Consider the following 241,080-nt stretch of genomic DNA (forward strand, 5'->3'; position numbering starts at 1 on the left):
GAATTTATTTTGTTTGCAGAGATATTTTTTTTCCATCTATCTTTAAGGAAGAAGATTATTTATTTGTAGGGAAATTTTTACTTCACCAGGCGCTCATAAAAACTAGCGCGTGTCCGTCAAAAATATGAAACGAATTTTTTGGGAGTCGTGCGGACACATGGATGCAACTCCTTTTACGCAAAGTATTTTACGCACGAGGGTGAGTATAGCCATCTCATATTTCAGACTTAAGAAATAATAGAAAAAATCTTCTTCCGTTCTCGCCTTCGTCTGATCCACAAACAAAATAGAATATGAGAAATGTCAAAATACAAATAAATAGATCTCCATTTCGGATTTTGTTATGTTGCATATTGCTTTGTGACGTAGTACGCGGGACGAAGACTTAATAAATGGAATTAAGCAAGGAAAATAATTTTAACAAGACAAGAGTAACAAAGTAGCAATATCATTTTTATTCATTCTTTTTATTTGTAATTTGACACTTCTCATATTTTACGCGGCGAAAATATGCTCGCCGCGGCTTGCATTTGGTGAATTTGGCAAACACGAAAAATAGTGTGTGGCATGTGGTGAACTACACTAATTTGTTCTTCTGGACTCCAACTCGCCAAAAAAACTCGTAACTGGCGTGTTCAACCCCTTCTTAAATTTCAATTTCTTTGTATTACAAATATAACAGAGCTCTTGTATTTACATAGGCAATAATGTTAAAGTTTCTCACCGTGTGGCAGCACTGCGTTTTCGAACTGTCAAGCAATTTGGCGTTTGTTTTATGTGTTTTATGTTGTCTTCCGTTGTTCGTTGGCGATGAAGCATTGCTGTTTGAAAAAGTCCGTAAATTTCGCGAGTGCAATTAATGAATGAATGAAATTAATACTTATTAAAGACAAAATTTTATAAAAAGTTCGTTAAGAAAAGTGTAGTGAAAGTGTTTGCTACTAAATTAATCGAAAAAAATATAAATATTAAAGCTAATTGCGTGATATGTCATTTCGCGAAAAGTTGCTTGGCTACGCGCCGAAAGGATACGAAAGGTGAGCAAAAGGAAAATGGTAGGATAATAATTTGGAAAAGCGCCGCGGCTTATAGATTATTTTTCATACAAATGTGACTCGTTGAATACTGTGGAAAACGATGAAAAGCCCGATGTAATAAAAAAGTGTTGCAGTGCAAAAGAAAATCGTGAAACTTTTCCGAGCATCTGGTAGACGTGCATCAAAGCAGTGGCGTACTATAGCTGTCGTGCATGTGCATGTGTAACTACAGCAACAAAAAAAGTGAATTTTCCAATATAATTGTTGTTTTTGTGCTAATGCAATTAATGCTGTAAACTGCCGTTAGAAAGTTTTGGGTCGATATCCAATTAAACAAAGCGGCTGCAAAAAAATGGAAAATGGCACACGAAAAGTGTAATAGAAATAAAACATAAACCGTGAATCCAGTCAATGTGCATTAGAAGATTGGAGAAGTTACACAATAAGTAATCTTTGAAAAAATACAACCGCAAAAATAAAGAAAAAAGATTAATTAGTGAAGTAAAAGATGCAGCAGCAGCGCAGCGGCAGCTCCCCTGCTTCAGAGACAATATTAACATAGAGACATTGCAGGGACGAAAAATAGTGTGAAGCAAGCTTCACAAAACCTCTAGTAGGTCACATTCACCACTTACCACAGCAGAATTTGTTAAACTACCACTGTCTGTATTTGTTATTTAACAATTATTTTTACACTTTTTATTCAGCTAATGTGTTCAGAAATTTAACTTTTACTCTCTAAAACTCCAATCAGTGTATTTGTGTTGTTAAATTTTGTTAAAAATTGTGTTAAAGTTTTTGGTGTGGTGGAAATGACCTACTAGAATTTTGTGAAGCTCCGCTGCTTTCCACTGAAGTTCGCGCATGCAACATCTTTATATTCAAAAACTTTTGCCTGCTTGCAGCACGAACAACTGCCGTTACTTGATTTATTAGCTGTTGTTATTGCAGACAGCATATTTTCGCTACGCAAGGCAGCTAAAAAATAAAAGAACTTTGGCCCATCTGACCGGTCCTCATTGCAAAACAAAACACGCAGACTTCCTTTTATTTATTAATTTTGGTTTTCATTTCACGGCATTGCAGCAGTTTTTATCCTCTACTCATATACCAATAAGCTTATTAACCTAATAATAATTTTATTAAGTAATTAAGCGCATAATATGTAATTAAGCCTATGGTCATCCAACAGACAACGCCAATTTTGCAGATAAAATAAAAACAACAAAAAATACATACATACATATTTACTCGAATCAGCCCGAACATTCGGCTTCAGTTTGTAGATTAAAACGGTCGAAGCCAAACCTTTGTAACAATTTGAGCTCTGAGAATGTTTAAAAAAGCGCACTTCATGATGTGGAATTGCCCAATCAAAAGGTTAAAAGACCACGTCAAAAGTATCTAAAACAGTATCAAGTGCGTATGCAACATTTAATACTATATGGTGGTATTATAAAAATAACAGCCTCACTTCTTTACTTTAACACAGGACCTAGGCGGCTATTGCTTATGGCCACGTGTTACTCAATTTTTCATGCTTTTCTGCGCACTTAATATTGTTTTAGAGATTTTTGGCAATCGAGCTTTATCGTTAGCGAAAGCCTTTCCTTATTGTAATGCTATTAAGAAGAGAGCATCGCCTAGCATTTTATTCTACTTTCATAGAGATTATACAAAGGAATTTTCTCCAAATAAAATAGTCTCATTTAGCGTCGATGGTATTTAAATATGACGCGTATATAAGTTTTTATTTTTGTACACAGACCTGTAAAAGGGTCCGTAAGAAATATGTACGTAACGCTTTGTTCGCCTTGCTTCTCTTTGACGCATTTATAGTGCGTTTGTTCCCGCTTTTAGCCTTTCAGCAAATGAGGCCGCGCTACAAAATATTACCCCTTATTCGATCCAAAACCGCCTACGCGAAGCAAAGTATTACTACGTAGGCGGCCTTCATACCCCTCGCATAAATACGATGAGAATTTCCGTATGCGAGTCTGAATGTTTTAGAAAACATGACCAATAAAAAAAAGAGCAGTGAAACAACACAACGAAGGTAAAAATAGCTACCTTATGAAATGAATTATTGTTTTACAGCAACTGTGACAACAATATTTTACATCAAGCCAAGCAACAAATATAAAACAAAAATCTGTACAAGTGGGGCAACATTGCTCAAAGTGTTATTAATAGAATTTTTTGTGAGTGCAGACTTAATACAATAATAAGTAAAGCGCAGTAAAAAAGCAACAAGAAAAGAAATTATTTTGATTTTTAAACAACGACGAAAGATTAAAAATAGAAAGAAATGAAAATTGTTTCTTAGAAGCAACAAAGAAGACAACGCCTGAAACAGCAGCAACACCGGAACTTTTACCCATTAGCTACTTCGATTTTCGGATACTCAGATTCAAGGTAAACTAATTACCATGGCGGAACCATACAAGGTGCCAACACGGCGACATACATACAAACATAAATAAAAAAATCCATGTTTTTTGTTTATGGAATTCGATGGACTAATGTCAAAATCGTACTGCGTCGGAAGTTGCATTGGCAAATAATATTAAATCAAGTACCAATCAGCTGATTTCCGGCAGCTACCTGTATCGTCTCGCCATACTTATTATTGCCACATTTCATTTTCATATATAAATAAACTATTTTATGATACATTTTAACTGAAAAGCAGCAGCAAGGTCGGAGTGAAGGATGTTACATTATTATTATTTTTTTTTTTTTTTGATAACCTGTTTTTTTAAATGTTTATGTATATAATTTAAAAATGTGTTTTTTTTTTTCTACACCATTTCCAGTTTTAAATGAGAAAACGTCATTTCGAAATGAGAATAGTGAATTGTAAATGAGAAAGCGTCACTTCGATATGAGAATAGTCTCTTGTGAATGAGAAAACTGTAAATGAAATTTCGAAAGCGTCAATTGTAATTGAGAATAGTCAGTTGTAAATCAGAATAGTGAATTGTAAATGCGAAAACGGCATTTGGAAATGAGAATTTTCAATTGTAAATGCAAAGCGTCACATGGAAATGTGAATAGTCACTTGTAAATGAGAATAGTCAGTTTTAAATGAGAATAGTGAATTGTAAATGCGAAAGCGTGATTTGGAAATGATAGTCACTTTTAAATGAGAAGGCGTCATTTGAAAATTAGAAATCGTCAGATGTAATTTCGAAAGCGTCAGTTGTAAATGCGAAAAGTCAATTGTAAATGCGAAAGCGTCATATGGAAATGAGAATAGTCACTTGTAAATGAGAAAGTTTCAAATGAATATGCGAAAGCATCATTTGTAATTATGAATGCCTACTCAGTTATAAATAAGAAAGTATCACTTGAAAATTAGTAAGCGTCATATGGAAATGAGAATTGTCAATTGTAAAGAGAAGCTCGGCCTTGGATCTCTTCGGAGGTTATCGCACCTTACATTTATTTTAATTTTTTTTATTCTCATTTACATATGACGATTTCACATTTACAATTGACTATTCGCATTTACAAGTGACTATTCTCAATTACAATTGACACTTTCGAATTTTCAAAAGACGCTTTCTCATTTGCAAGTAACTGTTCTCCCATGTGACGCTTTCGCATTTACAATTGACTACATAGTCTCATTTCCAAAGGACGCTTTCGAATTTACAATTCACTTTTCTTATTTACAACTCACTATTCTCAATTACAAATGACGCTTTCGCATTTACAATTGGCTATTCTTATTTACAAGTGACTATTCTCATATCGAAGTGATGCTTTCGCATTTACAATTGACTATTCTCAATCACATATAACGCTTTCGCATTTACATTTAACGCTTTCTAAGTTACAACTGACTAATCTCATTTACAATTTACAAATCTTATTTTCAAATTACGCTTCCTCATTTTCAAGTAACTATTCTCATTTCCAAATGACGCTTTCTTATTTACAACTGGAAATTGTGTAGTTATTATTGGTTTTTTGAGTTCTGTGCTTTTTAATTTTTTTATAGTTGTGTTTTCCTTGTTTTTTAACACATTTTTTGTCATTTTAGCTTTATTTATTTCACATTTTCATTGTTATAATTTAAATTTTTCATTATTATACTATTATTTGTAATTTTTATATTCTTGTATTTTTTTTTTTTATTTTTTTAATGTTTGTTTGATCTGTAGATAATTATTTTTATTTTTCTGACATACTTTTTTAATCTTTTGTTTTTTCTTTCACTTATAAAAGCAATGATTTTTTTCACAGGTTTTCCAATTTGTAATTTTTATCTGATTTTTTTATTAGTTTTTAATTGATTTAAAAAAAATTTTTTTTGATTCAATTTAATTTCCAATTGTTTCTTTTCCAACGAAAGGGAGTTTAGACTTAATACACAAAAACAAAAAACAAAAAAATGTAAACCGCGATAAACTCCGAAGAGATCTAAGGCCGAGCATCTCTTCCAATTTGCGTCGTGCTCTTCTTGATTTTCCCTACAAATTGGCCGGACGGGACCTACATGTTTTATGCCAACGCCGAACGGCATCTTCAAGGCAGATGAATTTTCACTGAGAGCTTTTCATGGCAGAAATACACTCGGAGCGCTTGCCAGACACTGCCGAGGGGCGACCCCGCTTAGAAAAATTTTCTTCTAATTGAAAAACCTTATTTCTAAAATTTTGATGTTGCTTTGCCCGAGGTGCGAACCAAGGGCGACTTAATACATAGTTTGGTAAAATATGTGATGTTTGAAGATTCTCATTTTTTATTTTTGAATTTGTTTTAGGTAAGGTTAGGTTAAACTGGCCGGTCCATGAGGACCTCACATAGACTGATTGAGTCCGTAGTGTTACCAGAAGTTTGTTTTAACCAAACGACCAAACTGAAAAACCCTATCAAAAACCAGGACCTATGTTATAAAATAACTCCGTCCTCTTGGCAAATACTAGAAGCTTCCCAGGACTTAAGCCACTTGCTGCTTCTAGATCTGACAGCTGTATCACTCCCAATAGCTGGAGTCTTAGCCTGGCAAGTGCAGGGCACGAGCACAGAACGTGCTCGATCGTTTCCTCCTCCAACCCGCACTTCCTACATCTGCTATCATTGACCAAGCCTAATTTAAAGGCATGTGACGCCAGAAGGCAGTGTCCAGTCAGAATACCCGTCATGAGTCTACAGTCCTCTCCTTTTAATGATAGAAGCAACTGTGTTAATCTAAGGTTGTAAGACCTATACATAATCTTCGACACTTTACAGCCCCGCGCTTGAACCCATGCCTTTCTCGCTTGGTCGATCATGTGCACCTCTCGCCTTCGCTGAATATCGCCCTATCTAATTGGGACGTCTACGGAGCAAGCTTCAAGGGATGCGCCCTTTTTAGCTAGTTCGTCCGCTTTTTCATTCCCATCTATTCCCATATGCCCTGGGACCCAATATAGATGTATGCTTCTCCCTGTCCCGATTCTCTCCAGAGACTGCTTACACTCTAACACGCATTTAGATGCTGTGCTATGCGAGATTATTGCCTTAATTGCTGCTTGACTGTCAATATATGAATTTGTTTTAACTTTTATCAAAATCTTTAACAACTATTTGTAAAAGTTACTAAAACTTTGATTTGAAAAATATTCTAATTTTTAAAGTTTGAGTATATTTAAGATAAATTAAAAAAAAAAAAACAATGTTTCTAAAAAAACTATAGAACTAAAAATTTGTTAAACATACATACATATCGTTAGCTTAATGTGAAAATGTGCTAAGTCACTTTTTACGAATTTTACAGGAGACGAAAAAAACTGAATCATTTTTGAAATAACCTTTTTTTCAAAACTGTGAATGAGGATACCTTAGTTGCAATACTTTTGAGTGTAGAAGCTTTGGAAAAGATAAATAAAAATCATGTATGCTAACCCAGCAGCTATTTTATGACTTAGCACAATTTTCTAACTCAAAACAAATTTTTTCTCCTGACTTACCACTTTTTACCCCATCACTCCTCCCCTTTAATGATTGAAATATAACACTAAAACTATATATTTCAGAAACAATAATATTTATTTCTCAAACTATTTCTAACCATTGACGGCCACCGTGGTGTGATGGGTGCGTGCTCCGCCTACCACACCGAATGCCCTGGGTTCACGCCCCGGGCAAAGGAACATCAAAATTTTAGAAAAAAGGTTTTTCAATTAGAAGAAAATGTTTCTAAGCGGGGTCGCCCCTTGGCAGTGTTTGGCAAGCACTCCGATTGTATTTCTGCATGAAAGGCTCTCAGTGAAAACACATCTGCCTCGCAGATGCCGTTCGGAGTCGGTATAAAACTAGTAGGTCGCGTCCCGCCAATTTGTAGGAAAAATTAAAAAAAAGGAGCACCACGTAAATTGGAAGAGAAGCTCGCCCTAAAATCTCTTCGGAGGTTATCGCGCCTTACATTTATTTATTTATTTTATTTCTAACGGTTATGATATGGACTCTTTTGCCGGATGGTGCGCAGACAATTACTTATTTTTAAATTCAAACAAATGCTGTGTTGTGTCTTATTCCATAAAGACAACTGCCACATACTTTATCTACAAGCTAAATGCTAAATCTCTTAATCGTTGTCAAGAGAGTAACTTTAGTGATTAGAGTGACTTTAAGGACCCTATGACGTTAAAGGCACTTTATATATCGTTGCTCAGAAGTGGTGTTGAATATTGCTCAATAATATGGAATCCTTTCTATGAATCTAACTCCTATAAAATTGAGAAAGTTCCAAAAATTTTTACAACATTGCTTTACGTATGCTTCACTGGCCAGACGGCCTCCCATCATATACCAGCAGTCACAAATTGCTTGGTCTTCAGCTTTGCATGACAGAAGAACTTTTATCTCACTCATGCTTGCCTATAATGTAATAAACTTTAGCACGAATTGCTCTGATTTATCTAATTTGTTCATTCCATATATTCCACTGCGTGATCTTCGGCATAATAGATTATTTATCGAAATAACTCATAAAACGAATTATGCTATGAATGAACCAGTAGTGTTCTTAATTTTAATAACAGCTTATATCAGTTTAAGCTTGAATTGTTTTCTATTTTTAACTAGTCTGTAAGAAAGCATGTAGTTATCGACATGTAAGAATTGAAGTAGATAAAAGTCAGCGCAAAGCATTTATCAAACACCAAAGGCATGTCTGAATTGGGTGAATCCAATTTCAAGGGGTTGTGTTCGCAACCCTCTCAAGGGGTTTCCAGCACAATATATAGCTACTCCAACCCAATTGTCAACTCACCTAACCGGTGCGAATCCTGTTTCATTGACAGCCAAGGCTCTGGCTACGGGGTGGGGAGGGCGGGATGGTCTATAAGGTTTAATGTGATCATATAAATCGTTCCCGAGATGTTCGAGCTAGTAGTACCTTAATAGGGCTTTGTTACCGGAAAGTACCGGATCTATATCCGGCAAAGGGCCATTAACATCGGTCTTCGGGGAGTGTCTTTATCGTCGATACAACAACAACAACAATTCATGTACCTTTAGACTGAATGAATTAAATAAATAAATAAAATGCGCGCACAAAGAAATGACTAGTAATTCAGATTGATATTATTGACAGGTTGACTTCGCACATTTTTTTTTAACAGCTGACGACTTAGCACATTTACACATCATTGCCCACAGCACGTAAAAATTAAAAATTAAAATATTTTTTTTTGTGATCGATGTATCTTGAATTCAGTTTTAAAACTGCATTAAAATACAATTTTCCAAAAAAAGTGACTTAGCACAGTTTCCCATTAAGCTAACGATATATAGGATCTCATTACATAATCCCAATTTCACACAGAAACTTAATGGAGTCACAGTGCCGATTAATGAAATAACGAACATCTCTCGGCAACCAATGAAGGAATTTGTAACTACAAAACACAAGTCAAAAACTAATACAAACCTGCGTAACAAAGTGCTCAACTTGGACTGTATATATGACTCAAGCCAGCAGACACTTCGTGAAAACACGACCTACGACTTCCGAACGACTTGGATAATTGATATTACATTTAGTGGCAATTTAATACCGCAAAAAAAAATTTAAAGCTGCATCCGGTTCCGGGAAACGGGAGTGTCTGCTAGCTTAAGACTCAAGCCAGAAGACACTTCGTGAAAACACGACCTACGACTTCCGAACGACTTGGATAATTGATATTACATTTAGTGGCAATTTAATACCGCAAAAAAAAATTTAAAGCTGCGTCCGGTTCTGAGAAACGGGAGTGTCTGCTAGCTTAAGACTCACGCCAGCAGACACTTCGTGAAAACACGATTTACGACTTCCGAATGACTTGGATAATTGATATTACATTTATTGGCAATTTAATACCGCACCGTGCTCGATCGTTTCCTCCTCCAACCCGCACTTCCTACATCTGCTATCATTGACCAAGCCTAATTTAAAGGCATGTGACGCCAGAAGGCAGTGTCCAGTCAGAATACCCGTCATGAGTCTACAGTCCTCTCTTTTTAATGATAGAAGCAACTGTGTTAATCTAAGGTTGTAAGACCTATACATAATCTTCGACACTTTACAGCCCCGCTAGTGTTTACAATATATATTAACGATATTAAAGAATGCTTGAAAAATTACATTATTCGACTATTTGCGGATGATGCATTGATAACCATCACCGCTTTGCGGTATCGAAAATGGAAGAAGACTTAGACTCCCTTTACAAATGGCTATGCCATAGAAAGTTGAAAGTGAATGTGGATAAAACCAAATGTATGATATTTTGCAAAAACCAAAACATTATGGGTGCCAATAACCTAAGCAATATTACTCTGAACATAAGAAACGATGAAATTCAGCAAGTAGACAAGATCAAATACCTAGGCGTCTTGATCGACAAAAACCTTGGATTTGGAGAACACATAAGTTATTTAGAAAACCAAATTGCAAAAAAAAATTGGTTTTATGTACAGAATTTGTAAATATATTAGTCAACGACACAAAATATTAGTGTATCGATCAATTATTGAACCGCACTTTATTTATTGTCCAACAATCCTGCTATTAGCAAATGACACACAAATAAAAAAACTGCAGATACAACAAAACAATGCAATGCGATTAATTTTAAAATTTTCGCTTAGAACACCAAAAACTACAATGCTAAATATGTTAAACTGGCTCAGTGTAAAACAGTCGATATATTATTTTACATTGAAATTTATATATCATATGAAATTAGGAATAACACCGAATTATCTGAACGGGAGAATACATTTTAATCATGAAATACATTACTATGGAACTAGAAGCAGCGGAAATATAAGACTGCCTAGAGTTAGAACGGAGTTCGCGAAGAAGACTTTAGAATATATAGGCTATAAAATGTACAATGAATTACCAAATGCGATAACAGACTGTGAAAATATTAATAAGTTTAAAGCAAAATTATTTTTATACTGTAAGTCATTAAGCATGTAATGTAAAAAATTTATTTATGTATATATACATATATATATATTTTTTTTTTTAACTTGAACTAGGTCTTAAAGACCGTAAATAAATAAATTATTATTATTACCCCAAAAAAATGTTATGAATTTTACAAAAAATAGTTAAAAGAAATAGCAGCCGTTTTCTCTTGCCTTTAAAAACAACCAAAGTGAAATGCATTCGCAACAATTCATAGACGTTGCACCTAGCCAAATATGTGCTATGTGCAAGTTTTAAAAAAAGCCTTCTTATCCCTTGATGTAAATGCTGCAAAAATAAGATTTTCCATTTTTTTGATGTTTTATGTTTTTCGTAAATTATTGAAATAATTCATTTTTGATTATCATTGACATTGACTGAAACACGAAGCAAATCCGACTAGATTTTTGAATCCATTAGATCTTCAATAAAGCAATAATGGGTAATTAGGAATTTGTGTTTTATAGGGAAGATCGAGTTCAATACGGGCGTTATTGTAGAAAACTTTACTAATTATTTCATTAAGTCTCTGTATGAAGTTGGTATAGTTATAATTTTACTCTTCGTTGAGTCAAGACTCCCTTTTACTTTTACTTTTGGCTTTTCCTATTCATCCGAAAAATTTGTTGAAATAATAGCTTGTAAATACTTAATTAATTGAAACATCTTTTTTCGAAATCCAGCAGTGCTTTGTTACTCAAATTTCAATATCATTAGATGTCATAATATATTCTTATTTCATATTCCCCTCACACCACATTCGCACACACAGTACCACCATGATTGATCCTAACCTACTATCCCATACCCGCCGGCCACTCTATCTCCGAATTGACTTTCTAATACTTTCAGCTTTACTATCTTCCATTGAGACTCGCATAAATATATTCATCCAATTTAAAATGCATTAATTATATAATTGTTCATTCCGTTGATGTCGCACTCAAATAAATACGAAACTGTGTATGCGTGATGGTATGTATGTATATTGGGGTGGTTCTTATAAAATAAGTTTCCGATTTGTTGCAGTCTTACTTCAAACGGTAGTACCAGGGTAAAATATATCACATACAAATTTTGATGCCAATTGCGAATGGCTAAGGCGTGTCGCAGAGCGCTTAAGGTCCATACTAAGTTATGAAGATTCAATTTCATAAAAACTTAATCACGTCCTTTCCAACCTCCCAATCTTATCGCGACTATGAGTATCCCTCCGTTGCCTTGTATGTATGTGTAGATGATGATTGATTTGTTTACGTACATACGAGTGGCTGCTTAGTATCGGCTTAGTGATGGTAGTATCGCTTAGTGATACTAACATTCGTCACAATATTTTATAATAAAAATTTTGTTTACTTGTATGCTGTACAGTAAATCCGTAATAATCTGATTAATTCTTAAATTTGTAGACTAATAAATAAATAAACGACTGTGTGATACCTCTTAACCGGTTCCTATCAGAACCAAAGTCGATATGTGATATCGCCTAGATTATGTCAGGTTCTTAAACACATTCACATAGACTGAATGAGTCCACAGTGTTACCAGAAGTTTGTTCATCGACCAAACTGAAAAATGTACTTTTTGCCCAAAGCTGGACATGTGCCCTTTTAACAATAAACGGATCAATTTATATATATTACGACTTCTATGCTATTGTTGCTATCGCCAATATAAATTATCAGCATCTCAGCATCGCAAAATTAATTACCTTTAATTTAAACTTGGAACCCATCGTTTACCATCATCGTTATGATCTCCCCATGGACATGTCTGTTTCGTCGTCGTATACGTGATTATATGAGCTAATACAAAAGTACATCGCTGCAAATTATGAGTTCATAACAGTTAAGCCGGCTTGCAATAGCGTAATCGGCCAGCCACACTGCTTAATTTTAGCAGAGAAATAGGTCCCAAAAAAACTGTACATGGCAAATAGTATAATTTTTTATACTCAGTTGTGGGTTAGAACACAGTAACTATATAGTTATCGTTATTTTGTTTTTCTAACAGTGTCATAAATCAGACTTTTTCAATCTAATAACTCATTATTTTTTACAATAGGCGTACCAGGGGCAAAATACTTACGGTTATACGTCACATAATGCTGTGAATTTGAGTCCAGACAAAGAGAAATCGCGTTGGTCAGAAAGACAAAAAAAGGGTTGGATATCGAGCGAGGTATTCGACTTCGGCCAAACCGGTTTATTTTTCTGTCCTCTTTTCCTAACTGCGCTGCAATACGCATTCGTTTATTCAGAGCAAGTTAAATGTACTTAAGAAACCGTTAAGTGCACTTTAGAACACAGAAATATATTTCCGAAGCCTGTTAATATACTTCAGAAAACGTGGATTCTGAAACACAGAATCACAACTTCATTTTTAGCAGTCCACGTTATATTTATCCTGTCGACAATTTAACAGGCAGTGCATCCACGCGTTACTTATTTGGAATCCGAATCTATAAATAAAGTTTTGGTTGTAAAGATGGAGATTCGGACTATTAGCGAGCTTTGTGCAATTTTGGTCGTAGTGCTTTTGTTAGCTATATTTTATTAAAATAATTTGTTAAAAATAAAAGATTGTTAGCACACAAAGAAATTTGTACTATGGCACTATTGTGAATATTTGCTGCATTTCCGGCAGTTGCTACCATACGCCATATGGCAGCGCAAGCTGTAAGTTTTAACTGATTGATAGAACAGCTGATTTCTGTAGATATTTGATAAGATACTTTTATATTGGTTGCGCAAGATGCGCACGGGTTCGGCTCGTAATAAATATAAAGCCGGATGCAGTGACGTGAAACCGAAAATGAAAAAAATTGCACGGTGTGAATCAGCTGTTTCTTGGGTATCAAAACAACAGATGGCGCTGTCGAATCGATAAATTTTAACGAGTAAACTGAAATTGTGTTTAAAGAAGAGCTAAATTTCAGCAGGCAGTCGAGAAAACTGCCCTTAGCCTTTTAAATAAGCAGAAATGTCTATCCCGAAATACATTTGACAAATTCTAAATCACTCTTGGAAATAGCTTAGTAAAAGGAACAAGACTATCAGACCAATTCTAAATATTCTCGCGGAATTTTGTTCTCGCGGATTTTTTAATTCCCGCGGAAAAATTCCTCCAATTCTGTTCTCCTAGGGAGAACAATAATTGGGGAATAGGAATTTCGAATTTTCGAAGTCAGCTGTTTTGCACATTTCTTATTTTGTTTAAAAAATTGAAAAATTTAATTATTGTTGCAAATTTGTTGGAAATTAAGAAATAAAATATAAACAATGCACAGTATTTATTGCATTTCATGTGGTATTCACTGAAATGAGTAATGAATTGGTACCACAGCAACATCAACAGCGGAACATAAGAAGAAGACGGCCGCATAACACAAATCTGCCGGAGTTGCCTGCTTTCATTCAGCAAAGCAATTTTCTGACGGCCAAGTTGAGTTGAATTCGTCCTTCGTCATATGCCAAAAACTTTTTAAGCCTTATTAAAAAATCCTTGCGCAATTTCTGGATGGCTGCATCAAATATGTATACCAAGAGCTCTACCGTTGATTATGATATACTTTTCGACTTAAAATAAAGAATATTGTGGTTGTAGTTGTTGTTGTATTAACAGTGAGATTATTGTGGTAGAATGTAAATACATATTTTAGCACAAATTTGTACAAATAAATGTTCTTTCTTAAAAGAACCAATTTCCTTTAACTATTTTGATGCATTCCCTTTAATTTAACAAGTGAAAAAACTCCTATGAAATGGCAGAGAAATCTCCCTCTCCCTCACATTCATAATACCTACTTTTCTCCCATAACCGATTTCCGCTTTTTCGAACATTGTTCAGAATAGGAGGAAAGGGAGAAGTGAAAAAACTCACAAGGAATTTTTATTTAGAATACGAGGAATGGGAGAAGGGAAAAAACTCGCACGGAATTTTCGTTTAGAATTGGGCTGTATAAATTCGGCTAACTATCAAAATCCGCCTAGGTCTACTAATAATGCCGCCATTCTGAAGCCAAAACCAGTGACTGTCTATGTTAGCTTCGATTTTTTTTCAAAACGTTGGTTGTTATGTCTATTGTACTTTTTCATACATGTGTTCAATTATCAGTTGTTCACTTTCAACGTTTGTTTTTGTACTGCGAATTGAGCCAAGGCAGCTAGCTGTCAGTAAAGCAAGCGCTAAAGGCGCAAACATTTGGCTAAAACGCTTTTGAACTGCATTTAAATTTATTTTCTTTTTCATTTCGCTTTTTTTGCTTTACCACCTTCCTTTTCGATTTCTTTAATTGTTAGCCAAGCTTTTGTTTTTCATATTTTGCTATTGTTTGTTATTAATAATTACATATTTTTACTTCTGAGTATCTACAAAAAAAAAAAAAAAAAAAAAGATGCTGAGCGCGCAGTTTATTTGTGTGAAACAAATTTGAATTTTAAAACGATGAACGAAAGAAAAAAAAGTAAAAACGTATGCAGCACCACATGCTGTGTATGTTTTCTTGTATATGCAGAAAATATTAAGTAATAAAAAAAATAAAAAATAGATTTGATTGATTGAATTGATTTGGGCGTAAAGTAATGAAACAAACTCTTCATTTAACCAATTAATTACTATTAAAACAATAAGACATAGAAAGGCTATTCATATAAATAATAAAACTAACTGCAAATCGTCATTGCAGACATTGTTTACTATATAGTTTGGCAGCTTAAATAGAGGTTATGTTGCGAATAGAGTGGAAGGCAGTGGACTAGGCAGTCGAATGTCATATAATGAAGGAATGGTGTTCGGAGTTTTTTCAAAGTTAAAAAAAAATGTTAAAAGCTTTAATATAAATAAAACTATTGTTTTAATAACAACAAAAAGACCTTATATATTCTATATACATAAATTCGTAAGGATTATCTCACTTTAAAAATTGAGTTAAATAATATAAAGTTTGTTTTTGAAATTGAGTCGAGAACTGTGCGTGTGAATGTGCGAATTTTCACCGATCAGCTGTTAGTTGCGCTACTTGGTAAAATTTACAATGATTGCAGAACTTTCACCAACAACGCAGCACAACACAGGTGCATGCATGCCACAACATTTGACAGATGTAGGTACGTATCGGTATGTGTAGTGGTAAACGAACATGGCTAATAAAAGCCAAGTGACACGAGGTTAAGGGCCAATTGAAGGTGACTTATAACCATAAAACCAAAACCAGATAAAACAGCTGATCGAACCTACCTTATGGAAATCGATGTAATCGGTTAATGGTGCCATACCATAACGCTAACGCCATAACCATACCATAGCCAACCAATTGGTTTTTGGTTTCTCGCCATATCCATAACCTAAAAATATTTGAGTTGGTGAATTTAATAACTTTTTGTAGATTTCATTCATTGTTTTGGATACGTTATGACTAAGAGACTTATTTTTAGTGGAATATGTTTGTAATTTTTTGCGTTTTCTTCATTTTTATGAAATTTTTACGATATTTAGGTTAAGGCACCATTAATCGATCACATTGGAGATGGTTATGGGTATGGGTATGGTTACGACTATGGCGTTAGGGTTAAGGAAGTTTAATTACCCCTTTAGTTTGATTGAGATCGATAGAGCTTGACACCCTTTCATGCAAGGTTTGCTGCAATTTTTCTCTACTTTCTGTTGGCCAAATATATGTAAATACGAAAGCTGAAAGGTCGATTTCTGGGCAATTGTAATTTTTATCTGTGTTACAGGGTCAAAGTGCGTTGGGGTTGTTGTGCATTTTTAGTGCAAGTGTCATATTTCAGGTATTGTTTATGTTCACAAAAGCTCAAAAGTTTAAAGTACCAATAAATATAAAACGACGAACGACATTCTAACCGAAAATAGCAAAAATCACCAAACACGACAAAGCAACGCAGCGACAACAGAAACTTGAAGAGATCTGTTAGAAATGGAGACGAGAAAATGTTTGATCACTACATTGATTTAAGCTTGTGATAACTTTTACTGCAATTTTGTTTTAGTAAACAAATAGCAAGCTAGATCGGAGAAGTCTGATACTCAAATTGAAGGTCCCTCTCTCTTTTAATGGATATTTACAGCGATTGTAAAGCCCATGGAGTTGGATTGTAAGGCAGAGACTACTTAGTTCTCTACATGCGCTTCGATGGATCTCCTAGAGCCACAACAGAGCTAGCTAAACAGGGCGCATCGCTCATAACTTGTAAAGTAGACGATCCAATCAGATTAAGATAAGGCGAAAACTGCACATGACCGACCAAGCAAGGAAGGCTCTGAACCAACCGCGGCGCAAGTTGTAGATGATATGCAGGACTCATAACCTTAGATGAACAAAGTTACTCTTATAATTAAAAAGAGGGGACTGTAGGCTCTGATGGGTATTCTGACTGGACACTGCTTTCTGTCGTCAGTCACATGCTTTTAAGCCTAAATTAAGTCTAGTCAGTGATGTCGGATGTAGGAAATGAGGGTTAGACGAGGAAACTATCGTGCACGTTTTGTGCTCGCGCCCTGCGCTTACAAGGCTAAGACTAGAAGCAGCAAGGTCCCAGAAAGCTTCTAGTATTTTCCAAGAGAAGGAAGTTATTTTATAATATAGGTGCGAAGTTTATCTATGTATGTGTGGAACAAAACTTTGTATCGAGGCCCAAAACCTTCGAATGCTGAGACAAACGCCCTGCAAGAACAAATTGGCTAGACCTACGAAATTTGCAAAAATGCGAGAACGAGATCCCAGACAAATGGGCCACTCCTGTTATATAAATTGACCGTTCCATTAAAAAAAAGAAAAAAAATTGGATTGTACATTGTAGCTAAGGTCGCCTATTACATCCATTAATTTCAATCGCAACTGACCAAATGTGGCATGTTACAACTTGTAGCATGAATTCCAACACCAAACACTAGTCGTACGACGCGTTTGTCCAGTTTACTAAGCAGAAAACGAAATGTGAATTCCATGTGGAAAATGCAAAATAAAAAGAATAAAAACTAAAACATAAAAACAAATGAAAAATTTAATATATTCGCGCTTCAGTGACTACAAACGGTCTACGGTGCGCGCATCGCTGGAACGTGTTCATCTAACGGCAAATACCAACGGAACTTGTAACCACAACAAAGTGGATTGTGGCAACAGCCGAAACCGTTTTTCTGCGGCTTAAAAGTACGGCTTAAAGATAATCATTCATCACACTACGAGCGATGGGGGCCTAAAAGTTGGTGTACTCATTTTGTACGCTGTTGGCTGAACGTTGAGAACATGCGCAAAGCTAAAGGCAACAAAACGAAAAAAAAAAAATTTACCCAGTTGATGGTTAGGCAAGAAAGTATGGAAGCGCAATGGAAAGAAGCAAGTTATATTAATGCTAAAAAACGCACGGCATAGAAACGCTTAAATTGAAAATTTGCCTGTTTTGGGATCTAATTTTGATTCTTTAGTTCAAAAATTTAATTATTATTATTTTTTTTTTGTGAAGAGCATTCCAAATGTGCAGTTGTGCACACTGCTGGTTATTGTGAGGTTTCATTTTGTAACGTAACCAGAAACCACAAAGCGAATAAATGTAAGGTATAATCTCAGTAAAAATATGCACAACAAAATTTGATATTTTACTATGTAGATGCGACGATTATACATAGAACATAGTTGTCGTTAGCCACAAACTGCCAGCCGGAGAAGGCACAAAAACAACACAAATAAGCACTAGCAAAACAATTTCAAACTATGGAGACGTCAACAAATGGTAAAGAATTCAATTGCAGAGCCGTGCTCGCTTTGGAAAGAGGCAAATAGCAAAGAAATACTAGAAAATATGCGCCAACTGGCTAAATTATAGGCTATACTATTTTCCCAAGAGCTAAAAAAAAGACTCCAAAATGTAAAAAAGAAAACCGTTCAAGAATATCAAAATAATATTTAATTATAAACGCCGTCTGCCACACTCAAGACTTGCCAAAAACGTTAGGCACCACACTAATGGCCGCGTCACAATGAACTTTTACATTTACATACGTAGATGCGTTGAACGCAATCTTATGCATTCCAGTAACATCGCCACAATCAACCAAGATGTTGCGTTTGTAAATATGAAGGAACTTCAGACTTGGCAATTGAAGTTTATTACGCCTTGCCCAATCACACACAAAATTTCGCGAAGCACTGGTATAAACATTTTCCCTATACAACAAAAATACTTGCTAACATATTTTGTGTCGTATTCATTTGTTATATTGCAGTTTTTAATTGCGATAAATGTTAGAAAATTTAACAACCGGTGAGAAAAATTAATTTCACTTGCAAATTGTGCCAACACCCTTAGCCAAAGCAAATGTAAAATTCTTCTTCTTATGCTTTGCTTGCAACAAAGTTTGCAAGTTGGGTACTTTTTCATGTCAGATGGCGCCACTGTCGCTTAATCTATCGTTCTTCATAAAAGTACGTACAATCTACTCATAATGCATAAGATCGAATAAAACGCATCTATATGAAAAACTGCTTATGAGACGGGGCTTTCACGCAAGATGTTGCGTTTTTAAATATAAACAGCACTTCAGAGTCATCAGATGAAACTTATTTAGACTTGTCCATTCGGAACGAAATTTTTCGAAGCACTGTTTTAAACATTTTGACTCATATTATTTTGTTAAAATGCAGTTTCTAATTGTGAAAGACGTTGGAAAAGTACCAAATAGGAGGAAAAATAATTACAATTGCAAAGTGTGATATGAGTGCTCTCACGCCAAAGCAAATGTCGTTTTCTTGGTGTTGTTGTTGTAGCGATAAGGTTTCTCCCCGTGGGCTTTGAGGAGTGTTATCGATGTGATGGTCCTTTTCCGGATACAGATCTGGTACGCTCCGGTAACACAGCACCATTAAGGTACTAGCCCGACCATCTCGGGAACGATTTATATGGCCACATTAAACCTTCAGGCCATCCCTCCCTCCCCACCCCCCAGGAGGAGCTTGGGGTCGCCAGAGCCTCGTCTGTTAGTGAAACAGGATTCGCCAGGTTGTGATATAATACACTTCCACCTTGCGCACTTGTGCTGCACTTGAGCTTAGAATGCAATTGAAAATATTTAGATTTTTCAAATGCATAGTATTCGAGGTGCAAAAATAATTTGATTAGTTTTGGAATTTGAATTTGATGTGATCGAACGGAAATAAGCGTGTTCATCTTATATAAGTTAACCCGTTGTGGGTTTAAAACTTAAAAAAAATTATTTTTTTTGCCGGCTTATGCCGGTGTTTTTCACTTTATTACTTTTACATGAGAAGAATACAACTGAAATACAACTGAACTTCAACTGAACTTAAAACTATATTAGTATGGCTTTTTATTAATTCTTAACGACGGCCCAATTGCAGCGGCGTCGCATCGTTGTTGGTATTTTCATATGTTGCAGTGGTATCGTATCACTGCCAATGTTCCCATCCGCTGGTGACGCGCGGTTGACGTTTGTTGGATGCTCGTATAGAAATATGAAGCTAAGGTATGCGCAGTACTGGCAGTGTGAACTATGTTCCCACGGAGCGGTAGTGAGGCATCAGCATTTATTTCATATGCATGCGCTTTTGTAACTGGAGTGAAGAATTCAGGTGGCTTATGTTGTTGATATCATATCACCAGTAATGTTCCCATGATGTGAATATGCTTAGTCAGCGTTTATCGCATTCTCGTGTGCTGCGATGTGACTTAGAGAATGCAGGCAACCCACTATGTGAATGTTTGTGAAGTTTGAATGTGTGTGGTGTTAACTCCTCCCCTCTTAAAGACGGTTGTCCTCGATCGTCTGAAAAATTTGAAAAGTCCTTACTTCGGGTACTGGGACTTGGGCTTGCCTGGTTGTTTCTTGGCTCTGGCTGCCTTGAGTGATTGATTGTAATGGTTGCTCTGTAGGTTTATTTGTTTTTTTCCTGCAGTGCCTCCTGAGGCTGGCAATGACAAGGATAACTAGGATTATGGTAATCCCTGAGAATATTCGGTTGGCCGTGTTTTCTGTTTGGAGGGACTGGATTTTTATAGTGTTGTTCAGGTGTAACTCGCTAAGGGCTTCGAGTGACAAAAGTTTGGTGAAGCTCTCCTCCCTTGGATTTGGCTGTGCTATTGCTGGCATCACCCTTAAAGGAGGTGTTTCGAAATTCCTATAAGTTCTGCCGTTAGCTATTACCGTCTCATTTTTGAAGTTCAGTATATAGGTGCCATTTATTTTGCGCATATCTCCGCTGATACTTATATTGCCATGGTAATCGTTAAGGAATAGTATTCCTGGGGCAATTAGCTCGTCTCTTGGTATGTGGTGGCAATTTATCATTGGGCACGAAGAATTAAGGCTTTTAATTAGGTTAGTTATACAAAAGTCATTTTTTAAATCTAACAATTCGTCTTGCTTACAAATGCTAATTGAGTTATATTTTTTACAACTAGTTTTTATTCCGAATATTTCTTCTTTATTTTGAATAATATTATTGAATTTTAAATTAATCATTATATCTTTTTTTATTACTGATTTTATAATAAAATTGTTATAAATTACTTCTGTAGTTAATGGAATTTTCAAGACATACAAAATAGAAGTTGAGTTGCTTAATACGCTAATTTCGGCTAATTCTAGAGCCTCTTCCATTGTGTTGAAGGGCATATTTTCCTTATTAAACTCCTTAATGGATATTTCAATTTCTTTCCTATTCAAAATCATGGAATTTATAATACCTAATCTAGCCCATTGTATGGCATATTTTATGTTAATTATTTCTTCTTTTATAAGCCTAATTTTATTTTGTAAATTTAAAGCGATTTCGTTTACAATTACCTCTTCGTTCTGAAAGGTACTTAATATATCGTTAGTGATTTTCGTTAGATTATTTATCTGCTGCTTAAAAGCATTGTTTATATAATATTGCTTATTATTATTGTTAATTAGTTTTTCTAAATTACCATTTATCATAATTAGGTCGTCATGATCTGGGTTTCCTGCCAGGTATTTCCAGGCAGTGCCAAGGATATCTAGGGATCTTCTTTGTCTGGGACTATGAGGAGGCTCTACGATTTCCAACATTTCAATAGCTTGTTGGGCCTCGTGTTGCAAGGTGGGATAAATAGGATTTTCGGTGGTTAAAACTTTGTCTATCATCTCAGTAATGTTTTGCAGAACTTGACGGTAGACTGCGGTATCAATGATGTGGATAAAGTTAAGGGTGCCATCCTTGATTTTTGAGAAACCATTATCGATGGTTATTAGGTGGGATGAGGAATAGTCGTGAATTTGGACTTCTCCCTGGGTAGTGCAGGCGAGTAGGCTGGAGAGAAGAAAAAAAAATAAAAATTTTGGGGATACGACCATTTTATGAAATTTCCTTACTCTATTTATTCGAAGTTTTGTGAAATTTATTTGTTAAATCGTTCGTCCATGGCGTGTTAATCGATGGAAAATTCGTTACATGGAGGTAAGATAAGAAATGAGAAAAAGTGATTTTTCTTCTTTTAAAAATTTTTTTTTTTTTTTTTTTTTTTTTTTTGTTATATTTTTATCAGCTCCTTATCAGCCCTTTGTGCACCGTCTTCCCTGATTGGGTTATGACTGTGGAGTTCCTGTCTTCTCTGACGACCTCCTTCCTGTACCTGGGTGTAAGCTTATTGCCTACTCTTTTGTTTATTCTGACATAGATGATGTCATTGGGACTGTAAATTTTGAAGATTGATCTTTTTTTATTGTGGAATTCTAAATCTTTTATTTGTTTTTCAGCTAAGTTTTTTATGTTTTCTTGCCTGTGGTTTTCCAATTGTTCGGGGTCGGTACTTACAGTCCTTCCGAAAAATACTTCTATTGGTTTTCTCTTAATTGTCGAATGGATGGAATAATTGTACTTGCAGAGTGATCTGTTAAGTAGATCTTCGAAGCTATCGTGCGTCCTTTCGCTTTTCACGCATCGCATTATTTCTGAAAGGGTGGAATGGAAGCGTTCAACCTGGCCGTTGACAGTACTGGTGTAAGGGGGTGTCTTGTAAATCTCTATTCCGTATTGGTTTTCGAGCATAAAGGTTATGGTTACAGAGTTTAAGGATTTTTCGTTATCAATAACGATTTTTTCTGGGATACCAAAAGAGGTTAGCAATTCTTGAAGGGGTTGTTTTATATCCTCTGTCGCCCTTGATCTAAGTACTTTCGCTTGGGCGTATTTAGAGAATTTGTCGATGGCTGTGAGGATAACCTTATTGTTTGTGTGATATATATCGATATGGACAATGTGTCCTGGGTAATTGGGAATTGGGGTTGCTTGTATGATTGGGGCAGTCGGATGTCTTTCGTACTTATTTTCATTGCATATTTTGCATTGTTTTGTGATTCTTTTTATTTTAGCAGTCATTTGCGGGAAATAGCATTTATCTAAAAGCTGTTTTTTATTTTCTATTGCATTTCGATGAGCTCTATTATGCTCCTTTATGATTTCTGTTTCTTGTTCCGCTTCGTTCAAGATATCCTTTATGAATTTGCGGGTATAGAGTACTCTGTATCTGCTAAAATGAGTTTGGTAGATTGTTTGGATTTTGCCCAGAATGCCATCTTCGGTTCTTATGCAGTTTGTTGTTGAAGGATTTAAGTATCGTTTAAGTAGGGTGGTGAGAGTTTCCTCCGTAAAATCTCTTTCGATTATGATATGACGGTGGTAGGTGGGGAAAATTATCTTAAATTGGTATGAAGGAATTTCTCCTACTGAAATAAAAATTTGGTTCTTGAATGCATTGATGGGTGCATCGGTGTAGGGAATAAGGGTTTGACCTGAACTTTCGTCGCTGTGTTGGGTGGGTGTCAATGAATTTATTTCTTGTGGTGGTCTAGAAAGTGCGTCCGCTACGACGTTTGTGTGGCCGGGCTTGTATTTGATCTCATAGTTGTACTCCTCCAAGATGGCTTTCCATCTCTTCAGTTTGCTATTGTTGTTCTTGTTGCTGAGGGCATATGTAAGAGGTTGGTGGTCTGTGAAGATTTTGACTACGGCAGGGCCGTAAAGATAGCTTCTCAAAGATTTGAGGGCCCAAATGATGGCTAACATTTCCTTCTCATTTGTTGCGTAGTTTTCCTCGGCCTTTGATAGGGTTCTAGATATGAATAGAATTGGTTTATTATCTTGTTCAAGCACTGCTCCTATTGCGTAATTGGAGGCGTCGGTAGTTAGATGGAATTCTTTACCAAAATTGGGGTATTGTAACATCACGTCGTTGGACGTAAGCGTCCTTTTTATTTTATTGAAGGCGTCTATTGCTTCGCTGTTCATGGTTATTGCTGTTTTTGCGGATAAATGTTTACTCATTCGTCCTTCCTCCCCTCTTAAGATGAGAGTAAGAGGTTTTGCTATTTTGGCGTAGTCCCTAATGAAACGTCTGTAAAACCCAGACATTCCTAGGAAAGATCTGAGGTCCTTTAGTGTTTTTGGTATAGGTACCTTTTCTATTGCTTCAATCTTTAATGGATTTGCTCTAATGCCGTCTGCAGTGACTATGAATCCTAAAAATTCTACTTCCTGCGCGAAGAATTTGCATTTGTCTAGCTGGATTTTCATATTGGCTTGCTCTAGTGTATCGAAAATTATTTGTAAGGATTTAGCATGGTCTTGTTCTGTCTTGCTGAAAATTATGATATCGTCTATGTAGACGTAACACAACTTCCCTATATGTTGCCGTAGTATATCGTCGAGGGTGCGTTGGAAAATTGATGGTGCGTTTTTCAGTCCAAAAGGGAGTCTAGTAAATTCATATTTTGCGTTGTTTATGGAAAATGCGGTTTTTTCGATATCTGATTCTTTCAGGGGTATTTGGTGGAATCCGCTTTTCAGATCGATGACGGAAAAGAACCTATTACGTCCTAGTTGCGCTAGTACTTCGTTTATTTCGGGGATGGGGTACCTGTCTGCAATAGTAACCGAGTTGAGCTTCCTGTAGTCAATTACTAGCCTGTATTGTTTATTTCCTGCAGAGTCTGGTTTCTTGTTAACGATCCAAACGGGGGAATTATAGGGGGAGTGAGATGGTCGTATAATCCCATCTTCGACAAGTTTATTGACCTGTTTTTCAACCTCATTTTTTAGAGACATTGGATAAGGGTAATATTTGGTGTAAATTGGAGAGTCGTTTGTTGTACGGATTTCGCCGACGATTCTAGTGGTGTATGTTAGTTTTTTATCGGGTTCGGCGAATAATGTGGGGAACTGTTGCACTAAATTCCCGATAATGACTTTTTGTTCTGGATTCATATGTTCAGTTTTTATTTCTATGTTGTTCACTGACTTAGAAATTTGTTGCTTAATGGGGACTTTTATTTTGTTTTCTATAAGCATGTAGTCGTTAGAGGTGTAAATAACAGCTTTCAGTTGTTTTAAGCTGTCGTTGCCAATTATGGCGTGAAAGGATTTCAGGGTTGGTAGGATAAAGAACTTTAGCTTTTTATCTCTAAGGCCAAAAAGGTTAAGTTCGGTATGATGTGATACCCTTATTTTTCCGCCTACGGAGTTTGCAAAGAACACGCTGTCATTTGGTTTAGGGTTTGTAACTAACGCGGGCTGAATGTAATTTTTGTTTGAACCAGTGTCGATAAGGAATTTAAGTATTCTGCCATCGCTTGTTTTACATTCGAAGTAAGGAAGCGATGAGGGAGTTAATCTAAAAAATGAACGTCCACGTATTCGTTTGCGTCGTCTTGGCGATACTGGTGCTCCTGTTGTTCGTAAGTTTTGTAGTAGTCCTGCCATGATTGTTCCTCGCTCTCCGGATCGTATGTGTTGGTGTCGCCTTCGTATTGGCCGGAGTCGGTTGTGGTGGAATCGGGGGTTGGGGAAATATGGTTTACACGTTGAACTTTGTTTGGGAAATTCCTAATATGTTGATGGGATTGCGTGGGCGGTGGTCGTTTCGACGTAGCATTGTTGTCGTTAGGTCTGTTGATGTAGTTAACATTCCTCGTTTTCAGCGACTGGTCTACTTCCATTGGTACCGGCGGCTTTGGCTGAGTTGGTCTTGGAGGTGGTTTATTGTTAAGAGGTCTACCAGGAGGTACACCTTGCTCATAGTAGTACTGAGGATAGGGCTGTCGGTATATGTGTTGTTGGTATATGGGTTGTTGATATGAGGTATGCTGGAACTGTGGGGGGAACTTTATCATTGGAGGGGTTGGTTGAGGCATGTGGGCGAGCTGTGGGTAGAAGGGATGATTTCCGTGTTGGAACTTCCTTGCGGGAATAGAAGGTTTTTGGTGGGTGTCGAATGGGGTTGCAGGTGAACTCAGTATCTTCGGAAAGCTATATTGGTTGTTAGCATGTATAGACCTAAAGTTTTGGTTTTCTAATTTAGTGCATAAATGTAATGCTTCGGGTAAGTCTGCAGGTTCTTTCATGCCGAGAAGCCTGGAGAGGTCACCTGATAATCCTCTTACGAAGGTATCTAGTGCTTTATCGCGATATGTATTGGTGAGTACACGCATTGCTTCGTCGTTAATTTCCATACAGGAAATTTTATTGAGGATGAGAGATAGGTGCTTGTAAACTTCTGCGTAAAACTCCTGTACCGACTTCCGTCCTTGGATGAGACAGGTCATTTGGTACTCGAGGGTGCTGAGATCCCTCTTGTCGGCGTAGTGCGTTGTAAGACAACGCGAAATTGCCTTCCAATTGAGCGGGGTGTTGTATGCTTCGAGCGCGGCATCTGCACCACCGATAATTTTGTTTCTGATAATGTTCAGGATACCAAAATACCTTGGAGTACCTACACTGGGTTCGTAAATTTTTAGTACTCTTTCTACGCTCTTCTTCCAACTACTGAACTCAGTAGGGTTTCCGCTGAACTCTCTTAGGGAACGGACGACGTCAGGGATTTTGTCCATGTCGGAAATGCTATTTCTGAACCTCTCGTCAATTGTCTGATCAGTTAGCAAAGGGGGTTGAGCACTGATTCTGGTCAGGACTGAAGCGTCGGTCTGAAGGATTTCGGCTAGGGTGCTTCTTACAACTTCCCTAAATTCCTCGGTCGTTGTTACGACTTGGGGAGGGGAAAGGTTTGCAGGTGCTGTTGAGGCAGCTGTTGCTCCTGTATTTAGGAGTGGAGGCCTAAGTATATTATTCTGAGCCATTTTTCTCATTCGCTTACCGACCTCGCAAGTTAGTAAAAACAAAAATTTTTTAACGATAGCAGTTCACTTTCACTTTCACTTCACTTAACTTAGTTCTATCTTTATTGGTTAACTATATATTACTCTAATTTAATTATTTCTTACATTAGTCCCACGGCGTAGAGGGTTTTTGGTCCTTTTTGCATCTTTTCTCGATAGTTATAGAAATTCTCTGCTACTCTGGTTCCCTCGATGCGCACTCTGCGTGGGTGCGTGACTTTCTTCTACTGAAGCTATTCACTTGTGGATTCCCGTTGTCGCGATGAGTTTTCCGCGAATCTGTTTGCGAGGCACTGCTTTAGGGCCTTTTGGAGCGTTAAATTCGCGGGGCACTACTTTAGGGCCTTTTAACTCGCGACTGGGCCGTTGGGCGCCAGTTAACCCGTTGTGGGTTTAAAACTTAAAAAAAATTATTTTTTTTGCCGGCTTATGCCGGTGTTTTTCACTTTATTACTTTTACATGAGAAGAATACAACTGAAATACAACTGAACTTCAACTGAACTTAAAACTATATTAGTATGGCTTTTTATTAATTCTTAACGACGGCCCAATTGCAGCGGCGTCGCATCGTTGTTGGTATTTTCATATGTTGCAGTGGTATCGTATCACTGCCAATGTTCCCATCCGCTGGTGACGCGCGGTTGACGTTTGTTGGATGCTCGTATAGAAATATGAAGCTAAGGTATGCGCAGTACTGGCAGTGTGAACTATGTTCCCACGGAGCGGTAGTGAGGCATCAGCATTTATTTCATATGCATGCGCTTTTGTAACTGGAGTGAAGAATTCAGGTGGCTTATGTTGTTGATATCATATCACCAGTAATGTTCCCATGATGTGAATATGCTTAGTCAGCGTTTATCGCATTCTCGTGTGCTGCGATGTGACTTAGAGAATGCAGGCAACCCACTATGTGAATGTTTGTGAAGTTTGAATGTGTGTGGTGTTAACTTATACAAATTAACTAACAAATTTTAAAAACATATTTTATTTGTTAAATAAAATATTAATATAAACATTTACAAAAAATACGTGTATGTGTTATTCAATTAAAACGTAACATGTGTGTATATTGGTGCATAAATGCACGTAAGAAGACATTCCTTTTATGAAGTCTTCATAGTTGACAATTGGTTTTGGAGAAGCTATATATTGCGCTGGCAACCTGAAAGGGTTGCGCTACACAGCCCCTTGAATCTGGTATTTTAGTCGCCTCTTACGACAGGCATACCTACCGCGGGTATATTCTGACCTAACCCGCTGGAAATGTCGATTTCTTCTTCGTATGCTTTAGATTTAGCAAAAAATTTAAAATGGCCAACTTTTGTATGCCAGATGACGCTAGTGTCGCACGATCTGTCGTTCTCTATAAAAATACCTGCAATGGGTGGGTGTATATGAAAAAGTGCATTGTGACGCGGCCACAACGGCCCGGTCGCAATGGCTGGCAACGTGTATGAAATAATAAACGACAATGATGACATTAAACGACGTAATTATCCAGCTTACGGTTTAGGAATTAATGTTTGAAATATGACGGAAACGTTTTTTTTTTTTGGCATAAAATTTTGTGCAAGAATGCCGAGGTACGGATTCGGTTTGTAAACTAACGCTTCATAAAAAAATGTTCAATTATAAAATTGTAGAAAACATGGAAATAAAGCGGGCACTGAAACGAACATTATATTCGTCTGGGTCCTGAAGAACAATGATGGGCGCGTCCACGCGAACACAAGTACATTTTAAGGAAAAGGGATATCTTAAAATAACTTTCACACTTCACTATAATATAAAGAGCAAAAATTGTATTAGAAACTAAAACTTTTAAATGTCAAAAACCTGCCACACAACCGATTAAACACGTTGAGTGAACGTAGCGAGAAAAATGTATGCTCAGTAATTTGACGTGAAATCCAAACAGCTTTTTTTTGAGCGGGTTGGGATGGAAAAAGCCTGCCTGCGCAGCAACCGTGTGTCCGTGAACCAAAATCACCCCATTTGAAAGCGTCGCCCATCCCGGAAGCGCTCTCGCATAACTACAGGGTGACGTTCCATATTTCTCGTTTTTCAAAACCTTCTGTTGTTCTTGCGCACAGGTGCCGTTTTTTGCTCTGAGTATGGTTTCTACGAAGTTACTGATTTGTTGCCACACTTTTTTCCGACTTTTGTATTAAGTGCTGGCTTTTGTATTATTGTTGCTGTTGTGGCAGTGTTTTGTCCCATCCAATAGGCGCGACCGATTACAAATTGTTTTCAATATCCTCTAACGGGAGTCCAAGGAAACTTGCAGTTTTAACAGGGGTAGAACCATAGTGCGAGGCGTTGGTTCCACATTACAGTTGAAGAGATGGTTGGTGTCATGTAGGGACATAAGCTCTGTGAAGTTGGCACCTACTTGGTCGAATAATTAAAAAAACCATATCTCATTCGTTTGTCCACCGTTTGTCCATGTTTGTCCAGGAAAAATTTTCGTTTGTCCACCTTTTGTTAAAAAGTTATTTCAAAAAAAAACAATCGTGTGTGAAGTTGGCACCTCCATTTGCGAGTATTTAAAAAAACTAAATGCCATTCGTTTGTCCACGTTTGTCCAGGAAAAATTTTCGTTTGTCCACCTTTTGTTAAAAAGTTATTTCAAAAAAAAAAAAATCCCGTGTGAAGTTGGCACCTCCATTTACGAGTAATTAAAAAAACCAAATGCCATTCGTTTGTCCACGTTTGTCCAGGAAAAATTTTCGTTTGTCCACCTTTTTGTTAAAAAGTTATAACAAAAACATTTTTTTTCGAAAAAACCCAAAAAAATTTTTATTTAGCTTTATTGTGCTAAATCGTTTGTCCGTCGTTTGCCCATCGCTTGTCCATGTTTGTCCAGGAAACATTTTCGTTTGTCCACCTTTTGTTAAAAAGTTATTTCAAAAAAACAAAAATCGTGTGTGAAGTTGGCACCTCCATTTACAAGTAATTAAAAAAACCAAATGCCATTCGTTTGTCCATCGTTTGTCCACGATTGTCCAGGAAAAATTTTCGTTTGTCCACCTTTTGTTAAAAAGTTATTTCAAAAAAACAAAAATCGTGTGTGAAGTTGGCACCTCCATTTACGAGTAATTAAAAAAAGCAAATGCCATTCGTTTGTCCATCGTTTGTCCAGGAAAAATTTTCGTTTGTCCACCTTTTGATAAAAAGTTATAACAAAAACATTTTTTTTTCGAAAAAACCCCAAAAAAATTTTTGTTTCGCTTTATTGTGCTAAATCGTATGCCCGTCGTTTGCCCATCGTTTGCCAATCGTTTGTCCATGTTTGTCCAGGCGAAATTTTCGTTTGTCCACCTTTTAAAAAGTTATTTCAAAAAACAAAAATCGTGTGTGAAGTTGGCACCTCCATTTACGAGAAATTAAAAAAACCAAATGCCATTCTTTTGTCCATCGTTTGTCCACGTTTGTCCAGGAAAAATTTTCGTTTGTCCACCTTTTGTTAAAAAGTTATAACAACATTTTTTTTTCGAAAAAACCCAAAAAAAATTTTGTTTCGCTTTATTGTGCTAAATCGCATGTCCGCCGTTTGCCCATCGTTTGTCCATGTTTGTTCAGGAGAAATTTTCGTTTGTCCACCTTTTAAAAAGTTATTTCAAAAAACAAAAATCCTGTGTGAAGTTGGCACCTCCATTTACGAGCAATTAAAAAACTAAATGCCATTCGTTTGTCCATCGTTTGTCCACGTTTGTCCAGGAAACATTTTCGTTTGTCCACCTTTTGTTAAAAAGTTATTTCAAAAAAACAAAAATCGTGTGTGAAGTTGGCACCTCCATTTACGAGCAATTAAAAAACTAAATGCCATTCGTTTGTCCATCGTTTGTCCACGTTTGTCCAGGAAACATTTTCGTTTGTCCACCTTCTGCTAAAAAGTTATAACAAAAACATTTATTTTTTTGAAAAAACCCAAAAAAATTTTTGTTTCGCTTTATTGTGCTAAATCGTATGTCCGTCGTTTGCCCATCGTTTGTCCTTGTTTGTCCAGGAGAAATTTTCGTTTGTCCACCTTTTGTTAAAAAGTTATTTCAAAAAAACAAAAATCATGTGTGAAGTTGGCACCTCCATTTACGAGCACTTAAAAAAACCAAATGCCATTCGTTTGTCCATCGTTTGTCCACGTTTGTCCAGGAAACATTTTCGTTTGTCCACCTTTTGTTAAAAAGTTATAACAAAAACATTTTTTTTTCGAAAAAACTCAAAATTTTTGTTTCGCTTTATTGTGCTAAATCGTATGTCCGTCGTTTGCCCATCGTTTGTCCATGTTTGTCCAGGAGAAATTTTCGTTTGTCCACCTTTTGTTAAAAAGTTATTTCAAAAAAAACAAAAATCGTGTGTGAAGTTGGCACCTCCATTTACGAGTAATTAAAAAAACCAAATGCCATTCGTTTGTCCATCGTTTGTCCACGTTTGTCCAGGAAAAATTTTCGTTTGTCCACCTTTTGTTAAAAAGTTATAACAAAAACATTTTTTTTCGAAAAACCCCAAAAAAATTTTTATTGCGCTTTATTGTGCTAAATCGTATGTCCGTCGTTTGCCCATCGTTTGTCCATGTTTGTTCAGGAGAAATTTTCGTTTGTACACCTTTCAAAAAAACAAAAATCGTGTGTGAAGTTGGCACCTCCATTTACGAGTAATTGAAAAAACCAAATGCCATTCGTTTGTCCATCGTGTGTCCACGTTTGTCCAGAAAAATTTTCGTTTGTCCACCTTTTGTTAAAAAGTTATAACAAAAACATTTTTTTTTCGAAAAAACCCAAAAAAATGTTTGTTTCGCTTTATTGTGCTAAATCGTATGTCCGTCGTTTGCCCATCGTTTGTCCATGTTTGTTCAGGAGAAATTTTCGTTTGTCCACCTTTTGTTAAAAAGTTATTTCAAAAAAACAAAAATCGTGTGTGAAGTTGGCACCTCCATTTCCGAGTAATTAAAAAAACCAAATGCCATTCGTTTGTCCATCATTTGTCCACGATTGTCCAGGGAAAATTTTCGTTTGTCTACCTTTTGTTAAAAAGTTATAACAAAAATATGCCTATAACAAAAATATTCTTTACAGCGTAGGTAAATGCAAAACTCTAATTCCACGAATCTTCAAATGACTTGCGCGCAGGTTTTCTGATCTATTGAGAGCTCACCAGATACAATCCGTCACGACGTACGCCATTTTCCACTGACAGCACGTGCGTGGTGGAAATTGAGACACAAAACGACTCTTAAAGTATAACGCCGGGAAAAAACAGTTTGGTCTGAGCATATAACCATTAACATCTTTCAACTCAAAATCGCAAACTTCGCCGCCGGTATACCCTGTGGATCCTACGCCGCCGCCAAAAAAGTAATCAGCGTAAACCTCTACCTCATACTCATTAAAAGTATGTCATCAAAAATAAAAAAATTATTTTTATTTTAAAATGAAGTCATAAATATAATTCCTTTATATTTTAATATTTTCAGAGTAAAAAATAGCTTAGAATATTCAAAGCGAAATATGACAGCGATATTTAAAAATTTTCAAATACATGACATCTGCAATTGTTACACATAAGCTGAGCTATTTAAGGGTTTCTATACAAAGTCCATTGATTTTTTAAAATTGTTCAGAATTCAAAGTTTTTTACATTCATGTTTTGCATTTACAGACAAATTATTATCATTATTTATAACTAATTTGTTGTTAATTATTGTCCATGTGATGTATGTAACTCAAAATTTATTTTATTTTTTGAGAAAACGCAAACAAATTTAATTTTTTTCGTACTTTCGTTATGAAAATAATATTCAAATACACATCCACTCTCCAGAGTTTTAATTGATTTATTGACAGTTTTCAGTAATAAATACTTCAGCTAAATTTATGGCGATTTTTTTCTATAACAATATGTGTCAATACATGGTAAAACCAATGTAAATGAAGTTTGGAAATATGAAACATTATTCCATATAACATATATTTTAAGGTCCACATCAAAACGAAACATTTCCTAAATGCAACCAAGCCTTCGTGTTTTATGGTAAAGATCCCTATAAATTTGAAGAAAAGTGCTAACATCAAAAAAAAAAGAAACAAGATATACAATGTAAAGCTAGGCCAGTATCGTGTTGTATGATCCGTGATTCAAATAAATTTTTTAAATCGCAATAGCACTGAATTGGTTAATCGGATTAGGAAAATATGTGAAATGGTGGCTACCTGTACTCATAAGATCTATAACTTATTATAATTTTTACGATTTTTTTGGCAGATTTATATTTATCGTTTGAGTGATACGTGATCGTGCAAACGTTATTGGCTCATGCTAACACCGTAAATTTTATGTACAATTTAAAACTTTCAGTGTAGTTTAAAAAAATTGTATTTTCGTTGAACTGTAAAATTTTGTTTAATGGAGGTAGCACCACAATACAACTTTCACTAGAGATCAATGGAAATATTCTTTGCCAAAATGACTTATGACTGAAATGTTACATTGTGATGTGGATATCCACAAATTTCTTTTGTCGGTTTTGAACCTTTTTCTAAATCTTTAAGTTTTCACATATAACAAAATTTCTGCGTTTATTGCTTTACCCCGAATTGGCTTTGGCAACCTATCTATATCGTTTTTTTCAACCCACATTCCTGTCACACTCCTGCAATAAGCTGTATAATGTCCAGGCTGGTGGCAAACAGAACCTCCTAAAATATATTCGTTATTTTGAATCTCGATTCTTTGAGGAATTTCTGAAAGGAGAATCTGGTTGTGGTATTTAGACTCATTTACGGTTAAAAATTGCGAGCCATAATTATTGTTGTTATTATGCCTATAATTGCTATTGTTGTTTCTGTTAAAATTGTTGTTGTACCTCGAAAAGTTGTTCCTATTATATTGATTTTACCTGAAGTTACCTCGAAAACTATTATTTTGCCTGTTATAACGTGATCTAAACGCTAGTACCTGCCTTTCACTTGTTTGGTTATTTTGTTCTACGATCATTTTCGCAACTACATCCTTAGAATCAGTAAACGTAGTTGACGCTAAAATTGATTTTACTAGGTCTGAGCGAGTGTTAAGCCGACAAACGTTGACGGTTTGTTCGACTGCCATTTCGTGCGCTTTTTCCTGAGTCATTCCTTCTATAACTAATGATCGTTCTACAGCATCGGAGAGTTCCTCAACACGTTTGGCGAATTCAGTATGATTATTATTAAAAACTTTTAACGATGCAATTTTTCCTGCAACAACTTTTGAGTTGTCAGGTTTTATTCTATCTTTTAATGCATCTTTTATTTGTTGAATTGTTGTTACTTCATTTGGAATTGCCTCACGCGCTTTCCCTTCTAACTTGGATTTTATAAACGAAATGAAAGTATTTGTCAAATTTTCTTCCATCAAATCTTCTATCAAAACTATTTTATCTATAAAGGATGCAAGTGAAAGCGGATCGCCGCTGTAGTTTTCTCTAATTATGGATGCACACATAGTAATAAAAGTTTTCTTTTGCTCTGAAGTCGCCATTGTTGGTTGTTCTTCGCTAATTGTGTCTAAATTATTATTGTGGAGTGAATTGGAAAATCCAGGGAAATCCTCAAGAAAAGATACGTGACTTTTTTTAATAATACTAGCTTTGTATGCTGAAGTTGTCGATGCGTCAGATAATTCTTCCTCAGTGTCAAAATCAGAACTTGATTCGCTTTCTTGTATTAATTCAGAAAGATCTTTGGGTATTTTTATATTGCAGTTAATTCTAGAAAAACATTTAGTGAGTTGTTCTCTGCACTTTGATAAACTTTCGATTATTGAACTAGGCTTATCTTTTCAAAGTATGAATTTACTTGTATTATGATTTGGTTATAGCTTTTAATTAAAGCATCTTCATATTCTATTGATTTTTTCGCTGAGATTGATCGGTTATTTAAAACTCGTTTAGTAACTTTAGTGAAATTAGAGCGTAAACTTTTGAAATTGGAATCAAAATCTGACATTTGACAACTGACATCTGAAAACTTTATTACATTTATTGAAAATGTTTACCTCCGTGGCAGAAAAAATGTTTCATGAAAAAATTCGGAAAAATGTTAAGATTAACGCTGTAGGCACTGTTTATACAAGAATGAATTTGAAACTATTCATTCGCTCAGTAATTGTGGTTTGTAATTTAAAAAAAATTTTTTTTTTGTTTAAAAATCAGAGAATATTCGAAATATTCAAAATCGATGAGTTAATTGGTAAATGGTAAAGATTCGCATATTCGAAAGGCACTGTATTTAAGACTTATTTTGTAAATGCAAGTGAATGTTGAAATATTTTAACCGCACTGTATTCGTTTAATAATGCCAAGAGAAAAGAAACTGTTGGAATATTTGAAAGACACTGTATATAATACACAGTTTGAAAAGAGTCGCAAATGTAAGATATGTTGAAATATTTGGAATACACTGTATTCGTGTGATGCTTCGAAGGAATTGTTGACTATTTGAATGGCACTGTATTTGTTGCAAAAAAATATGTAAATGTTTATGATATTCACTATGTTCAATTTCCGAAGAAATAATTGGAAAAAGGGAAATTAAGCTTTCACCGATAAAATAAATTTTCACCATTACCATTATGTGACTGTAACCTGTCTATATTGATATTTAAAGTCAATGAGAATTTCAAAATTGATTAGCTTTGAATAATTATCGCAAACTTTTGGCGAAAAGATTTGATATTTTTGGTATTATACATATAAAATTAATGTATAATTTGCGTTTCAAAAAGGTTTTTAAAAAATGTGTAAATTTGAAAAAATATTTTTCCGATTGTATTTATTACGAAGCAGTGTTCGCATTTAAAATAAAAAATTCAAGTTCCATGTTAATGTTTGAAAAAGAAAGAATATAGTAATATATGCATGATAATTTGCATGTGGTGGCCTTATATTTGAAATTACTATGTTTAATGTACATTTGAATTTTTCGAAATTTGAGTGTTTATATTTCAATATAATAATTTTATGTATGTAAGTAATTTGAAAAATTCAATTTCTTAATTTAATTAGTTTAACATGTTATTGTCTTTAAAGTAGAAAAAGTATGTTGCTACATGCGTAGTAAACAAATGTTTAAGAAAAGTACGTTTATAATCAAAAGTGTCAAATTGTGTTGCTACATGCGTATTACGAAAAATTGTTGCTAAGTTTATAGTATACATGTATATATATTGAGAAAGCTAAAGTACCTACGTATGTACAAAGTTAAAATTTTATATACGTATATATTATGGTACTGTACCGCCCTTTTTCTGCTTTGCTTGTATACTGCTGAAATTTGTTGTTGTTGGTGTTGTCTTCCTTTGCTGGCGTTACCAAGTGAATCTTTTCCGCTTCTTGCCTCTCTTTCTCTCCTTCTAACTGTTCTCGGAATTTTGATGAATTTTAGGATGATGAGTAGGATAAGTAAATGGCGTGTCGGTGATGTTTTACCGCTATTAACGGTGCTTATTAAAGGCGTCACTGGTGGTTGTATTTATAGTTCCACCGTTATGGCGTGGTACAGCCAGTTCAAAAATTAATATTTCCATATGCATGTATGTATGTATGTAACACTACAAAATGTCGGAGGTTTTGTGGAATTTCCAAATTTATGTTTATTAAAAATTGTATTTTTAAATTTCTTTTAGATTTGTCCAAAAAATGTATATATTTTATATAGTCCATTTTGCCATTTGTGGCTTTTTGTTTGAAATTTTAGGTATTTTTTCGTATTTTTTGAAATTTTTGTAATTTTTCCTTTCGAAGTTTTGTATATTTTTGTAGTATTTGAAGCTTTTGTAATTTTGTAGTTTTTAAAATTATGTGAAAAATGTTTATTTGTAGTTTTTTTCTTTGAAACTTTATAACTTTTTTTTTTTTGTTGGCTTTGAAATTTTATGATTTTTTTGTAGTTTTTGATATTTAAAATTTTTTTTATTTTTTGAAATTTTGTAATTTTTGAAATTTTTTGTTTTTTGAAATTTTGTAATTTTTGTAGTTAGATTTTGTTGTTTTAAATTATAGATTACTTCATGTAATTTTTTTTTTGAATTTATTGCAATCAGCTTTGTGTAATTTATATCATTTTAAGTAAAATTTTTTTGTATGTATGTACTTTCTTTTTATTACAACCACCACCGCATCACAGCTATTACGCGCATATTTTATTTTAAATATCTTTATTAAATTTATTTTGCACTACGGGGAATTTTTTTCTTCCCCGACGCCAGTTTTTGCCGCAGGCATGGTCACGGTCGCCATGTAAGATGACCCTCGTGGTCATCTGTATGTCCATTGTGTCGGACGGGAACCTTCATCCAAACGGTGTGCTGCTGTCGCAATTGAGCGAGTACTTCCACTTGTTGCGCACTCACGTTATAGCTTTGCTAAATTCTTGTATACTCACGGCAAGGTTATCGAACACGGAAATAAATGTATTATGGCCAACACGCTTTTGTATTTTTGATGTTCATTTATTTAAACTATATTGTCACACTATATATATATATTTTTATTAAAACGTTTTAGCGGAGCTCTCACAAAAGTGTCTGGTTAGTTTCAAACGCGCACAATATCTGGCGTCATTCAATTTGACGTTTTGTGAGGTAACCCTCACTGTGAATGTTGCTTTGACAGGCAACCCCTATTGTGAATTCTTGTTGTGTTCCATACGCATCGCTTGACCTTATGGTCACGCAACACTTACCGTAGGGTTACCTTACAGTGCGTATCAATAAAAAGGAAAGGACCCTCTTTTACTGTAGTCACTTTTTGGGTTGAACATTTTCTGCATTTTTCTATTCTTTTCTCTAAATTGTGACTAACATTTTTTTTAAATGTGTTCCAAAGCTGAATCCTTGATCACTCCCATCCATGTCCAGCATGTTAAAATTTTTGCTCACATCCCCACACTTTTCACATTTTTTCGTAATTTCGAAATTTTTCACACCAGAAAACAGTTATTTTAATATTAGGTATGCACTTCCATAGCAATCTAGATGTCCGTTATCAATTTTAAATATCAACGACAAAAGTATAGCCCTCAAGCTGTATATAGTAGAACTTATTCCTTCATTCGCATATTTTATGACAAAGGAGAAAATTACCATTTCTGAATTTGTGTCTATGAAATTTTTGAAGGATGCATAATTGCAGTAGCAATGGGTTACTATCTCCATAACAGCGTCAAACGCACAAGTATTTTGCACATATACCCTTTGACCATCTATTGGCACCGGGTTACATTTGTTTCCGTTTTGTAAAACTTGGCATTTGCGCTTTCTCAAGGGCTTTTCGTAGCAAAAATTTATTGCTGGAAATTCTTTCAGATATTTACCTCTTGTGTTTTCCTCAATATTTTCTATAGTTGAAGACAAAATTATGCCTGGGCTTTGTTTATTTTTCATTGCACTTGATTCGCTTGCAATGCTTTTGGGAATTGGAGAAATTTCACAAATGGTTTTTTGTATTTTTGGCTCATCCTTTTCATTTTGAACGACATTATCAACACTGTTGTTAATGATATCAATATATTTCTGGGTATCATCAGAATGCGGTGATTTATCCGAAAAATTGTTTTTGGCCAAAATTTCTTTTTTCTCTTCTTCGTTCTCATTAAAGTTAACGGCGTCGAGGTTTAGCCCAAACCAATTTTCTTAGGACTGTAAATGATCGTAGTTGCGTTTATTTTTTTGTTTGAAAGAATTTTCAACATCAGTCCACGAATAACGGGCCTTGCCAATTGATTTTGATATTTTCTTACGAATGATACGTTTTGACTGCAACTCTTGAGCGCGATTTAATTTTGAGAGACTTTCGATCGAATTTATATGTTTCGCTATGAATTTATCCACTCGTAAGGGCTGATAGTCTGTGCCTAAATCATTATTTTTTAAGGTATTGAAGTACGCTTCGCAGTGAGCCGATGTAGCTATATTTGACGCGTGCGGAAAATACTGAATCATGACATTTAACCACAAAAGAAAATGTCTGCCCAATTTCATGAATTCTTGTACGACTCCTGGACAGTGGAAAGCATTAAGAGATTCTGATTCCACCGTTAAATCAATTGTTTTTTGGGCTTTATTTTGAATGTTTCCAATGAAAAGGGCAATTGCGTCATTTTCAATATTTAAGTGTTCGTATGCGGGCTCATCTTCGTTTTTAGCTTCACTTAGGTTTTTATCGGCATAGGTAAAGGTTTTTATTCTCTCGAATAAAAAAATTCTACTCTGGAAGCACGCGGAATTTTCGCCCTCGTATTCACTTTCAGCAACGATAAGTATATTTAGAAAAAGATTTTCAAAGTCATTTATATTTTCGCAGACGGACATAACCCCCAGACACCGTACATAAAAATCTTTAATTTTGAAATGTCGCCCGTCAAATACTTTTTTTCTGCACAAAATTTTTATTAGATGTGCAATATCAATTCTGATATAACACATCGAATTGTGTGACTCACCGTTAGACAAAGAACGATAGCAATCAGAAATATACGTCTGTAAACTCTTTTCATTAAATGCCAAGCAGGCAGCGTTCAAAAATGCCATTGAATAGTCGCATACAATTTCCAATAGCAAATAAAATTTGCGTCGTGCTTCTGCGACACCATCGAAAACAATGGTAATACTCCATTATCTGTTGGAATAACGATTTGGTAGAGTAAAGTGTATCTTTTCACGCCGCCCTTGGAAATGTAGGACTTGACGAGACCACCCGTGGCATCAATTTCGATTTTACGAAATTTTTTTATCAGATCTTTATACAAAAAAATTTGCATCGTAGATCAATACATGCAGTACATCTTTTCTAGACCAATTTCTCTTATATAACCTGAATATTTTCCTTCACTTTTCATTCTAGACAACGAATTTATCGCATCGAGCTTGGGTCGATAGCTAATTGGCGATTGAGCGCTGCTTCTTTAATTTTACGCGTAGCAGGGCTGTGAGGCAAAAACTATGGTTCAGGATCACCAAAGGAAATTTCATTTAATACTTCATTACGCCACTGTCTAGGCTTTTTAGCTATCAACTCCTGGCCTACAATTTGACGTTCAACACCTCGGACTGGGCGCTTTGCACTGTGTGGTACTCCTCGAGTGTCAAATGTTTGAATCGAAATAGTAATACCATCGCCAGAAGCTGGCTTCGCGATGGAATGAGCCTCAAAAGTCGCTGCGCATTCTTTGCAGCTTCCGCGTATCGTGAGATAAAATTCAGCTTCTGGTGAGTAGCAGACTTTCCCGTATTTGAAAATATAGGCGCAAGGAATTTTTGTTTTGAGGAAAAATACTTTTGCCACCAAATCTGCCCAGCTGTTTTTCAAAACCCTGTACAACTTTTCAGCCTTCGTCCCAACGCCGTAGATCCTAGGTACTGGAGAAATCTTTTCCCAGTCGTCTTTCGAAAGGACCAAGTTAATGAATAGGGAAGGGTATTTAGAATGCTCATTTTTAAGAATTTCACAAGGAAAATACTCTGTGTTATTTGATATAAGGGTAGTTATTTCGTTAGAATCTTCAATAGTTGGAATATTAAAAAACTTCTTCAGTTCAATTAGTAAATTCCAACGATTGCATCTTACATACGCGTTAAGTGTTTCAGGTGGCAGTGGTTTCTCAAAGCAGGAACAAACACTTTCCCATACAATATCTGAACGAGACTTCAAGCAATTATTCTCATCAAAAATTTTATGTAGTTTCAATGCATCAAGCAATAAATTTGGATCGATATATGGTGATCGAGGCATGTTTAAAAATCCAAAGCCAATTTGTTGGGATAAGAAAAAAAAACAATATTTTTCAAAAGAAAATTAAAAATTAACTTGATTAAAACTAAAAACCCTCACCTTTCAAAAACATAAAAGTGTACGCGCGACTTATTGTAAAAATGTAAATGATCTTAGAAAAAAGTTCTTAGCCAAGGATTTTACACCTTACATAAAAAAGCCACAATTTTAGCTTTATTAGGACATTCTAACTAATTCCTTAACATACAGAAAACCAACTTATACGTAATGAAACGGATCCAAATTCCTCAAATTCAAAGTTCAGGCCTTCGAAATCGAAATAGAAAGTATAAAGACGTGAATTTTTGTAAACAATAATCTTCATAGTTTTTACTCAACGCATGCGATAATAATTTTTAAATCACAACCCACTTGAAGTTCTGAAAAAATACACGTGAGACAATTAATGTGTAATTGCTTAAATAATTATAAAACAATAAAAATTTACCTTATTTACGGGTTACACGAGGCAAAGCTTTAGCAAAGCGGAAATGCTTTGACAGAACGAAAGATGACACTAAGCCGAAATTGGTTTGTCTTCAAATCAAATTTGACAAGGGATGGTGGAACTTCGTTCCATGTACATCAATTTGAGAACATGCTCTATATTAAACAATCAAGGAAATATAATGATGCACGTTTGAATAACACAAAAGGCCTTCTTTTAGTAACTTAATGTGCTTAAATCTTCAATCAGAAACTATTTTTTTTTAAAAGGTTTTAAAAAATGTTTCTCCTTGCAGGAGCACGCCAAAACGATTCTTGTTTAAGATTCACATTGGCCATTATAATGAGATGTCTTTCCGAGACTTCGTAAGTTTTTATACATATATTTACACATGATCGGTGCGTAAGTGCTTTTGTAATCATGTTTTCAATAATAAGATTTATTCATATCCCCTGAGCTTTACGAAATTATTGGTTAAAAATTGTGCACAGAAAAAAGTCTATGTTAGGATGTTTTATTTTCAGTTGCATTTTTAGTTTCCATGTCCTACATGAAAATACAATTATCTTAATTCTATTTGACATATTGCCTCATCTTTACTACGAAGGATCGGTCTTAATTCCATGCTTTAACAGCACTGTTTAAGCAGCTAGTAGCCACCCTGAAAAAAATCTTATGATTAAACCCTAAATAGAGTGGTCTGCGATTAAACTCTCTTGTCTACATTGGTGCATAATTGATCCTCTCTAGTCCCTTGGAGTTCAGTTGGGATTAGTCAGTTTGTGAAAGAGCTCTTCTCCGACGAATACTGTTGAACAAAAGATACTTGACAGTGCCCGTAAGGGTACGAAGAGAATAAGTCGAACAGAATCCACAGAAGTACAAAGAGGATACCAAACAGTACCCATAGGGGTACAAAGAGAACGAAAAAAGATCTATCCAACAGTAACCGTCGGGATATAAGGAGGGCCCGACACTACCCGTTCAGGCATAAACAGGTACAATTGGTCATATTCCTTTGCAATCATTCCTGATTTATCCTACACTAATCGTTTTTTATCTGGGTAGTAGTTACTGTTATGAAGAGCAATGAATATTATTATTCATTACTAAACCAGTTACAAGAAGTCTGTAACGTCCTACATACGGTCCATGAGTTTTTCGAATTTAATTTCTCCATATAAAATCTAAAGTTTGACCCCTCTGCAACACCCCAACAGTCTTCTACCGCGACCAAAACTGGCATGTGCTATTTTCTACATTAAGGTGGTCCTTATGACAAAAACTTGCAATGTTTTTCAGTTTCACCCCTTCAATAGGTAATACCAAAGTCAAAACATCACTTAAAAGAATTTTGTTTACATTGGAAACACTTGGGGGCTGTCGCACAGGGATCAAAGCTAAGATCTCTCTGTGGAGACTGTAAATATGAACATTTAATTTTTTGCTAATACCCAAAATTTATAATGTTATCGCAAGCGATATCATGCAACAACACTTAACTGTTTCAAAACGAAAAACTTGATACCTCAAGAAACAACCAAACTTGGTGAAAATGTTGTAATTGCAGGTTACATCACCTGTGCAACAGGAGTGACCGAAATATGAACGGATTGCGATGATACAGGGTGTCGAAAATTGGCTATTTTTCCTTGCTATTTTCTACTATTTTTTTTTTTCAATAAATACTAAGGCCAGCAAATTTCAAAGTAAAAAAATTGGATGATTTTTATAAAGTACCTTTTCCGTACTTGTAAAAAAAAAAAAAATTGTAAAATTTGTTATTTTTTTTCAAACTGTACTTATTGCAAAATGCGCCTGCTTCGATAGTGTTGCTCAAAATAAAGCCCAATTATTCCCCTGAAAAAATATATGTACGTCTCACTTTGTGCGGCAATGCAATTTTTATTTGCGTTTTTTCGCTTTTGAAGCTTATTGGAACTACCGCGCTACAGTTTCAAAGCCCAAAAAATATAAATTTTGACGTTGCGACACTCTTTATTTTAAGTAACACACAAAAAAATTGAAATCAACTCGTATTGTAAAATATTTAAAAAAAAAAAAATTTTTTATGCAACGCTACCCTGTTAGATCTTTTTATTTTTGCTCCAAATAGCGCCCATGTACGCCTTTGGAAAAATGTGGGGCTGTGGGCTGTACATTTTTATAGGGATGTGCATGGACTTTATCTGGAGCAACAATAAAAAAATCCAACGCGCTAATATTGCATCAAAAAATTGTAAACAGATTTTAAAAAATTTTTTGTTTTTAAATTTTTGCAATATTTGCGATTTCATGTTGCTTAAAATAAATAGTATATACATACTCCCTTACAAAGAAGTACAGGTCCCTTTGTAGTGCAACGTAAATTTTTTATTTTTTTGGGCTTTGAAACTATAGTGTGTCCCCATAAACTTAAAAAAAAAACAACGCAGAAAAATTGGCATTGTCTCAAAGTTGAAAAAGGTTGCAACTAGTATGTTGAGTGACTGTTTTTCGTTCTACTGAACAGTTTTTTTTTTGGCAGCCTTCCTCGTATGATCGACGATATTTATTTTGAAAGGACTTAGATTTTTTACAGGACAAAGAAAATTAAAAATTCAACAGAAAATAAAACACATGCACCATACCTGTTGTTTAATTTATTTTTGTAAGAATTTGAAAATGCTAAATTTTCGATAGAACTTCGAATTTTATTGAATTTCAATAAGACAAGGGCAAAGTGAAGTGGATTTTAAAATATGATTAAATTTTAATATGTGAATACAGATAACAAAAAATATATAAAAAAACAACGTTTTGCTGAAATCAATAACGATACTGGAAATAAAAGTTTACTGCACCATGCCCATGTTAACTTTGTAGCATTAATTATAAAATACTTACTGATTTAAACACTTGTTCACTCACGATTATAACTAACTAGGAGGGCGAAATAATTTTTTTATGTTTAATAATACAACACAAGGTTCACCTTTGAGGCTTTTTAGAAATTAAAATTATACTCTTTCACCAATTATTTTTCACTTGAGACTGAAGAAACCGGACAGCACAAACTCTTCAGTTGACACAAAATGACACAATAAAACATCGGATTCGATGCCTAAAGCGAAAAAGTCAAAACCAGCAAATTCGTTTTAAATCTTAATTATATAATAAAATTCCTGTTATAAATATATAAATAGTATTAAAGTAAATGAATCCTGAGCGCATGCCATTTGAAGTTTCGCGGAATCAAAATTTTGCACTGATCTTTAAAGGTTACAAGAGTAAGGAGTATTTTATAATCCGTTATTGTAGCAGATGTATGCTTATCTATTTCACGTTAATATAATAATTAAATTACACAACCATGCTTAAATTTGTAGCAAGTGTGCAGGTATATACTTATGTATATACATATAAATATGTATTTATTCTAGGGAAGTTAGAAGTAGCGTCCGACCGATACTCAACTTTTGCAGCAGAGTTGGCTGCGTTTAGTTTAATGGTAAACGCCAGATAGGCAACGTATCAGTCGTTGCATCCTTAAACTTTGCCAATTTCCTACTTTTGACATACATCAATCACGTCATATATGTTGCACATAAATCTTTTGCCATTTGTAGTACGCGTGTGTGAAAATTGGTGTTCAAAACTAAGGAATGCTATTAGTTGGCTAAATATTATTATTTTGATAGTAGAATCTACAATTTTATTATTAAATAAAAGTATTTCCGTCAGTCGTTTTGTGTCTCACTTTTCACCACGTACGTGCTGTCAGTGGAAAATGGCGTACGTCGTGACGGATTGTATCTGGTGAGCTCTCAATAGATCAGAAATCCTGCGCGCAAGTAATTTGAAGATTCGTGGAATTAGAGTTTTGCATTTACCTACGCTGCACAGAGAGCGTATTTCTTTTTTCCTCCTTCAAACAGATATAAGCATATACATACATATTTAATCGCCAATTATATAATAACTAAATGCCATAAAAAAATTTAGAGGCTTTTTCGAAAAAAAAAAAATATTTTTGTTATAACTTTTTAACAAAAGGTGGACAAACGAAAATTTCTCCTGAACAAACATGGACAAACGATGGGCAAAGGACGGGCATACGATTTAGCACAATAAAGCGAAACCAAAATTTTTTTTGGGTTTTTTCAAAAAAAAAAAAATGTTTTGTTATAACTTTTTAACAGAAGGTGGACAAACGAAAATTTTTCCTGGACAAACGTGGATAAACGATGGACAAACTAGTGGCATTTGGTTTTTTTAATTACTCGTAAATGGAGGTGCCAACTTCACACGATTTTTGTTTTTTTGAAATAACTTTTTAACAAAAGGTGGACAAACGAAAATTTCGCCTGGACAAACATGGACAAACGATTGGCAAACGACGGGCATACGATTTAGCACAATAAATAGAAACAAAAATTTTTTTGGGTTTTTTCGAAAAAAAATGTTTTTGTTATAACTTTTTAACAAAAGGTGGACAAACGAAAATTTTTCCTGGACAAACGTGGACAAACGAATGGCATTTGGTTTTTTTAATTACTCGTAAATGGAGGTGCCAACTTCACACACGATTTTTGTTTTTTTGAAATAACTTTTTAACAAAAGGTGGACAAACGAAAATTTCGCCTGGACAAACATAGACAAACGATTGGCAAACGATGGGCAAACGACGGGCATACAATTTAGCACAATAAAGCGAAACAAAAATTTTTTTGGGTTTTTTCGAAAAAAAATGTTTTTGTTATAACTTTTTAACAAAAGGTGGACAAACGAAAATTTTTCCTGGACAAACGTGGACAAACGAATGGCATTTGGTTTTTTTAATTACTTGTAAATGGAGGTGCCAACTTCACACACGATTTTTGTTTTTTTGAAATAACTTTTTAACAAAAGGTGGACAAACAAAAATGTTTCCTGGACAAACATGGACAAACGATTAGCACAATAAAGCGAAACAAAATTTTTTTTGGGTTTTTTCGAAAAAAAATGTTTTTGTTATAACTTTTTAACAAAAGGTGGACAAACGAAAATTTTTCCTGGACAAACGTGGACAAACGAATGGCATTTGGTTTTTTTAATTACTCGTAAATGGAGGTGCCAACTTCACACGGGATTTTTTTTTTTTTGAAATAACTTTTTAACAAAAGGTGGACAAACGAAAATTTTTCCTGGACAAACATGGACAAACGGTGAACAAACGAATGAGATATGGTTTTTTTAATTATTCGACCAAGTAGGTGCCAACTTCACAGAGCTAGGGACATATTGCAAACAGAACATACTTTTTGTATGTGGGGGATGAATCTGGATAGGTAAGAGTTTAATCTGTTACAGTACCCAGATCGAAGTTGAGCTGGAGCGACGCGCGTTTCCCAAGGGAGAGTGCGCTCCTCTTCTGCTTGTTCTGGGCATTTTTCTTTAAGAACTGGATTAACCGTGTAATTCCTGGCATATAGGTCCGACGCCTGTTTGTGGATATCACTGTGGGCATGCTTGGCGTTTTTTCCTTCATACGGCTGTGTTCCCAGGTGCCGTATTTCCTCAAAATGCTTACGGAGATGACCCCTTGAGCCCCTGGGAGGTGTGGCCTCATCAATCAGATGTCTGTTAGGATGTCCAGGTTTCTGTAATCCTTGGCTTTTGTATTCATCCTTTTAGTACTTGCTTTGTATAAATAATTTTGGTACAATGTAAACACTGCGGCAAAATTCCACTTATTATCATGTGAATAAAATACTGGCGATATATGTATGACTACATTTTCAGTACCTAAAAATTTTTAGTACCAATGTTGTTTTTAATAGTTTCTTCATTCTTGAAAACAATAGTCTCTTTTTGTCATTTTTTGTTTGTGTAATGTGGTAGTTAAATAAATTAGCGTAATTGTTTTTTTTTAGTTTTTCAATCGCAATACAATTACCTACTCTTAGCACAGAAAAGTGGACAATTTATTTCTTGTTATTGTTGTAGCTTGTAAAACCAGTCGACATGCTAGTCTAGTGCGTCACAAAGAGCAACAAGAGTATAAAATATTTTTTTTTGCACTATTGCCTTAAAAAAAAATACAACACTACATAAAGCAACAACAATGAAGTTGTTTGCGTTTTGTGCATCTTCCAAAGAATAAGAAACCGAATAGTAAAGATTTAATCATTGCAACAACAGCTTTTCTCTTTATATGTATGGATTCACAACAAGCTCCTTCAATAGAATACGTAGTTGGTAAGTTTTCGTTATGCAGCTGCATTGCTGCTTGTTGTTGTACGTATTGTCACACAACGGACTCAGCTAAATGAATGACATTTCTGGTGCATTGAACAATATCTCAGTGGAGGGGTTGTTATATGTACTCCAGTGGAAAACGATGCCCAAACGGAGCGTGTGAGATCTTAAGTTGCTGGGCAGTTATGCCACAGTAAGTTATTGTTAAGCCCTCCTACATTGTGGGATCCCTGTTTGGTGAAAAAGTACTTATATACAGATTGCATTGTCTCGTTTTTGAGCTCGTTACGAGCGCAATATATAGCTTCTCCAACTCAATTTTCAACTTCACCTACCCGTGGCGAATCCTGTTTCTTTGACAGCCGAGGCTCTGGCGACCCCAAGTTCCTTATGGATGTAAGGAGTGTGAGGGCGGGATAACCTATTAGGTTTCATGTGGTCATACCAAATCGTTCCTGAGATGGTCGGGCAAGTACCTTAATGGTGCTTTTTTACCGGAACCGTTTGGGAGACAGTGACAGCAAATGTAGGAAGTGTAGGTCGCAAAGACTGGTGAAGTTGAAAACAAAAAAGTTCTCCAAGGCCAACTGCTGTTGTACAGAAATAACAAAACATTACTCCAGCACGGAAAATTAAAAATAATTTATCATGTTTTTTTGTTTTTTTTTTTTTTGTTTAAAATACTGCAGTATTGGATTCTTACATTTAAGTCCAACTAGAGAATCACACTTTAGTGCAAGTTCAGAACTTACCTTTTCTCAACTTGAGAAACAGCTTCTTAACGCTATTTTTATTGAGAACGCTACGTCAACTTTTTCCATTATATGTTTACAGTTTGCTCATATTTTTAACCATAGTTCTTTTGTATGGTAGTTTCTTATTGTTGTAGATTGTTATGTATTGAGATTGTTCTTACTTCATCCGTTTACGGTTATGCCAATGCGTCAAATAAGTAAAGATTCCCAAAGGTAGAGAGCAGATACTGTCTTAAAACCTACAAAACTTTGGATTATAACGAAGAACTGCGGTTTTTTGGCTTGTGTTGGAATGACATATTTCCGGATATGAGCTTCGTTGTTTCGGCGCTTAAACCCGACTGTCATGGGATCATGATTGCAATAGTAAAAAAGAGTTTGACTGATATTTTCTCGAAGAACAGCTACTTATTTTTGATAGTACAAAAAATGGGACTTCATCTGTAAAAATTTTGGTCTTCTAGGTTTAAGGAGACCTAGTGGTCTAATCTTTAAAGAGACCTATTGGTATGATGTTGATGATTGTAGTGTACAAATCTTCCAGAAAATAGAAGCAAATCTTTTTAGGATATACCGTGGAACATAAAACATGTTATATAACATTAAAATAGGTATTCTGATCTCTAAACAGTTCCTGTAATACTGGGAAGGGTGTTGAAAACAGTGACAGCTCTAACAATTCGTTATTCTACCAATATCCACACTTTCCCATTCGCAGTTCAGCCTCGAACTATGTATGTCAAACATTTTACAATATTTTTAGAGCGAGTAATGCCTTCTGAACTATGTCTGGAACTACATTAAAATCTACTACTTTTCAAATTTTAAACGAGATCTGACAAAAAGTGAAATAACAGAAGTTGCAGCATGCTCAGCAATAACATTAGAGCTCTGAAAGAAGCACTTCGTGATATCCTGTTGCCGAATTAAGTTTGAAATGAATTAGAAATGCGTCGTGTGAACAGCGCAATTCGTAGCGGTAAAATCATTTCGAACCTTAATTAGGTGTCGCATATACATCATATTACACTGAGGACAGCTGGCCTTAATATAACTTTTGTAAATAAGATCGTCTAAATCGATCTGCCAAAGAACTACCAACAATAAAAACAACAGAACCCATTATTGTAATCGCAGTTAGAAACCCGTTGGTAAAATTCAACTGTTACAGCCTTGAAAATAGCAAATAAATAAAAAAGAAAACTTGAGAAGCAAAAAGTTTAACAAGTAAGGAAAGCTAAGTTCGGGTGTAACCGAACATTACATACTCAGTTAAGAGCTTTGGAGACAATATAAGGGAAAATCACCATTTAGCAAAATGAACCTAGGGTAACCCTGGAATGTGTTTGTATGACATGTGTATCAAATGAAAGGTGTTAATGATTATTTGAAACGTAGTGGGCCTTAGTTCTATAGGTGGATGCCTTTTCGAGATATCACAATAAGGGTGGACCAGGGGTGACTCTAGAATGTGTTTGTACGATATGGGTATCAAATTAAAAGTATTAATGAGGGTTTTAAAAGGGAGTAGCCCTTAGTTGTATATGTGAAGGCGTTTTCGAGATATCGACCAAAATGTGGACCAGGGTGACCCAGAACATCTTCTGTCGGGTACCGCTAATTTATTTATATATGTCATACCACGAACAGTATTCCTGCCAAGATTCCATGGGCTTTTGATTTCGCCCTGCAGAACTTTTTCATTTTCTTCTACTTGATATGGTAGGTGTCACACCCATTTTACAAAGTTTTTTCTAAAGTTATATTTTGCGTCAAAAAACCAATCCAATTACCATGTTTCATCTTTTTTTTTCATATTTGGTACAGAATTATGGCATTTTTTTTTTAAATTTTTCGTAATTTTCGATATCGGAAAAGTGGGCGTGGTCATAGTCGGATTTCGGCCATATTTTATACCAAGATAAAGTGACTTCAGATAAGTACATAAACTAAGTTTAGTTAGATATATCGTTTTTTGCGCAAGTTATCGTGTTAACGGCCGAGCGGAAGGACAGACGGCCGACTGTGTATAAAAACTGGGCATGGCTTCAACCGATTTTGCCCATTTTCACAGAAAACAGTTATCGTCATAGAATCTATCTCCCTACCAAATTTCACAAGGATTGGTAAATTTTGTTCGACTTGTGGCATTAAAAGTATTCTAGACGAATTAAATGAAAAAGGGCGGAGTTACGCCCATTTTGAAATTTTCTTTTATCTTTGTATTTTGTTGCACCATATCATTACTGGAGTCGTAAGTTGACATAATTTACTTTTATACTGTAAAGATATTAAATTTTTGTTAAAATTTGACTTTAAAAAAAACTTTTTTTAAAAGTGGGCGTGTTCGTCGTCCGATTTAAGAATACATATAGTAATAGGAGTAACGTTCTTGCCAAATTTCGCCATCTTCAACGACTGCCAAATTACAGCTTGCAAAACTTTTAAATTACCTTCTTTTGAAAGTGGGCGGTGCCACGCCCATTGTCCAAAATTTTTCTAAATTTCTATTTTTCGTCATAAGGTCAACGCACCTACCAAGTTTCATCGCTTTATCCGTCTTTGGTAATGAATTATCGCATTTTTTCGGTTTTTCGAAATTTTCGATATCGAAAAAGTGGGCGTGGTTGTAGTCCGATTTCGTTCATTTTAAATAGCGATCTGAGATGAGCGCCCAGGAAACTACATTCCAAATTTCATCAAAATACCTCAAAATTTACTCAAGTTATCGTGTTTACAGACGGACGGGCGGACGGACATGGCTAAATGAATTTATTTTTTCACCCAGATCACGATCTAATTTTCTGCACGCTTGATATTCACTTGAATGACCCTTATGTAGAAAGTTGCTTTAGGTACAGAGACTATCGCTCGATTGATTTAAATGCATTGTACCTCGAAATGGAAAATACAGACTGGCATAATTGTTGGTACTACCAGGATGTTAATGATAAGCTAGCATTTTTGAATGGCACACTTTTATCAGCTTATGACAAGCACGTTCCAACCCGCTGCAAGAAGTTAAACCCATGTCCATGGTTTAACTCTAGAGTCAAGGAAGCCATGAAGGCTCGTACAAAAGCGTATAAAACTTGGAAGAGGTACCGTACTCAACCTAATTGGGACTTATTTCGTGCAGCGAGAAACCAATCCACTCTAATAGGTAGGAAAGAAAAACAACGTTATTTTGAGTGTAAACTTGATCCCTCCCGTCTTTCAGGCTTGCTGTGGCGCAATATTAAAAGTCTTCGAATAAGATGTAAGGATACAAAAGAATGTACGTTAAATGCTGATAGTTTGAATGAGGTGTTACTATCTAGTGCTTCGAATAATAGCTCCACACCGCAGTTTGTTCCATATCCTTCTAAAGCGTTCGACTCTGTTGATCATATATTACTTTGCTCTAAGCTTACGTATTATTATGGATTTGGTAGGGCTGCTATTTGTCTAATAAGGAGTTACTTAACGGATAGGTGTCAAAGAGTCAATATTGGCGAAGTGTCATCAGCGATTAAAACCATAACTTGTGGCGTTCCTCAAGGGTCCATTCTAGCTCCACTACTTTTTAGTGTATTTATAAATGATATATTTTTAGCCTGTCGGCATGTAAGTATGCATGCATATGCTGATGACGTTCAGCTGTACCTATCTGGTCGTTTTGATACTATTAATGCAAAAAGCTGAATGAGGATTTACTAGCTATATCACGATGGTCTACACGAAATGACCTTCAACTTAAGTCAAGTAAGTCGTATGTCTTACCAGTTTTCAAAAATAAAATAAATCTTACTAGTATTCCTAATATTAATTTAAACAACAACTCTCTTGAAATAGTTGAAAAGATCACCAATTTGGGCTTCATTATTAACACAAATTTAACTTGTGTAAACCACATAAGTTCAGCTGTAGGCAAAGTGTATGGTACTCTACGTAACCTGAGGCAGTCAGCACCATTTACTCCAATTCATATTCGAAAGAGGCTTGTCCGTCCAATTATTTTGCCTACCCTAACCTACTCTGAACTAGTATATAGCAAGCTTGACTCTCAGTCGGCGCATAAAGTTGATATTGCATTTAATGAAATTACGCGTTATGTATATCGAATACGTAGGTTTGACCACATATCTGCATGGAGAACATCGCTACTGGGATGTGACATCGCTGCTTATTTAAAAACCAGAAACTGTATATTTCTATTTCGTTTAATGTATACGAAGACTCCAAATTATCTTTATGAAAAACTTATCTTTCCACAATCAGAGCGCTGCGTTAACCTCATGTTGCCATATTTTAACCTTAAGAACTCTACTAGAATGTTTTTCATCAATACTGTTTGAATTTGGAATTCAATACCTGCTGGCATAAAAAGAAAATTGAACGGAAGTAACTTCACGGATGTCCTATATAAATACTTTTTCACAAATTGAACCATTTACATAATGAACTGTCTACTTATTTTTTTGTTACGTGTTTTAATATACTTATTGATTGACTTAATTTAATTTATTGTTAATTTATCGTAAACTATTTTTAACTTATTTCTGGATCTGAGTGTTATTTTTCTGTTGTGCAAAAAGAGATTTAAATCTTACTGTACTAATATTTTAGAAATAAAATTGAATTGAATTGAAATATAGAAGTCTATATCTATATATCTATATAGTTTATGCCGTTACGGAGTACCGTTATGCGAACAAAGTTAATATACTCTGTGAGCTCTGCTCAGCTGAGTATAAAAATACCGCTTGAATTGTTTGCAATTTCTTTCTTTGCATTGCAAATTCAACATTTACAGGTTCCAATTAACACCAAAAATACTCAAACCACCAACACAAAAAGCAGTAACAACAGCAAAAAAGCGAATCATGCAGTTTAACAACAACAGCAAAACCAAATGTGTGAGTTACAGCTATTTAATAATACCCACAACACCAATAATAACAGTACAAAATAGTAGCAACAACCTCTGCAATGACTATAAAGACGACGACGATAGCAAAATATAAACATGTCGCGAACGAATGCAGAAAATAGGCAAAGCAACAACAACGCGTAGAAAACGCGCTTTTATGCAACGAAGCGCAACGGTAAAGTCTGACACGCAAACAGGGAAAAAATATTGCCAAAGCTATGCGTTTTAGCGGACTTATTTTGTTTTTTAAGTTTTCAAAAAACTCCACATTTAGTATAAAACTTATAGCTTTACTAGCAGATGCAGACGTTTTATTGCAATACCAGGCCCTGTCTCAGTCCCAGTTCCATTCGATCCCTGGTCCATTTCCCGGAAGAAATCTATTCAAACGGCTACCTATATACCAAATTTTCTGCAAATCAAACCAGAACTAGAATTTGTTCAAATAGATCGGTCCCTAGTTCACTTCCCGGGGAGAATTTTTCTCTCCGTAAGAACCATTCTCGTACTTCAAAGAATATCCAAAAATAAAAATTGCTAAATCAGCGACTCATTTATAAAGGTTCATGCACATTATACGACGCGATATGTAGCGACAAAATCTTCTTTGCATGTATTCTTATGGAGCCATGCACACCTAGCGACAGTTATACGGCACGACACGACCAAGTTGACCAACTAGGCAAAAATGCCGCGAATAATGTGCTTGACGTGCTATGCAAATGAATGGATGATAAGTCATAGGATCAAAGAGCAGGCGATTCCTCGGAAGCATGAGCATTGACGACTTTCTGGAAGTTTAATTCGCCTAATCCAAGTGGTATATTCCCTGAATTGCTGCAAATGTCGTATAGAACGACCGTGGACCGACATAAGATAACGTATACATAAGAAAGGATCATGTAATCTACTCTCGGAGAACAACTCGTTTCATTTTTGTACCAAATACGGAAAAGATCAGTTAACATCGTTTCTACCCATAACTAAGCATGGGTAATACCAGATCTGCGGTGCTATCGCCAAGTTCCAGCGCAAAAGCTCTGCAATTCAATGGCGGATATACATAAGTATGTACCTAAAACGCCTTGGGGCGTTGTTTTGCTTTGACGCGGTGCTCTTGAAGCTTTTACCGTAGACATCAGTTAAAAAAAGTCAACCAGTGTCGGAGCTCATGTGCAGGCCTTACGACATTAGATCAAAAAAGTCACCCTTAGCACTAAACAGAGGGGACCGCAGGTTCATGAGGTCTCGTCAGCAATACCAAATGTAGGAAATGCGGGCTGCAAAAGGAAAGGAAAGTATTCGTGTGCTGGTCCCGCATGATTAAGACCCCAGTTATTAGTATTATATGTCCCAGACAGGGTCTAGTATTTTCTAAAAGGACGTAGTAACTTTGTAAAATAAATCCTAGTTTTTGGCAAGGGTTTCATTTTGGTCATTTTAATAACACTATGGGCACTAGACTGGGTCGATTTATTAACCGATATCGCGCCATTGATTTTTCGTTAGGATTTGGGCGCAGGAAAAAAGTTCCACTACGCATACCCAAAAAAATAATTTTTGAGCCTGCGAAATTTCATTTTTTTTTACTTTTTTTCGACTTTGATTTTTAAGATTTTTTTCATGGCACTAAATAATTTTCATTTGATTGTAAAATTTTGATGTATACCCTGTCTGACCCAAAAATGTCCGCTAAAAACGTTGGCAATAAGAGTTTTTTGAAAAAAAAAAATTAAAAACGAGCACATGAGTCTATGTAAGGTCCTTAACGGCCGGTCCATTTCAACCTAACCCATTGAAAAACTTTGACTTAGAACCAGGTTTTTCTATGGTTTTACTTATTTCTGTGGACAAAGAAGTCCAATAATAAAAAAAAAGTACATAATTCGTCAAGCAAATGCTATGGGGATCCATATACCATTAACTTTCACCTAAACTCTAAAAGCAGGCTTCACTAGTAGGACTTCACTGGTAGGACTCAAAAAGTTCAAACAATCAGATGTACAGGTATAGTAATCGAAGAACGCATATGCCATTGAAAGATACATACTCGAGCTACAGATTCCTGCGGAATTGATCAAGTAAATGTTTTACATACCCACACATGTCAGGACACAAGAAATTGGTGAAAATGAGAGCAAAGAAGAGGAAGTAAAAGTGTCAATTTAGCTTGCAAATTAGAGTAACTGAGACGACTTAAAATCTAACAATCCTGATACAAAGAGTTAAGCAGCCCAAATGTCTGTAGTGCTTTTTGCTTTATATGAGAGCCTTACTTTATAATGCCATGATTTAATTTAAAATAATATTCGGTCAAATCTTTGTATTACGTAAAAAATACGTAAAATTTGTTGTTGTCAAACTTTTAATTGCAGGAATGCACTCTGCATTTTACCAAACCACAGAAAAGGGACGACCCCCGCTAAGAAAAACTGTTTTCTAAAGTATTTTGTTGTTATTGATATATAAGAAGAATTTCAAAAAATGGAAAAGGGCAATGGTTACTAGGAAATGTTTTCGAATTTCACTTCTTCATCAGCTAGTTTTGCGGGAGCTGAGTTTTGAACTTGAAATCTTCAAAATTCATACCTCATACTTGTGTAAAGGCAAATGTTTCTATCCACGCAGCCATATGAATGCCCCGCTGCACGCTTTATAAATTGTGTTTAATTATTGCCTGTTATGTTGCTATTCTTTTTTATACACAATTCGTATACGAGTACATATATTTGTATATAATTTTAATAAAAGTTGTGTGGAATATTTTCAGGCGAGCTGAACAGAATTTGGTAGCATTGGATTTCTAGCAGTACGATGTCCCGTTAATTAAATACATATAAATAGTATTTTGTTGTTACTTTTTCTGAAACTTGAACCTATGTATGTATACATTTGGTATGATAAGCAAACCTACTACCTCTATACCACGTCGGCCGTTACTTATGAACATACATATTAATGTTATTGTTCTGATTACTTTGTTCATAGCACTTTCTATTTTTACAATCAGCTATCAACGTTGCTTTGTATAGTTCAACCATAAATGTGCTAGGGATCATTGCCCTTTGCAATGCTTTGCATTACACTGACATTAGCGCATGCAGATGCGCGTCATCATGCGATAGAACCACCCGCTTGCCTGGTCAATGCTATCAGCTCAAGCATTTCGTTGTAGACATTCTGCGCCCTTGATCTTTAAACAAACAGCTTCAGCTACAACAACTACTACCTATCTGCAAGCAACCAGGTACCCGCAACAACATATCCAACAAACAACCAGTCAGTCAGGCGACGATATGTTTGCTGTGGTCGTAATTTGCCGCCTTCAGTTCTGTATAGTGCTTACGTATTTGTTATTGTTGTTTGTTGTGGCTGCAACATTTTGCAAAGAGAATGCAATTACAAGTTTAATTTGTGTAATTAATATGCACAGATCATCGTTGACGCGAGCAAATGCTTGATGGCGGTGACGCCGTCAGTGGTGTTGCTGGTAATGTTGACGCTGCAAGCGAGACTCGTTTCGCGGTTGCACTTAAAAAAAATGTTGCCTTTTATAAAAGAAACTTGGGCAAAAAAGTCAAAGAAAGTTGAGTTTCTCAAAGAATTTAGAATAGTAAGAAAGAAATCATATTAAATTCTGAGTACCTGGCAAGACTTGATCGAATTAAAAGGCAGGAATGATGCGTGGAAATTAGTTAAACCAAAGTAGCAATCGCTAAAACGAAGATGACCAATCAAATTTTATGTAAACAGGCCAATCGACAATGTAAAATGTCAAACTTGTACTGGTGAGATGTATCCAACGCCATTGAGCCTCATGCATAAATGTGAGCAGTTCCTTAGGCTCAAGTTTTTAAGTAAAACGTTTGTTTTTTGCTACATGGCAGCGTATTTCCCTTCACCACGTGAAGTTTCTCTTAATTTGGAAATATATGTATATATTTTCATTTCCTTATACATTTTCCTACAAAAAGTATCAAGTACTCTTGCGATTCGATATGTAAACATACAAGTGAGCTCGCCCAGGGGTCTTAGTTAACCCACAACAGAGGTTACTCTACCAGAAACAATTAGTTCCGGGCTTTTTGAGAAGAACTTCGATAACTTTTGGATAACAAATCGATACCTTTTTGATAACGAAACCGATAACTTTTCCATAACACGCCGATGAAAAATAGGTAACAATCCGATAACAAATCTACAAGTTTTCTAATGCAAATTTATATCTTATAATATGTCGATAACTTTTCCGAAATTAATCGATAAGTTTCGATGATAAATCGAAAACTTTTCGATGTTTAATTTTATGTTATTTAATTTTATATTCTATTTGATTTTTTAAACTTTATTTTATTTATTTTTAATTTTACTTTAATATTTTTTTTCTTTCTTGGTTTGCACCTTATTACTTCATATATGGTGAAATCCGCCAAACTTTTGTTTTTTTTGAGAAAAAATTTTTTTTTGAAACATGGTATCACGCAAATATCTTTTTGTTAGGAACATTGAGGGGTAAATTGGAGCTATAGTGCATCGCCGTTACTCGTCTTACATAATGCCTCAAAAAGATATAGTCAAAAGATCGAGCAAAATATATATAAATTGAGGTCGCAATGTTAAATATACATTTATACCCGAGATCCGGTTTTGGAGATATTGATAAAAATATAAACCCGGAAAACCTTAATTTTTTTTACTTATTTAAACACTTCTTAACCGATTGTGTTGAAATTTTATCAGGATGTACATATCTATGTGGGGTATATTTAGGTAAAGTTTTGTTGATACCCGAAACCCGGATTTGGAGATATCGGTAAAAATGTGAAACCGGTTAACCGTCAAATATTTCATACCCGTTTGTTAATTTTTTCTCTACACCACAGTAGTATACTATCAATTGCCTCATCTTGGAATATTCACGCAAGGAAAGTTATTGATGTTTGTACATGGGCAAATATACGAAATTTTCGCCAAAAATTGGCAATCGTTAAAAAGTGTAGAAAAAACATTTTTTTTTTTTTAATTTTTGTACCAAATTTGTGTTTCTTTTCATTTACTTTTAAATAAAACCTGGTTAAAAAAAAATTTCTACACTTTTTGACGATTGCCAATTTTTGTCGGAAATTTCGTATATTTGCCCCATGTACAAACATCAATAACTTTCCTTGCGTTAATATTCCAAGATGACGTAATTGATAGTATACTACTGCCCGTGTGTAAAACCCGAGTATCCAAAAAAGTAAAAGTTTTTGGGATTTGCCCGTATGTAAATCTTACCAAATAATGTACAAAGGTCTTATAACCAACAAACCCCTAAAAATAAATTTATTTTAACCTAAAGTTGAAAACCTAACAACGTGCTATGCCCATGCTTGCCTTTACATCTCTGGCTTATTTCAACAAAACAGTAGTGTATACATCTGTGCGAGAACTTGCATGTACAAAAATTGTTTTTATTGTCACGGATATTAGCATCACTAAGTTATCCCATCACTAAGGCGATGCTAAGGCCATGCCAAGCAGTATTTACGTTAATAATCAAATCAAGTATACACATATATAAGGCAGCCCAGAGAGATGTCACACACAGATGCATTTACTTATACGCCTATGTGCGCGCGAGAGACTGTAAACTACAAACATTCACATCAATAGTTCAATCTTTAGGGGGACTCATGATAGCATATAAACTTATAAGGTGTAAAATTATATCCATTTACACACGCGGTTATATGAACGCACCTAGTAATACTCTTGATAAACTTGATTGTTTTTCAGCTGTATTATTTCCAAAAAATTTTTTTGATTGTTATACAAATAAAAAAATACCAAGATTAAGTGAAAAATCAAAACTAAAACGCCTTTACTTGCTGATGTTGGAGATTTTTGATGAAAATGCCGTCTGTAATGTTTGCAAGGTTGCATTCCTTTGAGTTTACCGCGTTTACACAATGAAATGTGCGCGTAAATTTATACAAATTGTGTAAATGATTTTTCATACAAAATTTGACACCTCGTGCGTAAACTAGATAAATTTATACGTTTACACACTTTATAAGGCATTTATACGGTTACATGAGTCCCCCTTTTATGTATCTACATAAACGAATAAATAATTGCGTCTACACATATGTACCATGTACGAATACGAGCAGCGGAGAGTCAATGCGCAAACACATGCATATATCTGAGAAGTTTGAGAGCTACTGGACTAGTAGATTCTGGAAGCGCCTAAAAGATGTATAAAATTGTGCAATTTTAGTTATAGCTGAGAAGTTTGAGAGCTCATGGACAATGCTAGTACATTCTGGAAAAATGCGAACGAGGAAACCAAAGGGTATAAAAGGCAACAGATGTAGAGGCGCTAAAATTCAGTTTGAGTTGAGCTATCAATCAGTTTGATTAAGCACGCGATCTGGCGGCCAATAGTAGAGTTTCATTTGAGTTATCAATCAGTTTGGTTATTAAGCCAGCGAGTAGCAAAGTATAAGTGTTATTGTGAAGTACTTAATAAAGGCCATTTTTCCATCATTCAATATTGGAGTTATTTATTCAACAGTTTAGTGATTCGAACTTAGCAGAGGATTGCAAATAAGAGGATTTGCAGCAAATTCGTTACAATATGCTCAAAGAGTTTAATTTATATGTAGGTGATATGCTCGCCTTGAGTTGGTGTGTGATTTGGCTCATATACTTACACCCTCATTCTTTTTTACTTCATACAGCATACCAATACCACACACTACGTCTACACTCATACATTCTCTAGTACTCCATACAGTGTATATGTGTACCAATATTACACACTACGCCTGCATTTACATGCATACACATATTCCCTTATATATTCAACTTACAAAGATTACTCTTCCGCTTACGCCTACACTTACCCCTATGTTCAGGACTCCCCCATACCGTGAGCAAAGATGTCTACACTCCAAAAAAAAAAAAACATTAAGGGAGCTGTGTATTTTGAAACATTGTTACAGTAAATAAAGGCTACGGATCGTGAACAACTTTTTATCTTCTAAATATTTACTTTACATATTTTGTTTTGTTTTGACAGTTGCTGATAAACTATTGTTTTTGATGTTGCATATTTGCCATGGCGTAGCAAATACTTAGCCGTGTATTTTGTTAGAGTATTGTAAAAAATATGCCACACAAGTTTGCAATGCAATGTACAAAATCCTGAACTCTCTTAAACAGATTGTTTGAGTATCAGTTGAGAAAACAAAACTACTTGTGCAATGTTGTATGTTAGCATATGTGTACATGCATTGCCCCTTACTTACACCATGCGCTCTCGGGCAAATTCAAATTAAAATGCAAAACGTGTTCCACATTCCAAACTCCTTAAGCTGGATTAATTTAAATCTATTACCTTATTTCTAGTGTGTTACATTTTGTTGTACTTTTTTAAATGTTAATTCTAACGATTTGAAAAATATTTTGAATGGAATGATAAATACATTTTTTACGTTTTTGTTGGTCGAATTAGTCGAAGTTAACTAACGGCAACTGCATACGAGTTTAACCCTACCACTCTGGCCGCTTAAACTAAATTCAGCAATAAAGTGGTATGTTATCGACCAAAGCGGCAAGTTTAAATCTCTATCTTCATCTAATATCTAATATATATTATAAATGGGAAAGTTTGGATGTTAAGATGTTTGGATGTTTGGATGTTTAGATGTTTGGATGTTTGGATGTTTGGATGTTTGGATGTTTGTCCAGACGTTTGTCTTTGTGACTCAATAACGCAAGAACGGCTGGACCGATTTGGATGAAATTTTGCACACATATAGCCAATAGTCTAGAAGGATCTACTAGCTATATATTTTTCAAAAGGGGCGTGGTCCCCGCCCCCTAGGAGCAGTTATAATTTAATTATTATATTTTTTCGTCTTTGCGACTGAATCACGCCAGAATGGCTACACGGATTTTGATGAAATTTGGGACACAGACAGTAGTCTACTAGCGAAATTTTTTTCGAACATGAAAAGAGGGGTGGGGGTCCCACGACCCTTCGAGAAATTATTTTTCATAATTTTTACACATTATAACTTTACGTAAACTGGCCCTCACCAATATCACAGACTCAAGGGGTCAAATAAGTCGAGGGCTTACAAAGTAAGCAGTGACACCCTCCGCCCGCCCTCCTTTATCTCCCCTCTGGTGTAAAATCCATAAATTGTTATAACTCAATCTAAATTTTCTCCTAAATCAATAGTTTTTGGTATCTGGTACATACAGAACGAGATCTAGACAATTTTGGAGGAACGATCAGTGGTCCTCTCCTCTACTCCCGCCTTCCGCCCTCCATCAATTGTTTTTATTAGCACGCTTTTATTAGCTTTACCTGTATGTTTCTATCTAACTTTTTATTCGCTCCAATGCGCCTGCTGCCTTATTAACATGGTTTTATAATTAGCTTCACCTTATTTGTAATCCCGTAAGGGTCATATCGAGACCCTTCCGGGATCATTTCTGGATGGTTTTCGGGATCGGTCCGGGATTACGCCGGGGTAATTTCGGGACTTTTTCGGGACTATTTCGGGATAATTTTGGGACCCTTCCGGGATCATTTCTGTATAGTTTACGGGATCCGTCCGGGATCCCGTCGGGGTTATTTTGGAACATTTTCGGGACTATTCCGGAATCATTGCGGGACTATTTCGCGATCATTTGGAGACCCTTCCGGCATCATTTCTGGATGGTTTTCGGGATCCGTGCGTGATCTCGTCGGGGTCATATGGGGACTTTTTCGGGATCATTTGAGGGCTCTTCCGGCATCATTTCTGGATGGTTTTCGGGATCCGTCCGGGATCCCGTCGGGGTCATTTCGGGACTTTTTCGCGACTAATACGGGATCATTTGGGAACCCTTTCGGCATCATTTCTGGATGGTTTTCGGGATCCGTCCGGGATCCCATTAGGGTAATTTCGGGACTATTAGGGGATCATTTGGGAACCTTTCCGGCATCATTTCTGGATAATTTTCGGGATCCGTCCGGGATGCCGACGAGGTCATTTCGGGACTATTTCGGGATCATTTGGGATACCTACCGGCATCATCTCTGGATGGTTTTTGGGATTCGTCCGGGATCCCGTCGTGGTCCTTTCGGGACTTTTTTCGACTAATACGGGATCATTTGCGGACCCTTTCGGCATCATTTCTGGATAGTTGTCGGGATCCCGTCACGGTCATTTCGGGACTATTAGGGGATCATTTGAGGACCTTTCCGGCATCATTTCTGTATTGTTTTCGGAATCCTTTCGGGATCCCGTCAGGGTCATTTTGGGACTTTTTTGGGGCTAATACGGGATCATTTGGGGATCCTCTAGGGGTCGTTTCGTGACTTTTTCTTTTTTATTTCGGGATCATTTGGGGACCCTTCCGGCATAATTTCTTGATGGTTTGCCGGATCCATCAGGGTCATTTCGGGACCATTTTGGGATCATTTGGGGACCCTTCCGAGATCATTTCTGGATCCGTCCGGGATGCCGTAGGAGCCATTTCGGGATTTTTTGTTACTTTTCCGGGATAGCTTTTGGACCCTTCCGGGATCATTTCTGGATCTGTGCGGGATCCCATCTGGGTCATTTCCGGACTATTTCGGGATCATTTTGGGATCCTTCCGGAATCATTTCTGTATGGTTTTCGCGATCCGTCGTTGATTCCCTCGGAGCCATTTCGGAACCTTTTCTGGAGTATGTCGGGGTCATTTGGGGACTTTTTCGGCATCATTTGGGGCTCTTCCGGCATCATTTCCGGATGGTTTTCGGGATCCGTGCGGGATCTCGTCGGGGTCATTTGGGGACTTTTTCGGGATCATTTGGGGGCTCTTCCGGCATCATTTCTGGATGGTTTTCGGGATCCGTCCGGGATATCGTCGGGGTCATTTGGGGACTTTTTCGGGATCATTTGGGGGCTCTTCCGGCATCATTTCTGGATGGTTTTCGGGATCCGTCCGGGATCCCATCAGGGTAATTTCGGGACTATTAGGGGATCATTTGTGGACCTTTCCGGCATCATTTCTGGATAATTTTCGGTATCCGTCCGGGATGCCGACGAGGTCATTTCGGGATTATTTCGGGATCATTTGGGATACCTACCGGCATCATTTCTGGATGGTTTTTGGGATTCGTCCGGGATCCCGTTACGGTCATTTCGGAACTATTAGGGGATCATTTGTGGACCTTTCCGGCATCATTTCTGGATAATTTTCGGTATCCGTCCGGGATGCCGACGAGGTCATTTCGGGACTTTTTCGGGATCATTTAGAGATGGCTTTCAGGATTCGTCCGGGAACCCGTCAGGGTAATTTCTGAACTTTTCCGAGACTATATCGGGATAATTTTGGGACCTTCCCAAGATCATTTCTGGATGGAATTCGGGATCTGTCCGGGATCCCGTCAGGGTCATTTAGGGGTGCGTTCGAGATCCCGTCAGGGTCATTTCGGGACTTCTTCGGGAATATATCGGGATCATTTCTGGATGGTTTATGGGATCCGTCCATGACCCCTTAAGGGTCATTTCGGGACTATTAGGTGATCATTTGAGGACCTTTCCGGCGTCACTTCTGGATGATTTTCGGTATCCGTTCGGGATCCCGTCGGAATCAATGCGGGACTTTTACGGAATCATTTGGGATTCCTTCCGGCATCATTTCTGGATGGTTTTCGGGATTTGTCCGGGATCCCGTCGGGGTTATTTCGGGACCTTTTCGGGGCTAATACGGGATCATTTGGGGATCCTCTAGGGGTCGTTTCGTGACTTTTTCTGTATTATTTCGGGATCATTTTGGGACCCTTTCGGCATAATTTCTTGATGGTTTGCCGGATCCATCAGGGTCATTTGGATCATTTGGGGACCCTTCCGAGATCATTTCTGGATCCGTCCGGGATGCCGTAGGAGCCATTTCGGGATTTTTTGTTACTTTTCCGGGATAGTGTTTGCACCCTTCCGGGATCATTTCTGGATCTGTGCGGGATCCCATCTGGGTCAATTCCGGACTATTTCGGGATCATTTTGGAATCTTTCCGGAATCATTTCTGTATGGTTTTCGCGATCCATCGTGGATCCCCTCGGAGCCATTTCGGAACTTTTTCTGGAGTTAGTCGGGATAATTTAGGGACCCTTCCTGGATATTTTCTGGATGGTTTCTGAGATCCGTCCGGGAGCCCGTCAGGGTAATTTGGGAACTTTTTCGGGACTATTTCGGGATCAATTTGGTACCCTTCAGGCATCATTTCTGTGTGGTTATCTGGATAAGTCTAGAATCGTGTCGTTGTCATTTCGGGTTTTTTTGGGACTACTTCGGGAACTTTTGGAAACACTTCCGGGGCTTTTCTGGATGGTTTTCGGGATCCGTCCGCGATAGCGTCGGGGTCATTTCGTGGCTTTTTCTGGATAATTTCGTTATCATTTTGGGATCCTATCAGGTTATCAGCTCATAAAGTTCTTTTTTTTACTCAATTACAAAAATAAAATGCATTAGACAGAAAAAAAATTTTAAACAGATAAGTTTATAAGCAGGCTAACGTGAATAGCCCACATATTTCATTTTCTCCTTGCGGACGGGGCCGCGGGTAAAGGCTAGTATATTATAAATGGCAAAGTTTGGATGTGAAGATGTTTGGATGTTTGGATGTTTGTCCAGACGTTTGTCTTTGTGACTCAATCACGCAAGAACGGCTGGACCGATTTGGATGAAATTTTGCACACATATAGCCAATAGTCTAGAAGGATCTACTAGCTATATATTTTTCAAAAGGGGCGTGGTCTCCGCCCCCTAGGAACAGTTATAATTTAACTATTATATTTTTTCGTCTTTGCGACTGAATCACGCCAGAATGGCTACACGGATTTTGATGAAATTTGGGACACAGACAGTAGTCTACTAGCGAAATTTTTTTCGAACATGGAAAGAGGGGTTGGGGTCCCACGACCCCTTCGATCAATTATTTTTTAATAATTTTTACACATTATAACTTTACGTATACTGGCCTTCACCAATATCACAGACTCAAGGGGTCAAATAAGTCGAGGGCTTACAAAGTAAGCAGTGACACCCTCCGCCCGCCCCCTTTTATCTCCCCCTCTGGTGTAAAATCTATAAATTGTTATAACTCAATATAAATTTTCTCATAAATCAATAGTTTTTGGTATCTGGTACATACAGATCGAGATCTAGACAATTTTGGAGGAACGATCAGTGGTCCTCTCCTCTACTCCCGCCATCCGCCCTCCATAAATTGTTTTTATTAGCACGCTTTTATTAGCTTTACCTGTATGTTTATATGTAACTTTTTATTCGCTCCAATGCGCATGCTGCCTTATTAACATGGTTTTATAATTAGCTTCACCTTATTTGTAATCCCGTAAGGGTCATATCGAGACCCTTCCGGGATCATTTCTGGATGGTTTTCGGGATCGGTCCGGGATTACGCCGGGGTAATTTCGGGACCTTTTCGGGACTATTTCGGTATCATTTTGGGACCCTTCCGGGATCATTTCTGTATAGTTTTCGGGATCCGTCCGGGATCCCGTCGAGGTTATTTTGGGACATTTTCGGGACTATTCCGCAATCATTTCGGGACTATTTCGCGAGCATTTGGGGACCCTTCCGGCATCATTTCTGGATGGTTTTCGGGATCCGTCCGGGATCCCGTCGGGGTACTTTCGGGATCATTTGCGTACCTTCGAGAGATAAATTCTTGATGGTTTCCGGGATCATTACGGGACTTTTTCGGGGTTATTTTGGGTCCCTTTAGGCATCATTTCTGGATGGTCCTCGGGATTCGTCCGGCATCCCGTCGGGGTCATTTCGGGACTTTTTCGCGACTAATACGGGATCATTCGGCATCATTTCTGGATGGTTTTCGGGATCCGTCCGGGATATCATCGGGGTCATTTGGGGACTTTTTCGGGATCATTTGGGGGCTCTTCCGGCATCATTTCTGGATGGTTTTCGGGATCCGTCCGGGATCTCGTCGGGGTCATTTGTGGAATTTTTCGGGATCATTTGGGGGCTCTTCCGGCATCATTTCTGGATGGTTTTCGGGATCCGTCCGGGATCTCGTCGGGGTCATTTGGGGACTTTTTCGGGATCATTTTGGGGCTCTTCCGGCATCATTTCTGGATGGTTTTCGGGATCCGTCCGGGATCCCGTCGGGGTCATTTCGGGACTTTTTCGCGACTAATACGGGATCGTTTGCGGACCCTTTCGGCATCATTTCTGGATAGGATCCGTCCAGTATCCCGTCGGGGTCATTTCGGGACTATTTCGGGATCATTTGGGGTACCTTCCGGCATCATTTCTAGATGATTTTCGGGATCCGTCCGGGATCCCGTCGGGGTCATTTCGGTACTATTTCGGGATCATTTGAGGTACCTTCAGGCACCATTTCTAGATGGTTTTAGGGATCCGTCCGGGATCCCGTCAGAGTCATTTCGGGACTATTTGGGGATACCTTCCGGCATCATTTCTGGATAGTTTTCGGGATCCATCCGGGATCCCGACGGGGTCAATTCAGGACTTTTTCTCGATTAATACGGGATGATTTGGGGACCCTTTCGGCATTATTTCTGGATGATTTTCGGGATCCGTCAGGAATCCCGTCGGGGTAATTTCGGGACTTTTTCGGGACTAATATGGGATAATTAGGGGAGCCTTTCGGCATCATTTCTGGATGGTCTTCGGGATCCGCCCGGGATCCCTTCGGGGTCATTTCGGAACTTTTTCGGGACTATTTCGGGATCATTTGGGGTATTTTCCGGCATCATTTCTGTATGGTATTCGGGATCCGTCTGGGATCCCGTCAGGGTAATTTCTGGACTTTTTCGAGACTATTTCGTTATCATTTTGGGACCAGCCCAAGATCATTTCTGGATGGATTTCGGGATCTTTCCGGGATGCCGTCAGGGTCATTTTGGGACTATTAGGTGATCATTTGAGGACCTTTCCGGCATCACTTCTGCATGGTTTTCGGTATCCGTTCAGGATCCCGTCGGAATAATTGCGGGACTTTTTCGGGATCATTTGGGGTCCCTTCCGGCATAGTTTCTGGATGGTTTTCGGTCATTTCGGGACTATTAGGGGATCATTTGAGGACCTTTCCGGCATCATTTCTGTATAGTTTTCGGAATCCGTCTGGGATCCCGTCGGGGTCATTTCAGGACTTTTTCGGGACTAATACGGGATCATTTTGGGACCCTTCCGGAATCATTTCTGTATGGTTTTCGCGATCCGTCGCGGATCCCCTAGGGACCCTTCCTGGATATTTTCTGGATGGTTTTTGAGAACAGTCCGGGAGCCCGTCAGGGTCATTTCGGAACTTTTTCGGAACTATTTCGGGATGATTTTGGTACCCTTCAGGCATCATTTCTTTGTGGTTCTCTGGATAAGTCTAGAATCGTGTCGTTGTCACTTCGGGTTTTTTGGGACTATTCCGGGAACTTTTAGAGACCCTTCCGTGGCATTTCTAGATGGTTTTCGGGATCTGTCCGCGATAGCGTCGGGGTCATTTCGTGGATTTTTCTGGATAATTTCGGGATCATTTGGGGATCCTATCAGGATATCAGCTCATTTAGTCCTTTTTTTACTCAATTAAAAAAATAAAAAAAAATAAATGTAAGGCGCGATAACCTCCGAAGAGATCTAAGGCCGAGCTTCTCTTCCAATTTGCGTCGTGCTCCTCTTGATTTTTCCCGACAAATTGGCCGGACGGGACCTACATGTTTTATGCCGACTCCGAACGGCATCTGCAAGGCAGATAAGTTTTCACTGAGAGCTTTTCATGGCAGAAATACAATCGGAGCGCTTGCCAGACACTGCCGAGGGGCGACCCCGCTTAGAAAAATTTTCTTCTAATTGAAAAATCTTATTTCTAAAATTTTGATGTTGCTTTGCCCGGGAGTTGAACCCAGGGCATACGGTGTGATAGGCGGAGCACGCTACCATCACAATCATTTTTCAATTAGAAAAATAAAATGTATTAGACAGAAACATCTTTTTAAACAGATAACTTGATAAGCAGGCTAACGTGAATATCCCATATATTTAATTTTCTCCTTGCGGACGGGGCCGCGGGTAAAGGCTAGTATATAAATAAATAAATATTGTGACGAATATTAGCAACACTAACCTGATACTAGTATCACTCAGCTGATACTAAGCAGCCACTCGTATGTACGTAAACAAATCGATCATCATTTACACACATATGCATATACAAGGCAACGAAGAGATACTCGTAAACACATGTAATCATCATCCGAAGTAGTACTCACACATACACCCGCATATGGCTACAAAAGAGACATAAACTACAAATAGGTATACATGTATATAACTTATAACCAAGCAAGGGATACAATTGTTCTGGAATACAGTTTCGCGAAATGGCTAGACCTTAGGGGAAATGGATGAACGAGAAAACTGAGAGTATAAAAGCAGCACAAGCTAAGGAATCAGTAATCAGTTTTGATTTAAGCACGCTATTGTTTGTGAAGTATAACTGTTATTGTGAAGTACTCTAAAAGTAGTCTAATAAAGACCATTTTGCATTATTGAATATTGGAGTTATTTATTCAACAGTTTAGTGATTCGAACGTTAGCAGAATATTTGGAATAAGCGGAATTTCCCAAAATTCGTCACAATATGTAATATGAAAAAAAAATTGTATTTCCATGAACCTAAACCGAAGCTCATTACTTTATGTAACTGAACTAATTTTTACATCCACCACTGTGATCTTAAGTTTTTAATTGCAATATAGCAAAGATCACTACCATATCCGTTACACAACACAAACTCTTGATCGATGTGGTATGTTGCTTGATGGGGTGGTTTTTAATTTTCAGTCAGCTAGAAATTAGTTTTCGTTAAAAAGCACGTTTAGCTTTAATGATGTTTTTCAATATACATATAAAAGCTTTCTGTTCTTGAGAACTTCACAGTCAATAGCTCTGTCAGTAACATAATCTATGGTTAGCATGTGCAAGCTTTGATATGTATTACTTGCAAAATTTATTTGTTGACGAGCAACAGAATTGAATTGACGTGGGCTTAACATAATAGCTTTGTGTTAACAAAGTTATCGAAGAGTAAAGATGTTGCAAGGACGAAAAATAGTGTGAACCAAGCTCCAGAAAACCTCTAGTAGGTCACATTCACCACCTACCATAGCAGAATTTGTTAAACTACCACTGTCTGTACTTGTTATTTAAAAATTATTTGTACACTTTTTATTCAGCTAATCTGTTCAGAATTTACATTTTTACACTCTAAAACTACAATCAGCAAGCTTATGCATTCCAATAACATCGCCACAATCAACCAAGATGTTGCGTTTGTAAATATTAAGGAACTTCAGACGTGGCAATTGAAGTTTATTACGCCTTGCCCATTCACATACAAAATTTCGCGAAGCACTGTTATAAACATTATCCCCTTACAACAAAGATACTTGCTAACATATTTTGTGTCGTATTCATTTGTTATATTACAGTTTTTACCTGCGAAAAATGTTAGAAAATTTACCAACCAGTGGGAAAAATAATTTCACTTGCAAAGTGTGTCAACACCCTTAACCAAATGTCACATTCTTCTTCTTATGCTTTGCTTGTAACAAAATTTGCGAGATGGCTACTTTTCAATATCAGATGGCGCCAATGTCGCTCATTCTACCGTTCTCCATAAAAATGCGTGCAATCTACTCATAATGCATAAGCTTGTGTTAAACTCATCTATATGAAAAAGTGTTTATGCTTAATGCCAAGAATAAGTGAAAAATCAAAACTAAAACGCCTTTACTTGCTGATGTTGGAGATTTCTGATGAAAATGCCTGATTGTAATGTCTGCAAGGTTGCATTCCTTTGAGTTTACCGCGTTTACACAATGAAATGTGCGCGTAAATTTATACAAATTGTGTAAATAATTTTTCATACAAAATTTGACAGCTCGTTTACGCACTAGATAAATTTATACGTTTACACACTTTATAAGGCATTTATACGGTTAAATGAGTTCCCCTAGTGTATTTTGTGTGCTTAAATTATGTTAAAAATTGTGTTAAAGTTTGTGGTGTGGTGGAAGTGACCTACTAGAATTTTGTGAAGCTCCGCTGCTTTCCACTGAAGTTCGCGCATGCAATATCTTTACTCTTCGATCAATATTTGGTGTTAATGATGCATTTACCTTCTGACGCTCTGTTGCTAATATAGTATACAGTCTAATATTATCGAAAATAAAGATGTTGCAGGCGCAAACTTCGGTGGAAAGCAGCGGAGCGTAACAAAATTCTAGTAGGTCACTTCCACCACACCAAAAACTTTAACACAATTTTTAACATAATTTAAGCACAGAAATATACTGATTGGAGTTTTAGAGAGTAAAAGTAAAAATTCTGAACACATTAGCTGAATAAAAAGTGTACAAATAATTATTAAATAACAAATACAGACAGTGGTAGCTAACAAATTCTGCTGTGGTAAGTGGTGAATGTGGCCTACTAGAGGTTTTGTGAAGCTTGCTTCACACTATTTTTCTTCCCTGCAACATCTTTACTCTTCGATCAATATTTGATACAGTCTAGCAACAAAGAACTTATATATAACAGAAAGCGTTCAGCACAAACGTCCTCTCATTACATTAAAGGTTTATTGTTAATGAAAGAATAACGTTATTACTTTCTGTTCTTAACATAGATACTCTGTAAATAATTTTCTGACGATCACTAAACTGTTATGTTACTTCAAAGTTCATACTCAGCTATTTCAATTCTGTCTTAAAATGTTTTTTCAAGTGCTAGTGAGCAAGAGTAATCTTTATTAATATTACTTCTGAATTGAACTGAAGAAACTAACTTCAAATATCGATCAGTTCCTGGGTCATAGAAAAGCATTGTCTCAATACTGACTTATAAAGCCCCTTCAAACTATCACAGCGAATCTTTGAGCACTTCAAAGCCGCGAAAGCTAATTACATAAGATATGACGTAGAATTACTTGCAGGTAAGAAACCAAAAGCTTTTCTCAAAGGGACTGGCATACCCGCACATCCCCACGAAGCGGTCAAGAATCCAAAATGCTGCTTAATTGTGTAATTTAGAAGAATAGGCAGATGGAAAATTATGGCTGTAAAGGCTTTGTTTACTCGAAAGGTCCCGTTATATAGCGATAGAGTACGTTGTCAAAAACGTTGCAATGTAAAATTATGTGGAAACTAAGAAAACGTTGAAGGTCACCATAAGCTAATTGTTTAAGTGACTTAAACTATGAACATTTTGCGTTCGTTTGTTTCATTAGCCATTAAGTGGGCTTGTAATTCTCAACTGGTTCGTGAAATATTCTAAAGACATAGTTTAAATTCTTTATCCCAAAGGGGGGGTTTTCAATGCAAAACAAGGTGGCTCAACCCGCAGCCAATACCTTGGAGCCCCCATACAAGGTGTAACAGGCGCATAGCGACCTCTCTCTAAACAATAAAATAATATACAGTCCACTAAAAATAAACTAATCTAACTATAAAAACCGATTCGCCCGCCGAATCACCAAAGCTTAGAGACTAATATAGCGGCAGGACATAAAACATTACGGCCATCATGGCGGTACGAACTCGGTCATCAACGTTTTTTCCCACCGCCATACTCAAAGCGGTGAACATTTTGTCAAATATCTTAAAAGCTTCATAAACATAAACCACATCTTTAACTTAAATTTTTTTTTGAATTTGTTATTTTTGTATGTATATGTATATAGAAAATAACAAATAACTAAAAAAAACATTAAAAATTACATTATAACGGCCGCTCTTTAGCGGTCGTAATATAGCGGCACCCCTTTTGAAAAAACCAAACATTAGGTCATGAGTATTTATATAACAAATACGAGTACTGGGGATTTGCGACACAACGGACATTTAATTCAACAAGCGTCACATGGCTCCTGAAAGTCGTTGACACCGTTACCACTGAGTCATCCGAAACAATTATTAATAGAAGGTACTAACAATTCAGAAGTGGAATATTCTATGAATCTAAAAATTAGGGAGCCGCAATTATTTTCCTTAATTAGAATTACAAGCTCCATTAGCTGTTTAAAGACTCGTTCAGCCCTTTCCATCTGGCAGCACATCCCCGGAAAGCTTTTAAAAATCCAAAGTGCTGCTTTATTGTGTAATTTAGAGGAACCGATGGCAAGTTATGGCGGTAAGAGGACATTTGTATTTATTCAACGCATAAGTGTACTGTGGATTTGCGACACAGCAGTCATTTCATTTAGCAAGCGTCACATGACTCGTATAAGTCGTTGACACCGCTGCCCTAGAATCATCTAAAGCGATTATAAATAAAAAGTATTATCAATTCAGAAGTGGAATATTTTGTGAATCTAGAAATTAGGGACACGTTTAGCCCTTTCCATCTGGCAGCACCATTGCCGCTTTGTGGGTACAAACATGCACAAGATCGTTGTTTCATCCGCGGAGTTGCAAAGAGTATGTTAATGGTTAGTGACTCTTCAAAATCCATTGAGTATACGCTTGCACCGGATATCGTATTCTAGCCGTTCAACATTTAGTTGTTGGATAAACGAGCGGTTGAGCGCTTGTGTGAAACGAACGGTCGGGCAGTAAATTGTGTAGATCTGACGAACGCATCATATTGCGCTACACATATATATCGGTGTTGTTTTTGTATAATGGTACAATTGCTGTCGCGCTACTTACAAAACTTGTTCGTATTTGGTTTTTTTTTTTCTATACCGGTTTATTTTGCGGCGATGCGCCGCCCGATCACATCACCGAGTAGTGCGAGTACCTATGCTAGTCAACAGCTAGCCAGCAATTCGTTTGTGTTTACCCATATTTACTTATTTTTATCATTCAGTTTTGTGTGGTTGTCTTTTCTTTTGACGAAGATTGTCTATTCTCATAAATGACGAAACGTCAACACGACTGACAATGCAACGCCATTACATTTTGTGTGCGCGTGTTTATTACAACAGTTATAACTTACTATGAATCAAAAAAACTGCGTTCGAAAGCAATTTTGTGTTTATCTAGAAGTTGAAAAGTGCTTATGAACTGCAAATAAAAGCTCAGATACATTTACGAGACATGTGTGACAACTCTTAAACGAAACATACAAATGTTGTGAAATTATTAATGCGTGATGTGTGTGCAGAAAATAGCAAAGGCGACTCATGCAATTAAAATTCATGAACTCGTTGAATGCAAAGTTCATAGAAACGTTTTATTTTAAGGTTTTGGTTTTTTATAAAGTTGCATTCGTTCATCAAATTCAATGTCGACGAAATCAAAACCCACCCCACCATCGAGTCAGCGGAGCAACCCTGACAATACTCAATTATTCTACTCTCCTTTTTCTCTTTTGGTAATTCTCATCGCTGTTTTACAGCTCTTCCAATGCTTGTTAGTTGAGTACTTAACTTTTCTAAAGTGTCTGACGAATGAACTGGTGAAATGTTCGGTGCATTATGCGAGTGCAAAATTACACCCGTAAATTAATATGAGCACTAAGTTTAAATGAGAGTGATTTTACTGTTTCAGGGCATACAATAGAAGAAGAGTGTACGAAGGTTTACATATGTTAATATTTCTCAATAATATTTCGTCAACGCTATCATCAGTGTCGACAGATTGACGACGCCGTCGTCATTTTGACGATTTGCAACTAGAATGTCGCTTGGACGGTTTCGTAATGAAGAATGACGATTTAAGCCTGCGTTCTATGTAAAATTTATTTTAAATATTCAAACACCAAGAAATAGATCCAATAATGTTGATTTTAGATGGACACTACAATAATAAATATTGAAGTGATCAACTTAGCTTGTGAAAACATAGTGGTGATGATAACATTGCCTCCGCATTCCACTCATAAAATGCAACCGCAAGACTTATTACAGTAACGAATTATAGCGTTTTATGAGAGAAAATGGACGAAAAGTGATTAAATTCGATTTAGTTGGTGTCTTTTCCAAAGCGTATTATAAGATTCAGACTGGCCAGGTTGCAGTTAACGGTTTCAGATGTACTGATATATACCCATTCGATCGAAATATTATTACTGATGTAGACTATATTGCTGCAAATGATATGTATGAGCACATAACTGCCGAAAACTCTGAAGTTTCCGAGCAAGATAATGTAATTTCGGAGACTGGACGTACTATTACTTCACCGACATCTAATACAAATCGAGTGACTTCTCCAGAACCTGTGTCTTCAACCAGTAAAGGAGACGTTTAACCATGGCAGATTTTACCATTACTAAAGATTAGAAAGCCAGTTGCTACCGGAAGAGGAAGAAAGTCAAAAGCGACAGTATTAACAAAATCACCACATAAGAATCAGTTGGAAGAAAGCACTCAGAAGATCCGGGAAAAAGTGAAGTGAAGTGAAAACTTAAAAAAGAAAAGGAACGTCCAAAAAACCAGCAGCGAAAGCTAGAAAAGCTGAATGTGGAGAATTAACCAGTGAATCCGGAGTAAGCATCGTCTATGCAGAATCGAACCAAGGGATTTTGTCGAAATGCCTCCAGACGGAGCAATTTGCTCGTTTTGCGAAAAGTTATGGAAGGACGAAATAAATATATCAGAATGGAGTGCTTGTTTACAGTTCGATACGGTTTGGGCTCATAACGTCTGCACTCCCAAAAAAAAATCCAATTTTTATTTGCGAGTCTTGCACAAATTTAAGATTTTAAGCAATTTTTATATTTCCAATAACTTATTCATTTTTAATATCAACGAGCCAAGGACGCATTTTATTTTATCTTTTGAGAAGCTATTTATCTTTTATTAATAAACTTGGTAAATTTTAAAAGAAGTTATTTAATATTTTCTTTAGTAACACTGTTCTGGTTATTATTCGGGTTAAATGGTATATTTATCAAATTAGCCTACGTTTGCGTACCAAATTACCCGTCAATTTTTGGGGAAGCGGCGTTCCGGGCCCGAATTTCGTCTTATAAATTGTAAACTGTTGGTGTTATACAACTTTTGATAAAGCACGCTATAGATGATATTTCACAAAACAAAATATGACGAAAAAGAGGTGAATTGGGCTTTTGGTTAGGCCAAAATTATCCCAAAACTAGACGCTATACCACAAATGCCGTAGTTCCTCTACTTTGAAGAAATTTCTAAGGTTCCTCCAGAAGTTTTTTGGAAAACTACTTCTACTATCAAAAGAGCTGTCTCTACATACGCTTTTTCTAATTTATGTGCATTCGTTTGAAGATATTTCTAAGGTTCCTCCAAAAGTTTTTTGGAAAACTACTTCTACTATCAAAAGAGATGTCTCTACATACGCTTTTTCTAATTTATGTGCATTCGTTGCAGATCTAATGTGCTTGCCACACTCTTCAGCGAATTTAGAACGAATTTATTCTAAAATAAATTTAAACAAAACAAAAATCCGAAACCTCTGGAAACTGATACATTGAAAGGAATATTGCTAGCCCAAGATTATTTAAAATTGAATAACTTTTCCTGTCATAATATTGAACCGCAAATAAATATGCTAAAAAATGAACGCGGAAATGTATAACCAAGAAACTAAAATAATATAGGAGGTACGATTCGAGCTCAAAGAAAACCAAAAAAAATTTCATTGTTAAAATGACTGGAAACAAGTACCTTTTGTATGTAATACAAAATTTATCCTTTTAAGACGTTTTCGTTATTTATAAAATAAAACGAAATGAATTGAAAACGATTTTATATGTTGTATGTGGCAACAAAAAATAAAAATAAAAGAAAACTTTCAGAAAAGCGCTTTTAAAGCTAATATTGTTGAATGAAATCCGGCGATCTCATTTTGGTTTCCGGTGAATATAATCGTACGTCCCCTGGTAATAACCCAACTTCATTCTAACTCAACTTTGGTTGTTATTGGGTGTTGCCATAGATATGACATTTTTTGACGATTTTTTGGGCGTCGTCTGACGACTTTGAAAAAATATATATGGCAACGCTGGCTATCATATCGATATCTTAGTGGGAAAACAACCCTCTTTAGAATGACAGTTCGAAAACGATTATCTCAAAATTTGATTGCCGTACGTGCTCCTCTTAGAAAAAACACCTAAAATGAAGAAACCATTTCCTAAAAAATCTTTAAATTGAGGAAAATTTCAAATTAAAGTTGAGTACCTCGACTAGAGATCCACTCCGTGGCAAATATATAATTAAATTTTGTATTATTATTCTTATTTTTTTTTCTCTTCTATTTAACGTGTAAGAATTTCTTACTTTTGTATCATTATTCTGAGGGAAAATTTCTTTTTAATTTTTTCTTGAATGATGAGTTGTACGAGTTGGCTCAGTGAATAAGAGTACACGGGAGTCAAGATGAGCACCTCGACTAGGAATCCCCGACGGTGACAGTTATTCCCAAAACCAAGGGAAAAAATGTAAATTTTGGAGAAAATTGCTTATCTAGATAAAGAGAAGCGTTTCTATGACGCAAAATCCATTCCACTTTTTATTGGTTTTCAGGTATTTTTTGGTTGAGACTTCTCCGAATAGTTTTTGGAATGACAACTCAAAAATTCGCAGGGAAATATTCTCAGAATTTTGCACAAAACATCTTGGATTAATGAATATTTTTTGATTATTCGTAACTGTCTTACAAATAAACCTCACAACTGAAACTTTCGTGAGGATTCCAGTATAGAAATATGATTAACTACTCACAGTGTAAACCTCAAAGAAGAGCCGAGGTTAAAGTCCCGAGAGAAGTAATATCAAACCAACTTTACACAAACTTTTTTAAGCGGGGTGCCTCCTCGACAGTAAAACATTCATCAGCGAACGAAAAGTTAAACAAAAAGCAAACAAGCAAACCTCGATCTAAATCCCCTCAGATGTTGTATTTTAGTTAAAACAGAAATGCAGAACGAGGAGAGTATGATGATGAAGCTTCCTCCAGCGCTGGGGTGAGGTTCTTCATTACATTACACACTAGCGAGTCTTAGTAAGGTCGTTTTGTTACTCTTCTCTAAGGATTTTAAATTCAACTTTAACTACTCAAAACTTACTTATGGTATCTGACAAGCTTATTGAATTACGAGGTATCTAACATTGTTAAACGGCTACGCAATATTAAATTTTGTTGAACATATCTCCATTTATAGAGTTTAAATTATGGCCAAAATTTTAATAACAGCATTTGTTTTTTCGGTAGTTTTTCAATTGTCAACATTGTACATTTACTGTCAAAACAAAGGCTGTTATTTGTCGCTTCAACGTTGCCCTGTTGCGCATTCTCACTCACGCGCTAAACATTTCAAAGAATACTTGACAATTTACCCTATACTCTTCTCATCAACGTTGTTAACTCTTTTTAATCAGTTTTTTTTTCATATTAAGCTATGAAAATGGCAATTAGCAAATATTAAAACCACGTGAGAAGAAAAGGCCGGGGAGTCAGAGATTCAGATGAGAGTCAAATGATGACAAAGAAAACTTGATTCTTCTCTGCGCGTCTATTGGTTATGGCTTAAACAGATACAATCCGTCATCGTAGTGACGCACTCCTTTGTCCACTGACAGCACCCACGTGGCGTAGTGTGAGACATATGTATAATAACGAGCATAAGTATCTTTATTTGACAATAAAATTGTAGATTCATTATTGGTAATTCTATACGACAGCATGACACTGCTAATACGCGTCCAAAAATATCGAAAGAGGTGTCGACAACAATAATCCGAAACCGGAAAATAAAAGTTTTATCTCTGTCCGGAGATATTTGCAGTTGAAGTTGGCAATTTTCACGTGGTTGTTGTAAATTGTGCCCACAAAAAAAATTGTGAACGCAGAAGGTGGCGGTAGCCAAGGTTATACCACACACCCGGACTTGGCATGGCGTAGCCCAGGGTTATTTATTATAAGCGCAGCCGAAGGCCGCCAACGCAGAAAAGTGTTCTGCGCAAAAATACTATGGATTTCACCCTCGGTTTCGGAGGGACCTGTGGGTCTCTTTCGGTTTTTCGTTAATATCTTTTGAACAAGTTAAAATTTTTATTTTCCGGTTTCCGATTATTAATACTGATGTCAAGGCGCGGCGTTTGACACCTCTCTCGATATTTTTGGACGCGTATTAGCAGTGTCATGCTGTCGTATAGAATTACGTCATTATTAAAATGATAGTAGTTTATGAACTAATGCATCGCTTAATTTTAATCAAAAATTTTTCACAGACGCGTACTTTAAATAGCAAAAAATTAAGTGCAACATACGAGTATGTGACGTGGTTGAAGTATGTCAAAAGTAGAAAATTAGAAATATAACGGATGCGACGACTGATACATTTTCTATCTGGCGTTTACTATTAATATAAACACAGCCAACTCTGCTTGCAGTTTCTTCCTTGTTCGCCAAGTGACGTGTTGTGCCTGTTTAGGCCATTACGCATATATTTTTTCTGTTTTGCGCGAAATCTTGCTACACTTTCTTAGGAAATATCAAAACTTATTGGCGTTAAATAAATATTTTATGGTAATGTACGTTCGAAAAAGTAGGCGAAGAGTTTTTTGGGTTCATTCATGAGATTTTCGACTTCGAATATTTTGAAAACATACGGCACAAAGGCATTCTGTATATAACAAGCGTGATATCTTATCCTTCAACTGCCTGACAGGATGTTTAAATATGGCCAATTTTTAGCGTTTTGGCAGCGTTTTGACAGGATGGTCAATATGGCAACGCACTCAGGCACTATCTTCAGCGTGTGAAAGAAAAAGATACCATAGGTGGACGCCGTTCCGAGATATCGCCACAAAGGTGGACCAGGGGTGACCCTAGAATTTGTTTGTACAATATGGGCATCAAACGAATGGTGTTAATGAGTATTTTAAAAGGGAGTGGGCCTTAGTTCTATAGGTGGATATCGTTTCGAAATATCGCCATAAAGGTGGACCAGGGGTGACTATAGAATGTGTTTGTACGATATGGGTATCAAATTAAAGGTATTAATGAGGGTTTTAAAAAGGTGTGGTGGTTGTTGTATAGGTGGTCGCATTTTCGAGATATCGCCATAAAGGTGGACCAGGGGTGACCCTAGAGTTTGTTTGTACAATATGGGTATCAAAAGAAAGGTGTTAATGAGTATTTTAAAAGGGAGTAATCCTTAGTTCCATAGGTGGACGCCGTTTCGAGATATCGCCATAAAGGTGGGCCAGGGGTGACTCTAGAATTCGTTTGTGCAATATGGGTATCAAACGAAAGGAGTTAATGAGTATTTTAAAAGGGAGTGGGCCTTAGTTCTATAGGTGGACGCCTTTTCGAGGGTTCGCAATAAAGGTGGACCAGGCGTGACTCTAGACTTTGTTTGTACGATATGGGTATCAAATGAAAGGTGTTAATGAGTATTTTTAAAAGGGAGTGGGCCTTCGTTCTATAGGTGTTCGCCTTTTCGAGATATCGCCATAAAGGTGGACCAGGGGTGACTTTAGAATATGTTTGTACGATATGGGTATCAAATTAAAGGTATTAATGAGTGTTTTAAAAGGGAGTGGTGTGAAGGCGTTTTCCAGATATCGACCAAAATGTGGACCAGGGTGACCCAGAACATCATCTGTTGGATACCGCTAATTTATTTATATATGTAATCCCTGCCAAGATTTTAAGGGTTTTTTATTTCGCCCTGCAGAACTTTTTCATTTTCTTCTACTTAATATGGTAGGTGAACTTTATAAAATGGGTCACAACCATTTTATAAAGTTTTTTCTAAAGTTTTATTTCGCGTCAATAAAACAATCCAATTACCTTACCACGTTTCATCCCTTTTTTCGTATTTGGTATAGAATTATGGCATTTTTTTAATTTTTCGTAATTTTCGATATCGAAAAAGTGGGCGTGGTCACAGTCGGATTTCGTTCATTTTTCATACCAAGATAAAGTGAGTTCAAGTAAGCACGTGAACTAAGTTCATTAAAGATATGTCGATTTTTGCTCAAGTTATCTTGTTAACGGCCATGCGGAAGGACAGACGGAAGACTGTGTATAAAAACTGGGCGTGGCATCAACCGATTTCGCCCATAGAAAACAGTTAACGTCATAAAATCTATGCCCCTACCAAATTTCAAAAGGATTGGTTAATTTTTGTTCGACTTATGGCGTTAAAAGTATCCTAGACAAATTAAATGAAAAAGGGTGGAGCCACGCCCATTTTGAAATTTTCTTTTATTTTTGTATTTTGTTGCACCATATCATTACTGGAGTTGAATGTTGACATAATTTACTTATATACTGTAAAGATATTAAATTTTTTGTTAAAATTTTACTTTAAAAAAATTTTTTTTTTAAAAGTGGGCGTGGTCCTTCTCCGATTTTGCTAATTTTTATTAAGCGTATATATAGTAATAGGAGTAACGTTCCTGCCGAATTTCATCATGATATCTTCAACGACTGCCAAATTACAGCTTGCAAAAGTTTTAAATTACCTTCTTTTAAAAGTGGGCGGTGCCACGCCCATTGTCCAAAATTTTACTAATTCTCTATTCTGCGTCATAAGTTCAACTCATCTACCAAGTTTCGTCGCTTTAGCTGTCTTCTGTAATGAATTATCGCACTTTTTCGGTTTTTCGATATCGAAAAAGTGGGCGTGGTTATAGTCCGATATCGTTCATTTTAAATAGAGATCTGAGATGAGTGCTCAGGAACCTACACACCAAATTTCACCAAGATACCTCAAAATTTACTCAAGTTATCGTGTTAAAGGACGGACGGACGGACATGGCTCAATCAAATTTTTTTTCGATCCTGATTATTTTGATATATGGAAGTCTATATCTATCTCGGTTCCTTTATATATGTACAACCAACCGTTATCCAATCAAACTTAATATACTCTGTGAGCTCTGCTCAACTGAGTATAAAAATTAGGTGATCATGTCTGTTATTTTGATGTGTATGCTTATGATATCACACTTGTTTTATCCACAAAAGACATTTATCGTACTAATTTAATAACGTAATTGGCCTTTTTCCGTTTAAACGGTTATGGCCGTCCAAGAAGGCTTCTTCGTTGGTGTAAATGGCGCCAATTATATACACCAAGGGAATTTAAATCGTTTCCCACCTCATCCTTCCAGTGGAGTGAGGGCCGCTCTCTTTCTTCGATAGGTGGGTTTCATTAAGAATACGTAACTAGATATACATACGAGTACATATTACGAAATTTTTCTTTTATTGATGGTGTTATCGGGTTGTGTGACAATCACTTTCCGCACATCATTTGCAGGAACGTTTAATTTAGTGCTGAGTTCTTACTTGTAGCTAAGCCAGCAGTCTTTTCTTGCTCTTCAATTCTGACATGCCTGCTGTACGGACCTTGTTGCGTATCCCTTTCGATATTTCTAACGTTATGGTGTTGGCTCCGCAATGCCGAATAGCCTTCACTACTCTTTTACAGTACATACCCAAAGTGATGAGTGCATGCCTCCATTTTTATAAATTTACAATACATGCTGCCAACGAGACTATATTATTGGAGTTTGACAAAGCCGGAAAGTAAATCTTGGTGGGGATAGCTGTAACCAATTTGAGGCCTGTTGCTTAACTTTTCAATTACTTATGCAATTGATACTCGTTGAAAAAGTATAATGCTTTACTAGACTTTTAGACTGACTATATTTTCGATGTTAAATATATAAAATGCTAGGGGACGTTTCAGTCTCAGAAAACAGATTAACAGTAAAGGAGGTGTTAGCAGTTTAAGAGCAAAATAATTGGCCGTTTCTTCTAGCGAACTTTCATGGTCAGGTACACCTTAACAAACAGGTGTGCGAAGCAGCCACATGGTGCCATAAGCTGATATCTGCACTAGGATAATAGTGCGGCAGGCCATAGGTGATAAAGGAACGTTCTAGGGTCCAAAAAAGCGTTCTGTTGGCAGTCGACCTAGTACCGTATCCATATCCGGCAAAGGTTACAACTATAACGAGATCGGTAAAGAGCTTCAAACTACGCTGGCTAAATGCGCTCTGAAGCAGATTCAAAATTGACTGTGATGTACCATAGTTACCTCCTCACTTGTTATTTTGAATGAACTCATAGAGTGGCACATACCCCCTCTGATCCGTTGTCGTTGAAACAGCCATGCTCACCATTTTATAAATGGGTGTAACGACTGAGGAGATATAATTGCTGTTACAACAACAAAATATAATTCTTAGGGGAAATCGTTGAAAATAGCAAGAAACTCCAATTATACGATTAATACTTCCTCTTATTTGATTTCATTTCATCTGGAAATTTCCCAACATATTCAAGTCACTGTCGTGTAGTCATAACAGTCGGGTCAAGACAGTGCCAGGCAGATGTTTTTAACAAAACGCATAGAGTAAAATGTCGGTATCTCATAAAAAAGTACGATTTCACATAAACATTTTTTTGTTGTACATTGCATAAAGCAAGTAGTGGAAACAACAAACAACATATACTACAGAGCAATGCATTCGTGCTGCATCAAAGTGAAAATGTTAATGTGGAGCAAATAGAACAAATAAAACAACAAAATCAAAGCAATAGCAGATAGCTGTTGGGGCTGTGTGAGAACAAAGCTAAATGTACTGAGCGACGCTACGTGGAGCAGCTGTATGTACAATGCAACAAACTGACGGTGACTGCAAGCTAACCAAATGTAGAATTAAAGACAAACAGAAAACAATATAACAGCAACAAGTATTCGTCATGGACATCGTCATCGGCGTTGTTGGTATAACGTGACAAAAACATTAACGAGGTACGGCGTATCTGGCTGCCGTTGTCTGCTGCTGGGGCTCTAGTTGACGCATCACACAATTTAACTCAAATATCAACTAACTTAAGCAATGAGTTTATGTGCAAGTGGTGCGACGTAACACGAAAAGAGAAATTCAACAAAGAGTTCGCAATAAAGGAAGGGTAATGAAGAGAAAGATGTAAGGAAGGGCTTGGTGAAATTGAAAAGTTTGCTGCCAAATTTACACTTTTTATAAATTGAAGAACAACATTGTTATATTTATATGTATTACTTACTTAATTGGCGCTTAAAAGTTTAAACGGTTATGGCAATCCAACAGACCACCACACGCTTCTTCGTCGTGCTAACTGGCGCCAACTCGTAACGCCAATGTGAATTTTTTCGTTTTCCACCTGATTCTTCTAGGCGAGTGGGGACCACCCTTTTCCGCTGCTTCCAGGTCGGTTAGGTTGAACTGACTGGTCAATAAAGACCTCACATGTACTGAATATGTCTATGGAGTGTTCCAAATGCGCTCGCCGTTAAGAATACTTTCTTAGCCGGAGCATCATCTTTCAATTGGACTGTTTTGATGTCTGCATAAAGCTCGTACAGTTCATCATTAAATCTTCGCAACTCGCTGTCGCCAAGGCGTAGTGGCCCGTAAATCTTTCGAAGAACTTTTCTCCCGAATACTCACAGAGCCGCCTCATCTCATGCTGTGACATATAGCGCATAATTTTCCTTTGCCGAGAGAGAACTTTACTTTCCAATTGCCTACCTCGTTCAAAGTAGCATTTATTGGCAAAAGTGATTCTTCGTTGGATCTCAAAGCTGACGTTGTTTTTGTTAATGCTGATTCCCATATAAACGAAGTCTTTTACGATTTCGAAATCAGGACTGTCAATAGTGGGATGGTTGCCAAGGTGCAAACGTGATGACAGCAGGTACTTCGTTTTGTCCTCATTCACCATCAAACCGAAATTTTCCGCTTCTTTTTCCAGTTTGGAGTAAATAGAACTTATGGCGCGATGATATCATTGTCGCCAGAAGAGAATTTTTTCAGAGCAGTTAAATAGCAGCTATCATGGAAGCCGCGACTCAAATAGGCACACAGAATACCGGCAAGGAAAACTTTATTTTCAGCGATAGCCAAGCGGCAATAAAATCCCTTGGTTCCTATTCATTCCACTCCGAATTTACACTAAACTGTCGCCGATCTCTTCAGGAGATAGCCCAACAGAACCGTGTACACCTCACATGGGTCCCGGGACACAGGGACATAGAGGGAAACTGCGCTGCAGACGAACTTGCTAGGCAGGGTACGACCAGACAGATTCTTCCTGACAAAGAACGCCTAGGTATGCCTTTTGCCACTTGCAAGCTAATGCTAAAAGAGTATACCTACAGTCAAGCCAACGAAAGATGGCTACTAACCCCGGGGTGTAGAACATCAAAGGAATCCTGGCCTAAATGGGATACTAAGAGATCCCGTCACGTCTACACCCTAAACAGGGACAAAATCTCCTCACTTGTAGGAGTTCTGACTGGGCACTGCCTCATCGGACGGTATGTGGAAAGGCTAGGAGCGCCATTTCGATGATGCTGCAGAAGTTGTAAAGAAGACGAGGAAGAGGAAACGGTGATGCACCTCAATTTTAATTAATTTGATTTTATTTCCGCAATTGGCACATCTTAATATTTCCCATTCTCAGCTAATTTAAATTTGTTTATCTTTTCTTCTTCACATAGTCTGTGTTCACACTTAGCAATAACTTGTTGCTTGTTTTCAGGAAATTAACTTTCAGTTTAGCAGTTGTTGTTGTAGCATATCAATAATACTACTAAACCTTAGGAAAGTGTTTTTTAGTTATAAAAACAACGACAATAGTATTTTCAGTCCTATTCTTGCTCAAACTTTGATTTGGTGGAAAATGTGGAAAACGACTCCCGTCAAGTAGCTTAACCTCCCTCTGGACATGTCTCGGCTTCAACGCAGCTTAACCAGCAGGACATATGAGCCCGACTGCCTCGGCCTCTTGAAGGGAAAAGGTATAGGCTGAGTCGTTGTTTTGCTGTATGCTCAATCCACGTTTGGCTTTGGCTTGAGGTGCAAACGTGCTGACTCTGCTTGATAACAGCAGGTAGTTCGTTTTGTCTTCATTCACCATCAAACCCAACTTTTCCGCTTCTTTTTCTAGTTTGGAGTAAATAGAACTTATGGCGCGATGATATCATTGTCGCCCGAAGAGAATTTTTTTCGGAGCAGTTAAGCTGCGCAGCTTGTATTTTACATACCTAGATCGGCTTTTTATCGGTCTGCTGTTTGATATAAAAAGGTTTAACGAGGACTCGTCTACTCTGATTAAATTAGGTCTACTATCAAAATCGGAGACCTTGTCCATTTTAAGCAAATGCAAGCTATGGGTTGCCATAAAAGATACTTTGAACTATTAGCAGCGGAATTACTAAGCTGGTGCTTTTGTAATATTAAAAGAAAGCACATACGCCAACGTAACCTCGATCTTAGAAACATTTTATAATGCTTCAAGGGAAGTTAAAAGATTAAAAAATTGAAGCCAAATCCCAAAGACAATTTTCCCGAACAAAGCTCGATTTTTAACAATGTCACCTACATAAGTAAGAAAAGATGAAATTTAAACGTCCGTTAAATTAGCTGTAAATTATTAAAAAACTTGTAAAAAATGAACAATTTTTTTTTAAAATTAGTTCTGCTCGAATTTTAATTCATTTGATTTTATTTCCGCGATTGGCACTGCTTAATATCTTAATATTTCCCATTCTTAGCTCATTTAAATTTTTTTACCTTTTTTTGTTATCTCATTGAAACTAATTTAATCGTATTTTTTCGTTATCTCTTGTTTCGCCTTTTTCGTCTCTACTTTCTGCCGTACAATGCGTTGTTTGTTCAACAATAACAAGTCTTTTCGCACTTTCTTTCATTGGCATAGACTGTGTTCACACTTAGCAACAACTTGTTGCTTGTTTTCAAGAAATTAACTTTCAGTTTAGCAGTTGTTGTTGTAGCATATCAATAATACTATTAAACCTTAGGAGTGTGTTTTAGTTACAAAAACAACAACAATAGTATTTTCAGTCCTTTTGTTGCTCAAACTTTGATTTAGTGGAAAATGTGGAAAACGACTCCCGTTAAGTAGCTTAACCTCCCCCTGGACATGTTTCGGCTTCAACGCAGCTGAACCAGCAGGACCGATGAGCCCCGCTGCCTCAGCTTCCTGAAGGGAAAAGGTATAGGCTGAGTCGTTGTTTTGCTGTATGCTCTATCCACGCTTAACTTTGGCTTACCAGGTGTACAAAATCAATTTTGTTTTCTTCACAGTCACCAGTATTAACAGATGCATTGTAATTGTGCTTCGTCCGGTGGAATAAGGCTTCTGCAGTTTGTTCTTAAGTACTGTTCCCTTATGTATCCTTATCCGTTGTTTATCATTTATTACTAATCATATTGCTCAAAGCAACTTTTGTTGTATTTAATATGCCTGGTGATGATTTGCTCTGTCTGAATATAGCCACATGAGTCGGCAAGGCAAATACGTGCTTGGAATATTTGCACGCTGCGCACTTTATGATTATCAGATTGATTATTTATGTATATTGAATTGAATATTCCTGTCGCGGCTTCCTTCCTTCTATGCCTCGAATTCATTGCTCAGTTTTATTTATTATTCAAATCATCTTTCTGCACGGATAAATATCTACGCATGATCTTCTCTCTTTTCGCGGCGTTGCAATTTTTTGCGGTATATCGTCAGTTTTATATTTTCTCTGATTAAGCTACATTTTTTTGTTGTTATTTGCTTTTAAGTTCCATATTTATTTTCACTACAATTCCCTTTCCTTGTTCTGTAGCCTTTTATAATCGTATACAATAAAAATCATTGTTTTGCTTTGTTTTACCCATTGAGGGCAGTTGCGCAGGCGCTTGGCTTAATGGGAACCAATTTTTCACAATCCAATGAGTTTGTTAAACATAATTTAAACATTCAATGATTGAATTATTTCTGCACTAATAGCCCGATTAGCTTAAACATATCCGAAGAATGCCTCCCTCCCTTCGTCTTCAGTAACTATGGGAACAGAATTGGGGAATAGAAAAAAGTCGCAGAGAGCAATATCGGGGCTATAGGGTGAGTGAGGCTATCTTGGGTTGCTTTTTCTGCCACAATCTCTCGCATAACGTAGAGGAATAGGCCGGTGCATATTCGTGATGCAAGATCCAGCCATCCTTGGTGAGTTCGGGACGCACACGAAAAACACGTGCCCGCGGCATTTCCATAGCGACGGTATATAATTTTCCACCCATACGTTTTCGCTTTAAGATAAATTATGCCGTGGATATTGAAAAAAAAAAAACAATCAACATTGCCTTAAGAAGTGACATTGACATCCTCGTTTTGTTGGCCGCATCCCACGCTTTTTCACCTACTTCTGACTTTGTTTACGCGTCTCAGGGTCATACTCCAATATCCAAGTCTCATCTCTAGTGACTGCTTCCGAGGGTTTTTCGCCATCTTTCACTAAAATTTTTATCACAACACATTGCTTGTAATTGCGTCACACATTTTCACTACGCCACTAAAAAAGTTACTTGCAAAAATACTGTGACGAATATTAGCATCACTAAGCGATACTAAATAAATAAAGACTCAACAACAATTAAGTGCCACTCTTGTGTACATCAAATCAATCATCATTTACACACATACATACAAGGCAACGAAGAGATAACTCACACACAGATGTAGTCATCAGCCGAAGTTATTCACACATGCACACGCATACATTTAGCTCAATTACTAAGCAGGAGATACAGCAGAAGGCGAAACATCTAGATTTTAGTTGAAATATGCGAATGAAGCGACGGAGAGTATAAAAGCAGCGCAAGTTGAGTAATCAGTAATCAGTTCGATTTAAACACGCAATTAGTTGCGAAGTAAAAGTGTTATTGCGAAGTACTCTCAAAGTAGTCTAATAAAGATCATTTTTCATTAGTGAATATTGGAGTTATTTATTCAACAGTTTAGCGATTCGAACGTTAGCAGAAGGTTTCAAATAAGCGGAATTTCCCTAAATTCGTTACAATACGCATAAAACACAAACCAAACGCGCTATCCACTTCAACTTTGAACTCTTTTAACTAAAATATTGTTACGAATATTAGCAACAATAAGGGGTACTGACATCTCTAAGCCGATGCTAAGCAGTGACTTGATGCACATCAATAATTCAATCATTATGTCTACACATATTTACGTACACGCACTGCACAAACACATGCAGATATCCTATCTGAGATATGCAATATAATTGTGGAAGTGTCGCTCACAAACACACGCGCATGAGCTGTGAGAGAAGCTATAAAAATTGTGCATCTGTAGTTATAGCTGAGAAACTTATAGCAGATAACCAACTAGTAGATTCTAGAACAGAACCGCCTAGAAATGTCAACGAGTAAACCAAACAGTATAAAAGGCGATACCAGTAGAGGCGCTAGAATCAGTTTCGATTAAGCACGCTATCTGTTGAACAATAGCAGTATTATTTTGAAAGTACTTGAATAAATGCCATTTTGCATTATTAAATATTGGAGTTATTTATTCAACAGTTTAATGATTCGAACTTAGCAGAAGGTTGCAAATAAGAGGATTTGCAAGTAAGTTAGTTACAATATTATCATAGTTTTATCTTTGCTGAGTATTGCTGCAGTGGATGATTTTTGTGGTAAATACAATAAAATGCTTAAATCGGATTCAACGTCAATTCCGTGCAATGGTTGGTGCAAAAAAATTTAAACATTGCTGCATACGATGTAAATATGCTTAAAGCTAATCGCCATTTATTGTACCTATGTGAGCAGTGACATTGTGTTGACACGCCTACAATGCTTGCTACAGCTTTGGAATCAATGCTTCTGAATCATAAATTCGGTTTTGATTTAGTTACAAAAGCTTTCGACAATAAATTTGATGATTTATCGAAGCAGATTGCAGCTTTGGATGACCAGTTAAATGCTTTACAATCGTCCATTAACAATAACAGTGCGGGTGCTACTGAACTTGTGCCATTTGATATAAGCAGTGACAACAACAGAGGCAATGCTCCTGTTAGTGTTAGCGTTAGTGGAAAGGAGAAAAAGAGCAAAAAAAGTAAGAAAACTCGTAACTACAATGACAAAACCGGTGTATCAGCGACTGATCTCAGTTCACTTATGTCAGCTTTTGTTAGTGCTGGTGCCTTAAATGCAAACTACCACCAAAATGCTGCTGACTGCCGTTTGTCTTCGAATTCTGATCTTTTTACTTTTTCGCCCTTGCCTGTGGCTGTGGACATCTAGCGCTTACAATAATAATATAACTGCTGAAAGTTCATATATTCCTTTGTACCGCCTACTGAACGTTTTGGAGTTGGTACCGCTTCCCTGGACGGTAGCCAGAAACATCTAAAAATCTACTACCAAAATGTCTCCGGTATGCGCACTAAAACCAACTCATTCTTCAATATTAGTTCGCATGCCGACTACGATATTTTTGTTCTAACCGAGACCTGGCTCAATCTTGAATTTCTGGATGGCGAGTTCTTCGACTCGAATTTGTACAACGTTTATCGTAAGGATCGTGATTATTCAAAAACTGGCCTCTCCAGGGGTGGAGGGGTTGTAATTGCTATTCGCCGTCATCTCCAATCATCGCTTGTTGAGTTATCCGAGTTGGATTCACTTTTGGATCAACTTTGTGTCTCAGTTCGTGGCTGTTCCGAAATGTTCTTTTGCGTTTCATACAGCCCACCTTCTAGTATGGAATCTCTCTACAAATCACATGTTGACAACGTTATAGATCTTGTTCGTAATTATGATGGTAGTAACTTTTGTATACTTGGTGACTTCAATCTACCTAATATTGAGTGGTCCTATGCTAACGATAGCTACACTTTAGTCCCTAAAAATGTAAACAGTACTGCTGAGATGTACCTCATTGATAATTTCTTAAGTGTCAATCTTTCCCAGAAAAACAGCCTCACAAATCAGTTATCGAGAACTCTGGACCTTGTCTTCGTTAATGATAATGTCAACTGTACTCTTAGTGAATGTCTTGACCCATGGTGTTGCGCATGTTTGCATCACATCCCGCTAACCCTGGACATGGAATTTTATACCTTTTGTGGTATCCGTCAATATGATGATACCCATAGTTTTTCATTTAGACGCGGAAACTTTGATATGATTTTTCTGGAAGTTTCGTCCATTGACTGGGAGTCTTTTTCTGGGAAAGGATCTTTCTAGTTGTTTCAACATTTTTAAAACTGTTATTAACCAAATCTGTATTGAGAATATACCTCGAAAAAAAGTGCGTTGTTACAAGATTCCGTGGTATACCAGAAAGCTGAAGCGGCTAAAGAATTTGAGAAATAGATTCTTCAAAAAATTCAAACTCACTAAGTCCTTGATCTATATATCTAAATTCCTTAATTATTCTAAAAAATTTAAAGTATTGGGCAAAAGACTCCACAGGAATTTTGTTCGTAATTTTGAACTTGGTATTAAAGATAATCTTAAGACGTTTTGGAATTACGTAAAATCCAAAAAGCTATGCTCTAGTATTCCGGCATCAGTTTTCTATAATACTGAACATGCCTCTTCACCTGCTGAAGCGGCTAATCTTTTTGCAGATTTTTTCCGCTCCAACTTTGTTGCGCACTCGGAAGTCCGGCCGGAGGTCCCCGTTTGCGCTGACTCTTCTATCAACTTTGGCACTTTGACTTTATCCCTTAAAGGTGTTGTGGAGGGAATCCAAAACATAAAATCATCCACCTTTACTGATATTGACGGCCTATCGCCTTATCTTTTTAAAAATTGTTTGGCATTGGCGATCCCACTCCTTATTTTTAACAAATCTCTCGAGTGTGGTGAATTTATCGATGCATGGAAGATAACTTTCATTAGCCCAGTTTTCAAGAGCGGTAATAAAAATAACGTCGCCAATTATAGACCCATAGCAAAGTTGTCGACTTTTTCTAAACTTTTTGAGTATATCGTGAAACAGAAAATGTATTTTGCAGTAAAACAGTTAATCAGTAACAATCAGCATGGTTTCATGTCCGGTAGATCCACTGTGACAAATTTAGCAATTTTTTCTGACGATTGCCTATCCGCGTTTAATAATCGTTTACAAGTCGATACTGTATAACTGAATTCTCAAAAGCGTTTTATAAAGTTAGTCACTCAATCCTAATTTCTAAATTGCTTTCTTTGGGTTTCCACTCAACATTTCTTTCTTGGATAAAGTCTTATCTTCAACAGCGTAGTTGTGTTGTTGTAATTGACAATACTCACTCTAACTCTTTTATTGCCACCTCCGGCGTGCCGCAAGGTAGTATTTTGGGGCCACTGCTTTTTGTAATCTTTATAAATGATATTTCGGCCTGCTTTCAGCACTCTAACTTTCTTTTGTACGCTGATGATTTAAAGATTTTTGGAACCATTTCGAATGCCACTGACGCGGAAAGGATCCAATCTGATCTCGACAATGTCGCTGTGTGGTGTAATACCAATAATCTGCCGCTAAATGTTGGTAAATGTTTTCACGTTACCTTCTCCAAAGTTCGCGATAATCTCCCCACCTCTTATTTTATTGGAGGCACCCGCCGCTCAACCCTTAATGAGATAAAAGATTTAGGGGTAGTATTCGACTCGAAATTTTCTTTCACTACTTACTTACATACAACCATTGCTAGGGCATATTCAGTGCTTGCCTTTATTTGGCACTTTAGCTCTGATTTTAGAGATCCCTACACTTTAAAACTATCGTTCACTGCGCTTGTTCGCTCTAAGCTTGAATATGCTTGCTTTATTTGGAGGCCATATCACGAGTTCCATATTAAGAGGCTGGAACGTGTACAAAAAACTTTTTCAATTTCTCTGATCCGATTCCCTCGTATGAAGACAGGTGTGCTATTAGCCTACAGTCTCTTCAATGTAGAAGAGCCATTATCTCTCTTACTTTTGTCTATGACATTATTCGCGGAGCAGTTGATGCACCTTGCCTCCTCGCGAGTATCCGTTTTTGTATCTCGAGTAGGCCGCTTCGTAACAGAGTTACTTTTTATACGGACAATGCCAGGACCCTCTATGTCTCTAATGCACCTTTGTTTAGAGCCATGACCGAGTTTAATCTATTCTCAAATTCTTTAATCATCGATTTTTCTTTGCCAAAGCACACTTTTAAATCAATACTCAGTGATATTTGTTCTGTGTAATCTGTAATTTTATTATAATACAACTAGTTTGTAATTATCTTCGTTTATCATTAGCTAAGCTAAAATCTGTTATATAGCCTGTAAGGCCTGAAACACCATAGACTGTTAATAAACAAATAAAATAAAGATCCCCCTTTTAGACAGATGAAGACGAATGCAAAAGTGTTTTCAGTTTTTGAATTATAACAAATTTTCCGGAACTTAATTACTACACCACGTAAACTATTTGCCCCTTTTGTCTCGTGAGAGTTTTATTTTCGCATAATTATTCAACTCCTACTTACATATAAATTTTCCTCTCAATTCTTGTTTTTTTTCACTGTTGCATGGGCCAGTGTTGCATGGAATTACAAAAACTCACTAGCACTACCGCTCTCTGGTTCTTTACCAATTAGTTCTGCTTAATGAGTTTGCATGCCGGTTGCAGATGGATTGCTGGCTAATGAGTAAATAACGAATTTACTTTCTAAAAAAATGAATTACAATTTTTTTGTTAAACTTTTGCGAAAAAGTGGAACAGAAAATATTAGTTGTTCTGCTTAGGACAGCTCATTTCTGCTTTTACCATCAGGTTCTCTGCAAAGTTGCTTTGCTTTGTAAAAATATCATGTATTCCATTGAATTTTTGCGAGATAAGTTGACTGTGACCGTTGGAAGAACTCATGTATTCTCCTAAAAGCGTTTGATTGTACAGACAGAAGAGTTTGACATCATTGTGCTTGCCCTGCAAAAATCGCGAGTACTCCTTGCATGCATGTATGGAGTACTCGCTATGGACCAAGCGAGTGCTCCAAAATTAACCACAATTCATACAAAAAATATGGTCCAATTAACATTGCGATGTCCTAGGATTGGAGCATATACTCCAGCTCCGCATTACATCAGAGTAATCCATGGAGTACCCACAGTCCAATAAACATCTTGTAATGATTAAAAAAAAATAAATGTAAGGCGCGATAACCTCCGAAGAGATCTAAGGCCGAGCTTCTCTTCCAATTTGCGTCGTGCTCCTCTTGATTTTTCCCTACAAATTGGCCGGACGGGACCTACATGTTTTATGCCGACTCCGAACGGCATCTGCAAGATAGATGAGTGTTCACTGAGAGCTTTTCATGGCAGAAATACAATCGGAGCGCTTGCCAGACACCGCCGAGGGGCGACCCCGCTTAGAAAAATTTGTTTCTAATAGAAAAATCTTATTTCTAAAATTTTTGATGTTGCTTTGCCCGGGAGTTGAACCCAGGGCTACGGTGTGATAGGCGGAGCACGCTACCATCACACCACGGTGGCCGCTTGTAATGATTACAATCGTTAAAAACGAGCAATGATCGGCTTATAATATGTTCGCGTAGAAACACCCTGTAAAAATTGTTGGATCATGTGTCCACTTATGTCATACTGGAGTACTTACCATTCTACTCCACTGTAATGCAGCAATGGACCAACTCATGCTTCAAGCGTCTTTGCTACTAGGAGAGATATCGGACGATACGACTCTCCTATGTTAGCTGGTTTCCCAGGCTTTAGTAGCGGGACCACCTTGGCCATTTTCCATTGTTCGGGTATGACAAAGGTGGAAAGAGACAGGTTGAATACATGTGCTAAGTATTTGAAACCCTCTTTCCCTAGGCTTTTAAGCATCGGCATGGCTATGCCGTCTGGGCCCACTGCTTGGATGATTTAGCGTGACCAATGGCATCTTCAACCTCTCTGGCGGTGATGGTAATTGGTGACGCGCTGAATTTATGTTTATGTGAGTGTCTGTTGGCCCTCCGTCTATCTTTGTCGCCCGTAGAATGCATTACATATTGACAGCAGAAAGCGCTCGCGCATTTTTTCGAATCCGACAGCACTTTATCGCCGAAGGCGATGGAAACTTTGTCATTGTGCTTAGACGGATTCGATAGGGACTTTACGGTGGACCAAATTTTACCCACACCGGCAGAGAGGTTACAACCTCTTAGGTGCTCCTCCCATTTCGCCCGCTTATGTTCATCCACAAGCAATCTGATGCGTTGGTATATGTCCCTTATTTGGGGGTCGCCTGGATCGAGCTGTCTTATAAAGTCACGTTCTCTCGCTAAATTTGCGGCCTCCGCCGGGAAGTGGGGCCGAATTTCGGGAATTCTCCCGGCGGGAATGAAACGTGCCGAGGCGGATTCAATGGCCTTGCGGAACACGCTCCCCTTGGCGGGCATCAGTCGGGATAGGGAGGGCAACAAAGAGGTTGTCTGTAAAAGATTTGTATTCCTCCCACTTTCCTTTTTTAAAGTTTATGAAAGTGTGTTTTTCTGTAACGATGAAGTCGTACCGCCGAACGAAATAAGTATAGGCAGGTGGTCGGATGCCAATGTTACCATCGGCTGCCAGTTGACGCAGTTTACGAGTTCTGCGCTCACGATTGAGATATCCGGCGAACTGTGACAGCTTCCTACCATACGTGTGGGGGCGTCTCCGTTTGCAGAACGTCGTTTCTTCTATTTGATCTGCCAACATCTCACCCCTACTGTCCGCCCGCAAGTTTGAATGCCATAGATCGTGATGGGCATTAAAGTCGCCTAAGATAATGCGATTCCACTGGGGTATCCACTGGGGCAACAGGTGGCAGGAGGGATGTATATGTTGATGATTTCTAGGTTTGCATCGCCTGACCGGACAGATAAGCCTTGACGTTCTAAGACACTGTCCCTGCGGCCGATGTCGGGATCAAATAAATGATATTGCACTGAGTGGTGTATGATAAACGCGAGGCCGCATCCATTTCCGCTCATGCGGTCTTTTCTGTGGACATTATACCCAGAACAGGTTTGCAGTGCAGATCTTGCTGTGAGTTTAGTCTCTTGAATCGCAGTAATGCGGATGTTGTGCCGCTTCCTGAAATCGACTATCTCCGTGATCTTCCCAGTTAATCCATTACAGTTTAACTGCAGAATTCTGAAGTGCATAGGGGGAGACGTCGCCACTCTGGGAGTAAGTGACGGGTGACTACGCCTGGGTTGAGGACGGCCAGGACGCAACTGCTGTTGTGGCCCTGGGACTGGGCGTCCTTGGGCAAGCATTGGGGTACCCGGTAGATTGGGGTTTGCGACCTGGCAACATGGCGCAATGAAACCCGTCGGGGGGTTGCCGTCGCGGAGACCAGAACATCTAGGAAAGTGGCACCGCCCAAGGCAGGAGCTGCATTGGGCGGATGTCGCAAACATAGATATTCTGTGCTGGCAAACGGTGCAAACGGGGTTAGGGAGTAAGAGTCTGTTTCCCTGACCTGAAATGACAGTCCTTGGTCGGGAAAAATCCCGAGTCGCTCCGGTACATAGAACCGACTGCCTTGGGAAGCGAAATATGATCTCTTATGTGGCGGAATACAGATGGCAGTGATGACTGTGATACTCGTTTAAACTTTCCAATTTTTGCTAGACTAAGTCTTAGTATCTAATTGTTTTCTCTATACACTTTAGTCTTTCTCTCAAATGAAATCAAACGAGTCAGTCAACTCTTTACGACCATCATTGCGGTGACCTTGCTGGTAAAGTTGAATAGTACGAGTAGTGAACAGGTACCCAAACTGTTATTCCTTTTATAATAAAGGTCCTTCAGAAAATATTATTTTCGGACTTTCAATTTTTTAGTCCGAAAGAAATTGTTAAATCCGGGCATTTAATTTAAAAGTTCGAAAATAAAAGTTAAATCCGGACTTATATTTTTAGGCCAGAATAAAAGTCCGGCTAAATACCTATGAAATGGCTCATCCAAATGGGACGAGTTTTTTTGTTTCAAGAGATCAAATTTCAAGGCGATATTTTAATTGGGTCAAACTTTATGGCAAAAAAAGATGCAAGTTTACTATGGAAAATTATGAATATAGTTGGTTTTAGTTTTTCTATGACATATTTCTAATATTAGTTACAACAATTTTGAAATGTAGACTTTTAGAAAAATCTACTGGTAAAAACTTTAGAAAAGCCGTGCCATAATTATAGGACCGGAACTTTATTTGTCCTTAAGAACTAAAAGTCCGGATTTAACTTTTAGACTTTTAAAATAAAAGTGTGGATTTGTTTATGGATTTTTTTGAAAAAAGTCCGACAAATGAAAAGGATACATGATTCGTCAATAAAATGCTATGGGTATCCCCGGCAACCCACAAACTTTCGCCAAAAAGCATTTTTTTTACCCGGACTTTTTCGACTTAAAAAAATAAAACTATTAAAATGGGTCCCTGGTAGTGAATTCATTACTTCCTTTGGTGCTACTATCGTTTTTCCTCCAGTTCCCGTGGGATAAGAAGTTATAAAACTAGGAATTAAGTAAAAAAAGAAAAGCAAAATTAATGTTGACTCAGCACTCATTCTTGACATCTAAAAATATACATAATAAATCCGACTAGAGTATGACCAATTTCATGCACGATCTCTTAAATTAACATAAACTTGATTCTTTTGAATGCTTCAAGTGTAATTGGCAGGTCGTTAGGGATGAGTGTTTGGGATAGTTATTTTAGATTTTTTGGCCTCACACAGTTCAATTTCATTCCATCATTTGTCATCATATATATTATTTCTAATTGCTGTTTTTATGTACGGGTCCCTTTTTCGCTCTTATTTGGAACCCAAATCTATAAATAAAGTTTTGGTTGTAAAGACGGAGATTCGGGCTATTATTAATTTGTTAAAAATAAACGATTGTGAGCACACAAAGAAATCTATTTGAACTATGTCACTATTGTGAATATTTGCACTGCATTACCGGCAGTTGCTACAATACGCCAGATGGCAGCGCAACTGTACGTTTTAATTGAGTGATAGAACAGCTGATTTCTGTTGATATTTGATAAGAGACTGTTATATTGGTTGCGCACGGGTCCGGCTCGTACCTTATATGAACGTGAGTCTAGCTACGCTTTTCTATGACCTTACCAATGTGTACAACAACAGCAGTAACATCAACAACACCTATATTATATAACCAATCGCGCTCATATTTTTATTTTTTTTCCATTCAGACACTGAACGATAATGAACGAATGCAAATAATTTATTCAATAACAATAAAATTAAACCTAAAATTAACCTCATAAAAGACACGAAAGATATGAAAAAGACAATACTTTAGCTTAAGAAGACGAAGAAGAAAAAAACAAACAAAAATAGTAAAAAAAAAATTTAAGTGACTTTGAAACATACATAAATAATTTTTCCGCCTACAAAGTATATAAAGCCGGATCGTCTAAACATTGCACGAGTACAATAGCCCCTTGTGTCCTACCTCCAAAATTCCCCGCTTCTCCCGCCTACACCAAAACCATCTATAACTATATATAAAAATATATACATATATTTATATACATACAAACAAATAATGATAAAATTGAAATCATTGTTTCGCAGAGGGCAAGGACCCTCGAGCTCGTCTAAACATTCCTCCGCCAGCAGTCGTCACAAATCACAGTCCACCACATCGTTGAATACGGTCGGCAGCAGTCAGGACACAGCAACAGCGTCAGCAACCACCGCTACTTCTACATTCTATCCACCAATCGATCCAGCAACGGAACGTGGCGTTGATGTGGGTGACGGTGAATTGAATATTGTTGCACCTTTAGGAGCGCGTACACGCAGTCGCACTCCCGATACGGTGCGTAGCGCGCACAACATCCTCAATGAAAATATAGGCGCCGCCATTAACGCCAATACATTACCGTACAAGAAGCCAAAGGTCGCCGGCGCCGGCAAGAAAGGTCAGAAACAACCAAAACAGATACCTGTCGCTAACGCTATCAACAACACACAGCCACCAGCGCCGCCAGCACGCAACGTCGAAGTAGTGAATGCCGCTGCCGCCACAACAGCCGTTGGCAATGTAATAACAACAATAGCAGCTGCGCCGGGAAGTCATAATTCCGCGGTGAATTCAACACCGACAGCAACGAATAATAATTATACAGGTGGCGAGTTGATAAGCGCGTCAAACGCGCAAGCTACGCTGGCAGCCCAACGTGGTGTTGCAGCCGTTTCGGCTGCGGAGGCAGGCAATGATCTTTACAAATTGAATGCGGCCAATTATCAACAATTCATTAATAACGAACAACTCTTGCAACAACAACAGCAACAGCAGCAACAATTGTTAGAGGTATGTGAAAAGGAGAGAGCTACTCTGAAAGAAAGTAGGCACTTGATCATAACTCCCCATGGGTTCTCATTCCTTCTTTCTTTGCAGGCTAACAACAAAATGCAGGACCTGCAAGCGCAACTAGAGCGTTTAGGACGTGAAAAACTAATGCTTGAAGCGCGCATTTCTGAATTATTGCCGTATCAATCAGAAATAGCCAAATTGAAGACGGAGCTGCATAAAATTCAGGTAAGTGGCACAGTTGCGAACGTGTGTCTGTCGCAAATAATAATGGCGGATTTGCATAAACGCTTTGGTCGCTTTGACAGCGCCATGAGATAACAATGAATCGCTTTGCCGCTTTGAAGCCAACAAAGCTTTTATGTTAGTCTGCTCCAACTTATTGTTTGCACTTTTCCCTAGCCATCATCCCGTCGAAAATATCCTGAACCGGATAAATAGTTTTGCATGTAAATGCAACAACCACATAAATCCAGATAGAAATCTGGTTCAGATATTTTTTTTTTATCTTTAGTTTGGCAACGCTTGGTCTTTAGCCGTATGTGCTAAATGAAACACAACGGCGACATCTGCCTATCACAACTCATATGTACAAAAATATCACGACCTCTGCTTCTCAAGTCTTCTAATGATCAAGAGCATTCCCGTGAGTATCGAGCGTGATACGGAGCTAGAAAACTCACTGGATGATAGCTACTGTAATTTACAGTTATTCAATTGACATATGCATGCAACGTGATTCAATCTAACACTTAAGCAATGATCTCTTCCTCTCTTTCTTTCGCATAGATCCAACAAGAAAAAAGTCAAATGGAGGTGTCAAATCTCAAGTACGAGAATGAAACATTGCGCAACCGTTTGCATGATGTTGTCAATTCACCGTTATCTGATGCGGAGAAACATCAAATCATACAAGATTCACAACGTTTACATAGCTCGGCACCGGCATCAATTGCGTTACCAACTGTAAGTTTAATTGAATGCCAAGTAATAATCGACCCTGAAATCTGCATACTCTCATACCTTTTTGTTATGTTAGACATTGTGAATGATGACTAAGTGTGTTATCTTATCTGTCAACTGCCTGACAGGCTGTTCAATATGGCTACTTTTCAGCGTTTTGACAGGCTGTTCAATATGGCGGCGCCTATCTTCAGGGGGTGATAGAAAGAGATACAGAATGAGACAGCGATAGTCATTTACAAATCAGGTGATCCAATCACTTTGGAATATTGACGTTTATGCAGAAGATATCACACTTAGTCATCATTCACAATGATGTTAGATTAGTATAAGTTAGACTGGCTTGTCTAAAGCCGTACATGAGGTGCAAATTTTAGCCAACAGCTCCGTAATGTGGCAACTGCTGTATTTCAATACCAAGAAATCTAAACCACATAACAAAAATTTACAGCCCAGAGATTTTTCTGCAGGAGCACTTTTATGGCCAAATAAATGACATTATAGTAGCGATAGAGGCACTGCCGAAAACGATTTGATAATAACACTTCGAACCTCCTGACTCATCCCAACCCCTCCTTGGGGTAACCAGGATCTGGACTACTAAATAAGATGTGTTCGCCGCACATAGGTTACGTTAAAGATGGGGCTTGAGTAGAGTTGGGATTCTACTTGGGTAAATACAAGAAAAATACCCGGAATATTCCTTTTTTGTATCTTTTTTTGGGTATTTAAAATTCATTTGAATCGAGGCTGCTTGGAATTAAAATTCAGCAATTAAATTTATACGTCATTTGAAATTAAAAATATTTCGTTTTGGTTTTAAACAAACAACCCAGCAAACACCCGGAGTCAACAATTAGTCTGAAAGGAGTCCAAGCTTTGGTACGTTTGCACTCGTTATTAGCTCATTTAGGAGCCTGAAGCGAATGCTATATGACTTCTAGCACGCTTATATTTTGCCTCTAACATAAGTTTTATACAGGCCTCCTTCCGATACCTCTCTGAAGTTGGCAAAACAACTTTTACGTGGAAAAAAATTACCTATTGGGAAAATTGCCGTGAATTTGCCGTAATTTATCCGTGAAACAAAAAAATACAGCTAGGAAAATAATTCTTGCACACGAATTTGCCGTAAATTTACCGTAGATAAGTGGTATATTATACAATTTCGAAAAAAAAAAATTTTACTTTTTTTATGGTGCACCGCCAACTTCACGTGAAGTTAGCGTGCCACCCTCAGAAAACCGCCTTAGAGGCCAGCTAGAAAAATAATTCTTGCACACGAATTTGCCGTAAATTTGCCGTAGATAAGAGGCATATTTTATAAATTCGAAAAAAAAATGTCAAATTTTTTTTATGGTGCACCGCCAACTTCACGTGAAGTTAGCGTGCCACCCTCAGAAAACCACCTTAGAGGCCAGCTAGGAAAATAATTCTTGCACACGAATTTGCCGTAAATTTGCCGTAGATAAGTGGCATATTTTACAAATTCGAAAAAAAAAAATTTCAAAGTTTTTTATGATGCACCGCCAACTTCACGTGAAGTTAGCGTGTCACCCTCAGAAAGCCACCTTAGAGGCCAGCTAGGAAAATAATTCTTGCACACGAATTTGCCGTAAATTTGCCGTAGATAAGAGGCATATTTTATAAATTCGAAAAAAAAATGTCAAATTTTTTTTATGGTGCACCGCCAACTTCACGTGAAGTTAGCGTGTCACCCTCAGAAAGCCACCTTAGAGGCCAGCTAGGAAAATAATTCTTGCACACGAATTTGCCGTAAATTTTCCGTAGATAAGTGGCATATTTTATAAATTCGAAAAAAAAAATTTAAAATTTTTTTATCGTGCACCGCCAACTTCACGTGAAGTTAGCGTGCCACCCTCAGGAAACCATCTTAGAGGCCAGCTAGGAAAATAATTCTTGCACACGAATTTTCCGTAAATTTGCCGTAGATAAGTGGCATATTTTACAAATTCGAAAAAAAAATTTTCAAAGTTTTTTATGATGCACCGCCAACTTCACGTGAAGTTAGCGTGCCACCCTCAGAAAGCCACCTTAGAGGCCAGCTAGGAAAATAATTCTTGCACACGAATTTGCCATAAATTTGCCGTAGATAAGTGGCATATTTTATAAATTGGAAAAAAAAATGTCAAATTTTGTTTATGGTGCACCGTCAACTTCACGTGAAGTTAGCGTGCCACCCTCAGGAAACCACCTTAGAGGCCAGCTAGGAAAATAATTCTTGCACATGAATTTTCCGTAAATTTGCCGTAGATAAGTGGCATATTTTATAAATTCGAAAAAAAAAATTTCAAATTTTGTTTATGGTGCACCGCCAACTTCACGTGAAGTTAGCGTGCCACCCTCAGGAAACCACCTTAGAGGCTAGCTAGGAAAATAATTCTTGCACACGAATTTGCCGTAAATTTTCCGTAGATAAGTGGCATATTTTATAAATTCGAAAAAAAAAATTTAAAATTTTTTTATGGTGCACCGCCAACTTCACGTGAAGTTAGCGTGCCACCCTCAGGAAACCATCTTAGAGGCCAGCTAGGAAAATAATTCTTGCACACGAATTTTCCGTAAATTTGCCGTAGATAAGTGGCATATTTTACAAATTCGAAAAAAAAATTTTCAAAGTTTTTTATGATGCACCGCCAACTTCACGTGAAGTTAGCGTGCCACCCTCAGAAAGCCACCTTAGAGGCCAGCTAGGAAAATAATTCTTGCACACGAATTTGCCATAAATTTGCCGTAGATAAGTGGCATATTTTATAAATTGGAAAAAAAAATGTCAAATTTTGTTTATGGTGCACCGTCAACTTCACGTGAAGTTAGCGTGCCACCCTCAGGAAACCACCTTAGAGGCCAGCTAGGAAAATAATTCTTGCACATGAATTTTCCGTAAATTTGCCGTAGATAAGTGGCATATTTTATAAATTCGAAAAAAAAAATTTCAAATTTTGTTTATGGTGCACCGCCAACTTCACGTGAAGTTAGCGTGCCACCCTCATAAAACCACCTTAGAGGCCAGCTAGGAAAATAATTCTTGCACACGAATTTGCCATAAATTTGCCGTAGATAAGTGGCATATTTTATAAATTGGAAAAAAAAATGTCAAATTTTGTTTATGGTGCACCGCCAACTTCACGTGAAGTTAGCGTGCCACCCTCAGGAAACCACCTTAGAGGCCAGCTAGGAAAATAATTCTTGCACACGAATTTTTCCGTAAATTTGCCGTAGATAAGTGGCATATTTTACAAATTCGAAAAAAAAAATTTCAAAGTTTTTTATGATGCACCGCCAACTTCACGTGAAGTTAGCGTGCCACCCTCAGAAAGCCACCTTAGAGGCCAGCTAGGAAAATAATTCTTGCACACGAATTTGCCGTAAATTTTCCGTAGATAAGTGGCATATTTTATAAATTCGAAAAAAAAAATTTCAAATTTTTTTTATGGTGCACCGCCAACTTCACGTGAAGTTAGCGTGCCACCCTCAGGAAACCACCTTAGAGGCCAGCTAGGAAAATAATTCTTGCACACGAATTTGCCGTAAATTTTCCATAGATAATTGGCATATTTTATAAATTCGAAAAAAAAAATTTATAAAATATGCCACTTATCTACGGCAAATTCGTGTGCAAGAATTATTTTCCTAGCTGGTCTCTAAGGTGGTTTTCTGAGGGTGGCACGCTAACTTCACGTGAAGTTGGCGGTGCACCATAAAAGAATTTTTTTTCGAATTTATAAAATATGCCACTTATCTACGGCAAATTTACGGCATATTCGTGTACAAGAATTATTTTCCTAGCTGGCGTCTATGGTGGTTTTCTGAGGGTGGCACGCTAACTTCACGTGAAGTTGGCGGTGCACCATAAAAAACAATTTGAATTTTTTTTTTCGAATTTATAAAATATGCCACTTATCTACTGCAAATTTACGGCAAATTCGTGTGCAAGAATTATTTTCTTAGCTGGCTTCTCAGGTGGTTTTCTGAGGGTGGCACGCGAACTTCACGTGAAGGTGGCGGTGCACCATAAAAAAATATGAATTTTTTTTTTAATTTATAAAATATGCCACTTATCTACGGAAAATTTACGGCAATTCGTGTACAAGAATTATTTTCCTAGCTGGCCGCTAAGGGGGTTTTCTGAGGGTGGCACGCTAACTTCACGTGAAGTTGGCGGTGCACCATAAAAGAATTTTTTTTTCGAATTTATAAAATATGCCACTTATCTACGGCAAATTTACGGCATATTCGTGTACAAGAATTATTTTCCTAGCTGGCGTCTATGGTGGTTTTCTGAGGGTGGCACGCTAACTTCACGTGAAGTTGGCGGTGCACCATAAAAAACAATTTGAATTTTCTTTTTCGAATTTATAAAATATGCCACTTATCTACTGCAAATTTACGGCAAATTCGTGTGCAAGAATTATTTTCCTAGCTGGTCTCTAAGGTGGTTTTCTGAGGGTGGCACGCTAACTTCACGTGAAGTTGGCGGTGCACCATAAAAGAATTTTTTTTCGAATTTATAAAATATGCCACTTATCTACGGCAAATTTACGGCATATTCGTGTACAAGAATTATTTTCCTAGCTGGCGTCTATGGTGGTTTTCTGAGGGTGGCACGCTAACTTCACGTGAAGTTGGCGGTGCACCATAAAAAACAATTTGAATTTTCTTTTTCGAATTTATAAAATATGCCACTTATCTACTGCAAATTTACGGCAAATTCGTGTGCAAGAATTATTTTCTTAGCTGGCTTCTCAGGTGGTTTTCTGAGGGTGGCACGCGAACTTCACGTGAAGGTGGGCAAGAATTATTTTCCTAGCTGGCCGCTAAGGGGGTTTTATGAGGGTGGCACGCTAACTTCACGTGAAGGTGGCGGTGCACCATTAAAAAATATGAATTTTTTTTGAATTTATAAAATATGCCACTTATCTACGGAAAATTTACGGCAATTCGTGTACAAGAATTATTTTCCTAGCTGGCGTCTAAGGTGGTTTTCTGAGGGTGGCACGCTAACTTGACGTGAAGTTGGCGGTGCACCATAAAAAAAATTTGAAAATTTTTTTCTTGCAATTTATAAAATATGCCACTTATCTACTGCAAATTTACGGCAAATTCGTGTGCAAGAATTATTTTCTTAGCTGGCTTCTCAGGTGGTTTTATGAGGGTGGCACGCTAACTTCACGTGAAGGTGGCGGTGCACCATAAAAAAATATGAATTATTTTTTTGAATTTATAAAATATGCCACTTATCTACGGAAAATTTACGGCAATTCGTGTACAAGAATTATTTTCCTAGCTGGCGTCTATGGTGGTTTTCTGAGGGTGGCACGCTAACTTCACGTGAAGTTGGCGGTGCACCATAAAAAACAATTTGAATTTTCTTTTTCGAATTTATAAAATATGCCACTTATCTACTGCAAATTTACGGCAAATTCGTGTGCAAGAATTATTTTCTTAACTGGCTTCTCAGGTGGTTTTCTGAGGGTGGCACGCTAACTTCACGTGAAGGTGGCGGTGCACCATTAAAAAATATGAATTTTTTTTGAATTTATAAAATATGCCACTTATCTACGGAAAATTTACGGCAATTCGTGTACAAGAATTATTTTCCTAGCTGGCGTCTAAGGTGGTTTTCTGAGGGTGGCACGCTAACTTGACGTGAAGTTGGCGGTGCACCATAAAAAAAATTTGAAAATTTTTTTCTTGTAATTTATAAAATATGCCACTTATCTACCGCAAATTTACGGCAAATTCGTGTGCAAGAATTATTTTCTTAGCTGGCTTCTCAGGTGGTTTTCTGAGGGTGGCACGCTAACTTCACGTGAAGGTGGGCAAGAATTATTTTCCTAGCTGGCCGCTAAGGGGGTTTTATGAGGGTGGCACACTAACTTCACGTGAAGGTGGCGGTGCACCATTAAAAAATATGAATTTTTTTTGAATTTATAAAATATGCCACTTATCTACGGAAAATTTACGGCAATTCGTGTACAAGAATTATTTTCCTAGCTGGCGTCTAAGGTGGTTTTCTGAGGGTGGCACGCTAACTTGACGTGAAGTTGGTGGTGCACCATAAAAAAAATTTGAAAATTTTTTTCTTGCAATTTATAAAATATGCCACTTATCTACTGCAAATTTACGGCAAATTCGTGTGCAAGAATTATTTTCTTAGCTGGCTTCTCAGGTGTTTTTCTGAGGGTGGCACGCTAACTTCACGTGAAGGTGGGCAAGAATTATTTTCCTAGCTGGCCGCTAAGGGGGTTTTATGAGGGTGGCACGCTAACTTCACGTGAAGGTGGCGGTGCACCATTAAAAAATATGAATTTTTTTTGAATTTATAAAATATGCCACTTATCTACGGAAAATTTACGGCAATTCGTGTACAAGAATTATTTTCCTAGCTGGCGTCTAAGGTGGTTTTCTGAGGGTGGCACGCTAACTTGACGTGAAGTTGGCGGTGCACCATAAAAAAAATTTGAAAATTTTTTTCTTGCAATTTATAAAATATGCCACTTATCTACTGCAAATTTACGGCAAATTCGTGTGCAAGAATTATTTTCTTAGCTGGCTTCTCAGGTGGTTTTATGAGGGTGGCACGCTAACTTCACGTGAAGGTGGCGGTGCACCATAAAAAAATATGAATTATTTTTTTGAATTTATAAAATATGCCACTTATCTACGGAAAATTTACGGCAATTCGTGTACAAGAATTATTTTCCTAGCTGGCGTCTATGGTGGTTTTCTGAGGGTGGCACGCTAACTTCACGTGAAGTTGGCGGTGCACCATAAAAAACAATTTGAATTTTCTTTTTCGAATTTATAAAATATGCCAAGAATTATTTTCTTAACTGGCTTCTCAGGTGGTTTTCTGAGGGTGGCACGCTAACTTCACGTGAAGGTGGCGGTGCACCATAAAAAAATATGAATTTTTTTTTTAATTATTAAAATTTGCCACTTATCTACGGCAAATTCGTGTGCAAGAATTATTTTCCTAGCTGGCCGCTAAGGGGGTTTTATGAGGGTGGCACGCTAACTTCACGTGAAGGTGGCGGTGCACCATTAAAAAATATGAATTTTTTTTGAATTTATAAAATATGCCACTTATCTACGGAAAATTTACGGCATATTCGTGTACAAGAATTATTTTCCTAGCTGGCGTCTATGGTGGTTTTCTGAGGGTGGCACGCTAACTTCACGTGAAGTTGGCGGTGCACCATAAAAAACAATTTGAATTTTCTTTTTCGAATTTATAAAATATGCCACTTATCTACTGCAAATTTACGGCAAATTCGTGTGCAAGAATTATTTTCTTAACTGGCTTCTCAGGTGGTTTTCTGAGGGTGGCACGCTAACTTCACGTGAAGGTGGCGGTGCACCATAAAAAAATATGAATTTTTTTTTTAATTATTAAAATTTGCCACTTATCTACGGCAAATTCGTGTGCAAGAATTATTTTCCTAGCTGGCCGCTAAGGGGGTTTTATGAGGGTGGCACGCTAACTTCACGTGAAGGTGGCGGTGCACCATTAAAAAATATGAATTTTTTTTGAATTTATAAAATATGCCACTTATCTACGGAAAATTTACGGCAATTCGTGTACAAGAATTATTTTCCTAGCTGGCGTCTAAGGTGGTTTTCTGAGGGTGGCACGCTAACTTGACGTGAAGTTGGCGGTGCACCATAAAAAAAATTTGAAAATTTTTTCCTTGCAATTTATAAAATATGCCACTTATCTACTGCAAATTTACGGCAAATTCGTGTGCAAGAATTATTTTCTTAGCTGGCTTCTCAGGTGGTTTTATGAGGGTGGCACGCTAACTTCACGTGAAGGTGGGCAAGAATTATTTTCCTAGCTGGCCGCTAAGGGGGTTTTATGAGGGTGGCACGCTAACTTCACGTGAAGGTGGCGGTGCACCATAAAAAACAATTTGAATTTTCTTTTTCGAATTTATAAAATATGCCACTTATCTACTGCAAATTTACGGCAAATTCGTGTGCAAGAATTATTTTCTTAGCTGGCTTCTCAGGTGGTTTTCTGAGGGTGGCACGCTAACTTCACGTGAAGGTGGGCAAGAATTATTTTCCTAGCTGGCCGCTAAGGGGGTTTTATGAGGGTGGCACGCTAACTTCACGTGAAGGTGGCGGTGCACCATTAAAAAATATGAATTTTTTTTGAATTTATAAAATATGCCACTTATCTACGGAAAATTTACGGCAATTCGTGTACAAGAATTATTTTCCTAGCTGGCGTCTAAGGTGGTTTTCTGAGGGTGGCACGCTAACTTGACGTGAAGTTGGCGGTGCACCATAAAAAAATATGAATTTTTTTTTGAATTTATAAAATATGCCACTTATCTACGGCAAATTTACGGCATATTCGTGTACAAGAATTATTTTCCTAGCTGGCGTCTATGGTGGTTTTCTGAGGGTGGCACGCTAACTTCACGTGAAGTTGGCGGTGCACCATAAAAAAAATTTGAATTTTCTTTTTCGAATTTATAAAATATGCCACTTATCTACTGCAAATTTACGGCAAATTCGTGTGCAAGAATGACACGAACATATTCTTGTCGCAACACATATGTGTCGATGCACCACTGTCTACACACCAATTGTATTTACTTCGTTCATCCCCCACAGCAGCAGCATATACAGCGTAAGAAAGCTCGTTAATTTTAGAACTTTGTTTATCTTCACGATCATATTGTTGTTTGCCCTTTCTTTTGCATTGTGAAGCCGTATGGCCACGCATGCCACAACTAAAGCATTTACCCTTGAACTCATTTGACTTTACATGAATTTTTGCTTTTGTATTTATTTTATTACCATTATGCGCTGATTCTCTTACACTTGTATAAACAGCTTGCGCAGGAGCTTTTTGATCTGCTTGTTGTTCCCTTCTAGCACCCTCTTCTAACAGCTTTACTTTTAAAGTACTGAAACTCGGCAATTCATCACGAGTCTCGATAGCTACCACGAAGTTTTCGTACTCGGACGGCAAACTAGATAATAGTATTATGACTTTTAGCTCTTCGTTTAACTCGATGTTCACTTCGGCTAATTTATCTACGACTTCGACAAACGAATTTAGATAAGTTGACATGCTTTGACCAGCAGACATACTGCAACCAAGCAACTTTTTATAAAGCGAAACTTTTTGTAAAGGTCCCCTCGGCACATGAACATCACGAAGTCTCTTCCATGCTTCCACTGAAGTTTTACAAGCCTTAATATTGCTGAGTTGCGTCGGTTTTACGCATAAAATAATATTAGCTAGCGCTTTTTGATCATCTTGATCCCACTTTTCTGCATTTTCATCACTGCGCTTACAATCTTCATTAACGATGCGCCATTGGTCCATATTAACCAATATGCTGCGCATTTGCATGCACCACACATCATAGTTATTATCGCTCAGTTTTTCGATTTGCAAACTCGAATTCATTTTTAAAATTTTATTTTGTAAAACCCGATTAATTATTAAATTTTAAATAACTTCACACGCGATCTGGGACCATAACCTTTGTTGGTAGGAATTTGGAAGGGGATTTGTATACTTGCGTGAATGTCCGGTACAATAAAAGAAAAGCACTTCTTAGTTCAACGATTTAATGAGGACTAAAAGATAAAATTCATGTGTACATATAGTTAACTCATCAATATATGTAATATGTCTTATTCATTCTAATTATTAGAAATATGTTCTCAATAGGAAATATTGAACTTAAAACTCCAAGTTATTATTTCAACACATATCTACGGCAAATTTATGGCAAATTCGTGTGCAAGAGCTATTTTTCTAGCTGGCGTCTAAGGTGGTTTTCTGAGGGTGGCACGCTAACTTCACGTGAATTTGGCGGTGCACCATAAAAAAAATTTTAATTTTTTTTTTTCGAATTTATAAAATATGCCACTTATTTACGGCAAATTCGTGTGCAAGAATTATTTTCCTAGCTGGCCTCTAAGGTGGTTTTATGAGGGTGGCACGCTAACTTCACGTGAAGTTGGCGGTGCACCATAAAAAAAATTTGAAATTTTTTTTTTCGAATTTATAAAATATGTCTCATATCTACGGCAAATTCGTGTGCAAGAATTATTTTTCTAGCTGGCGTCTAAGGTGTTTTTCTGAGGGTGGCACGCTAACTTCACGTGAAGTTGGCGGTGCACCATAAAAAAAATTTGAAATTTTTTTTTTCGAATTTATAAAATATGCCTCTTATCTACGGAAAATTTACGGCAAATTCGTGTGCAAGAATTATTTTTCTAGCTGGCCTCACGTGAAGTTGGCGTGCCACCCTTTATTTTCTAAAATATGGCCACGGCAAATTTTTTTGTTTCACGGATAAATTACGGCAAATTCATGGCAATTTTCCCAATAAGTAATTTTTTTCCACGTAAAAGTTGTCTTACCAACTTCAGAGAGGTCCTTCCGATACCATATATGAGCCTTATTGGCGTCATATGCTGCCGATTTTGAGTTCTTTAATGACACTACTTGATGGCTTTTAGGCAGAATTTTTGACATACATCCGAAGCGGAAAACATAGGGGAGAAAATTGTTGTGATAAAACTCCCATGAGGATAAGATAGAAATGAAATAAGTATTAGCTGAATTATTTATTTAGAATAAATTTTCGCAGAACAAGAGTTTTTATTCCGGGACTGCCTTGTTTACTGCTTTTAATATTTTTGTTTTGTACATAATTTCATCAAATTTGAGTCATAAGGGCTCTTAGGTGGTAGCATTTTTGAAGCTGATATTTTTCACGTATTTCGGACCCATATTGAACTCCAGAACTGTAAGCGCTTCGAGAATGTTTATAGGGTACACATATTTATGCAAACAAAGCTACCCCTCAAACATACTCATGACGCTCATAATTTAAGAATCCGAAACGAGTCCAAAATAAGTGGGCAATGTAGGAATCAGAAAAGGGTCGAAACGCGTAGGAGGGTCAAAGAAAATTTAATTTTTGCCTTTAATTTAACGGCCTAAGAGCTCCTAACCTAGCATGCAAAAATTATAATTTTTAAAATATTTATGTTCGTCAAAGCGATTTTGAGCAAATATTGAAACTTTGTTACGACAATTTTTCATTTTAATACAAAGTGAATTACATTTATACATTATTGTTACACTTGCTATTCTTTTTTGTATAAGCATCGACGTTTTTCCGCTCATGGACGCTTCTCGATATTTTTAATGTGACTGCAAAGCTACCACGCTCTGTCCTGGTGTGTCGGACTATATGTATATGCCCCCAATAAGCGCTGACGCTACCTAATAAATAGGCCATGTTCGGACACTTATTTAGTCTCAAATGATATATGTACGTTAATAGGCTCATATAGGATGACCATTGCAAGAATGCTAATACATTAGTTTCGACCTCCCAAATGAGCGCATACCGACTGTAGACGCTCCAATTTAGATATTTTTCCGACTCTTTCTTGTCTTAAAATGTTTACTGGGTAAGCTTAAATTTTTGCAACGGCATGCATTATTGGCTAAATATTTTTGAAAAACGCTGGATTACAGATTAAAACTAATTCAACCGATAGCGTAATGGATAACCCACCAATATAGGACAAATTGGGTACTTTTTTTATTGAATTTGTGTGTTTGTTTCCCATATTATCCAAAAGATTATTTTTACCCTTATTTTGGGTATTTACCCATTTTTACCATATATAACCAATTTACCGGGTATTTTCCATTTGCGTATTTACCCCTTTCCCATCCCTAGGCTGTGAGGTTGGTGGTGCAGGGTGTGAGGCTTTAAAGCTATGTATTTCGCTTAAAATCTACGAAAATCCCAAATTAGGCTTGTTAGCAATTCCGCATTTTTTAAATTTATCTTTCAGCACTTGATTCCTTTTATTTTTTCTAAGCGAATGTCTTTGCTTCGCGACAAAGCTTATTCAGCCTGTGCCTTGCGCCTTGTAGACGGCACTCTTCCTTTCCCAAGAACTCTAACATTTCCAATCGTAGCAGTTATTTTCTCAGGTGTACCGAAGTCCATTATCGCGAGAAATATATTCCTATTGATCGGTCATTGGGTAGGGTCGACAATTGCGCTCAGAGAGCAGATGAAAAATCCGTTGGAAAAGTCTGTCTAAAGCTTCTAGAAAGCAAACATTTGTTGCATGCTGGGCACATATTCTTCTCTTCACAGAGTCGCGTGCTGCCAGAAGATGTAGGTTGGAGCCGATTTGTTGTCATGGCGGAGGCTTCGCTCTTAGCAAGAATATTTACGTCCAATCTGTCATGACGTTGAGTTTATTGAAGAACATCGCTCCGACCTTAGCAGAAGTGACAGTCTTCGTTTAGCTTTGTAGCGTTTGCGTCATGCATACGATTTAGGTTGATATCATTTCTAGGTCTTAACGAGAATAAGCTTTTTTTGTATCAACTCTCCTAGAGTTTTGGTATGTTTAGTTTTGTTTTAGGGGGCGTAGGGGGCACAGTTCGCTTCATTTTTTATGAAGAAAAATTGCGCAGGCGATAAGGTTGGATATTAAGTGCTCAGTGCCCATACTTAATAGGTAAATCATTTCTAATACAATTTGAGACTGATTTATCACAAGGACAGGAGTTTTAAGCTTAATTATACTTTTTACGTTTTTCTCACTTTCCACCCTAGACAAACGACAATGATGCGGGAACACCCTGTCTCACGCCCGACTGGGACAAACACTCATTGTCCAGTGAAATCTCAGTGGCCTGCCTTCAAGATAAAATTATCCAAATGGAGGAAACCCATTACTCCACCAATGAAGAGCTTCAGGCTACACTGCAAGAGCTAGCAGATTTGCAGTCCCAATTAAGCGATGCGCAAGCAGAAAATGAACGTCTAGCCGAAGAGAAAGATGTCCTGTTCCAGACACTCTGCCGTCAAACCGAAAAATTAAATGATTCACGCACCCAAATAAACACATTACGCACGGAAATTAGTTCATCAGAGCGTGAACGTAAACTGCTCGACTTAATAAAGACATCGCAAGAGGAACGTGAGGCGATACTCGTCAAGCAGGAAGAAATGAATGCAGAATTGCAAGAATTACAACAACAATTAGATGCCGCCACTGCGGATTGTACGCGCGCACGTGAACGCAACGCGCTACTTGACTCCACCGTCGATGCAGCGAATGCCGAACGCAAACAAATGGAAGCTCAACTGACGCAAGCCAAAGAGGAGATCTCCCAGCGCAGCATCGAGATCACACGTCTAACGACGCTATTAGAGAATGCCCGCTCAAAAATCGAAGAATTGGAGCACGATTTGGCGCGTGGCGAAAAAACCGATCTTACAGATGTATTGGATGCGGCGCGCAAAGAAAAGGATACACTCGAAGAACGCGTTGCTGAATTGCAAGATCAGTATTCACGCAGTCAAGCGGAGATTAGACGACTCAAAGAGCAACTATCGGGTGTAACAGAGGAGTGTAAAGTGGCGAAGAATAATGCAAAGTGTGCGGTGTCGCATCTGGAATATCGACTAGAGCAGTTACAACAAGAAAAAGATAAATTGGGCGCCGAGCATCAGCAGCTCGTGGAAAACACTGCCGAATTGCAGGTAAGCGTGGGTAGCGGTGCGCGCCAGTTTAAAACTATTTAGTATAAATATTTTCCCGATTTCAGGTTCAATGCAAATGCCACTTAGAGGATAAGCAACAATTGCAAAATTTACTCAGCGAAACGCAAAAGCATTTGGGCGATGTAGAGAGTAAATTAAATACGACTGAGAAGCAGCTGGAAGAGGAAATCAAATTACGCAAGCAAGAGGCAGAGGAATGGCAACAATTCCAATCGGATCTACTAATGACCGTACGTGTTGCGAATGATTTTAAGACTGAAGCGTTGAGTGCGCGGGAGCAGCTAGTGCTCGATAATAAAACCCAAAAGGAGAAAATACGTTTGCTGGAACAGCAAATTGAGAAGCTGACGAAACAACGTAAGCTTTGCGAAAATTGGCATTGCACTCTTTAGTTTTGTCTAACTTGTCTTTCATTGCAGAAATGCAGCAAAACGAAACGCAACAATCGGTATTGAGCACCGTACAACAGGAAATGGCGTCACGGCGTAGCAAAATCGGTAGTAGCCTTAATCGTCAGGATTCGCGCTTGTCAGTGAAGACGCTTATCGAAAGTATCGAAAACAATAAGGTGAGTATGCTTAAAAACCGAAATATAACGATATCGTAAGCGTCTTTCCGCGAAATGATTTACGTTGTCGAAATATCAGATGGGACCCCCATTAACGCGTGAGGCTTTAGCTAATGAAATGTTGAAGTAGCAAACTGTGCTAGTTTCCATAAGCTTTCAAAATTTTTGATTTTTGGAAGTCTCGAATGTTCGCTAGGTTAGGTGTAGCACTATAAAAATAACCGGTTGATGCTTACCCACACCAGAACCGTTAAAACTGAACCATGGCTGTTGCTGAATTCCGTGAGAGACCCCAAGGGTAATCGCTTCAAAGCATATGGACATACGGATGCTGTAATTCTCGCAATCGCGGTTAGGGAAGATTCGTGTACAGGTTAGGGACATGAAATCCAACTGTTGACTTCAAACTTTGTCCAAGTATATAGCTTAAAATATGCGACACTCAATAATATCGGATCAGTGCGATACGTAAATAAGAGTAAGAGGAAACAGCCTTGGGCAGAAAGTTTTCAACCGCATCATCCTTTGCAGGATGTGAAAGGCAGGTGTCATATGTCAAGCTTAGTGTTTTCTTCAATTATTTCGTCGCTCTTTTTACGGACAGCATAAAGTTTATATTTTTAGAAGCACAATGACTAACCATATATGTTAGTAACTCGATACATACGTAGCTATAAACGGGAACAAACTCGAATTTGCCCTCGTGAAGTATAGAAGGGACAATAGTTGAGTACGCAGAGGAGGTGTCTTATTTAAGAGGTCAATCTCACAAAATACGATTGGTACAAAACTATTTTTCGCTAAGATATAACTTGTTATTTTTGTCTACGACCCTTTTAAAAATCTTTTATATAAAAGTGGGCGTGGTCTTTAACCGATTTTTTCTAGAAATATTTCCTGCTATAGGGAAAATTTGTCTACCCAATTTTATTACGATCACGAAACATAGAAATTTGCTTAGTCATAAAGGGGCGGTGCGATGCCCATTTTTTTATTTGAATTTTTTCCTATTTATTGTTAAAAATTCACTTGGCAAATGAAATACCGTTGATATAAAGCTCTTTTTTTTTTCAAAGATATAGCTTATTTTATCGTCCTTAACCGATTTCGTTAATTTTTCTTCAAAGCATTCCTTATAGTAAAGGCAATCTCTGCCGAATTTTGGTACGATAGGTTTAAAGATTTTTGATTTATGATTAATATTTGTAAAATTGATTTTATCAAAAGTGGGTGGTGCCACGCCCATTTAAAATTTTTTTTAATTTTTATCAAGAGTCAGTCCACACGTCAAATTTCAACATTATAGGTGTATTATTTACTAAATAATCATATTTTTTGTTTTCCAAAATGTTATATATATAAAAATTGGGCCTGGTTATCATCCGATTTCGCTCATTTTCAATTTTTTTTCGATGCTGGATTTTGATATATGGAAGCCTATATCTATCTCGATTCTTTTATACCTGTAAAACCAACCGTTATCCAATCAAAGTTATAATACCTTGTGTACAAGTACAGCTGGGTATAAAAATCTCTTATTCATAGTTTAATATATGGAATCTTAAATTTCCTTGCAGCCTAAAGTCGAGGAGGCAGAATCACATTACAGTTCTACATCCAGCTTAAATAGCGGAGCGCCGGATGGTACAAGCAATTTATTGCCATCGATTGTTGGAAATAATGCAACAACAAATGACTGGAGTGAAAACGTAAGCTGAAGATCTGAAGTTTGACATTTGATTTTTTCGCTTAATTAAAAAAACCTTTTCCAATGCATCCTTTAGGTCCGTTTACCTGCTACAACAGCTACAACAAACAATACCAATACCAGTTCTATCAGCTCAGTCCCTGCCAAAGGCCCGTTGCGCGAGCAACAGCAGCAACAACAAGCTCCATCAGCAACAACGCAATCCTCTTTGGTCTCTAATCTACATCATTATGGTGGATTGAATAGCGTCAGCGGCAAGTCTCTAATGAGTGGTAAGTACTTTAGACCTTTTTGCTAGCTACTTACCCTTAAAAAACATTTATAAAATGTATGTATAAGGTTTTCCAGTTTACTTTTTATCATGCAATCCAAATTTAAATTTACTTTTCATTATTTGCAGGTGAACGCAAAGATCCATTAAATATGCTGGCGAAAAATGGTGGCTCGAAACGAAATGCGCTACTTAAATGGTGCCAAAACAAGACAGTGGGCTATCGCAATATAGATATAACAAATTTCAGTTCGTCTTGGAATGATGGATTAGCGCTTTGTGCGATATTACATTCTTACCTCCCTGATCGTATACCCTACGACACGTTGAACCCTACAAACAAACGGCGTAACTTTTCGTTGGCATTTGCAGCAGCCGAATCAGTAGGGATTCAAACGACGCTGGTAAGTGATGGTGTTGGATTTTTATTTTATCGATGTACAGAGGCCTTTTATTTAAAATGTTTCATTAAGTTGTCGGCATACCATCGAGTGTATTACTGCTACTAAAAGCTTCGCAGCAAGAATCCTTCTGGCTTAAAAAATGGCATTCCACAAATTTGTAGTTTTAATGAATCAAAGATTCACAAGCATAAAAGTTATATATATAGGCTTTCGAAGTTGTAAATTGGACTGATCCTAAAATGGTTTATTTATTTATGGCGGCCACCGTGGTATTGTGGAAGCGTGCTCTGTGTACACCGAAGATCCTGGGCTCAAGCCCAGGGCAAAGCAACATTGAAAATTAAAAAAAAGTTGTTTCAACTAGAAACAAGTTTTTCTAAGCGGAGTCGCCCCTCGGCAGTGATTTGGCAAGCACTCCGAGTGTATTTCTGCCATGCAGATGCCATTCGGAGTTGGTGTAAAACATGTAGGTCCGTCGCGGCAATTTTTAGGAAAAATTAAAATCAACAAGACGCAAATTGGCACAAAATCTCGGCCTAAAATCTCTTCGGAGGTTATCAACCCTTTTAAGCAAGCCAAGATAAATTAAGAGTGTTTGGCTTTAAGAAGTGTACGTGCCTCACCATTCATTCAGCAAGCCGAGGAGTCTTAGTCTTTTTTCATCCATAGAGGCTAGAAGGCCATATTCTTAGTTTGTACATGTGGCTTTTGAGGCTGCAGTGGCCTATGAGTATGCCTGTAAAAATGCTCTGGCTGCTTTTTGGTAATTTAGTTGTTGTTGTTGTAGCGATTAGGTTACTCCCCGAAGGCTTTGGGGAGTGTTATCGATGTGATGGTCCTTTGTCGGATACAGATCCGATACGCTCCGGTAACACAGCACCATTAACGTGCTGGCCCGACCATCTCAGGAACGATTTATATGGCCACATTGAACCTTCAGGCCATCCCTCCCTCCCAACCCCAAGTTCCATGAGGAGCTTGGGGTCGCCAGAGCCTCGTCTGTTAGTGAAACGGGATTCGCCGCTCGAAGGTGAGGTTGACAATTGGGTTGGAGAAGCTATATATTGCGCTACACAACCCCTTGAATCCCTGGTAATTTAGTTGTTTTGCCTTGTACCGCCCTAGCAGTGTCCGCTGCTTTCACAACAGGGTTGTTCTCTGAGCAATGTTCAGTCCTGCCTGGGCTTTTTTCTTATTGTGGCAAGCCCTATCGTTGGTCTCAGGATATTTCGGCCGCTACCTTGGTGGCGAGCCAGTCCGCCTTTTCAGTATCATCCGCCCCTATGAGGCAGCGTACCCAGGCGAGACGGCTTGTGTAAAAAACCCCTGAATTGTTAAACCCCTCTACGCACGAGACTTATCGAGGATCTAATTTTCACCGAAGATATTACTTTCAGTGCGCTCGACTGTCGCTGTAATTATTGATTCTACGAGCAGCCTCATTTAGGGTGATCGGTACACAAAGGTTTATGACAACAACTTTAGCCTGAAAAATGCTCGGCAACTTTCCGTGTGGTATGAAGATGTTGGTTCTGGTGCCGAAGAACCGTCTGTTTACCATATGCGTGTGGTTCTGGTGAAGCGATTTGACTCTGGAAGCGTCCGAAGTGGCTTTTCCGCCTTTATCCATTTTAAATAGTTTTTCTATCATAATATGTGTCCTGATGTCATTTCCGCGAAAGCTGAACGAGTGGGATAGGCCTTCGCTGTGAAACTAAGCTTGTTTGCCTACCTTATGTACGCTTTACTGTATTTAGGTACCAATTAGAGACGGAAACTTATTTCACCGTCTTCTGTGTTGATTGTCGAAAAATCTTCGCAATACGGGGATAAATAAGGCTAAGCAATATAAGTTAATCAGGTTGGCATTTAATATGACTTAGGGGCTGCCAGTTCTAATGTTTGTCTTTTCTTTTGTAAATGTTAACTTTTAATTAATTTTTTTATTTTTATCTTCACACAGAATATCAACGATATGTGTCAAATCGAAAGGCCCGATTGGACGCAAGTGATGTCCTATGTCACCGCAATATACAAACATTTCGAGACGTAGACCCAGCTTACCTTAAAACCATTATTTATCGATAAATGTATACAACCATACGCCGAGCTCGTGTAAATGTAGATGCTTATGGTATCGATATGGGACTCCAATTAGTGTTCAAGCGGATTATGATTCAGTCCAATAAGAACGATTATGACAAATATTAAGACTTAATCGTAGCATACTATTAAACTACACTGAAACAAAAAAAGCTAGAAAAGAACTGAAATCGATTTTTTTAAAGCTAAAGCGCCTGCTGTTTTGGAAGTGGCAAGATACCCAATTCGACAAAAAAAGTCTCATAGCCCTATTACCACGACTGGTATCAAGCTTTTTCGGTGGATATTTCTGAAGGCATCTAGTCTATAATGTTGGATAGTTTGAGAAAAAGTGCACCCAATGTCTGCAGTTGTTGGTAGGATGGTCTTGCACTACCTTTTCGGTTTGATATTCACAAGGTCTTTAGTTTGCTTCATGGGACGGAAGGCCACTTCGAATGTTAAAAGCGCATATAATGTGTATAAGCAGGGCAGACCTGCTGAACTACAGAGGCACTTCGCTTGATTTCAGTCTAACCCGCAAATAATCTATGAGTTTCCTGAAATAAATAATGTAAGAAAATGTTGGTTTAAGTTAAGTGTTTTTGTGGGCCGAAGCTGAACCGTGCGAAAATATTCAAGTCGAACATGCCCGAAGGCAATAAAAACGAAGTTCGCACGTTCTCTGAAAAAATAAAAGCCTTACTGAGTGGCAATGGCGTTACACATGCATACATACATACACATATATACAAGTACATTTATTCTAAACATAATCGCACTTCTGTTCCATAGTTTTTTTTTCTTTATAATGATTTACACACACCTACATATATAGATATATATACATATTTAATTTATTGAATAAAACAAATATTAATAAATAATCGTTGTAAGTTTAGTGTTATTATTGATCTTTAATGCGACCTAAAAACTGGCCCGGGATAAGGGTCTATACGTGGGATAAGAGCGATCAAAGGGAAAGATCTTCTCCGTCGGCAGGAGCAGTTATAACGTATAGACAAATTATTGAAGGTGCTGATATTTTCAACTTCGCAGACGAGCCTCCTTTTATTATTCGACGAAGGCTCAGAGAAAAGTGATAATGGCAACGCCGAAGTAGTATTCTCTGTTATTTGGATCCTATCAGTGATTGACCTGGATGGAAAAGGGCAGGGGCTCGCAATCCTTTTGAGGGGGAAATTTCTGCCCCTATTACCGTTTACAACTCAACTCTGGTTGGGTTAAAGTTTCGCAATTTGGTATTACGGATTACAACTCAACCTTTCAAAAAAATGTCGGTTGAGTTGTCTAGTCTAACAACTTTTTGTAGCATTACCGTTTACAACCTTGTGTTGGTGTAGTTGTCAAAGACGTCACAATCTTACAACTGATTACTAGCAGTTGTCTCATACAACTTTGCAGTTGTTTTGAAAAAATGTAACGTTTTACAAGACGGTTCACCGCCTTATTTTTAACAAAAATTTTCAAAGTTGGTATCAAAAGACACGTTTCGACCTCGGAGTTAAGAATCCGAAAACAAAAATTAAAAATTTAATTTCTGTCATATCATTTCGGTTCAAATTTTAATTTTTAACAAAAATTTTCAAAGTTGGTATCAAAAGACACGTTTCGACCTCCGAATTAAGAATCCGAAAACAAAAATTCATGTGGGTTTTGTATTTTGTCAGATTTTTTGTAGACCCTAATGCAGGAAGGCGTTGGACCCACCCAGGGTTATTTTTACAAATCGCGGCCAAAGCCGCCAACGCAAAAAGATGTTCTGTGCAAAAAAACTGTGGGTCGGGCCTGATATTTTGGACCATCTCGGGGCCATTTTGTGGGTTTTTGTAAGTATTTTTCGACAGGAATTAAATTTTCGCTTTCGAATCCTAAACAAGGAGATCGCAACGCGTCTTTTGATACCACCTAAGAGTGCACCATGCACGGTCTCATAAAACGTTACCGAAAAAAAAAACAAATTTAAAGCCGGTAGTTAAACCTTTTTTAATCAAACAATAATACACAATTTATTTAATAATTTGGGAAAAATTTAAACAACGTGACGTCGCAATCCCCGAATAACTCATACAAATAATCAACAATTTTGTACACATTTATAGAAAAACCAACGTTTAAACGAAGGATTACATTGAATAACTTTATGACTTTATGGAGCGACATTCCGAAGTTGGACGAGGCTGTCCGCAGTTCGTATGCTGCCAAAATAGTTGAAATTATGCGAACGTGAGTCCCATTGATACTAATCACTAGTCCTGGGAATCTTGCTTTAGAGTAAAATACAATTTTTGCTGTTTGGGTTTTCATCCACTTCGCACAAATATGCTTCTCAATAATATCTAAAACCAGTCCAGCACCAAAATCATTTCCACAGCTTTTTTGATAGCTGTCATCAGCAAGGAATCTGAGTGTGGCGCATAATTTTAAAATAGGGGTACAGCCTGCCCTCGAAAGCGTTTGCGGAAATGGTTAATTTTTTTTAGTAATGAGTAAAACGCTTCCTTTCAAATCTGCAAAATAACCTCATTTTAAGCACATCATTTGTTACTTAAACATTTTCTTACTTGGTGCTTGGTAGTTCCAAGGGATTGGAATGATCACGCGAATGTTTTCCGTATTTGCGACATGTTAAACACCAACATTTTCGCCATTATAAAATAGATTTCATAGCATATAATATCTGTAATAACAAAATCACTTTTTCAAATGCTTAAATTTCCGCCACAAATTGAGCAGCTGTTCATTTATCTGTCAAATCATCACTTTCTGAAGTTGGCAACTCAATTAAACTTCAACTGAAGTAAAGTTGTAATTCGTAATACCAAACAGGAGTTGAGTTGTTTTAATTACAACCCAACTAAGTAGAGTTGTAAACGGTAATAGGGGCATTCGGAAACACTAAGCGAAGTTCTACATGTGCACTTGGGGAGTCAAGACCAGGTCAACGTCATCAAAAAAAGACTCGGCACTGTTTGACGTATATACATATATATTCACCCTTATCGCGTTTTATTTTCACCCGAAAATATTCAGTTTTTGTTCACCTTATCGCGGGGGTGGCGAAAAAATTTTTCGTGTTCGAAAAAGATTTCACCTTATCAACTTTACAATTGGTAGAACTCCAAATTCTTGCTTCAATGGTGACAAGGAGTTGGTAAGAATATCTAGCAAATATTAGAATGCCGGCTTGTTTAGCTTGTAATATTGGCGAAAGCTAATTAAAAAAAAATTAACTTGTTATTCAAAAGTGCTGACAATAGTAATTCTTAGCTTACAGTGAATCATTCAGCTCGAAAGGGTTAGAACTGTCCCTTAATTGCCTCCGAATCGCTTTCACATTTATATTCTCCCCGCGCTCAATCAATACCAACCTAATTTCAATACTAAACATTATTTTATAAATTTTTTATTTCTATTTTTGTTGCATTTTAGGGAAATATATGCTTGGTTACAAAATTTACACAATTGTAAGTAAATTATTTGTTCACTGCCAATTCACAATAGAGCATCAGCTGTTTCGAAGTGAACTTTTGTTCGCCCGAAATTGCCGATAGGCGGAAAAAGTTCACCCGAACAAAAGAAGTGAAGGCGAACACTTTTCCGCGTGAACTTCGCGATAAGGGTGATTGACTGTGAAGGACTGCGTCTATCTGAGAATCAGCGAAAACAATGCTTCGCTATAAAAGGGAGAATAAAATAAAGTTATCTATTTACGAACAAAAATTACACCTACAAGCCGCTAATCATACTTGTCCTGATGGAATGTTCGAGGCAAAAGCTCTGCGGAAGTTGGTCTTGTGGTCTTGTCCGTAAAACCGACGGAGAGTATCGAAGCTATAAACTATATATATAAAAAGAAGTGTACATTTTGATTGTCACTCGATAACTCGAGAACGGATAGAAAGATTGCCATGCAATTTTTAGGAAAGATACAGGAAGGAGAGATGATGGTTAGTTGATTTTGAAATCCCAAATCGGTTTAGCCATTCTTGAGTTATGATTTTTTTTTAGAAAAAATTCAAATACATATATAAAAATCAAATTCTGTGTGTGTGTGTTCGCTATGGAAACGTATTTCCCACACTTCAATCATCACCAAATTTCGGCTATAGGTTCCCTCGATCAACACAAAGGTTTTAGGCTTAACATAATTTCTATATATATAAGGGGCGTGGCACCTCCCATACACATGTAATTTTTGGTGCTGCATAACTCTGAAGGTACACATGCCAGACCATTGAAATTCAGTGAGGAGTTATATGAGGTCAATCCCTAACACAACCAAGAAAATGTGGAATTGGGAAAAAGGGGGCGTGGCACCTCCTATACAAATGAAATATATCATACTTCATACCTCTGGATGTAGTAATGGTAGGACAATGAAAATTGGTAAGGAGCTATATGACGTTAAGTCAAGTCTTCAGAATTTAGACCCACCAAAATTGTGCAATGGAACCAGATTTTGGTTTAGAAATTAATTCCGAATGTAATCGAAGCAGCAATCATCAGCGGTAAAAACAAAGGTGAAGATGTGCTCATACCACGGATCCCAATGATTGCTACAGATTTTCCATTAAATTTTAAGCTCTTACAGTTTCCTGTACGCATTGCTTTTGCAATTACAATCAACAAAGCGCAAGGACAATCGCCTACTGTTGCAGGATTCAATTTAGAGTCTGTGCTTTTCCCATGGCCAGCTATATGTTGCTTGCTCTAGAGTTGGAACGCCAAAAAATATGTTTATCTTTGCACCGAAGGAAAAAACCAAAAATATTGTGTACCCACATGCATTACAATAAGATACAATAATAAAATGTTTTAAACGAAAATCTCACCAAATATGCGTACAAAATTCAATTCAATTTACAGAACAATAAACTAAATTATCACAAACAAAACAGAAAAAATAACGCAACATTCATTCGATCTCGGGCGTTACAACGTACGCCAGGTAAAGCTAGTTTGGTATAAAGTTCCATTATTAACCCTTCAAGGCAAAAAATGCAATTTATCGGTACACAAATGACCCATCACATAAATTGCTTTATAAATCTTGAACCCAGCAAGATTTTCTTAATTTTTTTTGCGTTACATAGCCACCTATTTGCAGATTAAAACGGTGTTTGAATCGAAGTTTCATAATTAACCCTTCAGGGCAAAAATAGCAATGTATCAATACACAAAAGACCCACCGCCTTATATGCCCTATATCTCTTCAATCAGGCACGATGTTTTAAAATCTTGTTTCCATTATATAGCCACCTATTTGTAAATTAATCCAGACTTTGATTCAAGGCTCCATCGCTAATGGTTCAATTTCTACGTACGGTTTATCGGTTGATCGATCAGTGCTGACTATCAACTTATCTTGTGTATATCTCTTTAACCAAACAAAATCTCAAATTTTTTTTATTTCATTGCATAGCTACCCAGTTGTAAACTTAAACCTATTTTTATTCACGGTTCTCTCGTTAACGGTTAAGGAGCTAAGTGCATTAATCGGTTTTTCGAATTTGTTCCTTTTGCGAATATCTCTTGAACCAAGCCAAATGCCTAAGTTTTTGTTTTTGCTGGATATAGATACCCACCAAGTTCCATCATTAACCCTTTAAGGTGAAAATCGAATTTATCGGTACACAAATGACCCAGCACAAAAATCTCTTGAACAAATTAAGATTTTCTAAATTTTCCTTTAGTATCATATGTCTACTTGCATGTAGATGAACGCGCAATTTGATTCAAGGTTCCGTCATTAACGGTTCAAAAGATATACAAAAAAGGAACACTAATAATCGAATCAACTGTGACGTATATGCGCAGAACGAACGTGAATTCGCAATATTGGTAGACGATTTGTTGTTCCTCCCTAACCCATGTCGAAAATTTTAATTTATCGGCACGCAAATGACCCAGCATTCAATTACCCTATATCTTTTGGACCAAGCAAGAGTTACCAATTTCTTGCACTATATAGCCGCCTACTTGTAGATTACTTCACAATTTGATTCAAGGCTCTATCATAAAGGGTTCAAGAGATGGACACTATTAATCGAGAAATCGATTAATGAATTTAACGCCTACACCGTTAGTGATAGAACCTTGAATTAAATGGTGGCTTAATCTGCAAATCAGTAGCTATGTGCTGCAATGCAAACTAATTTGAAATTGTGCTTGGTTCAAGAGATATACACAATAATCGGTTTAGTCGGCAGTATTTGTCGTGCGCCGGATATCTTAGGTAGCGCTCGAACGGTTGATGATAGAACTTTGAATGAAATTGTATCCTAATGAACAGAAAGGTAACTACATAATGCAAAAAAAGTTAAGAAAATCTTGCTTGGTTCCAAAGATACAGAGAAATTTAAGTGGTGGGTCATTCGTGTACCCATAATTCCCATTTTTGCCTTGAAGGGTTAATGAGGGAACTTGATATCAAAGTGTGTGTAATCAACAAAAGGATGCCTATATATTGCAAAAACAAAAATTTTGACATTTGGCTTGGTTCAAAAGATACACGCAAAAGGAACAAAAATAATCGAAAACCCGATTAATGCACTTAGCGCCGTAACCGTTAACGATAGAAACGTGAATGAAAATAGGTTTAAGTCTACAAGTGGGTAGCTATGCAATGAAATAAAAAAGGTAAGTTGGTAGTCACCATCGATCATGCGATAAATCGTACGTAGAAATTGAACCATTAGCGATAGAACCTTGAATCAAAGTCTGGATTAATCTACAAATAGGTGGCTATATAATGGAAAACAAGATTTTAAAACATCGTGCCTGATTGAAGAGATATAGGGCAATTATGGCGCTGGATCATTTGTGTACTGATAAATTCCTATTATTACCCTGGGGTGGCTTTCCGTAATTCGATATCGATTAAGAACGAGTATAAAATAATCGTTTTCGCTTTCCGTAACACAAATTGTCGACGCGTCGTATAGAACGTTCGATACCAAATTAGGTGTCGAATTGCCTTTTTGAAAGTTATAATTTTATGCCTTGGTGATTATTTAGGGAATGATTTTTTATTCAGAGATTAAGAAACAAACGCTATTTATAAAAGAAAATATTTTGGTAGCTCCACAAAGCTTTCTAAACACCCTTTGAAATCTGCAAACTAAAGAGTTCATAGTTACGGGAACTAAAATGGCATCATCGAGCGTTCGATATCGATTTGAAGTATCGAGTCAACGAGTGGCGACTATCAAATTACGGAAAGAGTTAATGATGGAACTTTGATTCAAATAACGTTTTAATCTGCAAATAGGTGGCTATGTAACGCAAAAGAAAATTGTAGAAAATCTTGCTGGGTTCAAGCAATTCAGGTGATGGGTCATTTGTGTATTAATCTACAAGTACGTACCTATGTATTGCAAAAATTTGTGGAATTTTGATTGGGTGAAGAGATATACACAATAAACGGTTCACTGACAACTACTGACATTCAAACCGATTATTGTGTATATCTCCTGAACCAAACCAATTCTAATTTTTTTTTTATTTCACTATATAGCTACTTGTAGATTAATGCACAGTTCGATTCAAGGTTCTATCGTTAACGGTTAAGGCGTTAAGTGCATAAATCGGGTTTTCGATTATTAGTGTTCCTTTTTTGTATATCTTTTGAACTGTTAATGATGGAATCTTGAATCAAATTGCGCCTTAATCTACAAGTAGTTAGGTATATGATACTAAAAGAAAATTTTGAAAATCTAAATTTGTTAAAGAGATTGTGTTGGGTCATTTGTGTACCGATAAATTCGATTTTAACCTTGAAGGATTAATGATGGAACTTAATGTCAAATAGTGGATCGATCTACAGGTGGGGTATCTATACACAGCAAAAACAAAAATTTAGACATTTGGCTTGGTTCAAGAGATATACGCAAAAGGAACAATAATAATCGAAAAACCCATTAATGGACTTAGCGCCTTAACCGTTAACGACAGAACCTTAATTCAAAATGTGCCTTAATCTACAAGTAGCTATATAGCGTAACTAAGAAAATTTTGAAATGTTGTTTGGTTCAAGAGATATACACAATAATCGGTTAGTAGTCAACACTGATCGATCAACCGATCAGTCGCACGTAGAAAGTGAACCGTTAATGATGAAACTTTAGGTGACATCGTGAATCAATCTACAAATAGGTGGCTATGTCATGCAAAAAAAAAAATTAAAAAAAACCTTGCCTGGTTTAAGAGATACGGGGCAATTTAGGTGTTGGGTCATTTGTGTACCAATAATTCCCAGTTTTGCCTTTGGGTTAATGATGGAACTTCGAATCAATTTACGTTTTAATCTTTACATAGGTAGCTATGTAACGCAAAAAAAAAAATAAGAAAATCTTGCTGGGTTCAAGGGATATAAAGCAATATAGGTGATGGATCATTTGTGTACCGACACATTCCTATTTTTGCCTTGAAGGGTTAATGATTAAACTTTACATCAAATTATGTATTAATTAAAAAGTATGTACTGCAAAAATTATTTTTTTTTTAAATTTTGCTTGGGTGAAGACAACTACTGACGACTAAACCGATTACTGTGTACATATCTTGAACTAAGCAAAATTTCAATTTTTTTTTGTTGCAGTAAACCTACCTATAGATTAAGCAGAGCGTTTAACTTGAACACTCCAAGAGCCATCTCATCTTCTCTCGACACCGGCAATGACTCAGGGCAGGTATGGTGAGCGCCTCGTAGCGCGTGATTTTAGGTCGTCGAAGGAAAAGCTAAATTTGCAGCAATTTAATTATACACTTTCAGTTCTCAGACTTACCTGGGGTGCTTTTATGTTCAACAATTAATAAAAACAACGTTAACGTGTTTACCAATTTGCGCAATTTATTGCATACATTAATTCATTTTAATTATAGTACATACAATCAATAAATTTGTTATTTTAATAAAAATTATAAACATAAAACATAACTATGGTCTTTTATTTTTTTAACTGCGTATGCTTGGTAATGAAATTTAAATAAAAATATTTTTCTAACTGCTATGTGGAATATCATCCTATCTCGGCTACCGTTTCGAAAACGCCCTATCTCAGAAAACTTTTGAAAAACGCCCTATTTCAGGATTTGTTTCATTAGAGGCAGGATTTCCGCCTCAACACATAAGCGATATTATTTGTTGAAACTTACCGATATGGTCAGTACGTCAAACCAAAAACCAAAGTGAGACGAAAAGTCAAAATCTACGAGTGCTACGCCCGATGAGCCCACCAACGAGAACAAAACCGACTCGAAACGTTCGGGGAAGAATTTAGAAACGTGACGCTCAACGATTGAGATAAGGCCTTTTTGAAACACAGCCGAGATAGGGTGAGTGAGATATGAATAAAATTGTGTATCACGGTTAGTTTAGTTCACGACTTCAATACATTATAATATTTTGTAAATTTGCAACACTACCGACTAGTAAATAATACATTTTTATAATCATTTATTCGAGTTCATGCTACTTGATTTCAAATGTTTTTTTTTTTTTTTTCAAATGGGTCGGGCAACTGGTTTAAATGCGCGGATGCTTCGCAACCAAAGAAATCTTATTTTTCATGTAAGTATGTGAAGTTTTGCTGGGCTTAAGAGCTTTACGAGGTATTCGCGAGTTTAAATGAGTTGCCCTAACTTTTTCTGTGCATTTCACATAAAATTTTTTTGCACATGTTTTCTTTAGGTTTTTTTTTAACAAATTCGTAAGCGTAAAGTACTTCATACATAATAAAATAAAAAATATGTACATATATAATTTCATCGTTTTGTGGTTTATTCTAAAATCATCTAACATTTACATAATTTCATAATTATAAAAAAAAAATCATGAAAGTCTTAATACTTAAGGTATAATGTAGCCACTTAAAAATAACATAATATTCATATTTCAATGCAAAGTATGTATCATAGTTGTCATTTGTGGCTATCGCTAGCACCATTGTATTATAATGGGATACACCTATATTGTACGATAGACTAAAGGGCAAATTAAACTTCCTTAACCCTAACGCCATAGTCGTAACCATCTCCAATGTGATCGATTAATGGTACCTTAACCTAAAAATCGTGAAAATTTCATAAAAATGAAGTAAACGCAAAAAATTGCAACCATATTCCACAAAAAATAAGTCTTTTAGTCATAACGTATCCAAAACAATTAATAAAATCTACAAAAAGTTATTAAATTCACCAACTCAAATATTTTTAGGTTATGGATATGGCGAGAAACCAAAAACCAATTGGTTGGCTATGGTATGGTTATGGCGTTAGCGTTATGGTATGGCACCATCAGCTGTTTTATCGGGTTATGGTTATATGGTTATAAGTCACCATTAATTGGCTCTTAAAGCACATGCGGACCATACCATATGTATCGTATCGGGATACGAGTTCCTGATGGCGGCAACATTGTTTGCATTATATTTTTATTAAAACTAGTTTGGCAATACTATGTCCAAGACATAAAAAGAAATACTGTTTGGGTAACGTTGGGTTACCAATTGTATTGGTTAACGACGTGTAGTTTATATTCCACCAGATTAAAAATTACAAAAAATAAATTAGCAATACTTAGGCGCAATAATTGAAAAAAAAAAAAATGTTATTTAGATTAGAAAAAAAGAAAAAGTTTTCAATTAAGAAAAAATATAACACACTAATATTAATGACAAAAATTTGTTGTTAAAGCAAATTCGAACTGTTTTAGAAATACAGGATTTTTAAAAGATGCTATGCAGATCCCATTTGAGTATTAGAAGAGGACCTTCCCAAAACTGATGATAAGGATCCAAAATCTACGGGTGAAGACCCTGGACTAGAGAACAAGGCCGGTTCAAAACGTTAAATAAGTTGGTTTAATATTTACATTCAAACTTATTTTCAAATGATTATTGCTACATATATATATCTTGCATGCATTCTAAACGTTTCTCACACTGCAATGCATTCGACACTCTGCTTATGTCGTAAGTGTGAATGTGTTTATAATAAGCAATGTCAACATAATTACGTTCCCACAGGCAGGCAAGCAAGCGAAGCGCGTGCGATATATGAGCCACGCTTATGCACCAGCAAAGATTATTGAAAAGTTGCAGGCGCAAACTTCGGTGGAAAGCAGCGGAGCGTAACAAAATTCTAGTAGGTCACTTTCACCACACCAAAAACTTTAACACAATTTTTAACATAATTTAAGCACAGAAATACATTGATTGGAGTTTTAGAGAGTATAAGTTAAAATTCTGAACACATTACCTGAATAAAAAGTGTACAAATAATTATTAAATAACAAATACAGACAGTGGTAGTTAACAAATTCTGCTGTGGTAAGTGGTGAATTTGACCTAAGAAGTTTTGTGAAGCTTGCTTCACACGATTTTTTGTCCCTGCAACACCTTACTTTTCGATAATCTTTGGCACCAGCGACCGTGCGAACGGTTGCTATGTACAAACGTTTGCATCGCTCATGCAATATGTATGTACGTATGTTTAGTATATAGGAACTTTAGTACATAAGAAATTGTTTAGAATATTTTAGTATAGTATTGCCCCATACATTTCATTAACTGAAACGGAATTGAGAACTAAAGTTTGTCACTTTGATGGGGATGACTTAGGAGGCAGGGGATATAACACATCCCATTGACAGCCGTATACTCTGATATGGAGTGGTGGAGGCTTATGTCGGTCCCACACAATTTGCCAGTGCGTGCCTCTAAACCAGTTGATCATCTTAATAGGAAACCATTCACTACAGCTCAGCTGCATCCTGCGGACCAACTAGTTGTTATTGACAATAATCGGAAGCGATGGACATCTATCTCATTTAATGCCTATCTGCATTGTTCTGTGGGAACAGATAAAATATGTGCAACAGATTTTATATGGCATGATTGGGACCTCTCCAGCTGTCTCCCATCATTAATCAAGGAGGATGACCCCAGCAAGGTAGGTGATAACTGCCAAATACACCTTGACGTATCTTATGATGATGTTATTGCCATTAAAATAGATCCTCAGCATTGGCTTCTATCATTGTTATCATCACCTATGACTGCTTATCAAAAATGCAAGGGGGATTCAAAGTATGAGGTTGACAATGAATCTGAAGTGACAATTCCCTCACTGAGTTTGGTTAACATACCCCATAATTGTATGCTGAAGATAGGGTCATTATGGTTGCAAGGACAATTACACCTGCAAAGTGACATAACATTGTCTATATCCTGGTTGTCAGAATCTAGATCACCTGATAATATTAATGATAATATAAAACCTTTTATACTAGCACTGAACTCCAGCTTGAGTATCCCATCTATCATCCTGCCACCACCAATCAGTATCCCTACTATTAATGAATCATTATTTGTAGAGGGACAGTCAACCATTAAGATTGAAAAATCAATTGAAGAATATTAATCACATCCAGGTTTTAGATATTTCCCCAAGTCATATGCAGGCATTTAAAGAGAAAATTGAATCCGGTGCTAGTTTATGGGAATACTTACAAACCAAAATCATAGTCATAGGTTATGCTGTTACTATCTTCATTAGTCTTGTAATTTGCTTAAAGTGCTATATGATATTTCGGAGCCCTTATATACCTGCAGCATTCGGATCAGCAGCAATACCGTTAAGGACATTTTCTGCACTCCCAATCCCCAATATTTCAGATTACACACAAAACTCAACTGAGGATTGGCGAATTGTATACAACAACCACCAACAATGGTTCTCATCAGGGCACATAGTATTATCCTTAATCATGTTAGTAGTGATGTTCACTTGTATGCACACAATTCACACCCTCATATATCCCTTGCTGTTAAGAATTGTACACAACAATCAACTATTCCCGACTGCAAGAAACATGAATCATCATGCAGGTGAGATACCTATTACGCTTACAATACTTATCAGAGTATATCATGTATTTTCATCTCCCTCGGAACTTGAGATAGGAGTCCAGGTGTGCACATTACCACCACCTCCTTTGCAGTGGAAATTGAAAGATGGAATGGATATCAGAGGTGCAGTACACAGAGTTGCAGTTTTCAGGTGGCAATCACCTAGAATTCATTTGATGTGGGAAGACATGTGTATTCAGTCAAGTATGTTCAATGTGGATACCTGTGAAGAGATGCCTCATTTTATCAACTTGAAGTGGATTGATGTAAAGTGTCAAGACACTGGAAAATTTGACTGGGATTGGTACAAGATTGAGCCTCTATCAATAACAACTATTGCTGTTGGTCAAGGGTTGAGTCGACGTATCATTGGATGTTATTATAATCCATAAATGGGGCTATATAACATATAACATAACATAAGCCGAAATTTTGTGAATAAAGTGAATTCAATCTTGGTGCCGCTTCAATGGCACTTCCCAAATTTAATTTCTTTTTAATGTCATCCTACATTATAACGGCATTGCATGTTTCGTGATAATTTGCAGATTTGATTTCGTTTGTAAGGGTAAAATTCCCTAAATCATTTTTTATAAACCATCTGGCAACATCGTTGCTCACAATGCAAGATATGTCATTGTGAACAGTGCATCTTGCTAGAAAGAATAAAAGAATGTATGTTTATATGTATTCAGCTGCTGTAATGCAGCGTGTAAGAAAGAATAAAATATATGTGGGGTGAAACATGAAAATGACGATTGGCAAGAGTGGCATCGGCATTTTCATGTTTCACCGCCATTATTATAATTTCCGACTTCGTATACTGCAAACGTGTTGAATCCTGAGCTTTATAAAATAGAACTTATAATTGAAAAGTAAAATTTATTCGGTGTTTCTTTTTATAAAAGATTATTGTGGCGTAGACGACCGCCACGATATTTAAAGTACATACAATGGCAACCATATGGAGGCAGCGCCCTCCAAGATCGTAAAGAGGCATCGTAGACTGCAACACATGCAGTATAAGGTAACTGGAAATTATCATAGTGTACTATGGAGGCGTGCGTATCCTCCAGGGGGATAATAGGATACGTTGCTTGTTATCCAAGCGTATGATAATTACCCATTTTTGAATTGAATCTGAAATAATTGAGAAGCCAGAACTCGAAACACGTCTCTGTTTTACTTTTCATGATGATCCTGCCGTGGTACTAGTGGCGAATTGCTTTATAGCAGCAATCTGTCTTCCGTCAAAGTGACACGAATAGCCATAAAGTTATCCATACACTAGCATGAAATAACAACTCATTAACTTATCGCAGGAAAAAAGTATTAAATGTTTTAAGACAATGTAAGTAATGCTAATAGTGTAGTTTTTCTACGATTTGTGATAATTTGTATATTTGCTTCAGACCGACTCACTTTCGTGCTTTAATGGAAACCTTTTTGAGAGGATTTCGGGTGCAGTTCAGTTCGGGTTTCAAAAAGATCAACTATTTTAATAATTAAAATATCGAGAGCTGTTGGCGTTTAAATGCTGGATTTGGATATAGAATGTAAGTAATGCTAATTGTGTAAATTTTTTCCTTGTCGTGATAATTTGTTTATTTGATTCATGCGTCCCCGAAAAAAATACTAACTTTTTTTCTGAGTAATAAATAAAGGCATTAAAAGAAACGGCACAGAACGTTAAAATGGAGTAGATATCTGTTAATTCCAAATATTTTGAAATTACAAAATACAAAGATCATTTGGCCAAACGTTTGACCTATACATATGTTAAATTTTTCAATTTTCGATATAAGGGCTACTAAAAATCATTTACTCAAAAAAGCGCGCATACTAAGGGAAAAAGCACGTGCAAAAATTGGCAGTATGGAATTTGTGGGCTCAGTTCTTGGTGTTCGTAATAAGTCTATTTACATAGCAATGGTTCCACTAAGAGCTTGTAAAAGAAGAACAGAAGAAGATATATCTGCCGTTACCACTGATGACGACGAACACGAAGAAGAGAAGATTTTGCGTACTTCTGGTAAGTCAAAGCGCATAAAAAATGTGCATTCGGAGGCAGTGGCTAATAACACAAGTTTACAAATTCAGGTCAACTTTTGGATCTGAGCAGATAAGAACGATTCTTAACTATATTTGATATGCTGAATTTGAATCTGCATTCAGTTTCTTACGATTGATTCTAGTTTCCGAGTTCTCGCGATAGCACTATTGTGCTGTTATAGCAGCCTTTAAATAGTAGCACTGCTTGATAAGTCATTTCAACTGTAACTGTAAAATAATATAAGAGTGTTGCAAAGTTGATTCAAAGCGTTTTTGTTACGTTTGTGGTTGTTATATGATTAAAAAAAGTGGCAAAATCTCCACTACTTTGAGTAGCAGACACGCATAAGTCATGGATATCGAAATTTATTTGTAACGCATGCAAAACAAAGCTGTAAAAGTGGCCATTGGGAGAACGTGGTACTTTTCCTTTTCAATGCCAGCGCTCTGGAGAGAACCTAAAAACCATGTAGATGATTGCTTCTTTTGTTTGATGAAAGTGACGGGTTTAAATACAAAAAAAAAATAAAAAAATATAAATATCCTGATGTATCATCAGTATCCAAGCCAGTTCCATGTACTGCTAATGATTCATTACCAGTTTGTCAAAGTATAAGTGGAAACGTCCTAGAAACTTTCAACTCTATCACCCCCGAGCAGTGAAAGGGATTTTGTCATGGAAGCGAAACATTTAATTTCGCAAGATGAACTAAGCGATTTGATTCGCGATTTGAATTTATTCAAAGAAATAGCAGAGTTGCTAGCATCACGGTTGCGCAATGGAAATATCTAGACTCTGGAACACAAGTTACTGTATACAGAAACAGAAATCAGGCACTTCGACCATTCTTCAAAAAATAAGACAACATAAGTTTCTGTAACGATATTAATGGTTTATTTAATGAAATGAATAAACCGTACGATCGCACTGAATCACAGTGGCCAATTTGGCTTCGCTAGCGGCATTTAATTAAAATTTTCAAATTTGAAAAACCGTTAATTTTTTTTTAACAATCGATAACAAATACATTCACTAGATTTGTATCGATTTTTAAAAGCTCAGCTTACAGCTGATGAACAGCTGTGAGCTGTCAAAGTCAGCACATGTTTCTGCAAGTGTTGTGCAAAATATTTCCGCCTTTTTGATCATCGTTTTCGTATTCGTGTTAAACTTGCAAATTTTATTATTTTCATTAAAAGTTTTGTTATATACTAACGCCAAGGTATGTATTATATAAAAAAAACTGTGGTTGTGATCTGTGTATACTTATGTTATTTATAAAACGTAATCGTGTTTAAGTGTATTAGCAACTCGCCCATTGTAACGTACACCTGTTTTTCGTGGAGTAGAACTTTCAAAATTCACCTAGATTCAGTGTAATTTTAAATTTTCCTATATGTGTAAACCATTGTGTGTCCAAAATGAACTGCGAGTACCTGCGAGCCTTCAATTTATTGTACTTTTTAGGCAAAATGTCTGTGTCAAAACGCACCCTTTTTTAATATGGCATGAAGAAGCGATCCCCACCAAGAAGTTTCTCGCCGTAGAAAATTATGTTTTTGGTACCGTTTTGAGTAAAATTACCTATACTCAGAAGGAGCAGTGCATAAATGGAAAGAAACTGTGCAAAAGCTACGAGAAGAAATGCATTTGTTGGTCGACATACCAATGGCTGCTACTGGAAATACCAACAACGGAAATACGGCAAGAAGGTTCTTTCAACAACCAGATTTAGCCGCTCGTATAACTGGGGTGAACGAAAATTTAATATATCGATTCAGCGTCGTCTTACGAGCACTTGCATGTGGATACGATATAAACACGGAGGCATTCAGACTTTACGCAATGGAAACTGCCGAAATTTTTGTTACTTTATACCCTTGGTTTTACATGCCCTCGTCTGTTCACAGAATTTAAATTCATGGAGCAGACATAATCAATCATTTTTCGCTTCCAATTAGTATGATGTCCGAGGAAACGCTTGAAGCCAGAAATAAAGATTATCGGAACATCCGTGAAAATAATACCAGAAAAAATTGCAGAAAAAATACAATGGAAGATAAAATTAACGCTCTTTTTGTTTCTTCCGATCCGTTAATATCTTCATTGTCCAACGGCTCATCAATTTCCTATTCCAGAAATATTAGTTTCGATAAGGAAGTTAAAAGCTTGCTTATAATGCATCATTTTGAAGATGATTTCTCTGAATCTGATACTGAAGAATCTGATAATATTTCTTTTATAATATGGTTTCTCTTTGAGTTGACAATTTTTTTCTTATTTTATATATGAATATATGGCGGAAAATGTTTATTGAATTAAAAACAAATTAAAAAAATTAAAAAAAAAATTAAAAAAAAAAATTTAAAAAAAAAATTTTAAAAAAAATTTTAAATAAAAAATTTAAAATTAAAAAAAAAAAATTTAATTTTTTTTCCAAAAATTGTTTGATTTTTTTCTGAATTGAGAAAAAAAAATTTTGAAGATAACTTCTTTACTTTGGAAGCTATGAATAAAATGCCGCTAGCGAAGCCAAATTGGCCACTGTGCGAATGGCGTTTATTCATTGATGGTTCCAAATACAGCCTAAAAGCTGATCTTCTCCACAATGGAAATAACAAACCATCTATTCCGATTGCTCATGCAGCACAAACGAAGCAATGTTACGAAACAATGCGGAAGATCCTGTGCTTCATGAAATACAATGATCATAAATGGAAAATATGTGGTGATCTAAAGGTTTAAACATTAATTCCAATTAAATCGAAAACACGTATTTTTTATATTATTTCAACATGTAATTGGTATCTTAACTGGGATGCAATCTGGATTCACCAAATTTTGTTGTTTTTTTTGCTTGTGGGATAGCCGCGCAACTGAACATCATTATGTGAGAAAAGAATGGCAATGTCGTACTCAATATGAGCCTGGACAGCAAAACGTCTGCGCTGAACTACTTGTAAATCCACAAGACATTTTCCTGCCACCTCTTCACATTAAACTAGGCCTTATAAAGAACTTCGTCAAAGCATTAAACCGTGAAGGACCGGCTTTTCAGTACTTAGTCAAGTTGTTTCCTAAATTGTCATATGCAAAAATCAAAGAAGGAATATTTGTCGGACCTGATATTAGAAAATTGATGGCTGATAAAAAATTTACAAAATGTTTAACGCCCGATGAAGCAGCCGCATGGGCATCTTTTCAAAATATCGTTCACCACTTTCTTGGTAATCACAAATCCCCTGATTTTAAGGAGATTATTGGCGATATGTTGGAAAATTATCGAAAGATTGGAGCGAGAATGTCTCTAGAGATGCATGTTCTGCATTCCCATCTCGATTTTTTTCCCGAAAACTTGCGTGATACGAACGACGAACAAGGAGAGCGGCTGCACCAAGATCTAGCCAACATTGAAAGACGATACCACGGATTTTGGGATGAAGGCATGATGAGCGACTACTTTTGGACTCTAATACGCCAAACAGATACTAAACATTACAAATGGCAAAGTTCCACCAATCTTCATTTCTGATTTGTTACTTTTAAGTTAATAAAATGAATATTATTTGATAAAAATCTTTAAAAATGAATTTATTGACTGTATTAAAAACTAGAATCAATCTTAAAAAACGGATTGAAGCATCGGATTCAGCGTCATAAATTGTCTTAAAAACCACTTTTAGTTGCCTAGATCCAAAACCGTGTATACTTGTGTAATTAACTACAATAACTAGTTTCTCCTCAATTTGTGTGTAATGTTTGCAAGACGCCTTTTCAAAGAGAAAGCAATCTCAATCGTCACGAAGAAACACATTGGCGTAAAAAACAACGCCATGTATGTAAAAGCAGTTTTGGAAGTTTATTTAAATCGACACAACACTTGGAAGATGGTTGTAAAGGTTTATTTTAAAATTAATTAAATTGAGTTTTTTTTTTGTAAAAATGAATGTGTGGCGAAAGACGACCGCCACGCTAATTACATTTAATAATAAAATGGCAACTATTTGGAGGCGGCGCCCTCCACGACGGCATAATGTAGCAGAGAGTACAACATGGAAGCAGGTAACCCAACAGGGCGACCGTTACATATGAATTGTATGGTGCTAAATTATTAAATTAACAAATTTTGCCACTATGTAATAGGAAATTGATATATTTTTTCCTACCTTCCGGCAACGGTGCCTATCGGCTGAATGGCTTTATTATTTATTTTAGTGATTTATAAAAAAATTATAACTGTGTGGTGCGCACAAGTGTAAAGTACGACGTTAAATACTGAAAAACTCTAAATTAAGGGTTATCCCTATATATGGTCCTTCGAGATATGTCAACAAAATTGAATATAATTGTTAAATGTTTAAATTTTCGAAAAAAAATAACTAGGAAGAAAAAAGAAATTGAGCAAATGCACGGAATAGCGGTAACGTTACAGTTACTGATATAACTTCATTTACAAATGGGAAACGTCAAATCTCCCCAAATGCGATTTTCAAATATTTTTTTATTCTAATGACATAATACAAGTTAACACGCGCCAGTTGCCCTTATTGCAACATTCCCACGTATGGCCAGTACACGTGCAATGAGTCAGCAAATTATATTTTTTCACAACATACGGCCACGCATGTTAACCTAACACCTTAATTCAAGGCCATAGTTAGTGACGGCGACTAATACTTATGCTACGGAATTACTCCAGACGCACAGTCAACAAAATTATATTGCACATAATTGTGAAATATACGCATACGGCACCTGTGGGAAGAAACCGACTTCAACATGCTCAGACAACGGGTTGTAAACAAGTTATGCAAGAGGCGCGTCGCTGCTGGATATTGGGCAATATAGGGGAGCAGTTGCGGCAGAGCAATCAGTCGAGTTCGGGACGGAATAATATTTAGTACTAATTAGTGTTACCTTTAATTGTAATTGGAAGAACATACAAATATACTTAACCATTACCAGTTAAAACTTTTGTGTTGTGTTGTTCATTGGGCAAGTTGGCCCAACAAATTAATTTTTTTAACAATCAAGGACTATTGTCCTTTAACTTATATGTGTTTCCAAAATCCATCATAGAGTATGTGCAAACAAAGCAGTTTAATGCACAACCATATGTACATACATACGACTTGTTTGTCAGTAAATATGTGTTGTGGTAAATAAGAATCATTTAAAATAAATTTTGTATATAGAATCTATATTCAAAATGCTCTTGATGGCACAACTGAAACAAAAATGTTTCACTTTACACTCCGTAAAAAGTAGTGTTCGTAAATGTTGAATGTTTGCAATATTTAGGAAGGTGAAACTAAATTTGTAGGCTTGTAAGCTACGGCATTAGTATATTTCAATAAGCAATGATAAAGGTTGCATAGGAAAGTTTTAAATCCATATGAATGGGGAATATGCTAATATTCAAAATGTTTTGGCGAAACACAGAGTGTTTTCCAAAGAAGGTTAGTCGGGTTTTTGTGGAATACGATTTATTTCCGAATCAAATTGAAATTAAACGCCCATTAGTGGTCGAATTCTTAACCTTTAGAAAACAACTCAAACAAGTTATCTGTTTCGACCAACAGGGGAAGACATTTTGTTTGGTTCCAAAGTTAGTTCGACAATAAACGCATTCTACAACAACCCTGTTTGTAACGGTATAGAGACTTCCTTTCTATGTTAAGGGTTATCCCTTATATTGGTCCTTCGAGATTTGGGACTGCTTTTAAACTATATGCTAAACGTTTAAATTTTTGGTTCTTTTTTATATCTAGAGTAACTTCCGAGCAGGCGTTACAATATGTAAAGATACACTCGTTTTGTTTATGAATTTGGAAATATCGCTATTCCGGGCAGTAGAGAATTAAATTTTTAATTTACAAAACGTGATTTAGTTCAAGGAGCGATTACAATACGGGAGATGGTTATCCCAGGCTACCTCAATCGCGTAAGTACTCTGTCTAACGTTTATATCGGGATATTTTGTTGTAGCGATACACTCCCCGAAGGTTTTGGGGAGTGTTGCCGGATCTAGATCCGGTACGTTCCGGTAACAAGCACCATTAAAGTACTATTCAGACCATCTCGGGACCAATTTTATATGACCACATTCAACCTTCTAGGCAAGTGGTTAACTACCTTGGTCTTCTTCGGATTTCCGAGCTCCTATCCGATTTAAACAGCCCCTACAATAATAACGCTGAATCAACATTATAGCAAAGTTTCAGGTTGGATTTATCATCAGGGATGATGGATTACATTTATCCGCTTATCGTCGACACTAGTGAATACGTCCATATTATGGGCTCTGTGTTAATTGTAAAATTTATCGGTAATCTTTCCGAAATCTGTCTGCAGTTATCGGTTAATTATATGCTAAATGTTTAAATCGTTTCTAAATGCCCAACATTTGAAGTTAAGGCTTTGATTACTCTCGAATTTGTAATTGGCGAGACAAGGAAATGAAATCAGATTGTCTACAAGAATTATGGAATTTAATCAATTATCAATCCATATTTTTTTTTTTTGTTAATCACAACGAAACGAATAATAATAGCAACTATTTGAATTCCCTGTGTAATATGCTAAATGTATAAATTTTGAGATTACAAATGCCCAACAAATCATCTGGTCTATTAGAACGGCCAAATATGCATTATAGACAAATATTTTAGTATGATTGAATTGGTGCACGCTTTATTAAAGGTGATTAATATTACAACCTGTTATACGACCCAATGGTTGCATTGGCATAATAGATTTTCCAGTAATTAAAGTTTTAGTGGCGAGCAGGAATTACCTTCCTTCCCATCAATGCCAATACGCGAGAAATACAACGAATAAAACTGCTTGTTCTAATAAATTTAAGTATCTGAAATGCATACATTCTTATATTCATACATTTGTACACTCATGACTTTCTTCACAAACTACAAAGTGCATTAAACTCGATTGATTGTTAACAAATCAAGTTTAAATAATATGCTGACTTTTGAAGTATTTGAGCAAAAATGCAGGCTAAAGCCAAGCCAGAAAAGTCGTAGAACGGCAAACGCCGCTTTTAATTAGCAAGGATTGTCGCCTGAGCAAGAACGATCATTGAGTTCTGTTAAACATTCTGAATCTAGTATTCAAATATCGCAGAGAAGCCGCAGAGCCGAAATGCTGAAACATGTCTCAGCTATTCATTCTGGACGTTTTAAGTTGTTCCAGAATGATTCGACGCTTAGAGGTTGTACGCAACGTGATGCGAACTCATCCACCCGCAAGTTCTATTCATGTTTATTAGCGTACATAAAATTGCACGAGAACGAGAAGCTTGATGAACTGGATGGATGAATTAACAATAAGTGGAATAATCATAGCTTTGGAACCTCGCTAAGGATATTGGTTTGATCCGGGCGGAGCTGAGTTAATGAAAAGCATTACGCTTACTAATTATTTGTAACAAATAATTGTTTAATCAGCGAAGCTTGAAAGTTTATTAACCTCTTGTGAATTTAGGGAAATCTACGGTGGTCGAATTACAATGGCTGATAATTCGGTAAGAAATGAAAGGGGAGAGGAGAAAGTCGAAGCGGCGACGTTATCAAATTAAATAAAAATACTCGCTAAAGATCAAGCGACATGTTTTTTTATTGAAGCTGATTTTTTATACATATTTATAGTAGTTTCTAAAACCAGCTCAACAGCCAAAAACCATGCAAAATTAATTTTTTTTTCGATAAAATAAATGTGTAGCATAAGTATAATTTAGGACTATAACTATTTACTTTTAGTAGTACTATTAGTTGTCAACGACAACCCTGTTAATATAAAAGCACTACAAATGTTCCACAACATATGTTAGTTATGATACACAAAAGCACTACAATATGTTCCACAATAAATGTTAGTTACGATACACATATACACAACATTTAAAATCAGAATACACAAAGCTCTTAATAGCAATGTAAAAGCTCAGCACCTTGTTACGGTCTGCTGTTATGGTATACGGTTACGGTCCACTTGGGAGCGTTTTCGTGCGAACACACCTAGGACTGGTGATGGGGCGAAAGTTGCGATACAAAAGTATCGAAAAACAAGAAAGACCGGCGATCACTAGCAAAAAAAAATGCCATGAGTTTCCGGCCATAGAAAGTAGAAGAACGTGAAAAAATTTGCAGCAACGAAAAAAAAGCAAAGAAGCCATGTGTTTCCGGGCTTAAAACAAAGAAAAACTAAAGATAAACATTAAATTATAAAGAGAAAAGCGGCATTCACCGAAAAAGGGACGATAAGCGACACATAAAGGCGCGACAGCAGTGAAAAACCCCATTTCTGTTTTTGTTTGTTTTTCTTTTAAATTTTCAGCGTTTTTTTTTATTTTCAGAGTTAGTAACCGGTCGTTTTCGGTTCGGTTAGTTTTTTTTTGAACAGTTTTTTTTTAATTTTCGTTTTTTTTAATGTTAACGGTCTGTCCGTGGCATCCGGTTCGACCGGATGTCGTATCATTTTGAAGTTATAAGCGTGTTGAGTCGGTCTCTGCGCTTGTCAGTTTTTTTTGAATCTGACAGCTGATTTTTTTTTAAGGCATGATATGACGTTTTTTTCTGATTATGGCGCAGGAACAGTAAGGTTGGCAAGGACCCGCCCCAGCCGACAATGACTAGCCACTGTGCACCACCACATCATGCCGACCGCCTTCCTTACTGCTTCCATCGTAAATGCGTTTCCATAACAACCTGTTGCTATAAAAGAAGCGCTCTCAAGTGGACATCTTTCACTTTGCGATCATTGTGTACAGTACCAGTGTGTCAACTAAGCGATAAATGTCAAAATTACAAACAGACTCGCTCACCTGAAATCTCAGGTCTAGAGTTGCATTTTTGGTACCTAAGAGTACTTTAAGCTGAGTTGCATTTGATAGTTTAATAAAACTTTGTAGTTTTAACAGATGATATAGTTGCATATATTTCCGCGGAAATTTATTTAAATTAGAGTCAAAACGGTGTAGAGAAACTTAACAAAATATAAAGCGTGTAACATGTTCCCCTGAGGAAAATTTTCACTTCTATGGCTGTTTACACAAATGCATAAAGCAAAATTATATAAACGCTTTGGTCGCTTCAAAGCAAAGATAACGCAAGGCGTTTGATTGTTTTTTGTATGGCGTCGTCAAAGCATAGGCACGCAACCAAATCGTTTATGTAAATATTTTGATGCTTCGCCGACAGATGAGTTAAATTTATGGCGGCTCCTATATTTTGCCAAGCAAAGTTTGTTGAATGTTAAAGGACTCAAAAAGTTGAGAAATTCTCTAAGGAGGATTTACAACTCTCATCGATTCAAAGCGAAGAAAATGGCAAGGAGTCTCATTTTTATATTATGGGCCTGCCTAGGCTTCAGATCGATGCAATACAACCAAAGCGTCTATGTAAATCCGCTTTAATTTCTGTCGCTGTGAAAGTCTCCCGCAAATAAAACGGTGCTGTGTGTGGAAGTTAATCAAAAAAGCGGGCAAAAATATGAATGAATGAAAGTTTAACTATTAGATACATTGTTGTTTTTTCGTTTAAAAATGCTGTTACCAGACTCTTTTATTATACAAATATAATGAACTTGGGTACAGAAATTCAGAAATCCTAGAAAATATTTTACCGATATACTTTGTTGTTGAGTTTAAAAACTTTTTCACAATAATTTGAAAAACTCTACGTTTTCTATGCTTTTCACACTTAGAGAAGTAACCTTGTATAATAAATTAAATTTTTAATGAATGTCAATTACTCTGAACTGAACAATTTTCGCCATGAAAAAAATGAAAATGCTGTGGAACAGGAGCAACACTTTTGTGACTACATAAACCCTGTTTCAATCTTTTACGTCCCTGTACAGAACCCTAATTGACCGTTTTCAACCGAAACAAAAATGGCAACCCAGATTTTTCCGTTATGCTCACTTAAGCGAGTGCCTGTCAGAAAGAAAACACACTTGTACTTGTACACTATGTTTGCGATTTTCGTCCACTTGAGAGGTAAGTTAAACAAAGTACTAACATATGTATGTAACAATATTAGTTGAACAGTGATAAACTGATCGCTAACACAACACGTTGACTGCCAAGGCCATTTTCAGAAAACTGGCCAAAAATGACATTTTGATTTTTTCACATTATATTACTAAAAACTCTATTTCTAGATCATCAGTATCATCAAAAATGATGTTTTTTAAAGGAGAAAAAGGACCTACGAGTTATCTCGTAGTTGGCGTCTGGGAAAGAACTCGCTACGAATTAGCTCGTAGTAGGTAGGTCCTTTTTTTCCTAAAAAAAACATCATTTTTGCTTTCTATAGTATTTTGTTTTATAGTTATTATTATTTATTATAATTATCATAATTTTATTATTTTCTTTCTTTTTAGATTTATAAACATTCTCTAAAATTACTGTTATAATTATCAAGAACCCAATATGGATAGGAAAAGGTCACTGAATCAAAGTGAAATTGAGTACAACGCAAATCTAAGTGATTCAGAAGATGATTTCAGCGATGGTGGTAACGACATTTATGAGCCTTCTGAGAATACAAGTGATAGTGAAGATGAAGTCATCTCCGAACCTGAAGACGTCTCCGAATCTGATAATAATGACGATGATTTTCAAGCAACAACGTCAAATGAGAATGATGATTTGTGGACAGAAGTTCAACACAATCCTGAATTATTTCTTTTCGAAGAAAATGTTGGTGTGAAATTAGATACATCAAATTTTACAGTACAAACGCTGGTGGATTTATTTTTTTCGGATGAGTTTCTTGCATTACTGGTAGAACAAACTAATTTATATGCTGCGCAAGAAATTGCAACATTGGAAAATGGGAATCAAAATGCTATAAAAAAATCTAAAAGGATATCAAATTGGCAAGACGTAAGTGCTACAGAGATGAAAGTTTTTATTGCACTTTTATTGCAAATGGGACCTTGTACTTTTCCAACAATAGAACATTACTGGAACACAAACAAGCTATATAATGTAAACTTTTGGCGCACACATATGAGCCGCAATCGATTCCAGTTGATACTTCGTTATTTCCATTTGGTTGATAACCCACAACCATCTACCGACAGATTATACAAGGTGTGAGACCAATCCTAAATCATTTCAATGATGTTATGCGTGAAAACTATGTACCAATTAAAAATATTTGTATTGACGAATCCATGATGCTATGGCGGGGAAGATTGCTTTTCCGCCAAGAGATAAAAAATAAAAAACACAAATATGGTGTCAACCTATATGAACCCAGTGAGTCCGACGGTCTTGTAATAAAAATAAAAATTTACAGCGGAAAATCTGCGGAAACTACCCATAATGTAGGTCACACTGCTGACGTTGTTTTACATTTACTTGAGGACTATCTCGATAAAGGCTACGCGCTTTACATGGATAATTTTTATAATTCAGTTAGTCTTACATAACTGTTATATACACGAAAAACTTATGTGTGTGGAACCCTACGAAGTAACAGAAAAGGAAACCCCAAAGATGTGGTAAATCGTAAACTAAAAAGAGGGGAGTGTTTTTGGCAGACAAATGGTCCTGTTAATGTACGCAAATGGAAAGACAAACGAGAAGTCCTTTCCATTTCAAACATGCACGCTATTGAAATGGTAGAGTTGCCCAATCGCAATGGAAGAACTTCTATGAAACCGAATATAAAGCGAGATTACAATAATGGAATGTCTGGCATTGACCGATCAGATCAAATGATTTCGTACTCCTCATCTCTAAGAAAGACTATTAGATGGCACAAAAAGGTTTCACTTCATATTATAGAGATATATATACAAAATGCACACAGAATTTACCAAAAAGTAACTTCATCTAAAATAAAACTGATGAAGTTCAGAGAAGAATTCGTCTTGGCGTTGATTGGAGATTTTCAACCAGTTTAAAAAAAAAAAAAATTGATTTAGAGTGTTTGCCACCAACGGAAAAAACAGCGTCCGACAAAGCCATGTCGTGTATGTACCCAAGAAAAAAAAAAAAAACGCCGAGAAACGGGTTACTTCTGTCCAGCCTGTCCAGAGAAGCCAGCCCTTTGTGTGGAAAATTATTTTAACAATATCTAGTTGAACAGTGACAAACTGGTCGCTAGAATTGTTAACAATAAATTAATTTATCAACATTATCTAGCTATAACCATACTTTTTGTAACCCTTGCCATTTAAGGTTTTTTTTCTTGTGTATACTACACTGAACCACACTCCCACGTCTAAATAAAATTCGTTGTGACAAAGCTCCACCCTTTTATTTGGAATAATAACTTTTATAAATGGCATTTTCTTGCGCTCACTGCAATTCAAATGAAAAATTCCTGACCCTGTATGCATTCGTTTCCTATTTTACAGCATGCCAATATACAGATCAATTAAGAATGAAGACGAGAAAACATAAAATTACATAAATGGATTTTGTACATTTTGTAGAATAAAACCCCAAATAAAACAATTGTATATTAGTTTCTGCCTCAAAAACATCATTACATCATCACATACTGTAATTGGATGGAACAGTGCTATAAAAAATTGGTTTTCACGTGATACCCAAATTACTTTTAGTTATATTGCAAAAAGACCGATAAGAATGGAGACGAGAAAACCTAAATTTACTGATGTTTTTTTTTCGTTCTGATTTGTATCCCTTAGCAGACACTGAAGTAGAGATAGTGGTATACTGTACGATAAAGAATTTTATTTTTCACATATATAAGTTATCTGAGCAAATCATTATCGCTGTGTATGTAAACCGATGCACTGGCAAGTATATTGCCGAGTTATAATGATTCAGCTAGCCACTAAGCATATCTAGGTACTGCTTTCTATTAAAAGATCGTTGTCATTCCTTTCCAGCAAAAACGTCAGGAAAATATTAGAGCGACACACGAAAGTTCAAAAACTTGTAAAATGTGTAAATCTCGCAATATGAAAATTTGTGTCGTTATTGCGGTGTAATGTGGCCTTATTGGTGTAATATATTAATTGTATTTAGTTAACATATCCTTACAACATTACACAATATTCCAAACGATCTTTTGTTATACTTACAGATTGCTGAATTCAATAAATACCGGCTCACATTTTAGGAATTCAAACCGGCCCCTTTTCATATAGATTTTGTTGAGGCCAGAACATTGAAGCCTTTGTATATACATTTGTAAGTAAATTACAATAAGTATTCCGTAACAACCTCTTTGAGCTTTAATTAATGAGGGGTTTATTGCGTATTTTAACATGTTAAAAGTTTGAGCTTAATTTATGTTAAAAATTTAAATTTAGGTGAAAAGCAATTGAAAAAATTACAAATTATTACAAAATATGAAAATAGTTCCGAAAATCAGTGCATTTAAGCTTAAATGAGCCCAATTAAATCAATTTAACCAAAATTTCAACAAAGCGTTTTTAATACTCGCACAGCGATATCACGAAACAGGGACAAAAAAAAACGAATAAGCTTATACTCATAAGTAAGTATTTATTGCAAACAACGGTGAAATATGCATAATATACGAAAATGTGCTTTTTGAAATAAAGCTAAAATTTTTTATTTTTTTGTGAAATGTATTCATACTTGATTGGTTTTTTGCTTACATACCTGATCAAAAATAGGCGTTTGCATACTTTGGTTCGCCACGTTCATAAATATATAAGGCAAATTTGGTATACCAATGCCAATACTTAATACTTATGCTTATGTACGATTCACCGAACAGATAAAAGTTTATCATCAGATCGGCGCATTATTTCCTTATCAAGATGCAGATTTTCAATTTCTACAGATATATTTTATGGGTGATGATCACGTTGATCTGCGGCTTGAAGTTGACTCTAATCAGCATACAAGAAGGAATCAGCTGAATAGAGAAATAATTCAAAGTTTGTAAGATATTCTTCATCGAACAGCGTAAGTGGGGCGTCAGTGTCCTTTTCATATTAAATCAATATTTATGTTTTATATAAATTATATATATATATATATATTTATGTATATAGGAAATATTTGTATAAAAATAATCAAATTGTTTAATAAAGTTCAATTCTGTTCGATCGCTCAAAAGAGTGCGACATAAATATTGGAATAAATAAACTATGTAACAAAGTTGAAGTGTTATTGGAATGCACCTCACCCTAATGTGACACATACACATACACGAATATCGACCACACAAGCTCTCATATTTTACCGACCTAAATGGCCACTTGAAATCAGCATGAGTTTGCTTACAACCGTACACATATATCGATTAGTCACACCAAACGGCATATTTGCGGGTCATATTGACAATATGTAGGTCACAACAATAATATGCTGACAAGCAATTGTGTATTGTGATATCATGTACTTTTAGTATGTAAGCATTAGTGTAGTTACGTATTTGTAATGTAAGAAATTTTGTATAAAAGAAAAGCATTTCTCTAATAAAATTCAATAATATTCTAATGCTACACTTCAGCGTTTCTTTAATACGTTTGGATATTTTACAAAGTGTTCTTTATGGATCATGGAAAATCGTGAACAATTCAATGGTAATGGTAAATGTTTCAATTTCAACGGTATTTATAAATGTATAATATATAAGAAGGTTTTTCTTGTATTAAATTTTCACAATGATTATTTGCATGAAAAATTGTTCTTGGTGAATCCAATGTTGGTTTCATTACTGGCAATCGTGGTAACTTGATTTTGTAGGACTGTATCAACATACATATGCACATAACACACACGCGCCAAAAGTACAATAAACTCTGGCGTTGGCTACTTGCTTGTAATCTATCCAGCAGGCTAACCCCAAAGGAAAATTAAGGGCCGGCCACCCTAATGCAATCTAATGCAAAACCGCTTATTTGTTACGGCCGTTAGCACTTATACTAAAAGGAAAAGTGACGTTTCGTTAAGTTACCCCACCAAAGGCCTGTTAGCTTTGGGGGTAAACGGAATGCGTGGAAAGGAAACTCTTTCACTTGGATTAAAACCGCAGCAGTTTACGCACGCTCGAACGTCTTGAAGCCGCAAGTTAAAACCACATCAAACGTCACACCGCCAGAACGCAGAGTCCCTGGATATATTAAAGGTAATATTGTAGCAATTGCATGCTTGCACCTTTAAACTCTCTTTCTGTTATTTTCCACTGCATATTTTGTGAAATAAAGTATATTGAAATTTTAATATTAATCACTGCCTTTCTTTCCTAACCTCCATCGAGAGAAACTAGTCTGGAATCCGCCAGCTCAAGTTTTCACAAAGAATACACTCAACTCGAGCATGCCACTTCCTTGTACATTGCTACATACTTTTATTTGTGTCCATACTATTTTGTTTATGCTTAGATTGCATTTCCCAGCGAACTGAATATACACTTAAAATAAATTCCTACAGCTTCGCACATATATCTACTTTGAAGACTACCCTGTACCAGACCCTACAAATAAGCTTTGGAGAGTCCAATCTCAATATCAGTACGATAAGAAAGCGATGCAATGAGTTGGCAAGTGAAATTACGAGCTATCCAATTGGTTAGCAAATGATACCATTTACTGAACGATGCCCTGCCCGTCAAGTAATCAGATCAAAGCCACGCCCAGTTGGCTTGAGAAACCTTGTATATGCCACTTCTTCTTCGGGTATGGTCGTAGATTTTGAAGTATTTCAAGGGGCTGTAATATTTGAAGATTGCGGGCTGGGGCATAGACCATCTATAGTACTAAGACTGATAAAAAACCTACCAAAAGGCAGTGAAATATATTTCGACAGGTTCTTCACAATTCCACTTATAGAATCATTATACCAAATGGGATTCCCCGCAACGGATACGATAATGGACAAAGATATGGACCGAGGTGATATCTCCGAATTTAAAAATAATAACGTAGCTGTTGTCAAATGGAAAGACACAAAATCGGTTATAGTTCGAGTAAGTGTGGAAAAGAGCCTGTTGGTGAAGTTGAAATATGGAATAGAAATCTAAAGCGCCGTTTTCCAGTTCAAATTCCCGCAGTCATAGAAAACTATAACCAATTCATGGGTGAAGTTGATTTGTGTGACCAAATGCTTGAATATTATAGGATTAAAATGAAGACAAAAAAATGGATTGTGAAAGTGTTTTTGCACTTTCTAGATTTAGCAATCGACTCGTATAATTCCTGGATGGAATATAGAAACTACTGTAAGCTTGTTGGACTTCCAAAGGTTAAGTAAAATCCATTCTCAATTTTAAAATGGAGCTGGGTACTGTGCTAGCAGTTTCTTTGGAAGCTCCTGAACCTGTTGAAAAATTCAAACTGTCCGAGGATTTTTATGGAACAAAATATCGTCCCCATAATGCACCTGATGATATAAGGTATGATCGCTATGATAATTGGCCAACTTTTTCTGATGATCCACCAAGGATATGCTCAAATAATTGTGGAAACCGTTCAAGAGGACGATGTCAAAAATGCAAAATAACTTTGTGTTTGGCAAAAATAAAGACTGTTTTGAAAAATACCATTCCAAAAATTTATTTATGCGTTTATTTTTAAGAAATTTTTTTATAAAACAATGAAGTACCTTAAATTTCTTTAATTAAATAAATCATTCAAAATTATTTTGCATCTTATAACAAATGTGCGATGTCCTGTTTACAAAAAAGGAAATGGCAGGAAAATTTTGTGGGTATACCTTGAGGTAATTCAAAGAAAAAATAGTTAAATTTAAATGATTTTGTGAAAACTACGAGCAACATAAAGTGTAGGTCTGAAAGGGGTAAAGAAGAATACGACGCTTCGTTATCATCTCAGATCCCAACAGTGCAGTTGTTGTTGACAACCTCACTGCTGGCTATAAGCATTCCGGCAACCTAACAGATGCCCATTGAATGGCAAAATCCTTTCTGGCTTTACAAAGAGGATCATATTTCCTTTTTCCTGGTAATTTTTTTTCATAAGTGGCAATAATGGTAAATGTTTAAATTTTATTGGTAAACGAGAGTCGTTAGTCGCCAGAAAAATTACAGCTTATTTCATTAATCCCGACAAATTACAACCACACACACGCAATGTTCGCTCATTAGCAACATGCTGAGTACTGCCATTCCAAAAATTTGCCATATGGGAAAGTGCTTTCTCAAGTAAATAAATTCTTTCCCCAATATGAATAAACGAATCATTTACCCAATACGTAGGAAATTATTTAATTTACATAAGGAAAATTTTAGAATAAACTGTAAAAAAATTTTAAATTATGCTAAGTCTGAATTGTTTTCAATAAAGAATGCTACGCTGTCCGAATGAGCAAAATATTATTCATCGAATTAAACTTATACAATCCTCTGGCATGTTTAACGGTGTCTAATTAATTTTCAATGGTATTGGTAAATGTTTAAATTTTCAAGTATGTATGTACATATATGCGAATTTTATTTTCCACAGTACTTAGTAAATAGCAATGTTATAGTTCATATAAAGGCATTTTTTTAAATCAAATTTCATTATTTTCCTCGTAAAATTTGTTTGTTCAGCGCTGTATGGTAAAGCAGGGCCCATTATCGTGTGTTGCGATTCGTATCGAAATCAAGTTTTCACTCACGACATTAAATCAAAATACATAGCTCTGGGGGCCTACTCTGTATTGCGATGCGAAAGAAAAAATACGCGAAATCGCAAAATCGGTACTCTGTATCTTGACATTCGTATGTATATTTTGACTTTCGCATTCACATTTTGCCCATTCGCAATTTTTCTTCGCATTGCCGGCACTCTGTAAAGCGAAAGCGAATGTCAAACAGCATTCATTTTCGCATTTTTCTTGCTACAAGTAATAGGCATTCGCATTGTTCAAATATGTAAGTATTAATTGATGATTTTATAAATTGATATCTTTATATTCAAAAATATATAGGACAACTCAAAAAATAAAACAAACACAAAAGCAACAATTTGTAATCCTAGTGGACTTAAAATACATAAATAAATAACAATTAAATCGAAACCACTTTTTTATAAAGCATTTGTATTGGAAATCATGTCATTTTTTATTTGTTCTCTGATACAACTAGCAATATTTCCCATTCTATGATTTTCCACGTTTTCTGTATTTATCACGTTCACTTCTTCCAGTTCAATTTCTGAACTGGGAGGATTTCTTCATTTAAATCAATCCTTTCTTCATTTAAATCGTTCCATAATGCTACAGAATCCTTTTTTTAATTTGTTCAACAAAAATTTATCGTTTGCCGAAATTGTACTCGCCTTGTTTCTTTTGTTCTCTTTCTTTGAGTTTGGTCAGTGATGCATACTCAAGCAAAAATTAGCGAAAAATAAAAAAGCGACATTGTTAGCGATGCGATAGCGCTACAGAGTTCCAATTACCTTTCGCATCGCACTGCCTTTCGCATCGCAATACAGAGTAGGCCCCCTGAACTCGTGAGTCCGTATAACGACATATGTGAACTAGAGACTTCGCGTAGTAATAAGATTTATAATTTATCATAATTTGTGTAAATAGTTTGGTCGTTTCATATTTATAAATTGAGTGTAGAATGGATTCCGATACGAATCGTAACACACGATACGAGCCCAGGTAGTATGTCTGAAATTCTTACATTTGTACACTAATGGATTTCGGCACATACCGTAAAGTGCATTAAACTCGATTGAGCAATTGTAAATGAATCACCCCTTATGGATAAGTAAATATCCTTTGCATATAAATTATCATCATAATCACTCTGTAGATGACAACGATAACATACAAAAAGTAGTTGCCGAGAATCTTCGATATTCAAGTCTATCTTTAAACCACAACATACTAAGTAAACATTGTTAATGGAAGTTAACACGCGCCAGTTGCCCTTATTGCAACATTCCCACGTATGGTCAGTGCACGTGCCCTGAGTCAGCAAATTGTATTTCTCACAACATACGGCCACGCATGGCAACCTAACACCTCAATTCTAGGCCATAGTTAGTGACGGCGACTAATACGTATGCTATCATTCTCCAGACGCATTGTCAGCATAATTGTATTTCACACGGTTGTGAAATTAAGCAAAGCATACTAAACCTGTGGGAAGCGGCTGGCATTCGGATTCACAACAACGGGCTACGCAACAGTTGCAGCGCTGCCGCGACGAATGTTATAAAGGGGCGACCACGACGCTAAGCGGCCAGTCGAGTTCGGGACGTAGTATCATTTCAAGCTATTTAGTTTTAATTCGTTTTCAACTTGTGTTTATTTTTTATCTTTCTGTTTATGTTTGTTCTTTGGGCGAGTTGGCCCAACAAATTAATTTTTTTTATTGATAAAGGACTATTGTCCTTTAACTTGGATATAAATCATCGATAAAATTATATATAAATCATCTGACAACGATGTTTATTTCAATGTGATGAGCAGTTCTTATGGGATATAACACAATAAAATACACAAATCAAACATCTCCCATTCTATGACTGGTGTTTGCCCAGTCCAGCTAGATATTCATCAGAATCTGAACCCAGTACGTCCCGGTATCATACAGAGGATTTGATGAGGCCAACAGATTTCCAGGACGTGCTGAGACGAACATCGATGAGGATATGATTGAGATTGCAACTCAACAGCCTCTGCACCAGCATCAATAACAAACTTCACGATTGAGCTCAATTTCAAAGATATACCTAGCTATCGGTAATTGGTTACCTATGCGCTTTGCTAATTATGAACTACATATTTTATGCCCTAATCATCTACTGCTTGCATACTTGTCTTTTATAGATACATGAAATTGTAAATGGCTAAAAAAAAGAAACAATATACTCCCTCGAATACAATGAAAGTATTTATATTGGAACATTTGCTACAACTTAGGACAATTTTTCTGAGTATACGCCAACCATGATTTTCAGAGAACTTTTAAGTTCAATACATATGAAGGGCTCAGAACCAAAAGGATCTAAGTGACATTTTTTTTTAAATTGAGTTATACCCATATTTGTATATTTAATATAGTGTATAATTGTTGACAATGCGATCCAAGCCATTTTGGACATTTTAGTGCCATATATTTGCCAGGCCAAAAAAGTACTAAATTTTATTGCATTAATGATTGGAGCCAAAAGGATCTAAGTGCGCTCCTCCAAGCAATAAAATTTAATTGCTCGGCCAAAAGAACATGCAGAATTTCTTCAAGTATGCAGTTTAGTAGCCCGTTTAATTTTAGTATAATAAAGTGCTAAACTTAAGTTCGTAGGAGGTCTCGCTGATTTGAAAGAGGTGAAGAAGCTCTCTCGACTGTGCCGCAGACTTGGGTTCAATACTTGCCTAATGTAAAAGCAGGCTTACACGAAAATACATCATCGTATAGCAGTGACAAAATAAAATAAAATGAAACTGACGTTTAGAAAGTCAGCTGTTATTACAAAAAATTTTCATCTAATTCGTGGTATCAAATTTACATATTTTGTGTGCTTACGACATTTTTGCTCAAGTAAAAGTGATATGAAATGAGTGAACTAAATAACATTATTTCCCGTAAGTACTTGTGTTATATTAATCACACAAAGCTAAAAATATTTAGTTATTTAATGAAAATGTTTGCTTCTCGGTTTTCTAACCTACGACAACGCCTACGACGGCAGGGAAAAGAATACGAAATAGCCAAAGGCAAAAAAAATCGCGCAAAAAATTGCAACCATATGAGCATAGGTGCAGATATGACTGTAATTTAATTTCTGATTAGCACAGACAAATTTTGTTCACAAAATTTTATGAGCTGCCGAGCTATGACGTGCACAAACAATATTTGGCATCATGTATTAGCACAAACGAAACAAAAAGATATAAAGCGCAAGCAACGCATCACACAATCATTTCTACGTTGTTGTTAAACTGTTAGTTCTTCGAGTGTGTAAGGAATTTTTTTAAAGACCTTTGATATCACAAACAAGAGATATAGAACTGTATGCTTGAAAAAAGATAGCGAAGGCTTTACACAATGTGATAAGCGAGGAAGGCATACGCCAGCAAACAAAATTGAAGATAACAAACGAAATAGTGTATTAGAGCACATTAATAAATTTCCAAGGTATAAAAACCATTATTCGCGATCGCAAAATTTGTACACTCAATATTTGCCTGAAGATTTGAATGTGTGCAAAATGTACACGCTGTATACTGAGTGGGGCGCACAATCACAAAATAAGCCTGTGAAAGAGTCATATTATAGAAACATATTCTGTACCAAATTTAACTTGAAGTTCCACAAACCCCACTCACGACACGTACCATACTTGTGACCGTTTGACTAATTTGATAAAAAATGATACGCAGTCCCAGAATCAAAATCAAACAGAGCATGAGTTGCATTTGGAAAAGGTTGAATGCGTAAAAAATTAAAAAAAGCTAGCCATAGAGTATGGAACACAAAATCAAGCAAAGGCTCGAGTGATTTGCTTTTATCTGCAAAAAACCTTACCCACACCAGTAGTTACTACGAGCAACGCTTATTATTTGCGGCAGTTGTGGACATACAATTTTTGCATCCACGATATGGTTAGTGGAATATCTCACATGTATATTTGGAATGAAACTATAGCTCATAGAGGTTCACAGGTTGGTTCTTGCATACTTAAGGTAAGCTTTGCAAAACATTATAAAGACAAGTCCCTATTTGTATCCTTTTTTGTTTTAGTATGTGAAAGGTCTTCCTGATACCGCCACCCGTTTAATTTGTTTTAGTGATCAATGCGGAGGCCAGCACAAAAAAAAAATATTGCTAAATTGTTTATGTATCTTGTCCAATCTACTAAATTGGAAGAAATAGATCACATTTTTTTTTAAATTGGGCATTTCTACATGGATTGTGACCGCTCTTTCGCCCGCATTGAAAAAGCTAAGAACTCCTTATTATCTGTTTTTGTTCCAGAAGACTGGACAAGAGTTATAAAAATTGCCAAAAATCAGCGAGACTTCCTACGAACTTAAGTTTAGCACTTTATTATACTAAAATTAAACGGGCTATAAGACTGCATAGTCGAAAAAATTCTTCATGTTCTTTTGGCCGAGCAATCAACGTTCGAAATTTTATTGCAATAACTTTTGGAAATTTACAGGTTTTTTCCATCTGCAGTAAACATCCTTTGAATTAGTTGACTAACTTGCATTCATTTAGACAGGAATCATTTCAAACGCATTTACCCAGAATTTACAATAAGTAATTTACATTAACCTTAATTTTCTCAAGTCAACGTCGATGTTACTTAGATCCTTTTGGTTCTAAGCCCTTCATATGTGATCAAACCATGTTATATGCACACTCCGATAAAAGTAATACCAAGTTTACAATTGACGTTGAGGAGATGAAACTTTATAGCGATTTTGTTTTTTACTGGTTACCTCAAGTTGCCAAGTGCTCGTTCATACTGGTCACTAGACGAAGATCTTGATGTATCAATAGTCTCAGAAGCCATGACAAGAAATCGTTTTATCGAAATTAACTCTCTCAGTCTTGGTGGTTACTGTCACTAACCACCTCTTTCAGATTTTTTAAATTAAAATACACACCATCTAGCGACATACGGTTGATTATGAACGTTTGTTCTATGCTCGACTAGACGAAGCCGATAGACGGCATATTGAATGAATGACAGATTCGTTGAGTTAAATTCAATTTAGTGGTGACATGTTTTATTTTGTGCGTGATTGGCAAATAAATCTGTAAAAAATGTCAGTAAGGTATTTTCTTTCAGTTTTTTTTGCTAATGAATTCTTTGATATATGTTTTATTCGTATTTACATTAAATTTACTATTACTTTTGTGTTTTCGATGTGCATTCGCAACAAAATCATGGTGGTTAGCTAACTGACCACCGTGACTGTTGTTTTTCTATATGACGCTTTTGGATGTAACTGTTAATGTCTTTCATATTTTTTACAGTATGTCAAGTCACACGCGCCGTCTTAAATATAAAGAAATTGAAGAATACTTGTTGGAAGACATTCCTTCAGGTAGCGAGAGCATTTGTGACGATGAGAATGACGAAGAAGATAGGGAAGATGAGCCAAATTCGCTGGTGTTAGGTGATTTTATTGGAGAAGCTCAAGTTCATGATTATGACAGCTTTGATTCCGATGATGACCTCCCTTTATCTAGCTCAGTACGTCAGAATCCTGATTCTACAAACTCGAACATCGCACAATCTAACAAGCTGACTACAATAGCTCCAAAATGGAAGAAGAATTATAGGATGGATATACCCGGTGAGTTTCTGAAAGTGTGGGTATGTATGCCCATTAGTCATATTGACTGTAGAAGCCCATACATATATACATTGGGTTATTAGAATATGCTGACTAGCATTTGGTTATTATGAAGTCATGTACATCTAGTTTACAAGTATTAGTGTACATATGTATGTATTAGTAATTTGTAATATTCTGTATAAAAGAAAGTGTTTCATGAATAAAGAATGAAGTCTATTTTAACACCTAATCTAAATTGTTCGTTTATAACACATGGCGATCCTGCCAGTTTGGGCACTAGTTAGCAGAAAATTTGCTAGTAAGCAAAACTGCTAAAACGATCATCCTAAAGGAAGACCGATCTAATGACTAAAAGTAACCAGTAAATCCTAAAAAGGATCTAAATACTTTTCCAAACGAATTCTTGAATCGGTTAAAAAGTTTTCGTACAATTTAAAAACAAAAAATGCACATTCGAAAAACGCATTAATTCTGCGGACCGCCACAACGAATCTCGAGGACCCATGCAACACCTTGAGTGTACATGGGGCCGATATCGAACTGGCACGCAGCACTCCGGATGCCAAGAGCGATACACTCTCGGTATCTGAGTTTGCGGGCCAGTTCTTTACTAGCATGGACGAGTAGCTTCTGCTGGAATCCGATCCGTCGGATGCCGAATTCGACGATACTATCGTAGAGGAGGCATCCGACGATGCGGATCAGCAGAGGATGGACGTCGATGCTGAAACCGACCTTTAACGGGCGCGCAGGTACTGCGAATAAACCTGCACCACTCTAAGGCAGCCTCGGCTGCCCTAATATTACGCCTCAGCACAACCTATGAGGACGTCGTTCTAGTCCAGGAGCCTTGGGTCGTTGGCAGCAAGGTCTGTGGGCTCTCTTCTAAGGGCTACCAGTTGGTGACACCGCCCGTGACAGGTAGAATCAGATCTTGCATTCTAATAAAGAAAACTCTAGTATTTATTGTACTATCTCTTTTTAGCGAGATTAGATGGCATTAGCCTTGAGCTACAGGGTCAAACACTCTGGCTGATGTCCGCTTATCTTGAACAGTCAAACTTAATTGTTCCTTGTAGTATTCTTCACTTTACAATTTTCAATGGTATTGGTAAATGTTTAAATTTCAAGTATGTTATAGATCATATAAAGGTTTTTTTAATTAAAATTAAAAAAAAAAAATAAAAATATTAATTAAAAAAACGCCAAGGTCAATCCTTGAAATTTTTCCTAGTAAAATTTGTTTGTTCAGTGCTGCATGGTAAGCGTGTTGTATTATGTCTGAAATTCATATATTTCTACATTCATACCATTAAGGTACTAGGTATGTGAGTATGCACTTAAGTGAAACAAATGTTCAAATGATCGATTGAATTAAGAATCAATATTCAATGTGCTCGCGGCACAAACTTGATAAAATTTTATAATTCTACAATATTTTATTTTCAAATTCTATGGTAAATGTTTAAATTTAAATAAACGCAGAACAATGCAAACAATATATGTGACTTTGGAAAGTCGTCAATTTCAACGATATAATGAATATTAAAACTTTAGTGTGGCATTACCAGAATAAGCCTTACATACAAGTTATTTGAATTTATGTATATACCAGAATGAGTTTCACTTTCTATGCACTTTTTATGCATAATCAAACATTGACCACACACAGGCAAGTATAACGGCATAGATAAGTTATGTCGAACTCAGTGGGGAGTCGTATTTGTTTACAGTTGCTAACCCTTACTCAATGCGTCCCAGCATGACTAATCGACAGCGTCGGTTTGTCAATGTGTACTGCCAAAACATTTATAAATATATCCAATTACATTTAACCGGTGCATTGACCAATTTGTTAACAGCGTGACCGGACGCCAATGACAGTTTGTCAATGCGCCTGCCAAACTATCTATACAATAACATATACAATAACAAATTTCTAAAATCAGGTCAAATAATATGCTGACATAAGCTATATGTACCAAGAATGTAGATACCTTCAGCTTGTAAATACACTGGTCGACGGCCAAAATTTACCAGAGACGCCGTTATGAAATTCGTATGTAAAACCACCCCCTGATTTCGAAAATGGAGTTCATTTTTGATTCTATGGTACCATTTTTGAGATATTTGCAATTTACCGTTATTCGAAAAAACCAAAAAGATGGCTCCATTTAATTACGTATATCTCACGAATGGGTCAAGCAATTGCAAATAAGTTTACAGAATCGGAAAGACGATAAAATTTGCTATAAATGCATCATACATTGTTTTTTGCTCAACCATAGTTTTCGAGATATTAGCTCATCATTTCAGATTTTTGGTTTTTTGTATGAAAAAATATGAAAAAAAAATACTCTTTGCGAGGGCAGCATTCCAAAACCACAACTTTTTTTTCAGATATTTTTTCTTTACATAAAGCTCCGTTTAATTAGAAAAAAGATAAGCTATCACGTAAGTTATAAGCGATCAAATAAAAATACCGAGGTTGCGCAACTTCAATGTACATATGTATGTATACATACATATATAAAAGGTATAAAGTGCAAATGGGATATCCGGAAAAACGAATAACACCATAGCAATGATAATACTTTTTCTTTAAATAAAATCAAATAGTACTTTTAATACTCGAATTGTTTTATAGTAGGTAGAGTGGTTGCATCGAAAGGAAGAGTGGTTGGGTTCGAAACCTGCTGTAGGCATGTAGTTATAAACAAGTCAAATTACAAAACCGTGATTTATTAAAAAAAAAATAAAATGAGTAAAAGGACGCGAGAATTTGAGTGTAATAACGATCCAGATATGTTCTGTTTCATGTATGGCCAATATACTATCATAAGGCGACGACGAGTGTTCTCAGATCATATCAAAACTTTATACTCCAAGTATTTTGGCATTGAGCCTAAAAATGCTGAAAAACCATGGACACCGAACACTTTGTGTACATCGTGTCGAGTAGAATTGATTCAGTCGGAATCAGGACAACAAATAAAATTTGATACATCAATGATGTGGAGAGAACCTACTTGCCATTCAATAGAGTGTTATATTTGTCAAACAAAAGTACTTGGCGTTGGAAGATCAAGAAGAGTAACCTATGCCAGCGTACCTACAGTGACATTACCAGTACTACATTCAACGGCAGTTGCGCATGGGAAACGAGAGAAACGTTCTGTCACAAGCACAACTTAATGATTGGATAAGAGATTTGGAACTATCCAAGGAAAAGGCCGAGATCCACACTTCTCGTATGCAACAATTTAAATTTGTGTCATCCGATGTTAAGGTGATATATTGTAGAACTCGTCACGAACCATTTTCCAAACACTATACCAAGAAAGACAGTATATGCTACTGCAACGACATTCCTGGTTTATTCAAAGAGTTTGGTCAAATATATGATTCAAAAGAGTGGCGATTGTTCATAGACAGCAATAAACTGAGTTTGAAGGCTGTATTATTGCATATTGGTAATAAAAAGCCTTCTATCCCGATCGCACATGCAGTAAATACAAAGGAATCCTACGAGGAAATGCAAAAACTACTCAAATTTATCAAATATGAAGAGCATGATTGGAAAATATGTTCTGATCTCAAAGTCGTTGCAATGCTATGCGGTCTACAAAGTGGCTACACCAAGCACTGCTGCTTCCTCTGCAAGTGGGATAGCCGAGCTCGTAAGGACCACTACGTCAGAAAGGATTGGCCGGAAAGAGTCGAGTTTACCGTTGGTGTGGATAACATCAAATACACCCCTCTTGTCAAGAAAGAGAAAATCAATCTTCCACCCTTACGTCTCATTAAAAACTTTGTTAAGGCTTTGGACTAAGAAGGCGAAGCATTCGACTATTTGAAAACAATTTTTCCAGATATTTCTCAAGCCAAGATAAAGGAAGGTATTTTTGTCGGAACACAAATAAAAAAGTTGATCAACAATAATCAATTCAAAGGACTACTCTCATCAGTTGAGGCAGCAGCTTGGAATCCTTCGAAAAGGTCGTTGCTTCTTTTCTAGGTAGACACAAAAGCCCTAACTACGAGCAGATAGTGAATGACTTAATCAATAATTATGCGAAAATGGGTAAATATTAAAGGCCTATTAAAATTAATTTCCCACAATTCTATAACTTGCTTACCTAACTAATATTTTCTTTCCAGGCATAAATATGTCGTTAAAAATTCACTTTCTGCACTCACATTTGAGCTTTTTTCCGGCAAATCTTGGCGACGAAAGTGACGAACATGGCGAAAGGTTTCATCAGCAAATGAAATTAATTGAAAATCGATATCAAGGATTCTGGGACGTCGCAATGATGGGTGATTACTGCTGGTTTCTCATAAGAGAAACCGATCCTAAACTGAATAAGCGTCAAAGTCGAACACATAATTATTTCGACTACATAGTAAAATAAAATTAAGATAAAGATTGTTAGAATATAGTACAAACATAAATAAATTTAAAAAAAAAAAGTTAAAAATATGGGTAATTTCATTCATAAATTGAACTTTTAACTAAATAGAAACAGAGCATAGCTAGATATTTCACTCTTCTTTATACCATACATACGTTTTGAGGTATACGTTGAAATTGCGCAACCTGGGTATTTTTATTTGATCGCTTATAACTTACGTAGTTTTGCATCGATTTTCTTCGATGATAGCTTATCTTTTTTCTAATTAAACAGAGCTTTACGTAAATAAAAAATATTTGGGAAAAAAGTTGTGGTTTTGGAATGCTGCCCTCGCAGAGAGTAATTTTTTTCATATTTTTTCATAAAAAAAAACAAAAATCTGAAATGATGAGCTAATATCTCGAAAACTATATGGTTGAGCAAAAAACAATGTATGCTGCATTTATAGCAAATTTTATCGTCTTTCCGATTCTGTAAACTTATTTGCAATTGCTTGATCGTGATATATACGTAATTAAATGGAGCAATCAAAAATGAACTCGATTTTCGAAATCAGGGGGTGGTTTTACATACGAATTTCATAGCGGCGTTTCTGGTAAAGAGAAAAAGTTGAAATTCGTGGTCCAGTGATATTACTGTAATTATGTATGTGTAAAATAGAAAATTCTGTATAAATAGTAAGACATTTCTACAATAAAGGCAATCACTTTTGTTCGCTCAGCCTCAGCGAGAGTATTTTCATTTATTTAATATTTTAGATTAGGATGGTACATACATCAAGTTATGAAAATCGTGAAGGGTTATTCCTCTACATGATATGGTTGTTATTACCTTGAATTGGTAAATGTTTAAGTAACTGGGAATGGCAATGTTAAATGTTTAGAATATAGGCAGTATACTTTGGCTTTTTGTAAAAAGAGTTTCCATATCAACAAACATGTCTTTATCTCAAAACCAGATAGAACTCGTAAAGTCCTGCAAGGTCGGAGAAGACAGCTATTGGGAGAGTATAATTCCTATAGAAATTTCTCCATTGTCAACCTCTAGCTTAACCCCGACTACATGGTCTGATGTTTTTGAGAAATATTTTAAACTTATTATAAAGTCATGTACATCTAGTTTATAAGTATTAGTGTACATATGTATGTATTAGTAATTTGTAATGTTCTGTATAAAAGAAAGTGTTTCATGAATAAAGAATGAAGTATATTTTAACACCTAATCTAAATTGTTCGTTTATAATACATGGCGATCCTGCCAGTTTGGTCACTAGTTAGCAGAAAATTTGCTAGTAAGCAAAACTGCTAAAACGATCATCCTAAAGGAAGACCGATCTAAGGACTAAAAGTAACCAGTAAATCCTATAAAGGATCTAAATAATTTTCCAAACGAATTATTGAATCGGTTAAAAAGTTTTCGTACAATTTAAAAACAAAAAATGCACATTCGAAAAACGCATTAATTCTGAGGACCGCCACAACGAATCTCGAGTACCCATGCAACACCTTGAGTGGACATGGGGCCGATATCAAACTGGCACGCAGCACTCCGGATGCCGAGAGCGATTCACTCTCGGTATCTGAGTTTGCGGGCCAGTTCTTTACTAGCATGGACGAGCAGCTTCTGCTGGAATCCGATCCGCGGATGCCGAATTCGACGACACTATCAAACCCTCCCCGTAGGACTCGATTTTCTATGGAAAAAGACAAAAAAAGGCAATTTTACTGGCAAAAGAACTCTTTGAAAGCCAAATACCACCAAATACCACGCAAATGCTCTTTCGAAACAACAAATTGTTCCATATGGATCACATTGTTATTAAATTTTCATGTTAAATGTTCATCCGTCAGTGGCGCCACCTTCTGTATTAGAACAACAACGCAACGCAGTGCCGCTTTATACAGAAATATAGCCCGGCTACATTCAAAACGACGACTGCGAACGACAACGGCGAAAAACTGAAGCTTGACGATAATTTTTTTAATAAAATTCCTCCCCATAAGAACATGTGTAAAAATAATTTGACAGATGCGCACCGTCGTTGTCGTCTTGAATCTGTTTTCCCTAATACGCGAGCTTTTTCCAAATAAAAACAATTTGATAATATTAGACCAACTGATTTGGTGGCGTTTCTTATTAATAGAAAAAAATTTCTACATAACTGTTTGTTCAAATAAGACGTGCACGGATTATTATTCTTGAGTTGTCGGGTTTTTCATTTCGAAAATGTCAGTGGAACTAAGAAGCAATAAAAACAGTATATTTCTGGTGGGTGAGATTAATCACCAAATAACAGGCGCAAAATTACCGTCGAATCGTCAAATTCTTGCGGTTCTGTTTTTCAACATTCGCGAAATAAAGTTAAATATTAGTGAAAGTGCAAATCTTGTGGCTCGGGAGTGCATTATATTCTGGGAAAAAGCTAGAATACCCACCAGAGCTTTCCCTAATTGTGTTAAAAAAATTGTGGATCTTTATCAGTTCTGGCGAGAGCTGCAAAAAAATTGTAAAAAGATACCGGATTTTTATAAACGTCGCGAGGAGTTTCAACAGGATTTGGATAATTTATTAGATATCGCACATGCTGATGCTCTCAACAGAATTAAAATAGAAGAAGATAAAGTATTCTTACGTAAACAGAGAGAGCCAGGCCGCCCAGGTTGCTTAATGGGTGTAGACAAAAAGTTGGCTGTAATTGAAGAAAAGGCAAGGTTAAGACAACTAGCAAAAGAGAAATATAGATTAAAACAAATGCCCTCAGATGCCGTATCGACATCTGTTGCTGCTTACAAGGATATGACACATACAGAATTACATGACCAATCTGCAAGCTCTGAAGAAAGTCTGAACGAACCGACTCCTTCCACTTCTCAATCAATTCGTTCTTTAAGTGCAGTAGCAAAAAGAGGAAGAAAAAATTTCATCACGCCAAAATTGGTTGCGACTTTAGACAGATGTCAACTCAGCATTCGAGATTCTGTTTATGTAGTTCAAGCTGTAGTGGAAGCACTAGGTCTTAACTGTGACGATTACCCAATCAACAAATCCTCTATTCAACGCATTCGAACGCAAAAGAGAAAACATAGAGCAGAATCCATTAAATCTGATTTTCAGAATAACATACCCGAAGTTGTTGCTGTTCATTGGGATGGAAAACTGTTACCTAGTCTCAACGTAAAAAGCTCTAAAGAAGAACGCTTGCCAATCGTTATTTCGTTTGAAGAGAAAGAACAAATTCTTGCAGTCCCGAAATTAGAGAGCTCTTCCGGCAAAAATCAAGCAAATGCAGTACTAAATACGCTAAATGATTGGAACCTTAATGATAAGGTACAAATAATGTGCTGTGATACGACAGCATCTAATACAGGTCGCTTGAATGGAGCTTGTGTGCTTTTGGAGCAAGCATTAGAAAGAGAATTGTTACTTTTTGCTTGTCGTCATCATGTTTACGAACTTGTGCTCAAAAGTGTATTTCAAACTAAAATCCAAGAGGACAGTACCAGTCCCGAGATTACACTATTTAAAAAGTTCAAAGATAACTGGAAGAATATTAATCCTAATGCTATCGAACCCTGCTCTAATTTCGTAAAACAACACTTTTGTGAGACGATGATAAATGAATTGGTGGAGTTTTATTACAACGAACTGGAGAAGTCAATTGTACGAGATGATTATCGGGAACTGATTGAACTAGCTAATATTTTTTTGGGAGGAAACTCTGAGAATAAAATTAAAATAAGACCTCCAGGCGCATTGCATCAAGCTCGGTGGATGGAAAGAGCTATTTACTCTATAAAGATATGTTTGTTGCAGTCTCAATTTAAAATGAGCGTCAAGGACGAACAAGCGCTTAGAGATATTTCTTTATTCATTGTGACAGTTTATGTTAAGCCCTGGCTAAGATGCAGTTTAGCAGTAAAAGCGCCGAATCAAGACTTACTCTTTTTAAAGACCCTGATGGATTACGAAAGAGTTGACAAGTTGATTTCCAAAGCAGCTTTAGGAAAATTCAGTCACCACCTGTGGTATTTATCAGAAGAAATAACCCTGCTATCAATTTTTGACGAAGACGTTGATGAACAAACCAAGAAGAACATTGTAATTAACTTAAAAAGAGAAGCTTTGATGATTCCGGAAAGAGATACGTTCCATCGAAGGATGAAACGTCGATATCTTTATATGGTGAATATTTATTCATATGTATTAAGCTATGCTCACTATTTACTAAACGCTAAACTTTTGTTCTTGTTTTAGAAAAATCTTTGAGTGATTTCATCACTATTAGAAGCAAAAATATATTTTCGAGGCTAAAAGTTGACTGCAGTTTCCTTCAGGAAAATATATCTTCGTGGGAAGAAAACGTGGCCTATATAGAAGCAAAAAAGAAGATTTTGTGCTTAAAAGCAGTTAATGACACAGCTGAAAGAGCTGTTAAACTTATGCAAGACTTTCATGGATTGATAACCGCAGAAGAAGAACAAAAGCAGTTCCTTTTACGCTGTGTGCAAGAACATAGAGATATGTATCCAGATTGTAAAAAACAGACTTTAAAAAGAAAATGTTCTGAGTAATCCTATTAACAATATTTAAATTAAACAATCTTTAATACAAATTTCTATTATTAAACAAAGCAATGAACATTTTCGTTGATCTAGCTACTAGATGAAGAAAGAAACTGCTACTTTTGAGGCCCTGTCGGCACGGGTTAAAGTTTACGTGGAAAGTTAAAATTTGTTATTTAAGCAGAGGTTTGTATACTGAACCGAATTAGAGGGTATGCGTTTTGATAATTGCAAAACGATATATTTCGTTCATATAAGGGACACCCTAGTGTTCATACATAGACACCAAGTCCGCCGCAAACCTATTGGCATGGGCTCTCACCCCACTCACAGCGGCTTCTTTGGGGGCATATCCCAGCGGTTGGGATTACTCAAAGAAATCCGGATCAAAGACGCAACAGTATACATCGCATGCGTCGTTGCCGGCCTCTTACTGTGTGCGTATGCGCTATTACACTCGTACACTCAGCGCGCAGCAGCAAGCAACCCAGCCGGCAAACCACGAGGGAGAACTGGAAATCGTACCACTCCCACAAAGCCTGAGAGGATATTCTTGTTAGATGGTTTTGAAAAAATACTACCAATGGGATATTTAGTCCCAATTTATGTTTCGTTTATATACCAATAGGACATATAATCCCAGGACATAACTTCCTTCAGAAGGACATTTGATTTTTTTTGAAATTTTTTTTGGTTTATAGGATTTCATATCTATCCAAAAGGATAACCAATATTTTTCTAAGAACTCTGCTTATAGTACGGTAGTGAAAGGGTTAAAAGTGGAGAAATTGGATGGAACAAAAGAATTAATGCAGGCCTTAGAAGATAGCGAATTTATTTTTAATTTGGCTTTTCTTTCTGACTTATGTAATTATTTAAATGAGCTCAATTTGAAATTACAAGGAAAGGAAAAAACTTTACCAACATTATTCAGAGAAGTTATTAATTTTCAAACTATTTTATTTTTACTACTTTCTGAAATCAAAGCTGGGGATTATTTAAGTTTTCCCCAAACCTACACCTTAATTAACAGTATTGATATTTTAAAAGTAAACAATGAACACAGGAAGTTATTGGAGACCCTCTTTTTCAACTTTGAAGACAGATTTCAAGACTTTCCAGTTACTTCAAAGAAGAGCGCAAAGTATTGATGACCTGTCATAACAAAATGAAATACGACGTGAACGATATGCACGAAATAGATTTCAACTGCACACAATGAACAATGGGGTAGCAATGATATAAATGTACTAACCATAAGGCGTTAATACTATCTTATACTAAAGAAAAAATAAAACAATATTTTCAACATTTCTATTTAATTGTTCCAGTACTAATTGAAAATATCGCCGAGTTATTTCTAGTGTAATGATGTTCACTCAACAATTATTTAATAAAATAATAATCGAAGCGGACTATTATGCCCAGAATACGCTCAATGCATTCAGTAAAATGAAAATAAAGTTAGCAATTCTGCGAACATGTGGACTACAGGACGACTTTATTAGGTTTAAGGGTAACGACAATTATTACCCCGCAGCTCGAGAAATCGCAGTCTTGGTAAATCGCCTATTACACCCTAACCAAAATAAGGAATTGGAACAAAGCTTAAAAGCAGAGCTTCTTTTCTTATAGCAGTTGCTGCTCTTATAAAGGATGATGATGAATCGTCAACAATTGCAGTAAAATAATAAAAATAAAATTTTTTGGCGAGTTCTTTGTCGAACACATTCGAATCATTAGAATCGTGTTCAATATCAGATAAACTGAAAATAACTTTGAGCAGTAAATAATGAACATCTTTTGGTTAACGGTTTGTCGAACGCGTTCGAATCATTAGAATCATGTCCGTTATTTAATTTATATTGAAAATATATGCCAAATCGACTTAATATTGAGAAGTAGTTTGTTATGACGTTGGAAAGTTTATTGTGTTTCAAAATGGAGAGATATTTCTCTTAAATGTGCATACAGAAAATCTACATGCAACACATAATATGGGTAGAATAAGCAGCAGAATATAAGTTTGATTTGATTTCCTTATGTCTGTTGGCAATTCATACATTTTATATCCTATAATTTGTAAAGAATTCCACTATAGAAGAATTATTTCGTACTTTATTATAAGCGATGGTTGTTATATTATGTTTTATGAAATATAATTTCTTTATGAAAAACAGGATGTTTAGTAGATGGAAAATAACCAGCTTACTGTTTAGTATTTTGTATTTCATAAACATAGACTAGGTCTAGGGGCTTTGCTTCTACATCCAGCTTAAAAGACCGAATGTAACAATTGGGTGCTTTTAACCCATTACTGCCTGCCCATAGATCCCGCCATGCGATTTCTTTGAAAATTTATGAAGTTTATATTGACCACAGAAGTTGTTAAATACACAATAGGCTAATATGCATGCTGGTGTGATGGCGATGGGGCATGTTCTTTAACGGTTCATTTGCAGGGATATTGTAGACGGACCATGAACACAAACCGTAAATATTCGAAGTCTGTGGCTTCAGCAAATAAAAGGAATTTAAAATGGACGAAGATATGCTTTCAAAGTTCCAAGCTTTCTTAAAAGCTAGTGAAGAGAAGGATGCTTCAACTCCCTCTCGAAGCAAGAGAAATGCCAGCCCGTGGGGAAAACGCGTACGTGGAGGCCGTCACGGTGGGATGCCTCGTACCAATGTACGGCCCAACTTGCCACCCGTGGATGCAACCTTTCTTCAACCCGGCAAATACTTGTAAAAACGCCGAGCGTTGAGAAGAATGATCCTCTTTATGAGGTAGCATACTTTCCAGCACCGTCGGACGAATTTGGAGAGGTACCTGACAGGCCAAAAGTTTCATCAATATGTCAGGGTTTTCAGATGGTATGAGATTTATACACGTCTTAGTGTGCTTAGCCCTACCTTTGTGTGCCAGCAACTACTATCTAGCAACGATCCTCTATGCCCGGCTGCTGCATATACACCACCAAAATGGGTTCGCCGTAAACTATAAAGAGCTTGAGTTCACCAACGCCGTACTCCAAATAGGCATCACGACTGGAGGATATACTATCCCGAAGAGCTTTGCGCTGTATTTAGCAGGCTTCGGAACCACAATTATTCCGGGTGGTCCCCAACTTCTGTTCGATTTCAAAAAGCCAACTTTAGTCGGTGGAGCTGTGGCCTTAGTGGTGGACGGGAGATAGTCATCCCAGGGTATTCGTTGCCATTAAACAAAACGTTGGTGAGTAAATGATGTACCCTTGTTTGGGTGTGTATGTTCAAAAGGTATTACAGGACTTAGATCTTGTAAATAGTAGTAATTATAATTTGGGATTTACTCTCCGCGTTACGAAGGCGCGAACACGCGATAAATATGGATTAGGTCTAGGGGATTGGCTTCTACATCCAGCTCAAAAGACTGAATGTAACAATTGGGTGTCCTATCTTTGCCAATCACATTTAACAATAGTTTTGCCGTCATCGTAAATTTCTATTAGGAGCGTTCTTAATATTAATTCATTATACTCATTGAAATATATTTAGCAAAGAAAAACAACATCTGTAATGCATACCCCTCTTTAATTTTATTTATTTATTATTCTTTTATTTTAGTTAACGTTAAATTTATTGCATTTTCTTTTGAATTTAAATGTTTAATTATGTATGCCAGTTTTATACAAAACTATTTGTTATTAACACACAAAAGCAAGCTATGTAGCCCTATCATTGTCGAAAGAATTACATTACTCAATTCAAATTTTGATTTACTTTATTACTTAGTCGAAGTATGTACATATATGAATAATAACTGTTTTTAGTAAATTCCTCAATACATGCAAGGAATATTTAACACAACACATGGCTGTACAGTTTGATTTTAAATTCAAGTTAAAGTGAATTTTATTTAGGAGGGAGTTGGGCTTAACTATACAAACTAATGATTATATTAATGAATTAATTTTACGAAACGTTTTCGATATTATGAAAATAATTGTTCAGGGCTCTACGATATTATGTTTTGTTTTTGAAGTGGCAACCTTGTGAAACACTCTAGAGTGGCAACACTTAGGTAGAAAGTCTTAGAAGGTGATACATTATCTCTGTGCGAAATTTCATTTAAATCGGTTGAGCCCTCGGGAACATTCGGCTATACAAACATACAAATATACGAATATACAAGAATTGCTCGTTTAAAGTTGTAAGATATGGATAGCTATCGAAAACTAAATAAAGAGTTGGCCGAGGAAGTTCAGCACCTAAGGGTCACTGTTTCGGAACAAGCGGAATTAATAACGGAACTATAAACTAATTTTTGAGGCGTATTTAAGAATTGTTAAGAATCAGGAAGATGTAAGGGATTGATCTCTAAACACCAAAAATTAGTACTGTAGCATTATGCGTCATGCCCACTTATGCAATACATTTGCGGCATTACGCACCATGAACTTCTATGCCAATACATTTTAGTAATAGCATAATCTTATTACAATATTATGCGACATAAATTACATTGACCTAACACAGCGGTTCGCTAACATCAATGGAATGCCGAATATGAAACCTTTGTCAGTTCACACCTAACTAATTCTGCTAAGTCACACACTCCGGTCAATACACTGCCGATCGTCAATGTCAGTTTGTCACCAACATATTTACATACAACCAATAATGTGAATTAACCAAATATTCACATACAAACATTTTACATGAATATAAATCTGCTGACTTTGCATACAAATCTACATGTATGCATAGTATTAACCCTAGAACACACACCCAGAAAATACCACGTAAACACACACCCGGGATACGTTTGTACCCGGGACCTTATTTTGCGGTTTTTTTAATGCTTATTCAACCGATTTCTCTGATTTTTTTTTTTGAAATGTATATTTTAATATATAACAAGTATTTTGTCTTTTGTTTCATTCGAATATTCCTACTGGTTCCAGAGATATGGGCAAATAAAGTCAGGACATGCAACAGTGGATTTTTGTTTTTGTTGTTGTCCTGATAAATGCAAAACAAAATAATATAATTTATAATAATATACTTGTAGAGTAACAACGAATACGAATTTTGGTTTTTATTTCATTGAAATATTCTACCTGGTTCAAAAGATATGTGCAAAAAGGTCGCGCAAGGTATGGGTACGTAGGTAGCAAATACACTGGTATAACTGGTTTTTGTATTTTATATGCAGCTGCAAGGGTTGTTTTCACACGAAGTGTTGTTATAAATGCTGCCTGTTGATATATTCATTATTGTTTTGGTGCTCAAAAGTGTAAGAAGTGAAAATATAAGTGAAAATAAATATAACTGAAACATAAATAACTGGATACGAAATGACTTCAAGAAGAAAAAAGCAGCATATAGAAGGTAAAAAATGTAAAATAAACAACAATGTAAACATATACTAATTTTTTTTATTATGCAGACTAACTGAGGAACAGCGAGAATCATATATACAATCTTTATTTGATGAAATTTGTGACGATGACGCTCCCTATGACTTTGACTCAGTAGATGAAGAAGAAATTCAATTCAATGACATTGAAATTGCTGATGACGATGCTGAAGTTTCGCAAAGTGCCGCAGAAGTATTACCTGATTATGCGGACTATGAGGATGATGAAGAAGAAGACGAAGAAGTAGAAGAAAATAATGAATTAACTGCTAGTGGCGAAAAATTTGTTGCACGTGATGGTACTGAGTGGATGAAAGAACCAAATGTAAGTCGTCAGGTACTCGGACAAAATATTATAAGAGAACGTTCTGGACCAGCTAGATGCACTGAAATGTTGTCAATAGAGCAAACATTCAAATGTTTCATGAACGTTGAAATGGCTGATATAATTATGCGCCACACAAATAAGTTAGCAAAAGAAACTTATAATGCTTACAACAATGCGCATCCAAACACAACTCCTAAGTCATGGACGCCTGTGTCAATAACAGAGCTGTATGCATTTTTTGGCATACTTATTATGACTGGTGCGAACCATAGCAATGGAGAACATGTTCTAGATTTATGGAGCGTCAAAAACTATTCTTTATATCGCGCCACAACGGGAGTCAACCGTTTCTGTTCGATATTGCGGTTCCTAAGATTTGACGATAAAAACACTCGTGCAAGATGCTTACTAACTGATAAAGCAGCACCGATCAGTGAGTTGTGGACGATGATGAACAATAATCTTGCTGCACATTACAAGCCCAGCTCATGCTTGACGATTGATGAACAATTATTTCCTTACCGTGGACGCACACGGTTTACGCAGTACATACCGTCAAAACCTGCTAAATATGGTGTCAAGGTTTGGTGGATTTGCGATGCCACAAATGCATATCCACTGCATGGACAAATATATACTGGCCAAGCAGAAACTGGTAGGGAAACGAACCAAGGCGAACGAGTGGTGAAGGATTTGTCTACCAAATACCAAGGAAGTGGCCGAAACATTACAATGGACAATTTTTTTACGACCTTGCCAGTTGCAGAACTGCTTCTCACCTGGAAACTCACGATCGTTGGAACTTTGCGCAAAAACAAATCATATATTCCTCAAGAAATGAAGCAGAACAAAAACAGGATAATTGGTTCAACGACATTTGGCTTCAAAAATAATGTGACAATGTGCTCTTATGTTCCAAAAAAAAATAAAGCAGTAATTTTGCTTTCGACCATGCATAATGATGCTGAAATAGCTGACAGTGGGAAACCTGAAATAATTGAATATTATAATCGTACCAAAGGTGGTGTTGATCGAATGGACCAAATGTTTGCGGAATATCCAACACAAAGACAAACAAAACGATGGCCACTAGCGATGTTCTTCAACATGTTGGACATTACAGCTCTTGCAGCCTACATTGTCTACGATTTGAATAACCCTATGTTGCCTTGGAGAACAAACAACAAGCGTAAGCAGATCCTGCGCAGCTTGGCTGAAGCATTGAAGCCAGTGCCATAAATCGTCAAGTGACGCGAAATTTTTCGACTAAAATTGCTATTGAAGCATATTTCAACCGACCGCTGGAATCAATGGTGTCAACAGCAGCATCAACATCTGCCGCAGCGCGCACGCCAAAACCTGTGTCCGGATCTTGCTATTTATGTTACGCACAAGAGGAAAAACGCCGTAGAAAAACCAGAAAGCTGTGCGCCAAATGTAAGAAGCCAATGTGTCTTGTACATTCGGTCACATCAACAAATTGCTCTATTTGCCATGATTTTCCTTAGATATAAGATGCATTTTTATAATTTTTGTAATAAAAGTCAATAATATAATGTGTGAAATGAATATTTTTAATTCTTCAAATAAAAAAATAATATAAAAAATGTTTTTTTTTTGATTATTATGAGGATTTTTACTATTGGGGTACAAACGTGTCCCGGGTGTGTGTTTACGTATATAATGTGTTTGGAAGGCTGTACCTGAACCAATGGTCCGATCTTGAATTTGAACTCAAAACTAAATAATATTCCTAGATCCGAAGTTACAATACTCTAGGTATAGCGGTTCAAGAGTTACAACACTTCAAAGTTGATACTGGATACATTTGTACCCGGGTGTGTGTTCTAGGGTTAGTACAAATCTACATGTATGCATAGTATTATTACAAATCTACATGCATGCATAGTATTATTACAAATCTACATGTATGCATAGTACTAATACAAATCTACATGTATGCAATGCAAACCAGGACACAAGAAAAGTTATATCTCCTTGACTATGATGAAAGCCAAATTGTCGGTGCTAAGTTGCCATCCAACGAACAAGTTTTGCGTTTGCTTTTTTATAATCTTCGTAAAGTAAAATTAAGTCTCCGAGGTGCTGCTTACCTCGTTATTAAAGAAGTGGAAGTTTTTTGGGCTAAAGCACGAATACCAACGAAGAATGTGGACAAAAGTGTTTTAAAACTTGAAGGCTTGTATCAGGAATGGAAGGGGTTGCTGAAGAGCTCTAATCGCCGGACAACAATGCAGGAAAATCGGGAGCAAGATTTGTTGCAACTTTCAATAACCTTTTTGGCATTGCCCACGCTGATGCCCTACAACTAATTACGATTGAGGAAGATAAATTATTTCTTCTAAGCCAAAGGCAGGAAGGGAGACCCGGTTCAAGGATTGGTTCAGATCGCGTCTTGTTGGAAAAAGAAACTCCTTCGCGAAGCTGTAGGAAAACGTAAACGCGCCGAATATGTTGCTAAAATCCATGGTAAGATATATAATTTAATACGGTTCGAGTTTGATGTTGTTTAGCGTAAAAATTTTAGTTTCACCATGTTTTTATTGTTTGTGTCAAGTGTGTTGCAATAAGTATAAATTTTTTTCTTTTTGTTTTGTTGCTTAATAGGCGAGTATAAAAATCCCGAACGCACGTTAACTGAAGATGAAAGTAGTGAAAATGAGCAAGATGATGAAGATTTATCCAAAGATTTCGACGATTTGCCGGGTCCCAGTAATGTAAAGAAAAGTCGGCCGCGAATCAACTTTATTACACCCGAGCTTATCACAGTTCTGGATAAATGCAAAGAAAGTGATCGTGATGCGGTACGAATACTAATAGCAACTGCTAAAGCTTTAAAACATGACGCTAACGACCTTATTATAAACGGAACCTCCCTTCGACGGTGTCGTTTTCGATATCGAGTTGAATCCGCCCAAAAAATTTATCGCGCCTTCAAAAACCAGGAAATAACTGCAGTGGTGGTTCATTGGGATGGTAAAATTTTACCATTTTTGATCAACTCAGAGAACGTTGATCGGCTACCGGTAGTGATATCATTCAATGGTACTGAACAATTGCTTGGAATCCCAGCTATTTCTGCAGGCACGGGAAAGCAACAAGCGTCAGCCATATACAGCTTGCTCAGCGAATGGGGCCTTCTTGAAAAAGTGCAAGCCCTCTGCTGCGATACTACAGCGTCCAATATGGGACGTTTACAAGGGGCGTGTATAATTTTAGAGCAAAAATTAGAGAGAGACATCACATTCTGGAAATAATTTTGCGGAGCATGTTTGAACAAAAAATGCAAGTGTCTTCTGGTCCTGGTGTTCAAATATTTCACAGATTTAAACAGAGTTGGCAGAAAATAAATCAAATGAATTTCAAATGTGGTGTTGAGGATAACTATGTGAAAGATACACTTGTGGACACATCAGAAATTATAGAATTCGCCTTGCAGAATCTCAATTAAAATCAACCACGAGAGGATTACTTATAATAATGAAAACCTTATGGCTACCTTATAATAATGAAAACGGAATAGACGTGTAAAATTTCGCTGACAAGAAATCGCACCTTTTTTGCTAATAAACTTTAATTTAAAACTTAAATTGTGCTTGAATTCAGTATTAATAAAGTTTGCGTGCGTTTTAATAAATAAAAACAAAGTTGGTTTGCTTAAGCTGGTTTTATTTGTTTAGCTAAAAATATCGTCAATATAAAAAGTTTCATTTTCTGCAGCACCTGCTCTTCCTATATTGCATATTTATATTTACATACAAATCTAAAATGTCAAAAGACAGAAGCGAAAGACAACACCGACAGCTGCTGAAGGCAAATGCTAATTTATCTTCGCCGAATACATTGACCACCACTCGGAATCCAGAGAGAAAGGTACAAGGTGAGCTGGCTACATATGAACAGCTTCTTGATATGTGGGATGACAAATTAAAGAAACATGAAGATAGCATAATCAAGAAAATCAACGAGTCTATGAAAAATTTGGAGGAGAGGGCTATGCAGAGAATAGGTGAGATTGTCGGTGAGTTAGCAAACACCAAACAGAGATTAACGAAAATTGAGGAAAGAGTAAGTGGTGTAGAAAATATATACACAGAACTGGAGGCACTCAAGTGCAAAGCAAATGATATGCGTGAGCAGATCCAAGAATTTGAGGAAAAATTGGTCTCAACCGATATTATTATTATGGGAATACCATATGCTAAAGATGAAAATATCAGCGAAATTTTCTCAAATCTCTGTCATGCCATAAATATCGAGCCTCCTACCAAACGCCAATTTTTTCGTATGCGCACAAACATTAACCAGAAATCAACCTCAGCGCCTATTTTAATAAAACTAAACACAGCACATGGCAGAATCCAACTGCTTAAAGCTATCGCTGCAAAAAAGAGAGCATTAACACTCTGTGATATTAATGAAGTTGGCTACGGAAAAATGTATGTTCATGAGAGCTTAACTTTGCAAAACAGAGATGTTGTAATGCGCCACGCAACGCAATTAAAAAAACAAAATGTACTTGCATCTGTTTTTAGTATAAGAGGCAAAGTATATGTGAGAATGCAGCGGAGTGCAGAGCCGAAGATAGTTAAGAGCAAGAATGATGTTGATGTGCTAGTCAGCGAAGCGAAACATGCAAAAGAAACATCAAAAACATAATAAGAGCGAGCATAATACTTTTATATTTATTATTACTATTTTAACTAAGCAAGCTATCTTCTTCACATTCATTTTCTTTTATCTATTCCTTTCATATGTATGTATATGCATGTATGCCCTTTACTTTGTTTTGATTTTAGTAATTCTTGTTATTGAAAGCCAATTACACTAGTTGCGTAAATTGTTATGAATAGTTCGAATGAATTCTTAAGTACTGACAATGATTGTTTGAGGTTTATCTTAAATATTGTAAGCAAAAATCATCCGGGATTGCAAATCTGTCACATAAACGCTCGTAGCTTTAATACCCCTAAGCTTGATTACATGAACTTCATTCTGCAGGATTCAAAAATAGATATTTTATGTGTGACTGAGACCTGGTTTAGGGAAGATATTAGTGATAACATGTATGCATTAAATGGTTACAAAGTTAATAGGAACGACGGGAAAACGGGTGCCAGAGGCGGGGGTGTTGCCATATACTGCAAAGCAAAAATTCCTCACAAAATAATTTTTAAGTCAAGTGTAGATGATCCTATTGAGTATATTTTCTTGGAAGTTGGGAATGGGTTTAATAAATGCTTAATTATATGTGTATACAACCCCAATAAAACATTTAAGCTAGATAATTTATTTTCGCAATTGGCCCAATTTTCGCACATGTATGAGCATATATTACTTTGTGGAGATTTCAACACGGATATACTCAACAATGACTCACGATGTCTAAAATTAACGGATGACTTAAACTCCATAGGACTAGATGTCGTTAACAAATATCCTACGCGATTTTCACCCAATTGTAAACCTAGTTTGCTAGATTTGATTTGCACATCCAACAGTTCCGAAGTGCTCCATTATGACCAATTCTCCCTGGCCGGATTATCTGACCATGACATGTTGTTTATTTTATATAACATAGCCCTAAGTTGCACAAATAGAACACAGTTGTACTACAGGGATTTTAAAGCAGTAAATCTTTCTGAACTTGCATATGAGGCTAGTGTTTTGTATTGGAACGGTGTGTGGCTCCTTCCAGATATTACTCAAAAACTTAATTTTTTGTAACGCAAGTACTTTACTTGTTTGATAAATATGTTCCACTAAAGGAAGTCAAAACTGAAAGCAGGAAACAGCCATGGTTCACGAATCAAGTGTTGTCGGCTATTAGAGCACGCAATAAGTTATATAGTCGTTGGAAGCGTGACCCTACGGAAACAGCTTGGGAGTTTTATCGCCAAGCCAGAAATAATGCTACGCTGCTAATTAAGAATTCTAAAAGAGAATTTTACAAAACGAAGCTTGATACTGATTTGCCGGTTAAAAATCTGTGGCAAAATTTAAGATCCCTAGGTATCGGGTCAAAAATTAATTCAGGATGCGATTTAAATCCAGATGATATGAACAATTTCTTTCTACAGTCATGCAAAACAAATAATTACGGCAACTTCAAGATTGATGAAAGTTTACTTCATACACCAGAAAATGAATTTCAGTTCAATGCAGTAACACAGGTCGATGTCATGAAAAGTATGATTGCAATTAAATCGAATGCAGTTGGTGAGGATGGCGTTAGTCTTAGGTTTTTGAAACTGATAATGCAATACATAGTGCCAACTCTGACTCACATAATTAATTTTACAATTACAACGTCAACCTTTCCCGATGCTTGGAAAATAGCAAGAGTCATTCCTGTTGCTAAAAAACCGTCGGCTGCTGTCTCAACAGATTATCGTCCCATAAGTATATTGCCAGTTTTGTCAAAAGTCTGGGAGAAACTAACGGCTGCCCAAATTACAGAATATCTTAATAAAAACAGGCTCTTGAGCGAATTTCAGTCTGGTTACAGACCTTTCCACAGTTGTAATACCGCCATGCTCAAAATTATCGAAGATATCAGCCCTGCCTATGACAGAGGTGAATTAACTGTGCTGGCGCTTTTGGATTTTTCCAAAGCTTTCGACACAGTGGATCACTCTATTCTTTTACTAAAATTAAGCAAATACTACGGATTCTCTGATAGTTCCGTAAGATTGCTTGAAAGTAATCTTGGAGGTCGCTTACAGAAAGTAGTGGTTGGAACTAGCTGCTCGGAGATGAAACGCCTTGATTCAGGGGTGCCACAGGGATCCATTCTCGGTCCAATACTATTTTCTATTTTTATTAATGATATGACCTATATTACCAAGAGCGTATCGATACATCTGTATGCTGATGATGCTCAGGTATATCTTTCTCGCAAGCAATAGCGATTTCTTTAAACAAAGCTTTTCATACTAAACCAATAATACCAGAGAATAAGAGAGCCGATATTAATGAGTTGATTAAAAAAAAAACTTATTCCAAATTTTTATAAGCCATTTTACGATAACTTGTAAATATTTCATAGTCAGAGTTATGTTACCAATATATTTTGGTATTTAATTATTATTTTTTAATTATTTGAAGTAGAAAATTTACATTTTTCGTTTATGAATTATAACTTAAGATGAAGATGTTGAAGATGAGATGTTGTTGTTTCTTAATTTCTTAAGTTCAAAAGACTCTCTATGAATTATAATTATCTTATGTTTATTTTTATGATATTCATAAGTACATAATATGTATATTTGAAGTTCAAAAGACTGAAAATAAAATGAATTAATACGAACTTATTGTTTTTTTTTTCACCAATAATGACACATTATAACGTAAGACACTATATTGAATATATTTTTACAATAACGTCATTATGCAAAGGAGAGTTGGTTCTAATTCAGGAAAACCCATAAATGGATACTTGGTGTTGATTTTCCTTTATGGATATCTTAAATATATTATACTGAATTGGTTTATTTTGAAATTGTAGGATTTCCTATTCTCTGTGTAAGTTTGAAGTCAGCTCGAAACTTTTAACGCGTTTCCTGGAAAATCGATTTTTTTGACTTATGCCGGTCTTGCAGCAAATGAGCGATATGTACTCATGTACCTAAATAAGGTCACTCCAATATGCTGACTAGGCATACAGGAAATATGTACACTTTAGTTTGTAAGTATTAGTGTAAATAGGTAACCTGTCGTAACCTAATTAAATCGCTTAAATTGCTTTCTCGTCCAGTTTTCTTCGATTTGAATCCGGTATAAACGTGTAACATTTGCATCAAAAGCGTTTAAAATATTCAATACTTGGTTTAGTGTCGTACCAATCTTGATATGGTGTGTTTTCAATTCCTTTTATAAGTACGAGTAAGAATATTTTGTATAAAAGCAGAAACAATTTCTAAATAAAGCCAATCACTTCTGATTAACAAAATTTAGAACATTTTCGATTTTATTATTTACAGAATAGTGGAATGCGATGTAAACGCCCACCACACGCTATGGGGAAGTAATGATATATACGATTTTTAATTTTGTCAGTTTAAAAAAATCCCAGTTAGTTTTCAGATGATTTTCTTTTTTAATAAATTCTACCAGTAAAAAATTTTAAAGATTAAAGTTTCAATTTAAAAAACTTACAAAACCCTATTTTGTCAGTTTTTTTATTATACATATTCTTATTTACTAGAGCACTTAAGATTTCCAACACCGCGTAAAAACGCATCCCGTTTTTGGTAGCATTTCCCTACCTTACTCCATTAAAAGTAATCTCATGCTGATAAAGTCGGAAAGAAATAGTTTCCTTAAGACAATAAACAGACAGATAATAGGACGCAAGGCTCCTTTCGAACGTTTATTTACTGGACATAAACATTTAAATGACCGTATGAATATACAAAATAGTTTTGGTAGTTTACCTGAAATCAAATAACCTCACCCAAGCCCCTACAAACTGGGCTTCCTTCACCTTCTAATTGTTGCCAAGATTGTAAGCCGTAGAAGCGAAAAGCCTTTTTCTAACTTGGTGTACGCTGGCTGGTAAAGCTTTTTTATAATTTTACATTGAAGATACCGCCACTCTCTTTTAAACTGATTAACCTACTTTTTAATACCCTGGGTTACTTCTCGAGAAAAATAGATATTAATTTGGATTTGAAACATGCTTGGTTGTACAGGCTGGTTTTCATTATCCCAAATTTCACGTCAAACGTTGCCATTTTAATGAAAACGGGTTGTCATATAGTGTCATTTGTGTTTGTGGTCACTTTTGACTACGCTGTGTCAATTAAAATGTCAGCTAAATGAAAACGGCCACATTTCTGTTTGCCAGTTGAAACTGCATCATTTGACTGTCAAAATGCATTTGGCAGCATGTTGGCATTTTTCTCTAAGTTTGATATTTACACAGCTGATTTCTTGAATAAACTGCGCCAAAATCGACTTGCAAATTTTAGTTAAGTAAATAAATTATTTAATATAATATGTAAAGATTGATATGTTTAAATTATTTTCATTTAATTTATGAAAACTAGATAAGTGGACGAAATGGAAGCCACGCCACCAACCCCTGCAACAAAAAAGAGTCGGAAAGCTAGCAGGAAACTGGTCAAACGAGCGGACTGAAAAATTAATTAATGAAGTGGATCGAGGGAAGGGACCTGGAACTTCTTATCCAAAGAGTATAAGGACAGGAATGCCAGCGAAGCCCTTTGGCAAGAAATTGCAGATATTATGGAGCTGCCTAGATCAGAGGTATCCACAAAGTGGAACAGCCTTCGGTGTTCTTTTCGGGTAAGTTATTGTGTAACCAAAGATCATAAATGTAATAAAGATCATAATGGTAATAAGGTGATTCAGCTCGTGGGTTTGTGTGTGGGGTGTGAGTCAAGCCGAGATTTTACGGCAAAACGTACGGATTCCCCTTGGGATTTATTGTCGATTTCACTAAGTAATAGTGAAACTACAATTTGGCAGTAGCAGTATCGTGGCAGCGGCAGTGAATTTAGAAACAGTGCTAAGTTCGGCAGTATTGCTTCTTACTGCCACTGTGCAAATGTGAGTTATTACTTGAACTTTCCTTAAAAAAAGTCGCCACTGCCACCGTCGCTGTTACTGCCAAATTGTAAATTTCACTATAACGAACTGACTCAGCTTATAGTAATTTATTGTCTTTGGTGTCACATTCAATTACCTTACAGAATAATAATCATAAAAATCTCTTTGTCTGCAAATTTAGGACGCATTTAATAAAATGGGACAGAAAAAGAGTGGGCAAGGGGCAACGGTGTCAACAGCAAACCCTATCCACGCATCCCTTAAATTTTTAGAGCCAATGATGCGAAGTGAAGCGCCAACAACTTCGAACTTGAAACATGTTAGTATATACAGAAGTGCAATACTAAAATAAGTATTTTTGGATACTTTGGCACTTTTCACTACCTCCAGTTAACGCTAGCTGAAACTGCGACTAAAGGCCGTTTTCATCATCTGCGGTAAACGCTTACCGACAGTTGAATTGACAGAAATCGTTCGGTTATCTGTCAAAAAAATTGCCGGTTAGCGTGTCGATGAGCGTTTACCACAGATGGAGTTTCTTTTTCCTCTTGGTTGAAACTCAAAGGAAATATGCCCTTTTGTATGAAATTTAGTTTTTGACAGATCTTTTATATAGGAAGTAGTGCCTTTTACTAGTTTCCATTGAATCATGTATTATACCGTCATTTGAAGTCATTCAAGGTTATAGAGCATTGCAAGTTATTATGCTCTCTCTTATATTAAGATGTACCCACATGCAGCTATATACTTAGCACTTCAGTTGTAATTTTATATGTTAGTTGATAAAAGCAAATAAACGGTGAAGAAGTTTGATAGTAACGTTCATGTGTTTTGATTAATATATTTCAACCCCCATACACTCGGATAATGCATTCTGTAAACGCTCACCACACAATCTGGGGAAGCAGTGATGTATACGATTTTTAATATTGCCAGTTAAAAAAAAATTCCAACTAGTTTTCGGAGGAAATGCAAGTTTTTTTTTTGCTATTCTATACTACATAAATATGTAACTATTTAAGTTAAAAAATGCTGGTGAAAGTATTTTGTAAACTCAATAACTTCGCATGCGATGCTGAATTCGGTCGGAGGTCAACTGCGGATGTCGTTCGAAATTCCAGTATTTTGGCTGATACAGCGTATGGATCCCTTCCCGTTTACCCAATAATTAGTGTTAGTTAAAGTTTTGGGTAAAGTTAGTGCTTGGGTAAACAAAAAGTTATTGCTGACCAGGCATTAGCGTTAGCTTGAACTGTAACGTATTTGGTGCTAACTTACATAACCAAGTAACAAGAAATGCATTATAGGTATGCATATTTTGTACATGTCAATTGTCATGGCAACGCTATCAGATAGCGCATTGTTTAATAGGACCAAAAAAGATGGGACTCAAGTGTATTTATCCGTTAGATAAGAAACACTTCAGTACATAATTTATTTACGTATATGTCTAGACAAGATTAGACAAAACTAACACATTGAATATTTGGAAGTAATAAAATTCACATACGTGTGTCATCTGCGCTGCTAAGGTAAGGATTAAGATATACAGTAGTAACTCGATTCGTGCACATACTCGGTACTTGCACACCTCGACTCTTGCAACATAGAAATTTTTTCCATTACATACTCAGCACTTGCGACATCCAACTAATTTGAGATCGATACTTGCGACATTGCCTTGTTGCTTTTTGGTAACAATTCCTTAGATTCAATAAAATTCGTGGAAGTCCCGATTTATTTCGGTAATGAGTTGCTGTGATTGGCTAATTCTCTTACGCACGTGTATTTTGGGACATTTGAATCAGTTTTAAAAAAGCTGGGTCCTGGGAAGAGAAAAACGTTTAAACCTTCTGAGCTTCCTAAAAGGAAAGAGCATTGATCAAATGGTTTGCAAATCAACGAGCCAAGAATTTACCAAACACTTATGATATGCTTAAGCTAAAGGCCAAGTTTTTCCATGCCAAAATCGAGGAAAAATCGGGAGACTTCCATGCTCGCAATGGGTGGGTTACAAACTTTAAAAAAAGATATGGAATACGAAGACCCAAAATATATGGGGAAAAACTTTCCAATAAGACTCATTCAGCTAAGCCATTTTTGCAAAAACTGAACAAAAAATTGCTGATTTAGGTTTGAGCAAGGACCAGATATACAATGCTGACGAATCTGGTCTCTTTTAGAAGCTTTTGTCTGATAGAACTTTTGTACGCTCAAAAGAAACTTTGGCTCCAGGAGATAAAATCAGTAAGGTTGTAAAAATTCCGTTTATTAATTTAAAATTTCCTTAAATTGCAGGTAAAAGAGTTCCTTCGTGCCGAAAATCTTCCCGAAAAGACTCTATTGCTTAATGATAATGCTCCATGCCATCACAAAAAAGGCGAGTTAATTAGAATAGACGAATCTCTGCGAAACATTAATTTAAAAGGCGCAATATGCTTTTTAGCTAATGCCTGGAATGCTGTTAATGTGTCTTAAATTCAGTCATCATTTCAAAAATTGTTTGAGGTAACATCTGAATGGGATAGTGAAGATGTCATCCCTTTTTCAGAGTTACGTTTACGGCTTGTTGAAGATACACCCAATATTCAAACAATTTTAAATTTGCTTCAAGAAATAAAACCATTGCAGCAAATATCCGATTCTAAAATTGAGTACTTGATTGCTGAACCTATTTTGGAGGCTTTTGAGCAAAATGATTGATCGATTGTGATTATACCGATGGTGAAGAAACAAGCAACGTGGTAGTAAATACGAAGAGAGTTACACCGAAAGAGATTATGTATATCAGCATACAATATTTGCTTAGAATGGGCTGATCAAAATAACGCCTATTTAGGGGATATTATGACGCTCCAGAGACTTAGAAGCAGCGTAATACCGAACAAGTAAGCTTGCACAAAACAAACGAATTTTTAATTTTGTTTAGTTCCACATAAAGTATGTATGTGAGCCTTTCTTTATTTTAAAAATAAGAAACTTGTTTTCCAAAAAAATCTTTCATAAAATTACCTTTCGTTTCATACGAAAAAAAACTTGGTACTTGGGACAACCTCAAAACTTGCACCAAGCCTGGTTTCCATTATTGTAGTGTATACTATATGCTGACTTGCATATATAAATTTATGTACATTTAGTTTGTAAGTATTAATGTAAATAGGTATTTTTAATGTAAATAAGTATTTTTAGTGTATAGGAAATTCTTGTGTAAAAGAACCAATTTTCCAATAAAGAAATTCAATTCGGTTCGATCACTCCAAAGTTTTATTCCTTCATTACAGGATAATGCATTCTGTAAACGCTCACCACACAATCTGGGGAAGTAGTGATATATACGATTTTTAATATTGCCAGTTAATAAAAGTCCAGCTAGTTTTCAGAGCAAATACAAGCTTTTTTACACATGTTAAGCAAATGTAAACAGATATAAAAATAAATAAACAAACTCTTCATGCTCAATATCAAATTACCGCAACACAATAAATAACAATAGAAACCTAAAAGCAATTAAAATTTTGAAAACCAAAATGGGTCATTAACCCATCCAAACCCCGATGCATCAATTGTGCGGGTTGGTTTAAATTTATATATTTTCGTTTTTATTTTACGTACGCAGATGAGGCCCACAAGAATCATTTGTGCGTTTCATTCGCTTTGTTGTTTATTCAAACTGTTCTGTTCAATAAAGTACCACCGCTAGCTCGCAAATCGCATCGTGGTAATTGTGATTTCGTCATTCGTGAAAATAAGCCGCTCAAGTAAGTTGTAATAGTAATTAAAAATCAATTATCGGTGTTTTTAAAGTGAATTATGCATTAACTAGCTAAACAAATACTAAATTTTAGTGAAGTTTCGATTAAAACTTTTTGTAGTGCATCAATTGTGCTAATTGGGCCTCATGTCATTTAAAGTATACACTTTTTTTTTAGAAATATTGACAGAGAAAGATATTCTTGAAGCTTTATTAGATTCCGATTTGGAAGATTTCAGCAGTGATCACGAACTGCTGGACAAAAATTACTTGCCGTGTGAAAGCACCGACAGCGAAAATTCCGAATCGGGTGATGAACATCGAACCCAGTTTTAGGAAAGCGGTAAAAATTCAGTATCTGATGAAGAAAATAGACCAGTAAGTAAATGTTTGTGAATAAAAAGAAAATAAAGTTCATCTTAAATGCAAAATTTACAGACTTCTTCCCGTCGACTTATCTGGAAACGGAAACCGTTTTGTCCACCAGTAGAACGAGCTATTCAACCAGAAGATGATTTTAGAGTAATTTTCACTTTATTAACATTGCAAATTTCCAGGACAGTATTGTTAAAACGCCATTGCAGTATTTTACGAGATATTTTGATGACGACTTTCGAAAAAGCTGCTCTTTGCACGAATAGGTACAATGTCTCAAAAACTGGTGAGAGTTTGAATACGAGTTCTGGAGAAATAAAAACTTTCTTTGGAGTGCATATTGCAATGGGATGTGTGCGTTTTCCTAGGATTCGCATGTAATGGCAGCAACAATTTAGGATTCCAATAGTTGCGAACACTATAAGCCGTAACCGTTTTTCTAAATTAAGGGACTCATTCCATGTGGTCTTCGAAAATGATATCACTGATTCAGAGAAAAAAGCAAACCTCCATTGGAGAGTTAAACCGGTTATTGATGCAGTAATAAGTGCTTGTCTCAGTTTTCCTAGGAACGAGCATGGTCGGTATTCAATTGACGAACAAATGATTCCATTTACCGGTCGTTGCCCAGTTAGACAAAGCATACCAAACAAACCAAGAGGTATCGGACTGAAAAATGAAGTGCTCACCACATCAGAACGGATGGTGCTGGATTTTGAAATATATCAAGGCAAAACCACTCCACTCTCAGTAGATGTAGGAGTTGGACCAGCATTTGTTTTGCGACTTGTACAAACTCTTCCTAAAGGTTCCAAAGTATTTTTTGATAAGTATCTCACAACTCTTCCTCTTTTAGATCGACTTTTGGCAAAGGGAATATTCGCTACTGGAACGATATAGAAAAATAGAGTTAAGTGTATGACTAAAGAAAGAAAAATGAAAAGAGGAGACATAGAGGAATTCTGTAGTCCTGATGATAAACATGCTATTGTGCAATGGAAGCATTCTAAATCTGTATTGTTAGCGTCTTCTGCTTTTGGATGTAGTCCAGTTGCGGATGTTAAACGATGGTGCAAAAAAGAAAAGAAATTTATACAAGTTGCATGTCCAAGCGTTGTTAGAGTATAATAAATCGATGGGTGGTGTCATAATTCATTTTATTGATTTGGCTTGTTGTAACGCATGGATGGAGTATCGCCAAGACTGTCGTAAAATTCAAACTCCTTCGAAAGATATATTAGACCTCTTAGCTTTTCGGCTTTCTGTAGCCGAAGCACTCGTTTGCATCGAAAAAAACAAGAACATGGAATGGCGTTCTGAATCAGATACCGAAAATGAGGAAGACGTTTTGCCTTCAGAGAGGAGTCGTCCTGCAGAGCATCCTTGTAAAGAAAAACGTCAAGATGGATCATCATTGGGCATCCGAGGAGGACCTAAAATCCGCAAAAATGTGTCGTCGTTAAGGGTTTTTTTATCACGTACACGCACTAGATGTGAAAAATTTAATGTTTTTTTGTGCTTCTCCAAGCATAAAAATTGTTTCAAAGAATACCATTTTGACAAATAAATATTTTCCGAAATCAGCAGTGTTGAATAATTAGTTTTTTTTTAATGCAAGATGGGCCCACATGTATCAATTGTGCGAGTCCTTAAAATGTAGGAACAACATAGGAGTAACTTCTATAATGAGTTGTTTCCATTTCTGGAGCACACAAACAGGAATATAACAAAAAATTTTAAAAATCGCGTGAGTAGTTTGCTCATGGGTCTGAAAGGGTGAAGTCACTTTAAGGATCACATACAATTGTTCAAGTGTATGTGCCCTTCTTAAAGGTGGATGGTGTGGCATTACCACAATACAAGATATTTGTATTTATGTACATGCCAGAATAAGCCCAGCGTGTAATGCACTAGTAAATGAACCTCACTTTCATAGCGACAGACATAGCGGCATAGATAAGTTTTATTGAACCCAGCGGGGACCCGTATTCCTTTACAGTTGTTAAACCCATAAGCGTCACACTCACTAATGTATTAATGCGTCATACCAAACTGCTCAAGCAGGAATCATATTGACAATATGTAGGTCAATATAATAATTTGCAGACAAACCATTCCTCACTACAAAAATATGTAAATATTAAAGTTAAGAATTGCTGGTGAAAGTATTTTGTAAACTTAATATCTTCGTTGCTTAATTTTGAGTTATTATTATAAACGTGTAATGAATAGACACCGTTATTGCGACTAGCTCAAACAAAGTATTTTCAAATTCATAACTACATATGTAAATGATTCATTTTGGCGGTATCATCAGGACACACCATTTAGGGAAGCTGAAAAACGATTTTTAAGCGATTACTGCGGTGAAACTTTGTACATTGCCCAATATCGTGCGGTTCGTGGCAGAGAAAACACACGTGTGCCTTCTCTTTGGTGGTGATGGCATATGTAGGCTTGGAGATTCTGTCTCTCCTTGTATTGAGCACTGTATCAGTCATAGATTGCTCGGCTTCGGCTTCGATTGATATGAACATGGCGACATTTTGTAACCACTGGCTAAAATCTATTATATTCGGAGAATGCATTCTGTAAACGCTCACCATACACTATGGGGAAGCAGTGATGTATACGATTTTTCATATTGCCAGTTAAAAAATACCAGCTAGTTTTCAGTTGGCTATTCTATGCTACACAAATATGTAAATATTTAAGTTAAGAAATGCTGGTGAAAGGATTTTGTAAACTCAATAACTTCGCATGCGTTGTTTAGTTTTGAGTTATTATTATTGTAATGACACATGTGAATTGGCCTTAAGCCCATCAATCAAGTCACCATAGCAAACAAGAACACAACCCTGCATCAGCTGGCGTTCCGATGGTCGAGAGGCTGAAATGAGAAAATTGGTGAACGGCTCGGCCATCTTGTTCGATTAGGATTCGGAACTTTGTACAGCGCGGATCATTGGAAGAAAATTGTATTCTTGTCTCGGCACAAAATTGCCAATAAAATATTTAAGTTTTATTTAAACATACAAAAGTGAGTGTTCGTTTTTAATCAATTCTTTTTAAACGGTATGAGGCCCAGGTGCAGGCACCAGCTAATTTGGCTACAGGCCACACTGAGGAGGAAGCTGCACCAACTTTAACAGAACTCAGAGAATGGTATGTACGTATGTGAGCGGGCTACATCAGTAACCGGCGTGAGGAACAAACAAGACAATTATTTAATTTACATTATAAACGAATAATGAATAAAGACATCGTTATTGCGACTAGCTCAAAGTATTCTCGATTCATAACTACATGAGTAAATGATTCAGTTTGCCGGTATCACATACCTTTTGGAGAAGTAGCTGTAAAAACGATTTTTAAGCGATTGCTTACATTCGACTCCCCTCGCCGATACAGCACCAATCATTAAGTTTACCCCTTAGGTTGTACATGACAGCTGAATAATAGATTGCGATGTAAACGCTCACCACACAATCTGGGGAAGCAGTGATGTATACGATGTTTAATATTGCCAGTTAAAAAAAACCCAGCTAGTTTTCAGAGGAAATACAAGTTTTTTGGCTATTCCATACCACACAAATATGTAAATATTTAAGTTAAGAAATGCTGGTGAAAGTATTTTGTAAACTCAATAACTTCGCATGCGTTGCTTAGTTTTGAGTTATTATTATAAACGAATAATGAATAAAGTGAATAAAGACACCCTTATTGCGACTAGCTCCAACAAAGTATTTTTGATTCATAACTACATATGTAAATGATTCAGAATTAATCAGTATGCAAGTGCCACTCATTTACTACGGAGTCATTCAAGTATTTAGCTGTACTTACAGTGTTAATGTAACTTATTTTACATGTATGGAAGGTGAACAGCTTCCGAACATAGGCCTGCTGTACCGTCTACTTTTACAACAACACCAGCAGGGCCGCCAACCATAGGCCTGCTGCAACATCACCTACTTTAACAACAACAGAAGGGCCCCGAACATAGGCCTGCTGCAACACTACGTACAACAACAACGACCGTGAAACATGGTGAGTTCGTTCCGAAATACGGACAAACTAAGAATGTGAAAATTTATTAGCTTTTATTTATAAGCGAATAAGTAATTGTATACGGCATTCCTTGTAGAAAACATATATTTTAAATAGCGATGAATAAAAGATTACGTGTATATTTTCCTCAACACTTGCAGCAGACCGCAACACAGTAAAACTACGAACAATTTTTGGTATCTAGCTTATGTGATGTAAGAGGACTATACAACTTTCCAAGCCTGTCAGGGCAAAGCTCGTTTTCGATAGATTTAGAAATTTGTTACGGTCTGCTGTTATGGTCTACGGTTACGGTCCACTTGGGAGCGTTTTTTTTGGAACGGTATAGTGGCTGGTGATGGGACCTAATAATTGCGATGAAAAGTATCGAAACGAAAAGGGGCGATCGCCAGAAAAAAAAGGAACCATGCTGTTTCCGGAAGAAGGTTGATTTTGGGCTTTTTTCTTTCTTCGCTTGGGTCAATACCACCGTTCAGATCATAAAATATCACTCAAATCGTAAAGAAATATAGCAGCCTATTTGGCTCACAACAGTTCAAGTGATTGTATTTCGGGGTACACTTCGATATCGATCGGTAATTACTAAAAGGATTCCAACGTGGTAAAATATGCAAATATGGGAATGCTGACTTCCTTTTTTGACTTAGAAGGAACTTAGGGCATAGAGGTAAGGGGCCACCGAAATTTTAGGTGCGACGGTGGCCATGGTTTTGAGGGTGGGATATGCACCGGGCGTCGCAACAACACCCGCGGCGCCCCCAAGTTATATTCGGCCCATTTCTGTTTCATGATTTTCCATTTTCATTTTCAGCTTTTTTGTTTATTATTTTTATTTTCAGCGTTTTTTTTATTTTTGAATTTCAGCGTAGTAACCGGCCATGTCCGGTTCGGTAATTTTTTTGCGGTTAGTTTGTTTTTTGAATTTTGAATTGAATTTGTCCGTGGCATCCGGTTCGACCGGATGTCGTTTCTTTTGAATTTCCAGCATTTTGAATTAGTTCTGCGCTGTGTGACCATTTAAATGGCATGATAGGAACTTTTTTCTGTTTATGGCGCAGGAACAGTAAGGTTGGACCCGCCCCAGCCGACAATGACTAGCCACTGTGCACCACAACATCATGCTGACCGCCTTCCTTACTGCTTCCACCGAAAATGCGAATCCATAACAAATTCAAAGCCTTTAGCACGAAGTCTATTCCGCTGAGTTCATTGATTGTGCTGTAAAACTGGTAGGGACAATTACAGCGTGTTTCGGAGCTTCATCGCAGTTACGACGCATTACAATATCCAATTCTATATTGGAAAGGTGATGATGGTTATCACATTAATATACCAATGATAGATCCAAGAACCGGTAAATAATATACTAATTATATTAATCAGATATTAAATAAAAACTAAAATTTAAAATCGAATAAACATACATATTTTTTACAGATCGAGATGTTCAAAAGGGAGTTAGTGCGATGAATTATTATTCTTATCGATTGATGATTCGTGCACAAGAACAAAATTATATTCGGAGATGGGGTAAACTTTCTCACCAATACATTGTAGACATGTATGCAAAAATTTAAACTGAACGTCTCAATTTTGTATAAAAAGAAAGACATTTTTCTAATAAAGGCAATGACTATCTTGCGCTACACTTAAGCGGACTTGTTTTCATTTCCTTTGTGGTATTATGCATGTTGTTGTTGTTGTAGCAATAAGGTTGCTCCCCGAAGGCTTTGGGGAGTGTTATCGATGTGATGGTCCTTTGTCGGATACAGATCCGGTATGCTCCGATAACACAGCACCATTTATTTGCTAGCCCGACCATCTCGGAAAGAATTTACATGGCCACATTAAACCTTCAGGCCATCGCTCCCTCCCCACCCCCCAAGTTCCATGAGGAGCTTGGGGTCGCCAGAGCCTCGTCTGTTAGTGAAACAGTCAATATGTTTGCACTATTATTCATCATATTCTAATACCCTAATATGCCAACGTACTGTCTATGCAGACCACCCATATTGTATGTGTCATCACTAGTTTATTATTCATTTCATTCCACTCATACATATATATATTGTTCTCATTATTACTGTTCCAGATACACATTCATATTACTATGTACAACTCAATTCAGTTGCATTTGAACTACCAATAAACAAACACGCATAAATCCAATCGGTTGTCTGACAGAATTCAGAAGTGGGATGAACTACTGTATTGTACATACATACAGAATTACCCACCTTTTAGAGAAGTAGCTGTAAAAACGATTTTTAAGCGATTGCTTACATTCGACTACCCTTGCCGATACAGCACCAGTCATTAAGTTTACCCCTTAGGTTGTACAAGACAGCTGAATAGTAGAAGGCGATGTAAACGCTCACCACACACTATGAGGTAGTAGTGATGTATACGATTTTTAATGTTGCCAGTTAAAAAATCATCCCAGCTAGTTTTCAGATAATTTTCTTTTTTAACCCTTAATTAGTCGCGTGAGGTCAAGACCATTTCAAATTAAAAAAACAATGTGATGTAATGCTTGCAGAGCGCTCGCTCTCTTTCTAGCTTTCTAACTCTTTGTTGTGAGTACAAATTAGTATAGATCAAAACATCGACGCGTGTACACCTGTCGCTACTGTTTTATGCTCTGACCCCACGCGACTAGTTACGTAAAATTTTCGTTCGGAGGTGAGTTGTTGTGTTTCGGGTTTTTCTTAGTAAATATATTTGTTTTTGTCTGTAGCTATGTTTTGTTAGAATGCGTATTCTATTTTCATTATTATTTCGATAGATTTTCCCTGATTTTTTTTAAATTTGCTATTTTGAAATGGATAAAGAAAGGCAAATACTGCAATGGCTGGATGAGTTGTCGGATATTGAGGAAGATGTTGGTGGTTCTTCGTCCGAAAGCGAGTTTGCAAATTTCGCTATTGAAGAAAGTTCTCATGATTCGGAAAGCGAAATTTCAGACACCGAAGACAGCGAAAATACTGAATTATCTTTTGGTAACTATTATTTATCCAGGCATAATCCAAAAAATGCATCAAAAGTGAAATGGTATAAAGCACCGCCATCAAGTGCAGTTAGGACGCGAGCCCACAACATAATTCTTCACAGCATGCAAAAAATGCTAAATCTCCCCTAGAATGATTCCGACTCTTTTTTGACAATGAAGTTATTGAACTTCTGGTCGTAAACACTAATTTATATATCTCGAAATTAAAAGATAAGTTCAAACGAGATCGTGATGCGCTTCCAACTGATACTTTGGAAATAAACGCATTTTTGGGTTTATTGATTATGGCTGGAGTCCTAAGAGCTTCTCACTTGAATTTTTTAGATTGGTGGGCACAAGATGGATCTGGCATAGAAATGTTTTGGCTTACGATGTCTCATAGACGTTTTTTGTTTTTATTACGCTGTTTGTGCTTTGATAATACCTCAGATCGAGAAGAAAGACAAACAATTGACAATTTAGCAGCTATAAGAAATCTGTGTACAATTTTAGAAAACAAGTTTTTAGCAGCTTATTCCGCCAGTGAGAATTTGACTATAGATGAGCAATTGATTGGTTTTCGAGGTCGTTTTAAAGGTAAAGTTTACATGCCTAATAAACCTAATAAGTATGGCATAAAAGTGCAAGCCATGGTTGATTCGAAAACATATTATTTGTACAAGTTTGAAGTGTACTCGGGTAAGCAGCCAGATGGAGAGTATCAGGTGTCTAATTCTCCAGATGAGATAGTGAAACGCCTAGTTCAGCCAGTGAAAGGCAGTGGTCGCAATATAACGACTGACAATTGGTATACTAGCGTTAAACTGGCTAAGGAGTTGCTAACTCCAGAATATAAATTGACCCTTGTTAGTACATTGAATAAACGAAAGCCTGATATCCCTTGTGAATTCCTACCAAGCAAAAACAGAGAACAATTTAGCTCACTATTTGGATTTCATAATCAAATTACGATGGTATCTTATGTTCCTAAGCCAAAGAAAGCCGTAGTTCTCCTTTCAACAATGCATAATGATAATGCCATTGATGAAGCAACAGCCAGCGCTCAGAAACCAGAAATAGTTACATATTATAATGGTACCAAAGGTGGTGTTGATTGTAATGACCAACTTTGTGCCACTTACAACGTTGGGAGGAGAACGAGAAGGTGGCCGATGGCTGTATTTTTTCATCTGATAAACATATCTGTCATTAACGCATTTGTTGTACATAAAGCAAATACTGATAAGAGCGACACACACATAAGGCGCATTTTTTTGAAAAAATTAGCTACAACACTTGTCATGGACCACCAGAAAAGACGAGTTCGCCAATCTGCTATTCCCAGGTCAATAAAAAAACGTCTTTCTGAAGTACATAATGTGCACGAGCCGCCGCAACAATCAACAGCTAAACGCGGACGCTGTTCATCATGCCCCAGAAAGGATGACAAGAAAGTGGCATCTAAATGCCACAATTGTGGCAAATTTATTTGTCAAAGATGCTCTAAGCCATTATGCACAGTGCATTAAGCAAGACGTGACTGATAGCTCAGATTAACTTTTTATATTTTTTTAACTCTGTTATGGCAAAAATGAAATATTTTAAGATGAATTTGAAATTAATTATTTTTTAATTTGAGTTAAAAGTGAGAGTTACCTTTTAGTTTTTTGAAATACTTAATAATAAAGTATGTTTATGTTTATGAAAATTCTAAATCGTTTTATTTAGTTTTTATAATTATTTTTCTAAGTTTTGTTTGGGGTCACCAGAGACCCCACGCGACTATTTGTGTGATTTTCTTCATGCGACTAATTAAGGGTTAATAAATTTTACCAGCAAAAAATTTTAAAGATTAAAGTTTCATTTTTAAAAACTTATAAAAACGTATTTTGTCAGTTTTTTTAATTTTTTTATTATATACTTTATTTAGTAGAGCATTAAGATTTCCAACACCCCGTAAAAACGCATCCCGTTTTTGGTAGCATTTCCCTACCTTACTACAGTAAAAGTATTCTTGTGCTGCCCAAAGTCGAAAAGAAGTATTTTCCTAAAGACAATAAACAGACAGAAAATAGGACGCATAGCTCTTTTCGAACGTTTATATACTGGACATAAAAATATAAATGACCGTATGAATATACAAAATAGTTATGGTAGTTTACCTGAAATCAAATAAACGCACCTAAGCCCCTACAAACAGGACTTCCTTCAACCTTCTAATTGTTGCCAAGATTGTAAGCCGTAGAAGCGAAAAGCCTTTTTCCAGCTTTGTGTACGCTGGCTGGTAAAGCTTTTTTAATACCCTGGGTTACTTCTCCAGAAAAATAGATGTTAGTTTGGATTTGACATATGCTTGGTTGAATACTCAGGAAGCGAAAATAGATGGAAATGTTGATCCTGATTTTGATTGGTTTAGTGTAGATTTGAGGTATTGTAATTATACGATTAAATCCACTTGAACTTGGTTTCCTTTCTAGTGATGACTCATTTTTGTTTCTAGAGTAAGGTTTGATGACAGGAATGCACAATGTGCTTTATTTAATTCGGAATCAATGATATGAATACTGATAAAGGTCTTAACAATGCCACGAAAGAAAGATATAAATTAAATTACGATATTACTCTGATATTGAAAAATATTTTACGATTTATAGATACAAAGAAAATTTTATTAAATTATTTTATATCCTCCCCGTTGGAAGGACCAGGTGGAAAACGATTCAAACTCCCTTGGTGTGACCAATTGGCGCTGGTTGGTGGAGCGAAGGAGAGACTGGCGCGTCTTGCTGGACGGCCATAACCGTTTAGACGGTTAAACGCCAATTAAGTAAGTAATGGTACTCCAATAAATATGGATCCACCAAGATTAAGTAAAACTAAAGTGAACCAAAATTAGAAAGACAGAAAAACTAAATTATAAAAATAAGAACTTAAAACAATATATATATATATATATATATATATATTTGTATGAACAAACCAAAAAGTATATTTTTAAATAAAAGAAACTAAAATGTATTAAAATAGTGTTTTGCTGTGTGTATGTGCGTGTGGCTGCAATCCCAAAAACAAGTGGCATCGAAATGCCACTTTACAACAAAAAGTCAAGGTCTATAACTATAATGTGTGTTGATAAGAAGTAATTTTGTGGCATTACCACAATACAAGATATTTGTATTTATGTAAATGCCAGAATGAGTCTAGCTTGTAATGCACAAGCAAATGAATTTCACTTTCGACCACACGCAAATAACTCATAGCGGCATAGATAAGTTATATTGAACCCAGTGGGGAGCCGTATCCGTTTACAGTTGTTTAACCCGTATGCGTCACACTGACCAGCTCACGTATCGATCAGCACGACTGATCGACAGCGTCGGTTTGTCAGTGCGACTGACCAAATATTATTACATAGTTAGGTAATAAGAATATTCTGCTGACTTGGTATATAGAAATAGAATGTAGTTATTCTTAGCGTGTTAGTATTGTATGTAAATATTGTAATAGTATTGTAATTTTGCTATAAAAGAGAAAGTATTTCTGAATAAAGAACAATCAGATCTTTGCGCTGAACATAAACGCTCAAAGAATCCATTTTGTTTTAATTTTGCTAGTAACATTTTATAATTTGAATAGTAGAATGCGACGTAAACGCTCACCACACACTATGGGGTTGCAGTGATGTATACGATTTTTAATGTTGCCAGTTAAAAAAATGTCAGCTAGTTTTCAGTTTTTTTTTTTTTAATAAATTTTACCAGCAAAAAAATTTAAAGATAAAAGTTTCAATTTAAAAAACTTATTTAAAAAACGTTTTGTCAGTTTTTTTTATTATTTATTTATCAACTAGAGCACATAAGATTTCCAACACCGCGTAAAAAGGCATCTCGTTTTCCCCCCTTACTACACTAAAAGTATTCTTGTGCTGCCTAAAGCCGAAAAGAAGTATTTTCCTAAAGACAATAAACAGACAGAAAATAGGACGCAAGGCAATGAACGTATCCCACAGGAAAGCCGTGAGGCACTTTTCGAACGTTTATATACTGGACATAAAAATATAAATGACCGCATGAATATACAAAATAGTTATGGTAGTTTACCTGAAATCAAATAAACGCACCGAAGCCCCTACAAACTGGGCTTCCTACAACCTTCTAATTGTTGCCAAGATTGTAAGTCGTAGAAGCGAAAAGCCGTTTTCCAACTTGGTATACGCAAATCTGTTTTTGTTATTTATAATACAAGTCAGTTGGAAAAGCGAAAGAAACAAGCAATGCGAAGGAAAAATCAAAACTTGAATCTAGTATAGTTGAAACTAAGTGCGCAAAAAACTGTTAAAGTAAGCCGTAAAGCAAAGGACCTTGTAAAGTTAACCTTTAAATTAAGTAAGTTAAAATAATACATTTTTTATTGATATTTGTTAGGTACGATCCGGAAACTAACACTCCTAAAGAGTTATAAGAAAATATATCGTCGCCAACCGACATAAACAAATTTAATATGGCGGGCAACACTGTTTCCGTCCCAGTGCAGAGCGGTTTCATCCAGAAACTCGACCTTTCTGGTTTTCCAGCAGGTATTGAAGCTTCATATAATCGTATAGCCCCGCAATAGTACAAACACTCAGGCTGGGGCGGCGAGCGGCCACCCCTCTGGTATCCCAGGAGCGGCGATATTACAAAAACTACACAACCTGCGTGCAAGAACGGAGGTGGCGGCGGAGAAGATGGATCAAGAGGTGCGCCCAACACTAGTGGATCCAGCGCTGATAGTCGTTCGGCATCTCAAAGCGATGGGCCGCCTCCTCCGTCAATATCAGCAAGTCAAAGAAGAGGTTCCGAGTGGCGGACCGAGACATGGGAGGTACTCCACAGCCAAGCACAAGTTCGGCACTCAAAACTTCACCATCGGAGGTACACGCTGTGATAGCCAAAATGTTCGTCGACCCGATCCCACCCAGCACCAAGCTCTGTTGAATACCTGCCAGCGGGAACTGAAATACTGCGAAACAAACTGGAGGAAGACTTCACAAAGTATAGTACTGTCATTTGGGCTGATCCTTTCCTGCCATACAGCCTGCCGAACGAAGACAAAACATACCTATTTCCCACCGTGCGGGTCTATGTCAACAATGTCACCACCGGTCGAATCGTCAGACAAGTTGCAGATAGGAACAGCGACCACAAAAAGCAATCTATACTTCAGAACGATAGATAAATACACAGCGTTGATGGCTGGAAACGCAACGGACGACTTATATATATAAGTCCAAACCTCGTGTGGAATTTAGGCATATCAGTTGATGTTGTGTTTTATACATATCGTATATATTTAAACAGAGATAAGGGCGTTGTGATGACGGCTTACAGAACGATAACTTCCTGCAAAGTAGGTTTTTGGTTTGGCAGTTACAAAAAAGTGATCCTCGGCACACCTATAGGGATTCACGAGATACCGACAAATATGTACATATAATAGAGCAAGAGATAAAATTTTTAAGTGTGAAATCTGATGGTGCTCTTAAAGAGATCACACTACCAGTATTTTCTGATCGCTTTTCTTGCAGTTGGCTTCAAACCTTAGAAAAGGAAAGTTTAATCCTGAGAGTTCAGATGGCCCTTAAATCATCGTCTTTTACAACGTTTGAGAAAAGATGACTGTATTGAAAAAAGTGCCAATCAAATATGTAATTTGACAGATCATTCCTATATCTTCATTACAAGATCATCATCATATGTAACCCGGTCTAAGGTGGCATATGGCTCAAAAAAAATTACTACTACTAAGAAACTGAAGAAATGCATTGTTTATCTTTAACAGCTGTTTCTCGCAATTTCTTTTTTGAATCATAAGCCACCTTTTCATAGACCGGGTTACATATGATAAATGCAATTTACTCCCCCTCCGTTCTATAGGCATGATAGTAAGACCCGCGCAGACAGGTGATCATTTCATATTTGATTCTCTGACAACAGAACTCTCATTTGTCACCAAAAAGGAGAGAAAACAACCAGGGATTCTTTGTGAAAAAGGCACCAAGACTAGTTTTCATAGTTTGAGGTTAATAAGTGATGCTAGGTACCATTCCGATTTCCCATGTCAAAGCAAACATGCAACCAACCCTTTCTTAGTCCCCACCTATATGCATGATTCATTTGATATAACTAGCAACAAATATCAATTTTTTAGCTCCATCCCTTGGGGCACTTCTTTTGACACAATTAGAGCTGAATGGAGCCTCCTTCAATACACACACGCCTGATCAATCATCATTTGCACACGCCTTACGTACATGCAGATCCCCGACTGACCCTCCCTACCTGGATTATCCATCTTGATGTCCCATCTCATCATGTCTATACTTTCCTTAGTTTTTATATTGTTGTGTATTAGATTGTCTTTTATGCTTTTGGCCAAATTTAAACCCCAAAACTACTCAGACTCAAGAGAATCGGACTGGTTTTAGTCAACCCTCAGTCCTATGTTCTGTCATTCACAACAACGGCATGGTGGATTCACGCCGTTACCATCAACGTAAAATATTCGAGCCTAACTTTTTTGATTGATGAATTTGACATCATTAGTAATTAAATTTTATCATTAATTGGATAAACATATAAGATTAACAGAAAACTTAATAATTATAATATTATTACTTATCTATTTTATAAATTTTATGATTTTACTAATAACTAACTGTAATAATAATTGGAATTAAAAGGTACTTGATGTATTATTATCAGTGATTAACTTGCTTAATGAAGATTTTTTTAGTACTTGTAAACCATATTTTGACTAAATTTTACAACGACGATTAGGGTAAATGGGTATAAAGATGAATAATAACTTTAATGAAGATTGAAAAAGAATAAAACAGTTTGAATTTGATACCGAGAATGAATTGGACTGTGAATTAGCTAGAATAATTATAACTAATCACTTCGAAAATTTAGACCATAACACAGAACTATTACTTAAAAGTGTTCTTGCAAAAGATCCAAAAAAAAATTTTAACATCGCATGTTTTATTCCAATTGCAATGTCGACGTTACACAATTTGAGTTCGAGAACGAGAGCTTGCCAATAATGTTAATAAATATTGAAAATAGTAATAATTTTTAATAATCATTTAATTAAATTTGATTTTAGTAGTTGTAGGGTTCCTTCAATATATATATTATAAGTTTTACTTTTAACTTTACATACTTTGTGATTTCAGTTTATTAGTTTATTCAATTATTTTATTTTCATTTTTGATTTACATATTTCAAAAATTTTCAGTGAGATAAGAAATTTGAAAATAAAAATATATTCGCGTTTTTGTAATCGTTATTTTAAATAATAAAGATTGTTTATAATTAAACTTTTACATGTGGTTGTCTTTAACCGCAGTAGTAAATTATCCATTTGCTTTAATCGTCTACTAGATAATATGTATGCTCGTTTTATATCGGAGTTTAATCATACTTGCGTAAATTTCTGTATTTTTATAATTGATTTATTTATTTATTTATATTTAGTCTATGGTAATATAAAACCTTATACAGACTATATAATAATAACAGTACAATAAAACTCAACTTGCAATTATAAAAAAACTTTAAACAAACAGGAACTTAAAAATATAAAAATAGGAAAAAATAACCACATGCGTATTATTATAGTAGTGAGTTGAAGTCAGTTAGCATTCGACCACCGTCTACATACCAGGGAGCTATTTACACATCTGCTTAGGTTTCAACACGAAGAGAAAATAAGAGACGATCCGTTGGCGAGCAGTTCGGAGAGCGAAGAAGACGTTCAGGAGATTCCGATGAATCAAGAGCATTTACAACCTGTAGTGGTATCAGAAGCACAACAATTGGACATAAATCCTTTAGAAATTTCAGACGACGAGATGGACAAACAATGTCAACCACTGGATCTAAATCCCAGTACATCGAAAGTTGGCTTGAAGACAATGCTTCTGTTAGATCTTCTCGAATTGTTATGGAATCCAATATTATTAACGAAAATCAGTGTAGTGTTAAGAAAGGTAGAAAGATACTTTGTCAAACAGAAGAGTTTATAGAGATGAAACGCTTAGTAATTCAAATTCACAATCTAATATCGTGTACAGTGAAAGTAATGGAAAAGAATTCAATAGTATTAAATAAGTGTTCATTCAATCTTTTCGAGAATTCCCTCCAAAAAGAATTGTACAAGACATTTATGAGAAAACAATTGCCACAAGTGTTAATAGATGATTATACAGACTTACGAGAAAAGCATAGAGGAACCGTCTTCATCGTGTGTAGCCATGGAGAACACTTCCATGTTATCCACGATTGTACCTATCACAACTATTCCTGTCGATGTTCAACAATTGAACGATTCAAGTGCAGTAAAGAAATTGGAAGACGATTTTCTCGAAGAACTGTTGCCAGTGTCGAGTACTCCATCGAGCACTGGGTCAATCTCGCAATCTATTGCGAGAGGGACAACAAACAAATTTGTTTCATGGACATCGCCGGGAGAAACTGGAGTCCATGTAATCAAAAAACTCGATGTGTTCAATTTCACAAAAGTTGTAAAATTGTAACACCAGCAGGGCCGCTAAGCATAAGCCTGCTGCAACAACGGCTTGAACAACAACACCAGCAGGGCCGCTAAACATAGGCCTGCTGCAACGCCAGCTACAACAACACCAGCAGGGCCGCTAAACATAGGCCTGCTGCAACACTAGCTACAACAACACCAGCAGGGCCGCTAAACATAGGCCTGCTGCAACACCAGCTACAACAACAGCAGGGCCGCCGAACATAGGCCTGCTGCAACACATATCTTTAGTATTATAATAATTATGAATGTATAGGTTAAGAAATTATGTATAAAAAGGAAAGAATTTCTTTTACTAAAATCAATAATGATCCGACTTTAAACGTCAGAATTTCTTTTATTTACTATTAAACATTTCAAGGGCCGCCGAACATAGACCTGCTGCAACACCACCAGAAACAACAACATGAACAACCTCTAAGTCGGTGAGTTTGTTCCAATATACTCTTAATTGAAAAAATACAAAATTAGAAATTAAAAACGATTAAATCGTCTAACGTAAAGCATGAGCATAGACCAAGTCAGGAAGACTCTTTTTTTGTTGTAAACGCAAATTTCCGCTCTGGGCAGTTAGGCTTTGATTTGATTATTTGATTGACGTGCCCACATCGATTTAAATGTGTATGAATTCGATTGCGTGGACATAATTCAACCACAACATGCTGCTTTTAGAAAAATGTGTCGTAACAGAGAATGCAACCGACAACTTTGGAGAATTGTAAATTTTATTATGTCGTCTATGCATTAATGATTCATGTCCACTAAATGTAAGAACAAATTTAAACTATTGTATGAGGGTTTTTTTTGAAAAACTTAAGGCTTAGGTAAGGTAGCCAGCAAATTTTTTTTCCTCTCTCGGAAAATAAAATTAAAAGGAATTATATATATCTATATATATATATATACATATGTATATACAGGCGCGGATCTACGGGGGGGAAATAGGGGACATTTCCTCCCCCAAATGGTCGATAATTCATACATGAATACCGCTTTTATAAAAATAAAACAGAAGTTATGAAACTTTTTGATACCATTTCCTCACCCCCCCCCCCCCCACCCCCACAACCATGCTCACGATCCGCTACTGATATATATATTGTTATGGAATACGCATTTTCGTTGGAAGCAGTAAGGAAGGCGGTCGGCATGATGTTGTGGTGCACAGTGGCTAGTCATTGTCGGCTGGGGCGGGTCCTTGCCAACCTTACTGTTCCTGCGCCATAACCAACCACAGCGACAACTTCACCAGCAAAAACAACATCACCAGTAACCACGCCAGCAGAGGCCCACGGTACGTACTCTGGCGGCTATGTAAGTACCAGCCATGTATAAACTTAGATATAATTAGTTAAAGAAACTTCTAAGTTCAAACTATTGAAAAGGGGTCGATTTTTTTTTTTTTTTTGAGGAGCGTTTTAAGAAAGTTTCGAAGTTTTACGTGGGTTTCCAGACTCTTTTCTTTGACCATAGGGTTTTGTTGGATGTTTCAGTTTTTTTTTTTTTTTTTTGAAAATAAAAAAGTGGGGGAATCACTGCTCGTTTCGAAATACTTCCAAGTAAAACTGCGATAGTTCCGTAAACATTTCCGAGCAGTAGTTTGTTCCGCTACTGATATATATATTGTTATGGAATACGCATTTTCGTTGGAAGCAGTAAGGAAGGCGGTCGGCATGATGTGGTGCACAGTGGCTAGTCATTGTCGGCTGGGGCGGGTCCTTGCCAACCTAACTGTTCCTGCGCCATAACCAACCACAGCGACAACTTCACCAGCAAAAACAACATCACCAGTAACCACGCCGGCAGAGGCCCACGGTACGTACTCTGGCGGCTATGTAAGTACCAGCCATGTATAAACTTAGATATAATTAAAGAAACTTCTAAGTAAGCCTTAGAGATTTTCATAAAAGCGGTCAAACTATTTGAAAAGGGGTCGATTTTTTTTGAGGAGTGTTTTAAGAAAGTTTCGAAGTTTTACGTGGGTTTCCAGACTCTTTTCTTTGACCATCGGGTTTTGTTGGATGTTTCAGTTTTTTTTTTTTTTTTGATAAAAAAAAAGTGGGGGAATCACTTGTAAGGTAACCCTACGGTAAGTGTTGCGTGACCATAAGGTCAAGCAATGCGTATGGAACACAACAAGAATTCACAATAGGGGTTGCCTGTCAAAGCAACATTCACAGTGAGGGTTACCTCACAAAACGTCAAATTGAATGACGCCAGATATTGTGCGCGTTTGAAACTAACCAGACACTTTTGTGAGAGCTCCGCTAAAACATTTATATTAAAAATATATATAGTGTGACAATATAGTTTAAATAAATGAACATCAAAAATACAAAAGCGTGTTAGCCGTAATGCATTCATTTCCGTGTTCGATAACCTTGCCGTGAGTATACAAGAATATAGCAAAAGCTATAACGTGAGTGCGCAACAAGTGGAAGTACTCGCTCAATTGCGACAGCAGCACACCGTTTGGGTGAAGGTTCCCGTCCGACACAATGGACATACAGATGACCACGAGGGTCATCTTACACACTGCTCGTTTCGAAATACTTCCAAGTAAAACTGCGATAGTTCCGTAAACATTTCCGAGCAGTAGTTAGTTCTTTTTTTTTTCAAAATGGGTTTCGGGAAAATTTCGAGATTTAGAAGATTTGTGAACACTTTGACTTCGAAAGTTTTCGAAAATGTCCTTGAAGCTCCACTGTAAAAGATCCGTGCAAATTTTAAAGAACCTCGAGAAGCTATATTAGCAAAACTCAACTAGTTCATGACCCTTCCAAATAAAACTGCGAAACTTTCATAAACATTTTTCCAACTTTGGATTTTATTTCTCTTCGAAAACCTTTCCGAAATTGTTTTGGAGAGTTTTGAGATGTTAATGAAGAATGTTGAACACTTTTGAGCTTTCGAACGAAAATAAATTAAGGGAGATGATAACTGAAAATAATTGCTTGTAACTTTCAAAATAGCATTGCTATAGATAATTCAACATTCTTCCTTTCTCTCTTGTTTTTATCATTAAAGGCTATTGAATTGCATTGGCAACAAATCTAGAATCTAGAACTTATTTCATTAAAATTGCATGAGAAACAAAAAAGATATAGTTTTTAAGCTATAATTAAGCTACTTTTAAGGTTTTTTTTTTTTTTGAAAAACGAAGGAAAATGCACTTAGTTTCCAACAAATATCAAAGAATGCCTTTGCAAAGTTTTTTTTCAATTTCATATAAATTAAAAATCAAATTCATGAATACAGTGGCGTACCTAAAAAATTATTTCACGCTGCCATATTACGATAATCGGTTAAAATGAGGTTACCTAAAACCTCCAAATATGCGTACAATATGGGCATCAAACAATAGAGGAAGGTCACAGGTTTCATTTGAATTTTGTGATATTTCGATAAATTAATCGATAACTGAGTTATCGGTCAAAATGTATTTGCTCCAAAATCTATAAATTTACCTAACAATATGAAATACTTTTAGCTAATATTTTAAACCTTTTACACGCGTTAATCAGGGACTCAAACCTTTTGGTGCAATTCGATTTATCTATTCGCTTACAGGTGGCACAAAGTTTTCGTGTGTACTGCGATGCTTTGGTAGGTGTGCGATTGGTTGTCGTACACATACACTAAATAAAATTTTCGTAAATGCGGTAATGCCAAATGTCGGAAAGGTTATTTGTTATGTGCCCATTTAATTTTCATTGCATTATATTTAGAAACACTATTCCCAAAAGCGTTCAAATTTATCTAAACGCACTAAAGCTGCTAAGAGGTTAAGACTAATGCGATCGATTCTTATGAAAATTATGAAACGAGGCTTTCGGCAAATAGAGAACGTATAGCATTTATCAGGTCTATGGAAACTCCTTCCGAAAGTGATGCGCGCCGACATATTGATAGGGAACGCCATGATTTGTCGCGCGAATTGGAAGCACCGCTCGAAAGAGAAATTCGTCTTAGTTTGCAGCAAGTTAGGACTAATTTAAATCGATTTTTTGAAAGCAGTGAAGGTTGACATACATGACTCAGCACTGACCGAGAGCACCATGTATTGTCTCGAAGTTCTGAACCTGTTGTCGAGAGAGCTCCGGCTAAATTATCAGCGTATACGCTCCGCAAACTTAAGGTCACAGGAAACAAGTGACCAAAGGGACAATAGGCAGATGGCTGATCGTGAAAGTCACGCGCTGTCTCGCGAATTAGAAACCTCCCCTGAGAGAAATTCGTTTAAGTACGCAGCAAATTAGGACAAATTTAAATCGCTTCTTTGAAAATGAAGAATAACGACATATACGACTCAGCAATGACCGAGAGCGCCACATATTGTCTCGAGGTTCTGAACCTGTTGTCGAAAGGGAGTCCCGGTTAAATGAGCAGCGCATCCGCTCAGCATGTCCAAGGTTATGCCAAACAAGTAATGAAAGGGTCGATATGTTGAACGCCGATTGTGAGCATAGGACATCCGAAACGTTTTTGCATCGTGAGGAACGTTTGATAAATGATCGACATCGCCATAACATTACTAGAATGCTGGAAAGAAAATTACGAACGCCTACGTGAAGATCAAGAAACATACAGGGCCAACGTGAGGGAAAGAATACGCGGAATACGGCAGTTGGAGGCAGAGGAAAATCGCCAAGTTTGCCTGCATGTTGACCGCGTGCGACATACGCTAAATAGGGGAAAAAATGACTCTGAAGCGCTTCCCCCAAATATTGATGTAGGTAACGGCTTACTCTCCTGGATTACTAAGACAAAAAGTGCTTTTGCATATAACCCTTTAGTAGATTATGCTAAATACTCATTAATTGGCGAAATGAATTTGTAATGCAGAATTTGTGAAGCCCTTAAATTTCAAAAAGAAACGGTTGGAACGTGTTGTTCCAATGGAAAGGTCAGTTACGAAATTTTCCTAAATCCGCCTGAAGTTTTGAAAGCTCTGCTCAACGGTGATCACTCGCAGTCAAAGCACTTTTTAGAAAACATTCGTGCGTATAACAGTGCATTTCAAATGACATGTTTTGGAGCAAAACAAGTGACGGAAGGACCTTTTATGCCTACCTTCAAAGTCCAAGGGCAGGTTTATCACCTTATTGGTTCATTGTTACCCGAGAATGAGCCAAAGTTCCTGCAAATATATTTCGTAGCGAATTATGAAGATCAGGCGGCTATTAGAAACGAAAACTTTCCACAACTTAATCGTAGTCTGATATCTATTCTGCAAAATATGCTACATGATGTAAATCCATACGTTCGCGATTTTAAAAATGCCCTTGATTTCGTTCCCGAAGAGCAAAATAATAATTATAAATTTGTAATATGTGCTGATAAAAGGCCCGCAACAGAACATCCAAGAAGGTACAATCCTCCTACTACAAATGAAGTTGCAGTTGTTTTAGTTGACCAAGAGTGTGAAAGGCGCGATATTGTTTTGCGCACTCATGACGATCGTCTTCATCGTATATACGAGACACATCGCTCATACGATGCGCTTCAATACCCATTAATTTTTTGTCACGGGGAAGATGGATATAACTTTGAATTACATCAAATTAACCCTACTACTAGATTGCCAAACCCACATAAAAAGTTGTCGTCACAACAATTTTATGCATACATGCTACAGATAAGAGCAAACAATTTTGTATACTTGCAAAGATTTCGTGGACTGTTTAATCAGTTTATCGTCGATATGTATGCTAAAATTGAAACCGAGCGATATCTTAAAAAAAAAAATAAGGGTCACTTTAATATAAATACGCATCCCGAACAACGTCGGGTACCCTGCTAGTACTGAATAAAAATTTATACGAACATTGTGAACCACCAACAAAAGCTCAAGCTCCAATGCTTTTGATATTGTATGTACATCAGTGGTTTTCAAACTTTTTGCAGTCGCGACCCAAAAATGGCTTCCAAAAAGTCCCGCAACCCACCAAAACTGCCAAAATGTCTGAAAAACGTAGAAATCGTACAAAACACAAAAAAGTGAAGAGAATACACTTTTCTATTTCCTTTCATTGTGGCATTCTATTACCAAAAACCAATATAAAATACTAAAACTAAAACCATTGCGCCGTTTAGCGTAAAAGTGTATCAACACCACTCTCGGTATCAGCGCAATAATGCAACACCACATAGGGAAAACAGATTCAAGACGGCAAAGGCGACGCGGCATCTGTCAAATTATTTTTACACATGTTCTTATGGGGATGAATTTTTTGAGCACGACACGCCAAAGCGGCAATCAATCAGAATAGCCGCCGTCGCCAGATTAGATCTTTTTCTATTTTTGACAGCGACGATCGTGGCGTCCTTTTTTCTTCTTTATTATGTAGTGTCAAATTGGGTTACTGCATTTAAATCTGGCAACTCCCCCTCTAATAAAAAAAGATGCAGCCATGCATGTATGCACTTGGCATTACTGGGTGAGAGAGTCGAATGACGGAGAATTCTGATTGGCTGAATCCTCCGTTAGTCGACTCTATCACGCCATCGCATCATAAGATTTTCCCGTTATGCGTTTTTGCATACCGGCAAAGTTGCTTTGAGGCGTCAGTATTTTTTCTACAGTTGGAGTTTGGATTGAGCCGGCACGACACGAACACGCGAAAAATGAAACGTAAAAGAAATAAAAGTTGTGAACATAAACTAAAAGACTAAAAGCTAAGTGAACGTGTACAAGTTTAAAAATAGTTATATAAACAAACAAACGAAAACTACACATTTATTGGAAATTAAAAACTAAATAAAACGAACATAAACCAAATAAAATTAACCATTAAATTAAATAAAGAAAAGAATATATTTTTATTGTTGTGTGTGTGTGCGTGCGTGTGGCTGCGAGCCCAAAGTTGAGTGGCATCAGCATGCCACTTTACATGGCGACCGTGACACAATCTGCAGATTGTAATATAGTGGAAAAACTGGACAGTCTAAAATTTTACATATGTAAAATGCGTGAAGATTGTAATAAATGTGCTGGAAAAAAAACACTATGAAGTGCCGTAGAGTGAAACCCAAAATGTGTGGGTATATGCCTCATCATTGGACTCCTTTATTGGACCATTTTCAAAAAATTACTACAAAAGCATAAAATCAATAAATTACAAAAATTGTTCAAGTCCGAAATACTGGCGAAAACAAATCAAAATTTCTACTCAAACTACGAAAATTTACTACATTACTTAATATTAAATCCTAACAAATTTCGACATTTTCAACTAAATACATGGAAACTTAACCCTACGCAAAAAATGCAAATATGTCATAAATATCACGAAATTTATACAAACTATTTAACAAATTATCTACAAACAAATTTTCGTAAAACTTTTAAATATAATAAAGCCACGGCAGTTTTGGCTTATATACATTACATATATGCTGGTGTGTACAGCTAACAAAAGCGCTAAAGCCAATCGCATGGTTAACGGCACATAATCACGCCAGAAAAAATTTAATATAACGGCGAATAAATAATGGCGCTAAAGCCGTGAAATCAACTTTATCAGCAGAGAAAGTCCGGGATAGCAAACGCCGACAGAGGCATCTCCAACAAAAAAAAGCAGCAGCGGAGGGTATATTGGCAGCAGTGCAGCACCATGGAAAAGCAGTACCAGAACGGCAACAGAAAGGGGTAACTGCCGTAAATGTATGTATGTAACCATTTATTTCTATTTCTAATAAGTCTTACATATATTTCTACCAACATTGATTAAAATTTGAATAATAATTCAAAGTAAACTAAATTTTAAATTTCGAGTTTTGCGTTTTGCCATAAGGCCGATCATAGCAATAAACAACTATATATTTTAAGGTGCCTACTAATAAATTTCAAATGCCCTAACGATACAAATATTCAGCTATTGATTTGCGTTGCAAATTTACTTGAAACTTTAGTGTTTTGGCAATATTTAAACCAGTTACTTTTCGGAAATATTTGAAATTTAGTGGTTATAATAATATGGAAATTGCATTAAGCTTATAAAACCGTGAATTTTTGTTTATAAGTCATTTAGAAACGCCTACGAAATGGTTTTGAGAAAAATTCAAATAATATTGAATTTATCACAGCAAATCCGTTTCTAAGCCTCTTTAAATCAAAAATTTATTATTTTTATAATAAAATCGTCCTCTGACATGCCAGGAAATGAAATTTTTGCCTTCATATACAAAATTGAATTTAACTTGGAAACAATAAAATATTTTCATTCATTTCGTTCGATTGCTATAGGAATTATAGAAACATTTTGGAAATTTTATTAAAAGCGGTGCGTCCGTGATATAATATACGTTATACTTTTAATACCTTCAATATAAAGCGATGTGGTCGTAAACATCGCCGTATATTCGGAAAAATTTTGGTTAGGCTTGTGAAAACAAGTGCGGTTTTTTATATTTTTTCCAATAGTCCAAAAAAAAATATACCAGCCTGTTTCGGTTTTCACAAAAAAAAAAAAAAAAAAAAAAAAAAAAAAAAAAAACCGGAACACGCTTGCCTATTTCCTTTTGCAAAGCCCATTCTGGGGGGCGAGAAACCACAGACCAAGTGTCCTTTTTAGGACAGCCTGTCCATTGGTTAGCTAGCGGGGCTAACCTAGTGGGGGACAGTCGGTAAGTCCGACTAAGTTCGGCACGGAAGGGGGGTAGGCATTTCTCTAGCCTATAATTTAGAGAAAATCCGCAGACCGGATGTTCCTTTGTTTTCAAAAAAAAAACAAATTATATAATTTTCTTAACCAGACTTACCATTTTATAAAATTCATACCAAACGCGACAAATATTAACAGGATTTTCAAATAATACTCGGATTTACAAAATTCTTACCTGATTTACAAAAATTTTTTTTTCTTTCTTTTAAAATAATTTTCAATAAAATTACCCTGTTTCAAACACATGTCCGATTCTGAGGGCAATTCCAGCGATAAATCAAGCCCTAAAGGAAGGTGTTCACTAGCTCGTCAAGAAGATTTTTTAGGATTTAATGACTCAGATATCGCAGAAAATAATAATTCAAATTTTCAGTCAGTAACTAATATTATAAACACTCAGCCTTCAGCAAATTCGTCTAATAATTCAGACAACCTACTAACTAGCACTTCCAATTTTCAGTCAGGAACTGACTTTTCCAATTCTCACTCTACTTCAAATTCTTCTAATTTGCCTTCAACAAATAATTCTTCAGATTTACAATCGAATAACAATATTTCAATCATGGCAACCTCAGAACAGAAAAAGGTGTTCATTACCAGTTGCGCCTCAATTATTAGGGACAACTACAGCGGCGATCCACTGGCATTAGAATCTTTTATCGACAAAATAAAATTAATTGAAATCTTCTCAGATGAAAATTTAAATAGTACTTTTATTGCATTTTTGAAATCCAAACTTGAGGGAAAAGCACGCGAAGCATTACCAACCGTAATAAATTCAGTCGATGACATAAAGACTGCCTTGAGAAATAGAATAAAACCCGACAACTCGAAAGTTGTTTCTGGTAAAATCGCGTCTTTACATGTCATCAATAATAATTACTCAGACTTTGCTAAGCGCGTTGAAGAACTATCCGACGCATTGGAACGTTCTTTGATTATTGAAGGTATGACACAAGCCAAGGCACATGAAATGGCCGTAGAGCAAACAGTGAATGTGTGCAGGTTGAACACTCGTTCAGAATTGGTCAAATCCATCCTGGCTTCAACTACCTTCAGTGATTCAAAAGACGTAGTTGCAAAAATGATAGTCGAACGTAATGAGGTAAAAGAAAGACAAGTACTAGCATTCCGTACTCGTGGTAATTGGCAAACAGGTTTTCGAGGAAATTATAGAGGTAATAACTTCAATAATAGGTACAACAATCCAAACGCGAGATTCAACAATAAAAATAGAAATAATTACAACAATATTAATTACGGGTACAATAATTCTAATAGAGGTAATAATGACAGATATAGCACTAATAGAAACAATCAGCCTAGTAGTAGTAACAATAATGCTAATAATAATAGACGTTCAAATTCGCGAAGTAATGCCAATGTACGCGCTTTAAACGTGAACGACCCTCAGGAGCGAACACTGGGGGATCGGAATCACGATTTAGACAATTAAACGAATCTTCTTCAAAAATATTAAAATCCATCTACTGCTTGAACCTTAATTATTCAGATTTTATTGAACTTCAATGTAGCGATTCCTACAAACCATGTACTTTTCTAGTAGATTCTCAAGCAGATATTTCTTTAATCAAAATTTCAAGTTTATCTCAAAATTGTAACTTTAATACTAACGAAATAACAAACATAACGGGCGTAACGCCTGAAACAATTTCAACTTTAGGAACCTTAAAAACCAACTTAATTGCATATAAATCCTTAATACCGCATACTTTACATGTAGTTAACGACGATTTCAATATACCTTCAGACGGAATACTCGGCAAAGACTTTTTAAAATTTAATAAATGCATTATTAATTACGCAAGCGATAGCATAACCATTAATACCGGATTAGATAACGCAAATATACCAATTTTACACGGCACAAGTAACGATTCTTTAGTTATTCCTCCGAGATGTGAAGTTTATCGGTTATTTAAATTACCAAAATGCGATAATCCTGTTTTTGTAGACTCGCAAGAAATCTGTAATGGTGTTTTTACGGCAAAGTGCATTGTTGACACAAATAATCCAGTTATAAAAATTTTAAATATTACTGACGAAGTAAAACATGTCAACAATTGCAATATCGTAACGGAAGATATCACCAACTACAATGTCTACAAAATCAATGAAACTTCAAAAGATCAAAAACGCTTAGAGGAATTAACGAAAATTTTGAAAAATCAAATGCCGGGTTATGCTCAAAAACAATTAATAGATTTATGCTTAAAATATGCCGATGTATTCGCTTTAAAAACTGATCGTATGACTTTAAATAACTTTTACGAACAAAAGCTACGTTTAACTGATAAAAATCCAGTCTATATAAAAAATTATCGTTTACCATATACACAACGTGAAGAAATTAATAAACAAGTCGAAAATTTAATGCGAAATGATTTAATAGAACCCAGCTTTTCTAATTATAACAGCCCTTTAATTTTGGTGCCGAAAAAGGATCCTACAGGCCAAAAGTCTTACCGTATGTGCGTTGATTTCAGAGCAGTCAACAAAAAGCTTATCGCAGACAAATTTCCGTTGGCACGGGTAGACGACATACTCGACAATCTTGGCAGAGCCAAATATTTTTCGACTTTAGATCTTTTTTCTGGTTTTCACCAAATACCACTTCATGTTAAATCTAGAGACGTTACATCTTTCAGTACAGATCGAGGAGCTTTTCGTTGGAAAGTTTTACCTTTCGGTTTAAATATAGCACCAAACTCTTTTTCACGTATGATGTCATTAGCATTTTCAGGCATTTCGCCAAATCAAGCTTTTATGTACATTGACGATGTTATCGTCATCGGATGTAGCGAGACACATCACCTCAAAAATTTAGAAAAAGTTTTCGAAACTTGTAGAAAATTCAATTTAAAGTTAAATCCCAACAAATGCAATTTCCTTCGTTCTGAAGTAACTTTTTTAGGCCATAAATGCACCTCCAAAGGCCTGCTGCCAGATGACTCAAAAATAGACGCAATTAAAAAATACACTAAGCCTAAAGACAAGGACGCTGTTAGGCGGTTCGTTGCATTTGCAAATTATTATAGGCGTTTTATACCTAACTTTGCGTCACTGGCAGCCCCTTTAAATCGTCTAAATCGGAAAAAAGTTGAATTTGTTTGGGATGATGCTTGCGAAAATGCTTTCGAAAAATTAAGATTATCATTAATGTCTCCTCAATTATTACAATACCCTGATTTTTCAAAAGAATTTATTATCACTGTAGATGCATCTAAGAGTGGTTGTGGCGCTATATTAAGCCAAAAGCATGGAGATAATGACTTACCGATTTGCTTTGCATCAAAATCTTTCAATAAAGCCGAACAGAAAAAGGCAATCATAGAATTAGAACTTTTAGCAATACATTTTGCTATAAAACATTTTCGGCCGTATGTCTACGGTACACATTTCACGGTAAAATCAGACCATAGACCATTAGTTTATCTATTCAATATGAAAGATCCTTCCTCGAAACTCTCTAGAATCAGATTAGATTTATCAGAATACAATTTTACAATTGAATATATTAAAGGAAAATCGAATGTTGTGGCTGATGCTCTTTCGCGTATAAGTATAGACGAGATTAAAGATTCGACAAAACACGTTTTAGCCGTTAAAACGCGATTACAAACTAAACAACAAGAATTACAAAATGAAAAAATAAGTTTAAATGATACGACCTCTAACGATAATAAAGTACAAGTTTATGATAAATTTTCATACGATTTTTCAAAAAAGATACCGCGAGTAAAATCAACAATACAATATAATAAACATAAGGAGATCTTCAATTTACAAATTTATGCGCATTTAAAACATAAAAAATATAATTTACTTAATATCGTGACTGCTAACGAAATAACGAATTTAGATGAGTTACTTTCGAGGCTGGAAAAAGCAGCCGACAATCACAATATTAAACAATTAGAATGGCCAAAAAATGATATCTTTTTCAATAATTTTTCAATTACGAATTTTAAAATCCGCGGAAATGAAATTTTAAAATCATTACAAATAATATTGACGGACCCTGTAGAGACCGTAACAGACAATAAACAGAAACAAAAACTTATGACAATTTATCACGAAGATCCACTGTTAGGCCATTGCGGAACAAAAAGGTTATATGCCAAATTAAGAACTAAATATTACTGGAAAAACATGACACGTGATATAGCGAAATTTGTGAAAAATTGCAATAAATGTCTTTTAAATAAAGTGAGACCAAAAACAAAAGAAAATCTTGTCCTTACTCCAACACCCTGTAAACCATTTGACATAGTGATTATCGATACAATAGGTCCACTTCCAGAATCAAACTATGGTAACAAGTTCGCTGTTACTATGATTTGTGACTTTTCTAAATACCTGGTAACAGTAGCTGTACCAGATAAATCAGCAAAAACTATCGCATGTGCTATTTTTGAAACCTTTATACTAACATATGGTACAATGAGAGCCATTAGATCCGATTTAGGGACGGAATACAAAAATGAATTATTCTCGGAATTAACAAAACTTTTAAAAATTAATCATGATTTCTCAACAGCTTATCACCACGAAACTGTTGGTACTGTTGAAAGAAACCATAGAGTCTTTAACGAATATTTACGTGCATATCTAGATGAAACGTATTCAGATTGGGATACGTATTTGAAGTATTTTACATTTTTACATAATACTACAAGTAGTTCGGTTTTTGATAATAAATTTACTCCTTTCGAATTAATATTTGGCAGAAAATCTACAATGCCACATGAATTACAAAAGGAACAAATCGATCCGATCTATAATGTAGAAAATTATACAAAAGAACTAAAATATAGAATGCAAAAATCTCATAAAATGGCAAGAAATTTGATTAGTAAACATAAAATTAGAAATAAAGAATTATACGATAAAACGGCTAAGCCTTTAGAAATTAAAATTAATGATAGGGTTTTAGTGGAAACAGAACCGAGAAATAAACATAGAAATATATATCAAGGTCCCTACATAATAAAGAATATCGATGGACCAAATGTAAAAATTTTTGATGAAATTAATAAAATTGAAAAAATTGTACACAAAAATCGTATACAAAAAATTAATTAAATTGATAGCCGAAAATAATCTTTAAATATAAACCTACTTTAAGAACATGCCAATGAAGGCCAAACTAAACAACCTGTTAATGTTAATTTTTAATACGGCCTAATGTACAATATTTATATGTTAAATTGTAATACTTAATAAATATATATTTTACTCAATTTAATAATAAGCATACATTTAAAAAAAAATAGTAACGGCTCACTTCAAACTAAAAACATTATTTTTTTACATATTTCATTTTCTTATAAATTTAAATCTTTAATCCTAGTAAAGCCTAAAGAAGAATGTGGCAAGACTGATCACCTTGCCAAATTCTTCTTTTCTAAAGGGGGATGATGTAGTGTCAAATTGGGTTACTGCATTTAAATCTGGCAACTCCCCCTCTAATAAAAAAAGATGCAGCCATGCATGTATGCACTTGGCATTACTGGGTGAGAGAGTCGAATGACGGAGAATTCTGATTGGCTGAATCCTCCGTTAGTCGACTCTATCACGCCATCGCATCATAAGATTTTCCCGTTATGCGTTTTTGCATACCGGCAAAGTTGCTTTGAGGCGTCAGTATTTTTTCTACAGTTGGAGTTTGGATTGAGCCGGCACGACACGAACACGCGAAAAATGAAACGTAAAAGAAATAAAAGTTGTGAACATAAACTAAAAGACTAAAAGCTAAGTGAACGTGTACAAGTTTAAAAATAGTTATATAAACAAACAAACGAAAACTACACATTTATTGGAAATTAAAAACTAAATAAAACGAACATAAACCAAATAAAATTAACCATTAAATTAAATAAAGAAAAGAATATATTTTTATTGTTGTGTGTGTGTGCGTGCGTGTGGCTGCGAGCCCAAAGTTGAGTGGCATCAGCATGCCACTTTACAATTAATTAAAATGATAAAACAAGCAAATAACTTTAAATATGTGTTAAAGCGACAAGTTATACATTTTTTAACACGTGCTATAATTTTTTGAAAATTTGTTGCTGTTGTTTGAGAAAATTCGCAACTGTCGTTGCCATTTCCTTTATAACCATTTCGCCAATTGGCGGAAAATATCGTCAAGCATGGGTTTTTGGTTGTCGTTCGCAGCCGTCGTTTTGAATGTGGGCATAGCTGCAGAAACACTGAGAGTAACTAACGGTACTAAGCTGCCGAAAAACTCTTTCTTATTTGAAGTGCGCATTAGTTTTAGTTGCAACTTTTACTCCGTTGTTGACAGTCGTCCATCATAAAGTAAATAACTGCAATTGCGTAACATTTATTATTTATTATAAATATTTAAATGGATAATTGTCTAAAAAGACCTGGGGGCATCTACTTCAGAGGCAGGTGGCTCAAAAGTAAAAGTAAATAGAATTTATGACGATGCATATTTACAACATGGTTTTACTGCCATTGATAACAAACCACAATGCGTGATTTGTGGACAAGTTTTAGTACAAGAAAGCATGAAACCTTCAAAATTACTACGCCATCTCTCATTAAAACATGAAAACGACAAAGATAAACCGTTGGATTATTTCCAAAGAAAACTCGATTTACTTAGGAAGCAAAAGACCAGTATGTGCCAGGTAATTTCAGCACTATATCCTGACATTAGTTAGGTTTGTAATATGTTCCCTCTTTTAAATAACAGAGTACTAAAATAAGTGAAAAAGCTTCCTTGGCTAGTTATAAAGTTGCATATCTCGTGGGTAAAAATGGAAAACCACATACAATCGCTGAAAATCTTATTTTACCGGCAGCAGTAGACATGGTTGAGATAATGATTGGAGAAAAAGAAGCCCACACATTGAAAGCTATACCTTTGTCTGATAACACAATTGGACGAAGGTTAAGCTGCAGACATTCGCAATCAACTAGTCGAAAAAGTAAAAAAAAAGCTCATATTTTTCATTACAATTCGATGAATCCAGTTGTGCCCAGTTTGTGTGTTATGTTCGGTTTGAAAACCTTGATCAAATTGCGGAAGAGATGTTGTTTTGCAAAGATTTACCGAAGAATGCAACTGCTGAGTGTTTGTATGAACTTTTTATAGAAAGCACCCAGGATTTGGGTTTTGACTGGGAACTTTGCGTAGGTATTTGCACTGATAGCGCTAGGGAAATGACCGGCAATAAAAGTGGGTTCGTAGCTAGGTTGAAAACAAAGATGCCGAATGCACACTGGACGCACTGTTTTCTCCACCGTCAGGCCTTGGCAGCCAAATTTTTGCCGTCGAATTTAAACGACGTACTTAATTCTGTCATCAAAGTTGTGAATTGTATCAAGGGAAAAACTTTACAAACAAGGTTGTTTCGTACGGTGTGTGAAGACATGGGCGCACTACACCAAAATCTTCTTTTTCATAGAGGTGAGGTGGTTATCCAAAGGAAATGTGTTGACAAGAGTTAATAGAATTGAGATCGGAATTGAACATGTTTTTGAAAGAAAAAGATCCCGACAATGCGAAATTGTTTACTGATCCTACATGGCTTTTAAAAGTAGCATATATATCAGATATTTTTCGTCACTTAAACATCTTGAATACTAGTATGCAAGAAAGAGACGAAAACATTATATCAGCCAAAGATAAAATAAAAGCCTTTGTTTCAAAAATTGAAATGTGGCTATCATCTCTGCAGCACTTACAATTTGGTTCATTAACTTGCTTTGAAAGTATTGCTGCAGAGATTTCATCAGACGAACTGGTAAGGAAATGTATTCCTTTCATGACTGAAGCGCTGCAAAATTTAAAAAACGAATTGCACCGTTATTTTCCAAGAGAGCTACAGGCTGGATATTAAATCCATTCCTCAGTAACTGCGCTGAGTTCGCAGATCTCGGCAACATTTTGAACGAAGATTTATGTGAGCTAGCAGCTGACAATATGCTCAAAATGGAATTTTTATCCGAAAATATTTCAACATTTTGGATAAAGCGAAAGCCTCAGTATCCTGGCCTAGCGAAAATAGCGCTTAAAATACTCACTCAGTTTTCAACATCATATATATGCGAAATGACTTTTTCACAAATGGTGAACATAAAAACAAAGAAACGAAATAAACTTAATATAGAAAATGATTTGATTGCTTGCATGTCACGTATGGAGCCGCGTTATTCCAAATTACTTCAAAATAAGCAAGCCCATCCTTCGCATTAACTTATGTCTGTAAAATTAATGTAATACGTATAATATAAAATATATCGCGCAGGTAGATCTAAGCAGCGATAAACTAAGAAAATCACAATTTTCAACTTCAAAATTTCAGATTTTTGAGTTAGCTCCCCTTAGATTTAGGTGCGCGATATGTACATATGTCATTTTTGGATTTTTTAAAGAATGAATAAATTATTTTTCTGTTTAAAAAAATTTGGTTCAAGTTATTCAATCAAGCCCGCGACCCACCAGGAAGGGTGCCGCGACCCACAGTTTGAAAACCTATGATTTAGACCAACATAACCTCTGTCAACAGTAGTTGTGGTTTTTTTAAAAAAACTAAAATTATTTTTACAACCTCTCGGTTTACTAAGGAATAATTTATTACTTCTTTTATTTTCTGGAATAAAATGTAATTTATTAGTTGTAATTTCTCCATGTTTTACTTTATATTTATGATCAATAATGGGTGTATTAATTAATCCATTAACTAAAAATTTAGTTAACTTATTATTTAATTCAAACATCCCTTCTTCATGAATTTGATAATCCGGATGTTTTGTTACATCAGGATTTGCATCTTTATTACAAATTAAACAAAAATGTTGCGAAATAGATCTTGGTATACCCATAGCCATGCAACTTGAATTAAGATATTTTTTAACCATATCTGAGCCAAAGCAAGACGACACAGCCAGAAACCACGTGTATGGGCCTGCTATCCTCCAAGGCCCTATGGAAGTGTCTAGCACGACAGTGGCATATGGTTCTCTGCTGATGCTAGCACTAACGAATTAAGACATTTTTGGAGTTGGGTGCAACCATATTCGAACACAACCAGATGTCTAAAAGATGGAGATGTCTGTCCCGACACATACCTGGACCTGTGGCCCGAACTAACGGGAGATTTTGTCATACACTCTTCTGACTACGTAGACAGAAAGGTTGCATAGAACGCGACATGAAGCTCTGGGGATGGCTGATGAATATAGACCCCGATCCAATTAATATCGACGCTAAATAAATGGATACTCACTAGGACACTCATGCAATATTCCTTGGTGGTATGTCGCTGCTATCGCCACCAAGTTGGGGCACAAATTTGTCATCAAAACCCGCCCAACGGAGAGCTAGTGTTGGACGAAGATTATGCCGACAGAAACAATATTGAGCCAAACATATTCATGAATAGAACGTTTGCGGTCATTCAGAAATGCAAAGCGTATTTCAATACCAGTCCAGCAATAAGGACTTTAAATCAACCGCTTTCTGCGAACTTTTTCAGTTGCCGTGTATATACAGTTATGCAAGTAGTAAAAGGAAACATTTTCGGATGTGATGCACACTTTTATAAAAGGTAATGGGTTTCAGAGATATCAACGACTACGTTGCTATATTGGTTGTAGAAAAATTCGACTTAGCTTTAACATATATACGAATACCATCAAGAAAGTCCAGGCTTAGTGACTCTGTTTTATCTGGAACATATTTATGCCTATTTTCTTATGAGAGGCTCCCCCAAGGTTTTGGGAAGTGTTATAGATCTTGATGGTCCTTTGTCGGATATGGATCCGGTACGAGACCATATTGAAGGGGCCATCCCGCCCCTCACCCCTATTTACAAGAGGTCGATAGAGCCTCGGTTGTTAAAAAAAAACAAAAAACAGGATTCGACATGGGTAGGTGAAGTTGTGTTGTTTCTTACGACAGGCATACCTGCCGCGGGTATGTTCTAAGCCCGCTAACCCGCTGGGGAAAACCACGTAGTTGCTATGCAAACCGCTAATAATAGGATGCGATGCAAACCGCTAATAATAGGATGCGATGCAATCTGATATAGTTATTTGCAGTGATGCAAACTTAAACAGCATGATGTGGGACTCAGAGATATCAACAATTTAATTTTGTTTTAAGGTAAATCTTGCATAAGAATTGTAGTTGTACTTCTACTAATACCGTTGTTGTTGTAGCAGTAGCTTTAGGGCACATCCAGGGAAAACAATTTGTTGTTGTAGCGATAAGGACACTCCCCGAAGGCCTTGGGGTGTGTTATCAAGTTGATGGCCCTTTGCCGGATGCAGATCCGGTACGTTCCGGTACCAAGCCCGACCATCTCGGGAACGATTTCCTATGCCCACAAGCGACCTTTTAGGCTATACTGCCCTCCCACCCCTAGATCCATGAGGAGTTCGGGGTCGCCAGAGCCTCGGCTGTTAATGAAACAGGATTCGCCACGGATAGGTGAGGGTTTGGAGAAGCTATATATTGCGCTGGCAACCTGAAAAGGTTGCGCTACACAACCCCTTGAATCTGGTATTTTAGTCGCCTCTTACGACAGGCATACCTACCGCGGGTATATTCTGACCCCCTAACCCGCTGGGCACAACGAGAGAATTTTTTAGAAAATAACAAGTGACAGGCCGAGGTCTACCAAAGCGATATCACAAGCGAACATTAAGCAAGCCTCTACACACGACTCAATAAACATCTCTCTCTCTAGGGTACACAACATACACATGCCCATTACACCATAGACTAACAAAATGCAAAACGCGCCGCAAGCCACTACTGGCCCCGACAACACAAGCATTCTGTGAATTGAAGACTCGACATGCGTGGATACGCTTACTAAACTGTCGAGCTGGTTCCTATCGCCTCCAGCGGTAGTGGGAGACAAGATATCAGCTATGACAGCGTACAATCAGGGGGTGGACTCAGCAAGCCAAAATGGTTGCAAAATTCAATCTTACACTTATTGGGCCTCATTGCCACACTCCTATGCGGCACCCTTTACTTCACAATTCGGCGTGCGATCAGTAACATCGGACCCACCACCCATACAGACAACGCCAGTGTTCCGGGAGCTAACATCAGAAGAAAGCAGCGGACTGTCCCCCCAACAAAATACGCAAGTCACAAAGGGAAACCGGGTCGTGATCCGCGGCCCAAAGAAGATAATGACGATCAAACAAGCCGTGGCAGAGAACATCCTGGTTGGAAGTACAGTATGTGATGCTATCTTCCACGACCATTACATATACAGGTTTGCTGACGAGATCAGGGCTTACATGGAGAGCGACGAATGTACTAACTTATACTCGACCACCCGCATCTCGGGCATGGCACAAAGACCAACATTCATAGACATTTATAGAAGAATGATAGAAGCTGTCCCCGATATAGAGGAAAAAATCGGAACAGCGTCCGCTCTGGCGGTCAAGCTGGTGGGTCTACGTGTGGGGGACGACTTGAAACAAGCTCTATACACAATGGTTTCTGGCCTAAGGCAAAGAGCCCCCCCCCCCCCCCCACGCCGCACCATCAACCACTACTGCTACACATATCGGGAAGGTATACTCTGCCGGTGCGCTGCGTAGACGATTCTTCGAACCCTACTAGGCTCGAAGCAGATCCATAGACTGCTTACTCTGCCATGCTACGCGCGTCTGACAGACACCACTCAAGTCGGTACGCTGGGATCCCTGGTACACGGAGCGAATGTCAGGGACCGCCCCGCTTTTTGTCACTAGCTGAAGGCAGTTTATTACACGGTGGCACCCTGCTAGAGGTGGCCGCGCCTATGACGTTATCTTGCACGGCTGCCAGTTTCGACACCGTATCTGCAAAGACGGACAGTACATTATATCGCTTCCTGCGCGGCCTGAAAGATGTTAACTACGAAGCCACGTTCATACGATCCTCCCGTATACAAGTCACAGACATCATTACTATGGCCTTGGATACTTACGTCGCCTTCTTTTCTCAGGAAATACACACAAACATGCCAGCCGGCTTTGAAGTGACGAAGGCAGACATAACCTGGACTGCGATACCCATACGATCTGAAATGGTGGGAAAGCGCGCAATAATACCATTCATCGCCAGTTTCCTCAGCAGTGACTATTGGAACGGGAGCGTAAATCACACCTATAAAGCCACACAAGAATACGTCTCTTCCGGCATGTCGGATACTGACATAAAATTTTCCTGCATGCCCGCTGCCAATTCGGTGTTTATACCCGGCGTGACCAAGACCATCTTGGTGCTAACCGATACGCAAGCCAGAGTTACCGACAACTCCATACGAGTCGGTTCCTTGGAAGTTCCCGTATGGCGCCAACCAGTTATTGCTGACATGCCGCAATTCTTGAATGCTTGGAGCAGTTTCTGGAGTGCTGATAACGCCCAGGCGCTAGCCGACATCTGTGGTGCTGAGCGTGAGATGGACACAAGAATATGCACTGGATCTTCTTCGGGGAAAGACAATGACCGCCAATGTCTACTGTACTCAGAGCCCAGGAATCATGGTTCAGAACAAGGGGGGCAACCCCGGAACAAGTGAGCTACTCTACGGAGCCTGGAAACTCAATGGATTCAATACAACTTGTTCCTCCCACCTCAAGCGGTGGTGGGCGACAAGATAACAACATTGAGCAGCTACATCAGAGGAGTGGACACTGCAAGCCAAGGTGGATGCAAGTCCCACTCTTAAACGCCATGGGCGTCATAGCCACATTCGAATGTGGCATCGTTCTCCTCGCTTTTCAAAACAAGAACAGAAGTGCGTACACAAACAGACCCCACCAGTCCGTCGGTGTTCCGCGAACAAACCCCCGACGAGCGATCAACCCTGAAGGCGCGAGAAAGGGCGGCAGTAGACAGGGGTCAAAAATGCATGATACGAGGAGAGCAAAGTTATGGACCGTAAGACTATTAACTCCTTCCGGGACGCTGGTGTGAAAAATATATCACTTATTTGCATTTGGGGCCCCATTGTTTAGTTGGTAAAAAAAATCAGATGGTTTGCCTGAACACATTGCTCAGGTTACTTTCCATGCCATGTTTGGTACAGTTTTGGAAGATTTAGGCGTGTTGAAACCCATTACCGATGTTACGGAATTGCAAATAAGAAATAATTTAAACAGTGTATTTACAAAACAGTTTGTAGCGGTATCCAAACAATTTACGCCGATTGTGTATAAGAGATTGTCGAGACTTGCATGTGCCAATATGGTTCAAGGGTTAGGTACAATGCAGCCGCAACTCTGTGCTAAGACGATTTTTGCTGGTAAAAGAAAAAATGATCCAACCGAGATATTATTGGCGTATTTAGAGAAAGAATAAAGAACTTCAGCTTACTCAAACGACGCAATGCAATTGGCATACCAAATTAAAATGTTTAAAGATAGACTTTTGCGTGATTTCAGAAATGGCGAATTGAGACTTGGGAACTACAAAATGGTTTAAGTTAAACAATGGAACTCTTACAGGGGAGGATGTTGTAATTAAGGAGACTAGTGAATATTTTTATTCATAATTATTATTGCATTTCCTACTTTTCAAGTTGGATACCCACTTGAGCGTACAACAAAAATTATACCGTCATGTCTTCTAAGCAAAAATCTACCTCAGGTAGATGATGCGGAAGAAAAGACTACCAAGAACGTGACTGATGATAGAAATGAGAAGAACAAATCTCAGTTGTCAAAGAAATCTGGGAAAACGAAAAGCAGAGATGCGCAGAGAGCAGAACAGAAGAGATTCGTCGAAGGAACCAAAACAGCTCAGCATGGCGAATTGAGACTTGGGAACTACAAAATGGTTTAAGTTAAACAATGGAACTCTTACAGGAGAGGATGTTGTAATTAAGGAGACTAATGAATATTTGTATTCATAATTATTATTGCATTTCCTACTTTTCAAGTTGGATATCCACTTGAGCGTACAACAAAAATTATACCGTCATGTCTTCTAAGCAAAAATCAACCAAACCTACTCAGGTAGATGATGCGGAAGAAGACTACCAAGAACGTTACTGATGACAGAAATGAGAAGAACAAATCTCAGGTGTCAAAGAAATCAGGGAAAACGAAAAGCAGAGATGCGCAGAGAGCAGAACAGAAGAGATTCGTCGAAGGAACCAAAACAGCTCAGCAAACTAAGGAAGCCTTATTTGATACTCTTCTTTGGATTCAATAATGTGTCTGAGATACTAAAGAACTTGCACGCAACGCTTAGTCCTAAGCCTAATATGTTGCCAATTTCAACGAGATCCGTTGGCTTTTTCACACGCGCACTCACTGACAAGTTTGTGAGGTTAGAGGTTATGAAGAATCCTCAGGCGTACCCTATATTTGTAAATTCACTTTATCGCATATCATTGCTGCAGGTGAAATTAAAGATGATTGGTACACTTGAAGTGCAGAACGTTCGAAATGTGCAGTTGTTGTTGTTGTTGTAGCGATAAGGTTGCTCCCCGAAGGCTTTGGGGAGTGTTATCGATGTGATGGTCCTTTTCCGGAAACAGATCCGGTGCGCTCCGGTAACACAGCACCATTAAGGTACCAGCCCGACCATCTCGGGAACGATTTATATGGCCACATTAAACCTTCAGGCCGCCCCCCCCCCTTCCCACCTACAAGATGATAATAAGAAAAAAGTTGAAATCTTTTAGCCAATTCGTGCATAATCGAACAATGGCGGCTGTCGCAATTTTTTTTTATAAAAATGTATGTTTGAGCTCCAAAAATGGAACGCTAAAATTTTTCAAATGATAAAGACAGCTTTTTATGAATAAAAACTTATAGAGCTAATTTCAATCTTTTTAAAGCAAAAAAAAAAATATTATTAAAATAATAGTAGAAAAAAATGCATGCCCCTTGTTGTAAAGCTAACAATTTCAAGTATTCAATAATAAAATTTGACGCTTTTCCAAGGGTGGTAGTGTACTTCGTAAACGTAGAGAAAGGGGTTTATCTTCGGATACCAAGGGTTTCTCATCAACAATTAGTTTAGTGCCGTCCGAATCCGAATCGGAATCACTAGAACTTTCCTCACTAGGTGTGACTGTGAAACGCCGACTTACTACTATTCTTTACGTTGAGCTTGTGTCAACACAACACAACCGTTGTAAGGTTTATTACCACCCAAAATAGACGAGTAGAAACGAGGTTTGTCGGAATGAACTGTTTCGGTACTTTGCGCTATCGACTCTTTCCTAGTTTCTGGGCATTTTCCTGTTTGTTCTTTTGGTAGTTGGGTTAAGGAATCGGCCTGCGATTGCTCGTTGCAGTCTTTTGGTTCTTCAACAATACTCTCTTGAATATGTGCACAGCACGGCGAGGGCGTTTTGCGATGAGTTGAATATAGTCGGGGATGTGCAGTTGATGTAAGCAATAGTGTTAATGAAGCAGTATCTGAGCTTGATGCCTTTGCTGTTGAAGTTGTGTCAATAGATGTTATACGACCTTTTTGTATAATCGCAGGGCCGCCAAAATTTAGGCTGAAGCAAATCACCAATCTTCTTGGTTTTTACCGCCGGAAACGCATGGCCATTTTTCGCTAGTGATCGCCGATTTTTTCTTGTTTCTTTCGATACTTTTCCATCACAACTTTTAGGTCCCATCACCAGTCACTAGGTGTGTTCGCACGAAAACGCTCCCAAGCGGATCGTAACCGTAGACCATAACAGCAGACCGTAACAAAATCAATGAAATTGTTACTTGCCTGACAATAAAGTAGACGACTGGCTTGGCATTCTTCGGGTAGGGATGTTGAACGCTCTACAATGGTTACTGGCCAATGCTCCCCGTATCTCAAAAAATGTGGACCGTTGATCCAACGCTGGTCGTCATTAAACTTAGGTGGATTTGGAGGACGTGTAGCTGCATCTGCTGGGTTGTGCTTAGTGGGCACCCAACGCCACTGCTGAGGATTCGTTGTGCTTATAATTTCGGCAACTCGGTGACCCACGAGGAGTGGATCCATTGCAGAACCGTTTGTGAGTCACTCCAAAACAAAATGCGACTGAACTCAAACTGATGGTAGTTGAATAGCGTTTGACTCAACCTTGTACCCAACACTGCTGCCTCCAGCTCTAGTCTAGGAATGGACGTTAGTCTCTTAGGAGCAGTACGAGTTTTGGCCGTTATGAGGAGCTTGGGGTCGCCAGAGCCTCGTCTGTTAATGAAACAGGATTCGCCGCGGATAGGTGAGGTTGACAACTAGGTTTGGAGAAGCTATATATTGCGCTGACAACTTGAAGGGTTGCGCTACACACGCCTTGAATCTGGTATTTTAGTCGCCTCTTACGACAAGCATACCTACCGCGGGTATATTCTTACCCCCTTACCCGCTGGGGGGTAGCGATATTTCTGTAAAAGCCATTCGGATATTTAGAGCTTTCAGCCAATATTTAATTTAACAGCGTTTTGATTCATTCCGCTTTGTATAATTTTATAATTTAATAAAGCGTTTTGGGAAAATCTACAGTGTAGTGCGATTTGATACCATGGACAAACAACCAAAACGTGAGAAAGAGCAAGGGGAGAAGAAGGAAGGAGAGCCCTCTTCTTCGCAGAACCAACCGACGGACACCGAGAAACCAGGTCAGCGTAGGCGAAAGGGTAAGGGACGCAAACCCATTACAGCAGCGAGTGAAGATCCGTTTGCACCGCGGCACCTAGCACAACCAGGACCAGTTATCAACGATCCACTATCCAATAAGTGTTTTTTTCCTCACCCCGGAGAGGCTTTGGCCTCGACCCCAGGAGTTAAGAACTTTTACTCGTCGTGTGAAGGATTGATGGCGTTAGCAACGGAGGAATATACGTCTCTCGTGGCTCACACGTTTTCTGTCAAGCGGTCAATATCTCTGTCCGGATATTGCTACTATGCCGCTTGCCTGACGTGGGCCCGTCTATTGGATGTCGACGCGAAGAATGATGGCAAACTAACATTTGATGAACGGCAGTTTATTGATGCGATGGAGGGTACAGGCCACCGAAAGTTTTGTGTTCGTATTTGAGCGGATTTGGAAACACAGCTCACCCGTCGGGTTTCCATGCTCTGCGATTTCGATTAAAGAAGCCGACCCTAGTGACATCGGGTGTACTACCGGGATTACCAGGGTACTTTGGTAAGATTGCAGATAATGCACGGTTCTATACGTCGTACGCATGCATAGCAGTGTTCGCTAACAGGATACTGAAAGATCTCTCAGCCACCAACGACGAAATGTGCAGTCGACTGATTTTGTCAATTTGACTATGCTTCCAACAATCAAATTATTATCACTGATAGCATACGCACCAACCTAATCGTAAGACTGTGGATTCAGCATTTTATTTTATAAATAAACAACAACATGGACCAAGAACTATTTGCAAAGTTCCAAGCTTTCTATAAAGCTAATGAAGCGGAAAAGAGTGCCACATCGTCCACTTCAAATCAAAACCGAAATAACACCCGCTCATGGGGAAAACACGGTCGGGGAGGTCGCGGCGGCGGGGTGCCGAGAACAAACGTTCAACCCAATTTGCCAGCAGTAGATGCAAGTTTTCCACAACCAGGAAAATACCTCTCTAAAACACCAAGTGTTGAAAAGAATGACCCCTTATATGAGGATTCATACTTTCCAGCTCCTAGTGACGAGTTCAGAGAGGTCGCTGATAGACCGAAGATTGTAAGTACATGTCAGGGTTTCCCCTGATTGCCTCTGAGATATACAGTCGTTTGAAAGCGCTAAGTCCAAGCCTTGGGAAAGTGGTTCCGAAGTGCGCCTTAGAATTCTATCTAGCTAGTATCCTTTATGCGCGTCTACTCCATATACACCATCAGAATGGGTTCGCCGTTTCCTATGATGAGCACGAATTCCTAAATGCGATACTTCAGGACGCCATTCGTAGCATGGGTGCAGGAATTGCCCCATTAACCAATTTAATTTCATCGCTCGGGATCGTTAAACAACCGGTTAAATCGTACTTACCCCGTATACCGGTGCCGCTGAATGATAAATATAGTCCTCTGTACGTCACTATTGATAATTTAAGGAAAACCGTTTTGTTCCTTTCCCAACATTTGTCCGATAGGCAGGAAGCTATTAAGTATTTTAAAGAACACTCGCCCTTACCAGGTGCGATTTGGTCTACGGACGCTGATGGGATAGTCGGCCTTTCAAATCATAATGAGGTAATGCCTTTAAATTACAACGCTGACGCCGTAGCAAAAGACATTTTGGTCGTGTCTACAATGATCGATAAGGTGGGCAAGAAATACCCAAAGTGACATCAAGTGCGAAAAAGAAATGAATATATATTTTTCTTATGCATAAAAAGTGCAAAAATAGAACGTTTCTAGAGTGTTTCGCGTAATTTATCACATGTCGTCAAAAACGGTAATTGTAGCATCGGTCTGCTATAGTTTTCAATAAATAAAGTATTATCGAACTAATTTTTCACTCAGAAATATAAATAAAGAAAGTACTTGATTTGGTAAGTGTTTTAAGTTCATGGTATAAACATTTTACCACTGTACATAATAAATACAAATGTGTATCCTCAGAAATGGCCAATAAACTTCTCCTATATATTGGCCACCATCGATGATGAAATTGATTTCGCAGAAATTCCATCAGACGCTGAATCAATTGTCAATGATAATAATGTATTCGATGAGCAAAACATCCAGGAACTATTTGATTGCATCGTTGGAGAAGAAAATGAAGAAGGCATTGCTGAAGTCAATGAACTTAGGTGTAACAGAACGCATAATTCTCAAGAAGTTTATAGCAGCGACGACGAGATACCTTCTGTTGCTCTAATAAATATCGAAAAACAATTTGTCCCTCCTCCAAAGTGGAGTAAGCAGAATCCTATGGAGTCAACGCAAATATTTGCTGGCGCGAAGCAGGGACCAGGGACATTATCGAAAGCATGTCCTCCCACAACACTCGCAATTTTCGAATCGATAATAACGTCAGAAATTATTGAACATATAGTTTTCCAAACGAATTCGTATGCTCAGCAATCTGGTAAGTACTAGATGGTTGTGCAAAGGCATAGAACCAGTATCAGGAACTGGGCCTATTCTTAAATTTTTCCTTACAACTTATTTTGGAGTTAATCAACAAAAGGGAATTTATAATGGATACATACAGTACACGACAAGCGATCAAATAATTTGATGTATGTAGCACTATAACACACTGACTGCCTACAACGGCTTGTTGAAGAAAGTACCTGGCTGAGCGACTGGCGCCATGTCATCTAAGAAGCAAGCTCAGAAACCCTCTGAGAAGCAAGAAGAGACGAAGACAACTAAGGATGCGACCAATGACAAATCAGAGAAGAACAAGACTCAAAAGTCAAATCGGTGAAAAATAAAGGTAGACGCGAAACGATCTGAACAGAAGAGATTATTAGAAGGAACAAAATCCACACAGCAGACAAAAGAAGCACTTTTCGAAAAACTCTTTTTCGGTTTTTAATGTTTCCGAAACAACGCAAGCACTTATATATTTGTCGAAAACGCAACTGTGTTAGCACGATCAACAGTAACAACGTACAAATAGCGAAATGAACTAAGACTGCTCGGTATATTCCTATACAACAAATTCAATTGGAACTCCCACATAAAACACCTCCAACAGTGCTTTTCATGAAAAAGTGGAACTCTGAACTGTTTTACAAATATGCATTTTTTATATATTATTGCACGTACATAGTGAGATTATGTTCTCATCTAAAATAATTTACAAAAGTTGTAGTATTTCTCATTTTTTGTAAATACCGTTATTTATTAAGAGTAACAAGTCGGATTTTTTCATTAGCCTTTACACAACTTTCTGCGAGGTCGCTGCCGCTATTGTTTATCAGATAGAAACTAGATTTCTGTTCTTAGTTATAGTATATGGTCCGCTGTATTTAACTGCATACTCATTTTATTGGTTAAGTGTTTTTTTGATAAGAAATTAATCATAACGGATAGGTAAGTTTCGATGTCCCATACGTGACGCTTAATTCCTTTTTCTATTAATAATTGTAAAACAAGTCGACTATACAAATTCAATTTTTCTGTTAACAGCTAAATTTTAGCGGTCTAAAAACTGGTGAAACAATTTTGTTTGAAATCGCTTTGCTTACAATATATTCTTGGTGATAATAGTGTCTGTACGTGACGCCGAAGAATAAGTTATCTGACATCTTCAACTTTTACTGGCGTTTGTAATAAACAAAGCCCTTTTTTGTACTGCAAATCTCAATAACGCAAAAATGAGCGACCAGCAACCATCAACCAGTGCTACCCGCATGCGAAAATTTCGAGAAAAGCAAAAAGAGAAAGATCCAAACTTTACCGCTAATGAGACTAAAATATTGTGTGAGCTTCGCAAACGAAAAGCAGAAAATCTTGCAATTTCACTTAAGGAAAGGGATAAGAAGAGATTGCAAAGGGCAAAAAGCGGGTTGAACTTAAAAATCCTACTGATTCTCCTGTAAGTACTGAATCTCCGTACAAGTCGAAACAGATTTTATCTAAAGCTGTTCAAAAGGCTCTAAAAGCACTGCCTCAATCACCAAGAAAGAAAAAAAGCGGTTTTTACAGAACTAGCGCGTAAACTGAACATTGCTCTAGCAGAAAGCCCAAACACTAGCACATCAGGTGACGATACACGTTATGACGATGTGAAAGCATTTTACTATCGTCCGGATATTGTGTATACCTGCCCAGGCGCAAATGATTTCTTCGTTGTTTGGGAAAACGGCATTAAGAAGAAGTGTCAAAAGCATAATTTGACTTTGTACCTACGAGAAGCCTTTTTCATTTTTAAAGAATTTTTTCCTAATATCGAAATTGGATTTTCAAAATTTTGTAGTCTAAGACCGAAAAACGTCTTGCTAATGAAAGACACACCTTCAGACCAGTGCAAATGTTTAACTCATGAAAATTTTATGTTCAAATTGAAAGGTTTGAAACAAAATTATTGTAACGACTGGTGGACTATGATTTTATGTGATCCTTCTTTGGATTCGAAGTGCTGGAAAAATGAATGTGATACTTGTTCTGATGGCAAAAAATATTAATTTCTATGGATTTAAGTACAATCTGTGTATGGAAAGAATGGGAAAAAAACTCAGAAAATAAACTACGTTTAGTAAACCACGAAACAAGTTCAGGTGAACTTAAAGAAAAATTGATTGATTCTATCCATATTATGATCAAGCATGTAAGTTTAAAAAGAGTTCAAGCCAGTGAATTTCAAAAAACCAACGCAATGAAAATGTGCGAATACTTCAAGTTGATTTTGTGATGTCTTTTGGCTGTGAATACCAGAATGAAGTTCAAGGCGCACTCTGGTCACGAACAAGTGTTCTTTTATTTACTGCTGCAAGTTTTTACAAAGGCAATTACCAAACATATCTTATATGCTCAGATGCAAATTCGAAAGACAAGGATACAGTTTTTGTTTTTATCAACAAGTTGTTTGACTTGATGCATAAAGAAAATGAAGACTTACCTTCAGCGGAAATTATTTGGAGTGACGGCCCTTCATCGTAATTTAAGAACCGTTATATGGTTAAACTGATATCAATGTTGAGTGAAAAGTACAAAAGGCCCTTTTATTTTAATATAATAATATTTTTTTACATCGCATGGAAAAGGTGTGATAGACGGAGTTGGCGGAAATATCAAAAGACTGGTAAGAGAGAAAATGATGAGCCAAAATGAACATGTTGTTGTCCAATCAGCCAAGGACTTTTCTGATTTAGCTTCTCAATTAGTCACAAAAACCCGTGTGATTCATGTGCCATCCTCTGAAATTTATGAAAGGATTAAAAGTGCATCGCCGTGGGACAATGCCAAAGCGATAACTGGAGTTTACAACTTCCATTTTATTAAAACTGTGGAGAAAGTTGTGGAGTGCAGAAAACATTGCCTTTCCCAAGACAAAAGTGTATTTACCTCTTGATTTTTACATATACAGTGGACCCTCGGTTAATGAACGCCCCGCATAACGAACATTTCGCATAACGAATACATTTTTTTGGGAAAAAAGTTTCGCTTTACGAACGAAGTCTCGCATAACAACCTAAACAGGGGAAACCCCGAATTCACACTATTGGGCTGTCTGCGTTTAGCTTTTGCTTCATAGTTCAGAATTTTGTTTTATTTTAGTGCAGAATTGTTCGTAAAATTAACAAGACGTGTTGAAACATACACATTTTTTATTTTTAATTTTGCTTTTATAAAAATTGCAAAATAACTAACATAAAATGCCCTCAAAAAAAAATTCGGAAAAGGAGAAAAATACAAGGACCAAAATAACTATTGAAATGAAACTCAAGATCATTCAAAAACATAAAGGAGGTTTGGGTGTGGCTGATTTAGGACGTGCGTTCAACTTGTCGAAATCAACGATTTCTACTATCCTCAAGAATCAGGACAAGCTTGAGGTGCTAAACGCTTCAAAGGGAGTATCAAGAGTTTCTTCGCAACGACCACAAATTCTCGATGATGTTGAAAGATTGCTTTTGATATGGATTAACGAAAAGCAAATGCAAGCTGACACAATTTCGCAGAATATAATTTGTGAGAAGGCTAAAACGATATTCACTACTCTGATTGAAAAGTCGCCAGGAACATCAACAGCAAGAAGGGAAGACTTCAAAGCAAGTAAGGGGTGGTTCGAGAATTTCAAAAAACGTACTGGTATTCATAGCGTTATAAGGCATGGTGAAGCAGCAAGCTTAGACGCTAAGGCTGCCGAGAGTTATGTAGGCGAATTCAAGAAGCTTGTGGATACTGAGGGTTACTTGCCCCAGCAGGTGTTTAATTGCGACGAAACGGGTCTTTTTTGGAAAAAGATGCCCAAGCGAACTTACATAACAGTAGAGGAGAAAGCAATGCCCGGCCATAAGCCAATGAAAGACCGCCTTACTCTGCTTTTTTGTTCCAATGCAAGTGGCGACTTGAAAATAAAACCGCTACTTGTCTATCATTCAGAGAATCCACGTGCCTTCAAAAAGCATAATGTTGACAAGAGTAAGCTAAATGTCATGTGGAAGTCGAACAGTAAAGCTTGGGTGACACGTGTTCTTTTTACTGAGTGGATCAATAATGTTTTTGGCCCCTCTGTGCTGAAATATTTGATTGAGATGGATTTGCCTCTTCGTGTCCTGCTTATTATGGATAACGCTCCTTCACATCCACCAAGTTTACAAGATGAACTCATTGAAGAGTTTAAATTCATCAAAATTCATTTTTTGCCACCTAATACAACCCCATTGCTTCAGCCCATGGATCAGCAAGTGATTTCTAACTTCAAGAAGCTTTACACAAAAGAACTTTTCCAGCATTGCTTTGACGTGACTGAAAAAACAAATCTTACTCTAAAAGAGTTTTGGAAAGATCACTTCCACATTGTTGCCTGTCTCAAAATTATTGATAAGGCATGGAAAGGCGTTACTAAGAGAACACTCGAATCTTCCTGGAAAAATCTTTGGCCCGACCGCTTTGCCGAATGCACATTTGAAGGACTCGACGCAGTATCTACGGATCCAATAACCAACGAAATAATATTTTTGGCTGACCGTATTGGGCTAGAGGTGGATGGAAATGACATCGCTGAACTTGTGGCAGAGCACAGTGAAGATCTGACTACCGACGAGCTTATAGAATTGCAATGTGATTTACAACAAGATGTTAAGAAGCAAACTTTATCAGACGAGGAGATAACCGAAGAACAGCAACCGTCTAGTGCAATCAGAGAAATGCTCAAAGCATGGGAGTTTGTGGCATCATACGTTAAAAAGCATCACCCCAGTCAGACAGCGGCAGTACGTGCAACAGAATTATTCAACGATAATGCTGTGTCCCATTTTGAACAAATTTTGAAGGGACGTCAGAAACAAACGACTCTAGACAGTTTTTTGCTTAATGTAGATTAATAATGCTAGGTACTAGGTTTCTTTCAATAAAAATTCAAATTGAAACATATAAGACTGTATTTTTTTTCGACCTGGAACGCATTATTTTAGTTTACATTGATTCTTATAGGAATAATGGTTTTGCTTAACGAACGTTTTGCATAACGAGCAAGATGCTAGAACCAATTGTGTACGTTAACCGAGGGTCCACTGTATTATAGATTTAAGTTGAACTATGTCCCGCACGTGATGCGACTTGTTTGTACGTGACAAATATAAAAAAATGCTTTTGAATTATAAATATGTGTTTTAATTAATATTTTTTTTCGCTAGTAGCAAGCTTGATTCTTAGTTATAATTTCCTTCGAAGACACTTTTTATGCACATGTAATATATTCGCTGAAATCTGAATAAAACTATAACGATTTCGAATGTTGGTTGACTTGATGTGTCCCGTACGTGACGTGGTTTGTTTGCATTTTTCTTCAGTATTTCATGACTTTTTTTAAATGTTTCTTCGCACTATTAAAGACTAGTATATAATCTATTAAATTAGAGAAAAAAAAGTATATATCTGATAAAACAATTAAGTACTATATGTAATATAAACCGTAAAATTAGTTGAACTTGTATGTACGTAAGAATGGAATGCACCCAACAATCATTAACCCAAAGACTCGACATTATAAAATGTATAGCAAGCTTGAAATTAAATTGCATTTCAAAAACACTAATATCTGGTGTGAAGAGTAGATACTGTAGGGTTTGTTTATTATTGTATTAGTTCAACTGTAATTTTTTATACTTGTGATTTTATCAATTTTTTGATTTCCAAAAATATTTTAATCATGTTAGCTTTTCTAATAGAAAATTTGCATTATTATAATTTTCTAATTTACTAGAACAAGTTTTTCTTATTAAATCATCTAATAGAATTTAATTCTTTTTTATAAATACGAGAAGTATTATTAATGGACCTTAAAGTCCATAGATACCTCGCACCAGTCTTGAACCAGACGTAAAAACAAACCGAAGCGGAATCACCGCAGTTCTGTTCGCCAGTGCAGGAGTTTAAAAACGAATCTGGCCTAGCGACTTCAAATATAATGCTAAGACCGTATCGTGAGAACAATCAAACACACCAGCATTTCCAGATACGAAGGTGTTTTAGTTGGATATAAATAGTTGCGCGCTCACACCACTTGCCATGTCTATATCTCCTCTCGTTCAGCCAATTCAGCAATGCATGCAATGCCATTTAGTTGTTCGATCACCTGTTTTCGCAAGCTCATATACATTGCCTTCTACTGCTAACACTGAAATTGCAAACCTCCCCTCCTCGCCAAACACCGCAATGCCTAACTTGTCCTATGCCCAACAGCTGGCGACGCCTTTTGTTGCTGGTAATAAATCTACACCTGGTAAAGCTGACACCTCTGTTAATGCCAATGTTGCTAACACAAATGCCGCTAACTCGGGCGCTTCTGTTATTGCTATCAATGCTAGTGCCAATGCTGCTAACGCCAACGCTGTTAATGCTGCTGTTATAGCTAACAATTCTGCTAACACCCACCTAACATTTCCTTCCAAAAGCAAACCTGCTATAAAGCCTATACCAACGCTAAGTCGAACCCTGCAGCTCAAGCCAATGCCGCTGCAAGCCCTAATACCAGATTACGCTCGCTAATGATACTGCCGCTGTTGCAAATTCTGCTGATATGAGCAGTGCTACGGATTCTGTTGATGTTTCTGGCCCTGCTGCAAACACTCTTAATAATGTGGATAGTGCTACTGTTGGCCGTCAAACTACCGGTGAAAGGAACAGCCCTAGGAGGACCATAATTCATGGCTGCAATGGGAGCAGCGAGCTCGAGGCTGTTGTTAAAAAGAAATGATTTCACATTTCCTCCTTCAAGCCGACGGTCTCCGAAAAAAATATCATAGATTTTGTCTCAAAGCATGCTGGAATTTACCGCAAACATCTTTCCTGCCGTAAGTTAGTGGAAAATGGTGTTCCACTCGATAGCCTGGAGAGCATAAATTTTAAACTCGGAGTCACTACTGCTTTGTATGACAGTCGTTTAAACCCCAACGTTTGGCCAGCTGACGTCAACGTTCGGCCCTTTCAGCAATTTGAAAGTCAGTCTAACAACACCTAGCTCTTATAAATCGCTCAACGCCGAACGAGCTACCCATCCAGTTGACAGAGCGGGTAGATCACTGAAAATTTATTTCCAAAATATAGGCGGCATGCGCGCCAAGGCGATAGATGTTCTCCTGGCCTCATCCCGGATGGACTACGATGTTTACGTTATCGTCGAAACTTGGCTTAATGAGGACTTCTTCGATGAAGAGTTTTTCGATCCTATGCTCTTTGTAACTTATCGCAAAGACAGAGATTATATCAAAACCGGGCTGAGAAAAGGTGGTGGTGTTTTTTTTGATCGCAGTAAAAAGAGGCTTAGGTGCCTCAGTCTTTGAATTACTTCACCGCGATTCCCTAATCGATCAGCTGTGTGTCCGTATCTCTGGCTCTTCGTGTTATACGCTCATATGCTGTTCATACATACCGCCAAACAGTTGTGACAGTCTATATAGTGCTCACATCGAAAATATTGTCAACCTTTGGGAAACTAATGCTGATGCTAATTTTTGTATTCTTGGCGATTATAATATGCCGGACATCACATGGCTGAATTTACAGAATAATGGCATTTTAACTCCTACAAATGTTACGCGCTTACATGAAATTAATCCCATTGATAGTTTTTTAATTTGTGATCTTATCCAAATTAATCATTTATTTAACGCTCTTTCTAGGTTGCTTGATCTTGTGTTTGTGGACGAAAATTCAATATTTGAACTGTCTGAGAGTACTCTCCCATTATGCGCGTCCGATAAACATCATGTTCCGCTTGCTATATTTATTCAATACTTTGACGCGATTCCCGTTTCTACTCTCGCGGACAATCTTTCTTTGAACTTCCGGCGAACTAATTTTGAGGAGTTTAATAATGCTTTCCTCGATGTAACTTGGGAAAATCTATTTAATTCTCAGGACGTCAGCGCTTGCTACGATACCTTTCTGTATAAGTTGTGTGAGATTTTTAATATCAAGGTGCCTCCTCTTGGGCCAAAACTATACAAACTGCCTTGGTACAACAAAGCTCTAAAAAATCTAAAAAATAAACGAAATAAGTATAACAAGTTGTATAGGGCTAATACTACGGATACGTTCCTCAAGGAGCAATATACAACTAGTGGAAACAGTTTAACGTTCTCGATACATTTCTGTATAACCAGTATATGATGGGAAGGCTCGAAACGGATCTAAAAGTAAATCCTAAGGCTTTTTGGAATTGTATTCGCTCCAAACGTGGCTCTTCTAATATTCCCACTTGCATGCACTTTAATGGCAAGTGCGCGCAGTCTCTGAATGGTTCTGTTGAACTCTTCGCTGAATTCTTTAAATCTAATTTTGAAGATGATGCTGTTGTTCCGAATCTGCTCTCTGCTGTCAATGAACGATTAGATTTTGAATCGCTCACGATCTCCAATACCGACGTTGGCAATGCTATGTTAACACTAAAGCCCTCACTGAAATGCGACAGTGATGGCGTCTGCGCGTATGTTCTGAAGCACTGCAGTGTATCTTTATGTTCACCTCTTTGCTACATCTTTAATTTGTCTCTATCATCTGGCATTTTTATTGATAGATGGAAATTTGCAAACTATAAGCCTATTGCTAAACTTACTGTTTGTTCGAAACTTTTCGAAAATATAATAAAAGATAAACTATCCTTTATAGTCAAACGCATTGTTGAACCCAATCAACATGGGTTTTCTGCCGGACACTCTACTGTCACTAACTTGGCGTCTTTCTCGGATTTTTGTATATCTGCATTTAAAGATGGATCTCAAGTTGATGTTATATACACGGACTTCTCGAAGGCCTTCAACTAAGTCTCTCACCAGATTCTCTTATATAAACTTGAGTGTATTGGCTTTCACTGTTTTTAAGCTGGTTGAAATTCTACCTGACGAATAGACTCTTGTGTGTTAAGATCGAAAATCTTAAGTCCCACTCATTTGTCGCAACATCTAGAGTGCCTCAGGGAAGTATTCTCGGTCCACTCCTGTTTGTGCTTTTCATAAATGATATTGGTTCCTGCTTCAAAAACTCCAGTTTTCTGCTATTTGCTGATGATATTAAATTTTTCTGTAGAATCAATGCCCCTTCGGATTCCTGCCTTCTGCAAAGTGACCTTAATAATGTGGATGATTGGTGTCGCGCCAATAATCTTTTCTTAAATGTTAAAAAATGCTTTAGTATGTCCATCTCAAAGTCCATGAGCTTTACTCTATTTCAGGCATCCAGTTGGCGTCAATTAACGAACATGTTGATCTAGGCGTTATCTTTGACTCAAAATTCACATTCACCAATCACATATGTTATGTATGTTAATGGCCTACAGGAACCTTGCCTTTCTTCGCAGATATGCAAGGGACTTTAAAGATCCGTATACTAAGAAAGCCCTATATATATCGTTAGTGCGCTCCAAAATTGAATATGCTTCCAATATCTGGGACCCCATCTACAGTAATCATTCGGCCAGAATAGAAAGAGTTCAAAGAAAGTTTGTCCGTTTTGCTTTGAACTCCATATATTTTAATAACCCGCTGCCTTCTTATTCTTCTCGTTGTCAACTGATCAATCTGCAATCACTTAATTGTGGGCTCTTTGGACTGTGCGACTCTTCTTGCGAAAATATCGTTTAATATGCAGAAAAATATCTGCGCGCATTACTGCCTTTTTACTTGAGTTCTTGTAGAGCAAATTACTTTTATTTTAGCCCAATTTTCCGCGCCCTTACAGAATTAAATAAGCTCTCTACTAGATTAAATATTGATTTTTCTGCGTCCAGAGATACATTCAAGGCTTCCTTTGACTTACTCTTTACATAATGTTGTACCTATTGTATATGTTTAATATTTATATTTATTTTATTTTTAATATGTTATTGTATCTAGTCTGTAAGATTCTTGATCATAGACTGAAGTAATAAACTATACTATACTCCTCCGACAGCTCAATCGAGGAGTATGTACGTGGAAGCCAAGTCGGCGGCCAACTTAGCCACTTGGGCGTTAATCCCTTTAACAGCAGTAGGGTCAACAACAGCTTCTTTGGACGCATATCCTAGAGGTTGGGATTCGTTTTTATATTGAATTTTATATTGCAACTTACACATATACCTTTTAGTTATAAGTACATCTAAATAAGTTGCTAACGATCAAAAACCATGGAGCAAGAGAGGTCACAGCATCATCAGAGGATCTTGTTGTTGTTGTTGTTGTTGTTGTTGTAGCGATAAGGTTGCTCCCCGAAGGCTTTGGGGAGTGTTATCGATGTGATGGTCCTTTGCCGGATACAAATCCGGTACGCTCCGGTACCACAGCACCATTAAGGTGCTAGCCCGACCATCTCGGGAACGATTTATGTGGCCACATTAAACCTTCAGGCCATTCCCTCCCTCCCTACCACCAAGTTCCATGAGGAGCTTGGGGTCGTCAGAGCCTCGTCTGTTAGTGAAACAGGATTCGCCGCGGATAGGTGAGGTTGACAATTGGGTTTGGAGAAGCTATATATTGCGCTGGCAACCTAAAAGGTTGCGCTACACAGCCCTTTGAATCTGGTATTTTAGTCGCCTCTTACGACAGGCATACCTACCGCGGGTATATTCTGATCCCCTAACCCGCTTGCTTGTCGAATTTAACCATTGATATATTAAAAAGCTTTAATGGCGCAAAACAAAAATTACAATCAGCGTGGAGTACCCGCAAATCAACGTGACCAACCACCACAACAAAGGAACCGTCGTTGGCGTGATTACCAACGCATGAATGATTACAATATGGGTAGAGCAAGCTCTTGGGCTGAAGAAGTCGAAATTGATGAGCGTTACAGGAACGTTGCTGAGCAACGCCGCCCGCCACCCCGACAGCCTCAACAGCAGCAGCAGCGACAACCGCAAAATAAAAGACGTGAGAGAGGTCCTCCGCCAGCAAAACCCACCGTCGAGACACCACCTAAGGACGAAATAATGTTTCAGGGTTCTATAGCATCGTCCGTCCCATTAACATTGACAGCTAGTCATAACATAGAGTACTCGAGTTATGTTACTCCACTTGAGGAATTTTGGAAAATGTGTGTGAAAGAGGATAATCGTTTTGAGAGGCAAGTACCGTTTGCCGTTTTCCAACATGTCATGTTCGGCGCTTTGCAAATAAGAATAGCGCAATACCAACGGTTTGAATGTGGTGATTGTCTATATGCCGGCTTCGTTGATCCGGTCATCGCGTTCGGTGAAAATTTTAAGATTCCGAAGATCTTACTTGACTACCTTGATAGTGTAGCGACTTGTATTACACCATCTGGCGATAGGGTAGCAATCAACCAACCTAAGGTTTCAATACCTCAAGGTCCAATCGCTGAAGCAGATTCGAAGGCTGCTGCACCTTCTGGAAGTTTCGGTTACCTAACGGATAGTAACCATAATGTGTATGAATGTTATGCTTCACCATTCATATCACGTCGGCTCATTGAGCAAACAATCGCGGCCAATGATGCGCGAAATTTCTCTGATTGGAATCCATTCCCTTCAGGCTGGTTAGCTGAGCCAGTTTTAATTACTAAGAACCTAGTCGGATACCATCGCCCGATGCAATTACATCCCGACGCTTTAAGTCTTCTGCGTCGTATAGGGTTACATCAGAGGATCTTCAGGATTATGTGTATTGGATGTTGGTGTCAATTACATCAATCTACAGAATATCAAGATCATACATATACTGAGTATCGTACTGCGTTATCCAAAGCTTTGGCAGAACAATCTGAAATCAAAAGACCGGATGGAGTCCTGGAATACGATACAATAGCAACGACCTATGGAACCTGGAGGAATGACATGAACTTTCGGAAAATAATTGCATCAATTGACATTCTCTATAAAAGTTTCCACACGAGAAATACAACTTGATAAGGTTTGAAACAATAAGTGCTCGGTATGGGCATTGTGCAGCCCTCTCAGCTCTGTTCAATCTTATGAAGACTATGGGCAAAACATTAGAATCTCAGGTGTCGCTCTGGATAAACAGTCCAACTATAGCAGGTGAATTCATTAGTGGTTAAGACCGAGGAAGATATGGACGATGGATATTCCTATTTCCCGTATATGATGGATATGGGCCTTATATTAAAGTCACATTATTCGTCTATTGTAAATCCAAACTTGTACTTCTTTTGTAACACTGCTGTAATATTACCAGAATACGCTTTACCCGCAACTAATTCTTATGCATATACCAGAATACGCTTGTATACATAATGCAGTCTTATGCAAATACAAATGCATATTCAAATCGACCACACGCAGTCATAGTGACCCTAATCAATTATATTTACCCCGGCATGAGTCTAACATCATACAGACATGCCGACATACAATGCTCAAATCTGTTTACGTTCTTCAACCCTATTTGACTGACACATTGACCAACTCGCTAACAGCATGACCAAACATCAGTAACAGTTTGTCAATGTTATCTACCAATATCTAAAATTAGGTCAAATAATACGATGACACAGAATATATGTATCAAGAATGTAGATACCTTTAGTATTAGTGTAATTACGTATGTGTAAAATAGGAAATTCTGTATAAATAGTAAGGCATTTCTACAATAAAAAGAATCACTTTTTAACGCTACACATCAGCGGTACTTCTTTATTTCATTTGACTTTACATGGCGATCCTGCCAATCTGATCTTTAATTAGCAGAACATTTGCTCATAAGCAAAATTCGCTAGATCTAACCAGAGATCCTGCCAAGTTCTTTTTTTTCTCAAAATAAATTAAAAATTAATGGCCAGTTTTGTGATCTAGACTGAATAAACGAAACTAAAGAAATTCAGTGCCCAAAAGGATGCAATTATGCGAAACATACGTAAATACATATCTCAACAAGACGTAATCCTTCATTATAAGGCTATAACAAAACAAAAGTAGAGAAAAGCAGAATACTAGACGGTCCAAGTACACGGATGTGATTATGTGTATGAAAAAGAACCCCGCGACAAGCATAGTAGTATCTATATTGGTCCGTATACCGTAATAGGTATTGACGGCGTAAACGTCACGTTAATTGATGACGAAACGAAAAAGAAAAAAATAGTACATAAAAATAGAATAAGAAAAATTAATTAAATTAAATTTTTAAATTCAAGATTATTTAAAGTTAATCTCTATTGTTAAATTAGAAATAAAACGTTTTTCTTCCAAACCTGAAAAAAAGACAATGAATTCAAATAAATTTAAACAATCATTAAAAATTAAGAACTTAATTCATACAGTAGAATTAAAACACAAAAAAATTGTTTTTAATTATAAAAATTAAATTTAAGTCCTACTTTAGAATTAGACTTTAGAATTTCATTTTTAATTTAGATCTAAACATAGATGTAGATTTAAATTTAGTTTAAC

At 36.8% G+C, this 241,080-nt stretch overlaps 4 protein-coding genes across 10 annotated transcripts in view; 3 read left to right on the top strand and 1 right to left on the bottom strand.

Annotated features, from left to right (window-relative positions):
- Nucleotides 1-809: 809 nt before the first annotated feature.
- On the top strand, nucleotides 810-118,486 carry spdi (split discs). Of its 7 annotated transcripts, XM_067779747.1 has the most exons (12): nucleotides 810-1,037; nucleotides 3,135-3,452; nucleotides 96,861-97,987; nucleotides 98,075-98,215; nucleotides 98,777-98,953; nucleotides 111,604-112,536; nucleotides 112,602-112,914; nucleotides 112,977-113,125; nucleotides 114,703-114,834; nucleotides 114,910-115,105; nucleotides 115,234-115,508; nucleotides 117,472-118,486. In XM_067779747.1, the coding sequence occupies exons 3-12, from the start codon at nucleotides 97,217-97,219 to the stop codon at nucleotides 117,559-117,561; spliced, it is 3,177 nt and encodes a 1,058-aa protein (XP_067635848.1). In that variant the 5' UTR covers nucleotides 810-1,037; nucleotides 3,135-3,452; nucleotides 96,861-97,216; the 3' UTR covers nucleotides 117,562-118,486. The 7 variants fall into 7 exon arrangements, with proteins under 7 accessions (XP_067635848.1, XP_067635846.1, XP_067635850.1 ...); XM_067779745.1 differs by lacking the exon at nucleotides 3,135-3,452 and having other exon boundaries at nucleotides 97,246-97,987; XM_067779749.1 differs by lacking the exons at nucleotides 810-1,037; nucleotides 3,135-3,452 and adding an exon at nucleotides 72,400-72,541.
- Nucleotides 118,487-150,391: 31,905 nt separating this feature from the next.
- Nucleotides 150,392-155,925, top strand: LOC137247570 (uncharacterized). Its single transcript, XM_067778555.1, has 2 exons — nucleotides 150,392-150,436; nucleotides 155,510-155,925. The coding sequence occupies exon 2, from the start codon at nucleotides 155,511-155,513 to the stop codon at nucleotides 155,913-155,915; it is 405 nt and encodes a 134-aa protein (XP_067634656.1). The 5' UTR covers nucleotides 150,392-150,436; nucleotide 155,510; the 3' UTR covers nucleotides 155,916-155,925.
- Nucleotides 155,926-170,092: 14,167 nt separating this feature from the next.
- On the top strand, nucleotides 170,093-171,780 carry LOC137248403 (piggyBac transposable element-derived protein 4-like). Its single transcript, XM_067779345.1, has 2 exons — nucleotides 170,093-170,185; nucleotides 170,244-171,780. Exon 2 carries the CDS (start codon nucleotides 170,524-170,526, stop codon nucleotides 171,778-171,780), a length of 1,257 nt encoding a protein of 418 aa, XP_067635446.1. The 5' UTR covers nucleotides 170,093-170,185; nucleotides 170,244-170,523.
- A 59,589-nt stretch (nucleotides 171,781-231,369) lies between these two features.
- Nucleotides 231,370-241,080, bottom strand: part of Vlet (Valette) — a 23,503-nt gene continuing 13,792 nt past the window's right edge. The window contains exon 4 of the transcript XR_010952193.1: nucleotides 231,370-233,081. The gene's annotated coding sequence lies outside the window, so the exon portion shown is untranslated. The remainder of the gene's footprint in view (nucleotides 233,082-241,080) is intronic.

This window comes from Eurosta solidaginis, chromosome 4 (genome assembly GCF_040869045.1).
Source record: "Eurosta solidaginis isolate ZX-2024a chromosome 4, ASM4086904v1, whole genome shotgun sequence".
In the NCBI taxonomy this organism is placed as follows: Eukaryota; Metazoa; Arthropoda; class Insecta; order Diptera; family Tephritidae; genus Eurosta; species Eurosta solidaginis.

What these genes read in the sequence shown, in the direction of transcription:
- spdi (XM_067779745.1), top strand. Translation starts at nt 988, where the DNA reads ATGTCATTTCGCGAAAAGTTGCTTGGCTACGCGCCGAAAGGATACGAA. An exon ending in TGAGAAGCTGACGAAACAAC is followed by an intron (nt 112,915 to 112,976) that starts GTAAGCTTTGCG and finishes CTTTCATTGCAG; the next exon opens with AAATGCAGCAAAACGAAACG. An exon ending in TAGGGATTCAAACGACGCTG is followed by an intron (nt 115,509 to 117,471) that starts GTAAGTGATGGT and finishes ATCTTCACACAG; the next exon opens with AATATCAACGATATGTGTCA.
- LOC137247570 (XM_067778555.1), top strand. Translation starts at nt 155,511, where the DNA reads ATGTCAAGTCACACGCGCCGTCTTAAATATAAAGAAATTGAAGAATAC.
- LOC137248403 (XM_067779345.1), top strand. Translation starts at nt 170,524, where the DNA reads ATGAAAGAACCAAATGTAAGTCGTCAGGTACTCGGACAAAATATTATA.